Source organism: Mugil cephalus, chromosome 7, assembly GCF_022458985.1.
Source record: "Mugil cephalus isolate CIBA_MC_2020 chromosome 7, CIBA_Mcephalus_1.1, whole genome shotgun sequence".
NCBI lineage: Eukaryota > Metazoa > Chordata > Actinopteri > Mugiliformes > Mugilidae > Mugil > Mugil cephalus.
The window spans coordinates 17,299,059-17,586,437 of record NC_061776.1 but is presented as its reverse complement, the minus strand read 5'-3'; the positions used below and the strand labels follow the sequence as shown (position 1 = coordinate 17,586,437).

Below are 287,379 nucleotides of genomic sequence, written 5' to 3'. Positions count from 1 at the left end.
GGGACGGAAGCTCTTTGACGCAACAGTTTTTGAGACAGACACCTATAAAGGTAGTACAAGCAGGCAGAACAAAACGTCTGTCAGAACGTGATGTACAGTTGGCGAACACTGTTCTCGAATTCAACCCAGCACATCACAGCGATACCAGACAAGAACAAAGGCGGTGGAGGAAAAGCGATAAAAGAGGGAGATTACGGGAGAGTGGCAGGGGCACCACGCGGTGGGGTGATGTGAAGGACAAAGCGGAGGAGAGGAAATTGACTTGTTACCTTCAATGATGTGTTTTCTGTTGAGACCTCGCTCTGTCTCTGCCCTGCAGTGGGAGGAAAAGGCGCGCCTGTCAATAGACGCTCACGTTCGTGGACATGCACACAGCTCTTGTGAACTCAAGCAGATCGTGAAATATACCATGCACAGGGCCTCCTAAACTAAATACACCCAAACCTTTAAAGAGGAACACACCCGTACGATGGTCTGCAGTGTGCCTGCGGCTGCAGAACGAACTGTCTGTCATGATTACCAGTGATTTGTTTGTGACTTTGGAGATTTGCAGGTGAAATAAATGCCCTTTAGGAAAGACCGGACGAGATTACAAAGAAGTGATGGATGTCTCATCTCATCTCCTACTACCGCTTATCCTCACTAGGGTCGCGGGGGTTTCTGGAGGCTATCCCAGCGGTCATCAGGCCGGAGGCGTTGTACACCCTGGACAGGGTCCAGTGCCGCCAGAGTGATGGATGTTTTTAAATAAAAAAGAATGACTTGAACATGGTTATACTCCAATGCCACTTCCAGAACTTCCAGAACCTAATCAAGAACTAAAAACTAAAATTTATTTAGTATAATTTACATCATTCAAAACTAAGAAATATTCTGATTCTGATATTCTGCTTTTGACTTTCGAAATTTATAGATCATTCTACATTTTCTTTATACTTCTCAGTAAAGCCTCTTAAAACTGATGATGTAACTATGATAATACATGGATATGTCTGATGCACATGTACATTTTGTAGCTCGTAGCTAAATTACAGTTTTGGAATTCTATTAGAGTTAGAGTTCAATTGAGGTATTTGACTCAACTAAACTTGTCGTCTCTGGCTGTATCACAAAAATTAAGCCCTATATTTACTCTCCTTTTACCTCCGTTTTGGCCTCGACCAATTCCTAAGGGAGATATCTGGCTCTGGAGGTGCTCAGGGTTTTCTAGCTGGTGTGAAGTGATAAGCGTGCAATATGAAGTGGGTTTCGAGGAGCTGCTCGAGCACAGCTGCTGGTTGGTCTGAAACTGTCACAGGTGAGAGCTTTGCTTACTGCGCGCGGGTGATTTGTCAGTTGCCTCACCTGTGCTGACTTTTCCCATCCCTGCGTTTTTCCCATCCACTTTCCTTTCTGCCTGCTCTAATGTGTTTCAGCTCAGTTGCCCGCCTCAGTTGTCTTGCCTCATTCTTTTTCTACCTCCGTCCCTCCTGTGGTGATCCAGCTTTATTAACGCACTGCATATTTGCATGTCTTCTTACCTTTGTGTGCAAAAGAGTAATGGAGTGCAATAGAGAGCAAATATAGAAATGTCTAGTGCATGGGTTGAAGAGAGGCTTGACGAGCCTCTCAGGAAATCTCACAGCTCATTCAGTTGGGGGTTAAGCATTTGTTCTCCAAATCCATCTAGCGCAGAGAATGATTTGAAATACCTTGACGGCAGTTTGAGAGGATGAGATTAAATTAAATTTACACAATTGCGCACAGGCCCTAGCCTACTTAACTTCAGATTAAAAGAAAACCAGAGGAAGTATGCTGACGTACTGGCCAAGGCTCTACTTGCTTTGGTCTGCAGACTTTTAGAAATGTGACCAGTGCAGACTGAGGGCAGAATACTTCGGTATGACAGGAGAAGCTGACATCACTCCTGGCATACTGAGGTTTCTGCCACCTCCCCTTAGAACAGGGTCATGTTGTCATTTTTGAGTGTGTCCTCCAAGTCCGTGCGCCTCTGGGTTTCGCGAAAAGTTTGATCCCGTGTCACGCGCTCTGTAGCTGGAGGCACAGGTTCTAATGCGTAGCTTGATGCTGGTGTGGTAGCCTGAACATCTGAGGAAAACACACTTTCTGGACACACACACACAGACTTACTTTCCTCCCCAGTAGAGCTTTGTGGTGATCACCAGGCTAGATCTCCTGAGGGAAGACAGACGGATAGGCACATCAGAAGGCAATCAAAATAAAATGAAAGGTTTTTTTTTTCATGTGTTTTTTTTATGTGTGAACATGTCTACATGTGTGCATGATGACAAGTGTGAAGTGTGCGTGTACACAGCACAGCCATCATATTTACTTTAGGATATAATGACAGAATGTCCTCCAGTAACCTTCTCATGGTGCGAACTTACTGCAATCCCTTTCCAAAAATGTAAGTTGTCTAGCGTGAAGAATCACAGAGGGACTCATTCTCTGAACTCTAACAAGAAAGCTGCCTGTGAAATCCCATGCTTGAATGATCAATAATTTAAACAAATCCTGACTTGAGGTGAAGGCAGGCAGAGAGCTGGGATGACTTGTTGAGAAGGGAGACACACACGCTGCTGTGAGGCTCTGTGTGCAGTAAAGACAATGTGAAAGTCATTTTAATGATCCAAAAACAAAATAAAATAAAAGCAGTGTTGGAGTTAGATGGGAAATTTGGGGTTAAGGTGACATTTACATAAGAATACATTAAAGAATTGGAGAAATAAAGAGGAAATAACGGTAAACATATTGTTGCTCAGTGTTACCTTGATTTTACTCATGTTAGCAGTGTGGCTATATGGATGCTATTTCTGCTCTGTCACGCATCCATTAATGGCCCTTAGGATGAATTTTAGTGATCCCTTTTCGTTAGCGTCCTTAGCAGGAAGATTTATTTTTTTATTTTTTTATTGGTAAGACACATACAATCACAGGTTTAATAGCATGTACATCTAGCGCCACTTGTGAAATAATCAATACTTTTATGGCTGCAGGCTGTAAAAAAAATTATTTGAAAGGAACAAAACATAACGTCGAAACTGATTGCGAGTCATTTTAAGTTAAGACACAAAAGGAAGAGGTAACTCTTTTTTAATAATAATGCGCTTCCACCTTTGTGTCAGCATTTTCCTGAACTCCACCAGGAGAGAGAGAGAGAGAGAGAGAGAGAGAGGCGTTTTCTACATGGGGGAACCTCAGTGATACTTATGTGACAAATGAGAACACCAGCTGTGAACTAGGCTTCATCACCCAACATCGGTGCCTGACCTCACCAATGCTCTTGCGACAGAATGGGAGCAAACTCTGCAGTGATGCTCCAAAATGTTGCAGGAAACCACTCTACAACAGCAGATGCTCTCACAGCGGCCAGGTAAACCACAATGCGCTCGTACTGCACGAGTTGTAATATTTGTGCATTCATGTGAGTTCAGGCGTGCGTACTCAGTGTGAAACGTGTACATGCAGAGCTTAATCGAGCTATGCTCCAAATTCGACTTTCTCGCTACAGTCCTTGTCCCAGTTTACATGCAGCGCAAGAAAATCGAATAACTATTCTCCTCCTCCACACTAGGTGGCGATACTTGTCTTTTCAGCGGGATAATACCACATTAATACGCCCCGATTTCCGGCTGTCCTGTTACGTGATATAATATACAAGAGTCGTTCATGTGGCGGACCGGCATTTCAAACAGCAACCAGACGGATAATACTACATTTTATCCCTCAGACAGCTCCGTTTCTCTTCTTCTTCTGTGATCGGCTTTCTTGGACGTTTTTGTTCCGGGGTCACACGCCAGCGCAGCGGTCGTGGAGCATGCGCACACGCATTATCCGATTGAAAACTCCGATTCAATTGCATTATGTGGGTGTCTCAATCGGATAATGAGAATTTCGATTTTAATCGGAGTAACGTGTTCACGTGCACTTAAGTTCTCCTGTTATAGTCCGATTAAGGCAATAAATCGTTTCTTTTCACGTGCACATAAACGCACTGATTTTCTTGGGTTGTTAACTGTGAGCTTTTGGCTTTATCCGGACTGCACTTTACCTCCAGCATTTTTTCTTGATGATGTTGCCCAGGAGTATCTCCGCTCTGCAAAGAAACCACAAAAGACATGATGAGATAAAATCTCACCATTTTTCTCGCAGAGTGGAAGCGTGAACATTATCTACCGCACATCTAGAGCATAAATGCCTGATTAAAACCTAAAACAGAAGAAGATAAAGGGTAACCGCCTCGTATATTGAACACCTGAATTTCAACAGCAACCTTGAGATTAATATTCATCCCTTTATGGGTACAGCATGTTCTGCATTATTCACAGAGGCGACGTCCAGGCCTATAGAGTTAGACTGAGCCGTGAGCATGAAGGTGAGCCTCCAGAGATGAATAAGATTATGTAAATCACTTTAGAGTCTCAGCTACCTTTCATTTTTGGCATCTTCAGGTGTATAAATCCTGGTCTGGGGCTAAACCTTGTTAGCACTTCATGTCATGTGGGGAAAGAGCTGACAAGACCAGAAAAAAGTCCTCTGTGGAAGTGAAAGAGAAAGCAAACGGGAGACATCACTCACTTCCCCCCGGAGTAGACCTCGGCCGTGTCGAACAGGTTGACCCCACTTTCGTAGGCGATAGTCATCAGCTGCTCCGCCACCTAACACGGGCAAGTGAAGATTCCCCTCATGAACATCAGTGTGATATAAAACACTCCAATAAATATTGATCAAATTACACTAAAAAAAGGAAGGAAAGGAAATCCCTAAAGAATCTGGAGAGGAAATCGGTCTGCAGCTGAGCCACACGACCAAGAAAACTGCACAGGCTGCTCGTTAGAGTTGCTTTCTGCTCATTATATTCCACAGACATTTTGACCTAGTTCTTTTTCTTGCAGTTTAGAGTTCAGATGGAAGAGAGGAAGTGAAATCCGATTGAAAGGACGTTTTTGTTCACCAAGACAAAACTGTACCCATCCCTTGCTTTGTGCTTTGTTTCTATCTGTGTGTCATTTGTGCCAGTGGCCAGTGGCAATGATGTTCTGTTTCCAAATCAATGTTTTTTCAGGCTATCTGAAGAGGTCTTGTGCTTAATAACTTTTGACAAGGATGAATACGGCCCGACCTTGGCCTTGATGGAGCCAATAGGGACTTCAAAACCAGAATCACTGCCAAGGTCTACACCTCACAATTTTAAATCTAGTTACATTAAATCTGTCCTATGGGTACTGCAAATCGGGCATTGTAAACTGTCACAACTGCTCACTGTGGTATTTGGGTCTAGCTGCGTCCAAAACGATAAAAATCAGTCATCTGCTAATGAGAAAAGGCAGCTGATAATTGATTTGACACAAGTTCTTACCTCATCAGAGATCTGACCACCAAACGTCACCCATGTTCCTGTTGAAGGAAACGTCAAAGTCAAAGCTTCGGAACAAAAACAGGACATACAAGAGATTTTGTTTGTAAAACAAGTCATTTTCATGGTGCATTAATTAATACCTTGACATTTTTTGTTTGTCTCTGCCCCAGAGACATTGCAGCTAAATGTCAGTGTTGATGAGTTACAAGAGAAGTGGCCCGCTGCCATATGGGTTTCCTGTGAACGTGCCTACATTTGTAATTTTTAGTGATTATATTCAAGATTTATTATATATTATATTTTTGCAAGGATGAGACCATTTTTGCTCATGTGCTAATTTCTGTTTGTTTGCGTTTGCACAGGCATCTAACTGAGCAGGAACCAGCTACTAGCACCCATTACTGAGAGATGTAAGACACTCATTTTCAATCCTCAGCCGTTAGTGGCCCTTATAGTATTTTCATACTATAATAATAGGCGCGTTCTCTCTGTGCCTGTCTGGGTTTTCGGCCCCACTCGGTCATGACCCCCAATGTCATGTACTCCCCAGGGCCTCTTCAGACTTTGCATTAAGATCCGATCTGGACTACTGCATCGCAAGTGGCCATCTTTAGGTGTGGTCAGACCTGGCATTAACATGCGTCTCCGAATGCTCCCCTGATCCCATCTCAGTTTCGTGCTCTGTATGCAAATAAACCCCGACATCATCTGGGGCCCAGTAGAATATTTTAACAGCTATTGTCTGTAACGGATCGCTGCTCCACAACCAAGAACAACCCAGTTTTATGTGTGTGCATCATGACTTGGCACACACACACACACACACACACACACAACTTATTATTTATTGATCTCCACCCTGACGTTAGTGAATGAATGAGGCACAGCGCTGCTTAGGTAGGAGCACCCCTGTTGAGTGTAGGCAGTATTGTGTTTCTGTAACCAGGAACTCTGTGACCCTGAGGCAAACCTTGCGTGGAGGCTGAAGACAGTTCAACACCTGCTGTAGGAGCTACACGACTCATTCTCTCTAATTTTACTTCATGTTTGGGAACAAAGGACCTGGAAAGTTTGATATAAAGTGGCATCTCATGCCTAGTACGAACAATTATATGTTTTAAATGTATTTTGAGTGTGTATTTGTTTTGTATTTGTTACTGTGGTGTGTATTTCAAAACAAATGTTTTAAGCTTAACATGGCCTTTTTATTTCATCATAATTTATTTCATATGTAATATATAATTGATACTATACACTAGTGTTGAGAGAAACACTAACACTTCAAACATAAAGACACATGTAGACAAATGCTTTGGGTTTGAGTATTGTTGTGTTTGGATTGAATATGTTTGTTCTTTGTCTTGTAGAAGAAATATACAAAGGGTTTAATTTAATATTGATCTTTTTTGTTGATTTCTTTTGGTCGGTCTAAACTGCAGCATAAGAATCCTCAAACTTCACATAACCCTGTGTATTAAAGTTTGTTTTTTTAACAAAAATAAATAAATTGATTTCAGAACTGTAAAACTTTTGAATTATGCTTTCACAATCTTTTCTTGCTACATGTCTCTTTTAAACAAATGTAAATTAGCCTACTTATGTTATGCTATGCTAACCCTAGCTAACCCTAGCATAGCACGTAACAACAAACTGCAAATACACGAGAGTGATAAAACATGATAAACATGCAGTGACTGCACTGATGCGCAGTGTTCTTGCACACAGCCAGGCTTGCTTTCCCATCCTTTAAAGAGCGTGAGCACAGTTTTCTCGCTGTATCCTCCTCTCAATCTTCCGTTGCCTGATCCTGTCACATGAAGCTATCTCCCACTAACAAGCAATAATGGAAAAGCCGGTGTTAAATCTGGAGCCAGCTGCAGCAGATTGGTGTAGGCCCATGCCTGATTTAGGCTGGGTAAACAAAATTTATCAAATTATTATCTGTTTGTTTTCTTTCCTCCTCTCTATAAGAGGAATGTATTGAAGCAAAATAATGTTAGGATAGACAAGACAAAGGAGCACTGTTCCTGTTTCTGCTGACATGTACTAGGGGTTGTGTTTTAATCTCTATTTTGTTGTTTTACAGAAGTACCACCCAGGGAAGCATGTCTTATCCTTCGGCTTAATCTCCTTTCGCTCATCCTTGGCTTCCGGGCGTGAACAGGTTGGAGCAGGTGAGGAGACAGTACCTGTCATCTGTCAAAAGCTAGGGCAGACTTGATCGGTAACACCAGCACTGAGCAATAAACAGCCATATATCAAGGTCACATGTGGCCTCGGATCGTGCTCTCTTACACTTACCACACACACATGCGAATGCACATACGGTGCACACACATGCTGCTCTGATATGTGTGCGGTAGAAAGAAGCAGTTCCAGGTTCTGCTCTGCCTGGCTGAACGCGCTTTTCATGACAACTTTCACATTTTCCTGTTAACGATCTGTCCCCGGCTCGACCACGGATCAGAAGTAATGCATAAGAATGTTGTGTTAAATCTGTAGCCAGCACATTTTTTGGATATGCTCCCTTTTTCATGTTCTTACTGAGAGCTAGAAGAGAAGATTTGTGCCAAGTGGTGTTAGAGGAGCACAAACACTGCAAAGAGGAAGAAGATTCCGGGAAATACCCGTGCCCAGGTTGCCTGGCTGCTAGTGATAGTCCTTTTTTAATATATGAAAATCTTCTGACCTTTAACCCTCACAGCACCAAATAAAAGTATATTTCCCAAACGTCGAAATGCTCTTTCAGGGTTAGATTATTATGAGATACTGAAGCTCGAAAATATCACAGAATTAAAAATGATGAAGCGATCCTCGATGTGAAACTACTCCCTCCACTCTGCTGAAGACTGGTAGCAACAGATCAATGTTTCACTCAAGGGCACCACTGCACAGCTGCGGCTTTTCCAATATCAGAGCTCGAAACTAATTCCGTTCGGTTGATAAATGTCCCGCGCTATTCCTCCGCGCTGCTACTCGGTCTCGCGGAAAACAAAACCACTGCGGAGACAATTAACCGACTCATTCACAGATTTCCTTCAGTGTCATTCAGCTCGCTGCCTTATCAAGTCATCTTCAGAGACACTCCCCCCCCCACCCCCACCCCCCCTCCGAGCGTCTTGGCACTCGCGCAACCCCCTAACACGCACAAACACACGAGAGATTTATTAAATTAATCAGTCCCATCAAGACAAATGAGTGCACGTACTCTCTGGTGGGCACTCGTGTGTGTGGTAATTGAGCAACTTGTTTGCTGAAACCAGTGCTATTGATTAAATATTAACATGGGGAGTACTAATGCTCCGCTTTATGTTGTTTTCACATACACATAAAAGATGCATGAGGGTTATAATAGGGTATAATTATATTCTAAATAAAGAAAAGAAAGGATTCTCTCCCTATACACGTTTAATGAAATAATTTGCCATTTGTTTATGCTAATAAAATGTACTCACCAAGGCCCAGGCAGGAGACACGCAACCCAGATTTCCCCAGGTTCCTATGAAGCAAAACAAAGCATGATTAAGAAAACTAGAGCTGATAAAATTCAAGATGTCATCAGTCAAATGCCTTTTAAAAAACTGTCGTCACGCTCTCACCCATGTTGAACAAAGCCAAAATCCATATTGTCATTAAACTGTAACCCGGAGAGACTGAATTTGAAATATGTGCAACTGAGGAGCAAGAGAAATTAACTGCAAATGAATCGACGTCTTCTTGTATTTGATCAAGAGACGGTTCACTGATTGAGAGGGTCAGCTTTGTCAAATATGAATCACAACAAAGAGATTGTGTGTTTGTGTGTGTGGGGGGGGGGTACTCGATTCATTACACCAGCGTGAATCACACCTCCTTTGAAAGAACCGGGACGCTTAAAAAAAAAGAAAGAAAATCACATAAAACACAGTTTTGCTCTTTGTCAGCAGAAAGTTGGTTACATGACTTTTTCAGTTGCCCTTTGTTCATCCCCTTCATTTCTCATTCAGTTTCCTTTTGCGATACTCGCAGCGTTCGACAGCGCTCCGGGCCTTTTACTGTTATTTTCTTCTACAGAAAATAGAGGCAACCCTGCTCACTACCACCAGCATGGAAGTCAGCATTTTTCAAAAATAGCTCGTCTTTCCAGCACCCTGCGTCCTGCAATGATCTCTCGCTTAATTTCTTATAATCAACATAGCAGACAAACTGAGCGACTCCTCGCACCACATCCAGTTAAACTGTCTGTCCCACATCGTGTCCTGCTACTGAGAGATGAGCTAATGCGGCGCAAGCGTTTAATTGTTCAGGCGACAAATGGAGGAGCGGACTGTTCCCCCCTCCAGCCGCCACAGCTGTCTTAACACAGTGTGATAGATGCGGACTGCAGGTGAGGGGAAAACCGTGACAGACCCTCCCGCAAGGGCGGCCATGGTCATCCGACAGGGCGAGGGATTCGACGCAAACGCTGTGAAATTGAGACATGTTCTTTTGAACCGTCGGGGCCCTCGGGCGCACACACAAAGCCGCAATCGCGAGCGAGGGAGGATGCATCCAGATAAGAAGAGAAACAACCTCCTAAACAACTGTGGCCTTCTCCTTGGCTCGGTGATGCGGGCATTTACTCACTGCAACAAATGAGGCTGTAAAAAAAAGAAAAGAAAAAAACGCCGGCAGTCATTTTCTTCTGCCTGACGACTAATGGCCACAGCGTATCGAGAGGAATTCAAGCCTGCGAAAGTGCCCCGTGGCCTCAGACCGTTCAATTAAGTGGCCGACGCGAGGAAGCATCAGTCACCGAGTCAGCTGTTCGATTAGCCTCCAAGTGCAAAAACAACGTGTTTGCGCATAAAGCAGCGCTGATGGCACACATTTTATGGACTCTTTGATAAACTGTTCGCAGCTCGACAGGAGAAAACCCGGAGACAGATCTCGCTGCTGTAACAAATCGTGGGTTCTAGTATTAAATGTGGTGGAGGAGTCTCTCTGATGTATTATAGAGTGGGAGCTCTGATCTCTGAACGTGCAGGGGGGGAGGAACTGTTCGCTAGGAGTGCGCTACATAGTGTATATGTGTGTTTTTTTGTGTCGCCGCTACATTTGCTGCAAGTTACTCCGGGTTAAGCTGCGTTGAACTACAAATGCTCAGCGGCTGGAACAATGTTTGCCTCGTCTCTTCACTGTAGCTGTTGTCGTGTTTACACTGGCTCATGCATGCGAACTATCCCCACCACAAACACGGTGCCACGCTTGATCCATTTCCTCATAAAGACGACTGTGGGCCGACTTGGGAAAAGGCTAACTTTGTATTTGGAGTCTCTCCATAAGTTATATTTGCAGTCTGTTGTGCTCTGAATGCACACGGGCTGACTTAATGAAGGGGTGGGGGGGACAAACAAAGCTGATGGAAAAAAAAAAAAAGACAAAAGCAAGGCGGAAAAGAAAAGCCGCCTTGCTTTTGTGTTATTTCTGTGCGTTCCAGGGAGTCAGGAAGCAGCATCGAGGGCCGTACCTGACGATTAACCGCACACTCACAAATGAATGGGTGTGCGACGCGGGCGCAGCAGAGGCTAAGGCGGCTAATGACTCAGCGTGTCAGCCGCAAAACAAAGGCGGCACAATGGACAACTTTTATTTCAAGAGAAAACCGGTGCCCGTCCTCTGTGTGCGCACGCGGAAGGAGGCAATTTGCAAACTTGCGCGTAAACAACTTTGCAAGCCAGCGAGTGCGGCTCGGTCCCCTCATGCTTGGATGGCGCTCAAGAGAAGCCTTGAAGTAAAATGACAAATGAGTCATTTGACGACGCCCCCTCACACAAACCTGTCACCACTTATGAACATCCTGGGAGCTGCTACTGTACGTGGCCCGTTCTATTCTTAGTGGGCCTTTATTTGAAATAAAAATACCAAAGGAACATCTGGTTGGTGTGCTGCGCTTCATATTGAATTTTTTTTACTTTTACTGTGGAAGGTTTCTCTTCTTCTTCTTCTTCTTCTTCTTCTTCTTCTTCTCCTTTTTTCCCCACTCGAAAGCGCTTACATGGCTCTCGGGTCACATTTGTGATTCATTTCCAGACGGTGGATTGTTCACGTCAACATTTGTCAACAAACACTTTTGTCAAGGTTACGGGCGAACAGACAAAACTCCACACTCGCAGGGGATTAACGGACGCTGAGCAAACCCACTCAAGTCAACCTTGATGGGCAGAGGGATTAGGCAGCACCCGCCTCCTCGGTTCCCACCGCTCTCTCGGCGGCAACCATAATGCTGTTATTAAAATAATTCAGTGCAAAGGGGGGGTGGGGGGAGGCGGGTCATGTTCTAAATATATCAAAACCAAGGCCTGTGTGGGAGGGAAGAAAGTAGGGAAGTGAAATCAGGCACTTTGAGGGGGGAGAAATGAGTAGATTAAGTATGAAAGAAAAACTGCAGCGGAGCCGCTGGGGGGAAGGAAGCGCCGATGAATCTGACGGATAGAGAGAAGAAGGAGAAAGGGAAATATAAAGAGATAAGGGGAGAAACCAAGAGACACCGGCAGCAGACACAAGCTCGCCAAGTTGCACATCCAATCCCCCCCCAAGTCTAAGCAGATCAAACGCCCTCTCCAGAAAAAGCATCTCATAAGTCACAGAATGGGAAATGGGAAATGACAGCCAGCTCCCCACAGGGCGCCGCACAATACGCATGTTTGTACAGTGTGAATGCGTGTGCGCGCGATGCGGAGCGAGAAAGAGTCTAGACGTGACTTTGGTCTTTGTTGTTCCGCGGGGCCGAGGTCAGCATCGTTTTAGTGCAGTTTCCACACACTCGTTCTTTTTTTGGGCATTTCTTTTTCTTCAGTGTAAACATCGCTCCAGCGACTGAGAGAATTTCACACAGGATAGCTGTGGTAAGAAGACACACGTGACCGAGGCTGGCGGCCCCCGGGGGGTTGAGCCCCCCCCCCCCCCCCCATCGGAGACCTGAAGTGGCCGATTCAGTATGGTGTGAATTTCAGACGGGGCTAGGCAACATGGAAAACGTAAAAATAAAAAACAAGTCACATCATGAGAACAATAAAACAAAAACAACTCTGCTTATGGTTTGATTAAACTACACGCACCACATTTTCAGGCTTTCCGACGTCTGACATAGACCAATCGCTTTTGTGTTTTCTGTGACATTTGACAAGTGTGCGCGAAGAATAAAAAGTCAGATTGATTTCCTGGATTATGAGATAATTACATTTGCTTTGCTCAATGATGTTCTGTTTTGTTTTCTTAAACGGAGAGCCATTCTATTCTTTTAGGATAACACACACGCGGCGCTGCTTCCTTTGTGTCTCATCCTTCGAATTATCCCTGTGATTACGCTCTGTTTACCGGGGACAATTAAGGAGAAAAGGAGAAAATTGGATACAAGGCAGCGCTTTAATAAAGCCATTACAGCTGCAGAGAGCTACTTTAGCGGTGACCTTTAATTAAAATGCACTAGATGCAAACTTTCTTGCTTTTCAACTGAGGGATTGTGCGGTTCTTATCCTCTGGGGCTTGTTTGCTCTTTAGGGAGCGCTCTGCGCTACGGGGCTGCTGTTGTGCCATGCCCTGGCTCATAATATTAGATCTACACATCAGAGCGCGGCGGCCAAAAAGAAAACTGAAGTAAATGACGTTGAAGCGCATTTATTTAATTGGGGGTTGGTGAGGGCTTTCCGCGTGTGGTAGAGAGCGGAAACACGCAGCCAAGTGGCGTGTGCTTCATGAGTGCAGACATGCATGAAGGTGTGCAAACACACGCACATACCTGCGCATGCACACAACTATAAACAAGCGACATGGTTGTGTCCACAGCAATGGAACATCTGGAATCTTTATGCAACCCACATTAACCCTCCCCGTTGAGGTACAATCTGCAGGCTTCAGATCCTCGTTCACATGTGTCCACACTAGAAAAAATGCAGATTTCTTGCTGATTCAATACGTAAGAAGAATCTGCAATGAAATCTGATGTAAAATATGGCAATAACACGCGAGTTGCAAGGTGCAAGTTATCATGAGTTAGCATAATTTGCAGCCCTGTGCCACACGAGCAGAAGAAATCCGTCCTCCATCATGGAAGATCCAGGACTAATGCCAACTCACCCTCCATGATATTCGCTGTGAGGTCAGATGGCCTATTGGTTTATTAAATTAAGGGGCTCAAAAGAGGAGAAAGATTCTTAATTAAAAAGGGATCACGCTAGAGGCTTTCAAACGAATGGAACAAAGACGCATACCGTTTTCTCAAAGACTCTCACTCAGCCCAGCTCTGTGGAACAAAACAAAGTTGAATAACAAATATGAAGCACATTTCCTCATTTTCTGGCTATGCTGTGTGTTTTTTACATGCATTACTAACAGTGGCGGCACTGGCTCTCTCTCTCTCTCTCTCTCTCTCTCTCTCTCTCTCTGCTGGCCGATGATAAGCCCTCATCCGAAGGAACCAACAGAAGGGATTTTTGAATGCCCATCTGCGGTGCCGCTCTGAAGCAAACCAAGCGGAACCTTCCCCAAACCTCCTGGACTGTTGAAAGGCCTACTGCTGCCTAATGACCGTTATGAACTTCAGTCCAGGCAACCAGAGGCTCCCAACCAGGAACCAGAAATAATCTGCACAGCTTGTGAAGCCAGAACAGCAGCACGCTTTGTTTCAGCAAACACTGTCGGGGCCGGCGCGTGTGCCGTTTTGTGCGTAAGAGGTCAAACGGTGGGACTTCACAATTAGGACTACCCTATATTTCAATCGCCATGACAACTAAATTGCTGGGGGTGGCGGTATTATTAGTTTATATGCTCACTTGTTCTGTGCACTACTTCTTCTGCTCGCTACGCCTTCAGATGTTCCCTGTGCGGAGCCTCATGTGGCACGCACATCAGATGCACATACATGCACTCGTAATGCAACGTGCACATGTGTACGCCCACAGTGGCGCGCACACACACACACACATGCTCACGCGCGCACACGTTTGGATACAGTTTGAAAGAGGAGGAAGCAGAAAATCTTCCAGAGAGGAGATGTGGCAGATGATAATTTTCATCAGTGTGGTAAAAACTGTGGATTTTCCGAGGAGGAGGCTTGACTGCTAACATCCTCCACCTGCACGAGAATAATCAAAGTGAAGCCTCTTTGTGGCTTGTAATTTATTCATTTTGTATTTGAAAAGGTTGAAAAATGCAATCAGAGCTTCCACGTCAGTTTTTCTCGCTCAATGGGAAAACCGAAACTTTTGTAAAGCGCGACGGAGTCGCCATTCTTGTTCAGCGCCGAGAGCAGATTGAAGCAATGTTGTTATGGAAACGAGATGAAACTGTGTGACAAGCAGACACTTATCACATTTAGCTGCATCCAGTGTGCCCGCGTTCTGTTAATTGCCTCTTTTCGGTGAACTGGCCCTTAATTTCCTCCTCATCCAATGTCCTATTCTCCCCCCCTCGGAATCATTTTTGTTCCTTCTTCCTCTCATTTCTCCGTTCTCACTCCCTTCCCGTGCCCCTCTCTCCCCCGCATCTCCCTCTCCTGATCCTGACACCGATGGTGATGTCACCCCCTCGACCCAGTGAACAGCGAGAGGTGAACGCGGCTGTGTTGCTCCTGCGGTCTGGGTTAAGAGCCCACTCGCTGAGATAAGAGAGCATTGTTTACTTGGCCCAGCCTCGTTACAACTCCCACACAGGCGCACATGTAGAGCTCCACCGCCCCGCACCGCTCAGCTTTACTGTCACACTCTCCAGAATGTGCTGCACGGTCACAGCCGGTTGTTGAGAACTGTGTGCAGCGCGGCCAAAGTCCTAAACAGACATCGGACTCAGCTTTGAGATACATCCACAGAGCGTTGATATACACATACGCCAATCAGCCACAACATTATGACCACTGACATTATGACCCCCCCATAGCAATGACACCCCTTGATGGCAGCAGCCATCCCCAGCAGGATGCAGCCTGACACAGACACACACACACACACAAACACAAACATTAAAAACAGCACAAGGTGTTGACCTGGCCTCCAAATTCACTAGATCCTAATCTGATCAAGTATCTGTGGGATGCACTGGGACAAGCCTGATCCCTGTGGACTCTCCCCACTACACCACAGGACACCCTCAGAAGGTCCACGTCCATTCTCTGATGAGTTACAGCTGTTTTGGAGGCACAAAAAGAGACCTACACAATATTAGGAAGGTGGTCATAATGTTATGCCTGATCGGCCTCAACAATATTTCTAATTTCTAACCATACTCTGCTCTACTGCATTTGCAGAATTTAATGTCATTTATTTGCCATCTCCTGTCTAAATGTGTCGGGCACAGATGTTCAGCCCACCTCGTCAGCCTCACTGTCATATGAGACTTTTTACTGCACACACTTAACGCATGAAATTGCGATTTATATAGTCATTATATTTTACACTACACTACACTACTATTTCACACTACATTATATATTACATCATATTTTACACTGTGTTTATAAGGGAATGTCTTGAAGCAGTAAAGTAAAAGTCATGAAATGAAAGTAATAAAGCAGGTTTCACCATTTAGGTGGTGTAGAAAACTGGGAAGTGGAAACTTTTCAAGGCTTTAAACCAACAAGCCAAAAACTGGCTTTAATGTAACGTTTTATGGGGAGACTGCACTCTAACAAATGATGTGCTGGCTCAACTAAAAGTAATGATGTAACAATTTGCATGGATATTTTTAAGTTATTTCATTTCACTTAGCTAGTATTGAGTATGTCCCACAGGACTTCTAGTTAACTCAATTACCTAAGTACAAGGAACGTGATTTGCCTCGTTTTCTACAATCTTATTATGAAGTTATGAAGTTAAATTTCATTTTAATTGTGTTAAAATAATAATAATAATAATGCATCGGTTTTCTATAGTGCTTTATCACAGACAAATAATATCAAAGATACTTTACCCTGGTGGTGGTAAACTACCTCAGTTGTCACGGAAACATGGCTGCCACTCCGCATCTATGGCCTCTCTGACCATCAGCAAACATCACTCACCAGTGGTGTCCATGGAGGTGGAATCCTCTTAGTTATTTGAAATCTTATTGTTTTAGTACAATAAGTCAATAAGTCAGATTGCAGTCTGGGCTAACTGAATACCACTCTATGTTGAGTTAAGGCAGGAAAATTCATGTAGTATTGAGTTGGGATTATTTTATCTATTTTCATTTGGACCAACGTGTTAAATTAAATTATCAATTCACCATAACAAACTTATTTTTATGTGCAGAAAAAGGTCTAGACTTTGAGCTACACTTACTAACCCCCTAAAACATATCTTAGAGTGTGACGATATTTATCTCTCCTGTTGAAGAGGGGGTCCATCGAGGCACCACAGATGGGTCGCAAAATCTTTGGTTGACTAGACATTTTTTATATCTGTTTTATATATATCTATCTATATATAATATTATTATTTTTTATTTCTTTAAATACACATTAACATGAATCCAACATATTTTTAATAAAGGGACAAGGGATAGCTTAATACTGAATGCAAAATTATAATAATAATAATGTGTATGTACAAACAGGAGGGACTTAATGTCTGAAAAACATTGATGACCACTGCTCTATGCTGTTTACATCTGTCGCTGCCTTACCAGTATATCTGGTGAGGCACTTTTAAATTCAGCATTAATGGTCATAGTTGGCCAGCCGGTCACTAACAAATCTGCAACTCAGTTGCGTGTTTTTGTCTGTCTCTCTAGACACAACCACACAAGCACATTCACGCACACACACACACATCATCCCACTCATCACCTGCCACTGCTCCATACTTCTTCTTCTGCCATTTGCTCTCATAGTCGTCTTTCAAATGCATGCTCTGGGCAGAGATTACTCAGTCTAAACTAAGCACACCACCTCCTCCTCCTCCTCCTCCACCTCCTCCTTCCTCACACACCATCACCACCAGGTTACGTACCGGTACTTCATGCCCGTGAGCTTGGCGGTGGACTCCTTGAGGTTGTGATGGTAGCGGTGGGTGAAGGAGCCCAGGCTGCGAGCTATCAGGGCCACGGTGCGGAAGCGGGCGCGGGCCTGGCTCGTTGTGTTGGGGCTGGTGGCGTTCTGCTTGTTGTGCTCACCGTTACGCGGGGCCTTCAGCCCGTGGTCCGTGCAAGCAAAGGAGACCTGCATGGCTGTCGGCAAAGGCCACTAGGGCAGCTTCAAGACAAACGCAGCTTTGATCGTGTCCTTAAAGTGCCTAAAATTCAGTTTCTCTGTCTGTTGACTTTGTCCTTTTTGTTGGTGCTGTTAAGTGAAGTGAAGCTGAGAGTCGTCTACCCGGGCCAGTTCTGCTTGGTGCAGCTGATTCTCACATGGAAATCAAATTAAGGAATAAAGGCAGCATGAGATCGTTTAGGGTCTAAGTCATTATCATCATTTATGCTAAGTCAAGCTCGGACATATCAGTGGTGCAGTCCTGGTCAGCGCGCGAGGAGCTGAGACGGTGATCCCGAGCCGGTCAGACTCCACCTGGAAACATGGGAGAGGATGGAGATGGAGGGAGAAGGATGAAGAAGAAGCACTGAATGAGTCGCTCAAAGAGCGCAACTGAGAAGAGCACTTGACTAAAGAGGTGAAGAAATATCCTGTCAAACCTGAAAAAATAAAAAGGCTGACGTGAGAGAAACCTGTGAAACCTCTTTGGATTTTCTTTTTCTGTACTGTTTTTCCTCGGTTTAACGCCTCCCGCTCACATTTCTAAGCTCCTTCGGCGCGGCAATGTGAAGAACGAGCAAGATGCTGTCCTAGTTTTGCTAATTTGTCTCTTCCCGTGTCTCCCCTGTTTTATTTCCCCCACCTCTTGGCGTATATTTTCCACATTCCCGGTCTGGTTCTGTTTGCAAAGTCTCTATCGGATGCCTATTTTTTCACTTTAGGTTGTGCACAAGCTTTTGTCGGGCTGCCAGGAGGCTGTGGGTGTCTGGCGAGCGTTTCTTGCCCTTCAGCTGCGGCCAAACCTCAAACACCTGGAGTGAGGAGAGTAACGCCGCACCACATCACCTCGCACCATCACTCTCACACTCGTGTCACACATCTTATAAATAGGGACATGCTTTCTCAAAACAAAAAAAACACGCCGTACATGCACAAATATATTCCGGCAAATAGCTGCATTCTCCTCCACGTACAACACACATGCACACAGATCTTAACCGACACAAGTGTTCTTACGCACGACGAGTTGCTGCCGCGCTTTGAGAAACAGAGGTGAGTCTTGATCGCCGGGTGCGCTCCTGCAACTTTGAGAGGTTGGACGCTACGAGGAGAGCAGGGGTCCCGCAAAGACGTGCATCCCAGCAGAATCGGCCGTCTGCCACAGCTGCCTCGGAGAAGCCGGCGCGCAGCCTTGTCCCGTCTCCAAAGTCCTCAAGCAAGTAGCAGAGCTTTTAAGGTCCCCCGGCTTTGCAGCGAGAGCGCTCTCTTTGATAAAGGGACCCTGGAATGGCAAGGAACAGTCAGAGTGGAGGAGGAGGAGGAGACAGGAGGATGCATGGTACCTCACTTCGGGGAGAGGAGGACAGATGCAGTGAGGAGGCGAGGAGCAGCGTGTGCCGAGCGCGGAGAGAGCGAGCCAGCCGCTGAATGAGGGAGAGAGACAGAGTGTGTGGCTACAGGCTCTGAGTGACTGGCGGAAAGAACTGCAGTGTTTTTCACTATGGCGCCACAGAGAGGCAGAGAGAGAGCTTCTGAATGGAAAGAGAGTTGACGTGACTTCATGTACAATATGTGAAAAGGATCCACCTCGGGCAGGACGTCAAGCTGGCAAACGCTAGTTAATTAGACTAACCTACATGTAAACTGACACGACTTGCTTTAATTCTCTGTTGCCTGGCACAGCGGAGCATCCCTTTCTTTCCAGTAATCTGTAAAACAGCCCTTCAAGCCATGCTTCACTGCAGCCTCGTAAAGGGAGACCCCGCGCTCTCCCGCCGCTGACTTCTCGCAGCACATGTCAGGCGCGGATCGGCCGAGCTGTGAAATAAAGCATGAACCCGCGTTCGGGCGGAGCGCCGTCTTACTTTCCTCCCCCACTGAGCAGTGATGTGACAATGCGGGATTTCACGGTTCATTGAGCATCCGCAAACCTCGAGGGCCAACTCTATTTAGAGCTTTATTTAGATTGTTGTGATCGCGGATGATAGCCGCTGACACTTGTAAAATTAGAAATGAAAAAATAAATGAATTAAAAAACCATCTCAGGGGGTCCTTTTCATTTTGATGTGATTTTATTGTCACTTTAGAATTTTTCCTTTACCTGAATGCAAAAATAACATAATAAAAACAGGTGGATACAAGAACAAATAAACATGCAGGAGGTATAGCTCCGGCCTCTTTTCCCCAATTCCTAAAAATAGCTTTTTTTAATTTATTTATTTTTAAACAGCTATTAGTAATATCTTTACCAAGTATATGTCCTATGGTTGTATATTTCCGTCACAAATGTTGCAAAGATATAGCACTGTACAAGACATAGTGATCTTATAGCTGAGTATTTGCAGTCGTGAATCATATAGCATTCTCCAGAATTGTGTTATTTTATCACATTTCCAAAAAACATGTGACTGATCTGCATTCATTACTCCACATCCCCCCCAACAGGGCTTATTTTGGTTTAGCTGTTTGCACTTGACCTTGGGAGAAATAAAAAAACGTATCGAATTTTTCCATGAGAACTCCCTCCAGATGTATTCTCCAATTGTCCACATGTTTAACTAATCTTCATCATTGATTTTTTAATTTTTTTTAATCTATTTTGATGTGACTTTAATTCGTGTGGTAAAGCAGAGCACAGCCACGGGGTCAGCAGGGGCATTTGGTAGGGGGAGATTTTTGTATCAGCCAAGAAACCGCGTGTTGGTCTGTATCATGCATATCACGTGAGCCTTCACTATTTCATTTTTCTTTTCAAGTGCACGCGTTCCTTTAAACGTACACAACATCTCGCTCCAACGTTTCAAGCGAATTCATGAGAAGCTTAGAAGGCGAACGCTAAAGCAGCAGATCCTGCTTAATATATCCTGATATATTAAGCGACTCCCTCAGTGCAGCTTCGCGGCACCGTTTGTGAGAACTTGCCTGTTAAACGTCTACATAATTTGGCACGGCCTTTCAGTTTAGGGTTTAACATCTCAAAGCTCAAACAGAAATAACTCCAGGAGACGTTATCAGGGTTATTTTTTGCACACATGTGGAAAACCCCCTCCAGGGACCCGGAAAGCATTACACAACAGTTTGTTCCCTCACGACGAGTGAACTGTAAAACTGGCTGTGCTCCTTTAAATCTCACGGCCTTTTATAAAAGCTGCTGCTACGGAACCTTTGCCTTTGAGTGAGCCCTGTTTTGACCTGATCCCGCTGTTCCTTGACGCTCCGCGGAGGTAACCGCGCCGTCAGATGAAGTTGCAAACATCTCTCTAATGTCAGCGGCACCTCCGAGGCTTCAATTTCCTCCCTGTTGATCCCATTTTAAAGTGTGTCAGTCAAAAGCGTCAACTAGAACTGTTACATTCTCGGCAGGAATCCCCAGCGGTCGTTCAAGCTGCCACCCTGAGGCAAACCGCTACCGTTTAATTGCTCCGGTAAGAGCCATGTAATAGAGTTTTGAAACTTTGTTGCTAAGACACAAACCTCCATAAGGCGAGCGAGCACATGAGCAGCCATGATGCTGCACCGAGGAGACAGATAGATCCCTTACAGTAGATTAACCCTGGATTTCCGGCAGCCTGAAACATCTGTCAGCACAGCTTGATATTACTGCCTGTGGTTCATCAACATGCAGCATCTATTTATCGTCATGAACAGTCATTTTCTTTAGCGGTGATAGCCAATGCCACGTGAAGAAAGCCCTCAGTTAAATTCGATTGTCTGCCACGCTATTACAGCTCTGTAATCATTCTGCTGCTTGCCTAAAGAATTTTGTGTTTCACATTTTTACTCCCCGACAATATGTAATAGGTGTTTTTCCTTATCAGCTCTAACCTCCTGTTGAGAAAACGAGACATGGTGAAAGGGGGGAAACCTTTCCAAGCAGTCTATGACGTCACTGCTGCAGCAATGCCACACGTCTCGTTTCTCCAGCACCACTCTGTGTATTTGATCTCTTAACTCTTGAAGCTCTTTCAGCTCACGTCTTTTCCTCCCCCGTACTCTCTTCCCCCTTTCTGTCCCTCCACTCACCAAAATCGCCTTTTACAGCGACGCCCTTCCTCGTGTCTTTCCCTCCTGTGCTGCAGATTAGAACAGGAGTGCAAGTCATTGTGATGCGTTGTGCGTACAACACCACGGACACGTAGGGAGCATTTGTTTTTTAATCTGCCCTAATAGGGTGGTAGCGGCTCGGTGTAGACACACTGGTCGCAGTTATTAAGCAATGCAAATCCTACCCCTGGGCCAGCGGGCATGCATGAAATACTGAAGAATAAGCTGGAGTCTGTGTCTAACATGAAAACACAAGGTCATCATTACTGACCTTCATCCAAAAACTCTAATCACTTTGGTCTCCGTCTTTTACAGTCCACCTATCGATTAATACACAGGACGAGATGTTACAATCCCTTGTGCCACGATCTACGGCAAAACTCCCTTAGAAGCCGGGTCCAACTGGACAACCAACCAGCAGACCAGTGGTCAGCTACTAACTATGTCAGAAACGAGATACAATTAGCCTAGCCACAGAAATAAAAACACCAGCTTATTGGCCTAGACACCAGCAGTCGGTAATAGAGATGATGGGAATGCAACTACACTCAGACCAGGACAGTGATATTGTTACTATTGCCACCATTTGGACCACTACCATTATTCTTCTTCATCATTAAGTTTTCAGCATCCATATCAGCTCAGTGTCTGCGATGACCTCTCCTCAGCGTGAACCCGCTGAATATGGTGACGCTGACAAACACTGACATCTTCATTGTGTTTGCCTCTAGATGCCTAGTGAACTTATGTGCTTGCCCAACAGGCATACGGCCTCATAGTGCGATATTGAATGATGGGGGGGAAGTAGTGAATAGAGGGCCAAGCTTTGTATACCTGCATAATGACGGCCTCAGGATAAAGAATTTAAATCACACTTTTACTAAAACAACCTTTCTCTAGGGCCTAACTGCCCATCCTAAATGAGCTTGGTGATTATTTGTCCTGGGAAAAAAAAAAAAAAGTGGAATTTCTTGCACAACCCAATTAAGTAGCAATAACGTTACTGCAGTACCAGAATGAAGTCCCCAATGAAGTGGACCGTGTAGTGCTTGTCTGATTCCGCGTATTTGAATCCTGGCTAAAACGCTGAGTGCGCCCAGAATTAGTCAGTTTCAACCATACGTGTTTGAGCCAAGAGGTTTTAATTTCAAGCATTCCACTGGATACAGAATTAGTTCGTGACCCCGAGTGCAGGATGAGTCCTCCACATATTTAAATAACTCTAAATAGGAAACTCTAAAATAGCATTAAGGCTACCTACAGAATGACTTTTTTTTTTGTCAACGCTCTGCCAGAGCAGGCGACATCGACTATGACTTCATGGGGACTTTACTGACAGACGTTTTTATTCAGAAATATTCCTCACCTGTGCTATAAATGTGAAGCTAGAATCTGCAGCTAGTTGGCTTCACCTAGCTTAAGGACTTAAGAAACAAGGAGACAGCTGATCTTTTTGTGGCAAATGGTGACAAAATGTGACAACCAGCACCTCAAAAGTAACACACACACACACACACACACACACACACACACACACACACACACACATATATGATTTGTGCAAGGAATGCTCTATCTTCTTTCTTGTTATGTGGTGAAAAGACTGAACCCAGTTTACACTAAATATGAAGCTAAAAAGGAGAGCTAGCTAACTTAGCTTAGCACATTGTCCTACTCTGTTTGTGTCCAAAGGTAAAGTCCACCCCTAACTAGAACCATTAGCACTGACAGTTATATCATCTTAATGAACAAAAATGTGACATTATAAAAGGCGACTGCTAGGCCCCAGCTTCCACTCTTTATTGTAATTTGAGCTAAGGGTGTCATGGCCATCTATGTATTTAGCACAGAGGCATGAAAATAGCATGGTGGGACATGTGACACTTAACTGTCACAATCGTCGCCAAATGCGATTCCATTTAATGATGCTGTATAAGTGATAATTACTACTGTGATCTCTTTCTCTCACTCTCTCACTCCTCTGTTCTGACAATCATTTCCAACACTAAGGCCGTCTTCATTACTTCTGCACGTCCTTGTCACAGCGCTGAAGCCTGCCGGAGCCTCTGAGGACCTGGCAGTTTTTTCTTCTGGCGGCCTCGTGCGCCTTAAACGTCAAGTCTAATTACGGAGGGGAATTAGTTCTGGATCTCGCTGTGCTATAAGTCACCCTTTCTTATCAGGAAGTAATGACAGCATTAGGTATTTAACAGGACAGGGACCCCGCTGAGCAGAATTAAATTTTAATCCTAACTTCCAGTTGTTTATAAGTTGTTTATAATTGACACAAACTGGAGTGAGCTGACAAGCAGGCAGCTGTTTAACCCGAACGGGCACAGACAATCCACAGTTACTTGAGCAGAGTGGGGAAGAAGTTGCACCACAGTCACTGCAGAATCAACAGGATACACTGACAAGTTTTTCCTCTGCAATTTTTTTTTTCTAATAATAATCCTACCTGTATGCCATGCTAGCAGAAGGCTGGGGAGACGCCTGAAAGAAATGGCTGTGCACATGAAGAAGTTCCACTAAACTCTGCTGATCTCGATTCGGGCTGGCTTCAAAACTTGTGGATCTTGAAGGGTGCGCCCTGGCTCCCGCCCCCTGTCTCTGCTGTGTGGTACTGGAGCAGCGATCCAGTCTGAGCCCCGCTCTCTGCCTAGACACAGGGATATCAGTGCAGGCTGCCTTGAGATACATGCTTGGATCAGGCTCGTCTCACACAGGCTGACGGGGAGCTTTCTTTCGTTAGCAAATCTCTGCAAGTATATTTAGTCTTTCGTTCTCTATGTAAGTGCAACGCAATGCTGGTCATGTGGGACAACAGAGGATATCCACATGTGTTTGCCAGAGAGTTTTTGTCATGCCTAGACTTAACGATGTGATTTAGAGCATTACCGCGACACAATTTCCACTGATGAATCAAAAAGAGCGCACGTGTGGCTGGACGAGGTTAAAGCAGCCGGACAAACGCACGAACAGAGATGACAGAAACGTCTGTGTGCCGTATCTGTGATGTAAACGTTATTCTTAGATGACTGACAAATTAGATGACAAAGGCAGCTTTGGTTTGAGCTCCCGCTGGCTCCAGAGAGGGAGGCCTGCTTGTCTGTGGAGCAAGCCGAACAAAGCCACGGGGGATATTTCCGTCTGCTTGTCAGAAATATCTTCTCCATATATCTGCTGTATGTGGAGACCGTCCAAGACCCAGATCAAAATGAAACCTGAGCCACCTAGTCTGCGCTGGAGACATGTCCTTAAAGCAAGTGATGAACTAATGAATCATGACAGAAACTCACCCGTAGGTATCTGAATGAGATGCTTGTTCATTGTGAATAAAGGGGGAGACTTATAAGTACAAGTACAAGGGCACTGTTGTCAATGACATGATGAGCCGGTAAAGTGGAGACGTGGCACGCTGCTGTTTTTTTTGTCTTATATGGAATTTTACAATGTCCGTTTGTCATTATAAACTTGGCTGAAGTTTCAGTCACTCAGGCAAAGGTATGTAAAACCTGCGAGTGAAAGGTTTCCATTGTTTTTTTTCCTACTCTGTACTCTGCTGAGCTGACGTCAATTCGCTGGGGATTCCTTAACGCTGACATCCACAGGCAGATGCTCTACAGTGGTTCGGTGACAGCAGAACAACATCCGACTCGCTGCCTTTGGTATTTTTCTGACTGCACACACATTTTAGAGCATTTCCCATGCGCGCGCCTATTAAAGGGTGTAGCCTTGTCTGTGAAGATTCTCTCAGGTCGTCGTATATTCAAACAGAAAGGCTATTTGCCATTGTTTTAGATTTGGTTGTGGATGAACATATATAGCAACATCTGTGTAAATAGCTTGTGTTATGCTATGTTATCATACCTCAGATACTAGAGATTCAGGTGCGAAGATGTATGGATGGCCTGGGATTTGTGAGGTTTCCAATCAGTCCCATTATGGTCACTTTCACCATCTCATCTCCTCATTGTTATCCTTTGACTTTTCCCAACTTCTCTTTGTGCTTTCATAGACTTCCAGAGTCACAAAATAAATCATGTCTCTGGGTTTGTACTGCTCAGTGCTGCTGACAGGCTTGTTGAGGTAAAAGTGAGCCACCCCACCACTGACAGTGCCACGAAGATTTATGACAGAGACAGACACTCTCTCTCAGACGGTTTTCTGAAAAGTCTGAAGCACGGTTCTACTTGTAGACGCACCTATAAGGAAAGTCATTCAGAAGCTGTCCCTTTTAAACCATACTATTTAAGGTAACACCTGTAAACATTTACTGCTATTATTAGCCACATAGTTGGCAAGTCCCAGACTATTCCAACTATTCAGTTGGGATGAAGGAGGATTCTCAGCTTTGCACTCTAGTGCCGTCCCCGAGGGTGACATTTTTAGCTTTCAGTGAGAAAAATCTTGACAACAACCAGATGGAATGCTATGAAATTAGTTTCTTTATTCATCTCAAGGATGAATCACAAGGACCAAACAGTTCTTGGGAGTCTTTGAGGATAACTACGTACTGGGAAAGTCCCAGAGAACTACCTCGCATCACACAACATCATGAAGCAACACTGTAAGAGGCCTGATAAAGGCTTCTTGCTGTTTTACCAATATTTACATGAGGTTTTAAGCTTAATGCTGTAAAGCGTCTTGAGACAATTTATATTGGCATTGATACTATATGACTAAAATTGATCTTTAAATTAAAGCAGGAGCTACAAAGACTCCAGTTCCTGATCTGCAGACACATAAAAAGCTGCTCTTTTCCCACACTTGAGGTGACTATGAAGAAGTCCCTCATGTCAATAGCTGCAAATAGCTACAATTTCATTATTTATTTATTTTTTTTATTTTATTACTTTATTTTTTTTATTTTATTACAGATACTGTACTGTACCAGTACAGTATCTGACATGAAGCCTTATTGCAGTAGAAGCCCTCCTCTGTCCTGTTTAATTGGTTGTACGTTCCTGCCCTCTTGTGGACAGAGACGATGACGCTTCAAGGTCCAGGACAAATCTCATTCACATCTCCACACGCCTCACGAGATAAAAGTTACATTTATACCTTTTGTACTGCACTCGTTCAAAAAGGAACATGATTACCAGTAATTATCACTAAAAAAACACATAAACGGGCAGATCCATCTCTCACTCACGGGCCTCAACATCTGAGTACATGGGCTGAAAATGGAGATAAGACACTGGATGAATGTGGGGGAGCTGAGAGCACCTCTGTGTCTGCTGTGTCCTCCCACTCACCGTTCACTGTGAGAGGCAGATGCAGGGCATTTAGTCTATTTCAGTCCCTAGAAATGTGAGGCCTTTTCTTCACTGTTCCCTCCAAGACCAGAGTGACTCACCCACACTGGTACACAACTGACTTCCGCAGGCACAAAAGGCAACGCTGCTAGAAAGATCTGTGGAACAGAACACTGTAATTGATCACATGAAAATGCATTTAACTTGTTTTCAAAAACTAACATCACTAGTTACTTGGTTTGCACAATATTTGTCTGTATTCAGTTGAATCTTTCATATGGTCTTTAATCATTTTACTTTATGTATTTATTCAGTTTTGTCCTGACAATATCATAAAACAACCTCATTAAGTTGTAATGTTATTCTGAAAGAAGTGTAAATGCCAATGGATCAAGAGTTGAGCCCTGTGGAACTCCACTAACCTTGAAATGTTTTATTCTAAGATTAGCAGGGTAGACTGACAACTAAGTACATTTCTGATTTTACTATGGTCTAAGGCCATTTCCATAAAACCACTCTAGATGCCAGGGGTTTTGTAGTAATAGGACGCAAATGCAGGAGAAACAAATTTAATGAAACTTAGGAATGAAGACAAATGGCACTGCTGTTGAGAGGCAGAGTAATCCAAGAACACAAATCCAAAAAAAATCAACTAAAAACCACAACAAAGATGAAAACTAAGGAACATGAGGAAGCACTAAGACAAACAGGGGGTCATCACAGAACATAACAGAGGTAACATAGCAGGTGACTCAACAGAGAACAAAGGCAATGACAGGGCATTATATACCCATGGGCAGAGGGGCAATAAGACACAGGTGAAACGAATGAGGGCGGAGCACACAGTGAGAAACCAATCCAACAATCAAAGAGGGAAAAACACAGGGAGTAATACAAGACAAGACACACCGATAAAGAATTTTTACAAAATAAGAGCAAGAAACACAAAGAAACCCAAACAGGGTCACAGAAAATACTCATAACCATGACACCAGAAAGCTACAAGCAACTATGGACAATGTTAGACATATTTGTTGTTTTGACAGACCTACAAGCATTGTCTTCAACACCAGTGGGTCTTAAAACCCTTTCAGCAAGTCAACTACACAATGTTACACCAATCAGGCAAAACATTATAGCCACCATCATGTTGTTGTTGTGTGTCTGTGTCAGGCTGCCTCCTGCTGGGGACGGCTGCTGCCTCCGTTGCTATGGAGTGCGGGTGTCTGTTCTGCTCTAGGTGGATGGTACATATGTAAGTAACATTCACATGAATGCCAGGTCCTGAAGTTTTCAATCAAAACATTTTATTGTCACAAGATAGTTAATGTTATTGACTTCTACTGTCAGTGGTCACAATGTTGTGGCTGATCAGTGCATATGGATAAAGCCTTTGGGTTTATTTAGGTAAGGACTGAAAAAGTGAACTTGTCTCCATCAACTCCAGAGATATCTTTACAACTACAAAAAAAAAGCAAATTATTATTTTTAAAGATTATTACTTGAGCTTCTCTGGTCATCATTTAATGATTTGATCAAAGAAGCTCGAACTGATGAAGAAAAGAAAACAGGTTGTTCTTATAAAAACCTGCTCCCAGAAACTGCCATGAGGTCAGTGGTATCATGACTGCACGGCTTGAAGGCGGAGACCAGGTGTACTTTAAACTATGTGCAACCTTAGTTGATACCTTTGAACCATGGAGTACAAGAAAAGAAAGGGAAACTGTTCAGAGACAGTAAAGAAGGCAATCTCAAAACAAAAGTTAGTATATTTGTATGCATGTTTACTTGTTTAAATGGCCCACTATAATGTGTGAACACAATACACACTGATGTACGCAAGCAGTCTTTGCTGGATTTACTTGATTTGAATGTGTATGTCAGTTCCACACAGTCAGAATGTGTTCTTCTCACATGCTATTCCCCTTTGTCCCAATTAATTTTGCTTGACAAACAGAATTATTGTTAAACTTTCAATCAATTCCAAACAATGCAAGAGAAACTAGTACATTCAACAATCAACACCTTAAGCCATCGAAGTCTTCACACCTTCAGTTGGTGGCATTATTTTGTCCTATGCTTGGATTTTATTGTATAGTAGTAAAAGGATAAAATAAAATAAAATAAAATAAAATAAAATAAAATAAAATCAAAAAGCCACACTTGTCAACACAGAATGCAATGTGCACGTATAGCTGGTTTCTAATGCCCCCAATGGCCACAAATCTGTAAATGCACCTTTAAAGTTTCAGTAACTAGTGCAGTGTTTAGTTAGATTTGTTTTGTGGTTTACTCATGATGTACAACAGCATTACATTCTTCCATTACAGATATATCGTATGAATTTGCAGACTCTCTTGTCATGTTACACTCATTATTTACAGTCATCACATCTGGCACACCTGGTTTCCTGTGTTGTGATGGTTGTGTGAACATAGAACTTGGTAAAATACATAAATGAGCAAATCTAAATGTTTTGACCCAAATTTGACTTCCTAACCTCTGTTCTCTTGATCAGGTTGTACCCAGCTGCCCCCTTGTGGACAGGGAGGATACAGCAGCCTGCTCCAAAGAAAACTTGCCTTCATCACTCTTATTAAAGATTTTTTAAATTCATAGATATTCCATAAAAGCAACATTCAGCATTTTAGAAACAATGACCCATGAGGAAGAAGAGGCATACAAACCATACAACAACTACAGTCATCAATGATTCACAGGCCCGAGTTTATCTGTACGTGGTTTGAAAATGCAGATAAGATGCTGGATGAATGTGGGGGAGCTGAGAGCACCTCTGTGTCTGCTGTGTCCTCCCACTCAGCGTTCAGTGTGAGAGGCAGACGCGGAGAATTTTTAGTCTATTTCAGTCCCTGGATATGTGAGGTCTTTTCTTCACTGTTCTCTCCAAGACCAGAGTGACTCATCCACACTTGCGCGAAATCTGACTTCCGCAGGCAGAAATAAAAGAAAAGAAATTCAGTCCATCACTGCCCTAACGTTCTCCCAGAGCTCTCCCATCTGTCACAGTTTACTGTTTGCTGCTGCAGTAGCAAATGTGTACTCTCTTCTATAACATTCTGTTTTATTAGTCGCTATTTGTTATCTTATCGTTTTCTGGAAATATGAATGTTGTGTTAGATTAGATTAGAGCATGTGCAATGTACCAAGCAGTACAGGGAGGGACATTTGACTTTACATGTGGATGCATGTGTTTGTAATTGGAATTATCATTGGAATTGGTGACAATAATGAATGAAAATAAATGATAAATAAATAATAGCAAATAATAATAACTGATTGCATTGCATTTTGACCACTATTACTATAAGTAAGTAACATTGACCATCTTGTGACAATTCAGTGTTCTGCTGTTTGGACCTGGCATTGGCCCCACCCCATAGTAATGACACTCCGTGATGGCAGCAGTCACCCCCAGCAGGATGCAGCCTCACACACACACACACACACACACACACACACACACACACACACACACACACACACACACACACACACAAAATGCTTTGGAAACAACTGTAAAAAATATGAAAAAGAGCACAAGGTGTTGACCTGGCCTCCAGATTCACAAGATCCCAGACTGGTCAGGTATCTGTGGGATAATCCACAGAGGCTCCTCCTCTCAAAGAACCCCATTAAAAAAGGTGGCCACAAAAGAATAAATGGAGAAACCTTTGAACTGTCATATACCTACATATATTGCTTTGAAGTATATGTTATCAGGTTTCCCAAAAGAATAACAAGGTTATTTCCTTCTTCTGTCTGGTATATAATGGGTAGTGAGGAGCACGGAGACACGACAGAAGAACAGAAATAAGAAGATGAAGAGCTTAGTGGCTTTGTCAGCTTTATCCCTCTTCTACCTGTGTGTTGCTGACATCCAGCAGCTGGATGACCAAGCACCAACCATCAAGGCAGCTCCCTCTGGTGATGCTGTCACTTCTGAGAGGCAGAACAACCAGTGCGAGTTCGTTGTCGTCTTAAGACAACTGGAGGCAGAGCTGAGAAACACTCAGGAACAGCTGGACAATCTGAGATCACAAGTCGAAGGTCAGGACAGAACTAAGTGTGTATGTTTATTTTGTTGATGTTTATCTGTTAACTTCATTATTATCTGACTCAAGGAGGTCGGGTAGCATTCGGAGCTTCCATCGGCAGTGTTGGAACAATCGGACCATATAACGCTGAGATCACACTGACCTACCAGAATGTCTACACCAACACAGGCGCATACAACCCTGCAACAGGTGAGCTTGCTATTCAGTACATACAGTACACACAGATAGTGCATATATGTTAATCAGGTGAAGATCAGATATAAAGTGCAACAGTTATTGCAATTAAATCTATAATTGTGTTGATCACCTGCAGGTATTTTCACTGCTCCTGTCAAAGGAGTCTATTACTTCAGCTTCTCTGGCCATAATTCATCTTCTAAATCTATGGGGCTGCGGCTGATGAAGAACGGAGGGCAGATGGTTACTGTGTTCAACCACGTCGCTGGAAATCGCCCTGAAACTGCAACGAATGGTATGACTCTGCAGCTTGAAGTCGGAGATCAAGTATACATGAGGCTCAGGCAAAGCACCTGGATTTTTGATAACGGCAATAACCACAGCACCTTCGTCGGCCATTTGTTGTTTCCTCTGTGAAGAATGATCTATTGGCAAAGAGATGTGGCAGCATTACAAATAAATAAATGAATTAAATAGAGTGAGTATCTACTGCCATGTTGGCGGTCGTGTCACAATAGAAAATGATGAAATAGACAATGTGAATCAGTATACAAATTAATTCAGATTTAAATGGATTGGTGTGTGCATGCTTTTTATGTGTTTTTATTAATAAAGATGATATTGCTAAAAAAAAATCTAAACTTAGGTGTGTTTCATATCAAACAGTCAATGCATTATAGGCTCAGGTTTAGTCAAATCACCATGTGTCCACAAGTCCAGGTTAGGACAGAAGATTTAAATAATAACATTCATAATAGCATTGATATGGATGTCACTTAAACATGTAACCCCCACCCAGACCAGATCAGACCAGACACCCCCACCACAAAGTAATGACACTCCTTGGTGGCAGCAGGATACAGCCTGACAAAGACACACAAACAGTTTAGGAACAACTAAAAAAAATATGAAGAACAGCACAAGGTGTTGACCTGGTCTCCAAACTCACTAGATCCCAAACTGATCAAGTATCTGTGGGATCATCCACCTCCCCTCAACCCATAGGACCCAAAGACCCCCCACTAACATCTTGTTGCCAGACACCACAGGACACCCTCATTATGTTTTGACATTAACTGTGATCAGTTTGTACTATGTTAGGGTTAGGGTTGTATCTCAGGGGTAATGTGAAACCTTGAGGTGCCACTAAAGGAAATGTGAGGGAGTCACCAAAGTCATCAAGGTTCATCTTCATTCTCTGAGCAAAACAAGTTCCCTTACAAATTTTCATGGAAACCTAGCACTTATTAGGACATTTCCATCTGAACAAACATACTGGTGTAGTTGAAGTCCTCGTGACATCAGATCTGATGCTTAAATGTGGATATGATATGTTCTGCACTTTACTTCTAAGTAAGTATAGTTTCAGGCATTTCTCCTTAAAACAATTTAAAACGGTTGATGACTAATGATAAACACGTACGTATACTGCCTTGTACGTAAAACCTTTCTCTCTACAACTCTCCATAGTGTATTCCTCTATTCATAACAATGCTACGGGGGATGATTTCGTGTTCAAACCAGGTCTGACGCTAAGTTGTCAGGGGTCAACCAGACACACTTACACGTAAGAAAAGCTCTCCACTACAGAGGCGTTTACGGTAAAAGATCAATGGTGAAAACCACAAGTAGTCATTCTTGCGTTTCTGTTTACGTACAAAAATCCTTCTTTCGTATTGATGCTAAATTCAGCTAACCACCTGCCAGATTTAGTTCCACATTCAGCAACTAGGCAAAAGAAAAGCGAAGAATCAGCAAGTGTTTTCCACAGCTGCGCTTCTTCTCCTTTTGATTTGTCAGTGACGAGGCCTGACCTTTCGTACATTTGCTGTGTTGCTGCGAGTCGAGCTCAGCGGACCGGTGCGTAACACCCAAGCAGCGTGCAATCTGAACTCCTGCACAGTAGCTCGGCTTGTAGCTACAGGACACAGAGCACGGAGGTTAAAAGGAAAACTTTGCTACTTCCGCATTTTCTCGCGCAGCAAAGCCTTTGTCGCTGCCGGGGTCAGACCGAATGTGCGCGTTGCCAACTGTCACACTGATTTCAGCTCATGTGATTTGGTGGTTGGAGAGCAGTGCGGGCAGGACAGCTCCTCAGCGATTTTCTGCGTAAGCGTCGATACAGAAGGTGTTTCTAGGAAGAGGTGTGTGTGCAGCGGTTGGAAAGTGGTTCAGATGATGGCATTGTTACAGCGAAGTGTTAAGAGTTTTTTTTTTTTTTTCTCTCTGCCTGACCAAACACGCCGTGGTAGCAGTTGTAAATGGCTGTCATATGATGCTGCTGCTCGCCTTTGCTCAAATTAGATCACATGGAGGCCCGCAGTGAAATCTATTCATCCTTCCCTCACCCTTTCACTCTCCCTCATTCTCTTCTAACTTTAATGTGTTGGCTCCGGTTGAAAAGAAAAAAACTTGCTCCTGCACAAAAGCGAAGTCAAGGCTGTGTTGCTGTGAGCATGCGAGTGAGGACAGGCTGTGATAGCGCAAACTATTTATTTCAACACACTTGCCAGAGGAACTTGTCTGTTGCAACATTTCATAGATGTAAGGTGAGGTTACACAGGAAGTGCCCTAACATCCACCCTTCCTTAACAGAAACGCTCCTCGTGTCAGTAATGCCGCGGCCGATGTCGGTCAATCCGAATGCAGCGAGTGTCTTTGAGAACGAGGCGCGTTTTGGGCTGCAGAGGATAGGCCGAACGGAAAACTGCTTTTAGCTTTCATATGTGTTCAGCTTGTGAAATTCAGGATGAACAACATGTTTGTGTAATGCTGCCGAAATATGGTGTCAGATTTTGGGCAAACACCCAGCTCTGGGATGTCCCGGCCTAGTTGGAAAGCTGCATTTACTTTTAACTGACTTAAGTGTTTCCAGCTGAGTCAAGTGTCTGTTCCAGCTTCCTCCAAATGCTTATCTCTGTATGTAGAAATAGAGGGATTTTAGACTTTTTGTGTGCACGTCGTGCATGAGCGTTTTAACTTGGGAAACTCCACCACATGACCGACCCTCTGGGTCGTACGACTGAAGCCTCGCAGGTGTGAACAATGTGCAACAAGAAAGAAATAGTAGTGTTTTAACACTTCTTCCATCACCACTGCAGATTATGTAACACCACTACCACCTGTTTTTGTTTAATTTGTTTTTTTCTTTAGTGAGTTTTATCATTGTAAAAGGTGGAATTAGTTTTAACTACCTTACATGCTGACCAACCACAACATTAAAACCACTGAAGGGAGAAGTAAATAACATTCACCATCCCGTAATAATTCAGTGTTCTGCTGGGAAATGTTTGGACCGGGCCTGACCAGACCAGACCAGACCAGACCAGGCACCCCCACCCCGTAGCAATAACACAGCAGGACACAGCCTGACACAGACATCGTCATGTTTCCAGACACCACAGGACACCCTCAGAAGATCCGTGTCCATTCCCTGATGACTCACGACTGTTTTGGAGGCACCCTCCTGTTATATCAGGGAAGTGGTCATAATGTCATGCTTGATCGGTGTGTTATGACACGGATTAAACCCAGGAAATTCTGTGAACAAATATGCAGCTATGGATGTGTTGAATCTGCACACATGGGACATCGATAGCGGGAGCAGCCTTGTCACACGCTGTCAGCAAAACAAGCGAACACGTCGCGTTTGTCAAGTAAATACCTTGTATCCAACACTCCACTGTGGAGCAGAGCATCACGTCTCGATTCTCGAGGCTCAGGTTGCTGGTTGGGCGGTCAGCCGTGGCCAAACCACGGAAGAGGAAGTCTGGCTGCACCATAAGGCCCAAACCTCTAGTTTCTCAGACTGGAAGCAAGGATTTGTTTTGACTGTTCCCAAGATGAAGCCGGGTTGTAAGGTGATTAATGCAGCATTAAAGTTATTCTACGCACACTCATCTTCACGTGTACACAAAAATGCTGGGGGAATGTTACCACGTTGGGCATGTATATAGGAATGCCCTGTGTGTATATATAAGCCGATGCTGTTTTTATGAGAACAGTCTGCTGTCACATGACTTCCTCGTGCTGTCAAACACATATTTGAACAGCGTGTAAGTAGAATAAAGGTTTAAAGCAATGATACATATGAACAAAACCGGAGGAGAAACAAAGAGGCATCTCGTTCTGTCACTTTGAGGCAGAACTGGGGTGTTTCTCATCCAGCCACAGAGTTAACAACGTGAGCACACATCTCATTTTTTGTGTTGACCTTTTTAGATTGAAAAGCGAAAGAGAAACATCAGAAACCTGATGAAAAGATAGTTAGTCGGTATGACTGTGTTCATATTCTGCTGCGTGCGCATTCAAGGCTTGACCACATAACAAACCTCAGCATGATTCTTTTTAAATGTAATGCTCTGTTGTTGTTTTTTAGATAGAAGTCTTGGGACTGGAATGGGGTTTGCGTATTCATAAACCGTCACTGCCACGTAGTGTCACTGCCGTTAATCCTTTAGCAGCTTCGGAGACGGAGCAGCAGCTGTGACGAAAACAACTTGGGCATCTCTAGGAGAGGTAACCCAGTATTTACGAAGGGCCTCGACAGTGCACGCATTTCCTTCACCCTGCACTTTGGTCGTCCGGACCTCGAGTCTCTGCGGTTAGAGGGACACTTGAGGCAACGGCTCTGAGGAGCGATTTACAAAATGCCAGCCTACAGTATGTGTGGCTGATTGAACTTGGCTGCCCACACAGAAAGCCCTCTCTGTTCTCCACTTCGCAGCTTAGAAAACATCCAGCAGGGAAGAGCGGAAACAGCTCTACGCAACCAAACACTTACTGGAAACCCTACACACTAGCCAAACAAGTGGACTGAGATGTTTTATTTTAAATCCGCGTTGGTCGGGATCGCCTATTAAGACCAATTACCGGGACGTCAAATATGCCGTCCGGATACTAATACCCTCTGTGTGACCGACAGTCACAAAAACCCAAAGATTTCCCATTTGTAATGACATCCACTGGGAGTTGTTTTTTTTTTGCTTCATAATCACAACAGACTCACTTGCCAGTTCATTTGAAAATGAATGCATTGTGAAATCTTAGCCTAATGAAGGTTATAATGTTCAGCCTGTGCAGAAACTTGGTAAGAAATCAAGTGTTGGATCATTTTGGAGGATGTGGTTTGTGTTGCTGTTACACTGGAAGTGTATTAAACACTAGTGTTTGCTATTTAGGCTATTTAGCCTAGGCCACTGGCTGCAATGGGGTTGGCAAAATAATAGAAACATGCGCCTGTAAAACAACACAACTCAATATTACAACAAACCACAGCCTCCAAAACGAAAACACAGTTGAGTCATCAGCTCTCGCAGTTATTCTGAACGAATGCCGAGTGCCATAGCCTTCATGAAGATAAGACTTAGTTCCTGACTGGCTGATTACCTCACTAATGCTACATATTCCACCACTGAAAGTTCTTAAAGTGACAGTCAAGCTCAAAAGAGCCCCAGTCAAATGTACAGACAGACACAAGCACGGCAGGTGTTACGTAAAATGCGTTTTTTTGTTGTTTTTTTTTGTATTACAAGTCTTTCAAACTGACAGGTAGATGGTAGAAGATTTGTTCCAAAGGGAGAATTACAATTATGGTTAAGTCAACAAAAACAAAAGTCACATTTTAGAAAAAGAAAAGAAAAATTCTAGATAAAAACGTACAGACATGGCTTGCCATTCACTGAACCAAAGAAAAAATAAAATAATTAATAATAATAATAACAATAAATCCCAGTAGATAATCAGTTGTTCTTGCTGGACGAGTACCTGGAGAAACGGCCTGAATCTGACCCTGAAACAGCAGGTCTATTACAAAACTTCCTAACAGTGAAATAGGAAGAGGCGCTTCTCGCTTTTGACACACCAAACAAAAGAAGAGCGTGAACGGAAATCTGCAAAAAAAAAAAAAAAAGAAAGTTTTGATTGCCATCAAGACGCACTGCAGAGGAAGTAGGGCTCATCAGTTGGCACAGTCACAGGAGATTTTCTTAGGAAGGCACTTGACATGGGGGTCGTGGCATTCTCCCCCATGCAGCGACAGCAATGCACTAAGGTCCTCGTTTGTGCACACTGAGGAGGGACACCGTCAGCTCAGCGCAAGTTCCATGATAAATCCACTGGAGGAGGAGGAGGGGGGGGGGGGATGGGGGGGAGGAGAAACTGAAATATGGTTGGCATAACACAACTCCACCACAGTCCACAGCTTCAAAAATACAGTATCCTAGCGGGCGGGTCTGCGCCTCTCGGATCACACATGGAGGGATGAAATAAGTCACCTGTGCAAGGCTCAGGTGGCGACTGATGATTTTCAGACAGATTTCATTTACTTATATATATATATTTTTTTAAATAGGCCCTTTCAAGAGGTGACAATCTCCACCTGCCTGAGGATTTGACATCCTCACCACCACCTACCAACACCACCACCACCACCACCACCACCACTGTAGGTAATCTCAGAGAGGACCCAGCCCAGAAGATATAACAGCACTCCCCAACAAGGAGCAATGAAAACTAAAAAAGAAACACCAAATATAACCAGAAGTGTCTCTTAGGTTTCACAATAAGACATTCCCATTGAGGCACGTTTCCAGAGAAGTGTCATATACAAAGCTATATAAAAAAATCCCAAAACATTCAAGTACTTTGTCATGTAAACACTTTTCCAGACTATAATACATTAATCGATTGTTGTCGTCGTTCGATTTTTTCGGTTTGTGTGCAACAATAAGACAACAGTGTGAGGAGGACAGAGAATACCTTTTTTTTTTAAAAAAAAGAAGAAGAAGAAGAAAGAAAAGAAAGAAAAACGAGAAAGCTTGCAGGACAACTTAGAAGCTCAAAACTCAGCCCGGATGCGCAACTTTTCTGTACGTTTGTTTTGTTTAGAGCAGGACGCATGAGCAGCACTGGTCGCCGCCGCTGGGAACAGTTGAATAGTTCATCTGTCTCACGATCTCTGCAAACAGTTCGTCGACCGACCCTTTATTTTTGGCTGAAGTTTCCATGAAGGGGCAGCTCCACTCTTGGGCCAGCGCCTTGCCTTCCCCGGAAGACACCTCTCGCTCCCCCTCCAGGTCCACCTTGTTCCCCACCAGGATCATGGGCACCCTCTCGTACCTCTTCACCCGGATGATCTGATCTCTCATCGGCTTGATGTCCTGGAAGCTCTGCTGGTTCACCAGGCTGTAGACCAAAATAAAGCCCTGCCCGTTCTTGATGTACAGGTCTCGCATGGAGGCGAACTGCTCGGTCCCCGCCGTGTCCAGGATCTCCAGCACCGACGGGGACGAGTCCACCTCGATCTCCTTCCTGTAGAAATCCTCTATCGTGGGGTCGTACTTCTCGATGAAGGAACCCGTCACGAACTGGACCGTCAGCGCAGATTTGCCGACTCCACCCGACCCCAAAACAACCACTTTGTACTCCCTCATGGCTGGGGTGGAGGGGGGGAAGAAAAAAAGGGAGACACCTCCTTTTTTTTCCGCGACGAAGCCTCCTCTCTCTCTCTCTCTCTCTCTCTCTCCCACCCGCTGACCAGCCCCGATGTTTTCAAACCGAGCAGGCTGGAAAGGGAGCCCTCTGGCTCGGATAGGAGTCAAATCCCACGCCGGCAAATCCTCCTAGCCTGCTGCGTAAGGGCCGCGGAGCGCAGATCCGAGGAGAGTGACCGCTCCTGGACATCAGCGGGGCACATTAAAGCACATTTTGGTGGCGCTGTATTGTGCAACGCTGCTGGGAAGCGTGATCGCTCCTCTGCTGTTGCATGGCGTTTCCTGCCCACATCCTCAGCGCGTCAAGAGCCGAGGCTCAGTTCCGTTTTCTTAAAGGAGCCGCGCCGTCGCTGCGATCAGATGATCGCGGGCGCGGGCGCGCGTTCGTTCGTTCGTTGTCCTGCTCCTGCGTGACCTCCGCCCTCGCTCACATAGTCACGGTCACTGCTCCCGACACGAGGCCCCCTCAGACAGCCGCACGCCCTGTAATTCTGATTATACGTGCCAGCTAATGGGGTCATTAAGTCGATAATCAATTTACATATGTGGGATTATCTGCACCACATGGGAAGGATTTGACTGTAACATGTGTTCAGGCTCAGATGTTAGATTATTTACTCACATGGCAACACATTAGCCACAATTTTACAGTGATAACCCAATGAATGCAGTTTATTCTGTGGATTTTGAGGTTTTAAGCGATCAAATCATTTTTTTCCCCCATCCAAATAAACAAAACTGTATTCCTTACTTGATGTCAAAGCGGAAACATTGTTTTTAACCTGAACATTTGCACACTCCAGGAGAACCTTTGGAGGTCAGCTACCTTGCTCTATGGCAGTACAGTCCAGTGTCTCCACCACTAGCTCACAAACTCCCGGTTCAGGCTACATCTTGTGCGCTTTATATTTCTGATCACAAATAAATGTGGAATTTGATATTTTATAGCATGACAAGTGGAGAAAAAAACTGTATTTCTGGCGCAGCTTCGCCTGCTGCCAAGGTGCATGGAAGAAGAAACAAAATGCTAGAAAGGTGGAGCACGGGTGGAGCCAGTGGAGGCCCGGGTTGCTGGTTCACTTGATGCATCCAAAACGGTAGCGTGGGAAGTCATGCACGCAGCTCCTGGCCTCATCATAAATGCTCATGACATCTATTGACCGTCCGCATGGATTTCTCTGTTGAACACGCTAAACACAGCCTCATTTAGGGGCAGCAACTGTTTTGGCTTCCTTAACTGGGCCGTCAGTAATCCCAGATGCACTTTCACTACTGTTTCTGCCCTCAAGTGGAACTCGCTAGCCCACGCTTGCGACATTGGAAGTCATGTACACAATATGCTTGACGCTCGAGTGGTAAAGGCGCTGCTCCTAAGCAACCGTGGACATTTAGAAATCGAGTTTGGAGAGATAATGACGAGGTGGCTTAAAGTAGGAAATGGAAACGTATGACAAAAAGATGAGGCCGTCGGGAATGTCAGCGTATACCGTAGATATTTCATAGAATTACAGAGAAAACTCTGTGAATGCACTTTAAAATGCCGTCAGCAAACACGTCACGACTCGGGAGCTTGGACTTTTTGTAAATTTCCATTTACGTGGCCGTGAACACCACAAGACGGAATGTGGCTTTCATGTGGAGATTCCTCTTTGTAAACACTGCAAGTGGTAGCATCAGCTGTAAGCTGTCAAAGCGTGGCTGCGACACCATTTTTGGAGGCCAGAAGAGAAGCGTTCGACGAGCTAATGAGTTTGTCACTTACGGTGATATAATTGGGGCACAATAATTCAACATCCACCGCTGCCATTTCTGGAGGCGTCAGTGCACACGTAGGTTCATGAGGTGCTCAGACAGTGACTCTGTTTGAAGGCAGCGGCAGCACTGGAATGCACAGGTGTATGAGTCACTGAGGGGAATTCCTGGTTTGTGAATACTAGTTCACTGTCATGAGTTACTGGGTAACTCAATAGAACTGAGGCATCGTTAATCCCATCGGTGCTTTTACTGCTGTAACGAGTCTGCCATGAAGTGGACGATGCAGTACATTGTATGTTTTTAATAGAATAACACATGTAATGTTCTTGGTTAGATTAACTCCATAAAATCCTTCAAACTTAAGAGGTGGCAAATAATTCTGAAAACTCGTTTTTACATCGTGTAACCTAAATCGTTTCACTGTTATCGTTAAAGAACAAAAGTACTGTGCTTAAAAAAACACTATAAAAATAGCGGTGGTGATACTTCCTGCTACTTTGTTTTTTTTTCATAACTCTTTTAATCAACGTCAGTTCTAGTACATCTAATACGCCCTAACACATCTATTGTCTTTTTGTTTTGTTCTGTTTTTTTTTGGACCTTGTGGTCTGTATATACTTTGTATTGCTCTTTTTTGGTTATTTGTAACTTTAAAATGTCTTGTACATGCACCCCTGGGGACAAATAAAGTTTTCTGAACCTGAATCTAATCACAAATACCAAATGTTTGAATCATTTCTGCATTTAAACCCTTTGTGGGCCAGTGTTTGTGAAGGCATCGCATATCCTTCTCAGAAAAACCCACAAAAATTTGAATATTTCCAATAATCTGAATGGAAAGTGGCCATTTGTTGAAGGGGGTTATTAGTCAACGTTGATTTCGATGGATTTTACTTTCTTTTGTAGTGTCAGATTTTTTTTTTTTAAAGAAACAACTTCTAGTGCAATGCATTACTAAGAAAACGAAAGTGAAACGGAGGCAACTTTGCACGTAGGTTTTTTTTTTTTTTCTCTCCACTCATCCAAGTAGTTTCTCCAGTTTTAAGACCAACCACTCCGGAAGTCTTCAACAAACCACACATGTCCCAGTTATCTTCTCAAGAATTTAAGCTACAGGACTTAGTTTGTCTATTTCCTGCTGAGAACAACACGTGTCTGTGCTTCTGTCTACAGGTGATGGCGACAGACTAAAATAACCCAGCAGCTTTTTAGGTTACTGAATCACTTCTAAACATTCTCAGCTGCAACTAAAGAGATAAAGTATGAGGATGTAACATCCGTTTTAGTCTAAGCCAGTCATAGCTGGGCTTCCTTTTCATTAAATGTGAAAACACTCTGCAACGTTGTGGTTTGTTGTAGTCTGGTCCCAATCACACACACCTCCAGAGAGGAAAGAGTTAAGCGTAGATTTGATTTGAGAACATGTCCTACTTTGGAACCACATCAGCTGAATAACGGAGGTGAATGTTTGTCTGATTTCATGATACACTGGATATTAACTCTGTTGGATGTGTTTTCATTGGTGGATTAAACACGCTCAACTTTTGGATCACGTTAAAGCACAGTTACACTGTCACTGTTAGATGACTCGTTCTCCGTCTCAAATAAGTCACAAAAAGACACGAGAGTCTTATGATGTGACATGGGCTTTGTTTAACGGCAGCTCTGACCCAGATAATGCACACAGTCTCACGAAAGTTGCCCTGAGCGCAATCAATGTAGCCTTCCACATGTGTCTCATATATATATATATAGATATTCTCCATTCTCCATGGAGCTGCTCCAGAAATTATGTCGTCACGGCACTGAACCCTCGAGGTGAAGGCAGACGCTCACGGGTTCGAGAAACAACAGTCTCCGTATTGTCCCGGAGTTTCCCCTCCATGCAAGAATAATCAAAAGCGAACGCTTGCATGCCGACTGAAGTTCAGTCCCCCCAGGCAGAGGCATTGACCACACGACAGCAGCATGAGCAAATCATATATTGTTTTATTCAGATTTTTTGTCATCCATACAGCAAGAGTCAATTATGGCAGCGGTAAAATTTGCATAAACAAATCAGAAGACAGAATAGTACATTATTGGGTGGCAACTGTTAGCAAACACATAACTGGTGGGTGCATTTACAGGTAAAAAGCGGTCAAAGCGTACATGTGCGCCCAGCAGGGAAGAGAGACCTTGGTTCCAGCCAGAACACTGAGCGTCTGGTTTGGAGAGAACGGTGCTTTGGTTCTGTAGCGACTATACAAAGCAGCCCGGAGTCAGAGACACGTTGACGGCGACTGTTACATTCATTTCTAAATTTGCCAAAAATTTGGTGTGCTGAGCCTTCACCTGCTGAGTGCACAGCTATGATGGTAGCGGGGACAAACTGCTCATGAGTCAGCGTCGACTGCCGGTACATGGCTGCGAGAGCGCGTCTGGGGCGGATGAGTGCTAAGGTTTCATCATTCTGGAAAATATATGCTTACATTTCTCCCCACTGTGGATGTTACCTACTGTGTGTGTCATTTAAAAAAACAAATATTACGTGTTGTGTAGTCTGATGGTGTTGTCCTTTCCTTACATATCTACACGGTGTATTTCGTTTACGTGGTTGTACTTTTACATGCAGTCAAATCAAACTATAACAGAAAGCAGATTTTTTATATATATATATTTTTTTTTTGAGATTTATGTATCAACTGTACCATGGGAGCAGTCCAACAAATGATATACGGACATTACCGGATATGTCACCCTGTGAGAGACGGGTGGCGTTAGCATGACGCGGGGGACCCCCACTCCCCTACAACATTCCCTGGCAACACTAGCCACTTAAAAAATAAGACAAAAAGCGCATAGCTTTCTCTGAATGCGTTGGCCAAGAAACTAGTGCCCTTTCTTTGCAAGCAATTGTTTTTTTTTTTTAGCTGGTCTTCTAATTTAAGAATTTAAATTAATCTAACAAAATTCCTTATAATTATAGATCTTTTTTTTTTATTCAAAATAATATCTCAATATGATACACATTTTTTTCTCTGTTCATTTGACTATATACAGAAGTGCAAAAAGTCAACCTTCGTCCCTTAGGTTAGAACTCATCATCTGCAGCATTAGCGACTCCTCCAGAGCGGAGAAGTCTTAGCTCTCTCCTAATCTCACTTTTCCACCGACTGTCCAAAAAGAAAAAAACACCCGTCAATCTCACTGCTCGTTTTGGCCTGACATTCAGGGCAAACTTAAGAAATATTCAAACATAAGTACATATTATCTCTTTGAATTGGATACAGTAGAAAATAATTTTTACTCTAAAACATGGATAATAAGTACAATATAGTATTTTCAAACATAATGTCGATGTGTCACAAGGAAATTTTTTTTTAAGTTGGTTAAAACTGTCCCCCCCACCCCCTCCCCCCATCTACTCAGAGACACTGAATGAACTGATCTCGTTCCTTGTATCAAAACCAAAAAGACAATGTAACATCAATTGGAAGAAAAAAAAAGACATCTAGCTATATGAATGAAGTGAACATTTAACACATTATCATTTATATGGTTTGAAAAAGTTATGAATGTCATACTACCTCAATGTCTACAACGGCTATATCAATGTTGTCAAGTAATATATAGTAAGGCAAAAAAAACAAAACGAGAAAAAAAGAACACAAACAAATCTAAAACTACATACCTCAAACAGATTCAAATCCTTAAGTAGTTCATAACACATAAGTTCAATGAAATTTAAGAGAGTATTTGTTATTTTTACAGAGAGAGAGAGAAATAAAAGATCACAAGCGATGTGAATTAGAACTATAAAACATCATTGGTGTTCTTTACCTGCATGGTGATTGAAAGTACATTTGATTGGGCACGGACCCATTAATTGTAATCTAAGGCTTTGTTAGGTACAATCGGTACAATCGGTAAAGACACACTAAACACTTCTGTGAAAAAAAAAAAGTAAATGGATCGTGAATCGGACACGTGAATGAAAGACAATAAACATGTTTCCTTAATTGTTTAAGCCTCTTGAGAGATGTTTCTGTAACCCACTGTGAGATAGAGAGGAAAAAACTGTGCTTTGGTTTCAGATGAAAACCTCCATGTTCTGCTCGAAACACACAAGCGTGTTCCTGAAAAATGAAAGTTCTCGTAGGGTGGGCGGTGAAAATGAGAACTGACGAGTAATTATTCAAGTGCACATGCGGTTTAAATGACCTAATAGACCTTTGGGTCTGTCGTTTAAAATTCCCGTCAACACATGGCTCAAACAGTGCTTACTGGAGACACAGTTTTAGAGCTGCACCTCTTTCAACGAGGGGGAACAAGGTAACGCGATGTCGATTGAAGCTACACCCTCTACTTCTCCAGGCTTTAGAGTCGATGGACTTGATCAACAAAAACTAAAAATAATAACAGTCTGCGAAAAGAGGTATGGACTTTAGGAAACACCCTCCGCTTTTGATTTCAAACTGAAGAAATTAAAAAATTAATTTGGCTAAAAACCCCACACTTCTAAAACTGATTAATTCCAAAAAAACAAAAAAAAAAAGAACAAAACTGAAAAAAAAACACCAACTCACAAAGAAAATAATACAATAATACAAAAAACAGCCATACAAAACTTTTACCTTCGGTAAACAAATAACACTGCTGAGATAACACTCTGGTTTTAGCTGTATGGCCTTGATGGCACACGACAAGGTGAGAAAAGCTAGCCTGGCTGTGCTTTCAAGGTACACAGGTATGTTGGCTTACCCAGAACATTCATATGTCCAAGACCCTCATTTCAACATCTAGTTTCACTAGTAGCCGTAAAAACACAATACTGTACACGCCTAATTCTTTTGGCTGGATAAAATTCCTGTTAAAATCATTGTGCCTTTCGGATCTCAATTCAAATTCAAGGTGCATGTTTGCATTTCACTTGTAAACGCTGAGATATGGCTATCAATTAAAAAAATAAAGCGGAACAAATAATAATAATAATAATTATAAAAAAAAAAAAAAAAGGAACATAAGATCTTGGTCTGTTAACGTACCAGCACTTGATGTTGTCTCATGTAACAACGCTCTTGACCTTCCGTGCATGCAGTGATGAGAATAATTAGAGCAAACTGAGCGGCTCAGTCAGACACAGAGTGAACTCTGACCCTGGCACCAGTTTGTCGTCTCCTCTCAGCTGGACGTTTGAATTTGACAGCAGATTCTTCTTGATGTTGATATGTGGGTAAGATGGCACAGATCGTGTGTTTGTACCCTTGATGTTTACAGGTGATGAGACCATCGTTGTGGACCGGCTAAGAGATGGCAGACCCTTCCTCGTCCCATTGCTCAACTTTCTGAAGGTTATGTACATAAAGGCTGAACTCTTTTGGCGTGGACGGTGCCAGCACACATTCATTTGATCTGGAAGAGATGACGGGTTTCAACAAAAGGGAAATAAGCATATACTTATCTATGTGCATACAAAAAAAAAAAATCCTGAATTGGAGCTAACATAACAAAACAAAACAAAACAAAAAAAAGAATATAGGAACTCACTGTTCTTGAGAGGAACTACATTTGAGTCAAGTACTTGTGACTACTCAGATGATCTGCAGATATTATTGGAATCTGCGGGACAGAAAACAGACAGAGATCAAATGAAGCATCCCCGAACCGTGAAGTGGTCACAGCTGGCTCTGAATCACGAGAAAACAACACAGAGATCAACACTTTTCAACTTTTCGGGTCGAGTCCATCGCTGGAAAAGGGACAAAGATGACAAGAGAGGAAAAAGCAATTTGGCTACAGCTGTGGCAAAAATAAATAAATAAATAAATAAAATAAAATAAAATAAAATTGATTGAGACGCTCCATACATGAGACAGAATCAACACTTCTGGGTAGCAGGGAGGGGAAGAGGAGGATCGACAGGAAGGGTCAGGTGAGGGGGACGGGAGGGAAACTGTCAGTAAGGTGGCTCCCCCCCATGCAAATCTAAGTCCTCCATGTTGTTGACCTGCACGCCTCAATAAAATGCAGAACGCTCATGAGGAATAGCGACATGATGATTGATCCTGGTCTTCCCTAAAGTTGTGCAACGCAGCGAGCTGCCAACAAAGCGATTGAAAACCTTTCTGGCTTCAATAATGAGTACGTCCAGCTTTTTAACACTTGGCTTTGCTCGAAGCAGCAGCAAAAAAAGGAGAAAAAAAAAAGCCAAGCACCAAAGGGCACAGATAGCGAATTGTTGCACAAGCTGTGCAAATGGCTCTAAAAATGTAAAAAAAAAAATAAAAAATTATATATATATGTATATAACTACCTCATACATACCAATTGCATGTATTCGTTGGTAGTCAACTTTGATAAGGAAGAGTCCTCAAGATGGGAAAGGACAAAAAATCGAAGTTACAATGAGGACAAACATTTAATGCAAAACAGTATGATTCTCCAGAAAGACAGATAGGTAGTCTAAGCAACGTGTGTAGTTCAAATGGATGTGTGTGTGGTAGTACTTGTCACAGTGTGATAATGTGAACACAAGACTGCATGTTGGACTCTAGTGTAGGGCAACAAGAGGGAGTACCGCCTTTTACCCCACCCACCCCTGGTTATAAGACACAAGCATCCCCAGATTGTCCATGTGCATTGACAGACAGACAAACAGATAGAGAGAGAGAGAGAGAGAGAGAGAGAGAGAGAGATAGAGATAGATAGACAGATAGATAGATAGATAGATAGATAGATAGATAGATAGATAGATAGATAGATAGATAGATAGATAGATAGATAGATAGATAGATAGATAGATAGATAGAGGGACGCTGAGGCGGTAGAGGTGCAAACCTGATTGGTGGAGGCAGTTGCGAAGGGAACGCTTGTGGCAGATGTGGTGGCTGCAGACACAGTGGCTGGACTACCACCGTGCATCATGGGAACTTTTTTGGAGGGAAAATCATGTAAGCAAAAATACACAGGAGGAGCAGTGTTGCCACACACACACACCAGGCAAATGAGGGGGAGGAGGAGGAGACAGAGGGGGGAGTAGTCAGGAGAGGGACTCCATTCAACCGCTTCCCCTTCGCCCCTCTGCCAACGCTGATAAGGACGCTGTGTTTTTGGGAAGTTGCGAGATGCAGCGAAGCCGACTTACTTCCACATTCGAGCGTTTCAATAGGCATCGAGCGCCCGGCGCTGCGCTGTCTTGGTAATCACCAGAAGAGAGCCAACTTTAGAAAGTTCAACACAAAATGGCAGACGTGGCAGAGGGGTTGTCGGGGGAACGTTGTAACTGAACTCCCTCTGGTGTTTAAATGTTTTTCAAGGGTTTCAACAGATTTCAGGTTAGACCAGCCAGAAGCCAAGTTTAGAACAAGCACGGGGTTGAGAGTGGTCAAGCAGTACAGACTAGGTGTACACAAAGAGACATCAACAAAATAAATGTCAATTTAGTTGATAATATGATCAATAACAGCTGGCAATAAACAACGTCTAAATGTCACAAAATGCACCTGTCCTTATGTGGACTCTTACGTTTTAAATCACAAAAGGTATCTTTACACAACTAAAACACTGACTCAGTTCCCCAACATTACATTATTACAACACTACAAAGTTTAATTTTGATTATGTGCCACTCACAGACATGAGGTAACAAATAACTGAAGAAGGAAAGCTGGAACCTACCAACGCTGGCCGCAGGAGTCATGCACAATATTGAGCCTGCCCATCATGCAGTGCAACAGGAAGTGGATTGGATAGGGTAGAGAAATCAAAACAGCCCATCACAAGGTTCGTTAGAGTGAAGGGAGAGATAACGTGGGAAAAAAAGGTTAATATCTCTTGGACACAGATATCAGTGATTGGAAAAGGCGAAGTGGTGAACTGTTCCTAAGGCATATGAGAGTTTGGATCTAAACTTATGAGCGATGCATGTGGATGTGTAATACACACCAAGAGTGACAGCAGGGTTATGACTGTGTAACTATCGAGTACTAAAGGTTATATACACAAGCTCTAGACACAAGTGAAGCGGAGAGCAGATGTGTGCAGAAGCCAGAATCCTCAGCCTGCTGTGTGTTACCAAAGTAGAGGCGTGAGACGCCACCGATCAACCCTCCCAGCCACATTCATACCGGCCCAAAGCCAAAGCCCCGCTCAACGTACATCAGTGAAGTATGAGTGGTCACATTGCGGACAGTGTAATTCATAAAGCATCTAGCATCTCCTGCCTCGTGGCTTTCGCCCTCAGCCTAATAGAAGGTGCAGGTAGCTATGTGGAGTTATCGTGGGGCAATTAGTAGGCAGATTCTAACCCGACACCTAGTGGCCATGCAATGCCATACAAAGCATAAAGCACCTTTTTTTTTTTTTTTTTTTTTAAGCAATATTACCTTTTAAAGTACTCTGAATGTGTGACATTTGAGTAATTATTTGCCTACACTTGTAATTTTCCTTTGTAAAAAAAACAAAAAAACAATAAAAGTCGATAAACAGTCCACAACCAAACTGCTCTGTACTGCAGTCTAGCACTGTGCCCAACCCCCAGCCAAGCAGGAGCCAGGTTAGACTGATCTGGGCATCCACTGGGCGGTAAGAGCACTCGTGGTGGTTGCTTTGGGAGCCATACCTGATGGGAGGAAAGCAGCCTGCTGCTGAAACTGCATGCTGGCCAGGGCCTGTTGGTACTGGAGCATGCCGGTGTTAAACATGGCAGAGGCCCCGTTGGCCTTCTCCAGGGCAGCCCGCTTTGGCATTGGAGCCATGACACTAGGGGCGATGCCCTGCCCATCCAGAAGGAGGGAGGTCAGTGAGAGAGAAAATAAAAGCAAGAGACATAAAGACAGAGAGAGAGAGAGAGAGAGAGAGAGAGAGAGAGGTGCGTGGAACAGAGAGAGAGATATAGAGGGTGTGTTGGAAAGAGGCAAAAAACGGGAAAGAAAACAAAAAAAGGTACATACGTTAGAGGACGTCAGAGGTTACAGGCTCACAACATCCTTGTGTGTACAACAATAACAATATCATCATATCATCAGTAGCAAGCAAGCAGCAGTCTGACACAAGTACTACACAAGCAGGAGCATGGTGCCTACTGGAGCTACTAGCTAACAAGCATTCATATATTCATTACATTGGATTATTAACTTTGTAGTCCTAGGGCTGACTAGATGCAACATAAGCAAGCATTAACTATAAAAAACAATAAGGCTGCTAACAAGAGGTGGAACAGGTAAGAAGCACAGAGAGAGGGAGGCTGCACTGCTAGCTCCATGATAATCTGGGTAAGCCATGTTTAAGTGATGGTTCACTCTCAGACCAAAGTCAAAAATGGTCTAAAGCCAAGGGACATGAGTCGGAAAAATTGATTTATGATGTACTTGTGCGTGGACTGAATCTTGGCATGAGGCCATTCTTGAGGCCTGGACACCTGTGACAAGATTTGATGATGGAGTGAACTATCATTTGAACTGTAGTTATCTGTTATGGTGGGACCGCTCCTTTTTTAAAGACTCTTTCCTCCTAGTCCCGCCCTTATCCATCTGACATGCACTAAGAACACAGACATGCACACATTTGATTGAGCTGCTCCACAACACTGACCACTGACTTAAGACGTAAGACTGAAGCCATGCCACCATTGTAGAAGCTCTACTTCCCTAGCCTTCACTGGCTTTTGTTAAATAGGCTACAGGTGATGAACTGATTGTGGCTCCTCGTCACGAATCTCGCAGTTGAACTTTTTCTTGGTGAGGAAACTTGTTTAGCGTTGGGATGCAACAAACACCCCTTCCCCCCAATAAAAAAGCCACAATCATTTCATCCCAGGCAATAATGACAGATCAACAGGAGGAAAAAAAAACAGACATTGCACTGAGACAACAAAAAATAGCTAGGTATATTTGGTTAAAACACTGCTCTACAACAAAGCCACATGCCAAGCTAAAAGGTGAAAGGTCATAGTACCAGGTCAAAGGTTGCGTCGAGGGGTCGCTTCAGTGATTTGACAGCCGACTGAGTCTTAATTAGCAGGCAGCGAGCACATGATGGCAATGGGCCAATGGGGTTCAAGCGCATTAACATAAACCAGCAAGCAGAGGTGCATCATGGGGGCAGCAGTGCAGTTTGGGTATAGGTGAGAAAAAACAAAAACAAATAAAAAAACAAATCATTGGAATGCAATATACAAGGGGATAACAGGACTAAGGCATGCACAGTGTGGACACTAGCTCTACAGCTCGACAGTTAAATGATCATCAATAATAAGTGAAAGCTACCGATCTACATTAGTTACTGTCACACAAACATGGATGAATAAAGCCGTGGGGGGGAATTGTTCGACCTTTACTTTAAGCGAGTCTCAAGGAATTGGACAGGAAAGTATACGGAAGCACAATTCACAAGTGTCACTGTGCACATCATAGTCAGGTTCACATAACAATGATTCACCCCGAGCCCTTTGTTTCACAGTAAGAGCATGTAGAAAACACTTTGACCAACAGACAAGTGCGGCTGCACTGTTATTCACAGGTGCCGTTACTGTAAGACAGGACTGAAAGCACAATGAATCCTTTTATAATGTCAAGAGGAAGAGAAGTTACAGATAGGAAGCACAGAAACAATGGGGTTACAAGTAAGGCCCGGCCATCAGAGACAGACATAGAGACACAGAGACAGAGAGAGACAGACGGGAACTGGGCTTTCTGCTTGTGGTCTGCGATGAGACGAATAAGGAACGAGACAATCACTTTGTCACATTAGGAAGAAAAAGGTGAATAATGAGGGTTATTATAATGTGCTATTGTTCCGATCCTTCTTCATATCATTACGTACTGAGCAGAACTGAAAAATGCTGCATAATACCAACCGGGAAGGTGAAAGAAGTTCAAAGATGAATGTGAGTATGAGACACAGAACATGTTCCCCCCCTAACATAACTTTTAAAAACATTCTCAGAATTGCCCCCAGCCTGCTGCGTGGGTGTGAATGAGTGTGACGGCGCTTGTTGTTTGGACTACTCACCATGGCTGCGGCGGCTGTGGCCTGGTTCACCTGGTGCTGTGTGGCCTTAATTTTGGCCTGCAGGTGGGCCGGCGGGTGGAAGTACTTGCACTTTTCCCGGGAGCACCGACCCTTGATGTAGTCCATGCATACGGTGACGGTGTTGTCGTTGGTGTCGATCATAGTGCTGTCGGCGGGGTGGGCGAAGCGACAGTCGTTCTCCCCCCGGGAGCAGTTGCCCCTCTGATACTCCCGACACACCTGGAAACAGGAGAGAGGAAAAAATGAACATTGTTGATCTGCAAATCTAGCAAAACCTTTCAAGCTTTGTGTAGGGCTCAAGGGAAACACAGGAAAGATGTATTTCATGAACTTCCTCCTTTGCTAGAGCTGTCAGTTCCTGTTATAAATCAAGGCAGCTGCCACCTGTGTTTAAACATTTGCACTTTAACACGAAAAACAAACTTAAGACACATTGTATCTGCACGATAAGCTTGTGAAGTGTGGATTGTGTCCTTTTTAAAATCCACATGTGAGACACCAGAGGGCAGCACCTTCTTGATAAACGTCCTTCCACGCAGCAAAGGCTAACGTCATCCTGCACATTTTACTTTTCCTCGTGATTCTGAGTAAACCTTTTCTGCAACATGTAAACAGAACGGCACGCATTTTCTTTCTCAAGAACACGGACAAGAAGAACGACGACGAGACGTCGCAAATATTTCCGGCGTAGCAACAAGAAAATCTAATTTTGGTGGAGGTCTCTATGTTTGGTCGGAGTCTGGTTACAGTTCTCGACTAGAAAGAACGCGCTCCTTCGCTCTTGTTATCACTGGCGCTGTGGAAATCATAACTGCTCTCTCCACCAAAATAAATATACAGCAAATATTCAGACTCGGCTCTGGTGCTGGTCTTAAGGTATTTAGTGAAGTGTTCTGTATAAAAACCTAAACTGTATTGGAACCAGTTGAGGTTTATAAAACAACTCCCTATTACAAAACAAATCTTAAAATATGCTTGAATTGACGACACTGTTTGTATGTTCATATTTATTTTCATCAGGTTCTACTTTTCATAATTATTTTTAATATTACAGTTCGGTTTAAGATTCCTATACATATTAAACTACTTCTTAACAAGTGTCCCATTGTCACTTTGGCTGAAGCCCCTCCAACTATGAAAGAAACACATCAACATCATTCTTTGTCTCTTGAAGCAGGTTGTATTTGTTAGTCCGTCTCCTACCTCAAGTCTGTCTGTTCTCAGCAGCTTCTGGGCTGCAGCTGCAGCAGCGTTGGGGACTTGGCTGACGGCGGGGCTGGAGGTCATGAGGACCGGGGTGCTGGGCATGATCTCTGGAGGCATCAGGCTCGGTGACATAGGGCTTAAGTACGGATTAAAGGCCGCAGCTGCAGCGGCTGCTGCTGCGCTGGCGTTGGTGGCCAGGCCCGGTGTCACAGAGAACATGGGCTGGAGAAGGATGAAACAAAGCCGGAGAAATTAAAGGACGGCGCGCGAAAAATGCGCGCGCAAAACCACAAACTGCGAGTTTTCCACGTGGAGTTAGAGAGGGACGGACAGACAGCAGAGTCGAAAGAGTGAAAGAGCCACGCAGACAATGAAGGCGCTGTATGTGTGAGCTTTTTACAGATATGTGGTCTCACCGTGGGCAGTAGCTGTGGTGTGTTCATACGTGTGTGTCCTCTCACCATAGGTGGTAGCTGTGTGCCGGGCATCATGGCATTGGCGAGCTGCATCTGCTGGGCCAGCATGGCCATATTCTTCTGCTGGATCAGATTGTTCCTGCCATTGATCTCCAGCTGGGTCTTTAGATGCGGAGGAGGGTGCAAGTACTTGCAGTTCTCCCTGGAACAACGGCCCTGAGAGAGGTACGGAGAACATTTAACACCAGAGTCAAAATGACTTATGCAGGAGCTGTAATTTATGGACACGTATGAAATGAAACAACCAGGCTAAGGTTCTCGTGGCTTTTGTATTGAATCGGTGCGGTTTACTACAACCTGTGGTTTGCATTTATTTAGTATTTAGTAACATCTTGACTTCTTCACAAACTGGAAAAATTAAGGTGACACTCAACATCTTCTTGTACCACCAACGCATCAAAATTTCAGCTGTTAAATCACAACCAGATGCCTCCAAAACTACTGGTATCCCCATTGAGTCAAGGTTGTGCTTATTTGCTGCTGAATAACAAATGCTAGCATGTTAACCTTCCAAACACACATGGTGAATATTATATCTGGTAAACATCATCACCCTGGAGAATGTTAACATTAGCATTTAGCTCAAAGCTTTGAACACTATGTGAATGTGGATGAAAACAAATGTTTCTCAACTTTTATTACCTGAAACATTAGATTTACAAATAAATGGTGTAAATGCTGAAGCGGATAGTGCGAGACGACAGGCATTGTATTCCCAGTGAAAGGTCACTATCATGTCTATGTTTAGATCAATGTCACTTAAATTAACACCAGGTCTGGGCTAGGGCCGATTGCTAACTGTTTGCTGTAATAACGGTTTGCTTTTCGTGTCCGTCCCAGCTGGGCCATGGGTGCATGTGTGCGCTTTCCCCCCGCAGGAGGTCATGTGTGTATGTGTGCACTTGCCCCGGAGGAGGTCATGTGTTACACTGCAGTGCTTCTCTCCAGACATCCAGCTTAGCTACATGTCTAACCGATGCTAAAAATACCGTCCACTCAAATGATCTGTCTATATTGTATGAGCAGTCATCTGGAGGTCACACTTCAAAGCCTCTGAATAATTATCTAAGACAGGGATCCCTTTCTGCTGCCTGTTGCGAGTATCCAATTATACCTTCAGTCTGGAGAGCACTGGTCCCGGAAGAAGTCTGACGCACACATGCCCATGGAAGCGAGAGCGTGCGCGCGCGTTAATGAACGTACGCCGGGGTCGTGTAACAGGTGGCGGATACAAACACACGACGGTATACGAAAGACGCGTCGCTACTTTCGGCCATGTGGCACAGCTGATCAGACCGTGGCAGCTTTCCCTTGCTGACAGGCGCCCCCCCCCGCGCCCCCCCGCTGGGATTCATCTCTATACACGCCATGAGTTCACAGCCCTCAGCCACCTCCTTCACTTTCACTGACACTGGAGCACCAGACAGGTGCATGGGAAAGAGCGGAAGATAAGGCCCGGGGAGGGAAGGGAGGACGCTTAAATAGCAGGGGGTCCTTTTAAAATGTTTCGTTTTGTCCACATGTCTGAGGTTGCAGTCTCAAGTTCTCATCGGATCTTTTAAAATGACCGTGGATTGTGTTGCATCTCGACAGCAATAAAGGATTGCGTGGATTACAGCCATGTTAAAGCTTTCCTAATAATGTTTTTATCTCTAAACAGCAGGTAATGGACAAGGAGCTTCTCTGTTGTCCATTTCCAGTGGAAATTTTTATTTCTAGGAGGTAAAACTGATGGTATCGGTCTTAAGGTAGACAGAAGGGCCACTGTAGGGCCTTCAAAGGTTTAAGGGGGTTTATGGTTGTTGTAACTGGGAGCCCTTTTTCTCATTTATTTCTGTGGGCCAAAAAACAAATCCAGGGTTTGATGAAAAGCTGAGTGACTCATCTGTTTGTCGTACTTTCAAATTCTAGTATTGGCTTTCTGGATCTCAAAAGGTACCAAAGATCGCAGGCTTCTTCGTAAGGAATATTCATTATGTATAAAAACAAACACACACACGCACACAAAGACAGAAGCATAAAAACGTCAGTAAATCAGAGACAGATTAAGAAGCATTTTCGTAACACACTGAATAAAAGAACAGCGCAACTTCATGCCACATCATGCACTACTTTATTTGTTTTATCCTTCTTCTGTTGTTTTTTTTTCACATTTTGTCTCAAGTGTCTTAAAGAATGCACACCGACCACGTGCGCTTGAGCTGAGACTGCAGTCAGAAGGTTTCTGACGCTAACGACGTTCATGTGCGTGTGTGTTAAAAAGCAGGTACTAACAGCACTCATCCGGAGAGTGACAACGACATCCAGAGAGCAGAGGGAGAAAGTGTGTGTGCGTGTGTGTGTGTGTGTGTTACGTGCAGCAGGGGGGCTGGTGCTAAAGACATAAAAGATCATGTTGCACTCACCCGACACGACCCCGAGCATGAACTGCCGGATTTGTGTGTAGTGCAGGTGTGTAAATGTATGTGTGTGTTAAAAAAAAACACGTGGTTTAGCATCAAATAACTACATTAGCCTCTGTCCAAATCAGCCATTGACCAATACCGGCAGCCATTTTATATTTATATATAAAAAAAAGAAAAAATACAGGTGCCAGAAGAGGAAACGTCAGGTTGCATAAAGAGAGAGGGAGAGTAGTCGGTAGAGAGACCGAGGCTGCGTCAGGGAAATTTTAGAAGTTGCAGGAAGGAGTGATTAGTGGGAGCTGTCACACGCAGGGGAGGAGGGGGATCAATGGACGCGCGGGGAGTGAGAAGACAGGAAGACAGGAAGACGTCGGCCCCTCGCATCGCGTCTGTCTCTGTTATGGTGACATCAGCGGCCTTGAGGAGCAGCTTCAGATGGTGTCCACGGCAACAGAGCAGCCAGCAGACACTCCTGCTCTGACAACATCCCTGGAATCCGCCTGATGGCGGGCGGACTGAGAAATACTACAGCTACGGGCGACCCCGCGCCTCCGACTGGTTAGAGGCGAGACGACATCAATGCAGCATATTTTCGAATGTCTGTTGTGTTAGTGCATTACGGCTGATAGAGTGATAGAGATATCAGCTTCAACACCTCTCTCTGCTGACTCTATTTTAAACCGAAGAGGCTTACATCACGTCGTTATGCTGAAATGATTCAGAGGCATGATTGAACAAATAAAATACAGCACGTGCCAATGACTTTTGCATTAGTATGAGACACTTTTATATTAATAGTGGGAATCTGTGATTTTCTTGGTGACATCAGACTTGCCAAAATTCAGGACAGACTGGGAACAATAATCCCACTGGCTACTGGGCAGGCTGTTTGATGATAAGTTGTAATAACACGGCCCACCCCGACCGCTCTCCCTCTCTCTCTCTCTCTCTCTCTCTCTCTCTCTCTCTCTCTCTGTCTCCCTCTCTCTCTCTCTATGTTCTAACTCTCTGTCTCTCGCCCCGTAGACACACACCCTGCTTTTGTGACTGTGTGGGATTTAAACAAACAATGAACCAATGTGTAAAGAATGCAGGGCGGGGCCGCATCCCATCCTTTTCAGGAGACGAGATGAAGCAAGCAGCAAGACGTTTGGAGTCGCATGTGAGCGAGGGAGAAAATGAGGAGGGAGAGAGAGAGAGAGAGAGAGAGAGAGAAGAAAGGTGAGGAAAAAGGTGGTTCCTCCCCAAGAGCTACGCTACAATATACCGGATAAATTTTCTACTGTTTATTCACGTGATTCACTCTCAGATTGTCACTGTTGAGACAATCCGAACTAAACACGGAGAGGCAGCGTCCACTTTTAATGGTCAACTAAAAAAAAATAAAAAATTTTTTGAACTTAAAATAGCCACACTGCGTCTACTGTGCCCTTTCACGGTTTGCACATAACAACATATGAGGGTTCTGATTCTTTCTTAAACCTGAAATATTTAACGCAGCCCGCAGAAATAAAACTGTAGCAGTTCAGCATCGATAAATATGAAATATGTATGACTAATCCCCCTTTTCCATCGTGTGACCCTCAGACTTAGAAACTGGAAAAAAATGGTTGTTCAAAATAATATTAATAAAAAAAAAGAATGCAATGAAACCAAGTGTTGGTTTAAATTGGGATGAAATTTTCGGCAGTTTGTTGTTTATTTAAAACGCTTCTGAAGGATTCAGACACGTGCGATCCAAAAATTAAGATTTATCCTGATCAACATTAATATGACAACATTTAAACAAATATATATTTGACTATAACTGTCATTTAATTGTACACAAAATGACAGATGATGCTGCATCCCTTTATTGCACATCAAAAAACCCCGGTCTGGATAGCAATGTGATAACGTGTGTTTGTTTGTATCTAGATTTAGGTGATGATCTATTTGATGTTGCTTTAAAAATAACATAAGGTGGACTAACTACAGCAAAACACGCCACTCCAAATACGTCTCATTCAGATCCAGATTAAACTTTGCGAGCCCTGCGTTTCCAGCATCATCTGAAAAACACCAGCGCCTCTTATCTTTGTTGCTCCAGTGTTGTGGTGCGATGTTATGGTGTGAGCTTCAGTTGTGTTGGGATTGCGGTGTGAAGCTACGCTGTTCTCGGCCCGGCGTTCCACCGACTTCTGTCTAAACATACACAGAGATGAAAGCCTTTTCTCCTCACACACACACTGTGAAAGAAGCTTTGTTCTGCTGGAGGGCAGCGGAGATTCAAAGAGCTGGGCCCAGCGGTTGGTCTCTTTGTCTACTGTTCAACCAAATATTGCATAAAATATGAAACGCACCAGCCGGGTCAATATACTCGGATCTCATGTGCGGATCATCTCGCATGCACGGGATTCCCCGACAGTCGGTGGAGTAGCGTTAACATTGGTGGAGCCAGAGATATTCAGATGTGATAGCGTCATCTTGTTTTCAGCGCAACTGGAAGCATTAAGCTAGCAAACGGTAATCAGCAATTCACGATCAATGCCCCACTTAGAGCAGAGTACAATTGATTTTCTTTTTGTTTTTAGTCACTTAATTCAGCTTTAAATTAGCAGAGACGGTTTTGAAGAGCGTGGAGAAGACAATGGCGGCTTTTGTGGTACAGGGCTGTCTCTTTGCTATCAGACCGTGAACGCACACTCTCATCCTCTTGTGATCATGTCAACCCCCCCACCCACCCACTGGGACCAGCACGGTGATCCATGTTGCGCAGCTCAGTGGTCAGGGACTTGATGTGGCCAGTGGGGCTTGTGGAGATATGGAGTAGGGAGGGAGTGATAATCTATGATAATAGTTACAATATGCCCCCGGTGACGCATTACCACCCTCACTAAACAATGACAGAGAGAGAAGGATTACGCGGTTGGAGTTACAACGTAGACCACACAGAGCGCGATAAGGTTAGACGGATGAATATAAAATATTTGTGGGAAACACCTGACAGCTGATCTTCCGAGGTTTTAAGGAAATAATACAGAGAAAAATGAGGATGACGCTCAGACCTAAACATGCATACGTGCCGGCACAAACCTAACTATTCATCCAGACACAAACAAACCGACACGCAGAGCAATGAGTTATTCACACTTGAGAGGGTGTTGGTTCTCAGAAATGCCTCAGGTCATATGTCACGTACACAGGAGCTCAGAATCCAAACTTAGACCTCTGTGTTTTTTTCCCATCAAGCGCCCCCCTCCGCCTCTCCCCCTCTCGCTATCTCTTTTCACAAACATTCATGTGACTTTATTTACACCAGCTTTCAAGTAACAGCGGCGCAGTTACGCAGGTATTGATCCGGCGCTTTATGAACGCCACCCAGTGCTCGCAGCGCGAGTGCCGCACGCAGCCTGGGAACGTCCACTCAATCATCCCCGAGCTCCGCTTCCCAGTGGGAGTGAGAAAGAAAGAGTCGCGGGTAAGTCGTGGAAATCATGAGGTCCAGACAACAGGGAGGTGTCAGAAACTGCACTGCCGTTTGCTGAAATGACTCTGCTTCATCATCGTCTGGTCTGGATTCATGGGTTGATGATCAAAGCATCCTATTCATCTCAATCAGCCAGTTAGAGATGTGAAACTTGAGTAATCCAGTGAAATGTGCTGTTACATTTTTTTTTTTTTAGCTCGCTTTGACTTAACGTCTCCCCCTTAAAGAACATCTAGCAAAGTCAGTAGCAAAGACTAATTCCTGGTTTATGATGTGTGATTTTTACACTATAATACCTGGCCACAGACAGACAAGATGAAAAAAGGAAAGTGATCCTCTGTGGGAGTGGTAACAAAGTCACTGAGAAAGAAAAATGCCTTCACCATATTCCAGCCTTTTCATCTCATTTATGTGAACCACATCATTGTTTCTACTGTTTCAGAGTGGCAGCTTTGCGACGCATCTTAAAACTTCAAAAGTTTCGAGGCGTATCACTGCTCCTCTTCTCTTTTATACATCCCTCTTTGATCCCGGCTTTCTGTTCTCCCTCTCTAACCCCCATCCATCGCGCCGCCATCTGCACGAGGCTCACTTCCTCCTCAGCTCTTGGATCATAGACACCTGCATCATAGAAAAGACACGCGAAAAAAAAGTCTCGCTCCTCAGCGGCCGAGTAATAACCGCGGAGCAGACGATTCGTTTGGTTTGCAGGACTAACAGATTTAATCTGGTATGTATTATGCTAATCTGCTCTCAGGGATTGTAATCCTATCCGCAGCGCTAATCCTACTGTCAACCGGCCCAATCCTGTTTCTGCATACAATCATCTCTCTCGGGCTTGGCACCAGCACACGCAGGATGCTTTCGCCTTCTTTCACTCTGACGGCATTTTAAGAAAAGATTTTGCTGAATGTTGCGTCTCTGTTTTTCCTTGAATCAGCCGCCAGTAACACAGAGCACATGTCACGCAGTGACACTTTCTGATTAGTCATGAAGACTTAATTCTAAATGTATTTCACAGATGAGACAGAAGCAAGACATGATGCTAAAATTAAAGTTATGTGTAAGTATTTCACAGATGCATATGCGATATTTATTTATATTGTTCGGTGCAGTGTAAGACAGACTGCGAGCAGTCGGCGTATATCACACAAAACTAATCGGGGCTAACACTAATGGGACCTCTCGTTGTGCCACTGTTTCAGGTCAAAAAACAAGGTCTCGTGATGGACCCTGATCAGCCAAAATAAAGACAACATCATTTGTGAGGATGTGTTTGCCCACGACATTTTTCTCTTTCCACGGTTGGAGCTGAAGGTCATGAAACAGACAAAACGACAACAATGCGTCGTTCTCAGGAATTTCTAAGGAAGGGCCGTGATTGCTTTTTTAATTTTTTTAAGCCATAATCCTAAAATCACAAGTTTATTTTTTTTGTCATGCTGAGATAACAAAGCCAGGTTTCATTTGGCGTTATGAAGAGCAACAGAGTGTGCATGTGGCGGCTGAATGGGTTAGCATAGGAATTTCACAAAGGTGAGCGGGTTTTGTGAACCATGCGGGTGTTTTGGTACAACCGCAACCGCTTGGCCAGGTTTGGGAAGAGTAACCATGTGTTACAAAAGCCAGAAAAGGCTTTCAGACAGAAGAGCCCTGAAGGCAAACTATAACATAAATATATAACAAGATCAGCGCATTAAACGAGAAGACTCGCCTGACTGCAGCTTCACAGGTGAGTGAACTACAGGGTTTTAATGGTTCAGTTCTGAATCCTCAAAGGCTCAAATCGACTCTAATGAAATCAGCCAGGCAGGCATTTCTGAGTTCATCATAAGTATGACATGATTTTGAGAAACAAACAAAAACAAAAGTGATGAATCATCTCGTTGCCTTGAGGAATCTGCCTTTTGTTTTCTTGAGTTGACGGGATAATAATAATAATAAAAAAAAGCATGTTTTCTCAAGATAATACAATAATTAAGTGAGATTACGGCACAAGGCCGCTCTCCTTTTTCCGTTGGATTCACCAAATACCTGAACCTGGTTTACCCTGGTTCACGCGGAGCAATAAGATGAGCGAAAGTTGAATTAGAGACAAGTAATTAAGTGCACTGTCATGGGTCTGACAGGCCCAGACGCTGTGAGGAATGCACTTAATGGAAAACAAGGCAGAAAGAAGCGCTGAGTGAGAGTAAAACAAATGGACGGCTATCAGTGATTCCCTCCCCTCCTTTTTTTTTTTTTTTTTTTTTTTTTTTTGCCCGAGCAGGCATCTTGTCATTTAGCTACAGACATCAACTCAGGACAGAGAAAAGGGGCGGGGCAAACTTGACTGAGGGAGCTAACCGCTGGCGAGAAGGAGTGGAAAGGGAGTGGCAGAGTGAAAAGGCGCTAAGAGAGTCGAGTCTAAGTGAGTGGATGTGCCCCCAAGCTCCTCTCTCACCTGTCTAATGGGAAGATAATGGCTGAGCTCTGCGTGACTGGATAGTTCGCATGTTGGGTGAGGAGTAAAGACAAAGCCAAGAAAGAGACGGAAGAGTTAGAGGCAGGGATTTATAGCTGTAATTAGATAAAATCAAATCAGACTCAAAGTACACTGAGATCTTCTCCCCTTTTATCTCCTGTTTGAGTTTAATTTCAAACATTTGATGTTATTTAAGGTCAGCAAATTTCTTCAGTTCAAATGCATTTTAATTTAGAATCTCTTTGAATAGCAGTTTTTTAAAGTCATTTTCACGCTGGTTTGAAATTGTGAAAAGGATTCGCAGAAAAACAATGCTTGCCTGTGATCTGGGAGATGCAACGTTTTTACCACTGTGGTTGGCAGTGACTGTGAATGTTCACACCAAAGAACCTGCTCAAGTGTTAGTGAACGCTTCCGTTTTACTGCACATGAGATTGATTCTATTAACTGAGCTGATGTAATTTATGTTTTATCCAATATTGCATTGAGCCACTGGTGGGCCATGAAGGCCAGCAAAGCCTTCTCTGGTGGTCTAAACTTTATCAAAACCACTGACTGACATTTTAATATTCTCCAATTAATCTTATTAAATTATTCCCACTATCCTATTCCTTTCTCTTTATGGCTTGTCTGTCTCTCAGCTGCCAGTGTAACTCTGCATTAGAGCTTTCATCCAATCATATTTCAGTCATCACATGTTGTTGGAGTCAAAGGAATCTGCCTGGGCCTTTATTACTAAAACGACAGGGAGCTGAAGCTTGAAATACACTGTAATGATGCTGTTCCTTCGGCAAATCACATTTTGCGTTCATATTCTTAGTCCTTCTCTGTGGCCTACAGTAGCATCACTGTTTTCGCGTCCTCTGATTGGAGGCAGAGCGCCGCTCCGTTTAAGCCAAGCTAGCGGTTCATGTTCACCTGCTAACGTTTTAACAGCTATTTGTTGAACCCACTGTGGCGGGAGGAGGTGAGACTATTGATTTGGTTGTAGGTCTTCTTAGAACGACATTTTCACTGCAGACTTTCTAGGAAAAGCTGGATATTGTGAGGAAGGGCCGTCCAGTCCTCGAGCTAGCTAGCTTGACACAGCCCGGCTAAAGGGTGCGTCTGCCACATTCAGGGCAGGTTAGTGGAACTCTAAATCGTTTCTTAGGTTCTGGGTGAGTAAAAAGAAGTACATTTACATATTCTATGTATATTTTTTCCATGTTATTGATGAATGATGGGTTTGTCGTACAGCTGGGACTGCAGTGAGGGAGAGGACCTTTTTTGAATTGTTCTTAGTGAGTTTCTTGCTTTGGTAATGGAATTCATTTATATGTGGTTTCTATATGAGACACCCGTTTACAATGTGACGACCTTATGATGTTGATGGTTTCTACAGCAATGGCATCATAACCATCCTAAAGTATTAAGAGGTGTTTTGAATAAGGTTGAAGGGCATTAAAGGCCTAGGGGGAACGCTAGACAAAAACAACCACAACAACTTCAACTTTAGTCCAACAACCATGGACTAAAATGGATTCTTAAATTAAGTTTGGAAAGAATGTATCTGGGTCTTAACTGCAGCTAGACACCGCATGAGTAAAACATTTTATAAAAATATGGCATTAATTAACCAAATTCAAAAACCAGTATTGTGTCTCATCCACTGCAGTGCTTCATTTTATAATCCTTTGTCACTTAGTGTAACTTTAAGACGCCTTTTGAATTCTAACAATATTTTGCTGCTTTCTGGAAAACCATGTGGGTTTCTTCAGGCTACTTCCCAACAACCAATCCGGGCAATGAATTACACGACATTTGCTTCTCGACAAATGCCTTATTCTGTCATTAACTGTTCATCCCTTAAAGCTATTTTACCGTAAATATATTTTATAACAAAAGTGATAGAGAAACAAATTTAGAAGCATCCAGATGGAAATTCCCCTACAACAAAAACAAACTTTTGTGAGCGGGTTGACTTCGGGCGAACTTCCAGGCCACTGTTTTAGAATAACTGCTTGGCAATGAAAACATTTTAACCAATAAACACCTGTATTAACATAAGTCTTAGCCATAATTCAGTGCAAACCGAACTACCAACAACACCTGTTAGAAATGTATGCGGCCGATGACAATTTTAGATTGAGTACACAAATCTGGCCTTTTGATAAACCAATATTTGCCGGAGCAAACAAACCCTGTGGCTATGTGGGGTTTTCTGGTATGTCTGCCTGTTAAAGAGAGCGGCAGAAAGAGCGTCGAGAAAAGTAATCATTGTATCAGGGGTGTTATAAATGGGCCCAGTGTGACGGCGGGACAGGGACGGCTGACACTGAAAAGAAAAGACTGTTGTCGCCGATCTTCCGTCACATAAGCTCGCAGACAAGATGCATGGCCACACAGATGTGACAAGGATGCACAGACCATGAAGCAAAGAACGCCTCTATGTGCTTTGGTGTGTGTGTGTGTGTGTGTGTGTGTGTGTGTGTGTAGGGCAGGATTAGTGTGGCCTGAACACAAATCCCTCCAGTATGAAAGTGAGAAAGACGTAAGAATAGACCCATCAACACCAGGAGAAAGACACCTAGAAGAACGCACCTACTAAAATAAAAGCTCCTCATCTACCGCGACCTGCTCAAACACTGTGGTGTGGACATGGTCCTTAGTAAAAGCTGGATCTTACAGATGACTGAATCTACCCTTTAAATTAATTTAAAGGCGAGAAATATTTATCGTAGACACACCCATTAACAATCCAATTAGTGTGATGATTCCAGCTGCAGAGGAGAGAAGTCTCAACAGATCCATGGACCGTAGCAGATTAGCACAGTGACAGTGAAGTCAGACCTTTCTCATTGCTCAATTTTAGTTTTTTTGTTTGCATTTCTCTACATAGTTAAACACCACAGGGTGACAACATTATATGAGAATTACTTCTTGCAGCTAAATATTTCATTGTGTCAGTTGCTCATTGCAGTTATGATGAAATCTTCATCCTGAAAAACACATTTGTGTCATTCCAACCTTATCACAATGTGCACACATGTCCTATTTCCTCCTTTTCCCAGTGTTTTAAGAGCGCGAGTCGTTTCTGGAGGGAGGTCAGTAAAGCAAACCATGTATCACCAGTCTGTGACTGGATTCCACGTGCTCATCTCTGGCTGGTCATGCGTATCTATTTAGACAAGATCCACGCAGGAGGTTAGATCTGTTTACGTCAAGCTGTGTAGATAACTCAACGCGGCAGATCGGTTCCTCTCACAGCCATTTCTAATGTGTGTTAATATGTGTCCTACCAGACCCAAATACATCTGTACACACAACTGCGCCAAGCTACATTAAAAACTGAACATCCCCGGCCAAAGACACGACGACGGCCGCCTACACCCGGCCCCATACAGCGTGTCTGCCACGGAGTGTGACAGGAGTGTCAAATACACATTAGCCTCCTGAACCTATAATCATGTTCTTACACACAAAAAGTTCTCAACGTGTTGATTTTACTGCCCAGAGAACAGCTGCATAATTTGTTTGAAATCGTAAAAAACGCTGTCGGCTAGCAACGTGGCTAATATTTACCCGACGTGTCTGTCCGGCCGACCATCACTCAGTTTATGAGTTTAATCTGACCGTGGCATCTACCCACTGAATATAAGCATGCTGTCAAAACATGGCCACCAGAATGAGAAGAAAGACAGATAGAGACATAGAGACACAGAGACACAGAGACACAGAGACACAGTTCAGGCTGTAAGTCTTTGGACAGACACACATGGTTTTGTTCATTGGGTTCTGCGCTTCATCATTTTCAAAATAGAACAATGGATGCTATATTAAAAGACTCAGCTTTTGTTTGTCTATATTTACATAAAATTTGACAGATGTGTGTGGCCCTGTTAACACTTAGTTGCCAAAGTTTAGGAGTCAAAAAGTAGCCGGACACATTCGCACATTTTGTGGAGAGCCCTTTTCAGCCTGCTCGAAGTCTCCGTATCCTCCGTGGCAATGCTCCTCCAGCCCTTCGCCGCCGCCATCTTCAGGTCTTGTTTGTTTTGGATTCAGCATGTGGAATAGACACTCGACTGGATTGAAATCAGGTGATAGTGCTGTTTTGAGTCATGAGCTATTCCTTTATTCACAACACTTTCCTCTTTCTGCTCCAGGTTTTTCAAGGAGGTTCATATAATCTGCCTTTCTCTATGACTTTACTCGTTTTAGTTTTTTCCTAGATTTTGTTAATTGTAACCCTGTCTTTCTGTTCTTGGGGGATAACATAGATTTTGCATCCTGAATCGTCTCTTGGGAACTGAAAAGTAAACATAAATGCCTACGTCCCACTGAACTTTCATGACTCCCTGCGCAGCAAAAGTGCTTTTTTGTTTTTTGTTTTTTCCACCATGCAAATTATGTCGTACATGCTCTGTGTCCACCAGCTTGATTTGCATTTTCTAGTTTCTCTGTTTGCCTCTGTTTTTGTTTTCTTAGAAAAGGGGTGTCAAACTCCAGCAACATGAAAGCATAATAACCTATAACTAAAGACAACTTCATATTTTTCAAATTTGCAAATTTTTGCAAAGAAGAGCAAGTAAATTGGGAAAATGTTTTCTGTTTTTATCCTTCATAAGTGCAATTTGGGCAAATTGCGGTTTAGTCCTGGGTCTCAACGATGTGTCCTGTCCTCTTCTCTGACTAAAACAGTGAATAATTTAGGGACAGCAGTTATTTTCACTGAAAAATTACCATCTTCCATGTAATCTTTGCACTTTGCAAATTCATTCTGTGGGCCAAATTTGACCCTCTGGTGGGCTGCTTTTGGCCCACGGGCCTCATATATGACACCTGTGTCTTAGAACATATCTGGACAAATTACCTTTGATACTGATAGATTTTGTGTTTTTCTTGAGCATCATTATAATTTTATTCACTTCCCCGTTCTCCTCTTAATTACTGCTACTGTCAAACAAATTCACCTGAATCTGAAAATATGGCACCTTCTGTCACACAGTTCTTTTTACACTTTCCTACTCAAACAAAGGTTGACAGATGGCATTTTAATGCACAATCCATTTCCATCCATTTTATTTTCCATTTAATGTGCTGTAGCACAGGGTCTGGAGAAGAGAACATGTGTCACTGTCCACATGCATAAACCGCTATAATACTCAAGACTCACATTTGGTCTTTCCCTCAGAACTCTGACATGATGACAGTGGGTGTGTCAGGTTGGCAGGTAGACAGGGCACTAAGTCTGTGCCACGTGAAAGTGTCAGACGGTTCCCTTAGGATTATTCCTTATTTTTTATGGCATGAAAGGCATTGCTGGGGGTAAACAATGACCTACTTCTGTTACCACAACTCCGGAGAGCATGTCCCTACACCTCCTGAACTCATGCCACATGGGTTTATGTGGTTGATTCACTACCAGTCAAAAGTTTGGACACACCTTCCCTTTCAATCCAATGAGGAGGTGTGTCCAAATTTTTGACTGGTAGTGTGTGCGTATGTGTACGGATCTGTGTATGTTGGGGGGGGGAGGGTTGCCAGGGCGTAATGTGAATCATTCAGTCCCGGGATGGGTGTGGTCTGAAGTAAATGGGGCAAAAACCAGACTGAGCGGGAACTCAAGCAGAAGGAGCTCCTGACAAAACTGAAAACAAGCAACAACAAGTTCATTTACTGGGAAGAGTAACCTGCATCACTTCACATTCAGTTCAAGTATAAACTATGGAAGCATGTACTGGATCACTTCCTTCTGCATCCGTGAGCTATTATGCTCCGATCATGTTGGGAAAGCTTTAATGTAGCAAGTACAGAACTGATTGCTGCAGTTATTGAAGGTCAAGAGCAGGTTACTCTACTTCCTTGACTACCGTGTGTTTTTAAATACGTTCACAAAGCGTATACCGCATCACACTTTTCCACTTGTCTCATCAGTTAATCTGTACGCCTGTATTAGCTTTAGATGCAAGCGTGTCGTTTACACAGATCCCAAATCAGCGTATCACACCTAACCTATCTGCCCAGCAGTTAATCATTGACAGACAAAGTTACAAAGCTGACTTTAAATCAGGGAGTCCAGGCTACCATTATCCTTCTCCAAATATTTACCCTGCTTCAACATAGCTGAGCTGTCTGTGCTGCACCAACCAGATAGACAGGCAACAGAAAAGGACTGCACACTGGGGTTAAGGCCAAGTCTAAGGCCAGTGAACACCCACACATGCAGGCATAGCGTTCGTGCATGGAAACGCTCACACACGACCGCAAGTTAGTTTTAATTCCGTGGCCTAAATGATTTGATTGATTGCCTTGCTCGAGGGTACATCTGATTAGTGTCATGAACATATACCCGCGAAAAAATTAGATTCATTTGTTCTTGCTATATTTGGTGCAAATATATTCCCTGCTCTAAATTCCTCTGCATTGACTCCGTGCTCATGGTTCAATGCAGGACACACATGTTTTCATTTTTTTTTTTTTTTTCCGAGCATACGTGTTGTGTTTTTCTGTGTGTTCCTGTGTGTGCACGCCAAAGTGCAAAAAAAGGCCAAAGAGAGACAGAGAGAGAGGCCGACTGTTAGGGAAATGACTGGGTTTGGGTGTGACCTGCTCAGCTATGCACTGGTGATCATGTGAGACCTGTTCTAATTATAAACTTCTCAAGAAGAAGGTCGATCCTCTCTCATGGGCAGAAAGTGTGTGCACATGTGTCCAAGAGGGTGCAACACTGTGTGCGTAGGTAGACGAGTAATAGTGAGCGATACGGCTTCATGTAACCATCAGAGAATTTGTCCTATTTCAGCAGCTCAGTCGGAGCTAAAGTGAAGTAGGACAAGTGATTTTTCCGTGAATGTGTTTCTGGGTCTATGTAACAGGAAAACCGTAGCATTGTGGTGATCATGCGTCTCTCTCTTTCTCTACATATACGTGTGTGTTGAATGTGTTTTAATTACTGCATCCTTTCATATTGTGCTCTGATTTCCTCTATCCTCTTTTCACTCTCTCTCTCCTTCTGTTTCCACTGTGGGTTTTAGAGACCTGCTCTGTTTTTCATTACCAGTGGAAAAAATGGGGCGAGCAGTTAAAAAAAGGATCACCCATCTCCATTAACACACGAGTCCTAGTGGAAAATGAGTCCAAACTACTGAAATAGCCCCCCTGGGTCCCTCAAAAAGCCACTGTATATCTGCCAGCTACATCTTTTTAGTGGCGACCTTTACCTCATTCTGAATGACAATTTAAACACATGTTCACGCATCTAGCTCCGCTGGCCTGTAGATGAAAGCTCTGTCGGTGAATGTCGACACGTGGTAACGGTGCAGCCTATATGGCATCGATGCATTTAGGAGAACACTGTGCGGCGTTTTTTCGTAGCAGTTATATTTCTGCAGAAATATTCTAGCTCCTTACAACATGGGTACTATTTTTGTACTCGCCACCATTTATATTGGTCATTATAACGTTTCAATCCCCCTATTAATTGCAGAGAACTTGGAACGGACACATGGGGAAATTAGTCACTGGCTTAGTGATGCTGCTCAGTCGGAAAAGTTGTATCTGCTCCCAGACTTTTCAGTTAAATTGAAATATCTCTAGAATATAGAGAAAACAGTGATGGCAGTTGGCATCGATAGGAATGATGGCCAAAATTGTAAGATTTGGGATCTTGTTTAATTTAGATGGTAACTTTGGTGCACGGATATACAGGCGTTAGCACATTGCAAGGAAACTTGGTAAGAGTTCAGGTTGTGCCTGACAATGTTCCTCTGTCCACATCTGGCTGGAAATGCTGTTCTCTGAGCCTAGTAACGCTGTCTTCATCCTAACCCTGCTCTGCTCACACACACAGTCAGTAACCACCAGTCACTAATGTCTGCAGGGGCAGAATACAAACAGAAGTAAAAACACACACAGCCAAACCTTTGTGTGTGTGTGTGTGTGTGTGTCAATGCTGGAAAGTTTTGGGTTGAGGTCCGCCCATCCCTAGAGATCTTGTGCTCCGATAAAAAGAGCGATTGTGAAAGAGAAAGAATGAGAAGGAAAAATAGGTGTTGCTGCTGCCTAAAAAGGGAAAATTACTGCATGCAGTGCCCCAATCGTTTCTAAAACACAAACACGCATACACACACACACACACACAAACCCCCTCTAGCTGGCCTTAGGCCTCTGCAGAGGAAGTGGTTTGGGTGAGTGAGAGCTACATGATGACGCTATCGCCTCGCTTTTCTAACTGTTGAGACGTGTTGCGCTCAGGGCATGCACATAAGTTTGTACATGGAGCAGCTTTTTTGCGTGCGCATGTCTCTATTCAAAGGTTGGCACACAGCAGCGTTATCACTTCCAGACGAGCAGCGCTCGTAGTAAATCCATGCAACCGTGTTTACGTACAGTGTAATTAGTCGGAAATACAGCTGACTCTTAAATAACATCTGTTCATACTAAGTGCAGAAAACACTAGTCAAAACACCTCAGCTTGTCCTAAACTGCCCCAGCCATGCTTCCTGGATCAAAAAAAGCATTACCCCCCCCACACACACACACACCCCCCCACACACACACACACGCACTCCTCCTCCTCCCCTTTGCGCCCTTGATCACATGTTCTAATCACCTGACCAGAAATAGGTGGGACCGAGGAGAGCACATGCTGTGGCCAGATGGTGTACTCTAGCATGCTATTTCCAGTTTCCAACTCCATATATTCTCTCCAACTTGCTGTCAGACTGAATGTACCCATGTCTCTTATTTGTGGCCTATCTCCCTGTCTGGCCTCCAGACCTCTTGCTCAGAGCCACTTCTCCTTTCTTACCTTAAGTGAGTCGAAGCAAGCGATGACCCGTCCGTTGTCCACCTGGCAGCTCTTGGCCGGATGCGCGAACTTGCACTCCTGGTCGGAGCGCGAGCACGTGCCCCTCTGGAACTCCCTACAAACTTCCAGTGTCAACCACTTTGTGTCGCGCATATGTGCTATGTTCATCGCCATGGCAACAGGCTGGCAAAAAAGTATTTCCGGGGAGAGATCTGTTCAAGGTGGAATAAAGTACCTCTAGTGTTTTAATCCACAACTTCAAGGTCTTTTTTCTGTTTTTGTTTGTTTGTTGGTGCGATTACTGACACGTGTCCGTGAAGCTGAAATGAAACATTCAAAAAGAAAAAGTTCCTATTGATTGAGAGAGCTCCTTTTCCACAAGTGAAATGTTGCAGGACAATGTGTTGCTGTGGATGTTAACAGATCATTTTACGGATCAAACAAAAGCCGACGAAGCGATTATATCCAGGAAACTATTAAGCTTAACAATTAAGTCGTCTTTTCTCTCGGACTGCTTATTGCTTTCTGAACGGTCTCTTCCACAACATTCCAGAGTTTAAGGTAGCAAAGAAACAGCCCAAAGTGTGAGCCCTCCGGTTAGGTGCAATGATGCAGGCAACACAGGTGAAAGTCTGGGAGTAGCCTGCTATAGGAAGGTTAAGGACACTGAGGACTGAGTGGAGGCTTATTGGGTCAAAGGCGTGGGTGAAAGGCAAGGTGGGTGAGATGCTGTGTGGGCCTGTTGTTGTGTTGGGCTGACGTGGTAAGGCTGATCAGCTGTTGGAGAGCGGTTGGCAGCGGAGCCGTCTGGTGAGGAGAGCTGAGGCTGGAGCCCGGCTGCGTGGAGTGGCTGGTGGTGGTGGTGGTGGTAGCGGATGGACGTCTGGGTCGGAGCGTAGGCTGCGAGGAGAGTGAGGTCGCTGTCCTTGTACTCGAGTTACTGTGGCAGCAAGCGAGCGAGGCGGGGGGGAGGGTGGAGCTTCAGCTGTAGAAGCAGGTCAAAGCTGCAGCAGACATCAGGGAAGGCACTTCCTCTAAGGGGGGGGGGGGGGCAGATAAAAGGGAGAGAAAGACAGAAACATCAGTCTCATGATACACGTGAAAAAAAAAAAAGCTATCATGTTTATTTTCTCTCTCATTTATCTTTCGATTCTGATCTGCAACATAAAGTCGAGCCACCGCTAGGCTATGCAGCTGTGGGAATGAAGAATGCGCAAAAATGTCAGAAATGCAGGGGTGACAGCTAAAACAAATAAAACTTTCACCCGCCCTGTGCTCTAAACACACATAGTGCGCACACACACACACGCTCATCACGCCACACACAGACACATACTCTCAGAAAATGCACAAAGCAGCCATTCACAACTTTCCACCTCTTCTGGTCGACGCAGGGAAATCAGATCGAGTTCTGTATCACTTACAATCCAGTCAAGCAAAGTCGGCCATTGAAAAATGTTTTTTAGAGGTGAAAGAAAGGAAGAGTGAAAGCAAAGGGGAAGTTGAGGCAGGGCGAGAGGGAGAAGAGGTTAGTCATTTCCTTTCTTGCGAAGCCTTGTGAGAGTGGGGACCAATGAGAGCTAGCAGGGTTGCAGCAACATTCTGGGCTGAGCGCCAGGTGAGAGCGGTGGGAGGAGCAAACAGGAGGCTGACCTGCCCGCTGCTGGAGAAAGACAACCAGCAGACACATTCTGAACTAATCACTCTGATCACTGTTTCCCTGACTGCCAGTTTTCTCACAAACAGACGATGAAGTTATCCGTGAAACAGCAATAAATGAAGGATTCGAGATAACATGAGTCGCAGTGAACTATTTCTAAATATGAAATACCACCGAAGTCACAACCGTCTCTCACAGATGCCAACTTGCCCGCTATGATGTTATCGTGTCTATTATTTGCCTGTCTTAATATTCAGTTTCTCGGGCATTTTTTTTTTCTCATTACAGATATTGTAATGTTGTCAATGGATACTATTTTTGGTGAACCCATTCTGTGGTCATTGCTGGGGGCACTCGCATGATTGGGCTCCCAGGGGCACATTCTGCTCTTATCGCAAACGCAGAGTCGGTCACCACACCCCTGTGAGGAGAAATCGCTTTTCCCAGAAAACCAAGTGCACCTTCAGCAGCGCCACGAAGCATTGCTAGCTTCACGGCACGCTTCACAACACGCTATATCAGAGCCCTGCAGCAGCGCCGCCCGAGTCATGATGACCCAGCAACATGAATATACAGTATGTTAAGGGTGAAAGGGAGTGTGACAGAGAAAACTGCTTATTTTCACCTTGGATGACCCGTGTGATTGTAAAAGTCGCATTACCGCTAGAAATGACCTTTGGAGTGCAAGCATGATCATAAACGCCATTGCCCTGCCCTACTGTACACATACCCGGGCACAAGCACAAAGACAAAAAAGGCCTTCCATATCGCACCCTGTACAGATTAAAATAAATGACCTTATCAATATGCCACCTCACTGCTAAATATTTTTGAATAGCAGATGAAAAATGTTTAATGAATGGCGCTATTTTTTTAAGGAGAGGCATGATGTTTCTTGTCAGTTTAATAGCCTCTTTCCTGCCAAAAAAACATTTTTTGACAAAGAGAGATTGGAGTTAATGTTCCGTGTTGGAATGAAACCCGTCCAACATACGCCACACTGCTTCTTTTTTTTTTGTTTATACGACTAAAAGCATGTTTCTCTTCCCATGAACTCTATTTAGATGAAATCATTCCTCACGTCATCTGCGCTGCTGTGAAAATGTCAGGTCAGCGAAGGCTAATCTTTATGGGTAATCCTGAGTGCCCTAGGACCCGTGTTTTTAATATCATATAAAGTTGGTGTCGCATTTGAAATGACGCGACCGATGGCAATACAACTTTTATTGCGCAAATATACTTAGCAGAGTTCAGGTGAGCGCTGCTGGACAACGAGGTGAAATTGAGACGTCTATTTCAATTATTTTTTTGGGGGGAAATTAAGGAGCCGGGAACTGTCTTCAGCCAAATGAGAAAATGTGATGAGTTGATGCATGAAAAGATGACGCCCCCTGAGTTCTGATTGCCTGCCTAATCAGTTTCTATGGTTTCTATTAGAATCAGATGAGCCCATATCTGCGAGTTTGAAACAATGCAGTTTGGTGTAAGATGTGCCAGAGTGATGATGAGCGCTCATTATGATCCATCATGTCTGGACATGGGCATCCTTCTCCCATTGATTTCTTCATCTCTATGGTTGTTGTTACTCTTGTGCCACTCCCTCTCTCACATTTAACTGTTAGTGCTCCTCATTTCCTGGGCGTCCATTTCAAGCAAACTACTGTTTAATATTATGTCCTTCTCTGGTCGTCACGCAGAATTTATACCATTTTGACAGGCGGACCTTTCACTTCTTGGATCTTCCTATTCTCTCCCGCACCTCAACTCCATCTATGTCTCTTTGTGCCCTCAGCCTGACTGTGTCTGGTCTACGTTCTCTTCCAGCATCCTCAGCAGCACTCCCTCAGACGCCAAGGTCTTGCAAGCTGGTGCAAGGTCAACCACATTCGAGGAAGGCAAGATGGCGAGAGGGAGCGCAAGCGAGAGACACTATGTGCTTCCTTACCGCCCATTCGGGACACGTGGTAGAAATGGGGCCGCAAGAAGAGGAAGTATGTCTTCCATATCAGCATATCACCAACAGCTCATGGTCATGTGACACCAGCATATGCCTTAACAGCACAAACGGTTTCTGACACGAATTACAAGCCCGCACGTCTTTTTGCTTTCTCCTGGTAATGAGCCACAACACAAATCTGCTCCCAAAGAAACAAAGGCCCCTGTCAAAATCCACCCTACACTGATGCCACTATTACGCATAAATCCTGCTAGTGATGTGTTTGTTGGATTATGATGAATGGCGTTCACACATTCTGAGGTTTTCTGTTGTGTTATGAAAACATGCCACAACTGACTGAAAAGTTGAAGGAATCAAAGCGACATGCTAATCTGGGCTGGAGTTGACGATCTCATTCTGCCATAGACCAGAACGAGGGTGTGGTTCACAGTTATGATAAGACCTCTTGAAAAATGACTGCGCCACTTTCCCAGTGTACAATGCTATAGCTTGACAGACACTATGGGTCACGAAATGCTGCTGCACATTGCACCATGTCCTTTTGGCTAGCTAACGAAACCAACCATAGCCTCTAGCCTGAAGGGCTATTTTCAGCTTTGACTGAAGAGAAAGAGCCGTTCGCTTCTTTTGCTAGGCTGCCGTTCAGTTAAGGGAGTGGTTTCAGCATTTTGACAGAGGTGGAGTCAGGGTGACAGTGTGCTGATACAGGTCATCCTGGTAGACAGTGCTGGAGGAAATGCAACACCTCTGGCCTCTCTGCTGCTGCTGCTGCTGCTGCTCCATGTGCTCAGAATATAGCATGTCAATACTGCCCTCACTGACCTTTACACTACACACAAGTGTTATCCGGACACGTGTGTATGTTCTTTTCGCTGTCTCTTTTCCTTTTTTGCATCTGTACACAAACAACGGAGTGCTGCAACTCTCCATATCCATATATGTACTGGTGATGGGGCCAAGCCATTGGACTCAGCGAGATTTGTTTAACTACATTAAAATGAAATCAAGATGACACTCTAAATATCTTATTTTGAGCAGTGTCGTTTTGAACGGAGCTCACACATTCTCCACATAACTCTGGCAAAACGTAATCATCCTATTTTTGTTTTCATCTTCCTTGTTGCCATCGCCGATTAGTGTCGCCTCATCAGATTGACTAACATGCTTCTGAAAGTGAGTCTTGGGCTAGGAACTCAAGACAAACAATGCCCATTGATTCCCCTCGGAGCAAACCTCTGGCGACAAAGAATTCTCTTGTTGAGCATACATGGACACAGCTATGCTCAGACTGACAACACACACAAACGCAAACCTGTGCAAACACACAAACCTCTATCTGTCCTAACACTAAGTATTCTTAAGCTGTTGTGAATATCTGACTGTGTGCAACACTGTGTCTTTGTGTACGTGTGTGTGTAAGGATGTGGTGAAATCAGTGGACAGTGAGTGAGGATAATAGCTGTCCTTATGGCTTAATGAGTGGCTCTTTGGCTCACATTTATTAGGTCTATGTCACTGTGTTGAGGCACAGGGGGATTTCTACCTATATAGATAGGACAAATTTCTGCAAAAATTACCGCAAAAAGCCTAAAGGAGCGAATGAAGATAACAAATGAACAATTGATGCATGTCATGAGATCTCTATCTGAAGGAGAGGCACATTAGATGGAGAATATCTCTTAGAGGAATGGCGTTAATCCCTCCAGTAGGGTTTGGAGAAGTGTAAAAAAATCCAGGTCATACTGCCCTGAACTGTTCTGGCAGAACATGGCGGACTAACCTTATTAATGCACCATTTACATGGTTTTATTTCCCCTTTTTCAAATCTAAAATAAACCAAAGAAATTGTTGCTGTGACTTTTTTTGTTGTCCAAACGCATGTAGCACAAACTGTAAGTCTCACTTCACTCATTCCTTTTCAAGACGGTAACTTTGCATCTAGCTGACACATTCACGTGTTCACATATTGTACGTACAAACGTCATTTATCTCCACGGGGGCATCTAATCACACACATTGCCAGGTCCATACACTAACACACACACAGTGTCTACATTTAGCTTCTTCTATTTGTGTATTACATGCAAATATACAGTATATGACCAGTGACAAGTGAGCTTTAGCTTCTGTTCTCGTTATCTATCATTTTTATTTAGTCACTCTTTGTCAAGGGAGGCAGTCCATGTTATTGCATGTTTCATATCAGCATTCACTTTCTCGCTTCTACTAGAGAAAGAGACAAACTTATACACTTAGTTCTGTCGCAGTGACAGAAGCAAAGGCTAGATAGCAAGATGCTAGCAAAAGACTGCCAATGAGAGAATGAGAAGACTGGACTGTTTGTCTCCCATTTAAAGATTGAGACATTTAAGATGTCAGGGCTGTGAGCAGGAGCTAATACAACTAGGATGAAGAAAAGCAAAGACAAGCTTGACACGTGTACCTCTGGACAGAACAACGAAGAAACAACTAGACGCTTATTACTGACTCCACGCACAAGCAGCTTTGACATGGTGCTCGTCCTGCATATTAGCAGTGTTGTGTAGTTCAGATAGAGGTGGACACTAGCGCTGTAGCCTGAAAATGATTAAATGTTGAACAGGAAGAGCAGAAACAGATACCTATCCTGTCGTGTCAAAGACACGCTCATGACTGGTGCAATAAGTTTAAAAAATGGCACCGTTTCTAAAGTCAATTCATATAAGTTTGACCTATAACTGTGTCAGGAGTCACACTGTGTCAGACTGGTTCTCAGAAGGGTTGAAATGTGGTCATAACATACAGAGAAGCCCTCATGTAATAAAGGCTTAACCTGTCAGCGCGGATTCAACCATGCTCATAATGCTTTCTGGAGGGCAGATTCTCCGTCACAGGCATCACGCATACTGTAAAAGCAGAACTCATATTCTTGTACGAGTCTACACCAAACGAGAGCAATGTGATCCATGACCTTCGTCTGCTATAATCACACTGACAACAACAGCCTGTTCTTCAAGCTCCTGCTAGACAGAAGTTGACAGTCTACCTGCAGCGGGGCTGCCGTGGAGATTGTACCACGGTCTCCACAATGCAATCTGCCACACATCTGTCCGCGTCGCGCCTGACTGCATGTGTGCACATACTTGGGTGTGTGTGCTACCGTCTGAGCCACCATGGATCCCTCTAAGTCACAACAACAACATTCCTCATCATCGCTCCGACCACGGACACACCACCAGGAGGAAGCCCGGAGAGGCGAGGGAGAGGAAGGCATAGATGGTGAGGACAAAGAGAGGAGACGAGGGAGTCGAAGCTGGAGTTTTTTAAGTCTCCGAAGATCCACCCCGTTTTCATTTTTAACTGAATCATTAACAGCTGTTATTCAGTTTCCCTTTTATGGAAGAACTAACGCTTGTAAAAAAATAACTTTAAATACATATAAAGACACTTAAGAACAATAAGAAAAACTTAGTATAGAAAATAGTATAGTAGAGATGACTTACTTTCACTCCCGTATAAATGTCAACAAGCAAAATTCCTCCATTTACTGGCTTTCCTTCTCCCTGTATCTCGCTCTACTTTCCTTCTCCCTTCAACTTTCTTCCTCTTAGTTACTCCCCCTCTGTCAGATGCATGCAAACACTTACTTACTCAGACACACACACACACACACACATACTAACGCACACACCCCCACAGACAGAGTCACCCTCTCACACACTCTCTCCTCCCGCGACCCGGGAATGCTTGGCAAGATTCTACTGTACTGAAATACTGCTCACCATATAAGGTAGCAGCAGCTTCACATGTCACACATAATTTACATACAAGTGGGCCAGGAGTTTTCCTTGCACCACTCGCACATGCTAGAGACACATACGTGCAACACCACGCTTGCCCCCCCTTTAGGCTGATGCACCAAGAGGAGGGAGACGTAACGGAGAGATTTGACCATCTTCCCCGGTTAACCGAGCCCTGCAGGATAACTCCCAACATGTCCGATGTTGAGTCAGACGGACGGAATGAAAGCCGAGTGGGCGATCTATTGATCCTTCCACCGCTTCCTGGAACAGCCATGGCCCTCCAAACACACAGCAGCAAATTTTCTTGCTAACTAGCGCTACCCTGAGGAAGAAGCTATTGTGTGACTGCCTGCTTCCAGCCAAGAATGTGTCTCGCTGTGTGTTTGTGTGTGAATGTGACTGTGCCTATATCTATAAAACAAGCCGTAACAAACAGAAGTTAGCCCTGTGGCCCACACGCTGAACAAACACACAGCAGACACTAAGGCAAACAATCCCCGTATCTATACCTACGCTCCAATGCACGGGCACTTACTTTGGAAAGTAAAGACAGCGGCAGACACGGGAGGAAAGATCTAGATAAACCAATGAGACAGAGAGGAGGGTTATGAACCAAGCTCTTACCTCTCACATTGCTCTCCAGTTTGTGTGTGTGTGTGTGTGTGTGCTTCCGCGTCTCGATTGGCTCTGTATGCTTGTGCGTGTATTCAGACAGGCCGCGACAGCAGACCCCCAGGCACCGGCTGGACCATTCTCAGGCAGGCAGGCAGCAGAACACAGCAAGGCAGAGCGACTGGCAGAAGAGAGGCAAGCGAGTGAGCGAGAGAATCAGCAGCGAATGAGTAAAGGAGCTGTGCGGAGCCGAGCACCAGAGTGAGAGAGGGAGAGGGAGAGAGGGGGAGAGAGAGAGAGAGAGAGAGAGAGAGAGAGGAGGAGTGTTTGACTGTGTGATTGTGTGTGTGTGCGCGTTGCAGCGTTGGCCGTGTGCGCTAGTGTCTCCCCTCCCCTGCCTCTTGAAGTAGCTGAGCTGGGTTGTGCAGAGCTGTGCTAAGACAGGCTGGTCTGTGTCTTTACTGACTCCCCAGCCTCTGGATCGGCTGTCTGCTGCAGGAAAGTGCTGCTCGCTGGGCGGCAGTAGCAACAGCTGTGGAGGAGGAGGAGGAGGAGGAGGTGGAGGACGAGGACGAGGAGGAAGAAGAGAAGGAGGGAGCCCTGACTGCACTGGGCACACAGATCCCGCAGTTCCCTCTCCCTCCCACTCTTCCTCAAAAAGCTGGCCACACCCCCCCGTCCCCCCACCCCTCCCTAAAACAACACCAGGAAGTGCTGGCTCAGTTACAGCAGCACTGCCCTTGCCTATCCAGAGAGGCTGAGGAAGGAGAGAGGAAGTAGGCAGGAAGCAAAGACTGAGGAAACACGGCAAGAAGAAAAAAGGGAAATTAGTGACAGGGTAAACATACAAGAAAGGAAAGACCATAGATAATCAGGAAAGGCATCAAAAGTAAAAGCCTTGTTAGCGATGTTAGAAAAGGAAGGAGTGACACAGAAACAAGGTACTTCATGAGTTAAGGGTGAATAAGGACAAAATGGCAGTTGGAAAAATAGAGGAATAGATTTAGGGGTGTGGAGGAAGTTGCTATGGAAAGGTTTACTGAAAGTTTGCGACAGATTAGGTCAGGCCTGTGTGCGGATCCCCTCTTTCTTTCATACTGCTTTCTACTGTGGCATGCATCTCTAAGTTCAGCCTCACACTAGCTCCTGCGACATTATAAAACTGCAATAAATCAATCTGCGAACTACCTTAATAAGTGGCCACTCACACAGAGTAACATATCACATGTAAATACTCTGGAAATTACTGCTGCTAAAACAAATGCAGACTAGTGCAGTTTGTTTGCAAGTCGGCAACAAATTATAAAAGGGCAGAGTGAGAGAAAACACCGAGGCAGCTGCAGCAACCAGCTCTCGTATTGTTGTTGACACAAAGCTTCTTCTGCCACAACCCTTGCATCCAGGCGAAAGCCAGAGAGACTGAATGATCCTCCAAGAATTTGATTTGGACCTGATGCTGTAATATCCGGTAGCCGTGAAGACAGTGGCCTTGGCATCTGCAGGAATCTTTACAGAATTCGCTCTGCGCGCTGAAGCCAAGTTTTGGGAGTGAATTTGTGTGTACTGTCTGGTGCTCATTTGATTTGCGATCAAAAAGGAATTACATTTCTAATGCTCCCCTTTTTGGAATATGAAAAAGAACAGTATATATAAATACTGAACACTGAGGAAAAGGAAGACCACACACATTTCCATATTCATGGGGAGATGTAATATCTGATTCTTTAGTTGGTGTTTTTGCTCATACATGCAATGTAAAGCACTGCAAAAAATAGTGCCTTTCCTATGCAAAACAGTCACGCCTCAACTATCTCTGTGCTCCACTCCTTCCCTATCTCTCTGGACCAGTTTCTACACGGCTGCACGTCTCTGTTTAACACAACACTGGTGATAAGTCATCTCTAATTTACACGGCAGCCCCTTAAACCCTAGGTGACAATCTGTGGTTGAGCTTGGGCTGCAGTGCTAACCCTTTACCTAGCCCATTTCCTGGTGTAACGTGTCCGTCCTCACAGAGAGCGAAATGTTGCATATCTCAGACAACAGAAATGTGTGAAAAAAGCAATGAGATTCTGATATACATTGGTGTCCTTAGCTGCAACAGCAATGATGCCATGGTCTATTTCTAGCTATCATTCATTAGTGATGGAAGGAACCGTTTCCAACCATGGAAACAGAGAACAACATACAGGATGTTTTTTAGATCAGCACAGCAATCCGTTAGAAGGCAAACGCAGCTTTCATTGACATATAACAAAGAAACATGTTTGACGGATGTCGTTCTGGCTCGACAGGAGACATATTAGCAGCGCCTCCAAAGATCTTTGGCTCTCTGTGAAACCCAGACACTGACGTGGAATTTCCCCTCTTCTACTGCAGCTGAGTCTTCGCCAATGCTTCTGTTCCTTTCTGTCTCTGCATCTTTCTTTCACTCTTCTGCCCTTTTACTAAATTCCTGATCACTATTATTCTTCGTGCTTTCTACAGTACGTGTCTGCACTTCAGTCACTTTCCCTCACACATGACTACATCTTTTTTCCCCTAAACTCCTCTTTGAGAGCTCCAACCACTTGTTGATTTGTCACAACCTCACAAAAATCACCCCTTCCATGAATCATTCGGTTCAACAAGTAACACTTTGTCATTTTTAAATGATTTGTTCCGATATATAACTGGGGCCTACTTCTAGTTTTCAAATTCAGCTTACTTTATCAATGAGATCAACTGTTTTGACTTCCTTGTTGAAACAACTTCCTAGTATCTCACAGATAGGAGGATGGTGTGACTGTTGCTCTTTCTAATACATCAGAGCTGTTAAAGGATGAGCAAAGAGCAACAGGAATAAACATACTGAGGTTGAGCAAACTCTTCACACACACACACACACTAGTGGTAACTAACCGAAAACAGGAAGAGGCGTGTGTGAATGTGGTGCACTTAAAGGGGAATTCCACCATTTTAACACACCAAGATCAGTGAACTGGTCATGAGGAGTTGGCTACTACTCTGTAAAAACCGTTGTATTATATTTGTGGGTCTGGAGGGACCTACGCCGAGTCTGAGAAATTAATATTAATCAGGTTGAATTATGGGAAATGACCCTGCCGTATAAATTTTGATTGTTCCTTTTTTTTTTTAAATTATCTGTCTGTGGCGAGTCGTCCACATTTGTAAAAGTGAAGAAGAAGTGAGTGAACGAGTAGCGAAAGAGAACTCTGCCACTTCCATCAAACTTCTGCCCCAATAATATGAATGCAAATGTAACGCAATCGATCATATGTAACCCCTCTGCGTCTGTCAATTCAGTTTAAGTCCAAACTGCTCACATTTTACTTCTCCTCCCTCGTCTCTAATGAGTGCAACTTTCCACCTTAAGCTTCCCTATCATCTCAGTGCTCTGCTATTTCTCAGCTCTCTGTAAATGACACTGGCTGGCCTATGTGAACTCTCACTCCTCTGAGGAAATGTCCCTGAGCTTTCGAGTGCCAAACTCTGACGGCTCATCTATCACTAAGTCCCCAAATACACATTACACTCACATTACACACCGTCACAGCAACAACTGCAACAGTATGAAGACTTGGAGAACGGCAAACCACAGGGATCTGTATTCAACGTTAGCCATTGCACTTTAGTCTGAATTCTGTGCTGCAGAATGACAAAGCAAACTACTGCTTCGAGGTCATTACTACACTCAAATCAACCTAACTGGAAAACCAACGCTATTCTTCTTGAACAAATGTGCAGTTACTTTTCAGTGCTTCAAAGCATGCTTTGTGGCTTTCTCTTAACTTCTTTCCATTTTGACATAGTGGGGGGGTGGGGGGGAAGCAGGTGCAATCCAAGCTGTCACGTTTGAAATACAGAGAGAGGAAATAGCTCTTGTCCCCATTTGACACAGCTGTGTGCATACGTGTTCTTGTATGCACTATTCAAGCTTATCTTGGAGATAAAAATGAAAACGAGTGGAAACACCCGTCACAAAGAGGCCTTTCATTTCAGCTTTCATCGGTTTTTACTGATTTTACCGCTGCATATATTACATGAACCCTGCTCACATATCAAACTGTCACATTAACTTCACAACGGAGGGAAATTTAGTCACATTTGAGCAAACAGTAAAATATCGCACATGTTAGCTTTAGCATGGGGGATGTTCTTTTTTTGTAAAACATAAGTGAAAGTAAGCGCACCGGGCTTGAGTCACAGCGTTTTAGAAACGCATGTACAACAACAACGAAACAAATAAGAAACATTAAAGCATTAAATGCGCATGGCTCTACCAACAGTGAGCTTACCTGTGTGTCTGTCTATTGCTGACGTGCCACTGGGACAGATGAAGCCACTTCAACACAGGTCACGCTGATGCAATGCATTGTGGGATGGACTAACATCTTCATTTCTCTCTTCCTCTACTTCTTTTACTCTGCGCTCTCACCCTCTCATAATAGCACCTTCTGCTTGGCAACGGCCATACCACAAATGTGGTCAGGTTCACAGCGAACCATCACTGCGCAACATCACGTCTCCATGACAACCACTCCTTATCTCATTTGCATCTTCTGCTTGCATTATCTACTTATGCCAAATATGGTTGCCTTGTTATTTTCCCCGCCTCTCTCTGCGTCTCCTTTTTTATAACTTCCTCTTTTCCTCCATTTGCACAACTGTGTGCACACACTTTGTGCATAATGTACGCTGCGTGCTCACATAGACGTGTGTGCATGTGTGCCTGTGAGTGCGCTGAAAGAGGAAGAGCCTGTGAGATTAGAGCAGTTTGCAGCCTGACAGAGAAGCGGTGAGACAGCTTGGTAAATCAGGAAGCAGGGAGCTGTAAATGTTGTTGTTGAGCGAGTGAAAAAAGAAAGGGGATTTGCAATATGTTATAAGCCACCACACACACCAAGCGAGTTTATCATGGACTGGACTTCACTTACCCACTCAGTTCTTCTTCCGTGTGGCTGGTACGAGCATTTGCCCCCCCTCTCCTATTCCTCCCTGAAGGACTGTGTCTATCAAACTATCAGTGGAATGTCGAACCAGGCCTCTGGGGCCCACACACACAGCACCACTCAGCAGCACTCAGCACCTGTCTCCGACTGCCAGCACAGAGAAAGAGACGTGGTCAATCACACGGGACAGCGCAGCAACGGGGAAAGAGCAGAGGAGTGTGGGAGGCAGACAACGAGCATTTTATCAGCAAAACGACACTACTGACCAGGCAAAATGTTGTGTACAACGGTGTGTTGGACCTAAAATTTAATTCTAAAAGTAATAAGATCGTGGCCTATGCAAATAAGTTCAAAACAGTTTGCTGACTTTGTCTCTTCCTGGTGTACCTAAACCTTTCAAATTCAAGGCCACATATGTTTAATCATGTGATAATGTCGCTATTGCACAACATGTTTTTAGTTAACAATGCCAGACAACACTTCTGAGAAGAGCAGTATGTGGTGTGCTGCCACGAGAGATCTGTCCTTCCAGAGCAATTAGTTCTGGCTCGTTTTTTAATGCATAAAACCAAAATAAACGATTCGCATATTGAAACTCAACACAAATGCATAATTTAATTTAATTAAAAGCTGAAACTAGTTCTCAGACTTTTAGGCCCGATTCATTCAGGAAGTGGTGTGCTGCCTTGTGGTTATGCTAAATCCAGTCAACAACTAGCTAAAGGTGAAGATCGTAATCTACAGATGCTTCCCTTCACTAACTGTATGGGATAACACAATGATCACAGGACTTAGAAAGACAAAAAATAGGTTCATTTGGTTATTAGTTTTGCATTACGCTGCTTTCATCGGAAAATAAGGGATGATTTTGCCTCTTCAGGCTTCAATAACAAATCTAAGAATACCCCCACTTTGCTGCTTACAGCAAATAAAACACGCCTGGAACACTTCCATGAAGAAATATAGCAGATTAATTAGTTGAAATTAACAGAGTGATACACATAATGAACATGCTGTTTGTTCACTGTAACCGTTTCACCCTAAATTAATCAATAATGATTTAGTGACGTGATTCCAAGCATCACAAAACCATTAATGGATGTTTCGGTTCCATTTACTCAGACTGTTCTCCTCCTCCAGCTTTATAGATTTATCATCTCTCCATCTCACACTAACCCAGACTGTGTCAAGAGAAGCTCAGAGGAAGCATCCATGGCCCTGAGCACCATGGAGATAGCCTCCCCTCCTCTAGGCTGTGGCTCGAGGGATTGGAAGTCAATGAAACCAGGCCTAATTTAGCCTCCACAGCTCTATGGGCTGCCAGGAATCAGAGTGAGACTCCTTCCCTTTTTAGGGCTCCCTGGACACTGCGGACTGCAAGTGGCACTACTGCATTCCTAACTACACTAAGGAGCCGAAGAGAGGCGGCAGTCAAAATGTGTTGTACAGATGTGCCAAATTAATTATTACCTAGGTCTAAAAGTCATTACTTAGCATAGCATAGCATAACACAATTAATCACACTGTGAGTACAGCTAACCAGCCAGGACACTTTTATAACCATCTTATCTTTACACCACTTTTGTAGATACGTGAACTGCTTGGTTTACTGTCCAGTATCACAACAGCTCGCAATAAAATCACACCAGTAATTAGGTGAAAAGACTAATCATCTTTACTTACTCTATCCTTTCAGCCAGGACCTGTGACACGGTGCCTTTAATATCCCCGGCCTATGCTGAAACTAGATGCAGCCGGTCTAGAAGTGTATTTTTTCTCCATCGCGATTTGGCTGATTTTCATGTGACAGAGGAAGAGGGAGAGAAAAAAAAAGAGAGAGTCATTCAGTTTAAAATTAATGTGTGTGTCTTCTTACAAGCTGACCACGGCTGGGAGTAAAATGAGATGGGGGGCGGGATGCAGCGTTGCAACTCTGTGCCCTCATGAAAATGATAGGCACGTCAGTGTTTATTAACCGTGGCAGCATATGTATTCAAAATAAATGGATTAGATGAGGATTACTCATTGAGCCTCAACTCCCTACACATCCCTGTGTTTTCTACTAGTGATATGTCTACGCACGTACCGCTGAAGACAGTGATCACATAAGTCATGGTTTGGAATATATAACAGGATTATGGATGGTTGTGTGTTAAAGTATCTCCCACCACCTACTGTACAGGGACAAACAGCGTGTGGAGGAACCCCAGCGAAGCCGGATTCAAACTGACATAATCCCATTAGCCTATTGAGGGTCTCTGTCCGACCACCCTGCATAACGAGGAGATAAAGGCTGCTTCAATACCCATTACTAACAGATTTTATAAAGAGTATTCTGCATGGATTTAGTGTCACGGAGAACTATTAATTCAATTAAACTCCCTTCATTGGAAGTGCATGTTTAAAACACTTTTTTATTTGTTACGTTTCTCAGTTCCATTGTAAATCAGCCCCTTCTCCCATTACTTAGAGTTGTTGAGACTTGCCTTTGCCATATTTGACTTCAGCATTCTTACACCACAGTTCACTGGAAATCCCTGCAGCTATTAGGAAATCATTTTATCATCTGACATTGTTTATATGAGGGACCAGACGAGGTGCTGCCATCACTGCAACAGATAAGCAACTCAGATAGGCAAAAAGCTACAGAGTGGACGTGAATTTAAGCGGGAAGTTGACTTGTATTTAATTTATCTTGTCATTACATTCTGATAACAGTCACCCAATAAATTGATTCAATTCAGGTCAAGCCGTTTATTTATATATAGTGTCGATAACAACATAAATTGTCTGGAGACGCTTTACAGAACCCAGCATGAACCCCCCAAGTGGCAAGGAAAAAAGTCCTTGAGCAGAACCTGGCTCATATGGACCCGTCGGCTCGAGGCCAGCCAGGTAGAGACAGAAAAGGACAGAGAAGAGAGCAGCGGGCGGAACAAGATAAACATACATCTCTCCTACATACCGACAATCTGACTAAAGCGTACGTGCGGACCCTAATTGTGACTGATGGTAAGCAACAATTTGGGAACATATGAGTTCTTAACCATGTTTAGCCTTGCATCATTCATCCAACTCCTCTGCTTATACAGAAATAATTGTTTATTTCTCATCTCTGTTAACTGTGTTAGGCTGCTTCATTTGTATGATTTATACAAACAAAGAGCAGATAGCAACAGTTAGTTCTGTCAAAGTAAATCACTTATTTGGGGTTACGCAACACCTATAAAGGCAGGTTTAAAAGACAAATTTATAATCTGTGCATGATTGACGACAGATGAGTGTTTCTCCTGTGTTGCCTTCCATTTAATTCAGCTGTAACTAAAGTATACTGCAGGCCTTAGGTTATAAGATCTAACATTCATATATAACAAAAAACTAAAGAGTAATTTCAAAATATTACATATGAAAACTGAAGCTGTCTTTTATTCCTCCAGTTCATATTGAGTTTCTACGATAAGAAGGACGAGACCCAAATTCACAACCTTCATCCTGTGCAAAAAACGTGAACCCTCAACACACACACAAACTGCCAACAATAACGAGGAACATCTAACATCAGCAATGAACCATGAACACTACCCTGTGTTGTGTAACAGTGCATCACTGGGCTGAGGGAAGTGCAGGGTAGAAGTGTTCGACCACCAGACACAGCCTATATCAAAAAGTGTTTCATACAGTACAAGACACTTAGTAACCTAGCAACTGATGAACTCAACATGTCACCTATTGCAATTCTAAAACTAGCTAAGCTGAGCACCAGACATAATTATATCTCTCCTCAGCCAATCACATGGGGCCCTGGGCCATAAATAACAGACTGCTCCCCTACAGAGCACCAGTCTGTGCCGAAAAGTCAACAAACACTTTCTCCAGTAGCGACTCTTGCTCAGTACTGGATTCGTCTGGCTCACATGAGGATAAACAGAAGGGGATAGAGGCAGAGGCCTGAAAGTTTTCAGAACGAACGAGCTGGAGAGATAGAGTAGAGAGGAAAAGAAAAACAATGTAGCCTATGATTAGTGAGTCATAATGAAGGCTGTTGAATGGGACTGTGGCTATGAGCTATGTCATTAAAGACTGTGCAGAATGGCTGGAAAACCTTCAGGTCCCTATTTGAAGCACTGGCATGCTGGAAGCAAGGACACATAGCAGTGGATTTAAAAGCTCCTCTCACATACCTGATTCAAAGTAACTGCAACATTTCACACATATTAAACTGATAATGTCAATAGCAGGAGGTTTCTTGTCGGCCCTGCACTCCACTCTCAAGGCCTGTTACCATGTGTGTTTGTGTTAGCCAGCTACAGCAGCGCTCTGTGAAACCACTTAGTCTTGGGGGCCTTATATTTAGATTTTACGACCAATATTGGATTCTGATCCAAGATATTTTCACCGGGGTGATTTAAGATGTCACCTCTATGGGGCAACAAGTTACGACTGCAATTACAATCACATCACATCACACCACGAGGTTCAAAAAGAACATTAGGGCATTTGTTCCTTCTGGCTGATGAGAGATGGGATCGGGAATGTGTCTGCCCACAAGACATTACTGACGTGTTATGAAGTAACAGAACACTTGGGCTAGAGTTTGTCTAACCTCTTAATGGCAGATCATCATTGTCACTGTGGTGACGAGTCACAGTGACAAAATGGCCGAAAAGACACATAATGACCAATCGGTTTCTGAAGGTTCGGTTACTGCGTCTTTTTTTAACCTGCTGCGAGGCCTTGCAGAACGAGCCTTTTGAGGTATGTGGTCTTATCTGTGAGAACGGCATCAACGTATCACTTCATACATCACGTACTTGCTGAGAAATGTAAACATGACTGACAGAAATACCATAAGACTTGGCGCGTATCACACAATAAAAGCAGATGTGCCCTGCAGTTCCCTCGGCTCTCCTGTGCTATTTGTTTTATGTAGCACCTCCCTTTCATGGGGAAATGGCACTTTCTAGATTTCACTGGAATGTATCTGGTGTGTCATGACCTTTTTCCCTGTTGGTGATATTTAAACATTATGTAGGCACACATCCTGACTTCAATTACCTTAATAGTGACCTCATTCAGACATGTTGTCTGTTGCTATAATGGTGTTTAGTCCCTGGCTACAGTACAACACTGCACACTTGCCATTTTTCCGCTATTATGCCACAAAAACTATAAAACATAAAGTTCAGAATTGGTGTATAAACATGTTTGATTCTATCTTTTTGTCGCTTTTGCTCATACGGTTACACTGAAACTGCTGGTAAACCTAAATTAAAGGGTACTCAGAACGAGTAGACAATATATTCTTCAATCTCTGCAAGAAAGCCTGAAGGACAAACGTGTGCCTTTAGAGGTGAGGAAACTGTGTGTGATGCTACAAGCAGAACAGTGTGACCCTCCTCTCAGCTCCCAGGACATTTTCTTCAAGCCTCCCTATTGGGATTCTGTTAGCCTACATTCCCCGCTCCAAGGTCGGCGGCAGTGGCAAATTAAATTACTTGTCCTGTTTTGTAGTGTTGGCGCCAGGTCAACAGCAACTTGGCTAAAATGATGAGTGTGGGATTCTGAAGGGAGCCGCATTTCTCCTGACCCTCTGGTGTCATGTTTGCGAAGCAAAGTAGCAGCGATGAAAAGAGCTGAAATCAAAAGCAGCGTATTAAATTCTGCCTCTGTAATCACCTGCAAGGAATCAATTACCTCCTCTTTCCAATGCACCACTTTATACTGTTGTCCTTTGAGCTTACCCTGCCGGTGGAGGATGTCATGTGCTTGCACATAGAGTGAAGCTTGACTACTACATCAGGCCACATTTTGTTAAACTCACACAACAGCACACGCCACCTGCTGGATGTCTTCAATATGACAGTTAACATCAGTTAAATTCATTTACTCTGATTAATCCTGTGGATTATGTGGTTGATGGTTTATTTGTTTGTGCCCAGCGAGAGTTATATCACTGTCTACTTGGAACAGCATTACACAGACATATTTCACTCAGCTGAGTCTTCAGTTCCACAATCACAATGCACGTCTGTTGTGGAGGCTGTCAGCGTCTCTAGAGCAGCATGTGGAGTTTATCTGTCAGTAGCAGAGGTGGCTGTTATCAGGGGACAAACAGCTTACACACTACACTGTGGAATGGGAGGAACTTAGAGTATGTAATGTGGTGTCAAAACACGGCACAAGTAAACAGGCAACTTGATATTGTGATACGCTCGGCTGTCAAATGTGTGTAACTGAAATCTATTTGAAGGTTCACCAAGCAATATTCTAAATCAAAGAGGAGATCGGAGTGGCAAACAACACACGAAAACAATAGCAGATAAACTCAAGTTGTTTTGCCTTTTATCAACTCTGTGGTAAAGTTGATACATAGTTGATCAGCTGGATGAAAAGCAACAGGCAGACTGAATCAAATCAAACGGTGCCTGGCTGAATATATATAATTACACTTGACACTGGGATATCTTTTAAATATTATGATGTGTTGTATTTATCTGTGACATTTTTACTATTACAGTATAATGTATGATATGCAGTATAACAATAAACTGCATCTTTCCACAGAGTGTTACTCTCGTAGTGTTGATGTTACTTTGGCACTGCTCTTGTAGTGCCAAAATGACACACTTGACACTTTCAGACAAAGACCATGTGATAGAACATTCTCCCGCATGCTGCGAGGACTCCTGGACACTAGAGCGCAGCAGAGGCGCACAAAACACACACTGATTTTCCCCTTCAAACCTGCACACATGACGCATTCATATTGAAATGGCCTAGTACTAAAATGTGTAGTTAAAGATAAAAACATTGAGTCATCTGGTTATTGATTGGACATATTTTAACTGTGTTATGTTTAAGTGTGTGTGTGTGCAGTTTTAAGATTTCTGAGACTCCATTTACAATGTAAGTGTAACCCATGATAAACAGGATACCAGTGAGAGAACGGAACACTATAGAGTTTACAGAGTTTACATTCAGGGTACACTGCTGGGGGTATAATGAAGGTTTAGACACAAAATAAAAAGATGTCTAAAAGAATTAATTAAAGAATCATCTATATAGATTTCAGCCTCATTGAGGACTGGTTGAAACCTATCACCTTGATAGACAGTTAGGCCACACGCCATGTCTCTCCCAAGTCCCAATTGTTGCTTTACGTTGACAGAGCAGATGAATATTTAACAGGAGGAAAGAAAGTGGTAGGCATCAGATCGCTGAGAAGAAAACAAAACTCGTCCCATTACGTGACCCCACCATCTGAGCGATGAAAGACTAGATTACTGCTTTTGATTGTGTACTTGTATCTTTGTCGAGGTAAGATTTGAAATCAGCTCTGAACAGCAAGCATGCGTGTGGCAGTACAATGTGTATTTATAGGTGAGTTGGATGCCTCTCAAAAGGATTCAGAACTGGGGGGAAGTGTTTGCGGTCAGCACCATGGACAGCGAACAGAGGATTATCCAGGTGATCGGCGTGATGCGATCGGAAATCAGAAAGCTGGAGTTGGAGAACATGGGCCTGCGGAGGAGAGCTGGAACTAATCTCCGAAAGAATGCAACTGTTCCTGTCATCGTAGCAGAGTGGAGAGGTCGGCTTATACACTCATACACAGCGATGAAAACACAACTGTGCAATGTTGTTTGACGTCTAATGATTCAATATTTTTAATTTTAATGGACTTAAAATGTGACATACTTGTCAGCACAGGGGAAACACATGTTACACACATTTCTGGAGATGTTCTGCTGTTCTTTAGAGACCTTTTTTCATCTGCAACTTTTTAGAGAGCCGGTGTTGGTCTACCTTTCCCTTAAAATACCCCAAATTTAGTTGAATTCAAGTTAGACAACATGCTCTGCCATGCTATAGTTTTGACATTTTTCTTCTTTAGAAACTATTGTTTGATTCTGGCAGTGTGCTTTGGGTTGTTATTCTCCTCTGTCAACTCTGGAGACGGGGAGTCATCCTGTCAGCCAGTATTTGGGTATACCCACAGGCACTCATGGTGTCATCTCCACAACCGCTTTTGCCCTCATGCAGCTCCGTATCATGACAGTCCCACCTCAGCATTTCAGGACGCTGCATATGCTGTTGTTTTCTGTTGGCCAGGGTCATGTCAAACATTCGGAGGAGATTTTTAACCTTATTTAAAAATGGAAATAGTTTGTCATCTTAGAAATAATTTTAAGAAAACTGATAACTCAATAAGTACATATTTGGATATATACTCCCACAGCTACATAGTCTACCTGGATAGTTTATCCCTGTGGATTTATCTGCTTTAACATATTTCTAATATCAAGTATTCAAGTCCTTAGTATCCTTCGTCCTTTAATACTCTATTCCAGTTAAAACAGTGCACTCACCCCTTTTGTTGTCCATTGTCCTCTCTTCTCCAGAGAGCGTGGTCATGACAGTGAGGAGATATTCTGTCTTCCAGCCGGTGGTCAGCCGTCAACATGTGCAGATGGGAAATGCAAAGAGTGGGAGGAGGACTGGAAAACAACAAAGCTGAATATTAGCACGGTCGAACTGAACACAGTAGCTATCTACGGTGGATGCCTGAAAACAGTGGTAGTTGAGGAAAAAAAAAAACATATTTTATTGATACCGAATAAAGTATTTTTCTGTCTGTGATGCCTTCTTGTAAATGTATTCTCAGTTCAATTGGTTGCTTTGGCTTCAAACTGCTCTTGAGTACAATCTTTTAGTCGAAATATTAACGTAATAATGGCCGGCGTAACCGCTGTGGTATGAGGGAAGTGCCGACCGTTAACGTCAACCTGTGGAACGCACCTGTCAGTACAGCGACTGTGCTGCTCTCGCGAGATTTGAGGGTTGCGCAGTGGAGAACAGCCGTCCGCCATCACTGCATACAAGCTAACGCTAGCCGACAAGCACTGAACAGCGGAGCGGTAGACAACAACAACACAACACGCACACACACAGACACACACAGACCGACCGACCTAATTCCCAAAGGAAGCTCACCGAGTTTCCTTGTCGCTTCACTGGCGCAGAAAGCAAACTAGCACCTGCCTTTCATGTAGTCTTCAAGTCAACTTTAGACACGAAAGTCGTTCTAACTAATCATGTCCAACCTCAAAGGCGGCACCAAGAAGGACACCAAGATGAGGATACGAGCCTTTCCTGTAAGTATTCACCGGCTCCGTGAGCCCCGAGACGCTAACTCTGAGACTCGAGTGCCGAGGATGACAGGTCTTTATGCCAGCAGCTGGCCGCTAACTAGCTTCTCAAACGAGAAAGAAACACAGCCGATTGAAAACTGCTCTCACTTGACCAAATTAGCCGAAGCGGGTTATCTGTGTCATTCGCTCATTTTATTTAACGTTATCTGTTTTTGTTAGCTAAGAAAACGCCGTCGTCTTTGGTGGGGAGGTGAAGCTAGCATTCAAGGAAACTTCTTCAGGGAGACAGTAGCGAATAGTGGCTAGCTGGTTAGCAGGCCTCTTAATGTTGAGTTGACGTTTGCTAAGTTGCAGTCGGGTCAGTAAGTACCACTGCTCTATGGTTACGGCGAGCATTGTGGGTTGTTGGTTTAATGCAGAACGAATTTGTTTCAGGCTGTGGTAGGTAGCAATGGACACATCATCCGGAGTTAGCTTGAGAGCTAGCGCAACTTCATCCCAGGGCGATGTTAAAGTAAACAAGTCCTAAGTAACTTGAGCGGTTACAGTTGACTTTTCTACTGATTTACCTTCTACTCCTGTCACTGTCACACAGTGGGTTCAACCACATTAACCCAACATTAGGTTAAATGACATAACCCCAAACTCCTTCTAGCACCCTTTCTCTGTGTGTGTGAAACTTAAAAAAACATAACAACAGTAATACCCTTTCGTTGAATATCAAGGTTTGTGAGTGGGTGTTTGGGAGAGTGAGTCAGAAAGCAGATGGGTGAGTTAAAGCAACGAATGCTTTCTCGGATGTTGAGCTTCAGGCCATTTGCAGTACCAGCCCGTTTGTCCTCAGTTTAATCCTGAGTGGTTAGAAAGATAATATAATTTTTCATTAGCATATCTGGGGCTTATTACAGCTCTTGTACTCCCCATAGGTGGTGAGACATGGTCATCCTGTCACCAACCTGGATGCACCTGTTAAATGTTATCTCTCTTGATACAGGTTCTATGAATTACTGACGGATACCGGGCCTCTCTCTCCTTAATTCAAAATCTTCTGTGCTGAAATGATCAAGGTTGTTTTTTATCTTAAGTAACATGAGGACAAATATTCTTTTGATTGGATTTATGTAAATAGTAGCGGAATCACACGGCTGTTCTTTTCAAATTACTGTTATCAATTCTTTTAAAATATTCAAAAGCATCTCTAATTAATCATTGCATATTGTTGGGTATGCAACACAGATCCAACAGGAAGCAGGCAAGAGTCAACCTGTCAGACTACTATGAAAACTCCAACCGAGACCTGTATTCTGTCTGCACTGTCTTTTCTCGTGAAATTGGGTGAAGTCATCGTTGTGGAATATGTCACGTTCAGAAACCGGACTAACTCATAGTATCCAAATCGAAAATGTTATTTACGTGAGCCCGATCAAATTCATCACCTTGTAATGCAGTGTGTAAAATAATGAAGACTATGTCTATCTCTTCCTTTCTGCATAGCAGAAAATATGAAGGCCTTTACTTAGGATCAGGTTTTTGATTGAGTTAAATCAATTAAATAATACCGTGTTCTCTTCCGCAATGAGATAAGTTGATTATGTAGAATGGCAGATATCCTACTCCTGCTAGGGCTTGACTGTTTAATAAAAATAATGGCATCATTCTATATTTTAGGTCACAGATTTAAATGGAGGGTGCTGGACGTTTCATTTGCAGTCAGAAATGGAACAAGGACGTTTAATGCACTTCATAGCTACTTCCCTCCATTCATTACGCAACGTTGTTGATGCAGATTGCAAGACAAGTTAACACCAAATATCTCATTGATTTAGTGTAATTACATGCTTAGTCATTGATTGTGGATTAAAACACATTTAAACGACAGTCCTTTGTTGCCTATGTGTTTTTACAACCTGTTTGACAAGCATCACTTTGGGTTTGTAAGTCTTTTCATTCAGTCTGCATTAAGATGTCACATGTAGCTGTATAGAACTTTGTCCACACTCTGTGTTTGATTTATTATGACTCTAATAATAATTGTCCTAATAATAAGGACAAAGAAAAGTCATAACCACTCAATTCATCAAAACATCCTGGTCCAATTGGAAGGAACTTCCTGACTGAAAGGGGTTCTAATAATCCATAATCTATCATCAAATGGCAACATATTAGGAGATAATATCCCTTAAAGCATTTGATCTGATTGTTTCTCTCTGGTTGGAAGCAAAACTTGTGTGATAAACATCAGATCAAGGGACATGATGAGTGAAACAGACAGAAACCAAGTGTTGGCAAAACAATGAGTTTTTGTTTAAAAGTAAGCACACTTTTGTCCTTCTACCTCCTCTAGATGACAATGGATGAGAAATATGTCAACAACATCTGGGACCTTCTAAAAAATGCCATCCAGGAGATTCAGAGGAAGAACAACAGTGGACTGAGCTTTGAGGAGCTCTACAGGAACGCCTACACCATGGTGCTCCACAAGCACGGGGAGAAGCTCTACACGGGCCTGAGGGAGGTCGTCACTGAACACCTCATCAACAAAGTAAAGAATATTTTCCTTTTTAATGACTCTTTAGAAAATAAGTCAAGGACATTGGTTCAGGCTTAGACTTGATGTTGATGTGGCCCACCTGAGATAACTTCATGTCACTGTTTTTTTTTATATTTTCAGGTACGAGAAGATGTTCTAAACTCTCTAAATAATAACTTTCTGCAAACACTGAATCAGGCCTGGAATGACCATCAAACTGCCATGGTCATGATCAGAGACATCCTCATGTACATGGTAGGCTGACATAGTTCATTCATTGCAAAAATAATTATTGTACATTTTATTTATTTAGTCAAGGAAGTTGTGCATGAACTCTGCTGTTCTGCAGGCGCGTTATGTTTGCCAGCATTAATAGTTTTGTGCTGTTTAAGAAACAACCTTTTGTGTTCAACCCTGGCCAACCTTCACCTATATCCTCTTTTGGACTTTAATTGTAAGGTTCGTTTTAATTTGGACCCAACAATGAGGCTTTGTTGTTGTATTTGTTTGTCGGAAAACTGGCAAGACTAGTTGATTTACCTTTGCCAACCAGAGTGTGGGGATTGTGTGATTGAGCTCCTGAGATAAGCACAAGTGTCGGCTAAACAATGGCACAGTCAGTGCAGAGTCTGCAGAGCTCTCCTGGGGTTCTTTTGTTCGACTCTCTCCTCTTTCCTGACCTGCTTTACCCCGGATAGTTGCCTTTCTGCAGGCTCGCCATATCCGGATGGCAGCTGTTGTTGTTGTTATTATCCTGCTGACCTCTAGAGGAGAGTCAGGCAGATGCAGCAAGTTTCTGTGTTCTGCTTGCTGCTTTTCTTGTTGGAACGACTCCCTTTCTGTGTGTTTTTATTCTTCTTAGTACAGGATGAGTAATGTGTGTGTATTTTTACTGTCGTCATGTGTCTTTAACAGTCTTTACTTATTTAGTGCTCTAATTAGGAGAAACGGAAGATGGACAAACTTTATAAGCTCATAACACCTGCTGTCATTTGACACTGGTTAAGATGAGTTATTTTGCACTAAAATATGTGATGTTAAGACTTGTTAGGTCAAGCTGTCATCCCTCTTGCATATGTGTGCGTCATGGACTGGTCATGTTGTAAATTGATGACTTTCTGGAAGTAGTTAGCACAGTTATTTTTATTTTCTAATGTCATTATATACACTTGGCAACCTGTCTGTGGGAGTGACTGTGTATACATGTTGTTGACATTTCGTCACAGTGTGGTGTTGTAGTAGATACTGATCATCATTAAAAAAAATTAATACTTGGTGAATACCTTTCACAGATGCTATATTCTGAAATATATATATGTGTGTGTGTGTGTGTGTGTGTAAACACACTCATTTTACCTGTCTCATTTTGTAAACATACATTTGTGATCATGCTTTATTTCCTATACGTAAAATAATTGTCTCCATGTTCTCATGCCTTCTAGGACAGAGTGTACGTTCAGCAAAACAACGTGGAGAATGTGTACAACCTCGGCCTCATCATTTTCAGGGACCAGGTGGTGCGCTATGGCTGCATTCGAGACCACCTACGACAGACGTTACTGGACATGATTGCACGGGAGCGGAAGGGAGAAGTCGTAGACAGGTATGCAGGACTCGTGGTTGACTGTAGGATTACATATTTTTATTCCAATTGCCACTAAAAAATAACCACAACTTCTATTATTAATCTTTCAAACCTTTTGTTTAAGCATTTTCTCATAATTACATATTTTTGTCTTGAATAAATAAACCATTTCAAACTTTTAGGTTTACTTAACCTTTACTCTTTATATATATATATAAATAATGGCAATGTAAACGTATTCATTTATTTTTATAGATCTATATGCGCACAAAACTGTTTGTAACTTGTAAATACACTGGATACCATCCAGGAAACAACACAGCGATGACTCCTAGGCACTGATCATCAACCAAGAATGAGACTAAACTCACTAGTCCACATATGTGCACTTATGTCTCACAGTTTGATGTCAGAAAGCTGGTGGATGTGCTTAGTTGAGAGCACATTGCTCCGATGAGAAAACATATTTATACTGTGCTATAAATACATACCACAATATTGCTGGTAGGAACTTCCTCTTTTGCAAAGTTTTCGTTTTAGCAATTCACAGCTTAAAGAGTTCTCACGCTTAAATGTTCCGGTTACACCTTTTTAGATGCAGGCTCTTTTTCAGCACGCCTGGAAGTGGCAGCCTCTACAATAGGGCACGAATGTAACAGTTGCAACACGTGAACACGTACCTTCTACATGGACATATTTACATGATCAATGATTAGGTTAAGTTAGGAAATACGGGGACTTTTATTTAGTTTCCTGGATGTCTCCCTTAAACTTTTATTCATCCAAAATTCATTGCAGGGGAGCCATCAGGAATGCGTGCCAGATGCTGATGATCCTCGGCCTGGATGGCAGGTCTGTCTATGAGGAGGACTTCGAGAGCCCTTTCTTAGATATGTCGGCTGAATTCTTCCAGGTATTTATTTATGTTATTTATTGGTTTATGTTGTCGGGACATTGCATATTATTGAACTGCACGTACATGATGTACTGTAAATATGCTGTAGTTAGCATTACATGCTACATTTCACGGTGAGTCATGGTGAGTTATTTTGTTTTGAAATTCTTTAAAACAAAACAACATGCTTTCTGCCCGTTTAGATGGAGAGCCAAAAATTCCTAGCAGAAAACAGTGCCAGTGTCTACATAAAGAAGGTGGAGGCTCGAATCAACGAAGAGATCGAGCGGGTTATGCACTGCCTGGACAAGTCCACGGAGGAGCCCATTGTCAAGGTGGTGGAAAGGGAGCTCATTTCAAAACATATGAAGACCATCGTGGAGATGGAGAACTCTGGCCTGGTCCATATGCTCAAGAACGGCAAGACAGAAGGTTAATGCACTACCTCGTTCGTGCCTTCTCTCTGTGTTTGGATTTTTTCTTTTTGTTTCTCACTGTTATTTTGTAACATGTCTCACTCCCAGACCTGGCGTGCATGTACAAGCTGTTCAGTCGTGTGCCAAATGGCCTGAAAACAATGTGCGAGTGTATGAGCTCGTACTTGAGGGAGCAGGGCAAGGCTCTGGTGTCAGAAGAGGGAGAGGGCAAGAACCCCGTCGACTACATCCAGGTATGCTGCTCGAACGCCGCGTCTGAACCCAAGATTTAAACTCTCGTAAACGGTCAGTGCCAGTTTATATCAGCTCACGGAAACTTTGTCCTCAACAGGGTCTGCTTGACCTGAAGACGCGGTTTGATCGTTTCCTCCTCGAGTCCTTCAACAACGACAGACTCTTCAAACAAACCATAGCGGGAGACTTTGAGTATTTCCTGAACCTCAACTCCCGCTCGCCAGAGTACCTGTCGCTCTTTATTGATGATAAGCTCAAGAAGGGAGTCAAAGGGGTACGTGCCTTCCTAGAAAACATTGGTTAATTACATTTTTTTTTTAACAGCTTTAACTTGAACTACACATTCTCAATATTTACCTCGTTGTCTTGTTTGGCCAGTTGACAGAACAGGAGGTGGAGTCTATACTTGACAAGGCCATGGTGCTGTTCAGGTTCATGCAGGAGAAGGATGTGTTCGAACGGTACTACAAACAGCATCTGGGCCGCCGGTTGCTTAGCAACAAGAGCGTCTCAGACGATTCAGAAAAAAACATGATCTCAAAACTCAAGGTAAAGGACTTTTGGTCACAGATTTACGCACACCTCTGAGAGTTTCCCTCATTGTCTCTCTCATATTGCTCTGACTAACTCCTTTTGGTCCATTTTTTCCTTTGCAGACAGAATGTGGCTGTCAATTCACCTCAAAACTGGAAGGGATGTTCAGAGACATGAGCATCTCCAACACTACCATGGATGAGTTCAGGCAGCACATACAAACCACATCAGTAAGGAAAAACAAAACCATCATTCTAAACAAACCACACACAAAGACTAACACTTGACAGGGCTGTGATGATAATAATGAACCAGATGTTTAGAACGGTAGGACAGGAAGTGATGGCGTCTTTAGTATTTATATCATCAGATCGCTGCTGTGTCTTTGAAAATGGACTGTGACTCTCTTTCAGGCGTCTTTAAGTGGTGTGGACCTCACAGTAAGGGTCCTCACTACCGGTTACTGGCCCACACAGTCTGCAACACCCAAATGCACCATCCCCCCCGCTCCTAGACACGCCTTTGAAGTATTCAGACGGTACATTTTCTCTTTTGCTCTACATAGAGAAGCTCTGCGTCACTTTGTGTGGCTTCTAATAATTTGTTTTTGTTTTTATTTCCCAGGTTTTACCTTGCTAAGCACAGTGGTAGACAGCTCACACTGCAACACCACATGGGCGGGGCAGACCTCAACGCAACTTTCTACGGAGCTGTGAAAAAGGTAGATTTTAAATAAAGGAGGGAAAAAAATGCAGTTTTATTTTTGAAGTAGGAAAACAGACGGTTGCCTTCAAGAGTATCGTAATTTAGGAGCTTCCCCTTTCCCTTCGACTACATCTGCAGGAGGATGGTTCAGAGGTTGGCGTGGGCGGGGCACAGGTGACGGGGTCTAACACTCGCAAGCACATACTCCAGGTCTCCACCTTCCAGATGACCATCCTCATGCTCTTCAACAACAGAGAAAAGTGCACTTTTGAGGTGGGAACACTCTACCGTCTGTTTTTTTTTCTTTCTTTAAAATATACATTAGACAACTGAGTTTTAAAATATTATCTACCCCATTTTTAACAACATTATGCCTCATTTTATCCCGCTCTGTAGGAGATTCAGCAGGAGACGGATATCCCAGAGAGAGAGCTGGTGCGAGCGTTGCAGTCTTTGGCCTGTGGGAAACCCACACAGCGAGTTCTTACCAAGGAGCCAAAGTCTAAGGAGATAGAAAACGGCCACGTGTTTACAGTCAATGATCAGTTTACTTCCAAACTGCACAGAGTCAAAATACAGACTGGTGAGTGATGGTCGTCTATGATCCACTATAATGAACTCATGTCTCACTGTCCCTGCGTCCAGCTTCTGTCCATCGCTAACATCTTAACCAAATGTGGATTTTGGTTGGAGGGCTTCATTTCTAGAAACCTGAAACACAGCAGTTAATATCTTTCTAAGCTCACTGTGCTGTTTGCTTTGTCATCGTGCTTGATCATCCGGCCATTTTATGAAAGGTGTTTAATACGGTCGCTGAATATCTTGTGCTGTTCAAAGATACGTTTAGCTCAGACCTTGATCTGAATAATAAATAAAGTCAGCTGTTCAGAGGTATTTTGTGACGATATAAACTCATCTCCTACCTGTGTCTGACTTCACCAGTTGCTGCTAAACAAGGGGAATCGGACCCTGAAAGGAAAGAGACTCGACAGAAAGTGGACGATGACAGGAAGCATGAGATTGAGGCGGCCATTGTCCGAATCATGAAATCGAGGAAGAAGATGCAGCATAATGTCTTGGTAGCAGAGGTAAGACTTTCCCCTTATAATCTAAATTTATTGTTATTTAGTTGTCTTTTATCCAGTTATTTTTTAATCTTTAATGTTAAAAAGGCCAGTTTCTTATACTTGTATGACTCCTCTGTGTCTCCAGGTGACTCAGCAGCTCCGGGCACGTTTTCTTCCAAGTCCTGTGGTAATCAAAAAGCGCATAGAAGGACTAATAGAAAGAGAATACTTGGCGAGGACGCCAGAAGATCGTAAAGTGTACACCTACGTTGCATAGAATATGAACTATGGATGAGAGGAGGAAGAGACTGGAGAGGGGCAGGGTGGGGATTGTTTGTTTTCTTTGGACTGTTGTTACGCATGGACTGGAAGTTTCTTTTAAAGGCAAACGCTGGGAACCTAAATCATCGTCCCTGACAAAAACACACAGTAAACACACGTAAACGGGAAATAAAATGTTGGCGCGGGAGGAAAAAAAAAAAGCCCACCAAATCTTCTAGATGATTTTTAAAATCGGGGCCCAGTCTTCCTATTCCCTGTGAGTTTTAACATGGATGGATCCAGCTTCAAGCTTTTCACTGTTTTACCCTTGTAGAGATCAGACTTGCGAAGAATCCCTTGGGAAAAATGTGAACGCACCACATTATTATTTTTTGTTTCAATACTGTATAAAAAATAATAAAATTATTAAAAACAGCAAATGTGGATTGTTACAAAAATAAAAAGGAGTGTTGGTGCTCTAGTTTGTCATAGAAATGCATCGCTTCATCTCCTGCATTTTCCTCTCATAGTTCAGAATGAACATTCATTTGATTTCCTGCTGCTGCGTTAAATACAATGAATGTCGGTATGTTTCTTCCCCAGTGGACACGCTGTTGCCAGCTGGTGTTAACAACTTTAAAAATATATTCAGCCCAGCTGGGCTTTTGGCAGGATCCAGATATTTTAATTGGAGACGATGACAGTGATTTTTCAAATTACATCTATTAGAGTATAATGTATTAAAATGGCTTTGTTCAAACCTAACGTAATGCCAAATGGGAGATTGTGCAGCTTGGTACACACAGAAGAACTATTTTTCATGGTTTCTGCAGACACAAATGAGAACTGCTACTATTTCTCCTGCACCAGTGTAGTTTACCAACGTAAAACATGGGTGAGAAATCAAAATACATGATCAACACAAGTCAGTTTCTGGTTCTTTAATCAATGGTTCGTGACTTTTTCAGAATAAACTGTCCCGTTGACACATAAGTAATGACCTAAACATATAATTGTAAAATAATGCATAGTTTCGATGTGCATAAGACAAGATGTGATAAAAGGGTCATGCTTTCCAGTAGGATGCGCCAGTGATTCGTGGCGTACCAGACGGGATCTAGACAAACTCGGCTCTCGAAGGACCCACTGGGCTGTTCAGGTCTGCGTCAGGCTGGGACTGAACCTCTCTGGCCAGAGCCTCCAGCTGAGTCATGAAACTCTGAATCTCTGCAGTAGAGCTGCGAGTCCAAGCCAGAGGGAGGTGGGCAGGAACAGCCTTACGGTCTGCGACGCAAAGTATCAGTCAGAACAAGTGGCAGCCAGACGGTTTTGAAACATTGTCACGGCGCTCACCTTGAAAGAACTGGCCGCTGCGTGTTCTGGCTGCGGCTCTGGACAAGGCCAACCACACCACGGTGTCGGCTCCCTGTTCTACGCTGCGCAGCCTGTCCCCCATCATCTGGTGGAAATGAGGCATTGATGTAGACACAGCTGGAAAAGGGAGAGAGAGAAAAAAACATCGGCCTGTCAGATTCTCTGCTATGTTTGGATTTGTTTGGGGTTTAATTAGCAGAGTCGCCAGCACACATGAATACACCGATCAGCCACAACATTAAAACCACTGACAGGAAAAGTAGATGACACTAGCCATCTTGTGACACTTCAGTGTTCTACTGGGAAATTTTTGGACCTGGCATTGGTGTGGATGTTACATAGACCCCACCTACCTAGACCAGACCAGACACCCCCACCGCCTGGATCCCAAACTGATTGAGTATCTGTGTCATGATCCACAGAGGCCCCTCCCCTCAACCCATAGGACCCAAAGACCCCCACTGACAACATTTCTTTTGCCAGCCACCACCACAGGACGCCCTCAAAAGGGACCATGTCCATTCTCTGATGAGTCTCAACTGTTTTTATAAGCCCAAAGGAGACCTACACACTATTAGGAAGGTGGTCATAATGTTATGTCGGATTGGTGTACTTGCCGGCCCTCATCTAATGAATGATACCTGGTGTATCCACCCAGCCAGGGTGCATGACAGAGAAGTGAATGACAGGGTTTACTTTGGCCCACTGTTGTGTCAGCACCACCTGCTGTCTCTGAAAGGGAATAACACATTGTTATCGCCAGTCAATCTTTTTTTGATTTAGTCTCCATCTCCTCCATGTCTTTGAATGTACTCTTTATCAGTAATGTCAATATCATCATTAAAACTGAATCCTGTGTTACACATGCGGCTGCCACACACACACACGCACACGTTAAAAGGCTCCCGCCTTCTTATCTCAATCGCGTCTCCTACCTTGTTCTGCGCGTACACCATGAGCCCATCAAAGAGGCCCTTCTCTGACTGCAGGTCATCAACTCTGAGTTTCTGAACCAGCATGCCTCCCGAGGACACAGTAATCTAACAGAAGGGGAAAAGAAGCACAGCTGTGTGCTCAGACAACAGCCATCACAGCGCGGACAAAAGTGGCATTATACTGTCCGCATGATGCAGAAGAAGACTTTGCGTGTCCAATCCTACCACTCTCGGATCCCGGCTCTTCTGTATGAGGGGCATGAGAGACTGGGTGAGGATGTACACTCCTGGAGAGACGGGGGGAAAAGTCACAAATTTCAAATCGTTAGCAGCAACTGACGCTTTACAGGTGGCACAGGCGGTTAGCTACTTTGCATGTCCTCCACCTTCCTCCCACAGGCCAAAGGCATGTTAGATTCCAAATTGGCCATAATTGTGCCAGTAAGTGCTCTGTCTCTCAGTGTTAGCGCTGAGATGGACTGATGAGGTGCAACCTGCCTCTTGCCCCCCTACAGGATAATGGAGTTAATGGGTGACACTCTAACCATTAGAATCAGGTCTCACCCATGGTGTTGGTGGCAAAGTTCTTCTCCAGCTTTTCTGCGTTCAGCTCTCTCTTGTGCACCATGCAGCCTGCGTTGTTTATCTGCCACGGCATTTAATAGACACGTCAGGTCAAACTCTTTAGGATTTGAAAGTGAAGCCAGAATGAAGAGTCAGGGAGATGGTACGCACCAACACGTTGAGTGACGGATACTGCTTCTTGAAGGCCTCTGCAAACTCCCAGACTTTGCGCGTCTGGGACAAGTCCACGATGTGGACGTACACCTCCTAAAATAACTCTCTTTAGTGATTTGTCGTTTAATGTCAGGCATGTTTTTTTTAAAGTTAAACTCACCGTGTTGCCCGACACATTGACGATGTCGGCTCTGGCCTCCTCCGCTTTGTCTTTGTTCCTACACACCATGTGGACCGTCCCGCCTGGAAACAAACCCTTTATTTTACATCTACATGAAGTGTGTGACAGCGAGTGCAGCTCTCCCGGAACCTACCTTTCTTGGCTATAGCCATTGCCGTTGCTCTGCCAATTCCACTGTTGGCTCCGGTGATCATGAAAGACCTTCCCACAACGGACACGTCCAGGTCCTGGGGCTCAAAGTCTTTAGACGCCGCCACATATCCCTTCCTGAAGCCGGAAAGTGTTATTAATCTGTACCTCGAAGCCGAGAGACAGGCAAAATATTGACAATGGGTTTAGCCCCAGTGGAGTCAGGTGATGTGGATGTCATCCTCAAGACACATGAGCTGTCAATAGAACTATTGTAACTGTACATAAAGGCCAGTTTGTGCGGTGACGTGCCACACAGTGATCAGACTATTCATGCTGTTAATCAGGCTTCAGGCTTAAATAAATGACATGAAATGTATGTTACAAACCACAAATCACATAGTCTGACAGTCAAAAACACACTGTATAGACACTGAGTGATGTCCCAAGCATCCCCTGACAGCACCAACTTGACTCCACATTCATAGATCAAGCGATATTGTACTGACCTTGTGTACTGGTGGATCCCATTCAAAAACCAGATGGCATTTCGGTACAGAGACATGTTGTCAAGTGAACAACAATCCCAGGAGAGGCACTGGTCTGCCAGTCCCTGCCGACCACTGTGACAGATCCGCATCACATGAGGCAGGATGACAGGGGAGGGCTTGCTGCTCTCTACCGACCCCGCGTGGGAACAGCACTCTCTCTCTCTCTCCCTTTCAAACAGCCTGCCAGTCAGAAGTTCACATTTCACCAGCTCATTCATTAACATGCTTCCGTTCCTGCGGTCACGTGGCAGGTGTTTAAAGGTGGAGATGCGCCTCTCTCTGGGTGGACTCCCCGTAACGCAAACCCGCCTCAACCAATCCAGACGGCTTTGAGCTCCGGCGGTGCGTGCGCTCCTCCGTCGGTGGCCCGGAGGGCGGAGTCAACCAACTTTCACAGTTGCTGCATTTGACGGAGGACCAGATATGTGTTCGGCCGGGCCATCTGACCCTTTGTGAGGGTTAAAGTTTATATCCATTCCTAATCGTTAGCTTGACTTGGCGCCGCGTCAAAATGGTAAGTGTTGCGTGGCCTTGTTTTGTACGCATGACCGCAGCGGTGAGATCAGCCAACCACGGCCGTTCACCTGTTGCACCTGTTGTCGCTGACAGGTAGACAAAACCACAAGCTGCTCTTCGACGCGGATCCCTCTTACATTTGATCATAGTTGTTGTTTTTTTGTGCGGGGCGCCCGAACGAGAGCTGTTTCGTTTTTTTATTGCTGTTTTTTAGTGGTTTAAACCCTGTTTTTGAGGGCAGTGGGAGGAAGGTGTACGCTTCCTCAACCGGTCCCTTCAGTAGAACAGGTTTCGTCACTCTTCGCTGGTTTCTGCCTTGTGGGCAGTGAAATGGTTTCCATATTGATTTGACTGGGGGTATTTACATGGTACTTCCACCCGAGTGTACCGGTAAAGGGACTGGTTTTAGGCCTACCCCTTCAGGTGGAATAGTTTCGTGTTAAGGAAGTGACTGTGATGATGTTACTCCAGCTGTACTGTTCTCTTCAGTTCAGTTAGCCGCAGTGGAAAAACTGGTATGTCCTCATTTCATTGCAGACATTTATCTTGATCTTTGACCTAAATGCAAATTGAATGCAGCACCCATCACATATGGATCAATCAGGCATAACATTATGACCACCTTCCGAGTATTGTGTAGCTTCCCCCTGTGCCTCAAAAACAGTTGTGACTCATCACAGAATTTGCCTTGTCGGGGTGTTCTGTATCTGTCTGGAATATTGTTAGTGGGGGCCTTTGGGTCATATAGGTTGAGGGGAGGGGCCTCTGTTGACCAGTGCATCCCACAGGTACTTGATCAGTTTGGGATTGTCCCGAGATGGTCAGCGTAATTCACTTCTCCTGCCAGTGGTCTGATATTGTGTGTGTGTTATCTTGAGCCTATTTGAATGTATTTGACAATATCAGATGAGGTGTTTTATAGAATTTAAATACTGGATTTTAACTGTTTGGGTTGTTGCTCAGTAGAAAATATGGGTGCATCTGTGTGTGTTGAAGAGGCTCTGAAGCATGAGATATAATACACAAACTTGCGCTGATCACCGCACACCTAAACAAACCATCTCTTTCTTCCATTTTAGTTGCTATGAAATAATAGGGAAGCCCCAAAGCTAAAACTAAAACGTTTATGGCGGCTTTACTGTCCCAACAAGATTTGACACCTTCTGTTTTCCTTCTATTTATTCTGTTAAGGAAAGACTAGAAACATAATATTGGCCCTGAGAGTGTGTCTCACGGCAACAATGGAAGAGACACTTCAAGGGAACCAAAGGATGTGGAATCGGTTTCCTGAATCTCCATGATGCCTTACCGGTCTTGAAAACCGGAAAGGAACTTTTTCCTCGGTTGTTATTCGACCTCACATTTCTCCCAGCCAAGCCTTAATGGTGGTGGTTGTTAGATGAAGTTACTCGTTAATGGAAGGTACCAACAGCAGTTGACCCTTTGTGACCCTCTGTATGTGTGTGTTGGCGGCTGTTAGTTAATAATGTCCTTCAGAACAGCTTTGTGTGGACCAGTGTGTATCGGGTTTATGATCTCTCCGCTGACAATGTGTTGTCAGATGCGCTTCCTGCTGCTCTTCAGTCGCCAGGGGAAGCTGCGCCTGCAGAAGTGGTTCACGCCCATTACGGAGCGTGAGAAGAAGAAGATCATCAGGGACATGACCACCATGGTGTTGGCACGGCAACCGCGCTCCTGCAACTTCCTGCACTGGAAAGACCTCAAGATTATTTATAAGAGGTGAGACACACACTAGTGTTTCACAAGGAGTGTAATCATGAGAATTATGTCACATGTTGCAGATAAAGAAGGGTGGTTTACATATTTAATAATCGATTCAGAAGGACAATATCTGTACTTAAAAACACGTAAATGTTTGATCTGACTGTTAAAAGGGTAAACATGACAGCGCCATTAAAAATAGGTCCTTTGTCATCTTAGTTTACTGAAAAAAATTCAGTGTTGTCAATAAAATTGGGAGAAAAACTTCTGTTATTTCCGGCAGATTCAATGATCCACAGCAGAAAAAGAACCACGTTGATTATGCCAAATAATTTCTATTATATCATATATTAAAAGTTAAAGGGGCAGCAAAGTCAAATTTATTTGCTTTTGAGCGCCCTTCGTGCATCCAGGTGTCTTGTGGTGTGAGTTGCTGCATTTAGGAGATTTGGTCTCTTAAATGTGATGGAAACAGATGGCAGCCGGAGTGATACTCAAAGTGGTGCCAAATAAAACACCAGCATCTCCGTCATGAAACCACGACCCTGCATTCAAGAGCATCTGCGTACTGCGTCGTGAGCAGCTTAGTGTGGGAACTTTCCTCTGCCGACCTCACCACGCTGCTCCAAAGTTGTTCTTGGAATTCAGCCTGAATTCAACCATGCATAGATATGTGCCTAGCTGTGGGCTCAATTGGCCGCCTTGTTCCGTTAAGTTCTAGTGAAATGTCTACACCAAAACAATTTATACGGGCCAGTATACAGTATATATTTATTTTTAAAGTAAACTGTCCATTTAACCTTTTGTAGGGCACTCATTGAAATACTTAGAAATTCTAAATTTGTTATTGTAGTTGTAGTGTTATCGTAGAATGTCAGAAAACTGTTTTACTTTTGTGAAGCTTTTTTAATTTTCATGGAGAAAATCGAGATTGAAGATTGATGAATTTACCATGTATGATTCCAAGTGATAGACAAACAGAAATATGTATTTAAAGCAAGGGTCATCTTGAGACAGTTTGTATTGTTATTGACGCTACATAAATAAAATTGAACTGAATTGAACTGAATATGTACGCTAAAATATGTTGGATTCATGTTAATGTGTATTCAAACTATTTTAAATTTTGGGGGGAATATATATATATATATATATATATATGAAAAATGTCTAATCACCCAAAGATTTTGTCACCCTCCAGTAGTACCCCGTGGAACCCTACGGGTCACAGACCCCCTGTTGAAGACCTATGATTTAGAGCATTAGAACATAAGTGATTCAGACACTTGTCAACATTATCACATTAGACAGCATTAGGCCACTTCTTAGTGGTGCCTAATACATTACTTATTATCAGTGTTCATACAGAGGTGGACCGTTCAGACCAAATTAGAACCTGATTTGACCTGATGTTGACCAAGGATGTTTCCTTGATCTCCTCTAACTGGCTGGGTGAAAATCACATGCTTCTAAACCTCACCGAGAGACACAGGGAAGCAATTTAAAATGTGTGCCGAAGTTACCAAATATGGCTTCTTGCCCCATAAAGGGTTAACCCTGTCGCATATCACTGACCCACACTCTGATCCACTTCCCCTCAGGTATGCCAGCTTATATTTCTGCTTGGCCGTGGAGAACCAGGAGAACGAGCTGCTAGCACTGGAGATCATCCATCGCTACGTGGAGCTGCTGGACAAATACTTTGGCAATGTATTTCACTCTCTTACACTCGCTATGCAAATTTTAGTCTCAGGTGCAATATTAAAAATGCAATTGGCTGCCTATTAGGAGCACATTACTGTCTGACTAACGATGACGCCAGGCGGCGCATTTCATTTCATTTCATTTAATGGGCATTTGTGTTCTGCACCGTGGACTCTCTGATTTGACGCTAACCTCCTCCCAGGTGTGTGAGCTGGACATAATCTTTAACTTTGAGAAGGCCTATTTTATCCTGGATGAGTTTCTAATGGGAGGGGAGATACAGGAAACCTCCAAACAGACCGTCAACCGGTGCATCGAAGCCTCGGACATGCTGCAGGAGGTGAGATAAACCGGCGCGCTCACACCACAAAACACATCTGCTGTGTGAGCGTGTGACAGCTGTTGCACGGCTCAGTAAAGCAATAGTGACATGTTTTGGTTTGGAGTTTTTCTTTTGTTTGTTTGTTTTGATTTGCAAATCATGTCTTTTGGGTGGCTATTTTTGAAAGCTCCAGATTTGCCGAATGCTGTGTATGGGAGTGTAGTGTAGTGACTTAATTTAACAACGGTGCTGCCGAGTCCCCTCATGTTGTCCCCCTCTGTTCTTTCCCGTAGCCGCGTTAGCGCATTAGCTGCCGCTTCCTCTTTTGCAAAAAGAAAAACTGATTTGTTTTTTTGCGCTGCTGTGTTTCTCATCCCCCCCTTTTGTGTGTGTGTGTGTGTGCGTGCGTGCAATCTCTCTCTCCCTCTGCCAGCGTTGTTGCGAGCGAGAGACAGATTGTCCCGGATCGTGTGTTAGTGCTTTGGCTTCCCGCTCCCCCCCTGTGCAGCCTCGTGGCTCTGCGTGGTACGGTGTGCTTTTCTGAGCGGGGCTCACTAACACTTTGAAATCTGGAGCTGTGCAGTGTAGCCTCGCATTCATTTTGACCATTATCGCTTCAGGATGACAGCAGTGAGTGGTATGAGGTGGAGCTGTTTGGATGACCTTGAATATGGACAGACAGGTTAGATGTTGTGCTTGTGTTAGTGACTTGCCGTGTGTTGGTGCGCTCAGCACTTTAAAGTAGCAGGTGATGTGTCGATGTGTGCCTGTGAATATTTAATGTATTTTATTGCTTCTATTGCCTTTTTCGTTTTAATGTATAACCCGAGAGTCTTATTTTTGTTTTCTCCTTGTGTCTTTTTTCCAGACTATGGAGGAGTATATGAGCAAACCTGCATTTTAACACAAAACAAAGGGACTAGCGGCGGGGGCGAACACAGGAGGCCAGATGTAATCATTCAAAGGAGTTCTGAACATTTCGGTTCTGCAGAACATTTTCAAAAGAGGAAACATAGCGCGTGGAACGCCTGCTCGCGTTCTTGCTCGACGTGTGACTGCGTGTACTGTACCTTCATTTGCTTTGAAGTGAAGCGGCGGGGTGGGTGGGAGTAGCTTGTGTTTAAATTGATTGCCTTAATAAACTGGAAGTAGCGGATGGGGGTTAATGAAAATCATAACAGTGGAGTGATTTTAGATTTATTAACTTGTTGGATTTGTATTCAAATCATGTGCTAAAATATTGGATCATTGTGAATCAATTAACTACAGTCCCGGTCAATATTTCAAGAAACAATTTTCTCACGCCACTCAGAGTTGCAGTGTTTCTTACCAGCAAATAACCAAGTTCTGAACCGAGACTGTTTTTTAATCTGAATAACATATTACATGTAAGGGAATATTACTCTTTCCAAGGTTACTAGTGTGGGTGTGAGTCATTTTTTTTTGTTTGTTTTCTTTTTTAAAAAATGTGTAATTTATGACATTATGATTAAATGTTTATTTTGATACGAGGTCTGCTTTCAGTAATTATTTTTATTGTAAATGCGTCTTTGTGTGATTCATTAGGTTTCAAGGAAATTCCCTGACCTTTGTGGAGTGTGTGTTTACTGAGGATTTAAATAGAAAACTAACTCATAGTGTATCATTCTAAGCCATTCCCCCTGCTTCCCCCGCCTGGTTACGGTGCACTCTGCGGCTTTAATAAGGCAACACAGCTCAGCAAGAAGAAAAATAATCCAGCTGATGCTTTATTCATCTGTGATCGATCACACATTGTTGAACATGTACAAAATGGTTTAAAAATGAGCATACATAGCACAACCACTGGTAGGCCAACAATACAGAGCTTTGCAGTATGAAAGGATTGGAAGGCAGGCGACGGTCTGATAGTAAGACTCGGAAATAAACATCCATAATAGTTAAACATTAAATCCACCAACCCTGAATATATCACGAGTCACAACAACACGCTGCCCCTGTGATATCCCCACGTCCTGTCGTTACACCGTATGCTTGTGTTCCTTGAAGTCCGCATTATACTTGATCATTTACATGTATATTCACATATGTAATTCAATAGTTTGACGTTGATGAAAAATAAGCCATTACTCAAGTCGGTTATAGTTGAAAATATAAGGCTGCTTTAATGCTGTTTACAAACACAATTAATGTAAACAAACTGGAAACAACATCACAAAACTTTAAATATCTCTGGTTTGACTGGAATCTGATGAGTCTATTGATCGGGGTAACTGGCGATTTGACACTGGCGACAGGCTTCAAATCCAATCATAATGTTTTGAGGATATATCTTTTGCCTCACCGTTTGCGCCTCTAATGTCCTGTAGTGTGATATTTCTATGATGTTCTTGCAGCAAGTAGGGACTAATATATATAGATATATATAGAGATAGATAGATTTTTAATTATATTTGATTGCTATAGTCATTTTTCTTTAGGGTGACATTAGCATCATATAATAGAAATTTGTAAACTAGATCACGTCCACCAAACTTTATTTTTGAGACAGTATAAATACTATATTCATAATTTCGTGCGTCTCGCAGGGGGGGGGGGGGGGGGGGAGGCTACATCCCGGTAACCGTTTTCTCGCGGTGCTCCTTCTCCTCTTCTTCGGTTTGTGGAGCCGAGGTCTTGGCCGGTATCTCGTCTTTCCCCTGCATCTCCGTGGGGCTTACGTTCTCCTCCGCGGCCACCTCGGTTTCCCTCTTGGCCACGGGCCTTTTCTCAGCGTCCGCTTGCTCCAGGTAGTCCTTCATGGCGCGCTCGTACAGCTCGTACGGGAACTGTCCCTTCAGCTGCGCCTGGGTGTCCCGCTTGGTGATGGTGTTGGGGTACTCTGTGAGGATTTTGGCCGCCAGGTAGGTCGTCACCTCGTCTTCCACGTCGCCGTCATCGTCGTCGCCTTCGTCGGCGGCGGGGCCGTTGGCCTGGCGTTTCAGGGGCATTTTGTTGAGCTCGGATAAAAACAAGTTCTCCCTGCGTCCGGATGGAGCAGGGATCTTCACCGGAGCTGAATTTGCAGCGGGGCTGGACGCCGCTTGGATTCTGTCTGAGGATGAAGAGGTCTTCATTGGTCTCTGCACCACGGGATACTCGTTACTAATAGTCTCCACCCCGATGATGTCTAAAAAGTCCTCTCTGTCCATGTCTTCGGGGGCGGTCTTGGGCTTAAGGGGCAGTCTGCGGCTGTAGTACCTGATCTTGGGGGTTTGGCCGGTGGTGTAGCGCGGTGCCGTTTGGGGATCGCGGTGGAGCTTTCTGAGCTCCTCCGTGAGCAGCATATCGATAAGGTCCTGCGGAGGGACGTGGAGCTTCAGGGAGAGCTCCAGCAACTCCTTCACGGTCCTGGGGTCCACGATGGAGGGGCGGATCAGTCTCTTTCTCTGCTCACCGGTCTTGTCTCTCTTTTGCGTCTGGTCGCTCATCTCCAGGACCTTCAGGAGATAGTAATCTACCAGCTTAGTGTCATCATCAGCATCCTCCTGGTTCTGGTTGGCCCTGCGCTGCATCTCCTCCCTCTCGGATTCCTCCTGGTCGAGCGCCCTGTCCATTTCTTCGTGGCTCCCGTTGACCATCTCCTCCGTCTCTTCCCTCTCCTCCACGGGGACCCACTCCTCCCCTCCGGCCACATCCTCATAGGCCGGGTTCTTCAGGCTGAGTCCGTCCTCCTCCTCGTCGTCGTCGTCTCCGAACACGTATCTCTTCTGGCCAACGACCGTGGGCATCCTCTCAAGCTCTTCAAAGATGGACCTCAAATTGGCAAGGCTCTGTGGCGTGTACTGCTCGTCCAAGTCCTCAGTGGCCCGCTTAGATGCGTCCGTATTCTCCTCGTCCTCAAACATCAGGGGGTATTTCTTGTGGGGTCTGGGGAAGTTACCGTAGTCTGCCGGTGCGCTCTCGGGGATTTCAGTGTCTTTGGTGCGGTGTCTGTGCGTGCGGCGGTCGTTCCTGGACGCCGATACGGGGCTGACCTTCGCGTCTTTCCCGGCCTGATCCTGCAGAGACTTGAGCAGGGCTTTCATCAGCTGCTCAGCGGTAATGTCCTGCCTCTGCATGCCGGGAGCAGGCTGACGGTCCCCCGGAACTTCGTCCTGCTGAGAAGCGAGCTGAAGCAGGACCCTGAACTTGTCCACCTCGTCGTAATCCACGGGTTCGGCTCGCCCCCCGTTTCGCTGCTTCAGGTTCTCGATGTACTCCAGCGCTTTCATCATGTCGGAGCTGGGTGGGTAGGCAGCCGGCTGCCCCTCACTCTCCCCGCCGCGGAGCCTGTAGTGGCGGGGGAGAGACGCAGCCTGCACGGCGCATCCATGAAGGAGGAAGGCGAGCAGGACCACGGCTCCCCCCGCGGGCAACTTGTGGTGGAAATGCAGCATTGTAGGCAATCTATTACCTGGAAAACAAGAGAGCACCAATTGTTAGTGAAGACAAAACAAAATCGTATTTGATTTTTCATGCTGCAACCAGTCAAGCTTACTCGAAAGCAGCACGAACGAGTGTGTTTTGATCCGGGATCTGTTTGCCTATCAGGGATTTACGCTCCTCTAATTGAATGATATGATGCCGTGCGTGAGGAGATACATTTGCATCACTGGATGAGTCACTCCCCGCGTTGTTAGGGGCAACCTCAACATCCGATTTTCTCTTGCAAACATAAACCTTAACCAAAATACAAATAAATAGATAAAACTCCAATCTCTTCCTGAACGTTTCACTACAGCAACATCTCGCTATAACCACCGATTGCGGAAGATGCGTTTTCGTCCGTACTAACCAAAAGTGCAGCGAAAAGCTAGGATAAAAAAAATGAATACGCCTGGTGCGTTTAGATGACTATATTAATCTGAGCTAAAATGTATATATATATAACCATAAAATATTAGTTTTACCTTTGGCAACAAAGCTCAGACAGCAGTAAAGGTGTATGGCATCTCCTCAGAAGCGGTGCAGTTCTCTTCTGTTTTCAGCACTTGGACAGCTCCCCTCGTTATATGAGGCAACACCTGACCAGCGCGTCATCACACAACGCACGCAATAGCCGGTCCTAAAAAATCCATATAAATGATTCAGGTTTATGATATGGCATGCTAAAGAGTGAGCTGGATTTAAAAATAGCTCGCCGTGGTGTCTGTTGCACAGCACAGGGACAGGTAAGATCATTAAATGTGGGGAGAGCTCACGGGGAAGGTGTGGATATTCAGACAGGGGGCAATTTAAAATTTCAACCTGCAGATGTATTTTTTATTATTATTCTTTTATGAAAACGAGGACTTCATTCAGACGGAAAGTGTTCATTTTCGACTTTATCAGTTTTATGAGACTGTGCCCAGATGTGCCGAAAAAAGATCACTGTTCCCTCGATGCTTTGTTATTAAAATAACACTTTTGGTCAATACATCATTAAAACAACATGCAGTTTTACCATCACTCCCACTCTTATTGTGGCATTTGAAGGGTTAAACCCTCTAGCGATGACTCACAGGCTCAAACCACCGCGGAGTTGCTGTCGCAGTTCGGCAGTCCTCTCCCTCACCCCCCCTCTCTCGCTGTCTTCTCTGACAGAGATGGAGATAAACACCCTCCTGTCGGCTGGAGGCCAATACTCGGGCATTCCGGAGGTTGACAAGATAAAAAACGGGCCACAGCGAGCGAGCTGCCGGTAAAAGGTCACGGATGGGTGGCGAGAGAAGTTTATGGTGAGCCCAAAAGCCTTACTAAACACATTTTGTCCCTATATATCTCCCAGTGAACATCTATGGTCATCACCCAAAGGTGCCATCCTCATAGACATCATAGACATAGAACAATGTATGCCAGAAAGCCAGAAAGTGGGAAATGATTCACAATTACATTTAGACGTGCTTTCAAAATAAAATGTCAATTTAGGAAGGCTTTAATGTTTTGTTTTTTTTTTTAAAACGTTTCCCTGTCTAAGGGGCCCTTGTGGGTGTCCCTCTGCCAGTCAAATACATCGGTGGATGATTTTACCCTCCCTGGTGCTCCAGTGAGACCCCACGCCTCCTCTGGAGCCTCTTAAGTGGTTCTAAACTATGCGCTCAGTGTACTCTGACACCCCGTTTACGCACGCAAGTGCTCTTCCAATCAGGCCCTGCTCTTCTTGCTCGTTTCCACTGCGCATCTAACTGCGTTCAGCGTGCTCTTCATTTGGCCGACGTTCCTGTGTTTTCACATCCATTTAAGTGGCGAAAGGCAAAACGGTCCCACACTTAATGTTTTCCACTTAATTCCTCGGTTGGGGAGCACACAGCGTGTCGTCATCTCAAAAGAGGTTGCGACGGCGCTGGAGGTGCTTTTTTTGTGTTATGCTGCTGTGTTTGCTGCATGGGCTGTTTAAGTCCATATCAGTGTGTCTGAGTGCAAAAGAAGAGACTAAGAGAGAAAATAGAATCAAGAGACTGGCAGAGAGAAAGAGAGAGAGAGGGGTGGGGAGAGGCGTGGTGTTGTTTGTAGGGTCTTGTATAATCCCTCAGCATCACTCCTCTGACATCACATCTCTTCATTCAGAACCAGCCTTCACCCCGAGGGACAGCAGCAGCTCCACAGGTCACAATAGGCAGCTCGCTGTGGCATTGGCCATTAAAAAGGTTACACTCTCCTGCATGTCCATTCAGAAACTGATAATAGAACAGATCGTTGTCTTGTATTAGTGTTGATGAAAAACGAACAAGCCCACAAAGCTGCATGGATTCATATACTGGACATGGCACTGACTGATACAGATAGATAGATATCTTGTGATTGCTGTGACGCGTATGTTCAGAGGGAAATGTCTCCCCCGGGCCCAGCAGCCCTTTAGATTGTGCTTGGGACGGTATGTTTTTATCACAGCTAAGAATAACTTGTCAAATATCCTCTGCTGCGTGCATGTGTGATTATAGACAACAATATGAATGCATATTTCTCCAAACATGCCTGCTGCCTGTGTCAGTCACAAAACAGACTTGGCGGTACTATTAAATGGCCAGCGAGACTCCTAAAATATCATAAAACAAACATATGCGTGCACTTCTCTCTGTCTATCTGTTGTTGTGTAAGTCACGCCAACCCCCCACCCCCTGTGTACGATGACGACTCTGAGTGATGGATCAGAGGCTTCTAAACTCAGAACCCAGCAGGCTGCTGCTGGTGAAAGATTCACTGACTGAATCTGTAATTCCTCCCCGGGGCCTGTGATGTGATGTGCCGTCTGTGTGCGTCGTTGCGTGCAGACCGGTCTCCTCGGAGGCAGAAAACAAAAGAAGCGATTGGTGCTATTGCGTCCCCTTTCTTCCTCTCTGCCTCTCGTTCTCATCTCTGTCAATGAGAACTACATCAGGGAAGAGGGAAAATTATAGTAATTATGTTAGGAGTCCTTAGGAGTGCCACTCACACGCTCTTATTGGCTTTCACATTACTTGCTCTCCTTCTCACTCTATCTATATATTGACCTTATTAGTAAACAATTTAAAAGCATTTTTTTTCTTTCTCTTTGGCAAAGCACTGATGAGATGGTTCGCCCTGTCTGTTTCTAGGTTACACCGTGGCGCACAGCTCCCCTTCCTCTGCAAGTAATAATCTAAGATACATGACATTTTAGAACGGCTTTAATTAGGGAATCATACTTTCCAGCATTGTTGCACCGTGTGTTGCTTAGAAAAAATACAGCTATGTTCTTCTCGGGGCGAAGTGATTGTCAAAGCTGAAGTGTTTCCACTGACAGACTAAATGAGTCAATGAGCAGATCAATGAGTTGATCTGCCATCGTGCATTGTGCAGTCAAATAATCTAAAAATTGGAGCTGCACTACCCAAACATCTTTAAAACAAAACAGACATGGAGGCAGGAACACTGGGTTCCAACTCAAATGTTACAGCCCCACCTCTGGATCATTCAGGAGGACGGGGGCTTTCATTGATTAGAGCTGACCCTCTGTTTTCGTCCACGTCCGTGATTTCACAGACTCTCATGTCTTCCTGCGAGTTCCGCTCCAGCCTTGACTGATAAGGCCAAAGTGTGGGAGTGAAAGCTGAAACTGATCTCCATTTATAATTTAGCACCTTGTTTGTGAATGTTGACGTGCCTTCCTCTTCTCTGCCACGAGGCCTGAAATGCTAAAAAGAAATGAATAAGTTTCCCTCGTTCACATCTTCTGATTTTGTTTTCTTTAACAAACCAGTGTATGAAGCATGTTTGTTACATACAAAGGAGAACTGCACTTTATTTTATGAGAGAAAATGTCAGGAGCACAGTGGATTCAGAAGAAAATGAAAGGAAAGTTGCTTTGATTGATTATTAAAAATGTACAAGACTTCTTAGCAGTAACCCACAGTCAAAAGAAGAGAGAGGATATGGTGCTAAAAATTGCCTCCAGAGTTCAGAGTTTACATTTTATCAGGAAACACGACGTCTTTCAGTTCTGGTTATAATGACTGTCACGTTTGAGTTTTAGTCAAAGTGTAAAAAAAAAAATCCACTCTCGTGACACATTCTGATACCCGAGTCCCTCTTTTCGCAGCTTAGAAATTAATTGGATAAGGAGACTTTGGCAGTGTTGGCACGACAAGCAGATGTATGACTACAACATGCCGAGCTTTTTTGAAGGCACTAATTCAAGTATTTATGTACGGATGAATGTCTGTCACACTGCCATAATTTTCATCTCTCGTGTATATAAATATGAATAATATGAGTAATGGAAGATTAAGTAAATCTTGAAGTCAGGTTCTAAAAAACACGACTATATTCTGGCTGCTCAGTCTTAGCAGGATGTTAAAGGATGAATCTAATGTGTCAGATTTGCATGTTTGGTTAACTTTTACCGCCTATTTCCCTCCACCTTATATCATTTATCTGATGATGACATGATATCCGCCTCTGTCTTTAACGTATCCCTCTCCATCTCCTGTATCTAAACCAGCAGCAGTCGGCGGGGATGCTGCGGCTGCTGTTTGCCCACACGTCAATCAGAGCTGTGTGGGGGGAGAATAATATCGGCTCAACAATGGCCTGTGTGCGTCACAATGCCATCCACGCGCACGCTCACCCAGCCAACTGCAAACCCATACACAACGGCCTCGCGAAGCCGCGTCTGAGGACGTGCGTGTTCCGATTCTTGCCTTCATGCTTTGAAAGCGACTCAAGGACTTGTGACTCAGCCCGAGAGCTCAGGTCAGAAAGTGATAAACACTTCACCGTTTCAACCTTGGATGTTCCTCTCCAGCAGCCGTTCGCACTGGATGCTGTTACATAAAAAAAGAAGAAGAAAAAAAAGATGGGCGTTTAAAAGAAAGAATCATGTCTCCCCCCCTCTTTGTTTGTTTTCCTACTCCTCGCCTCTCTAACCCTCATCGCAACATCATGAGCGCGATCCGAATGGCACGCCCGTTGTCATGGCTCACCTTCTTTTCAACCGACGTCTCCATGGTGACGCTGCCTCGCAGCCTTTCATCTGCTTCCACCTTCCTCTCCTCTCACAGGTTGGTATCCTTGTCTCCTTCATTATCGGCTTCATTTCTTAACCCATTTCCTACTGGCTTGCATTCATTACTTTTTTTTTTTCTTTTTTCTCTTGTACCCACCTGACTCATCCCTCCCTTTGTGCCAATTACTGTCCTTGTCACCAGGAGGAAGGTGGCTTTAGAAACAGAGACTGTGGTGATTAGAGCCACGTATAAGTTGTCTGAGCCATTAGGACGGAGAAGAGGAGATGGAAAAGTGTGCTGTCTGAGCGGCGAGAGGAGGGGAGAGGAAAATTGCAGGAGAGTGTGATATGAAAGAAGGTGGAGAGTAACGCAGGCCTAGCCTTTTAGAAAAGGGCACATGTCCACGTAACGCCACAGGAATGCAGCCGGAGACCAGTGGGAGTGGACCAGATATCTCTGCATTAATGAGGCGGCCTTCAACAGACTAGTGTCCATTCCTCCTGTGCTGACGCTCATCTTTTGATTTCTTCAATTAAAGAAATAGTTTGGGAAATATGCTCAGCCAGGCCTCTCGTTTGCCTAGTTTGCTTAGCTTATCACATAAACCAGAAAGTCCACAAACTAACCAGCCATGTCTTGTTTGTTTAACTGGTACAAAAAAACAGCAGTGTAGCTGTCATTTCACAGGTTTTTGCGCCAGACTGTTTCTTGGCCAACCAACTGCAGCGACGTCCTAGAGTTTTGGCCAGCTTCTCTCAAACGGGAATAGTCTAAACACAACCCTAGTAAAACGGTCTACTGTTATTTTTAAGCTTAAATTCCAGTAAGATTAGTTGGGTGCGGCTACCTGGTACCTCTGGTTTTCAGTTTTTTTTGCTGTAAGCTGAGCTAACGCCCTGCTAGCTCTTACACTTTTAGCATTAGCATGTGACGGTATGTGGTTTCAGTCTGTGACTTACACCATGAAACAGTTCCTAGGGTTTCTGTTTCAGGTTTGTTGATATTTTTTAGGATAATTCTACAATAACGTGTATCACAATTTTCTAGAATACTAGCTCCAAACCTAGCACGATGTACGAGAGGCAAGTAATAACATAATCTATCATCATTTGGTCATTTTCTGGCACAGTGTAAACTGATCAGGCATAACATTATGACCACCTTCCTAATATTGTGGAGGTATTGTGTAGGTCTACAGTTGTGACTCATCAGAGAATGGAAATGGGCCTTCTGAACCCTTCCTTTGGCTGACTTTCATGTTTTTGAGTTGTTCCTAAACTGTTTTTGTGTGTGTGTGTCAGGCTGCATCCTGCTGGCTTCTGCCATCCATCAAGATGTCATCGCTATGGGGTAGAGGTGCTTGGTCTGGTCTAGGTAGGTGCTACGTGTCGAAGTAACATCCACACAGGTGGAAAAGTTTCCCAGCAGGATATTATCACAAGATGGTCAACGTTATTTGTTTCCCCTGCCAGTGGTTTTAATGTTGTGGCTGATTGGTGTAGCTTGATAGCAACTACTCCCACTTCTCCCTTAAAATACAAAAAAAAAAAAAAATCAATCTCATGTCCATGTTGGTGCATGTTTCCTCACAGCCAATCGAAAAAGAAGAAGAGGACAAAGAATGAACAAGAGCCGATAACGTCGTTTTCTAGGTAAGTTTTGTTGTAGTTTTATAGCCTTGAGTTCACTGAGCGGCTGCACTTCTGTTTTCGCTGTCTGGGTGTTTAATGTTTGATGTGGCCGCCCTAATAGGAGGGCAGCACAGCGGTGGAGCGATCGGCGCTGTCACCTCACAGCTGGGGCCTTTCTGTGGGGAGTTTGCATGTCCTCCCTGTGACTGCGTGGGTTTCCTCCGGAGCACCCCACGCTCTACAGACACGTGTGTTAGGATGGTACGCGAGTCCAAACTGGCAGGGTGCGCGTGTGTGCGTTTGCCTTTCTGAGTTAGAAAGACGCCCTGCTGTCAGCTGGGACGGGATCCAGGCCTCGCTGATCCTCGGGATAAATGGTTATAGATAGTGAATAGAAGGATGGCTGTGTAGGCTGGTTTCAACTAGTGCATCTATAATAAATCCCTTAAGCTCCTGGTATGATAACATTGCCCACTTGGCAGCTGCATGCAATCTGACGTTGCCGTGGGTCACGAGTGACGCTTAACCCCCAGTCCACCAGGGTAAACCACGCTTTTCAGTTTGCAATGTTCACTCCTGAGCTCATTTCCACATTCTGACAGTCACTGTTATAGCCCTGTCTGCCTCCGCACTGCAAACCTGGATCTCTTTCATTACAGCAGCGACCGTTCCCCAATTTCCTGCGCTGCGATTCTCGTCGCTGCTGAGCTTCTCTTCTGCCTCCCACCATCCAGTCAACCTCAGTTTTGCTCTCTTCACTTTTTATTGTAATTATAATTTTCTCTCTCCCCGCTCTTCTGCCCTGCTCATAGCTATTAGTGACTGTCGGTGTTCAACATGGTGTTCTGAATCATCTTCTCAACAAGCTGACAGTCTCTGTGTGTGTGTGTGTGTTCTTGTACAGCTATCTTTCCGAGGACCAGTTTAAGTTTTGTACCATCAGAATGAGGACATTTGTGTAAAGTGAGGACATTTTGGCAGGTTCTCACTTTTTGGGCCTCACTTTTTGTCTGTTTTGAAGGTTAAAACTCAGTTTTAGGGTAAAGGTTACAATTAGGTTATGTTTAGGGCTGGGGTTAGGGTTAGGGTTAGGCATTTAGTTGAGATGGTTAGGGGCTAGGTAACGCATTATGCAAACGAGTGTCCTCACAAAGATGGCCATACAAACATGTGTGTGTGTATGTGTGTGTGCGTCTGTCTGTGTCTGTGTCTCCTCTCCCTCCGCTCTCTCAAGTGCGTGCACGAGCGCACGTGCACACATTATTATGTGAGTGTCTATGGTAATAGGGTGCGGCGTGACGCACTGGCTGACGTCACCGGAGGACCGGTGCAGGATGTGAGTTTTGATGAAGAAGTCCCGACAGTGAAATCAAAAATAAAAATCCCTCTCAAAAACTACGATAATTAAAACTTCAGTTAATCTGCATCATATAAATGCACACACGCACAGCAAAGATATAAACAAATGATCACAGACAAATGAGTGGGAAAGCTCCACATTGTTTTTCGTCGTTTTTTGGCCTCCCTAATAGACGTGCATGCAGCCAAATCTTCCTGCAGAACTGTGTCTGCATGTGTGATGTGCTTTTGAAAATGTGCGTGCAGACGTGTATGGATGATGATCATATACCATTTTCTTTTTTTTTTAAAGAAAAAAACTAAACACATGATTGTTCTGTTGCTCTGTCCACCATTACGTCCCGTTCTCCACGTCTCATGTTGCTCCTTCTGTGCAGCGAGCACAACAACATTGTATTTTTAATGTGAGAATTTTAAATGAGGCTTCTATTTCCGTCCGCCCTCTCATCTCTCCGGTTCAGTCTCATTCATCCCCCCCTCCTTCCCTCCTCTCTCCTCCCCTGTTTTTCAGCACCCTCCCACCGCTCCCCTCTTTCTCTTTCTTTGTTCCTCCACCGGTACTTCTTTATCCTCGTGGTCTCTTCCTCCACCACTCCCTGTCGGCGCCGCGGTGCGATGATGCAGGTCCTGGCCGCCCCCCGTCCCCTCCCCAAACCGCTTGCTCCCGCACCACTCTCCTCCACCCCCACACCTCCCTCCCGGCTCCTGATGCTATAAATACCCAGCATCGGTGAGTCATCGCCCAGACGTATCAGATGCCTCTCCCTCTGCCTCCCCATCCTCTCCTCTGCTATCTCTCTCTCTCTGTCTTTAGTCGCTCCTCGGCTCAGGCTCATTACCAGAACTCACGCGTTTTCACACCTCTGCTTTGGCACCTCGCTCGCATCACAGTGACCCAGCCGGGGCTGAGTCGGGGCCAGCGGCCGGCATGGTGCGGCCAGACTCACCAAGAGAGAAGCCAAAGGTCATTTTGACACATCGCGCACGGCAGAAAAACAAAATCAGCAGGAGTGTGCGCAATATGGTCAGTCAGTCAGCCAGAAAGCAGAGCATCACAGTCACTAACTTTCCAATTAGGAAGTTGGAAATGTTGCCAGCACTTTTCTTAATTGGCCCAAAAGTAGCTTCAAAGTCAGATAAAACATTTTTTTTTATCCTCTTTAACAGCATTGCAGTCGTTGCAGTGCACACAGAATAAATCAGAAATGAGTATTAGTGCGTCAAACCGAAAAGTTTGAAGGCAGCCAAACATATACGCGTCTTTGAGTTTTCATTTCGTTTTAAACTTGTGTTCTGAGTGTTTTTCTAGATCACATGGTTTATAATGATGGAACGGGGCCTGCATGTAAAGGCTGGCCGACCTCCTAACAGGGTCCCACTTGTTCATTATTAAGGAATGTTTTAGATGCAAAAATGAAACGGTAGCTCACCGTTTTCTCTGCTCTCCTTTCTTATCCAGCCTAGGTTACAGTCACAGTGTCAGTCCTTTCTTCACCCAGGGATGGTCCTGCAGAGGGGGGCAGGAGGTTCAGCCGCCTCTGTTTTCAGTCCCTACAACTGCTGAGAAAGGAGAGGAAAAACAGTTATAAGGTGACTAAGGACTTTAATTTTCTAATTAGTGACTTTGAGTCAGCGTGAGTGTTTGATTGTTGGGTTTTTGGGGGTGGTTGTTATAGTAATAGTTGTGTTTGCCCAAAAGTAAACGCTAGGCCAACAAAAGAAGTGGGAGTAAAGAAAACACAAGAACTTACCTGACTTTGATTAAATTTCTAGTTCAGTGAGTATCCATCCATTAACCCGTAGAGGTTGTATAATGAATACATTGACTCTGGGTCTAATCTTCTGTTGCATTTTGTGGCCTGACATGGAATAATTAAAAAAAAAAAAAAAAACGAATGCACGGTGCTGCCATGCTGCCCACCTTTAAAACAGGCCACCTAGGCAATTGCTTTAATGCCCCCAGACGAGTAGCTTTTGATATATTTCGCAACGACTGTCACAAAAACCTCTTAAACCCACGAAGACCCCATTGGACGTCGACGACACTCCGCCACATCCCCTTCTATCTACACTATGGCAGATTGAACGAGTTTGGACCCATGGGATGGCGCATTGACGAACGTCTCAGGATCCAGGAGTTTTCATTGTCTCCTCAAGTAGACCCTTGGAGGGAGAGATCAGGAGATAATGGCAAACATAAGCCACGGAGGGAAGGGGTGAGGAAATGTTTATCTATATACAGCAAGTACATTTGTATTTTTGGACGTCGACCCACACACACACACACACACTGCCCTCCCCCTTTAAAATCTTCTCTATCTGCCACTGGCTATACCTCCATCTTTCCACCTCAAGATGTAATTATTTTCATTTTCTTCAAGATACCACCCACCTCCCCAGAGTTATGAGGCGGTTAAGGTTCACCTCCGCTCATCCTTGGGTAAACTCCAATATGGCTTGTTGGCTCGCGCTGGAGTGTGCCCATAAAGCTCAGATAAAAGTTTTTTGCGCACTCATGAGTCATAAGCAGACAGGAAGTGGGAGAGGAGAGAGAGAGAGAGGGAGACAGAGAGAGATGAGGAGGAGGAGGAGAAAGAAAAAAAAATAAGTTGGAATAAAGTGTCAGAGAGCAAAGAGAAGAGGAGCACACACACCATACACCACATTTATACTACACGGAGGATGGCCTTCACAGATCGCTGCTGCCATGGCACTGTTGTTGTTGTTGTTGTTATCTTTGCTGGTAGAGCTGCTCCTCTGTGTTGAATGTGTGCGTCAGAATCAGTGGGCTAATGAAGGGAGCATTATGCGTCTGACTCACGCACTCACTCACTCACTTGTCCCTTAGGGCTGGATGGAGGGAACGGAGAGGAGAAGAGGAGAAGGAAGGATAGCTCGACTCTCCGCGCGGTTAGTTTCATTTGAAATGAAATGCAGAAGCAGTCCTCGGGCACCTCAAAGCCTCGCTTATTTGATTTCCATTCGAAAGGTTTATTATGACTCCGTGCGCGTATCGTGTTGCAGAATTCTATGGCGCCTTCACGGCCTGGCTTGCGTTCATCTTACCGAGGCTCGTTTGTATTTACTGTTCAACTCCTAATTGGCTAATCAAACCTTTTATAGCCTCAAACATCCGAGCGTATTAACGCCGAGCAAATCAAATGAATCCAAGTGGATACGAAATTAGCGGCCGGCTCGTGTTGTTTACTGATGAAGAGAGCTGAGACAAAGTCAATTAATTGAGATGATTATTATTATTCAAAGCTGAAATGAATAATAATTACTACAGCTGTTTCCAGATGCTCGCTCTTGTGCTGGATCTCGAGGTTTATCTTTATGTGTGTGTCAGGTGGCACCAGTATTTTTTTTAAATATTTTTTTTTTTACCCATTTTATAATTTTATAAACGGACCTGTGAGCCTATCAATAAAATAATCATGTCCGATTCATGTTTTCTCGCAGCAGCCTGTAGCATATGTGAATGAAAACAGCAGCAATAAATAATATCACAGATCTGCGATTCAACATCTGAGAGTGTGAAAAGAAGAAGAAAAAAAAAACCTTTGTTTACTCGCTCTGATTGAAGGTTCGCTGCCAGAACTGCGTGTTCCGTCTGCGTCGACGCACCACGCAAAACACATTCACTCAAACGTACACAGAGACACACTGGCCTCCGTTGCCATAGAAACTCTGGCTCCAGGATGACTCCGATCAAGATTGCCGGACCGTGCAGATTGTCATCCTCAGGTGTTCGGCGCAAGACTCTAAAGAAGAGAATCAGCAGGGCTTACAACACAAACTTGTTTATTTCATTACATAATCTTCAAGGCCAAATCACAAATAAATAAGGAAGGAGACACTTGCAGCAGCTCAGCTTGCAGGGCCGCTTGATGGCCACCCCCACCCCCACCCCCCCATCCTCAAACCCCAGAATAATCAAAAACAAAGGTTATTAATAAACGAACAGAAGGCTTTACACCTGTATGGTTGCAATCAACTTCAAGCCTCTCAACCTTTTAACAAAGCGCGTGAACGCAACAGGAGCGGTGGAATTTTATCTTCGCACCACCTGCCGTCTTCGCTTTGACATTAGCTCAGATCAAAGTTGTTAGTAGGACACGACGTGCGCTTTCTACAAAACGCGGGGAGTGCTTCACATTCCTAAGACCCCAGAAGACAATACGCATGTGTTGTAAGAAGGCAACTAGAAGGCCTCTAGCCAGGCAGAGAAAAAGCAGCGGGCAGCACAGGAAGCTGCAGACCTTTCACTGAAATGTTGGGATAGAGTTCTTACAGAAGGAACTGGTTCCGATAGTGTGGTTAAACTTTCACAAGCTAAAAACAACAGACAGAAGATGGGTGGAGATGTCCTGACTGTACCTTTATTAATGTGTGGCAAACAGAAAAGATGTCGGCCTTTAAAAAACAAACAAAAACAAAAAGGACCACTGACCAAACACTGTTCAATCTCCTGTCCACAAACCTAAAAAGAGAAGAAATACTGTAACTGTAGGGAGTCGCTGATGGTGTTTGGAGATGATCAGCATCAACCTGACAACCCACAAGCTCAAATGTTGTCGGATGACAGAATCCTATAGTAAGTACTGTAGTCACTTTTATATACATTGCACAAATATAATCATACAGAAATGTTACCTGCACCCTGCTTAAACATGGAGTGTGCCCATAATAAAGTATTTCTTCGGTTGTTCGAATAGAGTGCGTTTCTCCTTCCTATATCCGGGTGCTTTGGTACACTTTTCCTCATGCAGTTTCTACAACGCACAACGCCACTTTACAGTCTGAAGAAGGAACATTACAGTTTCAGCACAGCACGTTCAAAATGGGCTACATCTAGACTTTACTACGTCAGTGTCTGTCTACCATGTTTACTCCTATGATTTTCCTAACAGGCCTTCCGTTAATACGCCATGGAGGGGCCGCCGCCTGTGCGTGTTTGTCCTTCTCACATGTTCTAGTTTAAAAAATTTTTGTATAAATATTGCACATTCATTTTGTATTTCATATTTAGACGTTTTTAAAAAATAAGTAACTAGACCTATGGCAAAAAGGGAGAACGGGTACAGTTCCACTAAAAAGTAACAGGGACAGCAATCAATGACTACTAATGTAACTATTCTCTCTACAGTAAGATAAGTTCCCTTGGAGCCATCTACGTGGTGCCTTGATGATGACGGCCGCAGGAAAATGTATGTCAATGTACCAACAAAATGACCCCAGAAAGGTCCCAATGATGCCTTTTTTTTCTCTCTTAAACCACTGTTATTTGACCTCGCAGCAAGGGAGCAAAAAGGACTTAAGACTGAACTGGTTGCACTAGCTAAGTCGTTAAACACACTCAAATGTGAGAACTTTGGGAAACAGACGAGTAAGGAAGAAAAAAAAAAAAAAAAGATTTAGAAACGCTTGTAAACACAGCTTATTAAAGAACAATTAGCATAAACAAAATGGACGTTAAAAAATAAGAAAAAAAAAAAACAACACACAACAGAAATGAAATCCCCTGTGAATAATATCACCATAAAGTAACAGTAAGGAAAAGTCATTTAAAACATCTTAATGCTCAATCTCTCATGGCTTCGCAACACCGATTCCCCGTGCGGAACAGTACTCCTCGAATGGGTTTCAAAGCTAAAAAAAGAACAAACATGAACACAGCAACATACATTAAAAACAACAACAACAAAAAAAACAATAATAATAATAATAATAATAAAATCATTCAAGATAATAGAGATCCCTGCAAAGATTCCAACCTGAATGTTACTCAGAGCCCAGGAGGGATCCCCGGGTCGGGCTCACGCTACCCTGCGTCCCCGCCAGGCGTCTGCACCGCGACCGAGCTGCACTGGTGGAGCGGGAGGAGAAGCGACAGACACAGCTCGCTGACACAGATTTAGATACAAGTCTGGCCCGGCGTTTGTTTCACTTCGAGTCATGCAAAGGTCCGACTTCACGTGTAGTCATACCAACTCGTGGGGCTAAATCCATCGAAGAGGAGTGGCAAGTAAATCGCACCGCGCACGCTCGTCTGGCTCATTCGCTCTGTGACGGGCCTTTCTGCCTCTTGAAAGAAAGGCGCTAAAGCAGGGAATTTTCCCCCCCCGCTTTGATCGAAGCTGGTTGCAGGGAAGCCGAGGAGGAGGCCTGTGGTGTTTTTGTAACAATGTGTGTATGTGTGATCTGGATCTGAACTATATTTCCTCTTGACACGGTCCTGGTAGTGGCGGTTTTGAGTTCCTTGGGTATGTTTGCGAGTCTATGTGTATCTGTGTTGTCTGGAGTGTGTCGGGAGTTATTTTCCGCCGTACATCCTCTCGATGTCCTCTTGGTAGTGTGTTTTAAGTTCCTTGCGTTTCAGTTTGAACGCGTCGGTGACCAGGCCGGTCTCTGGCGTCCAGGGCTCAGCACTCAGCCGGATCTTCTTGGGGATCTCAAACCGCTCTAGTTTTGCTGGATGGAGGAGAGAAGAATCACAAGTCACAGAATGACAGATACAGTTTAGCGTCAAGTCTGGCACAAGGGATGTGAGAACTCATCGCACTACACTTCCATTGGCTGTTCTCAAGTGTTGATAAGGCTTTACCTGAGATGGCAGCCTCGGTAATAATGCGCAGGACTTCCTTCTCCATCTGGGGGCTGTTGCAGATCTCTTCCCACGTTCCCCTCACTTGCATCTGCTCCGCTAGCGCCATTAGCTGCTTGTGGTTAGGAACCACAAAGCTAATCACATAGGACTGGTCACTAGAAAGAAAAAACACACATTTTTTAGACAGGAAACAAGTAGAAGAGAAGACAAAAATGGCTTCAAATATACTCTACTATACTGAAGAGATTGAGAGGAAGTGTGTGCAGGCCTCTACCTGTTGGCATAGGCACAGATATTATCTATGAAGGGGCAGTTCTTCAGAACCGCCTCCACTTTTCCTAGAGAGACGTATTCTCCTGCCTGCAGCTTCACCAGGTCTTTCTTACGATCTGTGAGTGGAGAACGCGCGTTACAAATCCTGTCAGATTAACACGTGAAATGCTATTTTTATTATTATTATTATTATTTGTTTTTTTGGATTTTTTACCGATGATCTTCAGGCATCCGTCAGGGTGGAACTCCCCAATGTCTCCCGTGCAGAACCATCTCTGGCCCTTCTCGTCCACAAAAAAGTCCTCGTGGTTCTTGCCATCGCTTTTGTAGTAACCCATCGTGACATTGGGCCCGCCGATCAAAATCTCTCCCCGTGGGTTGGGCTTGTCTGTACTGTAGTAACCACCTGCAGGAGGAGCATGAATAAGTGCTGTTGTTTAGCAGGAAAATATGAATGTGAAGCTAGAAGAGACAACGAGAGTGGGTGGTATCGATGATAAGCGGAGACAACCTTTTCCACAACTTCCCAAAGGTTTAATCAAAGTCAAAGGAAACACTGTCTTCGGTTTAACCTCACTGAAAGTGGGCTTTGGTGAACCTGGACGGTGGCGTCATTGATGTGGGTAATATACAAGACGGTTACCTAGGCAACCAGAGCCCAGAATGTCCACTAGTGACCAACTGACGGCTACAAATCAATGGGTGATGAGCAAGTTGCTCTTACGTGGGCGGGGCTTCTGAACTGATTTTCCCGCCATGCCACTCACCTTCTTCCCAGTCCTTCAGTGTGATCTCAGAGCAAACCAGAGGAGCTCCGACCCGTCCTGTACTGTAGTCCCAAACTGAAAACACCAGCAAAAGACACAGCGTGCCGATTTTAGGTAACTGTGCCAAAACATAAAATCTGCATGTTCCCCTTTGTACTGAAAACAACCCACTCTTTCACATTCCCTCCCCTCTTACCCTCGCTGATGGTGCCAGCTCCGCAAGTCTCCGTCAGGCCGTAGCCCTGCCCCACTGGGCAGCACAGGCAGATGTTCATAAAGCGCTGAGTGGCTGCAGAGAGTGGAGCGCCGCCAGAAAGGAGCACTCGAGTGTTCCCTCCCAAGAGCGAACGCACGCGTTTGAACACCAAGCTGTGGGGAAGGAGCAGGAAAGGAACATGAATGAGGGAATGTGAAAAAAAAAAAACTATCTTTATCAAGTTAGCAGTAGATCAACATTGTCCGGATACTGACTCACACCGGAGTCAATATTACTCAATGGTTCGTATTTGCTAAAGGGTCATTCCCAAAAGCTTTTATCGTGCCGTGGTGTTAACTAGAACATTTACATCAGGAATTCTGCTGGTTTATGATTAGTCATGTAGGAACAGAGGTTAATGTTTGAATATACTAGAGGATTTTTACTGAAGGTCATGTACAGTCCATTGTGTGTTTGTCACGTGCGCTACCTGTCACAGAGAGGTGTAGTGTAGCCCTTGGAGATCTGCTCCATCTTGTAGTTGTAGGCCAGCACAAAGAGCGTCTTCTGGAACTTGCTCATCTCCTCCACTTTGGTCATAACATTCTTGTAGATTCGATCCATGATCTCCTACACGCGTCGGGCAGGAAAACACTCCGTTAACACCTCTGACATTTGAAAGCTGCTCTCTGCTCAGACTGACATTTAACAAGGCCTGAGTGTAGTATGGTAAATAAGCTCCGGTAATGTCAATCAACGAGGCCAAATCACAATTAAAAGGACCTGTGCACAGGATTCGCGGACATCTGCCAACAAATGACTTCGTCTTCCTTTTCATTAACACGAGTCCAGGGTGATCAGCTCCGAGTGCATGTGTTCACACCCAAAACTGAGATGCATCTCACACAAAGTTCTGCTGTCTATATGCACCTCAAGGCTAAGTCATAGTAGCACTGTGACCTACGCACGGATCCTACGCTGGTGCAAGACGCTAGTACGCTTTACCAGTTAATTTTATTTCTAATTTTTATTTCTACTTCCCGCTTCACTTCCTACAATAGCGACTGAAACTTTCGCCAAAATTTCATGTGAATTCCGCTGAAATTTCAACAAACGCAGAACATACAAATGTCTGTATCAAACCTCCTCAGTTAACCGATCTTTTATTAATCTAAAACAAAAAATTCAAAACATGTGGAGATGAAGAAGCAGCTAAAAATACTAAGGCAGAAACATGATACTACCAGGCAGACACACCAGTCTATGTTAACGCAAAAGCATAAACTGCAGGTAACGTGTGACCCACTGAGACGCACTATGTTCTGTTTCTACTGATAAAAATCCTACACATTGAATCTTCAGAAATGGAGTTATGGTCTTATAGTGCAAAGTTAAAAATACTTACTGGCACAGCAGCCATGAGAGTAGGTTTCAGCACACTGGTATCCCCTTTACTGCCCTTCTTTATCTTGGTGGACTGTAAAAATATTAAAAGAAAGTGGTCATTGCGCAGTAGACAACGTACATGGGTGAACTTTAACAGGGAGCAGAAGCCAAGCATTCCACTTGTTCAGCGAGCGACACACAGCACTGACCTGGTCGGCCAGCGTCTGAGGGGACGAGTAGCCGATGCGACAGCCGTGAGAGATGCACACAAGCTCTGCGCTGAGCTCTAAAACGTGGGCCAGTGGCAGGTAGCCGATATAGGTGTCATTCTCACTGCCAGCACAAAAGTAAGCAAATTAATCTCAGGAGAAACGAAAACAAAATGAGCTCTGAACTCCACATACGGAAAATGGACGAGAGGAATATTTAATACACAACAAATAAGAGAGAGGAAGCGTCAGAGAAACAGCAGCGGATCTGATGTCGACGTACTTGAGGTTAGGGATTCGCTCGGCCATGCCTGTGATGCCGGCGATGATGTTGCCATGGGAGATCATGACACCCTTGGGGATGCCTGTGGAGCCGCTGGTGTACATGATAACGGCGATGTCCGAGGGCTCTGGCTGTCTGCGTTCCACCGAGACTGTGGAGGCACAAGAGCAGAGCGCTTTCTGGTTAGAGTAGCAATGGATCACATTATTAGCTCTAATAATGCTAAGTGAGTATGAAGAAATGTTTCCTCTCTCCCCAGCTCCAAGGGCTCTAGCCATCTGTGGGTTTGAAGAATGTTTATTTTTGTTTACTGCAATTAAATAATTTGATGAGGCTTCTTTCAATTAATCTAGTAGTTGAAGTTTTGCAAGGAAACATACCTACCACTGTTTTAAATAACTACGTATTTCATGTACACGTTGCTTTATTTAAGGAGACCATTTTAGAATCATCACTGTTTATTTCCCCAGAAAAGTATATACACAAGATTTTAGTGATTCGAAGGCACTCAAACATTTGGTGCTCCACCACCATCATCACCGCACTGGGCATTTAGAAAATGATGATTTAAACTCTTGCCAGCTCCGTTGTGAACAGCACATCACAGTAATTACACATGAGAGTGTTGGCTTTGTTTTAAGCCCCCATGAGTGTACTTTCATTTTCCGGACAAAATTAGAAACCTTTTTAATCACGCCGCACAAATACTCACTGTTGTCGGGCCTGGATCCGATCTCCTTCACAGCGTCCATGTTGTAGACCATGATGCCCCTGGGGAGGTCTGGCCAGCTTGTGGGTTTACTGTCCACTACGATGATGTACTGCAGCCTCGGCACGTCACACAGAATGGCCTGGGACGGGAAGTTGAATGAAGGGGGAAGGAGGGAGAAAAGAGGGAAAATCTTAAAAATGCTCTAATGTTACAAACGATAAAAATGTACTCATCTGGCATCTTTCTTTAACTACATATAGAGACAGGTGATAATATTAAGCAGATACCTTGAGGCGGCTCTGGAGCAGATCTTTGCTTGTAATGATGTGCGTGACCTCTGTCTCGTTCAGGCCGTGAGCAATGGCCATGGGCCCCAGGGTCGCGTACAGGGTCACAACTGTTCGGTTCAATAATAGTTTAGTCGGCCGGTCATCTACAGTGTTTTTGCATGAAGATGAACAGCGTGTGAATATGCATCTGTCACTCACGTGGGAAATTGTACATGAAGCAGGCCTGTGCCGCCACAACCCACTCAGCTCTGGTCTCGCAGAAGACGGCGATGTTACACAGAGGCTTCTGATTGAGAGCTGCCAGACCGCTGCCGAAGCACTTCGCTGCCTCGTACGCTTCTTGGTACGTGAGCCAGTTATAGTTTCCGAGAATGACCTACATGCAAAGGGTTATGCAAAAAAGGTTTATGCGATTATAATGTGCAGGCTAGGGTAGCTTTGAAGCATCTTTTCAGGAACAGCATCAGTAAAATATGAACGAGTGATTACAACCATGACATTTATATGTTGGTATTAATACATGCACTGCTTTATATTACAAGAAACAATAAAAGAAACCCATGTGAGAGGTCAACAATAAAAAAATTCAGCCTACTTATGAGGCTGAATTTGACGATGCACCACGCAGGTACTGGTCAGACATCATCATTCACAGTGCAGTCAGTTAGTGCCATCTACAGGACTTTTGTGGGTATGCGCGTGGGAATTTATCCACAACACAATGGGCCAGTGACACTGCTGTTCCCCCACCCACATTCTTCACACTGTGTTCAGTGGCAGACGACAGTCTTGCACACAATCAAACGTCCAGTAATCCAACAGGTTCTAAACCTGAATGTGATGAAAGAGGCCTCCCACTGACTTGAGGGAAAGCTTTGTTCCGCAACAAACCAAACATCATGAAAAGACTAATGAAACACAATTCAAGGAGTTTAGCAGGCTCTGGTCTCTTTACCTTTTTGAAGACCTTGCCGTTTGGCTGGATTTCGTCCTCCTCACTAAGCACCTCCCGGGTGCCAAGACAATCTCTGTGTGGAAAGCTCCTCGCAGCATACTCAAACATTTTGTCCAGGGTGTCCACTCCGGGGTGCTGCCACGCTGCCAGCTTTGCTTGACTGTTGATGGCTCTGTAAGGCCCCGCGAGGTGCCCACTAACCGAACGCGCCTTTATCCGACGGGCTCGTTCCAAATTGCTACCGGCTCCAGAGAAGAAGTACCAGGGTATGAACGTGATGACGGAGTAGACCCAGACCACAGAGCGGAAAACCTGCAGCAGCAGGGGATTCATGTCCTCCTTCAACTTCATCTTGGAGGACGAAGTTGGCGCTGCAGTTGGTTAAAGCTCGAAGGGCAACAGCGCTCTGTGCTTGTCTCTGATTTGTGCTGGAAGTCAACAAGACCTGTAAGGCAGAGACAAAATTTTAGAGGAATAGTGTGGAATAAAGATGCATCAGCACATTATAAAATATCAAGCAGCAGCAAATGTGTGTAACGGCCTCCACGTAAATGAATCCCTGCATGCATGAAAACCATCTCTGCCTATTCTTAGGCTGTTTCTCAGTCAGCATTGTTTCTCTCATGAGACCAGCTGACCCTGCTGCACAGAGGACGACCTTACAGAGGAATCATGATGCTACGACACCTAATCAAGATTTAACAAAGGAGCTCACTCGCTTTGTTAATCAACTGATTAGAAAACAAAGAACGCTCTGTGAAGATTTGCTGCGTTCCACTCATTTTTTTGACTTTTTCGGTTGTTTGTCAACCAAGATAATTCAGATCCAGACATTTCTCATTTTAAAAACAAAGAAAAATAACTGTGAGATAACCTGATGATGGGAACGATTGTCAGCTTCAGCATTACGTTAAAAATGCAGATAATCTACGGCAAAAAAGCTCTGGTACCGCTGCAAAAGACCATTGTTAATTTTTAGAGCGACGAGTCGAGGTGGTGGTTAAGTCAGAGGACACCACCTCGCCCACCTCTTCTTCTCTAATTTTCTGGAATTATCCACAGTACTCTGTACTTACACCACCAGATAGTTTTCAACAGAATTTTACCATGTGCTTTACTCATTACTGCTCTGGGTTGTTTGGCCATGCCACAAAAACCTCTGAATCTACTCCAGCAGCCTCAGCTATTTGTAGTGCGCGCTTCAGTCCAGAGGGCAATTTACAGCGTGGCTCTTTAGCCCCTGAGACAGGCCATGATGGAAGATGCGGCAGTGATTTATTCCTCAGCTCACACGGAGAGGCCCGGAGGTCACGTCTGAGGTTTGACATGTCCCGGACCAGCTAAAGTAACAGTACCGAGAAGAATTTAACACTGAGGTGGGCCGAAGCTGGTGGTTAGCAAACACAAGCTGCTAGAATAGATGGTCAGCAAGACGTTCAGTTAAGACCGAGATTCCTCAGTTACTGTAACAGCCAACTAGGTTACACATCGAGTGCTGGACTCAGGTCATCTATGCACCACACTACTGGGTGGTTTAGGACCATGACACGATGGCCAGTGAAACCCTGCACTGCAGAGGCCAACACCACTTTCACTGTGATGTCAAAGCAGAAAGCAGACGTTCTGATGTGTCCACATGGATGTGTTACACTTCCTCTTCTGGATACTGAAGTCACATGACTTGAGAGCTTAAAAAACTTTAAGGACACAGACTCTTCTGCCCCTATCTACCATTTCAGTACATATTTGTAAATCGCTGGTGAAAAACTTAACTTCTCTTCCCTCTGTAAATTTAAAAAAATTGTTAAAACAGCAAAAACTCAAGTCCAACCCCAAACCCCCTTTCAGTTATTATTAATGTAATGAAACTATAGAGTGAACAAGTCTTACCTGTTAAACCAGGAGCTGTCATTAAATTGCTCACTCAGTTTGCTTTTACTACTCGTAATACAGGTTCAATCATTGTGCACGTCACTTTGAATGAAGCAGACACTCCCTCTACTCGTTAATGTTTCAACAACTCAATCACATTGACGCCAAGACAGTAGGACGGTGGGGATAGTGGGAGAACAGTGGGAGAATACTACTTCCTCTTCCATGATTTAAATCTGGTGACCGTCTCATTATTACCCTTGCTCATCTTTTTTTTTTTTTTTTTTGCCTGTACTATTTTAAATATTTGTCTGCTTGACTGTTTCTTATCTTTCTGTGAAGCGTCACATGCAAGATAGGTGTCCTATCATTGATTTCAAGTGACCTTATCTCAAAAGGTATCGCCATCAACGTTGACAAAATCACAACACACAATGCAACACGACAGAATTTTGCTATGCGATGCTTTCACGTGCTAAGCCGATCGTTTATATTTTAATCAGATCCTGTCGTGCATGCTTTCAGCGTTCAGTGTGCATGTCTTAAGCGGAGAAAGGCTAGCCCCGAGGTTAGCAGCAGCTAGCGGGCTGCTAGCATTTAGCTTCTGCTCGCCACTGCAGTTGTTGTTAGCTGGTAAAAAAACATTTCACGCATTTAAATTAATTTGGAGAATTGAAAGGCGACGGGGCACACATCGCGCTGCACACCAAACGTGTGGAAAAATAAAGACGAAGAGGCTGTGTGGAGCAAAGCGGTCGCCAACAGCCCCCCCTTCCCCCTTTCCCCCTCATCAACATCTGCAAAGCAACACATTCTCACCTCTTCTTTTTCAACCGCTGCGCATGAGCCGCTGTGGAGTGGTCTCGAGTGTATTTTATCCTCGTGACCAAAGCTCTGACGGGATACTGACTCAGTCTGTTAACACGGCATGAGTGGTTGTGACTTACGGCTGTATATCTGTCAGAAAATGAACATAAAAATTAAAATCTGAGCATCACCGGGCCACCGAGACCAACCCGGAAGCTGCGAAGTGACGTCCCCGCGCTTCTGCGCAGCGATTGGAGCGTTGCAGGTGGCGCGTGCTTGGGACAGCCGGGACGTCAGAGGGGTTACTAGCGGGCACAGATGTCTGTATGTCTGTCTGTCCACCCACCTACCTTCACTATCAGGTTTGAACGCGGGAAACGTGCGACTCACCTGGTGTTAGTTTTGTGTTTTATTTCTACGTCTGCAAGGAGGAGCGACGGAAGGCGCCCAGGTGTGCGAAGGAGACAATACTGTGAGCAACCTAAAGCGTGCATAAAGCGATTAATAGTACCACAGCTGTGCGGAACAGTTTGCATTTGCCAATTTTACGAAACATGGCGGCTCTTTGGAGCATGTATTGATTACAAAAACTTGCCTCTTACTTTTCTATTTTAGCCGGCAACGAACCACAGCAGTTTGCATTGCAAAAAACTTTCTAGGTTTGTGGGTGGCAGGCTATGTTTTTAAATACTCATATGAATTTTTATCAATTAATATGGACAGGCTGTTTTGTTACAAATAATTCACAAAATGGTTTATCAAAGACAAAAAAGGGACAATATTGCTGTATACCCAACAAAACAGCCTACAGAAAATATAATTTCAAGGGAAACCTTAGAACCAGTAAACTACACAGGATCAAATGTAATCCTAGTTTAAATTGTATTGTTTGTGTCGCTTATTCAGATATACTGAGTGGGCATAAAAGGTGCCTCTTTGAAAAAAAAAAAAAATTAACTTTTACTAATTAAGTTGATCAGCCACAACATTAAAACTGCCAACCTGTTAAGCGAATAGCACTGATGATCTCATTACAATGTGAAATTCCTCTGAGAAGCTTTGGTCCTGGCATTTATGTGGATGTGTGACAACTCGAAACACCATCGGAAACGTTGTTGCAGACCAAGCACCCTTACAAAAGCAACAACAAGGGCGTATCCCTGGCATCCTGGTGCCATATGTTCCCCGTCCATGTGACGTAAAAGAAAACATGATACATCAGATAAGGCCACCATCTTCCATTGCTCTGTCCACTCCAGTTCTGATGGTCTTATGTCCATTGTAGACATTATTGGCAGTAGACAGAGGTCCAGAGGTTACTTTTTTGTGACACCTTTTTTTTTTAGATAAACTGGGATGTACTGTTTGTTCTGACACATTAACTTTCAGCTATTTGAGCTACAGTAACTCATCTGTAGGATCAGATCTGCCCTGTTGCCAGTTCACTGCTTGTTCTTCCTTGGACCATTTTTTTAAAAAAAATGTATATGTAGGAACAACTGCAGACAGTGAACATCCCACAAGTGCTGCAGTTTTTTTGGAGATGCTCTGACCCTGTCATCAGAGGATCAGTTTCTGGTGAAGTTTGTAGGTAGTGAAAATTTCCCATATCTGTCTCACCACAGTTTTTGGCCATAGCCCATTGCTTATATGACTGTACTTCTCCTTCAGCGAGTCCCTTCTGGTCTTTTCTGATCCGCTTACAGTAAGGTATATGTTTGGACACTAACACATTTTCAGTCATTTTAGCCGTTTACCAGAACATACTAAAGTCAGTTATATAATCCATCCGGGCTTAAAATGCAGACTTAAATTTGATTATTGGTATTTAAATTCAAAGTCTTCTGTCTGTGTTTGTCTTGGGTAATGATATGTCACCTGCTGGCAATTCTCCTTTACTTTGCTGGATGTTGCAGCGAGGTTTTTCTTCTGTTGTCTTCAGGCCGTTTTTGTGTTGCAGAGCTCACATCTGCATTATATTTGTTCCCATAATATCCCAAACTGTTGATTTAATGTGGATTTGTTCTGTTTTTGCAGCCTCAGGATGATCTGGCCCACTTATATCGATACCTCCTTTATGTTGCATGTTCAAATTCAATGCTTGGGAACAACTCGAGACATTTTATGCATTTAATTGAATGCCAGGTGTTGGTTATTGTTATAATTCCTAAACTTTTCCTCTAATATTGATGCAAACGTCCTCAAATTAGAGCTAATAGTCTGCATGCATTACACACGTGTAAGAGAAATCTGTTTTGGTAAACTGCCATAATAAAGAAAAATGTTTCAGTTTGTCAGAAATGGATCTATTTCTGTGTATATTCTGTCATTTGAGATCCAGAATATGACGATGAGGGAGAAGAGGATGATCCATGTGGAGAAGGGCTGGGGAACCCACGTATAAAATATTATCATGATACTCAAATTAAGCCACAATGTGCTAATGTTGACATACTGAACAATTTGTGTTATGTTTATATTGAAAAGACTCAATAGCACCATCTAGTGGACTTGTCAGCATACACCATAGATTGTTGAGGAGAAGCTGCAGTCGTCCAAGAAGCTCATGACAGAAAAAAATAGTTTTAATTCTCTGTTGTGGAATCATCTTACAGAGCTGTGTACAACAATGTATTGATGAGAAGCTGCTAACTTGACAGCAGTTGCATTAAACTATCAGTGTATTTGAGTACCCAAAAAAATAAATCTCGTGCTGATTTGTTTAACAGGTTTGTGTGTGTGACTGGGAAGAGAAACATGAATATAGAAGCAATGAACAAATGCAGCGGCTTCCCTGCGTTCTCACTTTTACACAGCAGAGGGAGTCACTGTGGGTTTGTTTCTTGATGGCAGCACACTGCCCTCTTTCATGCTGTTTGTTTCAACTTGGCAGAGAGAAGATTCAGCACGGGCGACTGTGTGTGAGACAGAAACAGCGGACAAACAAAAGAGGAAAGTCTTCTCTGACGTCCCAACAGCAACACAATGCCATCTAGGTAAGCTGTGCGCGACGCATCGACCCTGGACATTGATCCCACCTCGGCGGTCTCTGGAGTTTTGCCATGCCTTTTAGGCCATATGTCTTTACATGCATACACTGACACGCCCTTGCCACCGCGTACACACACACACACATATCCTCACAAGCACGTGGTCACATGACGGGCCAAAGTGCGCAGAGGGGTGATAATCGCTCTCCTCGGGCTATGTCTTTGAGGTCATGGCGGGACGCAAACCATCAGAGGGCAGATGTTACAAGTAAAGGGAACACTTTCATCTCTTCTGTGAAATCCGTGTGTCCAATCTGATAATGACACAAAGACACACTTTGCACTCACTTAAAGCAAAACGCAGGAAACGAGGAAATGTATCCTGCAACTGTCTGTTACTCTGCGACCCCTTCTCTTTTGACACCGTGCACGGTGGCTGATGGCTGCTCTCCGGGGACAGCGCTGGGACATGTGACTCAGGCTTTCTCGAAATTATGCGTTTTTACTACCTTTTGAAAAGACACCAAACAACCCCAAACTTAGAAACTGACGACAAATCTGTGATTTTTTGCCGATTTAATTTTTAATTAAAACAGATAAACTAATAACTTTTGGACCCCTGGCTCATTATGAAGCCCCCTGGCATCCAGTTGGACTTATAGGGGTTAGGTGGGGTTAGTTTTTTTGTGGGGGATTAGGGAACAAAAGGATCCTTCTCTGTCATCAAAGAGGATCTGCTCTAAACTCATCCCCTCCTCTGTGGCGACAGCTTTTTATTTTTCGGGGATTGATGGCTGCGGGGAGGGGGGCAGTGGAGGAGGGTGGGGACATGGTGGGAGAGTTTGATGGCAGGGGATGCAGATTTCAAAGTAATCTTTAACTTTAAGCCCTGCAGTCCCCATGAAATGAAGTCCTCTGCCTCAGACACAGTGTTGCCTATGGCTCCCCGTGGAAGCCTGCCACCCCTCCTCTTTTTTTTTTTTTTTTTTTTTTTTTTTCTCAAGCTTTGGTTTCATGGTGGCATTTAAGTGGCATTACTCACTGGCTGGACGACCAAATGAAGGAGCCCCTTTGAGGGAACCTGAAAGAGACAGATTTTAACTCCTAAAACCAGTGTCGCCTCTTAAAACAACACTAAGTGGATATAAATGCCTGCTGAGTTCATGAGATTGAGCACATACCCAAACCAAACAGAGACATCTTGTTGACCATAACTGATGGAATAACCCCAGTGTATTTACAACATGAATGTGTTATTATTCCTGTTATAATGTGACACTAGGGTGCGGGGCCTAATTGTATGTCAAGCAAATCCACACAATTCTATTTGTATTCAACACTTCCCTAACAACTTTAAAGTGATCCAGGCTTTGACCAAGTAGTTGTGGAGTTTATGTATTCTTGCTGTTTTATATGACTCGGCAAAGCAAAGTTAAGGCCGTCAGATGATTGAAAACCCCTAGGAGGTCATCTACACTTCCATTGTGTCGTTACTTTACAACACTACTTATTTGGGCCCCCTACCCCAAAGTTATTTCTCTCATCTTGTGAAGTGCTCAAACCCCCTTGGGGTCACTGACATGGGATCCCCCGCTGGCCCGCTCCACCGCGGGGAGTCAGTGTAATCACATAGAGGTAGTTATGAGGTAAACAGGTTCTGTCACCAGCACAATGGGCCATGCCGTTAGGAATTATGCTAGCACAGCAAATGATGATGAATCACTCACACAGCAACTGTTTGACAAAATGCCAAAGACAAAGCTAAAACAAAGGCAATGGACTTGTTGGTCCATAGTTTCGTCACGTTTCCAAGTTGTTTCTTCAGTCCTGGAGAAGTTCTGAAAAAAGCTATTTGGACAAACAGAGCATATGCACACATGCTCATACTGCACCCTGCTATGCTGTCATTTTAAAGGGTTACGTGTCTTGTAGTAGAATGGATGTAACACCCCGAGGCATGATTGTCATTTTGTCATTAGTGGAAGAAAAACATAAAACATTTACCTCAGAAATATGAGCAATACCGGATAAAAAAAAAACACAAGCCCTACATTTCAAACTGGAATGTGTAAATATGTGCAAATATTATCATTAAAAAGTGGAAAAACAGTCTCTGTCAGTTTCTGTTTTTATATGTTGTGCTATTGGATCTTCATTGATGCACTGATATCAGAGCTGCATTTAAATACTGTAACTGACTGAAGCAGAGCTGATTTTACAAAAGCCTATGCACAACAGTAGGCTGTGTGATATAAGAAATCATAAAAAGGAAATCAAATCAGAACTTTTGTCCTTTCATTTATTAACCTTTGCGGTGCAGCTGATAACCAGTGTAACACATTTCAGAAAAAGTAGAAAAAAAGTGTATACATGCCAGTGTTTGTGAGGGCTTTTTTTTCCCATAAAAAAACAAACAAAATTTTAAAAATTTTCAATAATCTACACTTTTTATTGGGGGGATTATTAGAGGAAATGTCAATGAGCAGTAGCAACATTGATTTTGATCATTTATTTATTTTGTGGTGTCAGATTTAAAAATACAGCACCCACTAAAACTCATAACAACCCATTAAAACATTGAATGAATCAATCAAGTCACAACTTTTGTCCCATTACTTATCAACCTTTGCATTACAGCTGATGACCAGCTGATGACACATTTCAGAAAAAAAAATATACGTGCACACACCCTTTTATAACTGGGCAGTGACAGTGCTTGTCTTCGTCTAGCAACTCTGATTGTCTCCAAACGAATGTCTTTTAAGATTTTTCAAACATATTCTTGTCTGTGTGCTACTACATGAGTCGTGAATGAATGACACCACAGACAGCTCAGAATACACAATACAGTACTTGGTGTTTGAAGGTTTCACTCAGGTGAGGGTCACAAAGAATATTAACACGGAACACAGACAAGACAAGTGGAGAACATATGGCTCAGCAATAACATCAAAAGTATCACATCCTACTAAAAGTAGTGAGAAGATGAAGAGAAAACGGATCAGGGAGGCCAAGATGGCAGCATTAAGTACATCTTGCAAGTAGTGGTTGGTTCCGACATGTGACGTCTCTTGTCATGACATCGATCTAGAGCACACATTCAAATCGACAACAGCTTCAGCAATGAAAGTGCAACGTTTTAGAATAATTCAGCCAGAGTTTAGACCTAAAATATGTACCTTACCTAAAACCTAATTTAACCTAAATATGTGGTGTAACCCGCACAGGTGATGCCCTCACACCTGGAAAGATGGAACATTCTCACAATAGTGGGGAGACTTTTCGTGTGAGTGCTGTCTTTTTTCTGTCAAGTGTCACACTGGTTTTCAGAGGCATTGCATAGTTTGTGTTTTTATGATTATGTCTGGTGGTTGTATTCTAGGTTTCTGCGATGTAAAGTCATCTCACAGGGGTCTGTCTTTATATTCATTTTACTTTAGAATTTCTTATGAAGAAGAAAAAAACACAAAATGGAAATACTTGAGTCAAGTACAACTACTAGTACTGTACAAATGTACAGTACAGGGAAAGCAGAAAGTATAATAATACTGTATGGATGTGTCCCAGAAAACCAGATGGAAATATTCTATGTTTGTGTACACAACTGTGGTGTTGTTGTCTTCCGGGTAAATAAATAAACAACATTCACTTTCAAATTTCTACTGAGGCCAAATTGAATTTGTGTACCCCAGGAACACATTACAGGCTATTAGATGTGAGGGAACTGAGGTTGCTCGCCTCAGGTTCAGTCCGATACTTCAGCAAACACGTTAACCAAGTCAGGATAATGGAGAACAGGGCGAGGACGCTGGCGGTGAGCAGGCACAGGACGACCGGTGGCGCCATGCGGTGGTGCACAAAGATGAGGCCCAGAAATAAGAGCACCACGGTGGAGAGGAAGGAGACGATGGCGCACACGCAGAGGCTCAACGCAACATGTGCGCAAGTGTCGCAGCTGTCGTTTGTCTCTTGGGAGGAAGAGACGCTGGCACCCGTTCGTTCTTCTGACCCGTTCACGCGTTGCACTTTAACCGGCAGCGCTTCAGTCAGCGGGGCGTTATCCGGGAGGTTGCGAACGCGGTATTCTGGCACCGGGGTCCGGTGTCGACACACGGGGCAGCCGATTCTCCATCCGCCGCCCTCTCGGAGGTGCAAGGTTTCGAGGCACTCCTGGCAGAAGGTGTGGGAACAGCTCAGCAGTTTGGGGCGACGTCGGTCCAAGTCGAAGTAGTTGTAGCATATTTTGCACTCGTACTCGTCACCGGGGAGCGAGTCGGTCGCGTCAGGCACGCCTCCGCCGCTGACCGCCTCCGCCATGTTCGGTCTTATAACGCTGTGTAAAAACAGATCTATCTGAGGGGCGCCGATCAAAATTTCACCACATAACAAAGCATCCCGAGAGGAAACAACAAGTTCTCGGTGTGCGTTCCCCCGGTGTGACTCAGTCCCGGTAGCACTCTTGGCTCCATCCGGTTCACAGAACAGACGCATAACCACCTGGAGCGCACCCCGTAGAGCAGACGAGGCTCCATCACGATCATACCAGAACTAACCGTTTAGAGAGAGAGAGAGAATCCAGTGCATAGACTTGTTCAAATTGATTTTCCAATTTGGTGTCTGTCACCTGCTCGATTTGTCACAAGCGCAGGTCATGTGTATAAGGTGGATTTAATCGGCCTATTTAGGCGTATAATTAGAATTTAGCGCCTGCGGTGACAGGAAAGGGCACCCTGGTTTGTCCCTCTGAATTTCAGCACCACAGGCCGTGGACAGCGCCGCGTTGTGACACCTTCCGCTGCATCCCAGCACGGAGAGAAAGAGGCTAAATATTTTCTATCTTATCCTTCTGAGGTCCATGTTCAACTTCAAAAAATATATCTCATTCTGCAGGACATACAGCTGGAAACGTTAATAAAGTAACGGATTCTTCAACCAGCTTTTTAGTGGGTTTTAGAGGTCTTTGAGGTGTTATTTGTTTTGTTTTTTTGGATTTTTGTGTTAAAAATTACGTATGTCTACATGTTACTCCCTGCTGCCAAGCCAACAAATGGCTCAAATACGCATGTATGACACTGTTAAACGCAAAGGCGTTATGTCCTTCAGAAGCGTGAACGTCACCATGCCACATCAGTGGATATTGCTTTATAATGTGTTTGTGAAAGCAGAAATTATTTTTTTAAAAAACAAATCCCCTGCAAGGAAATCGATCCTGTGGAGCTGTCAAACGTCCAAAAGCATGCCAAACCTTGTTCCCAATCAGACACCCTCTTCTTTTTGATTGACTGCTGAGGATTAAACGTCTCTCTTCTACACTGACAGCATGACGTGGAGACAGTAGGTTCTGCGTGATGTCACAAATGCACAATTTTCCAGAACCGCACTAAAACTATATATTCTTGATGTAGGATGTGACAAAAACATGCTGAGAATGAACTACAGGGAGAATGAACTGCACGTCAGTGCCCATACATTGAGCTACCATGTGCCCTCTTGTGGTTAAATATATGATAGTGCAGAGTTGGACAGTCATGAAAATTAAAAGATTTTAGTTGAAATTATTCAGTAGTAATGTAATATGATCAAATGGTAAATATAGCCTGTATTTTTGTAATGTATATACAAAAATATATATTTTATATATATTTGACACTTTACACTTTTGAAGTCCTACCAGCCCCTTGTCTTTTCTTTTTCGTTTTTTCTTTACTTTTTCTTTTTTTTATGAGCTAAGAAGCCGGATATAACCGCTGTAACTATAATTGATGCATCATAGCTGGATTTAATTTCTGCTGCATCAGATCAAAAGAGTTCCAGGATTTTTCTTTGAGCACATGATATTGATCTTGTGTTAAAAAATGTTAAAAAACACCAGTTACTCTCTAATTAAAGCTTTCACTGTTTCAGTTTTCTGACTAAAGCATATATATATTTAGTGTGCTTTTCTAAATCTTTCTGTGGCTTGATATTGGGCACATAGAGACGTCTGGGATTGTTTTACAAAACCTCTTCCAGGTCTCCATTGTCTTTTTTTTAGACTTACAGATGAAGAATTTCATTATTCAGGTAGAAACTTGCCATATTGAATGTGTTTTTTTGGCTATACCTGTGAGCCAGAAAATGAAACGGACACAGAATATTTGATCCTTGAGAATACAGTATGTAACAATTAACAAATAGGATTGGACACATATTGTTTGATTTCAAAGCGAACGGTCCCACATCATCTGTTGCATAGTTGCTTGTCATTGAGCCCTGACCTTTTATTTTTTAACCTATTATCACACTAAGATGGATTTATCTCTCAGATCTCAACTCAAACTGCAGAGCGTTCTCATGTGGAAGCAGGACATCCACTCAAACGTGTTTTGACAACACCATGTAACATGACGTTTCTCCCCTCACACACACAAACACATTGTAGCGGAGGCACACTGTAATGCAGGGAAGATAAGAATCTTACTGGAGGTGACACTAAATGTGCATCATGGGACCATAAACTGTTGACTCTGGTTCTGGTCCGTATTTGCTGATTTATTAAAGCAGCCCTGCATGCCCAGAGGCTGTGTGCTTAACAAATGCTCCGTTTCTCTTTTTGTTTGTCCTGCTTCACCTGGGTTCACCGCATAGGTCTTTGTCGTGTTAACTGCAGCCCAGTTTGAGGTCCCACTGAAGTGTTGTGGGTCACATATATTTGATAAGATCAAACACATCAGAAAAACACTGCCTCTTTTGGCAGCACCTTGTACCGCTAACATCCCAGGGCTACTAATCACGGAGTGGATTTCCCTGTCCCCGAGCTGCAGCGTTTCTTGAGATGCTTATCTGGTCCGTGGCTCTGCCATTCTTCTAATCCGTTTCTACCTTTCCAAACAATGTGATGCGGAGTCTTTTTAAACTGTCGTCACTGAGCTGCTGCAGTTTAGCGCTGACAAAACATCAAACAAAACTGATCATGTAACGGAAATTAAAATAAAATCTGATGCAGTTTGTGTCATCCCAGGTGTTATTAACTCTATCCAGTGTTAACATAGAACATGGAGTGTGTTGCATTTAGATTTAAAAAAATAAAAATAAATAGAAAATGTATTCCTTTATGACTAAAGAGAAAACCTGTTGAATGTCGACACAAATGTGTTTACATTGTTTAAAACTTAATTTAGAAACTGTCTGCACAATGTGACTAAGAATCTAGATGGAGCATTGTTTCCAAAGCTACAATAATTGTAAAACAGAAAAGAAGAAGAAGAAGAAGCCTGACCAGGAGATTCAATTGCATATGGGGAACAATAAAAGTTAAACACATGCTGTTTTGCAGATGACTGTTGTTTTAACACACCCAAACCAATGAATAGCCAATAAATAATTCAAATTCAAGTTACCAAGGTATGCCATCACTCCACTTGTCAGTCAGAGTTAGCTATATTTGTTTCCTCCTCTTCTTTTCAGGGTATGAGTTTGATTTTAAAGATGAATTGAAGCTTGTGAGTTCGCTCCCTATAACTCATTCTCAGGCAGTGACGCTTCGGCGTTTTCATTTGTTTTTCATTATCTAGATTTGATCTGATGTTGTGGTAGCCATGAATCTTGAGAAGTGTTGTAAGTGGCTCTAGAGAGAATATTAATCTTCCAGCTACGCGGTATGCAGGCCCTTATCGCTCGATCAAAACTCCCCATGGCTTATAAGGCTGACTTTATCTTCAGTGGGGACATATCGAGCGACTGTGTTCTGTTAATGTGTATAATTCAGAAAAATACCCTCAAAAGCCCTCGTCTTATTCTGAGCGCACACGCCTATAAAATCCAACATGCTATTTCTTTCCGTGGCCATTTTGTTCTTTATTTTTGACGCTTTTTGCCCACCGCCGCCACCACTGCACATTTCTGACTCAGCTTACCCATCTTAATTGATTTGACACGGTATATCCAATATCCTTTTCATGATAGTCAAACTTTAGTATAATAACTTTGTATCCCCCACCCCATTCCTGGTTTTTATGGACATATAATGTTTCCACATGTTCTGTGTCCACTGCATCATTTTTTTTTCCCACTCTCATAGAGGGAGTAAAACTATATTGAGCCACATGCTGCGAGATACTGCAATGGAAGGGACAGGAAAAACAATATAAAGTTTGGAAGTATTATAGTAAAACAGGGATACAAAATTTTATGTAATCATCTTAGGGTTGCATCAGTTTATTTATTTATTTATTTTTTTAACTTTGTAGCAAACAATTTGTCTCACCAGTGGCAGCACCAATAATAGCTGTCTTTGCATATTCATATTTTCCTTTCACAGAGAAGGCACCATTCATTTAGCCCGTCATGTGGTGACAGTAGTCTTTTCTGCTTCCACGAGTATTGATCGCCGTCAATGAATCACCCGCCAGAATATCAGTTCCAATGATGTCGTAGAGGTCACCATCAAGCAGTCAGATGCCGACTGCGGGGAAATAGACAGGCATATTCCTGAGGGAAAGGTGGGTGGGAGGGGGGATGTACCGGTCTGTTAAACACGCCTAATTATTATAATTATCACAACTCTGCGAGCTGCAGAAAAGTCAAGTGATCCCTCATGTGGTTCTGTGTGTCCATAATCGAGCATTTGCACGGATGTGTTACACCGCCGTGTGGCTCGACCACGGGGCCGCGCAGGCACCTATTGATGAATTAGCGCAACTACTAGATGACCGTGCAGAGCTTTTCTGCGTGGGATGTGCTGGAACTCGTGGAAAAATAAAATAGATCCCGAAACCCCCTTTCTCCACACACACACACACACACAAATCTACGTCATATTTCTCTGCTGACCTCTATTGCCTGAACAGTCTCTTCTCTACTCCTTTAGTTGCGCTCAATGTTTCCATCTGCACTTTTATAGGTTTACAAAAAATAAATGGTCAGGTGTCACTACATTGCTTCGTTTTTTAGCATTGCATTTTGATATAAGTCTAATAAAAATGTGTTGCAAAAAGGAAAAAAAAAAATACACTGAGATTTGTGGAGTACTTCCAAAGATTTTTTTTTTTTTTTACAGTGTGTTGTGCTGATTTTTTTCGCAGCATGTGGACTCAACTGGAAACTGATCCCCGCAGTGATCTACTTTTACTGCTGTGTACAGTGCACCTTTCAATAGTACAAACTCCAATAATGACAACTGCTACTACTAATAATAATAGTAATCATTATTATTATTATTATTTATTGAATAATAATGATAATTTACTATTCAATAATAACTGTATTTTTTAAAATAAAAATACAACTTAACAAATCCAATAGCTTTTACATAAATATCAATACCATTACAAAATGTAATCACAAGATCACATGTATCTGTTGGTTAATTAAGTTATTATTATTGTTGTTATTTTTATTCATTGCACTCATGGGAATAATCCTAGTTTCAAAAAAATAACGTAATTGTAGCTTTGCTTCACCGCAGCCAATCAGTACCAATTATTCTACTCTTCTTAATGAAGAGCATTTATTATTTATATTTATCCCCCTAACGTTGTTTTCTTTTTAGACACATACCTCTTGTCAATCCCATTCATACAAATCACATTGTCACAATCATTTCATGACAGGAGGTAAAAAAAATATATATTTTTTTTTATTCCAACCTTATGGACAACAGTGTATTATTGTGTTTATCAAAACTTTTCTCTTTGTGAGAAATGCACAGAAGCTTGTGACATGACAAGCTGACCTCGTGAGGTCAATCCAAACAGAGGAGGGCTCCCGCTGTCCAATCACGAAGCCCCTCCTGCCCACGAACGTCCGGGTCTTTGACCAATCGGCGCCCGCACCGCGGAGTCGGAGGGGACAGCGAGCGCAGATAAAATGTTTGACTTCCATCCATCCTCTCAGAGCATCTTCCCAATCCCCGCAGGACTGTTACAAACCTGCTATTTGACTTAAACTCAGCACACGGCGCCCAGCAACTCTTTACGAGGGATTCCCGTGTCGAGGCAACTTGTTACTGAAGCAGTAGCACAAGGAGACTGCGTGGAGACAGTAGAGAGAGAGAGGGGGAGAGAGAAAGAGAGAGAGCGAAGTAAAGTTGCAAACAAAAGGGATTAAAAGCGAGAAACGGTGGCAGATTTATTTCCAGTCCTACCTGACACACAGTCAGGAATTATGACAGCGCTCGCAGGAGGTTTACCGAGAATGATGAGACCGAGCCCTCACCAGAACTACCCTCGAGGAGGATACTCCCTGGAAGGTAAGAGTCTGCCACTAGTTGCTGCTCGCAATCAGGAGAAAAGTTTTAAACAACTTCGGCGAAGTTGATTTCTGAAAGTCTCAAACGTGCAAAAAACACGCGCAAATTAGTAAAACCGCACATGTTGATGTTATACTTTTTAAATTTTAAATGCCTATGAAGCAAAACAGTGATGCACAGTATGCTTTAAAACTAATATATAACTCCATTTATATAATTACTTAATTATATGGTCTTACATGCAAAAATATTCATGTCATTTATTGTTTACATTTTTGCTGATTTAAGGTTTATTTTAAGCTGAATATAACCTGTAAAATGAGGGATTTATTTATACATCTTTCTATTATATTCTTTAATTTACATATTTAAATGCACTGTGAAGGGTTTATCTGCTCCCATTAAATATATGTGATTATGAGTTGAATCTCATCACTGTGCAATAGCACATTTTGACAAATAACAGTTCCACTCACTAAACTAACTCCCTTCCCTCCAGTGTCCACTCCGTTAGGACAGGGTCGGGTCAACCAGCTCGGTGGCGTCTTCATAAACGGCAGACCTCTTCCCAACCACATCCGCCATAAAATCGTGGAGATGGCTCATCACGGTATCCGGCCGTGTGTCATCTCCCGGCAGCTGAGAGTGTCCCACGGCTGCGTCTCCAAAATCCTGTGCCGGTACCAGGAGACCGGCTCCATCAGACCGGGGGCCATCGGAGGCAGCAAGCCGAAGGTGAGAGATGATGTTTTAGTGAAATGCGGCGAGGGCCGCGTTCATTCAGAATAGACTTAGGTTCACGAAAAAAACGAATGTGTATATATATTTTTTTAATTGTATACAACTTTAAAACACGAGTAAAAATGCGCCTTAAAAGTCTGAGGCTGCGTAATTTGTGAACTTTGTATGGTTAATAAAAACCAAACAAAGTCGTGGAGACAAACGGGACCTTCGTGGAAAAGCGCACAAAAGAATTTAAATAACATAGCAAAATAACATTGTAAATTATGTCTGCCTTAGATGTTTAATTTAGCAAATTATAGACATTTCAAATCGAATAGTTCTTGAATAATAATAATTTTAAAAAAATGACTTCTCCCTCTTCTCACCAAAGCAAACCGCCTGTCCAGAGGTGGACAAGAAAATCGAAGAGTACAAGAGAGAAAACCCGGGTATGTTCAGCTGGGAAATCAGAGACAAACTACTGAAAGACGGGATCTGCGACAGGAACAACGTCCCCTCAGGTGAGTCTGAAATATATTCAAACTATCAGGAAGGATGTAAAAAATAAATAAATAAATAAATAAAAATAAAAAAGATAATAGTTACTAAAAACTATCGTACAATACAAACTAGGTCAAATAAGCTCCTTAATATATTTCACGGAATTTTATTAAGTATTAAGTATCTCCATTAAGCACAGTTTGCTCGCTGCGTTCTCATGTAATATTTAATTATAATTCCATTCCTTTTTGCCTCAGTGAGCGCCATTAGTCGCGTCATGCGCTCCAAATTCGGCGGAGTTGGCGAGGATGAGGACGACGACGAGGACGACGAAGTGGTGAAGAGGGCGATGGAGGAAAACGAACCACGGACAAAACACAGCATCGATGGCATTCTGGGAGACAGATGTGAGTCCAGCTTTTATGATTTGACCTCGCCGCGTGTGTATTTACTGTGTCTGAAACGCTGAAATGTGAAGAGTGCGAGTGCCTGGCTTCAGCTGTTTTATTTCTGGGTTGCGGATGTCTTGACTTGTGGATTGGTTGGTTTTCGTCACCGATTTATAGACGCATATTTTTATTATTACCAATAATAACAACAATTATAATATTAATAGTTGAGGAGTAAATCTGACTGATGAAACGCACAGTAAAAAAGTTTGAAGTTTTTACGCATTGACTAATAGACTAACATGCGGAGTTAACAAACATACAGATACCCCCTTTTTTTAAACCAAACATTTGTCTAATTTCCAAGCCTGAGAAACTTTTTTTTAACACTTAATCGGACACTTGAGGATGAACTTCAGGGGACAAAGCCTGGAGAGTCTATTGAGCCTCACACCTCAGTTTGACGCGCACAAAAGCCAAACTCCAGTGAGCGGCTCAGTGGTGTACAAAAAGATGCCAGGGCCTTTCAAACTGAGGGAAAAGAAAGGAAGGAAAAAATGCGCTGACAAAGAGCCGGGAGAAGACATTATGAACCCGCAATGAGCGATGAATTATTCAGGGACACCAATAGGCCCAGTGCGACCTGGTTTATAGACTGCTCCAAAAAAGTGCCAGTTTGAGGGCTTCCCTCGCTGTTTACAGTTTGTCATGTAGAAAATGAAGACGGAAAGAAAAGCTGAGGCTTCGGGCGAACACCTGTTGATTTACGACCTGTTGGAAGCCCGAGGAGTGTTGCCGCAAAATTAAAGGTTGCTGTTGGAGACATAATGAAGCCTATAGTTAATTATTGATGGCCAGACCTCTAGAAACAGTGGTCGCGTTTTGGCCCATCGTGCACTGACGCGCATTGATTCCTTGTATTCATTGTTTAACTTCTGTGTATTGGTCTGTTTGCGGATAAAGGCAATATAAATATTAAGTTTTACGCATTTGGCTTCTGGTAAACGGCTTATGTTTGTTGTTTGAAAAGTGAAAACTCGAGCCAGGCCACCGCAGAATTGAACGGTTCCGTTACTTTTGCGCACGGAGCTTTTATCGCGGCTTTTTGTCTTTGCGCAGCGAGCATGACGCCTTCAGCCAGTGAGCGCAGGGAAACCCTTCTCTTCACTAGATTAAATCCAAACCCTTTATTTCTCACCACTTTCATCTCAGACAAAGTCCGCCCCTTTCCTTTCCCCCCAGGGCGCACACATTTAATGCAGTGTCTGCGGGCACTTCCCTCTCCCTCTGCCAGGCCAGACACATATTGATCAGGCAGCGGACTCCTTAAACTCTTTAAAAAAAAAAAAAAAAGCTCATTTCTGACGAGAAAAATAAGCGCTTTAGAGCAGAGCAGAGCAGATGATTCTTTTAAATTTTAAATGAAGGAATCAGTAAATTGGGATGCATATATTAATTTTTTTCTAACTTTTATTACTTTAATCTGATTTGTTTTATTGGTCATTTTAGTAAGATTATTAATTCACTAAGTTAAACTCTCAGGGCTTCAATTTATAAAACTAAACATGTGTTTTTTGGATAACTTTAATTAATACATTCAGGCTGCTCTGACTTTTTTTTTTTTTTTTTGGAAAAAACAAATAACATTATCTACTTTGCATCAGATAGGTGACATCCTTCATGCAAACAGCTCCAAAGCACTTTTCCCCATTGATATACAGAACAGCACTATTTCTTTCTTGTGTCTCTTTGTGGAAGTAGTTGTTGTTTTTCTCTTTTATAGCACTTCATTAGAATGTGAAAAGGGTGGTTTGGGGACTGAGAGAGTGTCTTCTGGCCAAATATTGATTAAGTAGGTGTTTGCAGAGGCTATTGTTGTGGCGGAGAGAGGGCCTGTTGCTCTCTGCCCCTTTCTCCTCTACCACTATTGTTGGCTTTCCTTAAGTGCTAAGATCAAAGCTGGCTCATTTAGATTTATTTGTCTGGGAAAGCGGACTGCTAAGGTTTGTGGGATAAAGTATACTGGGCAGGCCCATGTCTGCATGGCATAAGTAAGTGGCTTGAACGCTGTGGGAAGAGGATATTTGCTGAGAGGAATCCGATGGTGGGTTGTTTACATTTCCTTTAACTGCAGTTTTGGTTAGAATTTACTCCGTTGTAATGAGTTTCAACAACACGCACGGTTGAGCAGCACTGTTGTGGACAAGGCAAGAATATATCCAACCTATCATTTTTATTTAAAGATTAAATTACCTAACAGTAAATGTCCTTGCCATGAGTAGGACTGAATTAATTGATAGCATCCTTTCCTCTGTTTATTATTACTGTTAGCTTTTAGCCTCATTTAACTAATTAAAGTAACCAAAGTCATGAAAGAGGAGCAGCCACTCTTGCGGGATCCATTTATGGCAGTGGGGGTGAAAGGCAGAGAGAAGTAGAAGAAAAAGAAAGCTCAGAAATACAAACAGTCAAAGGGATAACTTTTCTTTAAAGGGAGTCCCGCGGTGCCAAAATGAATGAGCCCAGTTCTTTCAAATCTGCCATGGTGAACGCAGTCAACATGTAATAATTGGTTTCATTGAGGTGCATTCCAACAATCTGCTGCCATTCTCCTGCCTCCATTGTCCGGAGGCAGGCAAATAGCCAGAGGGACAGGAGGAATCAAGTGCTGACAAAACATGAAAGATTTAGCAGCTTTTATCAAAGGAGCTGAGTAGGACTTTGTTTGTGTAAATAAACTGGGTTACTGGCTCCCTGCGATTTTGGCATGAGTTTCGAATGAAGGAAATTCGGAGAGCGGGGAGAGCTGAAAGATCATATTTGAGTTTCTTAAAATTTTAAAACCAGTCAAAAGGTGCGCGCGGAAGAAATTCAATTTTTTAAAACCACGACAGCGCAGTCGCCACATCCGAGCCACCTAATCCAATTTTAAATTGCTTCAAGAATGTTATTCTCACGAGACGTGTGAGAAATATGCAAACATGCATTTCTCTCACACGCGGAGAGCAGAGTCAGCTGATCGGCGTAGCTGTAAACGGAGGCGTAGATGTTGAGTTTTGTAGAACTTGTGACTGGAGCTTTAGAGGAGACAGGAGGCCTCAATGCAACCAGAGGAATGTCTGCTACAGCCGCATTTCCATTTTCCTCTCGGGGCTGGATAATGGAGAAATTTATATGTGGGCCTCACTCCGTTTTCCTGTGTTAATACTGCTCATAATGTTTGTTTATCCCTGGGACTGCCGGGGAAAAAAAAAAAAAATAAATCACAAGATACATATATAGATAGATATTTTCACAGTCTGTGTTGGCATGATTCTCAAGGCTCCCTCTTTCTCCAAGAAAGAAAGAAAAAATCCACACCGGCTGATCTGCAACTGAATGCAGACTCTATGCTTCATTAAAGCCTCTTTCTCTGTTGGCACCCACATTGTGATCCTCCAATATTAATTCAAAGGACAATTAATGAATGCGGGCCAACTTTGAAGTAATGGGCCGGGGTCCTGCCCTGAGCCGGCCCCTCTGCGCTGATGTACTCTCCGCATTCTCCCCACTAACCCCAGAGACACTGTGAAGTGACTGAAAGAGAAGCAACGCGCAATAGAAGGTCAAGGAGAGGAGCCCCAGCAGAAAAAGAGCTCTCTATTTCCTTGGAAGTATTAGCCGAGCAAAACTCTGTGATGGGGAGGATAAAGGAGCGCGAAGAGAAAAGGGTCGGGGGCGAGGGGACTCGGCAAAGAGGAGCACAATGGGATAGTTAATTGAGTAAAGCCAGACAGCGTTGTCAATCACTTAACTTTGTTTAGCCTCAGTTTTTGTGGAGCTGTTTCGTCCAGCACATTGCACATTATGGACACGCCAGCACAACTCTGTTTCTGTTTTGATTAATGTCTTTTTTCCTCTCCGAACAAAAAAGAAAAAAGTCTGCTTTCAAGAAAAACGACAGAAATGTATTTAACATGTAAGAGTCATGAAACATTTAGACGTGGCATTTTTTCCCGAAAACAAAACTCCTAAAAACAAGAAGAAGGAAAAAAAAAAACATCAATGAGCGTTTGAACGGTCAGAACAGAAATTGTGGAATGTGGCCATGCGTTTGCTCTCCGCTGAGAGTCTGTGAAGTTTGGTTGCAGGGTCAGAGCTGAGGCCGTTTTCACTGCAGCGCTGTGAAAAGGTCAGGGGCTAACCGAGGGTCACTACCGAGGGTAAAGCGATCAGGCCCCAGGAAAAGAGGTTACCATAATGTTTGGGAGAAGATGTCAACCAAGCGACTGTTAACGCGACGTCCCGACGAGGAATCGGCGCTGATTCGTTTTTTACAGTGCGCGGGCTTCCAGTGTGCGGTTGTCCGTCTCCCCTAAACGAGGCAGGGCTGGTTGTGGATCTCTGCTGGTTTGGTCTCTGTTTGCCTGGAACGTGCGGCAGACTGGCCTGTTGCTGCAGCCCCGCGTGGGTTCTGTGCAGCCGCTTTGTGCCTGCCCCGAGGGTGGACATGCCACCGTGAAACTGTCACCTAACCGCTCCGCGGTGGAACTAAATAATAACCACCGCACACTGGGTGCGAATAATGGCCGCGCGGGGCCATTTGTGGCCTTTTTTTTGTGTCACCGCGCCGGTGTAAGACAGAGATACATCTTTCAACTTCATATCGCCGGCTATTTCTTTGTCCGTTAAGTGCCAACCTCCTGCGCTCATTCACTCCGTCCATCACATCATCATCTCCCTCTCTTTTTCTCTCTATCTGCCCCCCCTCTTTCCCAGGCAGCTGCGGGTTCCTGGGGGCTCTTTAGCAAGTCAAGTGAGCAGCCCACTCACTCCCATTTCTCCCTTAACTGTTAACCCCAGCTGAGCCCATAAGCTGTCAGTTAACTATTCTTTCCCTCCAGTGCATCTGCTCGCTCCGGCTCTATGTGGCATGCCACTATTTTATTCAGTGGCCCGCTCACACTATGCTCTGTGGCCTGAAAGGGCCAGATCTACTTGCCTGGGCAAATAGCTAGTTCATTTGTCTCTTCTGCCCTTTGTTTTGTGTTGCGAACACATGTCACCAGCTCAATTACCTTCTCTATTAACAGCCCCTGGAGGAAGGGCTAGCCAGCCCCTACCGAGATGAGGTTATAAACCGCCCCATATGCTAGGCTTCGCTTTCTCTTTCTCTCTGCGACTCTTCATGTCACTTTGTTCCTTCTCTCGATATATCTACTTCAGTTCTCTCTCCGTCACACTCCTCATTTTTAAGTATTAAGTTCTACGCACATGCGAGTGCGGACGCGGTGCCTGCACGTGTGTCTCTTCATATTAACGTCACGCGAAGCGGTGGGAGTGGGGTGAATGGCTGGCAAGATGAGTCCCGGGTTGCGGGACGTAGCCTATGCAATAAACAAGAGCAGCCTTCATTCTATCAGTTGGACTCCTCTCTTGGTTTTTGGCCCGTTAGAGGAACTCCTGCTGCAGGTGAAGCTAATGCAACTGGACGTTCCCCAGGTTCACATCTGTGACCCTCTGGAGTTCATCTTCCCTGCCTGTCAGTTTCCTCTCTCGATCAATAAATGGTTCTGTTTACCTCGGGCGCTGCATGTGTAGCACTTTCCTTTCCGTGCTGATGTCAGGGAGTGCGTATTGCGCGTCTGCATGCACATCTGTAAATGCACTTGTTTAGTATTATTTATGAGTCTCTGAACAGGGAAAGGAACCTGTTGGATTCACTTGTTGAACGCTCCGAACGGCGCTAAGCGCCATCCCATCCATCCTGCCATCTAATCTAGCTTGTTATTAGTTTATTATCCGACATCTTACTTGAAACAGCTTTTTTTTTGTGGATAATTCTTCGGCAGCCTCAATTTCCGTTTGAGGGATAATAATCTATCGTTCTCTTAAGATTCTTGTCAGAGCCGCAGACGAACTGTGAGCGTCGATGGACTGTTTTCAGCTCCCCAGTGCTTTAGCTGCAGCGTAAAATTTGATTTGGGTGTTTAAGTGAGGAGGTCGAGTCCTTCCCTTTGTGTGTTCGGTATCCTCCACTGTCGTTTGTTGCGGGGAATGTGTGGGAACACGTCTGCTTCTGCAGCAGCGCGCCTTAAAATTGATCCACGGCAGCGTTAGGGTCCTGTTTGGAAATGTCAAAGATGCGAAGCGAAAGAGAGAAGCGAAGTGCATGGGTGAGATGGAGGAGATAAGTCTTCAGTTTAAGAATGACCAGCACTCCCCTCCCCTCTCCTCCCCTCCCCTCCCTCCCAATTGTCTTAGTCATTCCCCAGCATCTTCTTCAGGTGCCTTCAGCCTCCCATCTCCTCTCCATGTCAACCCTTCAACCCCCCCCCCCCCCCCCCCCCCCCCCCCCCCCCCCCATCCCCCAGCTTTGTGCCCCTCGGGCCATGGAGGGAGGGGATGAAGGGGTGCTCCCCTGCTGTGCCCCTCCGCAGCCCCCAGTGGCCCTTCTCTGGACCCCTTTGTGCCCCCACTTCTCCCTCCCACTCTTCATTCCCCCACTCAGCCCCTGGCTCTACAGACCCCCATCTTACCCTTCAGCCCCCCCCACCCACCCCCACTCCCCTGCTGGGCAGGTGACAGGCCCCTGAATGCGGGCCCGGGCGTCCCTGATGGCTCCTACAGATGGAGCGTGGTAATCGGTCCAATAGAGCCCTGCCACAGGCTTTTCCCCGCTAAGATACAAAGGCTTGGCCACATCACTTCCCCAAAAAAAAAAAGAGACAGCGAGTGAGAGAGGAAGAGAGAAAAAGAGAAAGAGCAAGCCAGAGGATGACAAAAGCAACACTGTCATTTGCCATTAAGAGAGAGTCTGTGACGGAGTGTTTTCTCTGTAGTTACTAATAATAAAAACAGGGAGGGGAGGGGGGGAAAGAGAGGGAAAGACAGAAATAAAGGGGGGAATGGAGGAGAGATCCACCCCCCAGCCCTGTAGTTAACATGAGTTACAGTGCCAATGGGGAGCTTTCTCTTCTGAGGAGTTTTATGAGCTTCCCTCCCTCAAGAATCTTCTTTGCCTTCATTCATTCTCTTTTCTCTTTCTTTCTCCGTCCATTTGTCATTAAAGTTGTAGTGACGTCGCACACGACTCTGCCTGCAGCTTCTCCATCTAGTATTCTCACCTTGTGTCACAAGCCGATGAATGGAAGTTGTGCTTAAAAATCCAAGCAGCGTTGATGCCTTTTTTTTTTCTTTTTTTTTTTTCAGTAAAGGTTTATTTTCATGACTTCCTCTTTATGCCTAATGCTCCAATTTGCCAGAGGCCGCATCCTCACCTAAACAAACCACATCCCCAGACTCACTGTGAATTTTCCAGGAACACCGAAGCGCCCGGCCAATCCTCCGTGAGCGTATTTGCCAGCGTGGCGCCCTCGGTTCAAATGTAATAAAGAGCTCTTCTCAGCATCAGAATCTTGTGTGCCGGCGGTCCTTAGCGCAGCAGCGTTCCCAGAGGCCAAATCCGTGTGTAATGCCTGGTCAGACGCACACTGGCAACCGGCACAAACATTTCCTGCTTGGCTCCAGAGGCGAGGGGAGATCCCTGAGCACCCCCCCCCCTCCCTCCCTCTCTCCATGTCTGACTTGGCACTTTTTAATTAAAGCTTTAAATCTGGAGGGCAGAATGAGAATGAGCAGTGTGGGGGAAACAGTTTCAGTCCTCCGCCGAAGCTCGGCCGTTGCCTACACCTGCCTCTCTTCCTTGTTTCTCCCCTCTCGGCGTAGGTTCTTGCTGGCTGCCGAAAAGGTGCAGTGAACCCTCCTTGTGAGGTTTAAGAGGTCCCTCAGGGGTGCGTTTGCGAGTAGATCCTAACTCTCCCTAGCTTGCGTCCGTCTGTGTTTTGACACATTGTCATAGACCACATTCACTGAGTGAAAGCCCGTAGCCCAGACGTAGCAGATGCATGTTTGTGAGAGTCAGCGAGTGACTGAGAAAGAGATGGGGGGGGGGATTGCACACATGTAACGGGGGACAAAGGCAGGCTGTCACGCTAGTTTGTGGAGCCTAATCATTGTTTAATAGATGGGCAACCTCCCCCAAAATGCAGAAATAGTCCTCTGTCCCCGGTCTCAAGCCTTCATTGATTCCCTTCTTCTGCTGAATTAGATCCCAATAGCTGTCTCCCAGTTCCTCGCTCGCTCTCTCCTGCCCTCAACTGAACAAACAGATTAAGAAGCACCTGCAAAAGGGCTGCCTGCCCCCTTACTATGGGACCCTATCGGCGCAGCACACAGCATGGCTAAGACTGGGAGAGACACAGTGTCCCAGGGAATAGATGCCCCAGAGGGATCTAGTCCTCTCTAATCCATGTTCAAGCAGCCTCTGGCTTTTGATCCCCTCAGGAACCGCTGAGGAGTTTAAGGGAACAGGAGGACACAATCTAAAATGGCTCTGAGCGCACCATGTGTTGTACTCAGTATAATCTATTGTCTCGGCTCTTGCCATTGTGCGCCAGCTTAGTATTTACTACAAAGTTTCACTCTGAGTTGGCCTGACTCCTCCGAAAGTAACGCCCGAGTAACAGTCGGATTGTTTTTTTGCAATGACAGCCAGTCACTCCGACGAGGGCTCCGACGTGGACTCCGAGCCAGGCCTGCCTTTGAAGAGGAAGCAGCGTCGCAGTCGGACCACGTTCACGGCGGAGCAGCTCGAGGAGCTGGAGAGGGCCTTCGAGCGCACGCACTACCCCGACATCTACACGCGGGAGGAGCTGGCTCAGCGGGCCAAACTGACCGAGGCTCGAGTTCAGGTTAGAAACACACACACACACGCGCGCGTGCGCTTCAACCGTGAAGTCCTTTTGGACTGAGTCTTAACAGCACAGCAATGTGTCAGTCAGTCAGTCACAAATACGTGTCATGTGGGTGTTACATTGCCCTGGGATGTTGCCACACATTCCTTACAGCCATTTGGCATGAGTTCCCTCCGACAACCCTCGACCCCGTGCCGACCCTTCTCCGCACAGACAGATGCAGATACACTGCACCCACTGTGTGAAGACGTCTCCCTATTTTTGTCGAATGTTTCTGCCGAAGAAAAACAAACGGCCGTGTCAAGGTCTAAGTATAGATCCTTGATTTAGATAGTTTGCTAATATAAACTTCAACAGCCATAACAGCCCTCGGGCAGTATCTGAACCTAGTGACTTGAAGTAGCAAACAAAGATGTAATGTCTGTGGTGTCACTGTACTCTCCAGATCTTAAGATCTCTATCGGTTCAGCTGCCTGTGAAAGGACAGAGTGGTCTCACACACACACAAATCCTTTGACATGGCACCAAGCAGATGTAGAAAACCACACAAGCACTCTCGCGAGTGAAATAAATGCCTCTCACAGTTGTCCGTGTCCTCGTCCCAGGTGTGGTTCAGCAACAGAAGAGCCAGGTGGAGGAAGCAAGCAGGAGCTAATCAACTGATGGCGTTTAACCACCTCATCCCAGGCGGCTTCCCTCCTTCAGCGATGCCGGGCCTGCAGCCCTATCAGCTGTCTGACAGCCCCTACCCTCCCACTTCTATAGCTCAAGGTGAGCACACCTGCACACATCCAAACACACATCATGCTTTAAAATGCTGGAATATAGTAATGTTTTAAGAAGCGTGGGTTTCAGAGTCTAATGTTTTATTCCCAGCAGCTTCTGAACAGCCCAGTACAGTCCACCGACCACAGCCTCTGCCACCCACCTCGGTGCACCAGAGTGGGCTCAGCTCGTCAGCAGGTTCCCAGGACGGAAGTTCTGCATACTGCCTGTCTTCTGGACGACACGGCTTCTCAGGATACTCGGACAGCTTTGTGGCCCCGACAGGACACGCCAACGCCGTCAACCCCATCAGCAACAGCCTCTCACCGCAGGTCAGTCTATGCATCCATCATTGTGATACATGTGGAAAAATAACGTGCTCTTGAATGGACTTATACCCACGTCCAATTTGTCTCAAAAAAACAAAAAAAAAAAAACAAACACACATGCCAGGATAGAGGCTGGTAGTTCCTGAGATGCTCCGTATGGCTGGATAATGATGCGCACGAACACACACACTGTGACCCAGGAGGTGTCAGTGCCAGTGACAGTGATGAAACCTTGTTAGGCTAAAGAACATGGTAGCTTTTCATTTTTGTTTATTCTGACGGATAGTTTGATGAATTTCAAATGTGGCAAACGTCAGTCTTTGGAGGGGCAGAAAGGACCAGACCTGAGGAGGGATGTATGGATGTCGGATGATGACACAAATCAAAACTGAAAAGACAATTATGGTCGATTACACAGTCATCAGTGTCCATCAGTGGCTCCCTACCAGCCCAGAAGATGGACTAACAGGCGTAAAACGAGCTTTTAACCGCCACAAAGGGTGGCCGGCCCACATGCAATGCATGCTGGGTACTAATTCCCATGAGAGTATATCTCAGACTCCTGTCAGGCACAGATAAAAAACTGCCTCGGGCAGGTTGGTTACTACGTGAATGCCTGAGGATGTATATATTGAGAAAGAGAGGAGCTTTGTTGTAGCTGCCAGGGTGCAAGTGGTTGGTGGCACCATTGTGGCTGAAGCTATAATTGAGTGCTTTGATATATGAGCTCTAGTTATAGACTAGAATTTGTTGTTTTCCTACTCAATAACAATCCACAACAATCCTTTTAAAACATTTAGATTTTTTTTACGGGACAGATAAAAGTACGGAGAAACAGGGAAAGTGGAAATTACACGTGGCAAAGCTCGAGTGCCTTAGCCAACTCTGCCAACTCACAATTTGTACTTCAGATAATTAGTTTGTTGAAGCATAACCGGTTTGTGAGCGTGCTAGTCACCTCCTTCCTGTAACTGAGCACATGGCGGTGGTGTGAGTTCACACACCCACAGGGTCACCGAGGGACTTCAGCTCCAGTAAAGAGGCCAAAGGTGCTGTGGCCTCGTGGATGGTTTCAACATTAACCTCGGTGGGCCGCTCTGTACAAAACAGACATCTCATCTTGCAAATCGGACGGCGTGCCTCGAATGTTTTCTCAGTCTGGAATTGCAATCATGGAATGTTCCAGTGTCTTAATTGATTGGAATGAAGTAATCTATCCCCTCGTAACAAAGTGTGTAATTTATGCAAATGACTCACTTTGTTGGCTAATTTGTTTTAATTTATGTATTCATTGCAGCTGTTTGAATGTATACTGCGCTACACTTTTCTCTATTTCAGATGAGGATAGAATTAATTTCCCGATTTTAACTTAATAAGAGAGAGGAAATGAGAATTGATTAAATTCTATGACATTGATAGCTAACACGCGAAGACCTCTTTGCACTTCGGAAACTTTACAGCTTCAGCTTTGTCGAACAGCTCGCGCAGTTTTGTATTAAGCCCTCGGGAGTTATCTGGCTAATCTGAACTTCAAATTTGTCCACAAAAGCTACTCTACCTCCGACTCCGTATCCATCGGGAGATTCGTGTAACTCAAATTAGAGCACCGTGGAGTTTTGATATGGATGAGGTTTACTTTAGGTAGGCGAGCGGGTAGCTGTGCACTGGGAGCAGCAGTCAGGGCTGTTGGTTTCCCCGTCTCTGGCGTCTCGCTGCTGATCTGGTGCATACCAAAGCAATCCTTTCTCACCAAGGAAGCAAGCGGCCAGGATTTGCACCCCCCTGAGACCTAATCCCCGGAACAACCTCAAAACAGATACACCATCGGGGGAACTGCTGCCGTTTCGGTTGCAGACAAGTGCATGGGCGCGTAGATCAGACGCAGGCCCGACGCTCGCGAACTAAGATTTGCACATACATGCAAAGTACTGTTCACGGTTTTATTTTATGGTGACAGATTTTTTTTTTTTTTTTTTTACATTCTTTGTATTCTGGCTCACACACAGCTTCTCAGCATTAGGAGTAACAATGGTTTGTTGTTAGGCCACATGATGTGTGAGGTCAGATCACTCTGACAGACCAGCTGTAAATTACATACATTAAAGGCACCTCGGGTCACCTCTGTTTGTGTGCATATGTGCATGTGCCAGGTGGCTGTCAGATGGGAAAGCCTTTGTTTTTACACCACTCACCATCACTTATTATTCACCGTTTCTCTAGTTGGGGAGGCTCAGTCCAGTTCTCGTCTTTAGCTCTGTTTTCTCCTTCGTGGACTGTAACCGTCTGTGTCTCTCCATATTTTTTTTTTCTTTTTAGACATTTTCATGACTTCACTTCTCACGCAAACCTTTGTGCAGCTGTTCACAATGTATCACCGATACCCTTACACCCCTGACATCAGAGCAAAAAACGCTGGACTGCACATACACGCGCGCGCACACACACACACACACACACTTACTGTTACATACATACACGGCGGCACCACACGACGTAGCTCCCAGACGCATACACAAACACACCCTGGCCCTCGTTCCCACGTACCCTTTGGCCCCCTTTACCCACGGCCTCACAGGGACACGGTGGTTTAGGGCATCAAAAGAAAGTGAGACGATAAAACGGAGATATGACCCATCAGTGCACACGTACGGATTTGCCAGCATTCTTCATAAAATACATGTTTTGTTTATTTAATTGTCCAGATTCTTTTCATGTTCTATAATACGAAAAAAAACCTGAGTTCAGTAAATTAGACATGATAACTCTAACAGCGGCTAAAGGATTGAACTCTTTAACCACTGTCAGTTTCCCAGTCGGTCAAGGCGAGTAAAGAGAACCACATGTGCGAGGGAAGTCGGTAATAATGTATTTCTGACAGCGAACAAAGAGACGCCTCACACTTTGGCCCACCTGAGAGGAGTGGAATATCACACAGCCATCTGTGATGACCAAGTCCACACACTTACGTGGTGAATCTCTTCAGGTAAATTCGTTGCATCTAATCACCGTGTTTTCCTCCGTGTCTCCCTTCAGGTGATGGGCCTGTTGAATCCAGGTGGAGTTCCCCATCAGTCCCAGAGTGACTTCGCCCTCTCCCCGTTGACCGGAGGCCTGGAGCCCACCGGAGGCATGGCCGCTAGTTGTCATGGCTCCCAGCGCCTCGAGGCTCTACCAGGCCTGACCAGTATGCCCACTCTGCCCAGCACCCAGTCTTACTGCCCACCCTCCTACACTTCCCCCGCCTACGCCGTGGACCACCACCCCTCCTACCAGTATGGACAGTACAGCCAGAGCAAGGTACATATTTTCAAGCGACTACCTAAAGGTTTTTACGTCCCACTGATTAGTCCTGACTTCCAAACTGGTGTTTTAAGAGAGGTTGTATCCTTCTATAACTCTCCGATCTAGCTTCGAGATTCAGTTTAGATTCGCTAACTCGTGAGCCATGTTAACTGCACCGGCCCCTCTGATGAGTGCACTTCTCAAATCACCCTTACATTTATGTTAGCCAGCGCCAGTGGCCAGGTCACCTCAGTTTACATTACCATCACTGGCCTATCCGCGCGGGCCCGCATGCTTATCCCGACGCGCGCATTCTCACTCGCTTGTCCTTTCATGACCCCGTGTGATGAGCCTGCCCATCGGTGTAACTCACCTAGCCATGTAATGACCCCTGTGTAACAAAGATAGCCGACCAAATGAAAGGAGCCACTTCCCAAAGCGTGTTTGACAGGAGGGAGGGAGGAGGGGGTGTGCGGGTTTGGAGCGGTGCGCTGTTGGGCCTGATCTGAGGTACACTACCACATGTTGACTGGCCCATCAGTGGCAACATCTTGATGTCATTAATTTAGCCGGTCCTGGGAGAGACTCACATGTAGCTTTTGGGGGTTTGGTGAAACGCGTATGTGAGCGCGGCCGTGTATGTGTATAAGAGCAGGGTAAGGGGCTCTTTAACAGGGGGAGATTATGGCCCTTGGCAGACCAGGATTAGAACCATGTGTCCCGCTGGAGGTCAGATTTAGAGTTGTTATTGATCAGTGAAGCAGTGCCAGAGATCCAGGCTAAGGCTCAGTCTCAGGGAAGTTTTACCAACCATGCTAAGTTCAAAGACCGTCCATAGATATTCCCAAAGCTCTGTTTGTTAAGTTTTACTATTTAACCTAGGACCCCAGTTTCCATTCTCACCTGCTACTCTTAAACACCTCCCTCCGTCATCCCCAGTCCTCCGTGTCAGCATCACACCTCTCATTTAACTCCTCGTGAATCAGAAGATTTACAGTTACCAGTGAATAAAAAAAGCTTTCTGTCTTCCCTTGTCCTCCTCAGGTGCCTTTCATTATATGAAGCCCCCCCACCCAACCCAACCCAACCCCCCCACAAACATGGCCTGAACAAGAGGCTTGCCCGACATTCGTCTTTGGAGAACACCACCACCCGCTGCCTTCGCGAAACTTCCCTAGCCCCGAGGACAGCCAGACAGGGGGAGCGGATGGGGAAGGTGAAGAGGTTGAGGTGTTCTCCTATCAGCGCGGAAGGGAACCACTCGGAGGTGCAACGACGGCGATGAAGGGGGTTGACTGGAATAATTAGGACCAAAGGCGCAGACTCTCCTGTTACCTGACGCTCGCTTTGCTTGTGCGTCACGCTCCAAGACCCGAGCAACGGTTCCATGCTTCAAGAGGAAAGGAAGGGGGAGCGGGGAAATGGGGAGTAAATACATTCAAGATCTCCTATTTGATTTTTGTAATAAGTGGCAGAGATGCAAGGCGGACTTTGTAAGCCCCTGGTGCTTCTGTGGCTCGACAGGGGAGGGGCACGTCTTCACGGTTGGAGGCTGGGCGGCGATAATGTGTCTTCTGAGAATTTCTTCATGACAGTGTCTTGATAACAATGTGTTAACTGTAAGTTGATGTGATTCTCGTGTAAGACCTCGGAGACCGAAGTTACGCGACTACGACGGCACGAACCGAAGCCACGTGGCGTCACAGTGAATCCGCTGCAACCCAAAGAAAGTGCAATACATTCATACCTCATGTAATGTAAAGGAACATGGATCAACCGGCCCTGACTAGACCCTCGAACACACGCGCTCCCTCTTTTCCACGTCATTAATGTTGGGTTGTATGCATCGATCAATCAGGGGAAATCATCAAGCGATGAGCGATAGCAAACGTAGTCACGATGTCATTAAGCCAAAAGAATTCTCTGCCAGTGAATACATTATTCAGTTTGACAGTTAATATTTCCTGTTTTTTTGTTTTTGTTTTTATTGTTGTTTTGTTTTTTGCATGTGTTAAATTAGTTTTCATCTGGAACTTGCAAATACCGGTTCCACTTCTTATTTATTTAGTGTCGTTCCAGTGTCTTTTCTGTACGTCCTGTATGAGTGCTCCTCAATGCTTAAGTCTTACGCGTTTTTTTTTTCTCCTTTTGTATAATGTTCATTTACAGCAGCGTGAAATGAGTTTGTTGTATGACGGTTTATGTATAATATAGCACTATTTACTATTTATAATAAACTACGTGAAAACTCACAGAGTTGTGACTCTGAATTAGTGTCCTTTGTACAGGGCTCGCAAACGTGACTTGTTTAAAATTTTACATAATAATTTTTACATGATAATAAATAAAGAGGGAATTTCTCTCATAACTGAGGTTATCTCATTACATTTAGAGAGAATATTTGGACAGAAAACCATGAAAGAAGAAGGAAAGTAGGAAACAAAATGGGACTGGCCTCCTTTTTGTTTTCGGTCAAAATGTTTTCTTTCTTTTCTTATATTTATTTATTTTTGGTTTTCTTTATTCCTCTTTTCTGTCCTCTGTCTTATTTTTTCTTGCCTTCTTTTTCTTCTTTATTCAATTTTCTCTTCTGTTGATCTTTGCCTTTTATTCTATTTAATACATTTTTCTTTGTCTTATTTCTTTCATTTTTCATTCAATGTTTCTGTTATTTTTTTCTTTCTTTCATTTATTTCTCCTTAATTTTTTCTCCCCCTTATATTTTTCTTGTCCTTCTTTTATTCTTTCCATTGTAGCTTTACATTCATTCTTTTTCCTTTCTTCTTTTTCAGTTAATATTTTTATTTTCTCATCCTTTCTTTTTTCTTCAATTTATCTCTTTCTTTGTTTGTTGTTTGTTTGTTTGTTTGTTTGTTTCTTTCTTTCTTTCTTTCTTTCTTTCTTTCTTTCTTTCTTTCTTTCTTTCTCCCCACTCTCTGGGTGCTGTGTGCGCCTCACACACACACACCGGTGCAGCACTAAATCATAAATATATCCCCTTTCATAAACACTCCTTTGGACAAATTCCTGCTCCCTGGTGGCTCCTTCACACTCCTTAATGACTAAAGCAGAGCTGCTGTAAATTATATAAGCCCAGCAGCACGCAGACACACTGGGACATCAGTCACCGACATGGCTGCGCAGGGTTCAGGCCGCCAAACTGAAACGAAAACACTGTTCACCCCGTTGGTAGACTCCTCAAAAGGTTACACATATTGCCAGTGCATTTTTATCATTCCGCTTCCCCCCCCCCCTTCTCCTTTCTCTTGCGGAGGATCAGGTAGGCAGCTGCTCGTGTCATTCATGATTAAAATGAGCACCAATGAGAAAACATGCTTGTTTTTTTGTTTTAACATGGATTTAGTACTTTTTTTTTATGTGTGTTATAGCGTGTTTGTTTGTTTGTGCTCCGTTCGTGTGTCCTGCGCGATAAGATCAAGGCAAGATCACATTTCACTATTTTCTTTCCTCTTGACAAACTTTTTTTTTTTTTTTAACAAGTGCTCAACTTGTAAGACACAGCGAGTGAAAAAGCCAAAGGGTTGCTTTGGAGCAGAGTGTCAGTCAAGCAGCAACACACTGGAGACAACTTAACCTCTGACCCCAGCGCTCTTTGAAATGAGTAGACTACTTGACCGGAGCTGACAACAATCCAAGTGTCTCTGCCGCTTCCAACCCCCAAATTGAAAGTGAAGGAAGGAATACAAAAGGATGGGCTGGAAAAAAAAAGTTTTGGATAGGAAAAAAAAAAAAGTTAAAAGGGAAGCTTTGGGGCAGAATACACTGGGAAAACAGCAATCTTGGGCGCATTCGGATTAATTTATGATCAAAATGTTTGCTCATATTTACCTCGAAAGAAGGGTATGGCTTTTTTTTATGATATTTTGGCTGCAACGCGACAGGAAAGAAGTGGGCTTTATCTCTGAAATACCACCTTATCAAGTCTCTTGAAGAGTGGGCGGGTGGCTCACAGCATGCCTTTCCTAAAGCGGTGACCGCCTGCTTCTCACTTTTGCTATTTGTTGTCCTTTTTTTCCGGTTGCCTTTCTCTCTGTTCCAACTGTGCTTTTTTTTTGTGTGTGTGTGTTTTATTTCGACTCCACACGATTCCACGCTGCCAATTTCGATATGGAGAGCATGAACCGAACCCTCCTGCTTTCTCTTCTCGTCGGATGCCAGCAGATTCTCGAAGACGCAGATAGCAACGTCAGCCGGCACCAAATCCACAGGAGCGTTCCCAGCACGGCAGCGAGCCCCCTGTCCGGCACCAGCCCGGCGCCCGGCATCTCCAAATCCAGGGAGACTTACGACAACGCTTACTTCTACATCCTGTTTGTGATGGTTTTCTACTCCTTCCTCGCCATGACGCTCTTCAAGTGCTTCACGAGCAGCGACGAGGAGAAAAAGGATCCTTACGAGGAGTTCATGAGCGCCGGGCAGACGTCAACACAAACGTTCAACGCGGGCCACATGGCGGAGAAGTTTTACTTTGAAGAGGAGAGCAGCCTGTGAGCCACAGGCTTTCTACGGAGAAGGGGAAGGAGGGGGGTATGGATGCATATGGGGGGGGGATGTTTTGACAGTCACCAAGCTAGAAGAAAAAAATGTCAGTGAGAGCTACTCAGGCAAGACCTGCTAGTGATTTTAAGAAAACCTGTAGTAAGTCTTTTTTTTTTTTCGTTTTTTTTCCCTGGCCTTTTTTTTTTTTTTTTTTACCCCTTTCCATCTGACAATCAGAAAACTCACGCAAGCAGGCCGGTCGGCAGGCAGGCAGGCAGGCAGGCAGGAGGACAGCTGCCTCTGATGATCTAAGAGAAGGGTGGAAACATGGAGAAGTGTGGGTCAATGGCAGGCCGGAATCTCCTCCTGTGAGGCCCAATCAGGATCAATAACACCGGGGCCTTCGACATGCACACACACACTGCAGGGAGCCAGGGATACCTCAGCAGATCGGTGGTGTGGACGACACAGACGCTGTGTGTGTGTGTTAAAGAGAGAGTGTGTATTTAAGAACAATGACGCATCCTTTTACTGCGTAAGAAAATCACATATTTGAATATTTTGGATAAGATGAGAAACACTGTGATTTCACTCTGAAGATGAACAATAAACTGATTATGCGCTTTCAACAGTAGCCACATATATATGCCCGCGGTTTGAACATGCACCGACAGCGTTTCTGAATCAGATCCCACTCTCAAATTGGCTCTAATTAGACCCAAACCTTCTCGCAATAGCCAAGACCGAGCAGCATTCCTTAGCCATTACATTGTAACTGATCTTCGGAGACTCGACGCACGGCTACAGGGCCGCTTCAACCTCCGGGTGACCCCCGCATGATCTAAGTTTACAAAGATGTGGCGAAACGTGAACCCGAGACTCCCTCCGTAGAATTAACTCCAATTGCGCAGCGGGATTGTGGAGAGGATCTCGAGGAGGACACGGGCTTCTGATTTGCACCGCACGCCGCAGTCGCTACCTTCGCGCGGACGGGGAGGACGCCTCAGATTAGCAGCTGAACGCGTGCAGGCGGACGGATAAACAAACACGCATCAAAGAAAAAAAGACACGCCGCTGCAGTATGTGTCTTTGAGAAAATTAAATCTTTGAGGTCAGAGGTGGGCCTGGACTGACAATGCTGGTCTAATTTGAACTATCCGCTCCTAGAGGATGTGCCGGTCCCTGAGGCCACGAGGACCTGTTTCCTCTTCGGCCCTCATAATTGAATTTTTGTCTCATCCTCCTCCCATGAAGTGCTGGGGTCACTACGTGTGCACCCCACCTAGCCAAAAAACAGCCTTCATGTGTGGAGCAAGTCTACCACAACAGGCTCTTTAACTCTCACCAGACATTTTTCTGCATCCAAAGCCCCAAACCAGGAACTGACAACATACTATTTTCATAATAGAGTTACGCTCACACTCACAGTAGCTGCAGCCAAATGGCAAGAATTTATCGCTATGCAGTTTCATTTCTCATATGGGTTTGATATGCCCGAACCCTTGGTTGCAGAGCCCTCACAGCTCTACTGGAGAAAGGTCTGTACCAGGGATGTAAAAACATAACCCGGCATGTGGAAAAGTTTTGTGTTTTGTCACTGACACTGTCCCTGGGTTATGCACACTGGAATGTTTACAGTTACTTATCACTAGATTAAAATTCTACAATAAAAATAAGCGATAATAAAATGTGTTTTACCTCATTACTGCAACTTGATCTGAGCTAATGAAGGTACTGGATTCTGGACATTGGTGAGGAATCTGGGGGTGTGCTGCCATCTGCTGGTAACGATTGTTAAATGCATTAAATGCAGAACTATATCGTGCATCATGGTCAACAGAGCTGAAACAGGAATGAACACGGGTTTAAAAGTTTTGTCCATCATTCAGTAGCATGAAGGAGGTGACAAATTAATTTTGAAGCCTCAAACAGGAACGAGGAGTCCCGCAGCAGATGAGATGGTGTACTCTTATCTCAACATCACCAAGTCTGTCATGAAGAAACAGAAGACAGGCCACAGTGGTGAAAGTTCTCCAAGATGCATTTACCTTTTAACTTTGTGAGTGCAGGCGGATGGGTGCTTATGAAGGCAAAGGGTGCAAAGATGTTGTAAACACATCACTTTATTATGCCTCCATGTAAAAACACAGCCCAAAATTCCACAGTATATTGTATATAGTATATTGATCTAATAAAGGACAAATTCCTTTAAACCTAATAAACTGTTTTATTTACAACTTTCATGACAAACAAAGTGAGGAAGTGATGACCTCATCACGTGCTTCCACCACTGGCTTCCACTTGCTGCTCTTCTTTGACGTGAGTATGCATTTGCTTACTCAGCTTAAATATGTTTAACTATTAATAAATATGGGAAAATAATATGATCTGTAAGTGTCCCTGTTTCTTCATTTCACCTACATAACATTTATTTCTTTTTCTTCTCTCTCTCTCTGAGCTTTACATGTACATGTGTACATGTCCATGTCCATATCCTGGCCTGCTTTATTTAAATTTGACGTCCACTTTTCTTCCGCCGTCCGTCATAGCGTTCATATATCGCGCGAGTGGAACGTGACGTCACGTGTAAAGGGTCGATAGATATATGTCTATGTAAAGGGTCAATACACTTCGGTGCAGTAGGTGGCAGCATCCAGATTCAACATTGGTCAGTAGAATTAAGGAAGAAGAAAGATTTGCTCACTCAAGTTTTGCAGCCTCCACTACTTCCTGGCGACGATGGCAGGACTAATTCTGCCAGCAACGATGACAACAAATGCTGCAGACAGGTGAGTCAGTCAGTGCATCCTCTATCTGCCTCTGTCTCTCTCTTTTTTTTTTTTTGCTGTCTGGTTTCTTCAATGGCTTTTTGTGCTTGTGTCTGCAGTTGATTTACAGACACGGTTCACTAAAGATCTGTGAATAATTAGCCAACACGTTTTTATTTTTTTGTTCATTTATTTATTTATTTTGCTTATCTGTGAATGTTGTGTGTCTGTGAAGGTTGCGTTCAAGGTTTTTGTTGTGTGCCCACAAAATGCGGTCTACTCGTTTTATCCTTTTATACTTTTTAATGTACCTGGGTGAAGTTAGTTTAAGTTAGAATATGATTCAACAGACACTGACGCCCCATCCACTGATTTGTCACTTGGGGACCATCAGCAAGTTGCAGAATGAACTGAATCATATTATATTCAATATCTTAATGTCTACACAGACATGTTAGTGCGAATCATAATTTAAAAAAAAATCCTTATGTTGCAAACAATTTGATGTGTAGTGTGTATTTGTTTATTTTTTGTATTTAACCTTTATTTAACCAGGAAGTCCCATTGAGATTAGAAATAGGTAGGTAGCATCCATACAAAGTTAAAAGCGATATAAAACAGGTACATGATACATAAATGAGCATTTTATCTATTTCAGCTTTGAAAATAAAAGTTGAAATACAAACAGATACAAGATAAATGCATTTATATGGCTTAGCTTCCATGGCACGAGATCTACTCTCTAAAAATGTATCCATATTGTTCTACTTGATTCAAATTCTTCTTCTATTTCATATTAATATTTTGGAAAAATTGTTATTACGGAAAACTCAGTAGCGTTCTCAGCAGCTTCCATGTCACGTGCCCCACTGATTCCAACATATACTGTATCACTACACTGGACAAATAAGGCACACCTTTCATATTGGATCTTCTGTTTTATAAGAATATTTTTAGGGAAAAATAGGAATTATTTGGCATGATACAGTTTCATCATAGAGCATGAAATAGTGACAGGAACAAGTCAACATCAACAAGCAAATAAACAAGAAGATATAAACACAACCAGACATATAGTTGTATAAACGGATCACTCGTGAGATTATTGAGATCCAAAAATGATTCCTTTAGTGCGTGAATTTGTCTGTGGTCACTGTATTCAGAGGTGTTTCGTCATGTGGGGTTTATGCTTTTGACTGCGACGGTGCAGCCATCGCAGCTATCCTGGAGAAACTGTGAAAAAGAGGACACGCATTCATTGCCTGCACACAGGGCATTTCAACATTGTGGTGCATATTCAAAGGTTGTTTGTACTTACATTAGATAAAAACTCTGAGATCGCTCCTCTGTTTTCATCTTGAGTGGCTAAAACTGAAACCTTCAGGAACACTTTGATCGTTTGGGCTGAAAGAACGTAAGAAATGTGCAGATAATTATACAATTTAAACATTGCTGATGAGCAGTACTGGATTTACAGTAGTTCAAGCTTTGAATTTTTGAATTTTAGTATTGTTTGTATTGTATTGTTGTATTGTTACTTGTTTGACCTGGTGCTGTAGAAGGAGACATGGTGGGTGGTGTGGTTGTGGCATTCATTGTTGTGTTGGGAGCTGCTGTGAAATTGGCTGTGGATGAAAAAGTTATGGTGATATTTTTCACAGGACATCTAATTCTGCCAAGAATTGAATGTTTCTAAACCTTCTGTTTTGTGTGTGCTGACATTAACTTACATCCGCAGGTTGAATTAAAGTCTGAACAGCAATCTCCAAGAGACACGCATATCTGGTCACAGTAACATGACGACCTGCGGCAGCTGTTGTCCTGTCCAGGACAACACAGTGCTGGCGGACCTGCACAACCTGTAGCATAGATAGCACACGTAGAGCGTCTGTGTTGGTTAATTACTGTGTGAGGTGACTTTATTGACAGGGTTCCCTGTTGACCGACAACCAAAGATGTAAGTGTAGGACGGGCTGATGGAAAAAACATTCACGGTGGCTCATGAACGTTGTGGTATATAATTCTGAGTGTCTATGAATGAATAAAGCTTTCGTACAAGAGAAACCCCACATTCAAAGTCACTAGCTTAGCATCATGGCAAGATAGGCCAGTTGTTTTTTGACTGCAATGCTCTTCTTATAGCAAGAAAATCTGCCATATTTTTGGACTCGGGATACTCAAATGATGGCATACACCATATGCAATGCAATAAAGTAGGAAGAAATGTTCAGTTCTAAGACTGACCAGCATGTTGTTAGTAAAATACATGAATTAAAAATGTATCACAATTACGTTAATTGTTAATTTTTTTTTTTTTTAGTAAATTGTGAAACAAACTTTAATGAACTCCAGAGCAACACATTTGACCCAGAAAATCATAACAACTGACCTATAATAGTAGGGGCTGTCGTCGTCGTTGTTGTAGTTGTGTTGGATGTAGTACTGTTTCCTGGAGTGGCTTCTGTAGTGCTGTTTGCTGTGTCGGGGGCTGCAGTGGCATTGACTGTTGATGCTGAAGTTGTGTTTTCGTTAACTGCTGTCGGTGTAGTGCTGTCCGTTGTAATGTTGAGCGGTGTAGCTGGAGAGGGTGAGGTCACCTCAGTGACGCTTGTATTCAGTGGTGCAGATGTTGTTGTGTTGCTTGTTGTGTTGGCCGTTGTAGTAGCAGAGGCTGTGGGACCTGGAGTTGTGTTGTTCTGTGCTGGAAGAAAATGTGGGTGAGGATAAAAACATTATTGATGGCTTCCACAGTGTACTTCCCACCGCAACGAAAGTGTAGAGTTTCCAAACATGCCATGGTCTAGGTGAATCCTCGATTCTGATTGGCTGCATGGTGTCCATTAATTACTTACATAGGCAGCCTGTATTTAAAGTGGGTAACCATAGCAACAGGAATGCAGTCAATGCACGTTGTACTGTTGCTCATTGCGTTGGCCATTACAGTAGCAGAGGCTGTGGGAGCTGGGGTTGTGTTGTTCTATGCTGGAACAAGATATTATGCTTGGAAAACATGTTCCTTGAGAAATCTCCCCACTCCATTTTCTTGTTTTATTGCAGTAATGCACATCTGCCTTTTTGCGTGATCTTTGGTAATCCTATCAAACGATTTCCACTTTGCTTGTCCATGACTATTCTGGCATCCTGGGGCACGACAGCCCCACTAGGGGCAGTATAGTTATAATTCAACGATGTGCCTTTCTGCAGTAGTCTAATATTTTTATGTGTCAAGTTGATGGCCTCAGTAAGTGTGAGCTTGGAGTGACCTGAGAGTGTAACTTATATGTGGACCAGTCATTACCTTCCCATCACAGGCTTGTAATGCAACAAACCTGCAAAATGGTGCAAAATGGCAATGAGAGAATTTTACTACTCTGATCAGCTCACACAACTCACCAGAAATAGAACCGGACATTGTGTTCTCATTTTTATCTCAAATTGTGTTTCATAACTAGAACAATTAGCTCTCCAGACTGTCCCCAAAATAATATTAAGATTTTCATGAATTAATGACAGTCAGTGTGTAAGATCTACTGAAGCCTGAAGCGGAGCAGCAAATGGGATGCTAGATGCAGGTAACAGCTTGTGTGTTAAAGTCACTGTCCTTTTTAACGTGATGTCCAACAGATTTCTTGGACCAGCATGTTGTTAAGAAAACAAATACATGAATTAAAAATGCATCGCAATTACGTTAATCGTTAATTAGTTTTTTTTTTTTTTTTTTTTTAGTAAGTTGTGAAACAAACTTTAATGAGCTCCAGAGCAACGCATTTGACCCAGAAAATCATAACAACTGACCTATAATAGTAGAGTCTGTCGTCGTTGTTGTTGTAGTTGTGTTGGATGTAGTACTGTTTCCTGGACTGGCATCTGTAGAGGTGCTGTTTGCTGTGTCGGGGAGTGAAGTGGCGTTGACTGTTGATGCTGAAGTTGTGTTTTCGTTAACTGCTGTCGGTGTGGTGCTGTCCGTTGTAATGTTGAGCGGTGTAGCTGGAGAGGGTGAGGTCACCTCAGTGACGCTCGTATTCAGGGGTGCAGATGTTGTGTTGTCGCTCGTTGTGTTGTCCGTTGCAGGAGCAGAGGCTGTGGGACCTGGAGTTGTGTTGTTCTGTGCTGGAAGAAGATGTGGGTGAGGATAAAAACATTATTTATGGCTGCCACAGTGTATTTGCTAACACAGTGAAAGTGTAGAGTTTCCAAACATGCCATAGTCTGAATCCTCGATTCTGACTGGCTGCATGGTGTCAATCAATTTCCTACATAGGCAGCCTGTATTTAAAGTGGGTGACCATAGCAACAGGAATGCAGTCAAAGTGTTCTTTGTGTTTTTTTTTTGTTTGTTTGTTTTTTTTGCATCGTGTTAACATGCTAACACCTGTAGCAATATACTACTGCAGATAGGCACATTGTCAGATTATAACTATACTGATAATGGACAGTCAAAAACAAAAGAGGAAACAAACCGGCCCCACACAAAAAAAAGTCAAGATTCCTGTCAGTTGATTATCTTTTCAATCACTTACAGGTAAATATCAGGCTATGCTACATACCATTCTACATTTACACTCATTTAAAAGATAAAACTGAGATTTTCTCTGCTCCCCTCAACAGAGAGGGACAAAAACCTAAGAAATTTATGGCTTGAGGCCATAAAATGGGTGGAAAGAGATGGAAAGCTGTGGGACCCTGATGGGTGCGATCCAATAGATGGAGATCATGACCGAGTGGGGACGAAAACCCAGACAGGCACAGAGAGAACGTGCCTATTATTATAGTATAAAAATACTATAAGGGCCACTAATGGCCTTCCACTGGACTGGCTGAGGGCTACACCGTAAGCATGAGCTTGGTGTCTTGAGGAGGCTGAGACCTCCACCTGCAGCCACAGTGAGCTGATCATCTGGTTGTTGGGTTGGACAGACCAGAGTCAGCTGAGGTTGGACCTTTCAGCCCAACCTCCAAAATTATTAGTGACAATGAGAAACAGGTCCTATATAAAAACTCCCAGGGGTAACTAGATGATGTCATGATGACATGCTGATGATGTCATCATGACATCATCGACAAAGGCCACACCCATTGTGGGCATGTCCAAGTGTTTTGATTTTAGAGGTTTATTTAAAATCAGCAAATGTTTTTTCATAAAAGTATTATTTGAAATGTAAATTAATGGTGTTGAGTTTTTTTTTTTTTTTAATGAACACAAATGCTACAACGTCATAAAAAAATATATTTTCCTGCCAATATGGCGGCGTCAACAACAAAAGTCATGTGACGCCCAGAACGGGTTACACCGTAGAATCTTCCCTCCGATACATCTAACATGGCGCCCATCGTTTGAGTTGGCCAGACTCTCTCTAATATGCGACTCTGAGCACACCTGCTTCTTGCAGTGTTGGCTTCTTAGGGAGGTCTTGGGCCCCAAGCGGTTGCCTGTTTTGGCTCTGGATGTAGTCAGTCAAGTAGCTCCACATATTTATACTGCCTTAACAGTTGGATTTTAGATCCTTTAAAGCCTAAACGTATTGCTGTTGCATGCGGTATTTGAATTACCGTAACTCACAGTGGTTTGCTCTATTGACGAAATTCAAAGTGTTGAAGCTGAACACTGGGAAGTTGTGCTTTCGTCTGTGTGTCTTTTACCAACAAATTCCTCCAAACAACTCTCACAGTGTTCAGCCACACTTTGAATTTTGTCCATCTGTGAATAATGGTAATTCAAAAATCCTTTTTTTTTCTTTTGTTTTTAACGCGTAGGTGGATGTTCAGGTCTTAAAGGGTTTAAGCCCATTTAATGCAGTAAAAGAGATATGAGTCACCTTTCTGTCAAGACCTAAATGATTTTGCTGCGGATTTAAAACAGGAAGATCATTTTGTCTTGCTATGGTTTTATTCTGTACAAAATGTGGCGTTTGCACCAGATTTCTTCAGTCTCTTTTATTTTAATTGTCAATCAAAGTATATGTTTAGCAAAATTCAAAATCCAGTGTCGACGGCAAAATCATACGGATTATATGGATTTCTTCAACTATGGAAATAAAATAAAATAAAAGAAGCTTTCCTAAGACTGTTCACTCTTACGTTTACTTCAAACTAGCTTTACAGCTGGAAAACAAACATGGTTAATGACACCACATTTGCACAAAGCCCTCTATCCTTGTCATCTACCAATTTTAAAACTAAAGAGTAATTTGTTAATCTTATTAAGAAATGTATAGATATCTTCCAGAGATGAACATAATTTTGGCCCTGATGGATGACTCAGACAGAGAGAATTCCTTGGCCATTGACATAGTGCATAGTGACTAATAATGACCGTACTGTCCGCATGAGACCTTTTGTACTCGGTAGCAGTACCACTGAAATCTAGTGAGTTATGAAGCTAATCAGTATTAAAAGCAGCCATATTTCACTTACCACAGTAGAGGGGTAGCAAAGCCACAAGAAGCACAAAATACAGTGGAAACCAATCCATGACTTTGACTGGAGAGTTTGCTTAACAGGAGCCAACTGAGAGTTGTCACTGTCAGCCAACAGTAACAACAAGTACCTGTCACGTTGAGTAAGAGTGGAGAGATTCTCATTTCCGCGTTATCCTCTAATGGGTTCTACATAAAATATGTGGTACAGCCAGGAGATATGTAAGGAATGTTGTTGCTGCTCTGCTTGAATGACAACTCAGACTTGGAGTTAATCAGTATCAGTGCCAGTATTGTCGCCAGTAAAATAAAGACTGAACATCTGTTGTATGGTGACACATTAACACCAACAGCAGACAGTTTTTTGGTGTTATTTTACCGACCTGTCCGAGCCATGCACAAGCGTGGTAGTTAAGAACAGGTGGGATTTATCATCACGATTACTTATTAGTGTGTGTAGCACCGGTGTCCACACCTTTGGTACTGTAAATATCTGAGACAAAGAGAAGAGTTGCTCCTTCAGACTCGTTGCACAGTTTTATTTTGCTAACATTACTGTTAACACGCTTGAAGGACAATAGCAAAACACAAGTGCAGCGTCGCGCTAAGTAAACAGGCCCACCAAGCCCACAATGAACCCTGTCATGCTCTGCCCTGACGCTGTGCAGCATCGTCTTTTACAAAACCAAAACGATTCCAGACAATCGACTAATGTCGTGCCAGTCGTGTGAGTTGCAGACTGTTTGCAGTCAGTTTGATGCTGTTTCCAACAAGTTTCGGTATGAAAATCGCGCTTCATTATATTGCGCTGTAATTGCAAATTCAACTAATCATCCAGCCCCACTTTTGTCCATTGTGTCCGTCACCTTTTGTGTGTTTTTGTGCCTTTTTAAAGGTGGCAAAAACTTATGGGATAGGAAATATCTTACGCTGGGGTTTTTATTCTTTTCCCTCGTGAAACTGTGATGGGTAAAATAAGACATAAAAACATGAATTGCACATTATTGAGGTGTACCTAACAGATACAATATATACAAACACTGATGGTGAGGAAGTGATGATAAAAGGATGAATACCATTAGTGCTACGTAATCATCCATAATGTTTAAAGTCCTTTGTCTGTTAGATATCAGTGTAAAAGTGGACATTGTCAATATTGCCCCCCAGTGGTCAAGGCCAAGAATACAAGTTAATGTGACAGATTTGGGCTGAACTCAATGTTACGCCACTGTTTAAATACTTAAATACTCACTTGTAAAGTTGTAAATTGTAAATTGGTCAACTGTACATAGTTTTACATGTCAATACATGTTAATACCTGTTAATACCTGTTAATACAGTCTTATTTACAGTCTCCCTTCTCCCTTTTCACTATTGATTTTGTTGAGTTTGTTGGTGTGTTATGTTGATGTCTCTGTATGTTTGTGTACAAGCTAATGGACACTCAAAGTTCCCCCAGGGGTTGAATAAAGTATTTTTCTATTCTATTCTATTCTATTCTATTGGCCTTGCAGATGTGGTATTGTTGCTTGTTTGGCTGGTTGTTGAAATCGCTGCCACTGAATTTCAAAAGGGACGACAATCCTCAAATGACCACCCACAATAACTGGCAGAAATTTATCTCCTGCAGTTCATTTCTTGTGTTTGATTTTTCCTGTTGCAGAGCTTTCAGACCTCCAATGGAGAAAGATTTGCAAACGTACAAAACGAAATCCTTGTATTTTTCATTTTGTTTTTATTTTTTGAATGTTTATATTTCCTTACCATGAACTTAATCCTCTAAACACAGACAACATGACACAGAATGGCCCAAATCCCTCAGAGACTACTGACAGCTGAAGGTTTACATGCTCGTGAAGTTGCGTAAATGTGTAGTTGCTTTGATTTTAGTTAGGTATCTGTTCCACAGGCACTTCGGGGTAGGAGCAGATTTAGATCCACAATGTGATATTTTATGTTTTTGATTTCCTTTGGATATATCTATATAAGAGGCTTTGTTGATGCTTTTAAAATATGAGAAACCAAAAATGAATGCGATATAACACATAAATATATGCAGTGGTAGCCTGGCGTAGCCCAGTGGTACCACAGTTACAGCCATTTTCAACTCGCGTGTATTCACTCGTAGTGAAATCAAATTTACAGGGAGCTAAATAATGTCAGTTAATATGTTGTGGTACTTGTGAAAGTAAATCTCCCAGTCTGAGTTAGAAAGCAAGGCACTGTAATGTAGACATGTTCCTCTTTTGATTTCTTGTACAACTTGTACAACCAGACCTGTGGGAGTCTTGCCTATGACTTACTTAAACACATATCTATTTGCACTCAGGAATTATAAATATCTTGGCCCAGTAATTACGTGTCTGCAATGTGTAATTTTTTTTTTTTTTCACACTGGAGTGAAGCTCCTTTTGTTGACTCACACCCAGGGCATTCCTTTTACCTGCCAACCAGAAAAACATTTGGCGGCCAGATAGAGACAGTCCCTGCCACACCTCAACTGCAGTAATAGAGAAGTAATAGTCAGATAATTATTTGGATCATCCTCATTACTAGATGTAGCACATAAAATATACTTTAGTTTTAAATTCTCACCAGACATGTTTTTGTTAACTATCAAGCAGAGAAGGCTTTGCTGGCCCTGACGACCCACCACTGCTATATACTGTATATACTTAATGCAGATATAATGACTGATAAAATCCTTCATCCACGTTTCTGGTGGCATCGTATTAAATGTTACCAGCAAATAGGTCCTTGTGTTGTGTGCAGAATGTCATGAAAAGTTCTTAAAAGTTTTTAAATTGGGCTTTCACAATCTGCAACACAACACGAAGTAGACTGAACATAAATGATCAAGTTTACAGGGTGCAGAGTCCTGCAATTCAATGTCCGCATCAACAAGCAAATAAACAAGCAGATGTAAAGAACTGCACCACTGAAATTAAAGCAAATATGTTTTTAAATGAATAGATCAGTAATGAGATTAGTTTAGTGTGCGAGTTTGCAGCTATGAGAAGAGAAGACGCACATTTATTACCAGTTTAACCTTGTGCAAGGCATTTTAACATTATGGTGCATAATCACAGGTTTGTTTGTACATTAACTGTTGATGTTTGAGTAAAAAGAATGTAAGAAATGTGAAAATAATTCTATGTTTTATAAGTTTAAAGGGGAAATTAAACTTATTGGTCCGTGTACTGCGAACTATATGCCAAATAACACCTTTGCTAAAATCAAACATTAGAAAGTTGCTAAAATAAAAGATTCTGTTTATTTTTCTAGTTTACTTTTCGTCATTTCCACCTGGCTGGCCTGCTCGGGAGTCACCATTTTGAGGTCGCGCAATTGTCACGGGGTTGGCTGGAAATGGAAAAGGATGAATTGGAAAGAGATCTTGAGGCCGGTATGAATCCTGTTGGATATTCTTTTGAACTGATGCGCCGTGGTGGTTCCACTAAGAGTGGACAAAGTAGTGAAACCGGTGGTTTGGAGAGAAGAGCACGTCGGCAACACTAACTGGTGTCACTGTGGCTGTTCTACACAAAAGCCACTTTTTCAGAGACCAATTGCTTGTTGTTGTTGTTTTTTTATTGGTTTCTGATGTGCTGATTTTGTTCTTGTCCCAGTCCACGATGTGGTTATTTCTCTAGCAGTGAACTGTGATGGCTAATTTAAAAATTTCCTGTTCTGCTTTTTCTTTTTGAGCCCTTGTGAATTTCCCAGCTGTCTCCCTTTCTCCGTGTGTGAATTGGTTTTCCTGATTCCTGATGCATGTTTTATTTTGTCATGATTTGCATGGCATTTCATAAATGACTAGGAGCTTTGTGTGTGGCTTTATTGTTGTGTTGATGTGATGTTTTTTCATTCTCCGTTTGGTTCCATCATCCCCCGGATGTGTGATATGTATGATGTCTTTTTACCGTTTTACTGTTTACTGTTTACTGTTTTAGTCGTCAGTTTTTTGTGTGTGTTTTGCGCATCTTTCTTTTACTTCTTCTCTTTTTTTCTTTGTTTGTTTATGAAGTCGCATCTTAAGTTCTAAGGGACTTCCCGTTAAAAAAAAAAATTCCCTAATCTAACTAAGAGCCTCGCATTGGTTTTCTAAAATATGTTTGTGAAGTTTCACTTCATTAGAATTTCATCCAAACTTCATTAGAATCATGAGTCGCTCTTCTTTGTAAACATCATTTTCTGGGGCAGTGCAAACCTGCATTACTACTAGTGTGGAATTATTCTACAATATTCACTCATCATGACAATAAAAAAGTTCATTAAGTCGGTCTGCCACAGTACATACATACATTTTTGATCATACCGGCTAGAGCAATTCTTTGTTAGTAAAGTCACAAAATGTGAGGTCAGTTGTCCATCTCTGTTACAGCCAAGTAACAACCATGACGTTCTCAGTGTGTAACATTTCCGGAAAGCCCAGCAAATAGTGAGTGCACATTTCGCAATTCTCTACAGCCCACAAAGTCAATCTTTTCCGCATGATATACCAGAAGGTTCACGCCAAGCTCACACTCACTAAGGCCAATCAACTTCAAAAGAAAAAGAAAACAGAAACGAACAACATAAATCCTGTTAGTTGATTATCTTTTCAATCACTTTACAGGTCAACTGGAATTCATGATAACAGCCATTTGTCAGTGGCTGTCAGCGCAACCAAAATCCAGTGATGGTGAAGCTTCTAATAATAATAACAACCTTTTACTTACCACAACAGAGAGATAGCAGAGCCACGAGGGGCACAAAATATAGTGGAAAACAATCCATGCCTTTGTGTGACTGGTGTGTCTGTCTGCTAGGACTGAAGCGCTCTAATTGCCAAAGTTCATTAAATACTTTTCATCTTGTGAAAGGCGGAAGGAGTTTTACTTCCTTGTGCACCGATGCATGTGGATTACACATGCAGGCATGTGAGGAGAGCGCTCACAGACGTATTTGGTTGACATGTGAACAGACTGACAGTGATTAAATGAGTGCACACTTGTTGCTGTTAAGATGTATAGGGACTCTGTGTAAAATGGTATGAGAGAACACATTGTTAGCTATGTAACAGCTTTAACAGGTTGTATCAGTTTAACAAATGGCTTCGTTGCAGAGATGTCACAGTACAGCTGGCGCTCATGCCTCCGAGTTCCATTTCTCAGGTGGGTTTGATGCGTCTGACTTTCAAAGTGCAGCCCTCACAGCCCTGCTGCAGAAGGAGCTGAAATAGAAACTGTGAAAGAGAAGACACCCGCTGATTACCCAACCCGAATGGCTTTGTGAAACTTTCTTGCTGCGTGTCACACAATGGAAGTTGGTTTGTACTTACGTTAGATAAGGCGTCTACAATCACGCCTTCATTATCATTGTTGAAGGATAAAAGAGAGGCTTTTAAGTGAACTGTCAGTGTGTAGGCATCTGAAGGAAGCAAAGCGTCAGTTAAAACGTGTTTCAGCGTGCAAACATCTCTGAAATAGATATTTAGGCCACTGACTGTACTTTTGTCTGAGCTGATGGTGGCATACTAAAGCATTTTCTACTTTCATGCTTTTATAAGTTTAAATATACAACTACTACCACTTGCCCATGTAACATTACAAATAAGTACATGTTGGTTTAATTATGTAGTATGCTATTAGGGATGTCTCGGTCAAATATTCAGATTTTTTAATGTTAAGTATCGGCTGATCCAAGTCCGGATACAATCTGAAATGCACAAAACTTTAGTTTCGGAGAAGCCTTTGCCTGAATGTACTTGGCGTATTGCAGTTTCTTTGTTTTATGGTGGTGGTGACGGCAAATGAAACTGCCGCCTCACCTCACCAAATATCCATATTTTACGACTTAATTTCCTGCAGTGAAGTACTTTCAGAGAAACATGTTTAATCATGTGAACCACTGATATCCTGATATCATCATATCATTAATTCTGCAAGTACAAGATTGTTTGAATATTTGTTGTCAGTTTGTTGTAATGTCTTTTTTTTTAAAAAAATCTTTTTTACTGGGTTTTTTAATGAGTAATCCTGGAAAATGAATGCCGTTGCATTTTTCTGCAGAAAAAGCAGAAAAAAATGCACCTTTTTTCTTTGATATTTTCTTAACTGCCCGTTCATGCCCCCAGCTATACACTGCATTTCCCCTTCCCGTCATATTTATTTCTAGTACAGCCATGTAAGAGCTTCAGTAAAAAACATCTCACAGCAGAAAACAATTACTATAAACATTACGGTAAGAAAAGCGCACGCGTTTTAATGATGGCTGCGTTCCAACAAGATACGATCTTGCCACTGTGTAAGCTGTTTAGCTGTCCTAGCATATTCAGTCATTTGAAGCATGGTTACGAGCCATTCTTAACGTTATGAATTCCACTTGCTTATCCTGCTGTGTCTATCACAACGTGTACCGTGACAAAGCTCTCTGCAGACCAACCTGTAGCTGTGGAGACAGATGTTATGAGCCCATCAAAAGCCGTTGACGCGCTGATTTTTGGGCCGACTTCATTTGTAGGAGACGTTACAGATGCTGACTGTGTGGTCTCTGATGCAGAGGCGGTGCTGTTGTTCGTCGTTCTGGGTGCTGTTGTTGAAGAGATTGGCGGTATTGAAGATTCAGTGATATCTGCCTGTGAAGCTGTACTCACGCATGTTGCGTTCATAGACGGTGTCGTAGTATCGTTGCTTCGCGGGCTGGTTTCTGAAGTCGTTCCATAAAGTTCTTGCGTAGTGTCAGTCTTGCTGTTTGTTGTTCTGGGTGGTGCATCAACAGAGACTGATGAGGTTGTGCTGTTACCTGCTGGTGTAGTTGGATTAATACTTTCCCGAACTGTTGTTGTAGTAGTAGTAGTAGTAGTAGTAGTAGTAGTAGGAGGCACAATTGATGCCGAGCTTGTGTTCACTTGGGATGTTACCGATGTTGTACTGGATTCTGTTGTTGAAGAACCTGAAGATGTGGAACTATTGGTGACATCTGCCACTGTCGATGTAGAACTGCTGCCTGTTGTGATGGGTTGGGTTGTCGGTGCAGTGCTTAAAGCTGGAGACAGAAAGTCAGGTTTGTGCTATAAATCTTAAACCCTGTCACAAATCTCAAATGGACGAATGGCTGTTGCTGTCAATTAGTGTCATTGTTATGGGGGGGGGGGGTCGGGGGGGGGGGGGGGGGGGTCTCGTCTGGTCTAGGTGCGTGGTACATGTCAAAGTTACATCCACACGAATACCAGGTCCAAAAGTGATCAATGCTCTCGCTCTTTACCCTCATGTGCAGTAGAGTGATGTTCATGCCGTGGGACTCACCGGCCAATCAGCCCAGCCACCCTCACCTCAGGGCAATCCTAGCTGCTGGGTTTAAAAACTTTTCTGAAACCTTGCTTACTTACATTGTGTGCAGGTTGACAAGTAGTCTGAGCAGCAGTCGTTGTTTGACACACAGAACTCGTCACAGAAACACCCCCTGACACAAGCGGAGTTTTTTCCAGAGCAGCACAGCACTGGTGGGCCGGCACAGCCTGAAGCACGCAGCACAACATTAATGAAGCGGATGACTCGCAAAACAAAGTAGATATCAGTGTTATAGTTGTAGCCATGTCTTTAGAGAGTGCTCAACAGACGTTAGAGTGCAAGGCTGGTCTGGCAGAGATCACTACAAATGAAATGAGAGTGGTTGAAATGGATCCAGTCGGTATAAGTGAGAGAGGTGCAATTAAACATTGTTGAGTTGAAATGGAAGCAGAGTCTGTTGCACTTCAATCCTGGACGCACAAAAGAATTACAGTGTATGAGGAGGTTTTGTGGTTATTACCTGTTGGACTGGTATTCTGAGCTGAAAATTATAAAGAACAATGAGTTTACACATTGGAATTCAGGGAAAAAAATAAATAAATAAATGAGAGACCTTGGCCCAATCCCAGTTCTGTCTCTTGGCCTTACCCAACAGTTTTGAATGCATCTGCCCCCTTGTAAAAAGCCCCCGGAAATTATCTCACAGCAAATTTCACATTCCCAATCATCTGATACAAGTGTAGGACAGAAAGGTCCGTGGGCAGGACTATTTTGCTTGCTCAATCCCTGTTGCAGCTCCATTCTGACGGGCCGCTGTCTGGATGAGGGGAATCTAGGACAAAGGGTAAGGTCAAGGGGTAGAACTGGGATTTGGTCATCACCTTAGATTCAAGGGGGAGAGAAAATGTGAGTGGCATAAATGCATGCAGTTGCTATAACAAAATGGTCATATTGTACGACTAGAGACAACACAAACAACCTCATTTATCCTGCTCTAGCTCAAGAACTGTTCACAGCTTGGAACATCACCAGAACATCACAACTCTTTATAGACTGATACATGTTCAGGGAATTACATCCAATGTTTGTGACCATTAGTAATGTATCAGTTATTCTGAGTAAATATATGTATAGATTAGTGTCCTTTCTTTCCACTGAAGTCAATACCATTAGTACTGACCAATAATATCTTATTATAAGTCATGATATGATACTACTATTAAATATATGGTTACTGGTGGATGCTGTTTACTTTACTGGATACTCGAGACCACTGAGTTATTAACGTCTTTGTAAAGTGTCGAGAGCAATGATGCATTTCTATTTAACCAACTGGCAATTTCAAGCTTTTTAAAAACAGTTAAGTTTGTATCCTAAATTCTCTATAAGGCAAATTTTAACTAAATAAATTCACTTGGTTAAACTGTTAAATATTAAAAGTGGTATCTCACCATCATAGAGACACAGAAGCCCGAAGAGGAGAAAGAGGCACAATGCAGATCGACCCATGACTGACTGTGTGTGGCTGCCGAGTATAACCAATGCATAAATGCATTAGACACACTCAGACAAACACACCCACACACCCACACACACACACACACACGCACGCACGCACGCACACACACCCACACACACACACACACACACACACAAAGGTACTCTCCATACAAGAATAACCCTATTGTCCGCCAGAAAAACAATTACCTGTTCTTCACAGATAATGTTACAGTCCTGAGTTCTGTGTAATAACAAGCAGCTGCACCTGAGACTGAAATGACGAAACACAAGGCAACACACATGTGACCACAGTGCAGGTTTAATAACAGAAAACCGACAAATATGCAATAATAGTCAAATACCCGTTCACAGTGCAAGAAGTTTTTTTTAATGTTTTCTCAGTACACGTTTTAATTTAATGCCAGAAGTATCAGATAATTTAGCATAATCCGTTTGAATGAAAACTGGTGTCCCCGTTTCAGTGTAGGCATTACTATGTTAAATCACATAGTGTGTAATGTTAGAATATTTTACTTTAAATAGGTAGCAGACATTGCAATGACACAAAGAATAAAGTTTAATAGGTTGTCGCTGAGTACATTGATGTGTTGAAATAAGTAGATTGTAGGTGTTTGAAAGACATGAGTAACATTTTAAAAATAGCCATCGAAGCTTACAAGTGCTGCAAAAACAGGACTCCATTACCAAAATATATTTCACAGCTTTGGTTTGTGAGGGGAAGTGTGAGGGAACAGTTCATTCTGTCTATTGATTTTCATAAAAAGTGACATTACAAGTGTGGAGTTTTCATGTAAACGGAAACAGTACTGATATCAGCTGGTGGTCAAAGCCTCCCCAGTCTGCAGTTAAGTGCCATGTCTGGTCCGTACGTCAATCTGACATTCACACTCTCCAGCTCTCCCCGAACTCTTGAGTGCTCCGAGCCCTTGTACCATCTGGCTTCATCTTGTCATTTGACCTGTGACCGTCAAAGTTTCCACACAGGCCCCCCACCTTCCTTTTATAAATGCGTGGTAGAATGATCTCTGTGGAAGGACACATAAACAGTGTCAATCAGTAGTTCAAACACATGAAAGGGAATGATGCATTTAAGTATTTCTTAATAGTTCTACAAGCTTCAGGACTACTGCAACTTCTAGTAGTATTATTTAACAAGATAACGCCTTCCTACCTGCTGAACTGCGTCCATCAAACTCCACAGAGAGGCCGAAGTCGGTCTTCAGGTAGATGCGAGAGGAGTGCTCCCTAATTTTTAGACCAGCAGTTGGTGAGACAGGACAATTAGTTCTCCTTCCATTGACCTGTGGGGTGAGACAAAGTCACTTCATAAACTAACTGCAGTAGATGCAGTTTTCCAGTTTCCTGTTCCGTTAGGATTACATTTGTTGGCACAAACTTGTCAATTTGGTACTGCTTAAATTGTCAAGCTTGATTACCAGTGTTCTTTGTATACTGTATATTACTTACTGTAGGTTTTCTTAAAAGTACATAGCTGAGACTAGTAATAGACTAATAATGTCTGACTCTTGCATTAACTTACACTATTGATATTGTGTTGTGTTTGTCATACATACAATTGTTTAAACAGGGACATAATGTACGACAATCATACAACAACACACAGCATGTGGTCGATGCTGTCACACAAACTTGAAAAGAGGAAGCAGATTCTTTCCCTCAGTGCTTTTACAAATGATTTTGGGCAGACAGAAATGTGGTTTTGTCAGTAAAACTACATTCAGGCAACGCGTGAAAAAATGTTCTTGATCATACATACGATCAGCCTACGATTCCTCTTCAACTCCACAGTGTGATTGTAGACTCTGATTTTAAGCTCTCGTAATCTGTGGTGGTTCTCATGCTCTTCACTGTCGTCGTCGTCTTCATTATCTTTGTCGTCATCATCGTCGTCGTCGTCATCGTCGTTGTCATCGTCGTTGTCCCGGACTCTGTGACTGTGATCTTCTTCACTGCTACTGTCACTTTGTTCCTGATCATCGTCGTCATCCCCTACGGTACGTTTATTGATGGCCTCGATGTAGACATCTGGGATGTTATTCGGCAAATTGGTGGTCCTGACCAGCACATATGAGTGTTCACCCTTAAAGTCATGCTTCATTTTATCAAATGTTCTGTACTCAGGGTCTCCCTTGATGGTGCACTCCCTGAAGCCTGTGTAGAAACAAGCTGAGCAATTAAAATCACTGAAAGATAACCCAAGTAACAGTTTTGATACATTATGTTGTTAAAATTAGGTTATGGCATTTAGCACCTGTTGACTGGCAGTAATAATTTCCGTCTCCATTTTGAAGGCAGATGGAATTTCCATCACACTCATCTTCGTCATCACAGTCAATCTTCCCCATACCATCGTCCTTGTCACATTCACATTTCTGACTGCAGTGATTAGTGTACCACACGTCATTGAACTGACAAGAAAATGAGTAAGTAAGCATAGTCCTTATATCCATTGGTTTTGTTCTTTTACAAAGAGGGTCTAGAAGTATTTCAAAATGGGGCTTTATGACGATGAACTGTCACTTACATTGTGTTTGTTGCCATCCCTGTCCACACAACCGCACTGGTGCACAGGCACACAAGCCCTTCCTTTCCACACAAAGCCATTGTTACACACACATCCCGGCAAACAGCCCTCATTGTCACTGCAGTGTGGTGGGCCATTCAGGTGTGTGCAGGTTGGACTGCATGCAGAGGTACAAGTGTTGTAATGACTGTTCTCTGGACAAGAGGGCGCTAATGAGAGAAGTGGGTATATGATTAGATGAGTACAAACATTGTTATAAGTATTATATACTGTACTGTAAATGACTTGATTATTATTAATTTTTGTTTCTTAGCTTGACATGCCTTAAAGTTGCTCGATTTGGGGAAACCCCAACCTCGTCTTCCAATTTATGCTGAATACTAAAATACAAAGTTTTAGCTTACTTGGTACAGGTGTGGTTGTTGGTTGTGGTGTAGCTGTTGTTGTAGATGGTCTTGTAGATGTAGCTGGCATGGGTCTTGCTGTAGTTGTTTGTTGTGGTGAGGTTGTTGTGGAATGTGGTTTCACCGTGAATGGTGGCTCTGATGTAATTGTTGTTGTTGGCAGTTTTGGTGTAGTTATTGTTGGAGGTTGTGGTCTGTTGGTTGTTTGGGAATCTGGTGAAACTGTGGTTGGGGGTTGTGGCTTAACTGTTACAGTTGTTGTTGGTAATGTAGTGGTTTGTGTGTCATGGTCAGTTGGAACTGCTGTTGTTGTGGAAGTTGTAAACGTAGTTGTTGTTGGTGTCTCTGGTTGAGTTGTAGTTTGAGGTTCTGGTCCGGGTGTAGTTTGAGGTTCTGGTCCAGGTGTAGTTTGTGGCCCAGTTGTAGCTGCTGGTCGTGATGTAATTGGGTTCTGTGGTCTTGTTGTTGGTATGTCAGGAACTGAAGTGTCTGGGATTACAGTTGTTGTTGGTTCTGTAATAGTTTGTGTGTCATGGTCAGTTGGGGCTACTGTTGTGGTGAAGGTTGTAAATGTAGTTTCTGATGGCGTCTCTGGTCTAGGTGTAGTTTGTGTTACAGCTGTAGCTGTTGGTCTTGATGTATTTGGGAGCTGTGGTCTTGTTGTTGGTACATCAGGAACTGAAGTGTCTGGGATAACTGTTGTTGTTGGTTCTGTAACGGGTTGTGTGTTGTGGTCAGTTGGGGCTACTGTTGTGGTAAGGGTTGTAAATGTAGTTTCTGATGGTGTCTCTGGTTGAGTTGTAGTTTGAGGTTCTAGTCCAGGTGTAGTTTGTGTTGCAGTTGTAGCTGTTGGTCTTGATGTAATTGGGTTTTGTGGTCTTGTTGTTGGTACGTCAGGATTTGAAGTGTTTGGAATTGCAGTTGTTGCTGGTTCTGTAGTGGTTTTTGTGTCATTGTCAATTGGGGCTACCGTTGTGGTGAAGGTTGTAAATGTAGTTTCTGATGGTGTCTCTGGTTGAGTTGTAGTTTGAGGTTCTAGTCCAGGTGTAGTTTGTGTTGAAGTTGTAGCTGTTGGTCTTGATGTAATTGGGTTTTGTGGTCTTGTTGTTGGTACGTCAGGATTTGAAGTGTTTGGAATTGCAGTTGTTGCTGGTTCTTTAGTGGTTTTTGTGTCATTGTCAATTGGGGCTACCGTTGTGGTGAAGGTTGTAAATGTAATTTCTGATGGTGTCTCTGGTTGAGTTGTAGTTTGAGGTTCTGGTCCATGTGTAGTTTGTGGCCCAGTTGTGGCTGTTGGTCTTGATGTAATTGGGTTCTGTGGTCTTGTCGTGTGTACGTCAGGAATTGAAGTGTTTGGAATTACAGTTGTTGCTGGTTCTGTAGTGGTTTGTGTGTCGTGGTCAGTTGGGGCTACTGTTGTGGTGAAGGTTGCAAATGTACTTTCTGATGGCTTCTCTGGTCCAGGTGTAGTTTGTGTTGCAGTTGTGGCTGTTGGCCTTGATGTAATTGGGAGCTGTGGTTTTGTTGTTGGTTCGTCAGGAACTGAAGTGTCTGGGATTACGGTTGTTGCTGGTTCTGTAGTAGTTTTTGTGTCATTGTCATTTGGGGCTACTGTTGTGGTGAGTGCTGTAAATGTAGTTTCTAATGGTGTCTCTGGTTGATTTGTAGTTTGAGGTTCTGGTCCAAGTGTAGTTTGTGGCCCAGTTGTGGCTGTTGGTCTTGATGTAATTGGGTTCTGTGGTTTTGTCGTGTGTACGTCAGGAATTGAAGTGTTTGGAATTACAGTTGTTGCTGGTTCTGTAGTGGTTTGTGTGTCGTGGTCAGTTGGGGCTACTGTTGTGGTGAAGGTTGCAAATGTACTTTCTGATGGCTTCTCTGGTCCAGGTGTAGTTTGTGTTGCAGTTGTGGCTGTTGGCCTTGATGTAATTGGGAGCTGTGGTTTTGTTGTTGGTTCGTCAGGAACTGAAGTGTCTGGGATTACGGTTGTTGCTGGTTCTGTAGTAGTTTTTGTGTCATTGTCATTTGGGGCTACTGTTGTGGTGAGTGCTGTAAATGTAGTTTCTAATGGTGTCTCTGGTTGATTTGTAGTTTGAGGTTCTGGTCCAAGTGTAGTTTGTGGCCCAGTTGTGGCTGTTGGTCTTGTCGTTGGTTCGTCAGGAACTGAAGTGTCTGGGATTACGGTTGTTGCTGGCTCTGTAGTAGTTTTTGTGTCATTGTCATTTGGGGCTACTGTTGTGGTGAGTGTTGTAATTGTAGTTTCTGGTGGTGTCTCTGGTTGAGTTGTAGTTTGAGGTTCTGGTCCAAGTGTAGTTTGTGGCCCAGTTGTGGCTGTTGGTCTTGATGTAATTGGGTTCTGTGGTTTTGTCGTTGGTACGTCAGGAATTGAAGTGTTTGGAATTACGGTTGTTGCTGGTTCTGTAGTAGTTTTTGTGTCATTGTCAGTTGAGGCTACTGTTGTGGTGAAGGTTGTAAATGTTGTTTCTGATGGTGTCTCTGGTTGAGTTGTAGTTTGAGGTTCTAGTCCAGGTGTAGTTTGTGGCCCAGTTGTGGCTGTTGGTCTTGATGTAATTGGATTCTGTGGTTTTGTCGTTGGTACGTCAGGAATTGAAGTGTTTGGAATTACAGTTGTTGCTGGTTCTGTAGTGGTTTGTGTGTCGTGGTCAGTTGGGGCTACTGTTGTGGTGAAGGTTGCAAATGTACTTTCTGATGGCGTCTCTGGTCCAGGTGTAGTTTGTGTTGCAGTTGTGGCTGTTGGCCTTGATGTAATTGGGAGCTGTGGTTTTGTTGTTGGTTCGTCAGGAACTGAAGTGTCTGGGATTAAGGTTGTTGCTGGTTCTGTAGTAGTTTTTGTGTCATTGTCATTTGGGGCTACTGTTGTGGTGAGTGTTGTAATTGTAGTTTCTGGTGGTGTCTCTGGTTGAGTTGTAGTTTGAGGTTCTGGTCCAAGTGTAGTTTGTGGCCCAGTTGTGGCTGTTGGTCTTGATGTAATTGGGTTCTGTGGTCCTGTCGTTGGTACGTCAGGAATTGAAGTGTTTGGAATTACAGTTGTTGCTGGTTCTGTAGTAGTTTTTGTGTCATTATCAGTTGAGGCTACTGTTGTGGTGAAGGTTGTAAATGTTGTTTCTGATGGTGTCTCTGGTTGAGTTGTAGTTTGAGGTTCTAGTCCAGGTGTAGTTTGTGGCCCAGTTGTGGCTGTTGGTCTTGATGTAATTGGATTCTGTGGTCTTGTCGTTGGTACGTCAGGAATTGAAGTGTTTGGAATTACGGTTGTTGCTGGCTCTGTAGTGGTTTTTGTGTCATTGTCATTTGGGGCTACTGTTGTGGTGAGTGTTGTAAATGTAGTCTCTGGTGGTGTCTCTGGTTGAGTTGTAGTTTGAGGTTCTGGTCCATGTGTAGTTTGTGGCCCAGTTGTGGCTGTTGGTCTTGATGTAATTGGGTTCTGTGGACTTGTCGTTGGTTCGTCAGGAATTGAAGTGTTTGGAATTACGGTTGTTGCTGGTTCTGTAGTAGTTTTTGTGTCATTGTCATTTGGGGCTACTGTTGTGGTGAAGGTTGTAAATGTTGTTTCTGATGCTGTCTCTGGTTGAGTTGTAGTTTGAGGTTCTGGTCCAAGTGTAGTTTGTGGCCCAGTTGTGGCTGTTGGTCTTGATGTAATTGGGTTCTGTGGTCCTGTCGTTGGTACGTCAGGAATTGAAGTGTTTGGAATTACGGTTGTTGCTGGCTCTGTAGTGGTTTTTGTGTCATTGTCATTTGGGGCTACTGTTGTGGTGAAGGTTGTAAATGTAGTTTCTGGTGGTGTCTCTGGTTGAGTTGTAGTTTGAGGTTCTGGTCCAGGTGTACTTTGTGGCCCAGTTGTAGTTGTTGGTCTTGATGTTATTGGAACTTGTGATCCTGTTGTTAGGTCAGAACTTGAAGTGGTTGTGATTACGGTTGTTGTTGTTGGTGTTGTAGTTGTTTGTGTGTCATAGGTTGTCGGAGTTGTGGTGAGGGTTGTTAATGTATTTGCTGATGGTGTCGCTGATTCAGTTGTAGTCGGAGGTCGTGATGTTACTGTGGTTTGTGATGTCTTGGTGGATTCATCTGGTTGCTCTGATGTTACTGTAGTTTCGGGTTCAGTCGGGCTGGTCGTTGAAGGACGCACTGACCCTTCAGTTCCAGTTGGATCCAAGGTTGTAGAAGCAGCGATGGTTGGTTTTGTCAAATCTGTAACAATGTTTTACAGTCAAGTCTGTTAAATGAACCCACCCAATAACATATATGGTGTTCAGATAAAACAGTAGGACAGGAATACCTGCACAGTGCCCACGATGAAGAGACACATCATCAATGGCCACATCAGACTGATCATTGGAACCTCTTCGCCCCTCAAAAATGATCTAAAATTAAGTGCACAGGTTAGTACTTCACCACACTATACCTATCAAAATATATAGACCCAATTAGGCCACATTGGCTTACACAAGTGCACCATAATTCAAGTAAAGAACCCTCTCAAATATCTAACTCACTTGGAATGGTTGAGTTGTTTCCAAATCCACCTGTGCCAGGTGCCACATATTTCCTTGTTCATTCCTTTTCCTCCATACTGCTTCAGCCTTTCTGTCTTGGATCAAGTATACATGGAGGCCCATGGTATCAGCTGAGCCATACATGTGGTACCAGAACTGCAGACACTGAGGACCAGAGTCAGCACACTCGGCGCTGATGAGACGAGCAGTGTCTCCAAGTGTTGCACTGTTGCCTTCGATGTAAAGATAGTGGCCATCTGAATAAGCACATAAGTTAGATCAGTTATTATACAATCATTTAAACTGATGTCAGTATATTTTTTGCACACTACAAATTTCTTTAAAACCCTGACCCTGCATTCTCAGGGTAACAAGGGCAAATACTTGGAAATACAGTATACAAGGAAGTTTAGTCTAGGATTACTGATGTCTGTTTGGAAAATACTTTGTCTGACTGTGTTTTCTCTGAAAGTTGAACTCTGGTACACAATCTTGGTACTTATCCAGTTTCACTTTGCTTGTGTTGGAATGTAACTACCTCCCGTGGTGTGATCTGATGAAGGGCCAGTAATCATGGTGGGAGTGGAGCCACTATGCCTTGTCCAATCAAAAACATCAGCAAGCAGCTGACTCCATTGACATAAATCATGCTCAAAACTACAGTGGAGCTGGCACACTGGAAAGGAAGCCAAAAAAATATCATTAGATCAGAGAGAGAGTAATACTGTAAATCAAATACTGGATGTGTAAACCAACTATTAAACAATTGCTCCTGTGAAATTATTACTATACCTGGGTGTAGGGGTGGCGTGTTATCTGGACCTTTTTCCGTAGTGACCAGGTCAGTTACTGATTCTGCAGTGGAAGGCTCTGGAGCTGCAGTGGTTGGAACAGGGACACTTGGGGGAGCTGTGGTACTAAGATCAGGTTTAGCAGGCTGTGTTGTAACCACACCACTCAGATCTGCAATAGTGCAAGAATGTTATTGAATACTCAACATATAAACTTGGGATTCAAAAACAGTTTTCCTGAGCAGAATTTGCGTATTTTCCAGACCAGCATTTTCTCTTGGTACTTGCTGCTTACCTGAGCAGTGACCACCATACAGCTTTACATCATCTATAGCCACATCTGACTCATCATTAGATCCTCTGCGCCCCTCAATAATGATCTGAATGATGGAAAGGAATTCATTAGCAAGTTTGCAGTACATGACAATATTTGTTTGTCTTTACACAGAAGGCAGACCATTCAGTGCACAGTTTCTGATGAGTCACCTGAAAAGTTCCAGCCGGTTCGATGTCCACCTGAGCTAAGTGCCACATATCTCCTTGGTTATTCCTCTTCCACCAGACTGCATTGGCCACTCTGTTCTGGACAAGGTAAGCATGGAGACCCATTGTATCTGCTGAGCCGTACATATGGTACCAGAACTGTAGACACTGAGGACCAGAGTCGGAACACTCAGTGCTGATGAGACGAGCCGTGTCTCCATGTGTCACGCTGCTGGCCTCGATATAAACGTAATGGCCATCTAGAAAACATGAACATTAATTTTACAAAGCCCTCTCTCTATGGCGAAACATAATTTACATTTCAATAAATATTATAATAATCATTATTTCTGATACTGGATGGAAAGGGTATTACCGCCAGTGTGGTCAGCAGAAGGGCCGGTCATTAGGGTGGGGGTGGAGCCACTTCGCCATGTCCAGTCAAAAGCATCTGTGATCATCTGATTCCAGCGACAAAGGTTGCTGTCAAAGCTGCAGTCAAGATTGCAGACTAAAGGGAAATAATCCGACAAATGTAAATAAGGGAAAAAACATTACCAAAGTATTAAAGAAGTTACACAACTTCCTAAAAATGTTTACCATTAAAAGTGCAGGTTCAGTATTTACTGGACAGCACACATAGGAAATGTTAATTTGTAACACAGAAACAACTGACCCATAAAATATAGCTTCCTGTGTACTGACCTGGGTGTGAGGGGAGAGCTTCTGCAGTTGTGGGAGGAAGCTCAGTTCTGCCAACCAGGCCAGGGGAAATGTCTAAACAAATGGATTATAGAATTAGCTCAAAGACTGGGAAATCAGGTTAGATCATAAATGTCTATCAGCATTTTTTATGAGTGAAAAGTTATTGTGTATTTATGTCATTCTTTTAAAATAGGGGTTTGCCCTCTTTGTTAGCAGTGAATGCTACCTGAACATGTGCCAAAATGGATAGACATGTCATCTATGGCCACATCTGACTGATCATTAGCGCCTCGAATTCCCTCCACTATGATCTGAAAGGAATGATTAAATAAATTATAGTTCTCAACCATTGAGACAACATCTTTTAGGTGCATGTATCATCAGGCTTACTTGGAATGGACCGTTGACTCTGATATCAACATTTCCTTGATGCCATTCTGGTCCCTGGTTGTTCATCATGGACCAGCGCTTGGTGGCTTTATTGTCTTTCAGCAGGTAGATATTGAGAGCCATGGCTGTTGCTGAACCGTACATATGGTACCAGAATTGCAGGCAGAGTGGGCCGTCATAGTGGCACACTGAGCTCAATAGACGGGCAGAGTCTCCATGGGTAACGCTGTTTCCCTCGAGGTACATGTAAAAACCAGCTAGAGAAAAATAAAAAAAGATACAGTAATTAATAATCATGACATACGCCAACACAAGAGAGGTGGTTTGACACTGGGTTTACCTCCAGTGGTGTGGTCTTGATTTGGCCCAGTTAGATTTGAAGGTGTGGGTCCTGAATGTCTTGTCCAATCAAAACTGTCCTGTATGAGCTGTTCCCACCCGCACAGATTGTTTTCAAAGTTGCAGTTCATGGGACATACTATGACAAACATAAAAACACAATGGAAATAAAAGGTGCTGTATGTGTATTAGCAAGTTAACAACAGGATAAAGAATCCAATCTGTCCAATCTGTAGAAGATTTTGCCATGGTTCTTCAAATTCATTCATATAAAAACGCTGGTAAATCGATTGGCAAGCATGCTAAAGCATAATATTTGTTTTTAGAACTATTAATCATTAACTGGATTACACTACTGATCATTCAAACCAGTGGTAAATAAACCTCCCCAGTACTGAATAAGTCTTACAGATCTGATCTGCAGTTGGAGAGGTAGAGCTTGGAGTTGTGACAGGAGCTTCGGTGTTTGGAAAGTCTGAAATAGAAGCAAAAACAAAAAGCCAAACAAACGATGAAACAAAAAAGGGAGATGAGTTCATCGCCTTAGCATTCTTGACATTCTAACAAATATTTTTTGTTTAGCTCCTTCTTCCACATTTGTATCAACCCAAAAACCCACCCGACAATTTGTGGATCTTTGCCTTTATCACTTACAGAAATTAAAGTTTACTCAACAACGGCCCTAGTCTGTTGTATCGCATTCATACGATAGTAAGTAATAACGGGGGGGGGGGATAATAATAATAATATATAATGATATAAATCAAAATACAGTGCAGGTAATTCACAAAAGTTTACTTTAACTTTAAAACAGGTCATACAATTCCACGCACAGTACCAGTCAAAATTTGGACACACTTTCTCATTGAATTGAATGAGAACATATCCTATATATATATATCTTATCGTGATGTCTGATTCCAGCACTCACCACAGGCTGTACCCGCCTGCCAGTTAGGAAGTTCCACTCCTGCAACCTGGCATGCTACTGCATAGGACTTCAGAGATTCGCACAGTGTGTGTTGGTCACCACTTGTGGCACAGTAGTCAGACACACAACTACTGAGGTAGATGCTTGGGTGAACGTGTTCATGGCAGTTCTGGAAGTTTGCCCCGAACAGTGTGGAACACTGATTCTTGGCCTCAGTCAGCTCATCATTATCACAGAGTCTGGCATTGTTTGGATGGGCTACACACCTGAGACAGGGAAATAAACATCAAGACGTGTTGTTGTTTCCAGATTGTAGGATGCATAAAGAAAGAGGGGTAGGGGATGGTGACCTCAGCCTAGGCTATACCCGCTGCCATTTTACTGCTGTGTCTTATTGCGAGATGATTAAAAAACTCACTCATTATTGTCTGGCACCCTCCAGCTGTCACCAAACTCAAAGGCTTCAATTGCATTTTTGCCGTCTGGTGTGATGAAGTCATCGTCCTGTTGTCCGGAGTAAGTGCCACACAGTCCACACAGTTCATACCTGTAGCGCTCGTCCACCTGCAGGAACATCCTGTGCTCCCCGTCTATTCCAATTCTGAGGCCAAATGACGTGTCCAAGATCATATAATTCTCGGTCATGTGGACCCATACTGAACCATATATACCACTGGTGTTATAGGGGAGTCGGACACGACTGTTATGCACCTAAAGAGAGGATTGGAAAGAGTTAGCTAGATGTCTTATGTACACTATAATTAAGTTCTAAAGTTTATTTTACTGGTATAGTTAGTGCAACCAGCTATCTACCATCTCACAGTTGAGGGCTGTGTCAAGTGGTCTGGCTGTTAGTTTGTGTATTCATGTCAGCCGGAGCTGGCAAAATGTTGACTTTCTTCAAGGACTTGACACAGGCTAATAACTGACCCCTATAATCATGTGTGTGCTGATGTGGATATCATTAGCCAATGTCATTAATGAACTACAGTAGATAAAACGGAGTAATGAGTCTCCAAATCCGGTAAACGCCTGCAAACAGGGCACATTTTCTCTTTGTCACATTCACATACTATTATGAGACTTGTGTACATGTGGGAGAGAGAGTCGCGCGCTTACATAGACCTCTCCGCTCTGATTCATGGTCAGGTACAGATCCTCAACCTGAAGAGTCACGGCTTCAAACTTGGACCTGGTGAAGTTCTGGAGGGGGGGATGCATGTTGTGTCCAATTACAGTGAAATGGACCGAGCTTTCTCTGGTGCATGTGGTAGTCAGCGTGTAACTGCAGCCCCCTTGGAAGTCGTAGGCATTGTTGTCGAAGGTGATGTAGTGCGGATCTCCATACACATGGCAGATGACGGGTTCGAAAGGGAAGCAGCCTTTGACCCCGTCCTTCACCTTACAAACGTCACGGCCCGCGCATTGCATCGCGGTGCACTGCATGGCGTCGCTACCCATGCACCGGCACCATTGCAAACAATCTCCCTCCACCACTGTTTCCCCTTTCTGCAAGGAAAGCGGAGCTGTGTGAATTACATGTAGTACAACGAAACTGAATAAGGGAAGGAGAAATGGTTTTGTGTTCGTCACTTACCTCATAGTGTTTTCCTTTATGCCAACACCCACAGTCCTCTGCTGGGACACACTTTTCTCCGCTGAGCTTGAAGCCAGTGTTACACTCACATCTTTCCTCACAGGTTCCACAAGAGCCAACTAGATCCAGATTGGAGCACACCTCGGGACAGCCATCAGCACATGAGTTATAGTGGCTGTTCTCGCCACACTGAAGGGCTGGGGACGGGAGCAAAGGCATGGGAAGAGAGAGGAAAGAACATGACCTTAACCAATCTTGTATTGTTACTGTTACTATTGCGCTCATTTTAATAATAAGAAACAAAAATGGAAGCAGAAAACAATAAAAGTACTTACGGCAGAATGTGGAGTTCCTCCACATAGGCACCGCGACTCCTGCCTCTTTGCAGATATCAGCGAAGGCATCAAACGCCTCACACAATACTGCTGGGTCACCATGAGTAGAACACATGCCCACCACACAGCCTCTGAAATAGCTTTCCACACCTAGGACTGATAAGCAGTCAGCAAAGGGCCCGGTGCTAGAGAGGAGGCCCCCACAGTACAGATCACTGGCATGCTCCGCCGCCTCCTGTGGGTCACACTGATGAGGAACTAGAATGGTTTCACAGGACGACGTCGCTTCGCCGGCCTGCCAGCTCTTGGCTAAATCCGTAGCGTTGTGTGCATTTGTGCCATCAGCCTTGCGGAAGTCGTCTTCTCTGAGCTGGTTAAAGTTGCCGCACAAGCCGCAGACTTTATCGGAGTATTTGGAGGGCAGGTAGACATGGACATCACCGGCCTTATCATACGAGACGGAAAGGCCAAAACTGGTTCCCAGTACAACAGCAGCAGGGTTGCTTTTGATGTGAATAGTTCCACTGCTGAGGCTGAGTGGAAGCTTCCTCCAGACGCCATTAACCTGAAAAACGGTGTTAGTTTGAGACTTTAGTAGCTTACATTGGCAATACGGATTCGTCATGTGTGACAGTTTGCATGAAAGATGACATTCTGAAGATGGATTTATCTTTGAAGGCTGATAAGGCCGATCAGTCCTCTACGACTTCCAGGACGTTATGCCACGAAACTACGCGCTTTATGATAAACTCACTTTATCAGTAGAATGGGCTGCAGATAGGGGAAGTGCTTCGTTCAGTAATTTACACATGGATCATTTACAGTAAAATGGCAAGGTACACAAATATAAAACTGTACAGACACAAATTTAGTGTAATTTAAAATAGGGAATGTGAGTAATGTTTAAGGAAAGTCATTTAAAGGAAAAATGGCTTCCGATACTGGATGTAAATTAAATGCGTGAGGATGGCTTGGTCTTCAAAACACTGGCTCCCTGTGCCAGATTAAAAACACATATACTGTCCTCAAATGCACCAGAAATGCGCTTTTGTTTGCTACGGCGGTAGAATTAGCATTAGGCATTGCAGTGCATGTGCACGTTTAAAGTAACTCACCACAGCCTGTTGTGTCTGCCTTTTCAATAGGGACACTCGCACGTTCCCCATATCCACAATGATCTGCTCGACAGTCGGCAGAGACGCGTTGCCGTTCTGCTCGTTGACCACTTTAACACTGAACACGGGCAGGTCTCCGGTGCTTGAGCAGGTCTTAGCTAGTACATAGGTGCAGGGGGCCATGAAGCGGAACAACACTCCATCAAAAGTGCTGCAGTCTGTGTGACTGTGTATAGTGCACATCCCAGAGGTGTGATTCCCACTGGAGCCATTTCTTTGAGGACCACAGATTTGGCCCGTAGGGCACTGAGTGGGAAAGCAGAGGAGCTGGCCAACAGAGCAGAGGCAGCGAGTGGACTCATCTGTCCATAAATCTGTGTTGGATTCACACTGGTGTCCTGTCGAGATGTGACCAAGTAAATAATCACAAACAAAATTAATGATAATAATCGATACTTAACATTTGTAAAGCCAAACCTTTTATTCACAATTGTGATATTTACAGTCGATTTGTGTTTTGTTCATTTTAGGAGGGGTTTGTGATTTATTTTGCTGTGATCAATTGTTTTCCATAGCGGACATTGTTACTTGTTGATTCAAGTGTCCACAAGACAGTAAAAGAAGTGCAAGTTGTTAAATACATACCACATGGGCCTCTTCTCACGCCCATCTGCCTGAATGTGATCTGCTCATCTATAGACAAAGCTTGGGCTGCTTCGAATACAACCTGATATGACAGAAGTTCATCTATTTAAGCATACATTTCCCAACTTTTATTCTATAGTTTCATTACTAGTGCTTTTTTTTTTACCTGGGTGCCTGGTTCAGTGATATACAGTGGCAAAAACACCTGTCTCCATGCATCTTTGGGTAGGGCAGGAGAGGTCCAGATTTCTTCCAGACCTACGCTGGTTTTCAGAAGGACACGCAGTTCAGAGCCCCTAGCTGCAACAGGGGCCAAGAACCAGAACTCCAGGCAGGCCTCGCCCTCCAACCCCAGTGGACCGCTCTCTAAAACACTCACTAAAACATTCTCTGGAGCTGAAAAAGACCACAAGATGACATACGGCTTTCAGAGTCTGTACTCATTTGTAGTTTGTTTCCAAGTACACAGTCAGTGTCCTGGTTACTCTATTCTTTGTAAATCACTCAATCAGGACCGGGAAGCGGTTCATTCACTTTTTCTTAATGTGAGAACAGGGTGTTGTGGTGCAGTCATCACTAAATGCTGTTTGTGTGAATAATTTGTGCTATATTTGGACTTCAAGTGTCGGCCTTCTAGGCCGATTGCCTGTAGAAGAACACCAGGTTATAAAAGATTATTAGCCTGCTTCAGATCAATTAGTGATAATGCAGCAACCGGCGATTACAATCAAAGCCTGACTGTAGATTAGAACAGCACTGTGGACCGCTGTTCCAAATCCTTTCCACCAGGGTGGGACGAAATTAAAGGTTAGTTCGCTCCTGTTATCTCCCAGAGTACTCAGAACTGTTATCACTTTTTTTTTTTTAAGAAAATCGTCTAGCTCTCCATTTAATTACTATATTTAATTGATCAAATCTACTTCCATCAGCTGTGGTGCAGTAAATAAAGTCGTTCTCACCTGTTGTCGTTTGGCTCCTTGCCCAGTCACAAACTGGATTCATGTTTCCACCATAGAAACACTGTGTAACATATTCTGTAGGAGTACATACAGTATTATTTACAATACATCTTTCATTTAGATCCATGCTATAAGTTAGTATATCATTTCTAAAGTATTTATAGGTTATTTTTTGCAATACTACACACCTGCATCTGCTCTCCTCTCTGGTAAAGTAACTAATAAAAGGTCATCTTCAGCTCTGAAATAGTTAAACAGATTTCATGGCAGAGTTAAAAACCCATTTTTAACACAGCGTCATTGATTTTCTACTTTATCAAATTAAGATGTTCAGCGTGACAGTGGTTCAAATAGACGGTTCACGTTTGAAAGTTATCTTGAAAACCCACCTGCACTGAGTCCCTGTCAGAAAGAGTAAAGCCACTGCGACCAACAAATCTGTGTGGGTGCCTCCAAGCATGGCTGATCCCTTCACGGCACCCTCTCAGCTGCTCTCCCGTCGATAATACTCTTTCTGTCTTTGATGAGCTGAAGAATAAATGATGAGCAGTAACGTGTTCTGAAGCCTTTCTCTGGAAGCACCGGGCTCGTGAACCTTTGACTGTCGGCACTGAGCTCTTGGCCCTTTCTTGTCCCTCCTCAGAAAGGAACGGAGGGTTTTAGGCATTTATCCTTCCTGCCTCCCCACCTAAACAGGTAACCTCACCAGTGGGAGGAGAAAGGACACGGTCACACAGTCACACATGAAGGGGGCCGGACTGGGTCTGTGGCATAAAAATGTACTAACGGTGACGACAGCTCCCACAAAGTTTCAGTACATAGTGATAGGCAAGGTCAGGGTTTAGTGTTGCTAGGTCATAAAAGTCACAGAGACAAAAGGGAGTTCCACTATTCATTAATTATTATGTTAGCCTACATTCACAAAGACAAAAAGAAAAAAAAAAACACAACAAACATCTTCTGTTTACTTCTCACTGGCGGTGCAGACTGTACTTGCAGGAAAATAATTTAAAGGATTACTTTTGATGAGTTTTTTAACATAGTTAATAATAAATTGGCATAGAGACAAACGCATTTAAGTGGTTGTGGGGGACAAAAAAAGTTTACAAAGTCTGCAGTCATTCAAATACAGAAACACAGGCTACAAAAGAAGAGATAGACACATCTGACTCACACATAGTGTTTCATTTTCTGCTAATTACCAGCATCAAACAACAAGTTGAAAAGAGGATTTACTGTGAAGTAAAAAGACCAGCATTCCTGGCGTTCAGTCAGTTATTTGTGAGGTTGATTTCTGACTGCAGTTGAGCCATGAAAGGTGGTTCGAGAAATTCTTTTAGCGTGACATTAACAATGCGAACAGTGGCGTTCCTAGGTTCTTGGGAGGTGGGGCGAGGGGCCCAGGCAAATATGTACATACGTGTTCTTTTTTTTTTTTATACAAGTGTCCAAACTAAACACACGTACTGAACACAGGCAGTACAATCTAGGTAAAGACACAGGAAGGACCTTAGTTATGGAATACAAAGAAATACAGTGGTACCATGTTCACTCAAACCTGATGATCTTTGTAAATTTCTACATGCTAGGAAAGGACGACAAGCTCATTATATTTGCATTTAGACACTAAGCATTCAACTCCATCATACTTGGCAAAGAAGAGTCAAAAACATGGGGTTTAAGTGTCGACTTGTGCAATCCAGTTTATTGGAAAAAGCCTTTGAAGCAAGTATAGATTGTGCCCTGATAATGCTGTTATCAGGCTAAAAAACAGGCTACGGTAATAGTAGTGTCTGCTACAGTGAATTTGGTACATGTCACCCAGATAGCACAGCATTTTGTATGAACAGGTGGAAAAGAAACGATAAGAAAGATACGTTGCATGGGAGGTGTTCTCTGAGGCACCTATTGTGACATACCTGTCGGCATGTGTCAACACAGAGGGAGGTCCAAAACAAATATTCAAGCTTTTTAATGCCAATCAAACAAAGGAGGTTCTTTGTCTCTTTGTTGAATCTGTAAAGTACAGAACACCACTGTATGTCCGAACCATAAAAAGTCTCAGCTGTTGACTTTATTCACTCAAGAATTCTCTATTTTGTCCTTGTTGGCAGAGATAGTCAATACGGTAACTGTGTTAACTACAGATAATCTGTTACGGCAAAGACACCAACCTGAATTCTTATCACATGATCCCTGTTTTATCTCAGTGTGTTGCAGGTGTGTAAAGTGTGTGATGAAAGCTACTAGAAAAGTGTGTGAATTATATAGTGGTCGACAAAGTCCGCACAGAGTGGCACAACTATTCTAACGTGAAAAAAAAAAACACCTGCTCTTCTATGGCTAATTGCATATTTTGGACATTTACACTAGACTGCACCACCCACAGCTCTGCCAGTAAATATGCTTGACTCCATTCAGTTAATGTTTTGTTGCGGTAAGTTACTCATTGCATTGTTGGGTACACCATCAATCCGGTGAATTGCACTGTTATCCCAATCAAGCAAATGAATACTAATGGATATTGGTTTCCATATTAGAGTAAAAAAGGGGAGTTGTCTGTCTCTTGGTGAGGCCGGGATCCGGTGTGTTCAAGTAACTTTTTTAAGGCATATACCAACCTCTGAATCACGTTGCGTGGTGTAATGAAGACAGTGTGGAAAGCTTCCTTGCCTCACCCAGAGACTATAAATCAATATAACCTGGTTATTAGTTTAAAAAAATTAAATAAATGAAATGGGATGTAATGACAACAGCCTCCTACCTACAAATCCATAAACCCATAGCTACTTGCCCTCATACCTCCTGCATGTCTTCCGCCAATACGTGAAAGGGCCATTAATAATGAACCTCGCCCCACATGAAACGGTGAGCAAGCGCAACAGGGGGCCAAGACCTTATGCAAAGAAATACACTCCGGGCTTTTATGAGACCCTCTGTACACTGCAGATTCCCTGATCCATGACTAACCGTTAATAAGCCCACGTTTGCTATTTATACCTCCTCTCGGTTGGCGCCGCCGTTGCCGTATGCAAAAATAGAACATCGCGGTAAGCAAAAACCAAATGGGGCGATTGCCACGTGTGTCAAATTTTTTAACAAATCTCAAGGAGACGGCGTGATCGGCGTCACTACAGGGTGTTCTGCTTAGGAGAACCAGTGTACCATTAAAGGCTGCCTAATACGAGAATTGACTAAGCAAGTCTCATGCGACTGATTTTGATGAGCTGACGCACGATGCATGTCTGCTACGCCCCACAGGTGGTTTTCCACTTGCATGTTTGTGAAATTCTCTTGTTGGAAATGATTACATTAGAGACAATTATGCATGAAGAAAGAAACACATGAGAGGCCTTTTTAGAAGAGGTCTCTACAGCTTTTACGTTTCAGACTGGGGAGGAGTTTTTGTAACATTTCGGAAAACAACAACCTTCACACCCAGTTCACACAGTGATTGGCCAGATGGTGTGAAAGTACACAGAGTTCTCCTCTCAAAGTCTCTTTTTCATTCTTCCAACACTTCACTTTTCGATGAGACGAAATGGCTTCAGCTATGTTCCAAATCGCTACGCGCCTAATGTTGACCCTGTTTGTTATGGACCTATTTCTAGGTTAGCTTGTCCCCGGGAAAACTTTGTTCCTCAGTCTTGGAGAACTGTCATCTACCCACACATCTACTTCAAGCACCTCTTTGACCCTTCTGTTGGACTTGAGTTTATACCAGACCTGCCCCAAAGGTCACCTGAGATGGGGGAAAAAAAAGAAAAATCAATCCACTCTATAGAGTTTCATAGGTCACTCAATGCCATATGAAAATATTCTCTGCCTTCCTTCCAACCTGCTTGTGTCTTCGCAGTCTGCAGTCCTTGGAGGCGTCCTCAGGTGTGGCTCCAGGTCAAGGTCACAGTTGATAGATAATACTGGTCAAGACAGGGCAGACACTGAGCCATTCCCTCATGTCAGAGCTTTAGCTCTTGTACCTCTGTTGAGCTCTAATTTATACACTCACTCCATAAATGTGAGAAGTAAATGAGGACAACTGGGATTGTGCTCTTGCTTCCCTTTACTGTCCAGTGATTCGTATAGGGTCAAGGCCATGGAAACGGAGCAGTGTGAAAACAGGCCGCACAAAGGGCTCTCATTCATGCCAGGATGTCTTTCCATTGCTGACCTATTTCTGCAGCATAAGGAATAAAAATAGCAATTATTTTCCGCGAACCTTTCAAGTGCATGTGGGCAATTTTGACATTTTTAAAATCTGCATGATTTTTACTCCACGAAGTTTATAGAACGTAAAACACGGCCTTCAAAGAACTGCAGAGGTTTGAGTGCCTGTGAACCTCGCCGATAATTATAGTACTAAATTACATCGGTATGTGAACGCTGAGGACATACGTAACAGCTTAAGTGGGTCTATAACATTGCATTTTAAATCCCCTGACTCTTTATGGTCACATTTTTACAGGAGCTGCCATTTATAGTCTGTCTAGTGGAAAATGACCTATTTTCAATGAGGTTTTTAGAATGAAGAGTTACCGCCGAAGGGTGAAGGAAAGCAGCGGAAGCCTCTTCCGTGGAATGTAAAGTAGGTAAGGTATAGGTCTTCATTTTCCCAAAGTAAAACAAGTCTATCAAAAACAAATTAGGCTTCAATATCCCGCATCTCTTTAATATTCATTGAATCGTTTGACTTGCCAAAGCGTTTCCTAATTTCACAGGGACAAGTCAAACTTGTTAACATTTCACCCTCAAGTCTCAAAAGTGAAGTGTTTAGAAAGCAATAAAGCGACAAATAACCTCTGGCTCATGCCAATTATTATTCCAATAAATACACCCAATTTAACGTGTTTTGGTGTTTGGTTATGTTTTTGCTTTAGCAGTGTGCACTCTTTTTTTTTCTTTCCTCAAGACAAGGTCACGAGCTGTCCTTCCCTTCCTCTCTGTTCCTTCCTGCCGTCACGCTCTATTGAAAAGTTTCCGTGCAATCTTGCAGGTGTTTCTTGGACTGTGGCGCCTCGTTTCACAAACAGAGCCTGACTGCTCCTTCCACCGCATGGTTGCTAAACAGGTTGTTTAATGAATACAGGTGCTGTGGTTCTGCTCTGCCTATCAGGGAGACATGATCAATACTGCAGGCAAGCTGCGTTTAATTGTCTTTCGTCAACACTCTTTGTGGGAGAGGAGAGAGATTCACCCCCCCTCCTCTCCCCTCTCCCCCCTCACCCGAACACCACATCCGCTCAGCTGCTTTTGTCGCTTTTCCTCCCTTTCAACACGTTTTTTGTAAGTAAATAGTTTCAACGCTCAAGTCAGGAGAGTACGAGGTGATGAAAATATTTGAATTAGAATAATTTAAAGGTTGAATCAGTTATTTATCTCATAAGGGATGAAGATTATTTGCATCATTAGACGTTTTAGAATTTCCCATCACAGAGATGGGCTTTTATTTTCTGTGCTGGTTAAGGAGTTAAACATGACGTTGAAAAACATATTCGGTTCTGTGCTTCAGCTTGCATTGTTGAGACAGCTTTGGAGACATTTTTAGCCACTCTAACAAACCAAAGGTTGTCAATTTCTATACTCATTGTCTAGTGCGGCGCAAAACATTAACATCATTCAATCTTTCCACCAGCAGGTGGCACTTTATCTCCTCCTGAAAACCCACGAGTGTCAGATGCAGGACTGCAGTGCTGTTTCTTCAGGTTTACCAGTCAGATCATACCATGAAAGCCACACCTCAGATCTTCTTCTGACGAACGTCCATAATTCTCCAGCTCAAATATGCATATAAGAAACCATAAAACAGTAATGTAACTACATTTGGATGGGGCTTAGTTCAAATCTCCCGTGAGGTTTTTCCATCTAGAAACAAACTGAAAGAATATGAATTTAATTATGATAACAATTGATCTTTCTATCTAATCTGGTAAAGCAAGGCAATTCTCATTTGTGAGGTCTGATAAGGAATTGTTTTTTTTTTTTTTTTGTTTTTTTTCTGGGTTCAGCGATTCTCTCACTGATAAACCCTGTTCCCAGCTACAATACTCCAGTAGACAGTGGCCCGGTGTCCTATCTCCCCTCAATTAACTTCAAACTGCTCTCCATTACACGCTACAATGAGACACGCAATTTCATTACCTCACACAGGCCCATCAGCGCTACTAATTGTTTTTCTTTTCATTTTCAGCATCCCTCCATCTCCCAGGGAGATGTGGGTGTGAAGATTTCCCCATGTTCGGAGAGATGGAAGGATACAGGAGGGAGGGGGGGGGCACGAGACGCAGGGGCTCTGGTTTATCTCGCGTACTTGCTTGTTTGCTGGTCTAGTGGCAAACAGGGAGCTAGTCCATATAACCTTCAGAGTGCACGAACCTGGAGCACTCACGGACACTTAATTGACAATCAGCAAAAGGTCAATACAGACACATACAAGGAAAACCTGCAGTCTTCTGGAATAACTCACCAGTCCTCCAAACACAACATATCGTCCCCCCTGTGCTCTGTCCGAATTGAGAAGAACAGTACGGTAGTTTTGTTGTCCTCCATGCAATGTTACTCATACTTGTGAGAAATAAATACTTTTTTTTTTGTTTTACAAAGCACTACAGTGTATGAATACACACTTGAGAGAATATGGGAAAGGGGTGCGCTCACAGATACATTTGACTAATATTACAAAAGACCAAACCTTGAATTTGGAAACCTTAATCTTCTAATCAGTATGGAATGCTAAATCTTACAGCTACGTCTATTGTACACTCTGTTGAAATATTCAAATCTTCGTGAGTAATAAAATAAACGAATACACCTTTTCTATTTTTTTTTATTTTTTATTGTGGACCATCTCATGAGGAAAAGCTCTATCTCTCGTAGCTAGTTGGTAGCTGCTGTTTTTGAACGTACGCAGTAAAGCTCGGGGTCCGTTCAACCAAAACAGTGATTTAAAAGATGCAGAATCCTGAAAGACCTGCAGCGGCAAGTGATCAATTTCTCCAGGTTCGCAAGATTTTATCACGCAGACACTGTCTTTTTATCCATTTTATCCATCTTAACGGCCACTTTACTACTCAGAGGAAAGAAGTCCCTAATTAAAAATGCACTAAGCACAGGGTTAAACACAGTGGACTCCCTGTATTGATAAGACTCACACAATGACTAGTTCTGCCTGAAATTACCTTAAACTTTCTAGAAGTCGCAGTCGGGCATAAAAATGAAAGTGGTTATTTAGCAATTATGCTAAATACGCCATGACAGACAGCAGAAGTACAGTGGACGTCAAATTTAAAACAAGCAGACACATTATAGTTCAGGACATTTCGCATTAGAGCAGACGTCTCCAAGGGCTGCTTTACATGTACAGTGGCCACACAGACCCTGACTGTGATGGACCTGAAATTACAGATAGTGCAGTCAATAGCTGTAGCACCACCAAATGCTAGCTGGATGGCAAGACTGTGTCATCAATTTGAGTTTGATGGCGGCCCAGGGGAAACGGGTTGATGCATATACATCTAGCTAGCCCTTCGCAGGACTGGTTATGCATTATCTAGCCGCTGCTGCCATAACACATTATGCTATGGCAGCAGCGGCTAGATAATGCGTAGCTATAATGCTAACATTATGTCTTTGCCATAATGATAAGGTGACCATATTTCTGAAATGAAATGCAGGGACATTTACAGCTCGGTTATCAAGATGAAAGGAAGAAACAGGGACAGTTATGGTTTCATATTTCACATATGTATTCATATTTAAACTGCTACGTCTGTAATGTCAATAGCAGTGCAACCGGCTGCCATGATAGTTGTAGTCTGCACAGAACATTTTTTCTCTCATTTATAAAACGCTGACATAGGTGAGATTTTTGGGGATAGCTTCCAAAATGGGGACTGGTCACTCTAAAATATAATGTGCATCCCTCTGCCATTAGCATTCTGTAACCCAACCAGCTAAAACAAACTGATCACCATCCATTTATATGCTTTCAGAACAGCACCTGTGTATGAGCACTCCATTTGTGACATTGTGGTACAGATCGCGAGGACTGAACTCGGGCAGACTGGACGATTATCTTCTCCAGATATCGCTCTTTGTGCCATCCTACAAGGTGACTCACTTCACACAACAACTCCACGACAATATTCTGACTATCGGTAGCCATCGCTTAAATTTAAAATACAATAGCTAGACATCTGTCGCAACATTGTATTTGTTTTTGTCATTGGCTTTCAAATTTCCCAGTTTATTTATGACTTTGTGTTGTCTCCCTCATCAGGTGATAATTGTGATACATCTTCAAAGGGTCAACAGAATTTGCAATCTTTACTCAGGTTGTCACTAAGCAACATTAACAGTCATTGCTATAGCTAGGGTTAGACGGTTTGAATGCATCCTCTCACGTGGTTTGTTGGTTGAGCACACAGATGATATGCGGCAAAGACATTTCCAGAAGCTCTCAACAGAAAGTTCACCACCCCATGCTTTTCTGTGTCCATTTTTGAGCCTTTGTTCCATAACATAAGCCATCCTTCAACACCGCTCTCCCCGTTCATTCCCACATATGAACTGAGCTGAATTGAATGCATCCTCTTGAACGTGGCCCGATGACTGAAATGCGAGGCAAGGTCTCCAGTCTCAAACTGAAATCGCTTCGGTCGTGCCGTCCAGGATTTGATTCGCTCGCCCAACCAGCCGAGACCGGTTTGTGATGAGGTGCTAGTCTCCAACAGAGCTATAGAAATCACATCCACACTGTTTCACTTTAGCCAGAGCCACAGCTACTACATCGAGAGAAAGGGGGGAAAAAAGAAAAAAAAAGAAAGAAAGGAATGCTTAACAGGCAGAGAGACAGAGAGTGTAAGAGAGGAAGATAGATAAGGGGAAAGAAGTCTTGGAGCTTGAGCAGAAAGGCTGTCTGCCTCAAAGTCCTGTGCAGTCGAGCATATAAGAACAATCAAAACTTTCAAAAACGCACACACACGTTCGCAGATGGGTCTTAGCTAACCCTTCCTTCCTTACCTTTCTGCTTCCCTAAAAATCAACTAATGGGAATTAAAGGAACAGCATTTCAATTAAGGCAAATGAAAAAAGGAAAATATGAAACCTTTGGTATTCAAATTGTTTAGTCATCTGCATACATGCAAACAACATCATATTAGCCCAAGGCATGGCCTCCGCGCCCCGGCACAAAGAATAAAAGTAGTTTCTCTCCTTCTGTAAAGGGAACAGGCACAGAGGCACCCCGGCAAACTCTCATTATGTTCTGAAGCTCCGTCTTGGCCCGCGGCACCGCAACCTATGCACCTTTTTGCTCAACACAGCTGAAACAGATAACAGCGAGCAGCCGCAACCAGGAAGAAAGGGGCCGCATTTGAATGTCAACCGCCAAATATCAGAAGAGAAGCTAGAGATGCTGCGACGTCAGAGTCATGCAGACACACATTATCTCAACATGGAGCAAGTCTGATAAGGCGAATACGAAGCCATGGGAATTTTAATCACGATATTAGGGATTAAAGTTGGGAAATGAATAGCATTAATTTTAAGTTGCCTAATGCTGCCCTGAATGCAAATTGTACGCAATTCATAAGAGATGCATAAAGAACAGTCGTGGCAGGAGGTATGTTTTAATAATCGATGCAGTGCTTTATTTATGCAAATACTGGCTAATTTGTAATTATCTGAGTGGGTGCATGTTTGGAGTCTTTTAATCATTTCCTCAGTGTATATCTAACAGCACCCATCTATAGCTGCTGATGAGGTAACCAGTAAGTATGCTACCTGGGTGAGATGTACGTTCAGACGCTGAAAAACCACCTCGTGACCCTTTGTGTACAGCATTGAAAGCAAAGTCTTTCTATTGGGATTAAATAGTAAAAGTGCAATGGAAACTATTTTTTCGCATTTCCCCCGTTATGACACGGGGGGGGGGGGTGTAGCCAGTTCATTTGAAGTCCGTCCTCCTCGCTTGTTGAGAATTCAGGAGAACTGTGGGATATTGGGAGACAAGACTTTACGAGAGTTACAGCTTATTTGCGAAAAATACCTTTTTTGTAGTACTTCATCGAAATTTCAGCGAAAAACTGTAAACGCAACTGTATCTTTTTGTTTAGACGTGGTATTCTTAGAGATGTTTGCTCTGTGCTTGCATCAGGTTGACTCCACGAGCTTAAAAAGAGCATTTCTACTTGGAGGTCCAATGTTTTATTTATTTATTTGTGTGTGTGCGTGTTTACTCTGTTGGCTGAGTGAACGTCACGTATGTGTCTTAATTATAGGGCAAAAGTTGCTTGACCCTCACTTTTCTGATGCAACTCGCGAATTGATGCACAGATAAAAAGGAGCTTGCAGTTGTCTCCAGAGAATCTCAAACACTGGCAAAAGGCTATGGGTGCACGCTCCCCCGTAGTCGATAAACAATCTGAGCACCACAAAGGAACAATAGCCAGCATGCTATTGCCTACCCAGCAAACACGTTCTTTTAAAATGTCAAATGAAAACCGCGTTGTACGGATGCAGTGTTCTATTGATTCCAAATGGGCTCATCATTTGAACACGATGCCCAGTTTACGGACTACCTCCATTTGGGATACAAAGTGCAGAGTAAGTCCAGCGGCTATTTAGGAAATTGCAGAAAAATACATCAAATCTTTAAACTCACCCTTGAGTTGTATTAAATGCAGAAAGTGTTACTAAAATAATATTTTGAAATGACGGATTTGTCAAAAGATTGTGGAAAAATGTATAAATCCGAGAAAACCTTTAAGGAAACAGTCAGATTCTAATTTGACACAAGATTTTCCATCAGCACAACAAATTACAGTTTAAATAAGTGGTGCAGACAGGATACATTAAACACAGCAGAAATAAAAACCCAGAGGAGCTCTGAGAGAAAGGCAACAGTGTTGTTTCATACGTACACCACCCAGTTCCTCTGAAGCCTTTATGTGTGTGGATCCAGTCAGGTTCAATGTCCTTCCCTCCCTGGGCCTTGACTCAGTGAAGCATCTCTCTCTGATCAAGCCATGGCCTTTTATCCCTTTGGTATTTTTTCAACAAGTCCAAACGCCATTCTCCTCATCATCTCCCATTCTCGTCATCTATCCCCCTCCATCCACTCCACCCCACTCCATGTTGTGTCAGCTATTTTCTCTTGCGCCTGAGGCAAGCACATCTTTGTTTCTGCGCAGGGTTTCTGAGCCCACATTTCCTCAATCCTATATGTTTGCAACATTGTGAGAAGAAAAATGTTCCCAGAACACGGCCGGTAAACAGTATCTTATGGTAATGAGAAACACAAGTGTTGTAGATTTTGGTGAGTAGAGCTTTATGGGATAGTTGAGGCAGAGCTGAAGAGGAAATGCAGGAAAGAGAGCAGCAGAAAGACTCGCTGCGGAGGTCTGGCTGGCAGGGATTTATTGAACACTTAAATGTATACCTTGGGTTGTTAACAGCCCTGTTAACGTCTTGTTTTATTAATTCATAAATCACATGCATCTACTACTGGTTATAAACAATGAAAGACAAAAAAAAACATTGTTTTTGGTGATGATAATGATTTTTCTAATTGTTTGTTCTATTTGGCTAATTGTCACAGCAATAATGATGATGCTGCAGCTGGGTTACAGGTTTAGTTCACAGCAAGATCTTCTCTGATATTAGAGGGTTTTAATGAAATCACAGGCAACCCCGTGATTCAACTGTACTCTGATTCATGGTGTCATGATTAAATTCAGGGTTGATTCTTGATTAAAAGCAATTCTTGATATCATTGTAGTGCAGTGCAGTGTACCAAGTCATTGACACGTGTCAACTCCCCACTGAGCTTCATAAGAAATGAAGCAGGCAGTAAGGTTGCAATGTGGGTGAATATAACAGAAAAAAAAAAAAAAATAATAATAATTATGTATGCAGGTGTGTTACCTAAGTTACTACACGGAGCCGGCAGTTCTCTATCCTAACTCTTGATATAAAGCCTAGCACTTGGAGCATAGTTCATTCAGCCCTCTCTTCCCCTTTTGTCATCTGCATATTAACTTTTTTTTTTTTTTTAAATCCTTTCTGCTCCGAGAAACAACAAAAACAACCTCTGAACTAGCAACCTGAACAATGAGTTTTTGATTATAATGGAACAATATAATTTGGATAATCTTTTCTTTCTATCTGTTATGTTCTTGCTTTATCTATTTTCTGACAAGTGCTCAATTTGCCACGTCTTTTTATTCTGGCAGCGACTTGCCCCAGCGACACCAGTCAACGATCTATTCCACTTCACACGAGCCTCTGCCATTATAATGTAATACGTTTTTGCAAAAGCTTCAAACATCTAATAAGTTGCTTGTACACTTGGTAGGTCCAGCGGGCACCCCCAGGGCTAAAGTATGGGCAGGCATCTGGTCAAGAGCATGGGTATCATATTGTCTTATATGTCTGTAAGTACCTTTCAAAATTATCTATCCGAAGTTAGTCTGTCAGCGATAGTGTATGAAGTGTTCTCAAAATACATGAACTTTGTCTTGCAAAGCTAAAACAAAAAAATAAAATAAAATCACTAGTGCATCCATATTTTTCCGTGCCCTTGTCTTTGAGTTCTGCCTTGTTTTATTTCAAACAGGGAATGTCACAAGTTTTACAACTGCACCATCCGTATCAATGTTAAAATGATTTGTAACAGCAAATACTCTGTGTAGAAGTCATAAAATCTTTCAGGAATGATTTAACCTCCCAGTAATTTACTGGAGTAGTAATATTGCATATGCTGTCTGGATTATTCAATAAAATTACTGACGTGGAAATGTAGTGAATTATATTACCGGCATTGTCCTGCAATACTAAGCCCATTTGGAGAGGCTATTGTTGGAGGATTCCGAGGGACATTTTGAGGAGCTCTTAACCTCAGCTGACATGTTTTCTGATAAGGACACAGTGATGGAATATTCTGGCAGTGGGTCCATTTCCTTGGCAGGATTACAGAAATATCTGTGGCAAGGGACCGTTTTATTTATCAACCTTATGTTACGTGCTGCTTAAGAACAAGGGATGGAGGCAATGCAGTATGTCTGCAAGAACATAGTCAAAATCATACAGATATTTGTGAGAATGTATCTCATGATTGATTCAGAGATGGCATGCTCTCACATGTGGAGTTTTACGTTGAGTTTTATGTGGAGTTGTGGTCTTATTAATGGAAAGGATTCCATTGCAATGCCACAACCTATTCAAGTTTGAACTGCAAACGTACAACTGAAAATGTGGAATGTCTTGAACTCTGTGCATGCACAATACAAAACAAAAGACTATTGTGGACTCCATAAAAACCAAGTATCCTTTCTGTAGGCATAGTGTTATGACAACCATGATGAGCCGTGGTGAGAAAATGTAATTCAGGTGCCACGAATTGTCCTCTTCCCTTTGTGACACAGAGTACAGCATTGAAAGCAAAGTCTTTCAATTGGCATTATGTTGCAGCATGTATTCAAAAGGGTGTTTTTTAAACCACACCATGACTTATAACAAAACTTCAAGCATCTGTGTTACCACCACTGGAACAAAAAAAAAAAGTAAGAAAGGATAACTGATGCAAAACTTAAGTATAAAAATGAACAAAATGTCCTGAAACTGTATGAAAGTCACATTTGTTTTCCATGGACACAAATCAGTAGATGAGGTTTTGTGTCTTTGCCCAAATGTAACACACAAGCTTCAATTCTTGTCTTGTGTTTGTCTGTCTGTGCATGTATGTGCCATGCCGTCCTATATTGTGTGCTCTTCAGGGCTCAATGGTTCTGTGATGGATCCTTATGGCCCAGCAGGCATCTGCCTGTATTACAGCTGGGCCAGACTAATGAACTGGACCCAGACACAGTCATAATCAGATTAATGACTATGTTCAGGTATAAAATGACCAAAATCAATGGGGTGAACGGGAGATGGAGAGAGAGTGAAGCCAATCCATGGCTAAAGGGTGATTAGACACTGTGGATAGGCACAGAGCCAAGGTCAGAGACCAACCAGGCGATTCTAGGTCAGAAGAAGCCACTGAGCCAGGGAGTAGAATAAATATGAAAGGTGACCAGGTAGTCAGAGCCCTGCAACGTTTTGTCGGCCTGCTGTTGATGCCATATGGAAAATTACACCTAATGAATGCAGAGCACTAATACTTTTGAGAGGCGTATGGAGACAAAGGTCAGGGCCGTTCGTGTCTGCCCCAGTCACATCCCAGAAGGCAGTTTGACTCCTGGTATGCATTTTAAAACAAGATAAGAGATCACAGTGTGACTGATTAAAAGGGAAGCCACTCATAACTGATTCTGAGCACAGTATATCAGCTGTTGAGCAGCACCAATAGTCAAAAATAATGTAAAGCTTCTGATGCTTGGAAAGACTACTACAAGAATATCATTTAGATACCAGAGTGTTGGCTTCTTACACATGGTGTACAGCGATGGTGGGGTGATGCGGTATGTCCTGGTTCGTATTGGCCTTCTTGGCAGTTTGTTGCTTTATTGTTTCATATTTAGCATTTTAATTACTATTGTTGTGGCTCTTTTATCTTGGCCTACTTGAGGACGTTCGATGAGGCTCATGCAACATTATTTTCAGCTCTTGTGTCTGTATTGAATGTCTAACTACCTGTGTACAATAATAATAATATATACCAAACATCAGATTCAACTCTTACATAGCCCTGCCAGTTATGAATGCAAGTAGACTAAATACCCAGAGAGAAGGCTTACACTAAAGGAGCTGGAACTAAGACAAACAAAAAAAAAAGCTCCTGTAATTTGTGGAACCACCGGAGGGTTCACAGCAACACATTTTATAGATCTTTGCTTCATGTTCTGGTGGTTCACATGGCAATGGCTTATGTACTAGTAGCTTCCCTATAGGTTTCCTTCATTTTGCTTTTCAGAGATATGACTCAGAATCAGAAGTGATTGCTATTTGTCATGGCGAGTGTTTTTTCACATGACTGGATATTGTCGAAAGAAGGCATTTTTCCTCTCCTTCTGCCCAGGATCTTCACACCTATAGGAAAGGATAATCTTACTATGTAGAGATCACTCGACCACTTCTCTCGTTTAGGTTATTTATTTGGTACACAGAGATTCAGTATTGATTCAGCGCTGAGACTTCAGCCTACCCACCTTAGGGGTAGAAAAAAAAACAAAAGCGCCCATCTAAGCATACACAGTGGTCTTGTTCTACCTAGGCTCCCCCCGCAGACAATAGGGGGAGCGCTGCCTTTCATGTATTCAGCGATATTCCATGTGTAGCCGATTGGCTTTATCTGGTTTCCAGCATGTGAAACATTGGGGTGTGACGTATCCTAGTCTGTGAGCAAGCTGCAGCAAAAAACAACTTCTTATATGGTGAGATAGCAGAGGTAACATTCTTCCTGTTTTCCCAGTGTTGTACACAGGCTGAAGGCCTTTCTTAACCCCTTAAAAACCAACAATATGCAACCTCTGGACTCGCTGGATGATGGGTGATATTCTCCAGGACACTGCACCCAACCAGGCTTGGGTCTTAATTACTATTCAGCCAGCATTGTGCTGTATTTTGGAGTGGAGCTCAGCTTAGTCAGTGCCAGTCTTTGCGTTTGGTTATCAGAGATAGGACACTTGACATGTTTTCTCACAAATACACTGAAATAGGTAAATCCTTTGGGAGATGAGTCTTTTCAGTCCTGATTAGTATATTGAAATTTTACAGAGTCACGTAGACATTTTTCTGGAGCTCTTCTCAAGTCTCATATCTTTTTTTTTTCTTTGTTGGCCTATGGGTATAAATATATGCAAATAAACTGCTACGCATTTCTTCTGTATGTGCTACATGCACATCAGATGTACCTCAAATGATAATATCTACTGAACATTTCACAGTGCGGCACATGTAGCTGTAACATGTCCGCTATTATCTTTTGTCTTTGCATTTAAGATGAAATGTACATGTCATTAGTCACAGTAATTAAGTGATGGTGTAAAGAAGGGTTTTCCACATTTCTTCATTTAATCCAAATGTTAATCTCTCATCATCATTTTTGAATTATTGCATATAGATTGATTGCCAGTATCTTCGACAACCAATTAAACAACAGCTGTATTCAGAGGTGAATGTTTATAGTCCCCGAGATCCAGCGTTCAGATTTAATCAACAGATGCTAAACATGACCTGTAATGGATATTACATTCAATATGGTCCATGCATGCTCAGTGTCCATATCCTCTGGTGGAGCACTTTGCAATTTTAATTCATTTGAATGAGGACACGCTTTCAAAAGACCCATTTGAATATTCATTCATAGAAGTACTGTGAAATTTCAAATTGTGCCACTGGTTATGTTGACAGTCTTTTTGATATTTCATTATGTTGTCGTAATAGGTTGTTGAGTTGGATGTTGGACTCTTTTTCGCTCCGCTATACCCACACATTTGCATGGTCTTACGTGTGCACACTTAACACACACACACACACACACACATACACACACACACAACACACAATTACCAGATGGTTTCACCTCATCCGGCAGCATCGAGGCATCCAAGCTGGGAGCCAGGCAAGGAGGGGGGGGCACATGGGAGTCTCTTCACAGCAGGAACAAAACACTGCATGGGAAAGTGGTTCTCATTCTAGTGTATCAGCCTGAGACAGATGCCACCCCAGGAAAGAAAAAAGGGAACTTTGAAGCGCCATATTTACTCACAAAATTCGATGCAATAATTTGCATGAGCTTCTGTATTATTGTAACACATTAGTATGAGCTGGGTTTCCTCACTTGGTTAGTTGAAGCTACTGATGTAGATGTTTTCATTAAGGCATGTGCAATACTATAAAATAGAAATTAAAGATCAGTAAATAAACTTGTTCAAGGCATTGTTTTAAAGAAAAAAACAACAACCGTATATTTCAAAAATATATTCATATTAGGAATAAACTAACTGGGATGTTCAACCTCAAATTGGAGAAAAGGCCACAAGATACAATATGTTGGTGACTTTTGTGGCAGCTTAAAGAGACATGAGGAGACTTGTCGTTATCCGCATCTTCAGCCTGTCTAGTTGCTCTGTCACAAACGATTGCATTGCTTTCTGCCGCATCAAGCCTGCTACAAATTTCTGTAAAAGCAATGCCAAAAACCTTCAGGTGGCTGCGTTTCCACCATGACATGGCCTATTTTTCTTGTTTTGCAGCATCCAAAATGGTTGGATAATGTCATTTACAATCTGCCCAAAATAATATCAAACAACACCAAATGAGTGTGCCTTTTCCAGTGGAAGATTCAACCGAGGCCCCAAGCGATGTCGGTGCCTCAGCTGCTAATAGCAACCCCTACTGTCACTGAACACAACTGATATTAACATGCATCCTTCGTGATCTGAGAACAAGTCGAGCAGTTTGCACCTGGCATTAGAATGTGTCCCCAGAGGCGTCTTGAGTAACGCTGTGTCTCTGGTTTGCGAGCAGATCTTGGATCTGCACTCTGTGTACAGACAGACACGCACATCAGTAAATCCACCGCTGCAAACAGCCTGCTGTGAGGCTGTGTACCGGAAAAATATCCAGTAAATAGACTGAAGTTAAATAAAGGCCCCAGTCACCCTCTGAAAAAATATGGTAGCTTAAACCATGTGACTAATTTGCTCACATCTGTGTGAACACATGACTAATTAACCATGGCGGCCCTTCAGTATGGCTCAGGACACATTCATGTAGAATATTATATAACAAGAAGAATATTGCTGCCTTCACAACTGCTTTATGTGATCTGAGAGACTGGATCTCAGTGCGTTTGTACATAAAGCAGTCTACTTGTGATCATTTTGTCGTAGAGTAGAGATCATTAAGCATCTTCTTAACTTACCTGCTGAACTCCTCAGTTTAGTTGACTTGTGACCAGTTTGCAGCTAATCAAGCTAGGCACCATTGGTTTTGTATGAGAGTAATATGTTGCCTGTTCAACACTTCAAGCATCGTTACTTCTGCCACAGTTTTTTCCTGTTCTATTTTTTCTGTTTATGTATTATTCGTAAAGTTACGTCTGTTTCTGATTTATTATCAATTCTGTTTTTTAGTATCTGCTTGCCTTTCAAGTCCAAATTTGTTGTCTTGAAACTTTATCAGTAGCACATGGAGCTCGTGCTTCTACAAGCCACAACGTGCTTTTTGAAAAAAAGTATAAGTGTGCTTCACTTAAAGGTTTAACGTGCAGGATTTAAGGGGCTCTATAGGCAGAAATTTAATGTAAAACTTGCAATTGTGATGTCATTAGTTTAATCACCTGAACATAAGTATTGTTGTCTTTTGACCTTTGTTGAATTATAACCTGTTCCAGTATCACCAGTTCCACATGTTGGCCCTCCATGCCCTCCTACCGTAATGGACTAACAAACACCATCTCTTTCTGCTAGTTGGCACTAAATCTCATGGAGGGGATTTTTAAGCCCTGATTTGGACATATGATCAATGAACTTGTCTCATTTAGGTTGCAATGTCTTTTATTTAGTCTTCAAGTTGCATCTGTTTTAGGTCAACGTGTTCCTATTTTGAGTCATTTGGGCCTCTTTCAGGTTTCAGGTCACACATCTTGTTCAAATATATACCGTCAGATACGTTTCTGCGCATTTCCATTCCATCCATTCCTACTTCTATCCATTCTGCTCCAAGTAATTAAACAATCTGAAAACAAACAGAGGCTTTACTGTTATTGACATACATTGACTGGATTAGTCTGATCCAGTCTCATTTAAACTTTGCTTAAATGAAAGAAGTAAAGCCACAACGACAAAGGTATGCACGCTCGCTGTTGCACAACATGGAGGGTCCTTATCAAAGTCGTTTTCAAAATTGCCTAAATCTACCAGGAAATGAGGAGGAAATGTAAGACAAGACGCCTAAATTACAAGGGCATGTTGATTTCCCCACACGGACCTGGAAGATGTTTTTTTTTTTTTTTTTTTTTCCCCGCTGTGACTAAATTATCTGTAATTTCAGGATTATGGGTGTACCGCTCAGGATTTACAAACAGGAAATTCTAATTATAACAACGATGCAAGCGCAGACTTTCTTATTGTTTGCCGTGATGGTTGATTAGGCGGATGAACTCATTAAACAACATTTTGCCGCATAATTAGTAAGATGCTGACAATCCACTTTAGCAAGGATCATTATGAATTAACAATTCGAGTCCCACAGAGTTAACTGACAGAGGGTTTGAGTTTTAGAGCACAAGTAGCTTCTCCCAAATGATATATCATATAAATAGGATATGAGATGACATGATAAATAGTATTTATAGGAAGTAGTAGTTTAATTCCCAGCCTCGTGTTGATTGTTTTAGCCTGGAACTCTGCTTGAACCCATATCTTCTGGCGGTGGACAGCTCAACCACAAACCGGCTTCCTGTTCTCATCACACATTCATATAAGAGAATCATTTGCCTCCATTAAGTGGAAGTCCAGGCTTGCAAAAACTCTCCTTAATGATCCCCTCTGTGAGACCTATGAATAAAACACCAAGATCAATTAATTATTGACTATGTGCCATCAAGTAAGGAAAACCCCTAATGAAAAAGTGATATCAATCCAGGCCGTAATGCAATGTGCAAATACAATCTATTAACTTTATATGGTCACTAAACCAAAGAGTTATTACACTGCCAAAATATAAATGTAACTTGTGCACAGTGAAAGTGAAATCCAGGAAATCATCTTTACGGCGCACTAATTTCACTCATTTACAAAGTAACATTTAGACTTTTAGAGGTGGAAAATATCCATACAGCATGTTTATGATGTAGTCATCATGTGTGGTGCCTTAAAGCTTCACGAAGCTAAAAAATAAATAAAAACAACCAAAGGGGTGGTAGTTATATTGTTATAATGCCAAGAAACAAGGTTGATGTAGGGTTGGGTGATGTGAAAAATGCTTTCACTGCAAAACCTTGTTTTGTGCTCCCTCTGTAGTCGTCAAAACACTGACCAGTTCTCTGTAGAGACGGATCCGGTGCAGTATCCTTTGTGGTAAGGTTGGGCGATATTTACTTTTGTTGCTTTTTGAACAATATCAAAAAATTACAGATGTAGGCTGTCAGTTTCCTATAAGTCACCATCTGGGTTATGTACAGTGTGTCTTAGAGATTCTGCCCCGACCCACCCCTAAAGCCACATTTAAGGGTGCCTACGTCATTGTTCCATAACTAGGAGTGTTTCCCCAGAGGTTGTTAGTTTGGGATAAAAACAGCAATTGGACTCCACTACAGAACAAATGAACCAAGGTGATTCCTGGTTAGAAGGGGTGGTCTCAGCTCGATTGATTCCCATAGTGGTCCATTTGCTGTGTGAACACACGTTACCCATTAACTGATACAACTACTTTACAATGATATAACCAGTAGTTTACCCGACAAAGGTGTCTACCAGCAGCAGTGTTTACATACACAGATCAGGCATAACATTGTGACCGCTGACAAGAGAAGTAAATAACATTGACCATCTTATGTCAATCTTGTTCCACCCACCTAGACCAGACCAGGCACACCCACCCCCATAACAATAGCTGTGTTTACATGGAGCCAAATATTCCAATTAGAAACAGTTGAGAAGCCCAAACTAAGTGAAAATGCTCCATATAAACACCTCAATCAGAATAAACAGGCCTAACAGAATGAAATTTCACTCGGTTTCACAGGGGTAGAATATTCCCTTTCCCAAACCGATCGAAAGTCTCTAAAACAGCTGTTCTGATTAAAAGTAGTGATACATGTAAACATCAGATTGGAATAGATCACCTCACATGTAAACAGTTGACCTGAAACCTTCAATCGGAATGTGAAAAACAGTCTCCATGTAAACCTGGCTAATGACACAAGGTGTTGACCTGACCTCCAAACTCACTAGATCCCAAACTAATACTACTAAGTATCTGTGGGATAAGCCTGATCCATAGAGGCCCCTCCCCTCAACCCATAAGACTCAACATTCAGTTGCTACACATCACAGGACACTGTCAGAAGGTCCATGTCCATTCTCTGAGTCACAACTGTTTTGGAGGCACGAGCCCACACATAATGTTATGCCTGACCGGCGTACATAACCAAGGTTAAGTGCAACAATTTAACAATACTGCATCGATTACTCCTGGATCGGAACAAAATATAGGTGTGTAGGTCCTCCAGACACCAATAAACTAGTCACCTATAACTATAGCTGTGCCAAAGCTGGTATTTTACGTCGAGAAAACGGTTGTACCCATTTGCATGGTTGAAAAAACCTGCACTTGTAAAGATGTTGAAAGCGGTCAATTGTAAGTATTTCTCAGAGGTAGTTTTACCCCATATGGACACTGAAGCACAAAAGAAGATTGCAGTGTAGCTGCAGAAGACGTTTTGTTTGACAATAGCCGATCTGGACAAGCAGAACCAGTCTGACGTGAGCCGGGCTGTTCATTTTACTGATGAGAGTGAGCGGACGCTGTTCTTGTGCTGCTTTTCTTCTCGACTTTATTATCGAAGATTGCTCACTGCGCTGCTGCCGCATAACCACACGTTGTCGTGAAACGGAGCACACGGAAGACCGCGTTGATGAATGAGATAGGAATTCAAAAAAACAATACAACCTGTGTGTTGAAATAATCTCTCTGACGATGCCTCCCCTTCCATTGCCTTGCAGTGGCACTTTCATTCATTTCATATTTCATGCAAAATTTAGCACATGTGCAGCTTGTGAGTCCTTAATTTTACGTGCTTTTTAATAGCAAACACGATTTTTTTTTTCTTTCTCCAGACGTAAAATGTATAATACCACAGGGCACATTTTGATGCAAATAGGAAAGAATTGCATCAGGCAACATTTAAAATACTCCCATCATCACTCTGTGCCTGCGTCTGCTGTCTAAAGTTAAATGGTGAAGTGGTTCTGGTTGTCTGTTTCTGAAGAGCACTGAAGCTATGGGCCCATTTTCTGTCTTTTCCTGACAGCCCTGTGATGTGTACAAAGCCCCCATTCCTCAGCTGGGAAATCAGCCTTACTACAGCCCCGTCACAAGCAATCAGTGCTCATTACCCACTACATTCTACCCCATTTACCTGCACTGTCTAGGGTGTGTGCTGGTGCGTGAGTGCACGCTCGCCCGGTGTGTTTGTCTTGGTGCGCGCAGCTTATGATTATTTTGTTTGTGCACAATGAATTGTGAGCACTCTTAGGTGAATTGCTATTAGCCGCGTAGCTTTCAGTCCCCGGCCCGTCGCTCAATGAGCTCTATTGTCAGACGGTGTGCTGATGCTACCTGGGCCCGCCGACCTTGCATCGAGTAGAGCAACTGTCAAATTCAGAGAGGTGCTTTTATCTGCTTGGTCCCCCAACATCGAGCACTCAACCAATTACCTGCACGTCAGACATAAACATGTATGCCGTGTTGCAATTCTCTGCCTATGCCTCTTTGAAGGACATGATGATCACAACCAACCTTGTGTCAGGGAGAGGGGCCATTCCATGAATTGAGTGTAATTGGAGAGGAGAGCTGTGAGCTAGTCGCTCCGTGTGTAAGCAGATTACAGGCTGGCATAGCCGAGACCCCCTCAGGGCGGCACAACATGGCTGTTGGTACGTGGTATGTAAAACAAGCATGTCACTCATGAATTAAACATGGGAGAATGCCCAGCCATGGAATTTCAAGACTGAAAAAAAATAACCAAAACAAAGGAAATTGGAGGGGATAAAAAATAAAGGCTGAAAGAGAATGAGGGCAGGATCTCATTTCAAACAGGTGTAGGCATGCACCAGAAAGCCCAGCGAAATTAGCTGAAAGCAGGGATCTCCGGTGTGTCTGCCGCTTTGCATTGTTCGCGACACATTGTGGCTGTTGTTGTTTTGCGACTAGTCCAATAGTCATTGCTTATCATTGCGTTTTGAAAAGAAAGGCTTTTTTCACGCACGGGCTTTTGTTCTGTCTTCAGGATTAGTCACTCTCTCACGGTGCTTGTCCCCGCGGAACACGACGCTTCATTGTGCATTAAGCGAGAATAATGTACGCGCAAATACGTACACCGAAACATTCTGTAAATGGACACGAGATGTTTTCCACAGCAGCTTTGTCTAAATACGTTTGAAACCCTCGGCAGTAGCGCACGTTTCCCCGTTTTTTCAGACTCACCAACACAACACAATGGCAGGCATATAAATTATCTTTCAAGTTGACCTGGTAAAAGTCAATATAAGGTGCATACCGTGCAAGCAAACAGAGCAAAGGGGCTAGGCTGAGATTAGTGCCCTAAAACCAAGCTACCGGCAGAATGCAAGCAGGGATACTACAACGTGGCCTCGCACGTGTGTTGCAGTCCCGACATTTTATGGGCACCACGAGGAAGAGCCGGATGTAGGGAATGCAAATGTCTGAATCCATCTCATGTCCGACTGACTCCCTGTGTGTCTTGTTTATGAACAGGGGAGATAATGAGGTGAGCGAGGAGATGTGGAAAAATCAGGTGATCATACGGGCAGGAAAGCGCGGCAAGTGGGAGTGGCGAATGAATGGATGACTGAAACTGTGATAAATATCAGCGGTGTGAAATTGCCTATTTTTGATCGTTGTGAAGAATTTGAAAATAAGGTAATTATTTTTTTTATTTTTTTTGGCACAGTGATAGCAAGAACCTCTATGGTAGAACACAGTATGCTCTTCCATCCCACCAGATCATTGTGGTTAAAGTTGCTACACCACTGGCATAAACACGTTCTTCAGCCACAACATTAAAACCACTGAGCGCCAAAAGTGAATAACATTGATCACATTCTTCTGGGAAAATTTTGGATCCTGCATTCATGTGGATGTTACTTAGACGTGTACCACCGACCTAGACCAGACCAGACACCCCCACCCCATAGCAGTGACACTCCCTGATGGCAGCAGCCACCCCAGCAGGATGCAGCCTGACACAGACACACAAACACACAAAAAACAGTTTAGAAACAACTCAAAAAACATGGAAAAAGGTGTTGACCTGGCCTCTAACTTAACTAGAAGTATGATGTGGGATGATCCACAGAGGCCCCTCTCCTCAACCCATAGAACAGTTTTGGAGGCACAAGGCAGACCTACACAATATAAGAATGTGGTCATAATGCTGTTTATTTTTTCCTTTGTGATATCATACTTCATTGTTAGTGTTTTTTTTCTTGCCTTTCTGTTTTCCTGCCGGTTTAATGTTTGCTGCAAACTCAAAAACAGCCTCAAATTGATCAGTTGCGTCTGATCCCTGTTTATTCAGGGAATAGAATACAAATAGAATTCAAATATGGGGCTCATTATTAGCTGGCAGAATCTTTTATGGAAAGAAAATCAGCAGCAGGAGTTTGGGCTCTGTCTCTTTTGTTTAATGATAGCTTGGAACGCACTGCCATCAGTCTGTGGACCGTATGAACTATACGCGCTTCAAGATTTATTCTATATTATATATCACACACCAAATTGTCTTTGCATTCTAATGTCTTTTGAGTGACAGTGTGTTAGACTTGCGAATTCCTTTCAATCTATTCATCCTACGCCATTGCTGTAAAGGATTGAAATGGTTTCTTTCCGTCACATTTTTTTTTTTTTTTGCAAAATTACAAGTCAGCTGCGCCGCGGGACCCAGCCTGTAGAGCGTCGGCCCATTGAGGGTGTCACAGTTGATAATGATGCTCATTTCAAGACACATGACAAAACAAAACAAAATCAGCACGCGAAAAAAGCACAGCCTCCAATCGAGATTGTCCACTGCCAAATGAGCATCGCCAGTGCAGCTTTAGTTATTCAAATCACCTCTCTCCTGTGCTTTGCATTAGGAACGTGGCAGAGAGAAAAGCCTCGATAATGGTTTTCATTTACCCCCCAGCCAGACTAATCACACTGCCATTGGTTCCACTCACTGCTCCGGCTGACGTGTTGGAATACTGCAGCCCAGCTCTGTAGGTGGCAGTGAAGCAGGTTGATGCCCCCGCATAGTCCTGTGTGCTAGTGCCAGTTTACAACACACAACCCTGGGGCAAGAGCACAGAGGATCTTGGCACATTCGTCACGGCACATACGAAACACTCGCGCGTAGAGCGAGCCCACACTGAGGATATTTGGAAGCGCTTTTGCACGCTAACCCGCTCAAACTCATCCCAGGGGTCCAGATGCATAAAAAAATGCACCCACACAAAAACAATGCATTTGTCATTTACTACATTTCAGGAAAAAAAAAAAAAGAAGAATGTGCAATAGGAATGTGTGCACCTGAAGCACAATTCAGACCATGCATGCACACAGTTTTCTAGAGTAAGCAGACTATGATATGGTAAAAAGGAAATGGAAAACTAGTGCGAGAAACCAAATCTAATATGCAATCATATTCTCTTAGGCTGTGTGACAGTATGAGAGTGTGCAAATATTGTGCAATCTTCTCCGATAATGATTTGAATTATGCATTATAATCTTCCTCTTACTGCCTGTTGTGTACGCTTCTTTTTTTATTTTACCATTATTATTGTTTGTTATTATTCTGCCTGGTGCTTGTTTGTTTTTTTTCTTTGTTTTTTTTTTTCAAACATTTTAAGATATGATCGCTGCATTTAAATACATATTCATCACCTTTCCAGCGTTGGATGAGTGGAAATGAGTTTTTTAATGGGCATTTGGGATGAACCAAATAGTTAATGAAATTGCTGGTGCTATGAATAGCTGCACTCGTGCCAAATGGCTTTGTGGAAGGCTCGCCGCTCCGGTGCTGTTGAGGGGGATTTTTGTCAGGATGACTTGTTGAAATCATGCTCGTCCTTGCTCTCATCTGGGCTCTGGGCTGCAGGAGTTGTAAAACCCTCAACAGGACGCAAGACAATAACGCAGCACAGCACTGCGGGATGTGTTTTAGATTATCGTGCCAAATCAGGGAGCGCTGAACGCGCTGCCCTCACGGATGTGAAGCAGATGCAAACACTACGGCGGCAGTGGTGCACTTCCGAACCTGTTCGCCAACTGCCAGCAACCAACAACTCGCTGTAAGCTCGTAATGCATTGCGGTGATGAAAAAGAAACAAAGTGGAAGGTTAAACGGGTGTGTGTGGGAGAATGGTTTGGGAGACCCCAGGGTGCCTACAGCAAGAAGTGAGATATTAGTTTTGATATCTGTCAACGGTAGTGTGCTCAGTAATCCTTATTCTCAAAGGGTTGGATGTTTACAGCTGCTTGACAACACCATCAGCTGCTCCGCGTTCTTGTACACTATTTTCTTCCAATGTCTGTTGAGACAGAAATCATGATAATACAGACCTTAACTCCTAAATATCAAGTTTGTGTGATATTAATTAGACTGTCCCCAGTGACTCCACCAGGAGCTGTAAAGGCGGATGTGTACACTCTCACATTACCAGACAATCCAGGCTGAACTCACTGTACTGTTTTGACCGAGGACCTGACCAGAATCTTGTGAAATAACGGATGTTTATGTGCAGGTAGGTTTTTGAGTGATTCCATCCGCACCAATCAGCCATAACATTATGACCGCTGACAGAATTAGTGACCATCTTGTGAATGGTCACCTCTGCTGTGTTCCCTAGATCCCAAACTGATCAAGTGCCTGTGGGATTCCCTGGAACAAGCCTGATCAACTTATTCCCCTCCCCTCAACCCATAGGACCTAAAGGCCCCCCCACTAACAACATCCTGTTACCAGACACCACAGGACACCCTCAGAGAAGACCAATGTCCATTCCTGGATGAGTCAAAACCGTTGTGGAGGCCCAAAGGAGATGTAAGCAATATTAGCAAGGTGGCCATAATGTTATGCCTGATCAGTGTATGACTGTGGGAAATCAGGTTTGTTTAATGTGCTTGGATATAGTTTAACAAATCTGACTTAATATCTACCTTGGCATATTTCTTTCTTTCTTCTGTGAAAGCCCCAGAACATACACAGTCCACGTAGAGAATGAAAGTAGCAATACAGCAACTTTACTGCCTACTCCCGAGAAGAACTCTGCCCTAAAGGGTATGATGTGTGTGAATTTTTATCTACGTAGTATGTGCATCAGTATTCCCTACAGTATGTTTGGGGAAGAGCTGCTGATGACTCAGTAGTCCTGGAAGGCACAATGAAACACAGCTAACGTAATCTCATTAGCTCATACACTTAAAATACACTGAATTATTAAAGACTCGTTTGACAGAATACACAGCACGTGAGTGTGAATGGCATGGTTTATTCATTCTTATTTTTATTCCTCCGTAAACATCCTGGACAGTCAACGTTCTCACAGAGAATTAGCGAAACCAGTTTGTAACGTGACCCCGATTCCTTCCTGCACTGCTTCACAGTTTGGTCGAACAAGTTTGAGTTTCGTTAGCAATTTATTATATAAATCGAAATCACATGCAGTCAGGCCATCTCCTTTTTGTTTGTTAGTGCCCCACTGATTTATCTCGACAGCAGCCATACGGTGCTGTGGGTGAGTCAGGAACGGCCAAGAACCCTCGCGGCTAGAAACGTCCACCAAGCTTCTGGTAATTCATCATTCAGGGCTGAGGGTTTCCATTTGCGGAGATTGTGTCCATTTGCGACATGGTCGAATAACTGAATACGTCAACAGCAACAAAGAGACAGAATTTGTTCTTGGCTTAGCCATTGCTCAAAATAACTCTCCCGAGGCTGAAATTGAGATGATGAGAAAGTGAGTGGAAATGGAAAAGCCAAATGTATGCTGACACTGTGCTCTACCCTGCTAGGTTGGCTGTCTATAAAATAATAAAGGCAGAACACTAAGGTCATGCTTTATTCAGAGTAAAAGCCTCTTGTGTTTTTGCTGCTTTAAAGGACTAATAATAAACCCTGTCAGTGTCTACATCTGAGTCTTCACACAGTGTCTTCATAATAGTGTCAAGTGAAAGAAAACTGCAAAGCTATGCAGCTTTACTTCTGCACGAGGGACAATATAGAGCATCTTTACCAACAACATATCACTGTGTTTCAAATATGTTTTACAAGGAAATGAGGAGGAATGTAATAAGAGAGGCTTAAATTACAAGGACACGTTGATTTCCCAAAACAGACCTGGACTTTTCTGCTGTGACTCATTCGTCTGTAATTTCGGGATTATGGGTGTAGCACGGAGAATTCACAAACAGGAGATTCTAATTACGACAACGATGCAGCCGCACATTTTCTTATTGTTTGGTGAGGTGGTTGATTAGGTGGATGAACTCATTAAACAACATTTTCCCGGACAATTAGTAAGATGCTAACAATCCACTTTAACAAGGATCATTATGAATGAACACTTCAAGTCCCGGAGGGTTAACCAGCCGAGGGTAGCTTCTCTTTAGCTTCTTTATAGATAACTTGTATTCCTGTAAATCACATATTGGATCCTGCCTGATGCAGTCAGACACAATTCTGGTCCTACAACCAATCAGAGCCATTTTCTTTGAAACACAGACCTCAGGCGACATTGATGACTCGGTCTCTGTCACACGGGCTGTCTTCCAGGTTATATGGGAGCCATAATAAGCCAATGACCTGATGTGAAACTAAGCCATTAAACTGGGCTTTCTTGGGTAGAAATGTTTAAAATATGTAAATAAAATGCACTATTATACTGAGTTAAGATGGATATATTAATTGAGTTTTTGCTATGAACAATATGAAAAATGTCTAAATCGACACATCAATAAAATCATACTAAATCTCACCACCTTCCTATTATTGTGTAGGTCTCCGAAATAGTTGTGACTCATCAGAGAATGGACATGGTCCTACTGAGGGTGTTGTTGGTGGGGCTCTTTGGGTCCTATGGGTTGAGGGGAGGGGCCTCTGTGGATAATTCCACAGATGCTTGATCAGTTTGGGATCTAGTGAATTTGGAGACCAGGTCAAAACCTTGTGTTGTTTTTCATGTTTTTTTGAGTTTTTGGGTGTGAGCTTGTGTCAGGGTGTGTCCTGCTGGGGATGGTTGCTGCAATCAAGGGGGGTGGGGGTGCATGTCTAAGTAACATCCACACGAATGCCAGGTCCGAAAGTTTTCCAGCAGAACATTGTATTGTCACAAGGTCAGTTTTATTCACTTCTCCTGTTAGTGGTATTAATGTTGTGGCTGATCAGTGTAAATTGTATAATTTAATAGAGAAAGTTATTTCTAAATCATGTTTTATTTTGACTCCATGTAGACTGAAAAAAACAACTTATAAATGACAATGAAAAAAATTTCAAATTGAATTGTTTTGCCATATCATCCAGGACTAGAGAAAGTGGTCTCTTAAGTTCAAAGAAGAGCTTTTTGACTGTCACCAATTACAGACCTACTTCGCTTTTATTAGATTTTCCCCACAAGATAAATAGTTTCCGACTGATAAAGCTTAAGACGAGAGCAAAATTTTCATTTATTATTTAAAAAGGGATAGCGTACCACTCAAACATACGCATAAATGCTGCAAACCTGAAGGTTTTACCGTGTCTTCATATCAGGTTGCATCCATAGTTTTTTTGGCGAGGATAAGGAAAGAAGCAAGAGGCAAGATTAGAAGCAACATGTAAACAGCACATGCAAGTGAGTCTAGATGTTTAAGACTTCACTGAAAAACGAATCTTTACGTCCACTGTCACTATCGCTAAATATACTTCATTATCCATGACACACCACTTCTGAGTGTGTCGCTCTGCTGCATGCGTGTCTGAATTCACGGTCCATCTGCTTGAATGCTACTTGACTCCACAGCCACTGACGTGCCCTGTCAGGAAGCGGCAACGCGGGTCTTCACCCCGTCACATCGTGGCGTGACATTGTTTGATGATAAGAGAGCGCTGAATGCACTCAGCATCCTCTGGTATGATCAAGTGCTAAAAGTGCAGCAGCACTGCCTGTCTCCTGCTGTTCCGGCGCCTATTTTATTTTTCTCCTTCTTCAAATTCTCATTTTATCTTTTGCGTTGTTTTTGTTTTCTTTTTTTCCCCCTCCATTTTTTTTTTTTTTTTTTTTGCCAGTTTCAAACTTCCCGTGAAATTGGTTTGGAAATACTTCTGGGTTTCCTGTACTAAAATAATAATAATAAAAAATGATACTAGGAATGCCATCCCTCTGTAAAGCTCAGTCTGCTCTGAATCCGTGGCCAGAGCTGAAGGGGAGTTACAAACATATCTCACATACATATCATATAAAACATCAAATTTGATTTGATGTGAACTATAAACATTAGATTCGTTGCCCACTCTTTAGTCTTACTTGGTAGATTCACACCTTCATTTCAGTCAGAATAGATGGAGGCATGCATCTCATCTTCCTGTTTCTCTCGAGGACCTTACGGCCGACTGTGTCACAGCCTCCTCACACTGTTTTTATTTTTCCTCCTTTATACGTCTGTTAGTTATTTAACAGGCTTAAGAACACTTTAGACTTGACTTTCATTTAATCTTTTCTTCTTAACTCCTGGCTGGTTTTCCTCCCTTTAATAATTACTTATGGCTAATCCCTGTGGGAGCAATGCACTGCTGATTTTTTTTTTTTTTTTTTTTTTTCCACAGTCCTCCTCTTCTCTCTGAGACAGCGCATTGAAAGGCTGCCAGCCACAGGTGTGAGACGTAGAAATGAATCAGCGTACTGCAAGCTGTGTTGGCCTTCACAGCTTTTGTACCATACGCTGTAGCCTTTCTGCCCAGAGTCCTTAAAGCCCTCTGGGCTAAACAGCAGGACTGAATGAGTGAATATGAGATGCAGAAATATAAAAGAGCATCCAACTTCTGCTGAAAACACACAAAGACAGATCAGTGTTTTCAGCTGTTAGCGCTAGCTAAGGCTGACGCTGTTGTGCCGTCGTTGAAGATTGCATTAAATGTGTTTAGAGTGTGGATTTTATTCTGTAACTTTAATCAAATACAGTGAGTAGGCTATTTTATGAAGAGGCTGGCTAGACGTCATTGTTGATGAAAAGAAAGGTTTTAGCCTAGCCACAGTTAGGCCAATATACATCTGGACAGAAACACAACCTTCATGATTTGGACTCATGCCACCATATTAGGTTTGAAATGAAATAACTAAGATGCAACTGAAGTGCAGACTTCCAGGTTTAATCCAAGGGATTTTTCTTTTTTGCAGCCTAAGGATGGTCTGTTGTACTTTCATGAGTCCACATGGTGTGGGTTGACACCAACAGCTTTTAAATGCAAATGCCACACCTGGAATCAACTCCAGATCTTGAACCTGCTTAAATGATGAAGTATTAATGGGGGAATAGTACAATGCGGCCCATGAAATGGCTTTTGAGTCAATTGTCCAATTACTTGTGGTCTCTTGAAAAAGAGGTGGCTGCATATTAAAGAGCTGCAATTCCTAAACCACGTCTTTAACGTTTTTCAGGCCAAGGACCCTAAACTGATGGGGAGATTAAGTAGGGACCCCCTACCTACTATATGCGTTCTATATTAAACTCAAACTCAAAAATATACATTATGACCATTTTGCATTAAATTATTAAGAAAAAAACATATAGATAACGTCTTCTTCTTCTTCTGCCTCCATTTATCCCTTTACTAAAATATGTTATATGATTCATGTTAATGTGTGTTTAAACAAATTTAAATTTTCATATATATATATGAAAATTTACAGTCAACCAAAGTTTTTGTGACCCCCCTGCAATACCTCCATTGACTGCCTGTTAAAGACCTATGTCCTAAACTCTTCCTCCAATCTGGATATGAATACCATCAAATTACAAAGTCTGCACTTTGAGTCAACATTGAGTATAAACTATATCTCAAACATGTTTTGGTAAACATGTTTGAGATATAATTAACAAACCTTGTGTCACTGTCCAAATATATATGGACCTTTCTGTATTCAACCAATTCTTCTAATGTCATTAACATTTAATAACTGTTTACATTTAATAAATGTATTTATAAAAGTGTGGCTTCCACTCTCCCATGAACCCTGAATTGTGTGTGTGATGGTTGTTTTGGGGATTACAGTAATGCCAGGTTGACATTTTGTGTCCTCGTAAATGGTATAGAAGAGATAGTATGTTCTTATGGTCAAACAGCATGCCACTGCTGTCCATTGTCCACTATGCATCATTAAAAAAGACCAAATTGCAAAGCAAACGAGTGCAGTACATTGACAAAAAACTAAACAAACCTGGCAAGTGTTTTCATTTCTTTCTGATTATTAAGATTTTGTGCAGTCTTAACACATGTTTTAGACGACACGTGTAAACAATATACATGGAGGATCTTTAGAAACGAGTCTTCTCCGCTGTCCAGATCCCCCTTTGCTTCAATTCTATTTTGAAGAGAACCTAATCTTCCTCCCTCCACGTCCTCTCTATCTTTTGTAACCCTGTCTCCTACTGGTATGCTGTGTGACAGCTAAACACAGTTGCTTGCACCCCACTGTTTTTCATCAAAATGGCATGCATTACCCAATCTCTCTTCCTTTTCATATCCACCTGCAGGGCAATATCTGGTATGGGAGAAGAAAGGGAAAGTCAGAGTGTTATTCTATCTATCTATCTATCTATCTATCTATCTATCTATCTATCTATCTATCTATCTATCTATCTATCTATCTATCTATCTATCTATCTATCTATCTATCTGTCTATCTACTCATACACTATATAGATACATATTTCTGTAAACACCTTTATACAGCAATATGCATCTGTCTGCAGTGCATACCTCTGTCTATACATGTATCCACCTTTCTACACATTCATCAGCTAAACAGATATCATTAGATCATGATAGAAAGGTCATTAGAGTTGGCCATGTGAAGGACAAAATAACATTAGCTATGTCTTGAAATGTCTTACTCCATCCAGACCCCCTGTTTGGTTGTTCATTTGCCATTGATGGCTTTGAGCTTCCAATAAGCATAAGTGCTTTTCTTGCAGCCCCGAAATAAATCCGTATCTCTAATAAACTTTTTTTGCAAGGCACGGCGCGCAGTAGCTTATTTAGATAGTGTACATATCTGGCTATTGCTGCGGTGCTATTCTCTATTAACTCAGTTTACGGAACATTGCTGAATCAGCGTGATATCTACACACGTAATCCACAGGAAATGGGAAAGATATATTTAACTGATTGAAACTGTGCAGGCAGTTCAACATGAACTTTTGATGTGCACAGGAACTAATAAACAGATCTCAAAAACCCTTTCTCAAATACCCATCCCCACCCCCTTTCATTTTTGGTATCACTCTTTGTCAGACAAGTGCATAATAAGAGAGGAGATGAAAAACAATTAGTAATAGAAATAAAGAGGAGAAGGAAATGGGTTAGCGTCTAGACACAGCTCTTGTGCCTGTGCTTGTGCGTGCGCCTCCATATTTAGAGATGTCTTCAAGCATCTCTGATTGAATCAGCATGATATCAGATTTGGTGAAAACATGTGGTGTGCTGTCATCCAACATAGAGCTGTCAGTATGCACCGAGACATGCAGAGTGCGAATTGTGAAGGCGGCCTCATCTAGCGGATGCCCTCCTCTCTGTGGACTGCCACAGGCTCTGTTTGGCTCTTGGCTTAATATCAATTGAATTTCTTTTTCGACACAGAGTTATGGATCTCCAAGGAAAAGAAAAACACAACGAGCGGTGTTACTCCTTCCCGAGCTAGTTTAGGGACTGGTGTGCTAATGTAACTTTCGCGCCTGCCACAGAAAGACATCAGCTTTGCCAAAACGCTATAGTACAAGTGCTTTTAAAGGCTAGTACAATTTGATTAGTGCTGATTTTCGCCAGCCCATACAACACCTAATGATAACGCATCGCACCTGGTCACACCTCATTTGCGATCGTGCCACAGTTGCACAACAAGCCCCTGGCAACAAGATTAACAGAATCAGCTGACATGCCCTTTGTGCCCGCGCACTTGGCTTTGCACTGTATTCAATTAACGTGAAGCCCCGTAAGTAACTGCGGGTCTCTGATATTTTTTCAATGCTGAAATAAATACTATATGAGGACCAAGAGCACCATGTGAGCTGTGGGAAGCTCTGATCCTGTGGCAGCTTCTCTGTTCGCACTTTTTCTTCTCGCCAAGTAGCTCTGCTTCTACTGTGCCCCCCTCCTGTGTCTGGATAGAAAGTCTAGCTTCCATGAACTAAGCTTTGACTGGCTTTGAATCAAGATATTCTCCGCCGTGCAAACTGAAAAGACAGCCAATCGCAACAAAAAGAGGGAAAAAAAGAAACACTTTGTAAAAGTTATGGCCATGAATGACAAGCTGAGGACATTCCGCTTTTGTGTTTCCACATTTTTTTTTTTTTTACAAGAAGAAAACCAAACAGGAGTAGAACATTAGTAGCTTTGTTTGTGCCTCGAAGGTTTCAGATTGTGACAGAAGGCTCCTTAACAAGTGCCCTGCCCCTGCTGAACCCTGTGACGACTTGTAGTGGCCCAGCAGAAGGGCAGGTGGCCTGTTGGTGTGACCTTGGCCTGGGGCCAGTCACCTGGGCAGGAGGGGACTGAGATTCAGCCAGTGGGACCAGCTGTTGCTGCTGGTAACGCTACGGTGGGATAACTGTGTGAAATCGGGCAGTAAAGATCTAATTTACCGATGCCTTTCAAGGTTTTCTATTTAGAACACCACATGCCCATATTTGATTGTATTTCTCTATCGCAGGTTTAATGGATTCTTTTAGCCTAGTAACTCCAAATGGGTTCATTTGATGAAATGTTTTCAGATTTGAATTTTTCTTTCAAAGATGAGCACACTCTGAGGGATTTTAATGGCTGTGATGCTGACTTTGCTCGGTCCACTTCTTGCCCGCAATAAAACAACCCACCAATCAGCAGTGTTCCTTCATGCCAAACCCTTCGGGTAGGGTGAGGGATACTGGAGACAGACGACACAGTGCTTGAGAGACTAGTACAAGGGTGATTAGTAATTTGGACAAGAAGCACAATGTCCTCGCCAGAGCCCCACTAAATGGGCCGTATCAGTTTGCCGAACCAAGCCAGGAGGTTTTGACTCCTGCCATCAGTCAGACTTTTTTCCTTCCAGGATGGAGTTAAGTGAAAAGAAATTGACTGGCAGTGTAGGAGCATCTGCATAACTGGAGGAAGATCATTCCTGACCAAGAGAAATGGAGAGCTGTCCCATTCTGGTGATTATTGTGACCAATAGCTTAGCAGTTGTGGCGTCAAGTGTCCGCCTTGGTCATTTGCTGAAGTAGTGATGGTTAAAACCTTATGTGTGTGTTAGAGGAATACGGGCTTTAAACTGCAATCAGACAGAAGTCAGGAAGTTTATATCTTTCTCTTCCAGGGTGTTGGTATTTAGCCAAACCTGTCGGTTTGCAGATGGCGATCAGAGGTAAAAACACGCCTCGGCGCGATGGTGATTCATCAAATCGGGCACCTGACCACACGTCCGAGGTATCTTCTGAAGAGTGAGAAATTACTTAAGGCAGATTTAACCGTCAAAACCAGCACACGCAAAAATTCAGGATTCATATCAGCAGGAGCGATTAGGCTAGACCTCTTGAGAGTGCTGTAGCTCCAAAGCGCCTGTGTGTGAGTGTGTTATTTGAAGGCTGTTATCTAGCAACACATATGAGCAAATACTACAAACCGAAGACTGAAACTATTAAAGCTAACTGACTAACTGTACTCAAAAAAGAAGAAAATGACATTAAAGTAAAAATAGGTCAAGTAAATTCTGAATATGCACCACAGATGTTTTTGTGTCCTTAACGTCATGTAATGAAACTGATTATGGAAATCATCTCCCGTTGCATTCGTTAAATCCTCCGCCTTATATTTTGTCTGAATCTAAAACAGACACAGCTTCACGGTATATTTCAGGGACATGTCAGGTAGCACACATGCTGCTCGAAACGTAATCTGCAGGATTTGGCGACAGGATTTAAGTCCCCAGCAAAATGGCATTCGGCATATGCAGATGCATGCTCGGAAGCACCTAAAGCTGAGGGTGCGGCTGAGCCCACATATTTATGCATACCAAGCAGGCTCAGACAAAACAGCTTCATTGAAGTGAGTGAATGCCTTACCGAAATTGTTTTGAGGTAATGCGTTGTTAAGCACCTACACTCTTCGTAAAAAGAAAACTGTAACGAAAAATGAAAAAATCTGATGAGAAAGTCACTTCTCTAAACCCGTTTAATCAATCACGGGGAGCCGACTGCGCGCAGTTAGCTGAACCACTGCACAAAACGACTTGATTACAGTTGCTGTTGATTCGAAGAGGTGGGATCTGGAGGTGATGTGAACCGCTTGCAAATGCAGAGATCTGACCGCCGTGCGCGCCTGACACCTCACACCTTCACCTCGTGTCTGCGTGCAAACGGCCGATAGTGGTCAATACGGAGGTGAGGAGGGTTGTTAGAAGGGAAAATCAATGGTTTCAAGCATCCATTACAGGAAAATCAGCACCTAGGGGTTGCGCTTTTACTGGCTGGGGTCAGGTCGTCCGGTTTCAGTGTCAAGAACCCCACCTCTGACGTAGGAGAACAAATCATCGTCAGCTTTATCCGCAACAATGAGCCTTTTATGTGGGTCTTAAACTTGCTGTAACTAAGGCAAAAAGACAGTCGGGGAGACGCAGACACTACAGATCTTTTTTACTGTCAAGTATGAAATATTAAGTAGAGTTTTAACGATAGCTGTGTGTGCCTCAGCGTGAGTCTGACAGCCCTTAAAATGCAGGGCAGAGGTTGGAACGCAGATAAAATGAAAGGCTGGAGGAATATATGGAAGTTGGATTAGTGTCTGCTCAAGAATTTGTATTAGAATTGTGCAAGAATGCGGCATGATCATGTGTTGATTATCCGTTAGAGGGGAATGAATGATTCTTTCCCCTGAATTTCAAGTTATTTTGTTGCGTGCTTGTTTTGTAATAGCAATTTCATTTAACTGCTTAGATATAATTGGTGAAAGAATGGGGGGAAAAAATAGACGTCTAATCCCCATCCTCACTCTCGCTGTCTGTCTGCCTTTTCTCTTTTTTTCCCACTTCACCTCCCTCCCCCCACACACACGCTTCCCCATCTCTGGATAGCAATCAATAGTTATTATCTGCCGAGTGTCGCGATAGACACTGCACAGAGCCCCCATTCTGAGTTGATGGTGCTTTTTCATTATAGCTGACACTAGTCTAAACAAAGCAGACCCATTTCCCTGCCACCAGACAAACACAGTCTCCATAATGGCACCAGATAAAAGAGAAGCAGGAGGGAAAATTGAGTTTCGCATAATGGGGAATCACTAACTTGGGACCACTTTTTTTCTCAGTCCATTTTTCCCTGTTCTCCAGCTTACTCTGAAGTATTCGGCTGGTACGCAAACTGAGCGGATGTTAATTTCTTACATCTCGTTGCCGGTGTGTGCATTCCTCAAATCATCCTTCCCAATCCGGTAGCAATATTGCTCATCCACCCACCTACCCGTGCATCTGTTTGTCTGTCCGTCGGCGCGACCCCCCCATCCATCCAGCTGTCAGTCCTTGGGCGCGCAGGGGGGTGAGGGTGTTTTGTTTTGACGGGGTTGTTGTTTCATAAAATAAATAAATGATATCTGCGCAGCCGAGTGGAAAGCATAACGAATGGCAGTTCGAGAAAAGGCAATTTAGGCAGAAGTGCACTGGCTGGCAAAGGAACAGAATGGGTTTTTTTTTTTTTTACTGTGAAGTATAACCAATGCATTACAAAACACATCACCGGAGGTTTATTGAAAAAGCCAAGTACCCCCCACCGACCCACCCACCCACCTATGAAAATGGCCAACATTATCACGGCCTACATGGTTAGACACTGAAAGTCACTTTCACAAAGTCAAGGGAGAGGTTTTTATTGCACAGAGAAATAGAGGAGTCCCAGGTGAACGACGGGAGGCAGAGGTGGCTGTTTTACACTTCGCTTACATACGTAGGCCCTGATATGTTTAATGACACATAGCATGGGGGCGCCGTGGAGTGACACGTTGAAATTTTTATTTACATATGCCCTCAGAAATAAAATTGCAAAGATTATCACCAGTAAAATGATGTATATACTCTAAGGCATAGGTCTTCAACAGGGGGTTCGCGACCCCTAGGGGTCCGCGGAGGCACTACAGGCTGGTCACAAAATCTTTGGTTTCGACATTTTTTATATATATATTTTCTTTAAACACACATTAACATGAATCCAACATATTTCAGTAAAGGGATAAGGGATAGTTTAATATTGAATGCAAATTGATAATAATAATAATGTATATTTATAAACAGCACTAGGCCGAGTTTAATATAGAACATATTCCCCTAACCTACATAATGGGTAAGAGGTCCCTAGGGCGTCACAATATCTTTGGTTGATTAGACATTTTTCTATATTGTTTTAATTTTGCCCCACAAATTTAAATTTCTTTAAATACACTTTAACAAAAATCCAACATGTCAGTATTTAGCTATGTTTAAAGTTAAAACTGTTATGTATATAAAATTGACAGATAAAGAAAATAATTGACAGATTGACAGTTTTAACTTTAAACACAGCTAAATGTTTTGTCATTACGCAGTGTAATAATATGCAGCGTTGTGATTGGCACAGCAGCAATAGGGGCGGGGCCTACTGTGTACAGGAGGCTTATTTGAACCTCTGTATTATTTTAATAGCTTACTACTGAATGCAAAATGATAACAATAATATACATTTATAAGTAGCACTAGTTAGGGGTCTCTACTTAATCTCTCCATCAATTTGAGGTCCTTTGCCTGAAAAACGTTGAAGACCCCTGCTGTAAGTCACATGAAACAAACTCACAAAATGATATCCTTCAGTCCAAAATCATGTTGCTTTTTCTCAGCTATTTCTCCATCTTGAAGTTCAGGGTATACCCTGTTTTATTAGAGTTGTTATTAGGACTAGGAAGAGATCGTTTTGTTTCCTAATTAACCCAGGTTCAAGTTTGTCGGTAAGTTTTTAAGACTCCTTACTGCGCCACAGCTGACTAGTCAATTAGCTATGACCTCCAACGCGATGTTCACTGTGTACCTTTCCCCCAGGGGAATGTGTGGTAGCTTGTTCAGCAATCCGAGATGCAACTTGTGACATGCATGCTCTGAGATAAGCAGGAAACATAACCAAAAAAAACGCTGATGTGGGTTCTCTTCAAAGCTCTTTTTGTGCCATATGGCGGTCTGGCAGTTGGTCAGATTTCCCTGCCAGTCGACGTTAGAGCGGCGCAGGTTCCCACTTAATGCAAATAGAGATTAAGATGCCATCTTAATGGAGAGTGAGCACTGTGACAAAACCAAAGAAGAAGAAAAAATACAATAAAAGAAACGGCACAGCAGTAATTAATGTATCTCATGCTCCAGTCTCCTCCCCTTCACTGTTCCCCATGTAAGAGAGATGTAAGAGAGAAATGCTAGGGTGAGTCACAAAACATTTTGACCAACCTAGGTTTTGATATGATCAACTTTGCTAAATCAGGGTTAGGGTGGAGTGGTGTAGTGGTTAGGTTTGACTACCTTGTCTGTTACCAGCTATACACGAATCAAGCATAACATTATGACAGGAGAAGTAAATAACATTGATCATCTTGTGATAATTCAGTGTTGTGGTGGGAAACCTTTGGACCAGGCATTCATGTGAATGTTTCTTAACATATACCACCCACCTAGACCAGACCAGGCACCCCCACCCCATAGCAATGACGCTCAGCCCGACACAGACATACACACAAAAATGGCGTAGGAACAACTCAAAAAACATGGAGAACAGCACAAGGTGTTGACCTGACCTCCAAATACCAAACTAATCAAGTATCTGTGGGATAATCCACAGAGGCCACACCCCTCAACCCATAGCCCATACCCAACCACCCTCAGAATGCCCATTATCCATTCTCTGATGGATCACAACTGTTTTGAAGACCTACACAATATTAGGAAGGTGATCATTGTGTTATTGTGTATGGAATGACATAAGAATATCTATCTTCTTGCGTGATCTGTTAGCCACTCAAAGTTCATGTTTGGCTTTTTGCAGTGTGCACTGATCTGTTCCACTTTACCTGAGCTTCTGTGATGTGTAACAAACTACTGCAGCATCACCATGCAGCTAGCAAAACACTGTGGTTCAGGGCACCAATTTCATCAGCGAACGCTTCAGACTGTCAGCATGTTGTGTGTCTTTTAAATCAATTGTAATATTCCATCAAAACAAGTCCCTTCCTCAAACAAGCAAGAGTGATTTTCTTCCCCATACACCAAAATGAACCAAATCCTTCTCCACTATCAAGGAGAACGGTCCAGCTCATTCTGGTACAGGCGGCCTGCGTGAGACTATTATTAGCAACATGCTTCAACAAGAAATGTGAACTGACGAGAAATGTGAGCAAATGAAATTAACTGCAGCATGAGCAGTAAGCTGGACTGCATTACGATGCCCATAAAGATTACGGCCATAGGTAACACAGACAAGGGCAGTTCAGAGGCTCTGGAAATACTCGAGGATTAACGTCAGCTACATGAGGGTTTCAACAGAGAGCGAACTCGCCATGAAAAAAAAACAAAAAAAAAAAACAAGACTGATATTATTTGTTTTGTAGACTTCAGGTTGACATGTAATTAGAGCTTCTTTTTTTTAAGAGGGTTGATTCTCAACTTGTATTATAACAGACAGGAAGCATGTCATTGTCCGCTGTCATAATGTTGTGTGTCAGCTGTTCTTAATATTAACTTATCCTGGTCACTGCAGCATTTACCCAACTAGTGCTGCCACACATTGAAGCACATTTATTCCCAGTGAACCTTATATTTAGGTTTTTCCAGGTACTTCATGGTTCCTCAAGTATTCACTGTCGGGCAGGAAATTTAAGGCAGATTAAAATAAATGTCAGTCATGCGGATATTCTAAGCAACGCGGCCGACTTTAACTGTAAATTCCTCATTCTTTTCTGCCAAAAGGTGCTGCTGTCTGCATATGTTACTTAATCCTAACTGCAACAAACTCTTCTACTGCCCACTTTGCCCAGCCTGCCTCCCCCAGTTTTCATAATCCCAATATATACATTATTTTTTGTAAGACCCTTTTTTCTTTTTTTTTTTAAACAACTTGAAACAAGACAGAAAAAAAGTCAAGTCAGGATGAGCTAGAGACCTGATTGGAGTTAGATCCTGTCTCTTTCTTTCAGGCTAATTACGGTAATAATAACTCACCGCTCCCTGCTCTGTGTCCCTAGGCCAAAAATGAAGCACAGTGTGGGATATGAATGTGCTGTGAAATTTGTCATCCAGACTAGCTTTGCTTGCAACTCCCGCATTTCCATGCCAGCTATAATTACTTTGAAAAACACGAAAAGAGCCTTGAATTTAAAGCTTTATATACTTTGGCTTATATGCGCTCACATCCGCGGGAACTATAAATGACTCTGGCAAATACAGTAGAACGTCTTTGAAGTTGTAAATGAAAAGGTTGTCAAAGCCAGTCTTTAGCTTCTTACAGTGACAGAATGAAAACCAACATAAGCTGTTTTTTGTTTGATTTTTCTTTTTTCTTTTTTTTTTTAGGTCATGAATAGAATCATAGCATTTGTGGAAGCTGATACCTGCACATATCTGCCGTTGTTTTCTGATATACTTTTTTTTAAAAAAAAATCATCTTCACATTTGCTTAATGATATAAATGTAGTCACCTAAATTTAGAAACATTTATCACCCCCCTCACCCCACCCATCCCCTAACCCTTGAGAAAGCACAGCAGGAATAATAAATAAAAAAAAAAAAAAAAAAAGAAAATACAGACAACATGGTCTCCCCTCAGCACCTAGACATTCTTCTGCGGTTTAGGAAGTGTCTTCCAGAATAAACTGGATATTCTGGATCCCACATAGTCAATGAATGTAGTTTATTCATTCATTCATTTTCTGTTATTTCTTGTCCTCTGTGGGGTCATGGGGGAGCTGGGGAAAGGCAGGGTATACAGTTCATCTCAGAGACAAAAAACCATTCACGCTCATACTAATGTAGAGTCACCAATTAACCTAACAAGCATGTTTTTGGATGGTGGGAGGAAGCTGGAGTACAAGGAGAGAATCCACACAGGGAGATATCAGCAAACTCCACACAGAATTAGGCCTAGCAGAGAGGAGGAGGAGGCTGCACATCTACAATTTGCTGATGAATTTCATTGTAAAAGTTGTTAGACCTTTAGCTGCTACAAACGGAAAAGGCTTCGGAGATATTCCTTTTTTTTATGCCGGGTACATGATTTTATGTTACTACAAACTGTGAAGTAAAGGCTATTGATGGTGCCTATTTACGTGGGCTAAACATACAATATATGCAGCACAAAAGCTCATGAGTTTATGTTCCGTTCTGCCGGGTTCTATTGCTGACATTGTTGCTGTGGCTGTAGAGTTTGTTTTTCGCAGAGTCAGATCCACATAGTAGAAGTGTCAGACTGATGGTGGTTATGGCGTTGACGTGGTCTACGTGGTCCAACACTAGCTCGCATTCAAGCTTCAGTTAACTTGCAGAAAAGCCTCTGTAGCGTCCTTTGTGTCAAACGCTACAATATGGATTCAGGTCAAGAATATAGAATTCATTGGTGCAGTTTTCTACCATGTTTTTAAGTCGTATAACCTGTTATATATAAGAAAGACATTAGCATACTCCCATCTGTCCTCCTCGTCTATCTCCACTTGCAAGGTTTCATCGTTTGCCATGCTGGGCTTGTAAATAGTCTCATAATAACATCTTATTATAAACCTATTATCATGTATTTTATAGAGCAAATATTCATTTCAGATAATACCAGATTAAATTAGAACATATTTCAAATTTCATTTCCGGAAAGTTAATTTTTTCAGGTTTACCATACGTTGACAAGTTCCTCTTATTTCAGTGATTCAAACCAACAAGGATGATGCTGCTTGAATGTACTTTCCTACTTTTGTACAGTGTCCACTCTGGTATCATGGATAAAACGTAACATAAGCTGAGCACTATCCGTGCTATGCAGATTGTTCCTGTCATTTATGCACCATCCCTGCTGCAGTACAATGTGCTCTCTGTGTCGTTCAATTGGCTCAGTGGAATGAATCTGCTGTAGCCATTGTCTGAAAAACTAGGTAGGGCGCTGCATGGGCGGCTGAATAAAGTTGTTGCATAGGAGCAGAGGGGCAGCAATTTTCCCCCTATAGAGTGACAGTGTGAGTCCTTTGTGGAGATGCATTATGGGGGGGATAATACAGCACACACACTGCCGTCCAAGGGGAATGACTGACAGACACTCAGGCATTATCACATTAACACTCAGAGCCAGAGAAAATCTGTCCTTCACCGCAAAAGTAGGTTACAGTGAGCCATCTTTGCAAATGTATCATGCTGAGAGAACATATTGGACTATAGAAGCAATATGGTGTCCTTTTGGTGACAGAAATTTTGATAGTAAATTGGCTTTGCAGATAATCCGCTACCATACATCCAGACCAACCTTTACTGCCACACGCCTCCAAACTCCAGGTCACGTTCACCTGCGAAGGGCTTGAATATTCATTTTAAACGTCTCTTTTTTTTTCCTGCACCATGGCTACTAGTTGGACCCTTGTCAGTTTAAATGATGAATACAGAGTACTGTCACCTGCAGGTATGCAAAGTTATTTCATTTCGTACAGGTGTAGAACATAAAAATCAGATGGTCGCTGCCTGTAGTCTTTGAGTCTTTTCCAAAAAAAGTTGAAACAAATGCTTTAGAGACATTTTGCCAATCACTGAAGTAGCTTCTTCAGTTCAGACTGAAAACATTCACAGACTCTTTGTGGTAGAGACAAGTCCAACTTCTTGACCCAGACAAAGACGACTCGAGGTGGAGTCACAGTCAGTCTTTGTTGTCTGTAGTTCTTAGGTGCTGGTTCAGTGTGTCTGTACCTTTCACAATGGTGTGTATTCATTCTCAGTAGCTCTTTATCATTACAGGACAGCGCGTCCACAACCCTTTTCAGTTAAATATGGCATTAACATTGTCAGGTGGATGCGGCGCACTGACTGCGGCTCATTCAGGCTTTTGAATACATTGTGTTTTATGTCTTGCAGATATGAAGTACATTTTATCTAAATAACAATGGCAGTGCCACGATGAAACTGACATTCGCTATTTTAAATCAAACATCTAGCATTCTTGAAACTATTGAAACGATCACCCTGACATTCGGTGTAGAAATTCATGTCTTGCTCTTGGTGAATAATAATAATTTTGATAATCCACTTATGTTACATCAAGGGCAATAAACAGGTCAAATATTTTCATTTGTCCAATACCTCTCTTTGTAAAAGAATACTTATCTAAGGCACTGCCAGATACAGACTGAAGAAAAAAATAAAGGTTAAAGGATAAAACAGCTAAAGAAGGCAGCAGTGAAGGCCTGGAAAAGCATAACAAAGTAGGAAGCCCGTTCTTTGATGATGTCTATTGGTTTTAAAAAAGTATTAAAAAAAAAATCTTAGTATTAAAAATCCAGACTTTTTGCTTTTTTTTTCATTCTAATCTAAAAGTAGTTCTGTGCCTTACAAATATCAAACCTCAGCCAAAGCACTGGTAAATTAGAGCAGTTCATTTTGCATATTGTGTTTGGTACAGTTTGGCTGGCTTCCTCCTGTCGGCACTGAAATGACATTCATACATATGATAAGGTAAAGTTAGGGGCAGTGCTTTGATTTGCATTGTTGTGTCCTCCTATATTTTTTTATTTATTTTTTCCAGTGCATTCCCAGAAAGGTGGATGTATGTTATCACACAGAAATGTTCTATGCTCTGCAGTATCTGAATGTCTTCCTTGCACAGCGTTTGCCCCTACATGCTGACAAAACAAGCATTACACTGATATCTGCCTGGCTGTCTGAACTCCACATTCCCCAAATACTGTATCACAACCCTTCCTGTGTAAATAGATATCTCATTTATATTGCATTAAACTGCTTTGCTCGCCTTGTGTTTTGTCCGTGCATGGGCATTTTTTTTTTGCCACCCTGAATTCTGTATGTGTTTAAGAAGTGTTTACTTCAGTCAGAGATATCCTCTAGGAGCTATAGCGGACATGTTGGTAATCTCAGCTGCACAAATACATAATGTAATGATGATAAGATTAGCGGTAGCCCTGTGTTTGCTGACTGGCTAAAGAGAAGTAAGGGAGGCATCTGTAAAGAGTAATGAAACTGTCCCACTATCAGCTGCACAAGCACAGATAAATGTGCTGCAGGGGGCTTTGTATATATATTGCAAATTAAAAAGGAGACGGCGTCAGAAGTCGACCTTTCGAGGGATTGTGATCGCTTTGCGACACCACAACAAAACATTGTAATTTATTATGCTATCAAAGGTTTTATTAGTGATGCAGTGAGACTTAATTTGTCGAAATGTTATACAGCACGTCCCATGTTTAAATGACGTTAGAGTCCGCGAGCAGAAAACTTTTTAAATGTTGTCCGAGATTCAGTTTAATATTCATAAGCTCAAAAAGTACAAAATAAATATGTGTGACGGACTACTGACGTGAGGATTTGCATGTCAGAGTGGTGACCTGCATTATAAATGGCGGTGAGCTGTTATCTTTTGAATTATATAATAAGTCACAGTCACTTATCTTCAATCGCTATAAAACATTAAAGATTTTCTCCTTTATGTTTTTTTCTTCTTTTTTTTTTTTACCATTCTCCTTTGGCAAACGGAACAGTCTGCCTTTTTAGCACTCGTCACAGTGCTGCAGAAAATTGATCTATTAAATTCAAAAGGCTGTGCATCATAATACATGGCCTCACCTGTTATTGATTATCCTTCAAACTGTTCTGACATAGCCTCTTTGGAGAATCCTGCAGAATTAGAGACAAGCAGGAAGAGGATCACTGTTCGTACAATTCAGTGGAAGTTTGTAATAACTCCTGCCTCCTTCTGAATGGAAAAATGCAGGCAAAGCCTCTTTGTGCGGTCAGAAAGCGAGGATGAATTGTATTGCGAGAGTGATCCACTGTCGTATGTGGAGAAGATAACCTCTGAAATGCGAGTACAAGGCACTGGCGTTTCAGTTAATCTGCTTTAAGCCTGCTTGCACTGCTATGCAGATTTTTCTTTATCGCCATTTATCTGTGTGTCTGCAGTCATTTGACAGACTGAAATGAAGATAGCACATGATTCTTCGCAAGTAAAAAACATATCTGTGCTAGTTGTCTCTCTCAGTGGCCAGGTAAGCACATACATTTTTCCTGCATCCTAATTTCAGTGAAAGTAACCTATTGTCCAACTACAACATTAGCTATAGCAGTGTAGCAACTTATTAGCAACTATAGACCCCTTCATGGCCTCTGTCACTGTGACATCTCAGTGTTAGCTGGAGGCAAAACAGAGGAAAGCTTGAGGCTAACACTGTCATTTCAACCATGAAAATGTCATCTTGCTGTATAAACCAAGTTTTATCACATACCAGAAAGTATTGGAGTGAGACAGTCAATAGCGCGCACACTTCATACCAGGTCAGATTAATATGTAAGTTTTAATATGTATACATGAGACACACCAGCACACTAGGCTCTGCACAGATCCATTGCAGAAGTATAAACCAAACTTTACACCAACCATAAGAATGCCATTTACCTTACCTTAAACCAAGCCTTCACCCTTAAATGTATTGATTTACTTTACTGGAGTCTGATATCCCCAAGCAACTTCCAGATTTATGTCCCCAGAACATGTGCAAAACATGTACACATACACACACAATTCAAAGACAAAATGGATGGTCACCTTCTGCTCAGTGGGATGTTTTCTGAGCTTAGAAAAACAATGCTGAAATATTGGCATTCAGAGAGCAGAGAGAAGCCAAAGGCCAGGGAGAGGGCACACGAACCCAACCAGAGAGGGTGAAATGAAATGATTTCTTGGAGTGCAAACAACGGGGATAAAAGGAAAAAAAAAAAAGGTAAGTGTGAATTATTGATGCTGTGTTTTTAGAGATTTTTTGACATCCATTCAAGAGACAAAAATAATGTTGACAGTAATTACACAAGAAAATGCTATAATCACAAAGTGGAACATATGATTGATATGCTGTATTATGGCTGCTGCTGGTAGACCCCAATTATTGTCATTTAGTGGGCCAGGTATTTACCTTTTAAAAGATTTTCCTACTCAGTTTACTGCATTTAGCTTTTCTCATGATAGAGGTAGCCAGTGGTACTTTCATATACACTTTAGGTTATTAGGAACTACAAATTCTGCTTTTATGAAGCATAGACATTTTGTGTTAATGGTGACATTGTCGAAAATGGGAAAACTCTATAAATGTGCTTTATGTAAGATGGATTTTGGCTGTACATAGACATGACTGAACCCAGTGTGACATCACAAATAGGATTCTTGAAGAGTGCTATGAAGATCGCTGTGACTGCTCCGGTTGACGCCATCTTGGCAGTGTCAGCTCCTGGCTAATTCTATAATTGGAAAAGAGGAGTACTGTGAGAGATGAGGTGGGCACATTACACCTAGGCAGTCGTTAGTAACCTAAGACAGCACCTACTTGTTATTCATAATGTCAAGCCTTCATATGAAATAGTTCACCTCTAAAACATGAATCAGAAAATTGTCTTTTTTGATAAAAACTTATTTTTTCTGGAGGAACAACCATTTTTGGCACTTCCACATTGGCCTCATCTCTTAGCTTAGAGGTTGGTGTTTGTTAACAATGACCATGGCCTGAGAGTGCCTTTTAACGTGCAAATATTCCTTACAATGTTAGCAAGAACCATATACCAGCATGCTAACTACATAGCTAGCACCACTGGCTGCTTACTAGATTTCAAAGCACCTCAGATTGAGAATTGTTGTGTTGTTGTGGTGATAGTGGCTACCTCGTGATGGACAGATGGCTCATCCAGTCATCTGCCAAGTACTTTTTGAAAGTGCATGCCCTTTTCCAAACGTTTTTCATGGACGACATCCCAGATGGTTCTGTGCGACAAACCATCTGGTGTGTCAGGTTAGTGCAGTACAATGTCAGCAAAAACTGAAAATGTATAAGTTCATAGCAGTAGAATTCATCCAAGATCTCTTCTATTGGATTGATTTTGAATGCTCAATAACTATACATATGTGAGAACTATGCATTGTGGAATTAGTTCAAATGCTGTCTTCCATTTACATTAAGTATAGTATTTTATTTGTGGTTTTGTGGCCCTTGAAGACACAACATACAATAGAAATTTAAATCACCTTTTTCTTAACACAAAATCTCTATTCACAAGACCTGTGAAAGCTGCAAATAAACCATTATTAACTCATGGCCTATTACAGTAGTTCCTTATACACAGGGTTCATACCCAAGTATGGAAAGAGTGAAATTTGATTTAGTAAATTTCCAGGTCTGGAAAAGGATGGAAAATGAAAACTAGCGAATGAAAAAATATTCATGTTTCGAAGACAGTTACCACTGTTCACTTTTCTGAAACATAAAATTATGAATGTCTAAAAAAAAAAAAAAAAATGGATCATATATATTCAGATTAATGAAAACAAACAATTAGTTCCATAGTTTATTTACATTATGCACAACTCATTTACTCAAATGCCATAAATGAGATTTTTTACATACAAGTCTGGAAATTAGGGTCTGGAAAAAATATTCAGTTTTGAAATGTGTAGGATCCCTGTATATAGCGCAATAACTTTAAAAGTGAAATTTACAGCTGTATTTGCTCCTTGTCTGTTTAGTTGTGACTTTGTTTAGTCTTGACTTGGCAATAGTGTTGTTTGCATTTCCACAGCCACAACAGATTGCTACTGGCATAGAAAGTTAGCCCAAGCTGCAAGTGAAACTGACGTGAACGCAGCATTCAAGCCAACTCTATTAATGGACTGTAACTACATGTTAAAATCATCAATAAGTGTTCTCGTAGGTCATGTCGCCACTGCTTTGGTGCCGTGTCCCTGCCAGGGACAGTCATTGTGGAGTGAACCTACAATCAGTGGACTTGTTGTTGTGCAAGTGTCAAGTTTCACTAAGGATACAATGACATCAGCAGAACTGCTGAAGATGCACGCCAATGTTTTCTCTGGCTTTAATTATTCATTAAAAATGTGTCGTCTGTTTGTCCTGATAAGCCGCTGGCTCACTCAGTTTTGTGCAGCCATGTGAGCATAGCTAATTTAGCTAGCTATACCGTAGAAAGGCGGATGCTCTCAACTTTCCTGGCTGCTCAGAATCAGTGTTGTGTGCTCCCATGCCAATACACATTTTTCTGTTTCTCTTTACCAACTTATTTCAGCAGTGTCTACAGCCCCACCCCCCAGTAAATGCTTTATAACCAAAAACGCAAAAGTTTTGAAAGCCGGTGTTGAAGCTTTTCCAGCAATCAGGCTTGTTAGCAACAGAGCATAAGGTTTAAATTGGCAGCTCAGAGGTTACAGGTGTGTGGTCCTGCATTGCCGGTATTTGTATTCATCTCACTTTATTTTAGCAGATGTGTGTGTAGAGGAGAGCAGGGGGATAAAAAAAGACAGTCTAATCAATTAGGCTTTCAAGGGCTCTGCTTTGCTTTCCCCTTCCTAATCAGATACAGCCCTAATTCCCCTCTGCCGAAAACACACAAGGAGGCCACCCTAATGAAGAGCGAGGTGCAGCCATGTCTCCTCACCACAGAGCCAGCGAGAGGCAATGCTTGTTTTTCCAACGTCTTGAGTTCGCAAACATCCTACAGGATAGATGCAGGAGATGTTCAAGTGCCACCTTCGCATCTTCCCCAGTGGTGATGAAGTGGTTGTTTTGGCAGCGATGTAAGCTTCGGTTCAATCCTCTCATGTAATGATCTGACAGCTGTGACCTTCATGGGAACCCGTCCAGTGACCCCGCAGGTGGAAAACTGCCGGCGTGCCGGTATTAGGAGACAGACACCTCTTCAGGGAATGGACTAGAAATGAGAGGAAATGTTTGGCGCAGAGGTGAGAGCAGCTCGGAGACACAGTAATTTGTCTGGGTCTGAGCTTGCCGAGCGGAGTCAGGGTCGCACAGGGGTAAGGCCAGAGTGTATACTAACAGCACATGATGAGCGTGTGCTGCCACTGGAGCGTAAAGTAACGGTGAAAATAGCCCATGCTGAACTCCAATTTTGGCTTATTTAGAAAGAACACAGGAACTTTTTCCTCCAGTGTCGCACATTGACCCTTAATTAAAAGCATTACAGATGTGAGTCAAAGTCTGCAAATAAGAGCCCAAACTTATTTCAGCTTTATTGATTTTTATGTTTTTTGTTATTTTTGAGGACAGTCGTTTGCATTCCAATTTTCTATCTCGTTCTTAGAGTAGTCTTATTTTCCTCTCACTCATAAGTCTTCATTTGTCTTCTCCACTCTGAAAAGAAGTCACTCACTGCGGACCAGAGGTGTATTCTGGGCCCTGTGGCACCATTCCGTTTACCATACTGTGAATGTAATTAAATCCAAGCGCTGCCAGTATTTACTGGCAACGGGGGGGTGGGGGGCACGCGGCAGCCTCTCCCTGCTCCTCAAACAGCCCTCCATCTGTCTGATTGGATTGTGGTCTCAGGCAGTAGCAGACATGACATGGGCACCGAAGGAGGCAGCCCAGAGTGAGATCCCCAACCAACATCATGCTGTTTTTAATACAATATGACCTAGCCAGGGGGATTCACACCAAAAAAATAAATAAATAAATAAATAATACAGTGTGTGTTTGTTTATGTATACTGTATAAACGTGATAAACGCAGTTACAATCCCTCCGGGTTTCCACTGTGGTGTTTTCTTCCTGATAGAGGAGAGCAGCTCTGACAGATCGCAGATACAGTTTGAACTATAAAAGATTTAGTGTCAGCAGAGTTTTGCAAGTGGCAACAGCACACAGAGCTACTGTCTAGGCCAGTGGTCTTCAACATTTTTCAGGCCAAAGACCCTTAAACTGATGGAGAGATTAAGTGTGGACCCCCTACCTACTATATGTGTTCTATATTAAACTCGACCTAGTGCTGCTTCTAAATATACATTATTATAGACACACATTCAATATTAAGCTATCCCTTATCCCTTTGCTAAAATATGTTGGATTCAAATATATTCATTAATACACAGGATATGTTACAATCCCTTGTGCCATGATCTGAGGCAAAACACATTTAGAAGCCTAGTCGAACTGAAAAAAAACGACCAGCAGGCTAGCAGTCAGCTACCAACTAGCAACCAACAAGAAGATTTGTAACAGTAGGGTGGCCGTGCAACTGCCGTGAACATAAACATACATGGGATTTCACCTGAGGACTTAATAGGCTCTCTTTAAATTTGTGGGGGAAAATGAAAAACATATATATATAAAAAAATGTATAATCAATCAAAGATTTTGCAACCCCCTGCAGTACCTTTGCAGACTCCCTAGGGGTCACGGACCCCCTGTTTAAGACCTATGGTCTAGAGCAGGGGTTGGCATCCTTCAACACTCAAAGAGCCATTTGGACCTGTTTCCCATAGAAAAGAAAACACTGGGAGCCACAGAACCCCTTTGACATCTAAAATGAAGATAACATTGCATATATCATTTTTACCTCTATCCTAGGCCTATGCATAAAAAACTATAGTGTGTTGCATTTATGACATTAAAGAACTGCTACAGAGAAAATGAAATTGTATTTATGCATACATAACAAGGATTTATCCATGGTTGGCTTACCTGCGGTCGAAAAGTTCAATAAATAGCAGGCTGGACCTGCTGGCAGTTGTGGCGTATATTTTGAGCGACAAAAAATTAAACACATTTTAGTTTAATGTTACGAGATCACCATAAATTCAAATCTAGAATTATATTTAAAAAAACTAACAAACTAAAATAAAATACATTTGTATTAAATACTCGATAGCAAGGAGTTTATGTGCTGCAATGCACTGTGGAAGTGCAGTGTTGATGTTACAATTGTGAGTGTGAGTGGTGTGGTATTCAATGTCATTCAGTTGTTGTGTAGCTCTCGCTCTTCACTGTTGAGTGATTAGTTGCCGCTGTTTTGAGGCAGTTACCATACAAAAGTGAACGACTTTGATCAGCGTCCTTGCTCCGCAATGCTCACCACAAAGAGCTGCAGCAGAGACACGAAAGAGCCGCGGGTTGCTGACCCCTGGTCTAGAGGGTTTAATGAATCAATGGTTGCATAGATCAGATAAAAAAAAATTAAAAAAAACATGCATCACATGACACAAATCACAATTTAATTGATTCCCTTGAGAATCTAATGTATACCGGAGGTTTATCCAGATGCACACAGCACTTGGACTCACTGTGACTGGAGTGGCTTGGTGTCTGTTTGAGATGATAGGCTTTTAATCCGAACCACAATATGTTTATAACCAAGTATTAAGTGTATGTGCATCAGATAAAAGCTATCAGGTATGTGTAGGAATTTCCATTTCCTTTCCTGTATTTTGCATCTCTGAACAGTAACCTTGTCAAAATACATATTGCATAAGACCCAACATGCAATTTCCAGCAGCGCTACCTTTCCCCCGCTTTACCATCACAAAACTTGAAATGGCCTTACAGTAAAGGACAAATACCGCTTGACTGTTTATTGCCTCAAAAGTCTTCACTCCCTCTCTCTGCCTGCAACTTCACAACCTGCACGCAGTGTATATCGAACACGCCAAGGAACTCAAACACATTTAGCTACAGGTATCGGAATTCATTGTGTTTTCTCCTCACAGTGATCACATAGCTGAGACAAAAGTCTGATATCTAAAGCTTGTTTCTGATCATGTGGGACGTAGGATTGAAATCTGTCCTTTGGTGTGTTTCACTCAAAGGCATGAAATAGTGTTGCCACTGTCCCATTTTCTGCTGATTAGGCCCCTGTTCCTCGGACAGTTGTTGTCCGGTGAGTTTTATGACCACCAGGACGCTGTGTCCTTGTCGTACACTCAGTGTGGAGGCGCCGGTCTCCGCTTTACCATCTCACCAGGTACTCCGGCTGAACGTGAAAGCGGAACAAAAAAAAGAATAGAAAAAAAGGTAGTCAAGGCCCACGCAGAAAGATACCCTCTGATTATGGCAGTTAGGGCTTATTGTGTGTGGGGAAAGGTAGTGATTGAGGTAGGGGCAAGTCCTTGGAAGTCAGTGTGAGGGAGCAGAAACTATGACAGTTATGATGAGGTGTCCTTGATGTGGGTTCTGTGCTTAGCCAGCAGGACCAGGGATGGAGCTGTGGGAGAGGGCGAAGGAGCCTCCTGTGGAGGCACTGATCAAATACAGTGTTGAGTATAGCAATGTGAAGTGGAGAAGGGGCAGATAAAGACATAGCCTTCAGTCTGAGTCACAGGGAGTAGGAAGGATTCCTGAGGAAAATTTGAAAACAAAGAAAGAAAATGACAGGCATCTTGAAGGGCTGTGGTAGTGTGCTTCTCAGGCAGCAGAAGAAGGAGCTGGATGTGTTTGACTTTTCCATTCTCATCCTCCCCATGCTGCCCTCATGTACACACTCATGCAATCATAAAACAATCTATTTTTTTGCCTCTACTTCTGCTGGTTCAGTCTTGGTCAAATCGTTTTCTTCAGGGAATTCACCAAGGTTACACCAACTCCAACCTCAAAACATGGCTATTTGGCCGACTATTCAGCTTTTCCGCAACTTGCGAGCAAAACACACGCTGTCGCCCATAATGTTGGAATAATTTTGTTTTCAGACACATTCCTCTGTTTATTCCTATCACATTGTCACAATCATTTCACAAGAAGAGGCAAAAAATATTTTATTCCAACTTCATGTGCAACAGTGTATTATTGTTGATTTATCTCGAGGTGGTCAGTGTCTCCTTCTTATTGTAATTGCATTATTTATTCATGCCTTATCACTCATTAGAGGGCACTCTTCACCCTTGTCCTTAAGCCATATCACCATAATTCTTTTCTTCTTTTAAATATTTTCCATCTGTCTTATTCTTTTATTGATGTTGGTTTATACCCCCCCTCTTGCTCAACCACTAATGCCTCACGTTCTCTATTTTTCTATTCCTTGGTGCTGCCTTTCCCCCTTTTCTCTGTTCATCTTCCTCCGTTGTGCAATAAGGACTCTCTCCAGCAGCTCTCTGATTTGAACCAAGTGTCGGCATTCATCACATCATCCAGGAACAACTCAACAGTCGCACTAAGGTTCTGTATTAGATGGCGAGATGGGATGCGACGAGATGCAGCTTCTACCTAATTTCCAACAGCAGTAAATTGAAAAAAAAAAACAAACAAAAAAAAAAAACACAACAACAATGAAATGGAGGCACCGCGGAACTCCTCTGACAAACTCTAATAACAGATATCAAATCAGCATTTTCAGAATACACTTCCACGAGGTAATCACAAACTCTTGAACTTTTCGGTCTGACTATAAAGAGTGATATCATACCATCCCTGTATGAGTCTGAAATAAGCTGCAGGGGTAACACAAGGGAAATAATACCTTCGAAGGCTAATAATACAATATTGCTTTGGATTAAATATGCATCACCTTGATGTGATATCGCACTTTTATCTCTCTGGTTCTGCAACTCACTTGAGCGCAACAACATTACCTACTGTCTCTCATTTACAAGGCAGCCACATGTATAATCCACAGTGTGTGCGACCGTCAAAAACTCCTGGTGGCAGTGGTGAAAGTCAAGAACACTTCCGTGGAGCTTTTGTCCTGTCTCATGGGAGTTGAAATAGTCATAAAATATTATTGAAGCAAAATTCATCCTTGGAGATAGATCGTCTATTTGTTGTGACACGGCACACCTCTTTAATAATTTAAATAATCTGTTTTAGTTGGTATCTTTGTGCCTGCTCCACATATGTGAAAGGGTGTATTTTGAGCCAAGGAAGGATCTTTCCCTTAACCTAACCCAGTGTTCTTATTGCGTAAAACCAAAACAAGCCAAACTGTGACAGAAAATGAGAAGAAAGGGCAACGGGGAAAAAAAACTAGCAAGTGACATAATAAAATGAAAAAGTAACCATCCACAGTTATACCTTAATCCAAGTCGTTGTCACATTTGCATCCATACACACAAGTCAACTGACTGACTGGGAGAAGGAACAGTTTCCAGTATTAATGCTAATCTAACTGACTCCTGGCTCTAGCTCCACATTTTCAGAGATAGTATGTATGACATTTAAATAATGTAGGTCACATTGGAGCAAACAGACTTGGTTTGTAAATGAAATTTACCAAAAAAGCAGTAACACTGAAATAAAGGCCGGGTCAGTTTTTTGTCCTTTTAAACACAAAAGCAACAAGTAAAAAAAATTAATAAAATTATGCATTTGAAGAACACGAGTATTAAAGCCAGAGGCTTGATATGCGAGCTGTGGGTCTTACAGTCTTTTTTATTCCACATTCTTTGAACAGAAAAAGCCCAAAAAAAAAATAAAATAAAATTTGAATAGCCAAGCAGACATTAAACATTGCATCATCACGGTCAATTTTCTTCTTCTGTGATGTTCGTTCAATTGTTGAACCCATTTTGTGCCCATGTGTAACGTTTCTTTGAATAATTTAACATGAAAAAAAAAATGAAACAGAAACAACTGAAAAGTTGTGTCACAAGTTGCATCATTAAAGTCACTGAGCTGTGAATTAACTGAGTTTTACATGGTCTCGCAATTAATTACCATATGCCTGCTTGAAGTGGAAGTAGCATGCTCATTTCCAACCTCCAAATTTCCATTTAGGGATTCCACTAGGAGAGTTTTGTACGATTTAGTTAATAACAATCCTCTTTTATCTTTTTCTGGTGCTTATATGTAGTCTGAAACAAGCAGTTTTAGTTCTCCTCTCCACATTTACAGATTTGAGAGATGTGCTTGTCACTCATCACCAGCTGACGGTTGGTCACTAATGGATGCTCCAGACCGGTTTCCTAGGTAACCCTCATGTATATTTACCCACCCCAAATGTTTCTGAGTTAAACAAGCAGAACATTAAAATATTTCTCATATTGCTCGTCCAAGCTCATTCATCCAAGGCTCCAAGTTTCACCTGTCATTGATACAACCTGCATGAATTTCATGGTCTGTTCCGTGTGTGCTTCCCTAAAGGCTCCTAAACGTAGAATCTAGTAAATGCGTCATACTGTTGTGGCAGTTCTGAAAGCAAGTTAAAGTAACTGTCTTGATCCTGAATGAAAAGAGCAACTTTTCAAATTGCTCTGTACGTGTTAGAGTATGAATCCAATCCATATGGTGCGAGTGGACAGCATGAGCATCCTTCAACAACAAAATTAGGGCAGATGAAATAAGAGAGAAATTAGAGAAGTCGCTGTTTGATAAGTGTTACTCTCATTAGCGGCGTGTGGTGTAACAAAACCATATGCTGAATTTAATTAAATGCCTAAAATAATATTCAAGTACAGTGTGTGTAATGTTCATTAACCAAGAAGCCCCTGGTTTGACTTGGTTGGTGGATGACCATATGAAGAAAACTGTGATGAGGCTTGTTCAGTGATTACAGCAATACTTTTGCTTTATTTGAGAGCACTTCTTTAATATACTAATTTGATCATTAAAGGAGGAAAATACCAATTAAATAGAATCCCACGTACTCTGCTCTATAAAACTACCTTTTGCTACATCCAGTTTAACTTACCAGCAGGTTTCTCTGAAAGACTGCGGGGCTTTATACTTGTAACAGACAGTGAATGTAACATGCAAAGTGACTGCATATGCATCAGAGCTCTGTAGGAACTCTGCTAACCTGGGCTTTTTTTTTTTTTTTTTACACTTATTAAATTTATATAGTGAGCATAGATGATATGCCACTGGCTCTTCCTCGGGGCATCCTCTGGAGCAATGCAAGCTCAGTAAAATATATTTTGAAGCTATGAGCACTTCCACCTCAATTCAGATGATGCGTAAAAAACGCTCAAAACTGCTTCTAATCTTAAACATTTTCCGCGGTACTTAAGTAGCGGTGAAACAAAGCGAGCGAAGGTGGCTACAGTGTTATTTTTTCCAGGTGTGCCCGCCTTTGTGGTCCCACGAGATGAGAGGGACTGAAATGCATTCTGAGGAGTTCTTTTATTTCTCCCGTAATGAGCCGATAGCCGGCGGGTAGCAGTTCTCTCCTGCTGCGTCTCATTCTGTATTGATAGTCTCCCTTTCAAACACACCTCATCCACCCCCTGTGGCCTGCAGTGCTAAGTTGCTAGCGTGCTTCATAGTTTTCCCTGACACTAACTCTAATCTTTAGACCAGATCTTTCAAATGAGAAGACAAGGGCAGGTTGTGTTCAACGAACATGACACATGTCTGAAAATGGCTTCGTGTTATGCTGATGCGGCTGTTCCTGAGGCGTTCAATTGACAACCCACAGCAGGTGACCACCGATTAATCTCTCCGCCACACTGACAATCAACAAAGTGTAGCAAGCTGCATATGGCAGAGCTATAGCGTGATTGGGTGCAGAGAACACTAATATTCTTTCCGTCCATGGTTTGAACTCTGCAGGTGAAGTGCTTCCGTGCCACATGTGAAAGAAAGAAATGTTCCCCCTTTAGTTTTAAGCTGCATGTTCATTGTTGTTGAGTTGTGTTAAAACTCAGCGAGGCTGTCAAACCTCGCTCATTACTGTTGCCAGAAGGATTAGTGAAAATGCCTGTTTTACAGAAGCAGAACTGATCTTCCAATTATATCTTATCCACATTTTGTCTATATCAGTGGTGGGTAAGGCACTAATTAGAACTAATTAGTTCCTCGCTAGCCAAAAATTGGAGATAACACAGCTTTAAACAAAGCCTGAATGAAAGTTTGATAGAATTCTCTGTGGAAGCCTGTGGTATGTATGTGGCTTAGGGGAGTCCATTTGATGTGGTCCTTTTGGTGATAGATTGGTAAACAAAGCCGAGCTGATCTGGCTATTAGTTAAGACGGCAGCATTAATTTTTATTAAAGGCCGTCTTATATGCAGCAGTCGCTGTAGCAGTAATTAACAAAGGTGCGTTAGTCTAATGAGTCCCCTTGCTGAACCTCATGAGAAAAATTAAGGCGGCTGGATCCAAGGTGTACTTCAACTTCATCTTCATGGAGGTGGTGGGAGAGCTTATTGATTATCTCCTGCTGTTTTTGTCAAGCCAGAGAAAGCCCCGTAGAGGAAGTATGCAGCTCTAGCCCTTCTATCCAAGGTTCAAAGAAACTAAAGGTTTTATGCCGCTTTGAAGGGGTCACAGTGGATAAACTTCAAGGACATAGGTCACATTTTGTTTTAATTAACTTAAACCCACCTTCCCATTGATAGGGGCACAAAGTTATTCTAGGAGGATAAAAACTTAACATGCCTTTTAATACAGTTAGTAGAAATGTATGATATGAAGCGGATTCTAAAATTATAGGAAATATACTTTTAAAACATTTTAAGGTGATTGAATGCTGATAGTGCAAGAATTAGAATTTTATGCATCTGGGCTTCCTTTCACTTTTGACAGTTCGCATGCATTTCTCAATTTGAGTCAGTAACTTTAATAACCAAGCCTTTGCTAGCCAATGATCAAGCGTGTGCAGCAGTGCAACTCATGGCAGTCCAGCCAAACGTACTTACTGATCCAACAACAGAAAGCCAAGCCAATGTCATTCTTCATCTCTTTCCATCTGTAAAGCTCTCTCCAATAAAGCTAGTCTGACATTTATGCCCTGCACATGTGTAAAGCTTTTTGCTCCTCACCCATGGCTTTATGGTTGACAGTTGGTGGCTAGTGGACATTTCAGTCCCTGGTCTAACTGACCTTCCCAGCCCAAATGTTGTCCAAGTGAAACAAGCAGAACATAAGAATATCCCGTGTGGATCGAGCGAGCTTACTCCTAAGCAGTGGTTGCTCGGGTAGTTTCCTTTAGTCCACAGATAGGCCTTGTAGAGTTATTTACATCAATGTTGCATGATATGGATCGCACAACACTGTTCCACATCTTGCCTTCCCTGCTCTGTATTTGGAGCAAAAATACCATCAACGATACTGCCCAGCCACCCAGTGCTCCAACCCACTATTAGTATTTGGTGGTTGGAGCCAAAGAAAAGCTGATAAAAGGGCAATGGGACTTGTAGAGTTTCCTTAAGACGTCTCACCACTCATCCAGTTGCTGAAACTCTACAAGTCCAGCTGCTATTGTTTTTGGATACACTATGCTAATATACTATATATTTATATACTATATACATACTATAATTTTTTTTTGTTGCGGTAAATGTTTAGCGCTCACATCACTCTTTATAAAAATTGTGTTGAAAGTAGTTTAACTTGGTACTTGCTCAATCCACACCTCGTTGTATCGCCCAAGTGGTTTTTCACCTATAATTGCTGAATTTTGTTGATTTCATGGTCTCTTTTCACCACATTGCAGTGAGTCTTCTCCTGTGTATTTGATCCTTTTCTCTTGTCCAATTCCTCCTGTCTCCTCCTGTCCTCCTCTGTCATCTTCTTGGTCAGAACATGCAGTCACTGCTCTGAGTGGCATGAGATGCCACCGTCTCTATTATAAGGAGCAATGGCGTTGTATTTAGGCTTCCAAAATCCCTGCTAATTTGAGAAAACTGCAACAACAAAAATCAATAGTTTTAAACAACTAATACGTTTGTATGTTAGATGCAGCTTTGCTGCCGTTAACCAAGAATGACAATTTAGAGTTACACATTCTTTCACGAGCGCAGCGTCCAGTGTCCTATCAGCTACAAAAAGTTTCAAACTTAAACTGAAAAACAAAACAAAGAAGACCATCCTAATATGCCACCTAATTGTTCATTAATTAGATCATAAATCACGGTGACAATGACAGCTAGTCCCAATTACAAATGCCACGCTTGGCCTAGTCCTCTATCAAGCTTCATTGTCTCTGGAAACCATATTGTGTACAAATCACCTTGTTTATTTAATGCCATAGGCCATATCAAAATGTATAACCTACACACACTTCTTTTTTTTATTTTCCTTTGCGTGGTGACAAGGTACAATAAAATTCAGGAGTGCTACTCTACAGCAATGAAATAATAATGATGCTAGCTGTGGCTACTACTACAAGTAACTTGCTTTCCATATTTATTTCCAAAATAATAAAGCAAAAGACGACTTTGATCTTTGAGTTTTATGTCCAGACCTTATCTTGCTCACCCTTTAATGCAGATGTAAGCATATTTCTCCTCCCGCACCAATCACTGCGTCCACCCGTAGCGTTGGTGGTGTGGTGTTTGCATAGCTTGCTGACCAACACAACTGATGGTTTTAAATAAAGTCTGTATCCCACTCTATACATGGAGACATGTATAATGAGGGGAGGCAGAAAATGATTGACTGCATAATGGCCTGTACATCTCAGTCACATTGGATTTATAGCCGTTTGTTACGTTACTAATTTTATATTGGAGGGCTCAAATTAAAGTGATTCCAACAAACCCATCAATGCAAAGCGCAGCTTAATGCGTGGGTTCTCCTACAAAATTGACACAACACAGACATTTCTTTCCCCAAACATATGCAGAGGAGGCCACACAACATTAATTTACCTTAACTTTAATGTGCTAGACATCAGACCAATGTTGCAGACAATCAAGGTCCTTGTAGAGACTGATTCAGGTGTTGAGAAGTCACAGGTTAGCAGGGTGTCCTCTCAACCAGTGGGTCCCTGAACTCAACACAAACAGTTTCGCCTTCTTTCTCTGCACAGTCCATTTATATTCAGGTTGTGTCTGAATGCCGGCAGTGACAGCTATTTAGCATTATATTTGAATGCCTTTTAAAGGACCTCTTCAAAGGAGTGCAGGCATGGTAACGCGGAATAGAACAAATAGCAGATGGTGTTGAAACTCCATGTTCACATCAGGGGGTGTTGCAAATCTTCATCCTTCATTAATGCCGAGGACAGTAATTTGATAATAGAGTTCGTTTCGCGCGCCTGCTTTCATTGTGTGCTTTTCTGTGAACTACATAAAAGACGGATATATGATGGTGGAAAGAGGTCAGTCATTATGGATGCAGACAAGGACGGGCACCTGACCAGAGAAGTTATTATCTGCTGTGCACTCTGAAGACATGGGAGTGAGGACTGCCAACACACAAATCAATTTATTAGGAGACATAATTGATGGCCATCAGTAGTTCACCAGTGTGAGGCTTTTTAAAGCCACCGCTGTAGTTAGTCATGCAGAAAATCCTGAAAGGATTTTAATTCTCAGGCGTCAGATTCGGTTGGACCGCGGCGCCACGCGATCAAACTCAATCAGAGCCCTTTGTGATGCTACACTAATGGAGGACAAGGTATAGCTTTTTACATTATGTTTGAGTTTATTCAGTGGGGATCCATCTAGTAAAGGGTCTCTAGTGATGAATAACAAACCATCGGACTTAGAACACTGACCATTACTGAGATTTATTAGGTGAAAGGGTTCTTAGAAATGCTTGATCAGGTCTTCAAAAACTGAATTAAAAATAAATGGTACACATATTGTAGGTAACATCTGACTGAGTGGCTGTGGGAGCGGTTCATTCAATGGTCTTTTTTGGGCTTAGTTTTAAGATACCTAAACCTTTTCCTTTGATACCTAATCAATAAATAATCATCTACCATTTATCACTCGCTGATCTTCCTTTATGGAGAGACTTTGCGAACATGTAGACCAGCATGCTAACTCACAAGCTCAAAACCCCATACTGCACTTTCTTGGATCCTTTACGTGCCATAGATTCTGAGAGGTTGATTTTCTTTTGAATAAATCAAGTAGAATGTCGCTTGTTTTGTTTTGTATTTTTTTTTCCTCCGCGCACCAATAACAGAAAAACAACTTGAACTTTTCTCTTTGTCTTTGTTCCAAAAGTCTCATTGTTCTGCATCATCCGCTTGTCTCTTGACCTTATCTCTGTTGAACAAAGCAACAGCACACTCATGCATCCTGTCACCAAGTGCCACACATAATTGGACTGTTAGACTCACCGCCTTAGCTGATCTTATTTGGTTTAGTGTGTTCCTTCGTTCCCCATCTCTCACACTTTGTTATCGCTTTTTCTCACTCTTCTCTTTTTCAACCAATCTATCCTGTCCTCTTTCATTGACCTTAACCCCCATTTAATCCTCCCTTTCTCTTCCCCCCCGCTGAGCTCCCCTCTCTGCATATAGACCTGTGTCGCTAGGCAGTGGGAGGTTCAGACAGAGGCGGGATTCAGAGGTCATTTTACAAGTGTAGCTGCTAATTAAGAGAATTGTAATGAATAATTTCAAAGGGAGACGGTGTCGACACACAATTCAGCCCTCCATTTCATCTTGTGTTTTTCTCTCTTTTGCCTCGGTGTTGCTTCCCTTTTCAAAACTACTCCAAAGCCACTTGATCGCTTTCCATTTCCATGGACACAGACATCTCTCCCCGCACGAATTAGCATGTATCAAAGAACGAGCGCCACTTGGACAAATCCTCCCAATTTTCTCATTCGAGAGATGACATTTAATTCCACGTGTACAGCTCCTCCTGTATCAGTTTCCACCGTTAATTACACTTAGTGACCTTAAGATGAGGTCTCGGGGAATGAAAACATTTTCCACATGTCCAGCAGCTAAGTGAAATACGGTTTCTCATACAATCTGTTGGATGACACAGACATAATCAAAACCACAGCCATTTGGTTTTACTTAAAAACCATTAATTCAGGAACCTTTCTCTGTCATTTACCATTTAGAGAGATTAAAATCCTATATGTTGAAAAGAGAAAATAATAGACATAATTACACATAGTGCTACTTGTATTAAATCATTTAATAGTGCTCACCAAGCTTACAATTAATAGATTCATCCATTTTCTGTACTAATTTGTGCAGGTTACGGCTTGATTACCAAACAGGCAAAGCCGGAAACCGTGTTAAAGCCGCAAATCTTTGGGGGTCTCTCCTGGAACGAATTCAAAAGGGTTATAATTTGTTGCACACATGAAAAGTGCTACAAATAATTGTGAGGCAAATGAAAAGTTAATTGACCATTTAAAAATCCCAGCATGCAGGTGGTGAGAGGTGGGGTAAAGCCTGTACAGGTCACCAGCCAACAACACAGAAAGGCAAATGTTTCCATTGGCATCAACTAGGGTTCAGTGCCTGAAGTTCCAGTACCCAAAAAAACTTTCTTTTGTACTTTAGCTTTACTAAAATTAAGGGTTTTAATTGTAAAAAACAAACAAACAAACAAACAAAAAACCTTAATGACACTTAAAATACTACTGCGGAGCTCTTGGCATCTTTCATTGTCTGTTACTGTTTTCATTACTACCTCATTGCAGACACAGTGTGTGTTTGCAAGTAAAAATGTGAAGTATGAGTGTGAAAGACCCCGTTTGTTTTTTAACAACCTTACACCACAACATTAAAACCACTGACAGGAAAAGTAAGTAATTCATAGTAATAATAAAGTAATAATAATTAGGCATGTACCACCCACCTAGACCCCCCACCCCATGGCAGTGAAACTCCTTGATGGCAGCAGCCATCCCCAGTAGGATGCATCCTGGCGCAGATACATAGATAGGAACAACTCAAAAAACATGAAAAATAGTTGATCTGACCTCCAAATTAGATCCCAAAGTATCTGTGGAACAAGTCTGATTCACAGAGGCCCCTCCAATCAACCCACAGGACCCGAACTCCTCCACTAACAACATTCTGCCTCCCAACACCACAGGACAAACTCAGAAGGCCCCATGCCAATGTCCAGACACAAGGGAGACCTACGCGACTTAAGGAAGCTGGTCATAATGTTACACCTGATAGGTATAGCTACTGACGTTACCACACGTACAGTTTCTTCTTTGGCTGTTGTGGGAAACTTGGGTTTTTTGCTACTAAATCACTTCTATTCTTGTAGAAATCTTTTGTGTTAGACATGACGAGCTGTGAGATGTGATGAACTAAATGTAGCTGCATGGATAACGATACTATCTCACCCAGAGGGGCTGTTGTGCACCCAGCTGACTTGATGTGAACTTCATACCATACCCAAGCCTAGTGTTGGCTCACCTATCCTATCCTGTATAATAAACCAGAGCACCTGGATAAAGGAGACATCCAGTTAGCTAAACATAGGTTAACGTTGTACTAAAATCATCTTATACTTCACATAGGGTCGAACCATCCTCTGCTCAAGTGAAGATTTTGTTGAACTTTTAACACGTGCACAGTGTGTAACAGGAGGATCACTGTTAAAAATAGGTAAGCCAGCAAGTAAGGCAGTGAAATATATTTTTGCAACAGCTACATATGAATTAATCCTTGGAACTGTATAGCTTCTGTCATGGATAGGCCAACATAACCTACAGCTAAAACATTGCAACTGAGATTTTCATCAATAATTCAGGTGTGGGCGCACCCATCTTCATCACATGCTTTTCATTTCAAACTGCTCTGAATGACAGGCAAACGGAAGCCTGGCTGCACGCGTGCGCTGTGCCCCGTGCACGTGGACGCGCGTGAGAAGACAGCGGAGGCAGCCGCGTCTTGTTTCAGGTGATGATATTGCAGCCTAGATTGATGCCGTAGTTCTGCCTCTGCATAGGAATCAATGACATGGCTGCCGGTACGAATCAAGCTCACGGCTGTCAGGAAGTTGAAGTGCAGCTCGGCTTAAATTTGAGACAGGCGGATGGATTGTTTTAAAAAATAATAATAAATAATAATAAAATTTAACTACACTGGGCTGGTAGATATATTGGAAATTTATGTATAATGTTTCATTTATGTGTGTGATGAAAATGTGGGTAAAGCTGTTAGGGTTTCAGGGAGATGATTGGAGGAGGTGTAATGGTAGAGTAGGGAAATAATTGCAACAAATTGCACACAAAATGAATTTTGAATTATTTCTATTGATTTGAATAAAAAATGGAAAAGAAGTCATTCAGCTGGCTGGGGTATGGTTTGTGCTTTTTTGTTTGCCTGAAAGTCATCAACATCAATCCACCAGATGAAATACAGGTTTTTAATATGTGAACAGTAACCTGAGTAACAAGCGAAGGAGGCTTCTTTCTAGCTTCATGCACCTGTGCGCATTCTCTTCCCGGTCACCTCCAAACCGGTGGAGGTGACTGTTAATGGCATCAAGAAGTAAAAACATGTCTGTTGTAATTCCAAGCAAAGTTTTTATTTTTTTTCCTTCACCAGCCTCTGTCACAGGCAACCTTTCATTAGTCCCATCAGCGAGGTAATTCCGAGTAAAATATGAAGGGTGAATGATGTGCGTGAGAAGCCTGGTAATCACAGCGCTGACATGTCCAACCTAGCTTGTGGGGTGGCTAATGAAGAAAACGAGATACTGTCAAAATTCCTTTTTTTTCATTTCTGCAACGCGAGATAGTAACGTTTTAAAGGCACTGAGCTAATATTGTTGGCAAAGCATCTAAACAGTTTTGTCTGAACTTGATTAAACAGCAGTTTATTAAAGGTACATGCTTCTCTGTGGCATGTGATGGTAGATCACCAAGGGTATTAGTCATCTTTCAGTGACATCTAATACAGCATCCCTCCTCACATGTGAGATATTAGTGCGACTTTAAAGACGGAAAGCCACCCTTATCTCTATAAAAAGGTTAGCTCCAGAATTCAAATTGCCTTGTTAGCGTCGGCGCCAGATACCCTTTAGCTCCGTCTCATGCACCTACCCCACAGTGAATGTAAAAGTGTGAAAGTGTATGTGAAGTCAAAGCAGTTTGCATTAGTGTACACACTGTAAGTCACAACAACCATTCTCAAATACATCACTTCCTGTGGTTCCAGCTTGCGTTTCACTCTGATTCACTGAGATGATGGATGGCATGTGTGCTTATGCATCTCCCAGGGTGAACCGAATCGAATACACACACTGGAATAAAACAGGGGGACTCACTGGCTTGTGACTGTCAAATAATGTGCCTACGTTGCCGGTGTCACAGAGGAGGGGCTCCGGTGGCGGGTGCTTGGGAGAGGCTGCTAAATCGTCAGATATTGTGAATGTGAATATAATGAGGAAAACACATGGGAGCGGCACAGAAAGCAGCTGGTGTCAGTTAGAGATAATGAGGCATTTTTAGTTGATTAAAAATAGGAAAATAACATATATCATGAAAAAATGTTGTGTTATGTATATACCTGCCTGTGATTATTTATCGCACCGCCGCAAATTTGAGTAAAGATATTTATTAATTTGTCTGTATTTTATACAAAATCGAAACAAATGTGACCCACTTCTAATGTATATACATATATATATATTTTATGTACTTTGGCAGCTCATCTATTCTTGGCAAAGCACACATACAAAGTCAAATTTTGGTCTTCTGGGTAAATGCATGCACATGTTCTTGCAAAAACAGTCTACTTGTGTAGCATTTTAGGACTTTAATGTATCCCAGCATACTTTTAACCACTGTTATGTCACACAATAAGCAGCAAAGCAAACGAAGATGTCCTGCTGTAATTTTATATGTACAAATTTGAAAAAAGAAAAAAAAAAACCTTGTGATTTAATAGGTTACAGTTTGCTCATTGAAGAAGAAGTTATGGTTTTCTGGTCAAAAGAATGTGGAAGAAGGGGTCTTAAAGAGCCCAGCGCTAATATTGCCCATTCTTAGCCACAGTGGATTGAGGGGCTGCGTAAAAGGTATTAGATAAAAACGAATATTTTTGAAGCCGTGAATCATGCAAAGCTATTCTAGTGGAGTCCCAGGATAAAAATACAGAGCTGGGAATGAGTGTAATAGGCTGCCTTAAAAAAAGAAGAAGAAGAAGCTGTGTTGCTGTACTGTAAGTGTGTGTGCCAGCAGAGTTCCAAGTGCTGCGAACTGTTATCAGGTGAATAAGAAGGAAAAGCCACAGAGGGAGGGTAGTCATGGGAGCGAGTTCTGCAGAAGTCATTTTGGCAGCTAGTGAACACTTCATGCTGAGTAAGGCCAAAAAGTTTTGGATAAGAAAGAGACGAGCAGGCATGCATCATAATTTTGTACAATTCTATGGGGGGAAAGACTGATCATTCCTTCAAATTGTGGTGCAGCACCCAACATATGAAGTGTATAATGAATGATAAAAGCAGTGCGTTTCATTGGAAGGCAATCTGCTTCAGTGTGGTAGTGGCAACATTTAATACCTTGATGATTAATGGTATACTGTAGCAAAATGCTGCCCAGACCTTGAAGTCTGTTAAAGGGGTTTAGCTCCATGGTTTAGAATTGCACTCTTAGAGTTTTCTAAGGACTAAAAACAAAAGCTGCCAAAAGCTAAGCCAAGTGCCAAAAGCTGAAGTCATGCACTGCAAACATCGATAGCTAAATGCAATTTAGTTAACTACAAAAAAGAAGTCAAGTTATTGTAGCCAACGTCTCCTTGATGACAGCTGTCAACAGGAGGCACCATTTTATATAGTTCATTTCTTAAATTATTTTAATGTATTCAGTATTGTTGAGCCCATTCCATCAACAATGTCCAAACTTTATCCTGAAAAACTGGTGTTGTACCAAGTGACCAAGGAAAGTAACTAAAGTTATTCCACTGTTTAAATCAGGTGATCCCAGCATATTTAATAATTATCGTCCCGTGTCTGTTTTACTCCCTTCCCTTTCAAAGGTCTTAGAGAAACTTGTTTACTTGAGAATCATAAAGCATCTGAACAGGAATCACTCTTTTGCAGCTTGTTCACAACATTTCTGCATCATTAGACAATAAAATAAAAATAGTTGCATTATATTTGGACTTTTCTAAAACTTTTGATACAGTTAATTACAGCAGTCTTATTTCAAAATTCAAATTAAAATTCAAATTTGGGTTTCATGATGTCAGGGGACGATGACAGGGAACAATATGTTTCTGTCAACATGCAGAATTCAAATCGAGCTAAGCTTCTTTGTGGGGTACATCAGGGGTCCATTCTGGGACCTCTTCTGTTTTTAATTTAAATGAATAATTAACGTACTTTTACTTTACATTTGCAGATTCTTTTTCCCCAGGGGAGGTATTTCATAAGCCTTTCATCTCTCCTGCACAACAAGCATTTTTATACCATTTTAATGTTTTTGATTTTCAATGTGCAAATAAACAAATCAGATCAAAGTTACTGTCTGGAGTAAGGCGGAGTCATGACATTCCTCAAGAAACCTATGGAAGACGTCATATGGTTTCCTTATAGACAATAGTTTACAAGATAAGAAACGATCAAAATGTCAAAATGTATATGATGTATACAGAAATATCCTGAATTTTAGAATAAAGCTAAAGCTAAACTACCTGTTATAATTGTTAGTCTGAGTGCTGAAGCTGAAAGATTTATAGACTTCACTAAGCTTGTCCAGGTTGTTATTATTATAGTTATTTTTAACAGGCTAAGTGTTATTTAAGTAAAATGAATTTTCTTTGCACATTTGGAAGAGTATCTTTTTGAAATATTATACAAGTACAACTTTGTAGAAGTGGGCATTCACATTTGCATATGGTGATATCTTACACAGTTGTCCACAGGGCAAACAGGCAAACAAATGCGTTTCACACACATATTCACAAAACACTATGCTCATTATTGTAAAATTATTCGTTTGCAAACAATTATATTGTATATTGCAGGGTAATTGTGTCCAATCCTCAGCTGGTTACTCTGTTCCCTTCGCGACATTAACCACATTTGAAAAACAAGTTTTGCATTTATACAATATTTGTCATTGTTTTAGGTTCTGCAGTTGGAGCGCGTTGCGACAGAGCAGTGTTTTCCTCAGTCAAACGCAGATCCTCAGCTCAGAGGGCAGGAAGCCCAGCATGAACGTGCAATCTGGTAATAGAAACTGAAGTCTTTGATACCGGTCCCCATGGGCGGCATCCGCTTGAATTTTGCGATGGGGCTGTGTTAGTCCTGACAGAAGGCTGGTACTGCGGGGTCAGAGCTACAGTGAGAAACAACACGTGCTGAATACATTTGAAAAGCTCCATGCTTTGATATTCAGATCAGCCAGTGATCTGTTGGAAGTAGCCTTGGTGTTGTTATCCACAGGAGTACGCCTGTGGAAATGCTTGTTGACTTTCTGTTGTCTAAAAGCATACAAGGATCTCATGCACTATCTCCAACTTCACTTAATGATTGCACACATGAGACACATGTGGAAACTGCATGGAATGAATACTTGATTCATAATGTAGAGGCAGTGGAATTCACAATCTGTCCTTTAAAACTAATTAGTCAATTTGTTGCGATGTCCAGTGCGGAAACCAGCCAATCGTCTTTCTGGCAGCATCTCAGAAAATAATGAGCCACTGTCTTGTCTTTGTCTTCATATCAGTTCTGGTTCATTCAGAAAAAACCCCACAGGTTTCATTCCAACGCTCCCGAGAAGCAATCAATAGAATAACGTAGATAAAACATTCTATACTCGACCTTTAATTATGTTACCTCCTATCCCATACTGAGATTTAATCAGGGCACAAAATTAACTTTTCCACAGAAGCAAGAATATTGTAACCTTAAAGTTAAATGGGGTTTGTGCTGTATCTAATCACCATATAAAACACCAGTGGTTTCACTTATTGATAATTAACCTTTGAAATATGATTCGCCCACCCTGTGTCTTTTTCTTCCTCTGTCTTTCTAATTAACATAACTCTTTTGAATGCCTGTATTATGTATGTAGTCTGCCTCATTTTTCCTGTTGCTTTAAATATGGTTGTTTCTTGCTGAGTATAATAGTGCCAACTAGCGTAAACCAAACCTTATCAAGAGCACTTAATCTAATCCTCATACCCGTCGTCTGGACATGATCTCATATAGCATCTCAGGTATAGCTGCATAATCTGATCCATGTTATATTGAGCTAAGAGCTATCCGCCATCACGGATGGCTGTGCTCCTGCATGAGGTTCAGCAATGTCAGCCCATCTCACTTGTATCATGCCCTTCCTCTCATGTTCCCAGTCTAATTTCCTCCACTCTAGTTACTAGGATCTCATTAGAATCCCCTTTAGCCTGTCAATCACTACACTGTCATCAATGACTTTCTGTAAGTACGGTATTATGGGCGAGCATGTATACATAAGGACAAAGACAGCACTCGCTAAACAGTCAGTCACTTCCTGTTTTCAGATTCATGCATGTGCACACACATACCTTGTCTTTCTCCTCCCCACATACATAATGTCATGCATTCTGAATTTATAAGCGTGATGATCAGGCCTCCTGGGCTCGAGAGCCGCCTTAGTGCCTCTTCACACAGACTCAGCTGCTGTGGCCGGCATTGACTTGTGATTGGCTTGACAGCTTCATTAAAAAAAAGAGAAGGTGATTGCATTCTGCTACACTCCCATAGCATGCATGAATAACCAGGCTCGGCAGTCGGTGGGAGGTTCCCACTTGAGCTCGGTTCCATTGGGTTTATGTCAGTTTCGATACAAAGCTATCATGTAGGGATGGCTCTGCCTTCCAGCGCTGTCCTGTGAACTGAACTTGTTAGCAAAGGGATTCACCATGTTTGCATGCACAGAAAGGAGCCGGCATATGTGGACATTTGCACGTAGTCAGTAATCAGGCGCATTAATTTCTCACAATCTTTTTGAAGCAAAGCTGCTGATGGACAAAAGATCGACATTTTTCTATGAGATTACAGGCTTTGTCTTGCAAATTCGTTTTCTAAGCCCCTCATCTGAACTGTAATTGTCAGTTGTCAACCTGGATGCTACTACATCAGGTTTTGGCTAATGTTAGCAGCTCTATCCTGCTCTTTGTTGCATTCGTTTCACTCGAAACAGAGTGAAACAGTACAGTACTTGTTTGCCAAGCACATTGGTGTCCTCAGCAGTAAGACTAATCCTAGTATGCTCCACGTATTACATGCCAAGCAACAGGAATTATTTTTGAATAAAATAAAAGCCCGATCCAACATTTTTCATATTCTAACACTAGTGCTTAATATTTCTACTGTGAAATGTGTTTATTTCATCTTTCATTTCCTTGTTCCACGTGGACTATCGGCTAGTAATGATAGTGTCTTTCAGCCAAGGCTATCAGATGGTCGGTCTTCATGGTCTGCGCTTTAAAACACATCCGCATTAGACACCCTTTTAAACTCACTCAATCAGGTCATTAATTAACCAGGGCTGATAAAATCTACTCGTTACAGTTGTCATTTCAGTCCTCTGAATAGTGGTTAATGCACAATAGTAGGCATCCGTTATTATCACGGTAAAGTGTATGTCAGAGACAGAAGTCAATTTAATTCAATTTTATTTATTTATTTATACAGACAAGAGCTACTTGGCCTGAAGGGTTTTTAGACTAAGGGTTGTCCAGCATAAAACAGTTATTTTCAGCATCCTTAATCGCTGGAATCAGTTCAATAAAATGATTTGTTCAAACGATCTCCTTGCTAAGTTTGGGCACCTTGTACTGGGACAGAGTTGGCAAACTGTGTTCAGAACTCTTGATTTAAAAGTTCCTTCAATGTATATTGGAGATGAACACTGTTTCTTTTTAGTTACTTTTAAGAGTTTCTAATTGATCTACAGGTTTGCCGTGGCCTGACTGTCACTCAGGGTTCACGTTCACTGTGTAGTGTGTTACGGAACTTACGGAACATGCTTTCTTTGGGAAAGAAAAGCTCCGACTCCCCCCGTCCTTCTTTTATACAGAGCAGCAGTTTACATTTCAAGTCAATTAAGGCAACCAGGAACATCAAGATGTGCGTTTGTGTTCCTGTGTGACTATAAGCCGATTCAGGCAAATTAGGCAACGTCCGGCCACATTAACTGTTAGCTCCACGTGCAGATAAATGACTCGAATTACTCACTAAGTGACCAAAAGCATCTCTGCATGTTTGCACGCAACTCACTGAGAGCTCATTGAAAAATCAACAGAGAGTTTTGGGATGTAATTCAGTTCAGTTTGTTCACTGAGAATATTTGTTTATTCAAACGCACACTACACGCAGCACTACTCTGCCCTGCTGTTAGAACTGTGTGACATGATCATTTTCTCATTTCAGATGCTGCTGCACAGGTCTGACTCCCAACATTCTTCTTTCATACAGAGCAACATTTTACATTTAAACTTGAAATGTAAAACACTGATTCCGAGTCTGACTGTAATAAGTTCAAATCTGTACGGGTGGATAATGACATTTATTTGTGTAGAATGTATAATTCTGTAATTGCCGTAGCAACATTTTCCATTCATTCATCAAGCTTCTGAATAAGGAGAATGTGTGTGATTGTATGTGTGTGAGACTGAAAGAAAATGCACTTGCTGTGATAATCAGCTGTCTGGGAAAGAGAGTTATTATGTAAACAGAAATATTGAACAAATTTGTTTCTCTAATTATAGCGGCCAGTACAACACTGCTGTTAGAAACACAAGAGATTCTATGTTTGAACAAACCTTTTTTTCCTCATGTATTCGTTGTCATTTCAAAGCCCCAATATTTGATCCACACCTACAGTATCCTCTTGCTGATGATGATCACATACACATTGCAAACAAGGACTGTGAGATAGATTTTTTTTATACAAATAACTTATTGAGTGTTTGTGTAAAACATCTTATTTAGACGTATTTTACTCAGTGAGTTCGTTCACATGCACAGCTTAATCAAGTTACACTGGAAATACGACTTTCTGAATGTGGTCCTTGTTCCACTTTACAAGCAATAGAGAAAATTGAGTAACTGGAGGGGAACATGTCCTCCTCCTCCACAATAGGGGGCGATATGTGTGTTGTCGATGGGTTAATGAAGCCCCTTTTACGTTTGACCTGTTATCTCACATAATAAACAAGAGCTGTTCATGTGTCAGACCAATATTTATATATTAAATATAAATATATATATATTATAAATATACTATCAATATTATTAAATATATATTTTATATATCCAGATGGTTTTTTAATCTCGTACATAATGTGCGCGCTACTTATGGTGCGGATACGATGTGCGCACTCCCTTATGTGGTTCTTCTACCGGCTCTGTTTACCTTCTTCTTCTGCGTCTGACTTTCTTGGGTGTTTTTGTTCCAGGATCATACACCAGCACAGTGATTGTGGCGCATGTGTACACGCACTTAATTGGATAAGGAGAAGCTTTTTTTTTGTTTGTTTGTTTTGTCTGAATGTAAACACATGGCACAGCAGTGAAGTCAAAAACTCGACAAGCTGACTAGTCGGCTTGTTGTTTTCACTGTTGTGCTGTGGCACTCTTAGCATCATGTCGACCAGTCTCCGATCTTGTGACAATAGCAATGTAGATGCTTCCACAGTATGTAGCACATGAGCTGTCTGTCTCAGCCTATGTATTCACATAATTAATTTCAGAATATAGATTGCATTGTTGCAAAGCATTACTTCATCCTGTCTTGTTATTGGTGACATCATCAGCGACTAGCCGGTGTTGACTTGACTTTCACTTTCGCATGATTATTGACTTGAGTTACATCTAAAGTTGTGCAACCCCTAGTAAACACAGACCTTACCAATGGGACTTGCTTGATTGGGTCTAAACCCAATCAAGCAAACTAGGTTTACAGAATCAGGTTATACAGAAGGCTAAAAAAAGTCTCTCCACAATGCAGGCAGTTGGTTCATTGTGCATTATCCTCTAGTAAATTTGAAAATACATTACTTATATAAGCTTTAGTCAAGAAACCATTAGAGCATATGTAGAGAAGATGTTTCGCCGCTCATCCAAGTAGCTTCTTCAGAGAATGGCAGGAAGTTATAGGAATAGGAAACTCTGTGGGTAAAACCCATCAGAAACTCGCTTGACTTGTTTCTGTAGGAACCAGGTACCAGGAAACTTTGTCCGTCAACAACTTTAACCATGAATGGTGCTCTAACAAAATCATTGCGAGAGGCTCCAGTCTCAAGGTGTGGAGCTCAGAGCTAACACTGTCACTCTTTTAGATCTAGCTCGTGGAAGGCTGCTGTCAATTTAGTATTGTAATAACAGTTGTCAGCTGTCAACAGTATATCCAGATGGACTGATTCATTTTAAACATGTCTACAATAAGTAATATGCTCTGTACACGTCTTTCCAAACCTTTTCCACAATGTGAAAAGCAGCTTGTTCTTAAAACATTTGTGTCGATACAGACACTTCAAGTTCTTGGAATACAATGGCGTGTGTGCACAAAATGACTGGTGAGTGTGGTGAGCCAGGCAGTCACTAACCATTATGCAGGATGTCAAGAAAGGGGAGCTCGTCTTTTGAACATAGTTTTGTGGCGAGGAGGAATCTTAACATGCTGGAACCAAAGAAAACAGAGAGAACAAAGAAAACCAGTCGAAATTCTTTTCCAGTGAACAATCCGGCATGTACAGGATATCTGAACGTCTGCCTGTAGTTTAAATCCACTCAAAACAGTTTGCATAGTTTCATGAAGAATTTGAGTTATTTCACTACTATTCTAAATCCCTCTAGACTGTGTAATCGTGCCAGTCCTCCAAGCAGTTTCTCAATTTAAAACACAGGGTAACCAGGCAACAGCAGCAGGAGTCATCCGTGTTTTAATGAGTGCAGCCAACGTATCACTTGGAAGTGACACCTGTGTCTGTGATGAGCTACGTGATGTGATGGCGATTGTTAGGGTTAAATTTGATGATGAGCGATGTTCTCAGAAATGTCACAGACGTAGTCCGAGTCCTCATTGGTTTGATAGTGATTATGTCAAAAGAACAATGTGAATAATAAAGAAGCAACCACGTTGTGCCAGAGTTTTTATAATTTCTCTTTCATATCCACTACATATAGAGAAAATCTACTTTACTATATATAAAGTTGTGTGTATTTAAAGCTACAGTGCGGAACTTTTATGACTTCTCCTGACATTACACATTGTTGAGACATGCATATGTATTGCCTTCACTGACTGTCAGTTTCAGTGTTATCTTCCTGTGAACACTCCTTTCTTTGGTAACATCCTACAGTCTGTTTCAATCGTGCATTTATAAATGGTAACTTCAGAGAAACCAAGTTACATTAGTAACTTTTATCTGTCAGATGTGACTGTCAAGTCTGACACTATATCTGTATTTACTGCAAATAACTATTGTATTGATCATTCCAATTTAAATGTCCATTTGTTAGTTTTCTGTAACCGCTGCATAACCTCAAAGCCAAACAATTATTAAACTACTCTTGATCAATCTAAACGTTATTTCTTTTAAAACGAACATTTTGGAACAATAGTTATTTATATGCTTTATAAAACATAATGTAAAGCTTAAGTGAACAGCTGCAGGCAACGATTTTGTTATATGAAACAGAATCCTTGGAAAACTGTTGTTTATTTGGGTAAATACCACAAAATACTTCATTAATTTTGTGATATAAAAATGTATTCATTCTTTTTGAATCTATTATTTTTGAGGAGCAGGTTTTTAGTGTCTTTTTGACTCTGTCCATAAGGTGATTCCATTTATAATTGTCACCTTTTGGAGGCAATTACATGGCTGGCCCAATCTCATCAGTCAGGGAGACAGTCAGAGAGACAGCTGTTGTAGTGTTTCATTCTTATCTCTTCTGCTTGCTCCCCTTCCCTCTCTGTCTTTCTCTCCTCCCTTCTCCTCCATCTTCCTCAGGCCGGGCGACTGGCACGTCTGGTGACAGCAACTCCTTGGCTCCATCTCACACTGGCTCTCCCTCTCAGAAGACGGAGTGCCCGCTGACAGTTATCAAAGCCGCGTCTGGGCCGACTCCTTGTTTTGACATTAGCCTGTCCTTCAGCGTGTCCTCACCCCCTTGCTTACACAGTTGCAACTGGTCAATTTAAGTCATTAGCTCTGTGACCGCAATAGGACCTGACTGAGTTAGATGGAAAGCCCATGCGGTCCGTCCATTAAAATCAATTCCAGCTCATCTCCATGTCTGAAGCTGTGACTGCTGTGGTAAAGGATTTATTATTTTTTTTTCCTGTATCAATCCTCCAGTACACTAAATCATAAAACGTCAGCAGAGGGGCTACACACACATGGAGGCCGTAAAATTGAGGGTGTTGACCAAAAGGCTCATGTGATCCCTGAAAATTGCAAATGTATCCCAAAAGATTAACTCCAGAGGAATTTCGCTTGCAGCATCACCTTTGTGTACCAAACCAAATTTATTTCTAGGCTTGTTTTCTCTGTCCAGCTGACAGTTTCTTGGCAGAGAAGTGTCCAGCCTACGAGTGGTATGTCAGCCATGTTTATTTTGGATGACAGATGCAATCTGCCCCTGAATCAGCTGACGGGTCAATCTATATCTCATTACTCTTTCCAAACAATATAATCTGGGCTGGGATTCACAAGGTATCATAATGTATTAGGTCGCTGTGACATTATGTAAACTTGGTAGTGCAACTCTTGACTACAATGCAGCAGCAAATCCTGTAAAGCATGTTTTTGTTGTTTTTGTTTTATGTTTTTTCACTTGTAATGCAACAACTTAGATGTTTTATTCTATTTCACACACTTATACATTTACTATTCATCCTCTACCCCAAATCCTTCTTCCTCTCTCTCTCTCTCTTTGCTATTATTCTCTCTTTTTTTTCCAGGGCAGCTCAAAAGCAGGCTTTGCTCGTGTGATTTACTTTCTATTAGGGGATTAAAAATCAATTATGCAGGAAGCCATGCGTAGGCGTGATTATAGCTGCGCATGACGGCACCATTCATCACAGGACCACTCATCTCTGCAGCCGTTAGTTACACAACGCACACCAGGGCCGCCATCTTTTACCATGAACTCTGCCCCTCGTCTTTTACTCAGTATAAACGGAGTACATCCACCCTATAAGATGAATGACTTGGGAGCATTTTTAGTATAAAAAAAAGACTACATAATTTGCACGGCAAAGTGAAGAGGTGGGAATATAAAATGTCCAAAAATATGTCGCGTTATATTCACCAACTGCTGAAGGGAACATCCATCCCAGTTAAATGAAGCAGATTATAGCAATTACAGACCCGTTTGCTGTGAATTGAATAACGCGGTCTCTGGCTTGACAAGACCACGAAACGGAACTGAAATGGCATCAATAAAGAGCCTTCAAATAAGGACCATTATCAGCTGTCACCTATGAAGTTGCTGATACGACTGGAGCTGCTTCCCCCGTAAATAAATTGTGAATTACGTTTTCGTGACGAGCGACTTTTCCCCTTTGTCTATTGGTTAGTGCCGGTTGTTAGAGCAGTGCACTGCTAATCTCAGACACAGGAGAAGACACTTTAGATGAGTTGCCCCGACTCGAATAAGACAAAGTAGAATCTAATACTGAAGTGTGAAGATTCATTTGTGACCTTGGGATCTGTAATAAAATATGCAGAGTTTCTAAGCTTTACTCCATTTTCTTCAGACATTGTAAGATATCTCTGGGAGGCTGACATTAGTCATGACGTTCTACTGTAAAAAAATAAATAAATAAAATAAAATAAAATAACCTGCTACTCCTTAATCTACAGAGGGGCCCTTGACCGATTTGTTGTTGTGGTGATTCACCTGAACGGACGCAGGACATTGATTAGAATTTATTTAGAGCCCGCTTTATCTTGATTAGACTATTCTGTCCTTTCTGGTAATCACTTGACCTTAGCAGATAATCCGTAGGCCTGTTTATTCATTTCAGTGTTGATCAGATATGATGTAACAATAACTCCTGTTAAATCCCAGTGATCCCTATGCTACACAAGCACAATACAAAGTACTTAGACGTCTGGTGCCTTTCACCATCTATTTCAGTATATTTCTGGTCTGGCTAGATAAAGAAGTAGAGGCCCCCGTTCGCTGTGTACAGTCTGTGTCTCTTTGAAAGATTATGAAGGTTTTTCAGACTGCTAATGTGTGGTTGCAAGCACACTGTGGTGTGCAGTGGTTTGCTGGGGGAGAAAACATCAATGCTGGGATGCAGACAGGGCAAACAGGCTGGCGATAAAGGCTGACTTTGTTGCAGGTGCTGAGCCTGAAAGCCCAGGAGGCCTCAGCACTGGAGAGAGGACTAAACTGAACTCCGTCTCAGACAATCCCTCTCGTCCTGCCGCTTCTATCATACGCTGACACAGCTGCAGAGTATCTGCTGCCCGGTCCCTCTAAGGTGCATCACAGACTGCGGTCACCAACATCTGACTCGCTCAAATGGATCCTGCCTTAACCACAAAGGGGAAGAAACAGTGCACGGCAGTGTGCTGTCTGCACAGTTCTATAAACACAGAGTTACTTGCTGTATTGTTTTCTCTGGATGTATTTCAGTCCATTCCATGTGAATGCATCAAAGCATATAAGGTTTTCCCACAAGACCCCATTTATTTATGTAACTCTTCCTCCTCCTCTTCAGTGCAGTCTGAAGACTTAAATTGAATCCAGCGTTAACTTTTTATTGAATGTGTGAAAGTGGGTTCAAGTTGCCTCTCTATCTCAGTGAACCAAGCTTGACCACTTCTGGTCTACCTGATCAGACTTTGGACAATTTTCTATTGGACTGCCACTCACCACCGCCTCCTTAGAAACCTCTGGTGTTGCCTCACGTCGGCTCTGTCTGGACTGAAACAATACACTTGAGGACATGAATCTTCTGCACCTTGCTAGAAAAGTAACTCCTCACACCAGGAGGTGGCAGTAGTTTGTATTTGTCATTTATCAGAGACAGCTTAGCAAGGACTAAATGTGAAGAAGCCAGTAGAGCTTCGGCCTCTCCGTAATTATGCTTGTTGGTCGGCAGTTTTTTCAATCAAGACAGCCGTGTCATTGTGACAATATTTGTGTATGGGAACGTTCAGACGAGTTGAAGAACTTCCTTCAGTGTTTGCCCTCTTGTTGGTTTTACTTTCCTCACTTCCCATCCGCAAATGAGCCTGTGGTGCATGAATGAGGCGTCCAACCAGCTAATGCTCGTGTAATTTATTCAGTTAGCAGAGCGTATATTTGTCTACACATCTACTAAAACCCAGTCATCACGAGACTGTTTGTGACGGTTCGCTAGATTTTACGCTATTAGCTATTTTCTGCAAACACGCGTTCAAAATTTCCCTTTTCATCCCTTCCCATTCAGCATGCAGAACATAATTTATCAGCCAACCAGGGGTGCGGTGTATATTGTATGCGCAGTGCTACTTTGGCACAGCCACAGTCTGTGTTTGTCTCCCTACAGTTTCTTATGTGATGAACGTTTACGGCGAGCGCGCGCACGTACACGCCTTTCATGCCTATAAGAGTCCAGACTGCTGGAGAATGGCACGTCTGTTTACTCTGAAAGGTTCAAAGATAATTTACCTGGATTAGAGGAGCCATCTGTGCCTGCCATCCCAGATTGCTTTGGAGGTGTCTCAATAAATACTGAGCAGGCTGCATGGCTGGCAGTGCAATAGAAAGGCAGGGAGAGGTTTGCTCTAAAGCAGGGCTTAATGCTCCTTTTTGCATCACTTATTAGCGGGTGCTCACAGTCGGTTCGCTGCTGGCTCCCCCTGACCTCTGCTTATCCCCGATCTTTGGAAACTTAGTCTTTATCTGGCTCACTACTCGAGCCAATTGAGGACACAGGCCTGTGTATAATATATAGTTAAAGAATCACTCATATTTCATACATGTTTTGCTTTTTTCCTTGCACATAACATATCAAAGGGAAAATAACTGAAAGGTTAAGGAGCTGATTTTCTTGCGAGTATTCACATCCATGCTATGAAAACAGCGGGAGTCGAAGTATTCATCAAAAGGGCTGCAGTTTCTACACCGTCAATCAAATGTCAATTTAAGCGCCCTCAGATTGCAGGTAAAGGTCAGCACTTTAACGTCCGGGGTTGGACGTTTTGCCTTAAACCCGCTGCGACGGAGCACAGGGCCAGAACAACAGAAAATGTTGCAGTGCCCTAATTCCTCCTGACTGCGCTGATGATGTGCTCGGAGACATTCATCAAGCCTGTGACAAAATCTTTTGCTTTCCGGACAGCCCGCTCTGTCACACAGACTGATGTAATGAGGCTTCTGTGAAGACAGAGGCTTGAAAGCAAACTGTTCGGCATCAAGGTTGCTTTGACCTCTTATTTGCTCCAGTGTAGAGCAGGATGTCGGATACAGTGCCAATTTGCAGCTCCCATATTTTGCGTTAGGTCTGGAGCAGTGTCAGTGTTTCATAGATGTGCGACGCCCTGACTTAAAGCTTTGTGTGAGGGCCTGTTTGAAGTAAATGCAGGCAGTCTCGAACTGGGAAAGTGTGAATGTTGTAAAAAAAAAAAAAAAAAAGAAAAGAAGAAGCATAAAACCTGCCTTAGGTGAAGGTATTGATTTTTAAAAAGGCTGCATCTAGAGGTTTCTTGAAACATGCTGAGGTGCTGAAACACCTCCACTCTCTATCTCTCACTCTCACGACTAGCCGTTACGCTCTCACAGCCACACACATGCGCACAATTTAAGGGAGGCCAGGCTATCTATTCAGATGCCAATTGAGCTGCACAGTTGGAGTGTAGGATGGTGAGGAAGTTATCACTTAATTAAGTCGGGAGAATGAACATGCCTGGGGACACACCTGGGGCTGAAGGAGATAAAGATCCCAAAACATCACGCACTGCAGAAGTATCCAAACAGACTGCGCCACACTTTCAGCACATTCCTCATTTAGGTACAATGCGCGGCCACGTCGAGTTTTGTTTTCATCCTCCCGTCCTGGGGTAAAAACACCAGAGGTCAGACCAGAAGCGTTAGCTGAGTGAAACATTGCAGAATGAAAATAATTAGTTGCAGCTGTCCTCTCTGAACGATGGGGGAAGTTTGAAAAATCTGGGTTGAAAATAGGTTCAGCATCACATATGAAGTAGCGTGTAATATACGTGAAATCTGGAAGATTTTAAGTTAAAAGGCAGTCCAGTTTGTCTCGACTATTCCAACTTCCTGTGGCTGTGAGGAGTTTCCTCCTTTACTGACTCACCTTGACAGATTCACAGTACAATTTAGAAGTGACGTTAAGCTTTTAGTGTTTGCCTGCAAATCACTAAAAAGGCTGGCTGGTATCCAAATACCACGCATCCCATTAAGGCAGCGCAGGTCTGACCACTTTCTTCTGGCCGTCCCAGGAAGCACAGAGGAGCTGCAGCCCGTAAACTATGGAAATATTTGCCTCTGCGTGTTCGGCGTTTCTATTCCTGGGCTTTTAATTCAGTATGGCGGCCACTTTTTATTGTTTGTTAGAAATTTGCATTTTTAATTTGTCTTTGTGTTTACTGTGTTTTTTTTGTTTGTTTTGTTTTTTTACAGGTTTTACATCTCAACTTTTATTGATTTTAAATTCACCAAAATTGTAGCGCATGCACGTGCCTTTTTCCTCTCCAACCAAACGTGCACACCCCCCTTCCATTCCATCGCGCGTAAGCTTTATGGCGCCCGGCGTGCACGGCGAGAACGTAAAGAGTGCAGCTCATGAATCTGCGGCGCTGATAAACTGGCCTTTATGGGGCAGCCGGGGGGGTGTGGGGTGAATTTCACTCAGAGATGGACAACTACACACACCTCTCCCTTGATCTCTTATGCGCGTCCTATGCACGGACACTTTCCCACGTAGCGCGTACCACACCGTCACGCGTCCCGCTCCCTATGCGAAGGCTTTTCCGCGCGGCCCAGCACACTTCACATATTGATGAGAGTAGGGTGAGCTCTAGAATAAACAGCAAAAGTTCTACATTTCTGCGCCATCATTATCCATCAGGGCAGGGTGTGATGTCATTAGGCGGCGCGAACACTTTGGAGACTAATATCCTGTTGTGACATTACCCTCTACCACTACAGGGTATCATTTTTGACTCAGCAGTCCTCTGAAGACTGCCATTATGCTGTCTTGATGTTTTGCAAATAGTCGACTTTTTGGAATGAAACCGGAGAGACGGAGCGAGCGAGCGAGCGCGCCGCGCCGCCTCGGCTCGAGTGCGATGATGAAATACACTTTATTCCACATCAAAAGCATTGTACCCTTTTAACAGCAGAGTCGAGCTTAAAGGAGGCCATTTTCAGACCTCACTGTCAGGTGGGTGCGGAGAGATTTGAATGATTCATGAATCAATTTGCGGCGTGTGAATGCAGCGCTCACAGGAATGAAGCGTTTCACTCCTAGGTGAGGCGTGGGGCCGCTGTACGCCACTTGTCCGGGGCTGAAGAGCCTGTGGTTTCTCCTCTCATACCACACAGACGCCATTACCTGAAAGCATTTGGGGGGGGGGGTGAAATGAGGTCGTATGCCGCCCAGCTCTGCTGAGGTCACAGAGGCTCCTGCTCTCCCTGCGCTCTTTCTTCCTCGCCCACACACACTTCACGGTGTCTTCCTGATTGCAGGGTCCTCTGTCATGTTTTGGCCATTACAGCGCTCGTCCTATCTTACACCGAGAACCTGGAAACCCTGACCCCTTTTAGAGTCGCATTACCGAACACACAAACCGAGAATGCACAGGCTTATTTTTCCTCTGTCTCACACAACACTTTTTTTTCTCAGTTTTCTCCGGCGCACACGCACAAACACACACAAATTCTAACACAGGCTGATAGCGAGAGGGAAGAGGATAGATGACACATTTCCTGAGGAGAGGCGGCCAACGTTATTTGTTATAATACAGCTCTAATTTCAATATTTTCAAACCTTCCCAGAGATTTATATGTGCCGCATGAGAGAGCATCCATCTTGACTGAGCCTTGGCCGGCCTCAACTTCGCCGGCGTCACATGATCGATGTTTTCCCTGGCCTCCCGACATCTTCGGGGGTCACATGGGCCTCTGTCAAGCTTGGTTAATTTTGCACTCTCAGCTCCACCGCTATTAGCATATGAATGTCCCCATAGCCATACATATTCTACCGCCATGCATAGTGGATTTCAAAAAGTGGTCCTTTTTAAGAAGGAATCTGAAAAGACCGGAGGGGACGAAGAGGAGGAAGGAGTGGATGGGGGGGAGGGGGCTTTGGCAGGATGTTTTCACAGCTGTCATGGTGATGAATTAGGCTCTTATGATTAATCTGTATTTAAATGTAACATTACCATCTCCAGACAGTTAGACCCAGCCCATTTTCAGTGGGCCGTGGCCATGCAACAGAAAAACATGTTGATTATGTTGAACACCAGCGAAAGGAGCAAATCAAACACTGACTGCTTTAATAGTCTCGTTAGATTGAAGTCATTATTTACAGTCTGTACGGAGGCTCTTTCAAAAGTTTAAAATATGGTAGCTATGAAGATGTGTAAGACACGCAGGTAATCGTGAAGTTGGTTGAACTGGAGCTTCGTAATCTCTGTGCTGTGTTGAAATGGAGACCCAGTGAATGGTGTCTGTCAAAGCTTCCTCATCCACTGACTCCGTGAGGACGGACTCTCCTCCCATCTCTTTTGTGTGCTTCTTTGGCAGCTTTTTGGAAGCACGTTAGCGTTAAAGTGAGAGCTGGACTCCCGCCCCTGCCATTTAGTTCCCACACGACCTTGCGAAGACACAAAGGGGGCCGCGCCGAACAGCTGCCCGCTGGGGCGACGGATTTATGTGGGCCAAATCAAACCTCTAAAAACCAGCAGCTGACCTGAGCGGCGAAGAGAAATAAAAATCACAATGTGCATTTTATCGCTCTTCCGAGGCTCTCTCGTCCTCTCCAGTTCAAGGCATCAGCTGTCATTAGTGTTCATAATAAGAGCCTTCTCATATGCTTCTGTCCACAGATGTTATGATTGGGACATAACACGTAATGACTGCACATTCCCAAACAGTGTTACGGGTCAAGTGAGGGACGGAGTTAGTGTTGGTGCTAAAGGGAACACGATGACAGAGAGCTGTGGTTACAGATGCTGACAGAACTCAGACAGGATTTGATGTTAACTGTGCTTGGCAGGTTTCTCTCAGGTCAGTTGACTCCTGGGAGAAGACTCAAGTGTGTTTCTAAAAATCTTACTTAGCCGAAACGGCGCTTATCTTGGACAAATAGTGTGATAAATACAATTCACGTTCATGCCAGGGGTCAGATAAGAAGGTTATTGCCATTCCCACAGGTCCGTATGCTAGAAGTGAAGCTGCAGCCATCAGCCTGTTATCGAGGGTTAGCACAAAGACCGTAAACGGGGCAATGGCTTGACGGCTTGACTCTGTGCAAAAACACATTTTAAAAGTTCACTAATTAACTTTCAACATATCACTTAAAAACCACAGTGTTTAAAATGAACCTTTCATTCACTGTCTCTTTCACATCATGTCAGAGCCAGTAGACAGTAGGATAGTAGGGCTGGGCGGCATGACTATATCACAGTATTTTTCAAAATTCTGATGGTATCATGATGGCATATCATTTCTTTTTTTCATGCATAATCACTTGTTCACAATATTTTCTGCTGGTTGAGAGAGGAATTACTGCAATAGATTGACTAAGAATGGTCTATTTTACTGTGATGATGAGTGAATATTTTAGAATAATCCCGCACCAGTAGTAAAACTGGTAAAACAGGTTTGCATGGCCCGGTGTTAGCATTAAATGCTATCAAGATGAAATGAAGAAACAGTGACACAATTATGGTTTCATTTATTTTGACATATTTATTTACATTTAAACATATTTAAACTGCTTTGTCTGTAATGTCAAAAGCAATAGAAACTGGCTACCATAATGATTGTAGTCTGCGCGCAAAATAAAATTGGGGAATTGCGGTTTTGGGGACAGCTGTTGCCGGGGGACAGGTCATCCAAAATGGGGACTGTCCCCAGAAATGTCTGGATGCCCTAAATAAATAAATAAGAAAAAATAAATAAATAAAAAATAAACGCCATGGCACAAGTTCTGCCACATAATTTTTCAGACCTTTCCATCTTCACCACACTTCCGAGTGATGCAGTCTCGCGTAAAAAAAATACTGGTATTCGGTACAAACCGGAATACTGTCCAGCTCAATATGATAGGAAGAGTAATGCTGCAGTACATGACCAGGAGACAACCCACAACACTGGGCAACAAAATACCAAGGCTGAGTTGTCTGGATGGACACTGATTAGTTAGACTTTATTTTTCACCTGTATAGCCAATCTCTAGAGCTAAGGCTCACCAGGCAATATCTTTATTGGACATTCATTTATAATGTCAGGCTTGTGTCGAGATGTTTCTTGACCTCGCCTACCGGTCTCTCCTCATCTATTTGTCTACGATGTAGAGACGTGAGAGGGTTCTGCCACAGGAGCAGAAACGTAGAGTGGAGGAGATGCACACTAGGAAATAGGACATGTGAAGTGTTGCCAGTTGGATGTCAGTGAGCACCAACACATTTGAGTTTGGGGGTTACATAGGATGTAATGATGCTGTTTGCATGTTTGGCAACTTTGCATTTTTTAAGCCTTAAGAGTTATCCAAACCCTCAAGGTTCTGTCCTGGTAATAACATGCAGTGCCGTAAGCGTGTCCCTTTAATGCAGATATTTTTCACAGAGTGTAAGAGTTTTTAGTCTGATGCCAAATCAATCCACAGGCCGTATTTTATTGGCACTATTCATGTTTATTTGCAGGATGTTCTTCCAACAATTCATTACAGCCAAACACCATGAAAAACATCTGTTTTGAGGAGATCCAGGAGCACCGTGTCATTGTTTATCACCACGGGGGTTATTTCAGTTTTGAAGTTGCTCCACTGTACATGTGAAACAAGATGGTCAGGCCTGAACCAGGATTTACATGCGTGAATCTACTCGCAGATTTAATTCCGAGAGACATCCAAAGGTGGCTGATTGAAGGGTCCGTGGAGATGGTCCTGGTTCCTCTTGGCTGAGCTGATCGAAGAAGGGGAGATAAGAATG

General features: G+C 42.9%; 13 protein-coding genes and 1 long non-coding RNA gene across 60 annotated transcripts in view; 5 read left to right on the top strand and 9 right to left on the bottom strand.

Annotated features, from left to right (window-relative positions):
* The window catches only part of kcnab1b (potassium voltage-gated channel subfamily A regulatory beta subunit 1b), a 33,860-nt gene extending 9,635 nt beyond the window's left edge, over positions 1-24,225 (bottom strand). The window contains exons 1-9 of one of the 5 annotated variants that reach the window (XM_047590538.1): positions 24,046-24,225; positions 18,565-18,825; positions 17,305-17,858; positions 8,815-8,858; positions 5,360-5,397; positions 4,579-4,658; positions 4,052-4,096; positions 2,131-2,175; positions 270-313 (exon numbers count right to left, since the gene is read on the bottom strand). In XM_047590538.1, the coding sequence (XP_047446494.1) occupies positions 270-313; positions 2,131-2,175; positions 4,052-4,096; positions 4,579-4,658; positions 5,360-5,397; positions 8,815-8,858; positions 17,305-17,519 (511 nt within the window). In that variant the 5' untranslated portion in view covers positions 17,520-17,858; positions 18,565-18,825; positions 24,046-24,225. Of the gene's footprint in view, positions 1-269; positions 314-2,130; positions 2,176-4,051; positions 4,097-4,578; positions 4,659-5,359; positions 5,398-8,814; positions 8,859-17,304; positions 17,859-18,560; positions 19,482-24,045 lie in introns of those variants that run through there. The other 4 variants (XM_047590539.1, XM_047590537.1, XM_047590536.1 and 1 more) reach the window with 4 other exon arrangements.
* A 6,419-nt stretch (positions 24,226-30,644) lies between these two features.
* Positions 30,645-31,733, top strand: LOC125010825 (complement C1q-like protein 4). Its single transcript, XM_047589677.1, has 3 exons — positions 30,645-30,913; positions 30,988-31,110; positions 31,235-31,733. Exons 1-3 carry the CDS (start codon positions 30,685-30,687, stop codon positions 31,513-31,515), a joined length of 633 nt encoding a protein of 210 aa, XP_047445633.1. The 5' UTR covers positions 30,645-30,684; the 3' UTR covers positions 31,516-31,733.
* Positions 31,734-36,588: 4,855 nt separating this feature from the next.
* LOC125010297 (ras-related protein Rap-2b-like) lies at positions 36,589-38,894 on the bottom strand. Its single transcript, XM_047588820.1, has one exon. It carries the CDS (start codon positions 38,529-38,531, stop codon positions 37,983-37,985), a length of 549 nt encoding a protein of 182 aa, XP_047444776.1. The 5' UTR covers positions 38,532-38,894; the 3' UTR covers positions 36,589-37,982.
* A 3,421-nt stretch (positions 38,895-42,315) lies between these two features.
* On the bottom strand, positions 42,316-91,762 carry mbnl1 (muscleblind-like splicing regulator 1). Of its 35 annotated transcripts, XM_047588788.1 has the most exons (16): positions 91,751-91,762; positions 91,506-91,634; positions 84,820-84,928; positions 83,122-83,283; positions 78,108-78,147; positions 70,174-71,207; positions 52,982-53,197; positions 52,563-52,787; positions 51,339-51,578; positions 50,283-50,336; positions 48,949-49,102; positions 48,006-48,041; positions 47,166-47,257; positions 46,653-46,697; positions 45,876-45,947; positions 42,316-45,740 (listed from the first exon to the last, which is right to left on the bottom strand). In XM_047588788.1, the coding sequence occupies exons 6-15, from the start codon at positions 70,345-70,347 to the stop codon at positions 45,891-45,893; spliced, it is 1,293 nt and encodes a 430-aa protein (XP_047444744.1). In that variant the 5' UTR covers positions 70,348-71,207; positions 78,108-78,147; positions 83,122-83,283; positions 84,820-84,928; positions 91,506-91,634; positions 91,751-91,762; the 3' UTR covers positions 42,316-45,740; positions 45,876-45,890. The 35 variants fall into 35 exon arrangements, 33 of the variants coding, with proteins under 33 accessions (XP_047444744.1, XP_047444743.1, XP_047444745.1 ...); XM_047588787.1 differs by lacking the exon at positions 78,108-78,147; XM_047588789.1 differs by lacking the exons at positions 78,108-78,147; positions 83,122-83,283.
* Positions 91,763-92,019: 257 nt separating this feature from the next.
* On the top strand, positions 92,020-100,976 carry LOC125010292 (cullin-3-like). 2 transcript variants are annotated; one of them, XM_047588782.1, is made up of 16 exons: positions 92,020-92,291; positions 94,633-94,830; positions 94,960-95,073; positions 96,261-96,421; positions 97,202-97,316; positions 97,502-97,730; positions 97,823-97,968; positions 98,067-98,243; positions 98,348-98,518; positions 98,626-98,733; positions 98,917-99,041; positions 99,128-99,224; positions 99,347-99,481; positions 99,605-99,791; positions 100,151-100,296; positions 100,421-100,976. In XM_047588782.1, exons 1-16 carry the CDS (start codon positions 92,232-92,234, stop codon positions 100,550-100,552), a joined length of 2,301 nt encoding a protein of 766 aa, XP_047444738.1. In that variant the 5' UTR covers positions 92,020-92,231; the 3' UTR covers positions 100,553-100,976. The 2 variants fall into 2 exon arrangements, with proteins under 2 accessions (XP_047444738.1, XP_047444737.1); XM_047588781.1 differs by having other exon boundaries at positions 99,344-99,481.
* Positions 100,977-101,462: 486 nt separating this feature from the next.
* Positions 101,463-104,719, bottom strand: LOC125010296 (dehydrogenase/reductase SDR family member 12-like). The gene is made up of 10 exons (XM_047588819.1): positions 104,403-104,719; positions 103,898-104,031; positions 103,744-103,826; positions 103,581-103,676; positions 103,410-103,491; positions 103,071-103,132; positions 102,846-102,950; positions 102,552-102,642; positions 101,890-102,027; positions 101,463-101,820 (listed from the first exon to the last, which is right to left on the bottom strand). Exons 1-10 carry the CDS (start codon positions 104,666-104,668, stop codon positions 101,654-101,656), a joined length of 1,224 nt encoding a protein of 407 aa, XP_047444775.1. The 5' UTR covers positions 104,669-104,719; the 3' UTR covers positions 101,463-101,653.
* A 98-nt stretch (positions 104,720-104,817) lies between these two features.
* On the top strand, positions 104,818-110,219 carry ap1s3b (adaptor related protein complex 1 subunit sigma 3b). 3 transcript variants are annotated; one of them, XM_047588821.1, is made up of 6 exons: positions 104,818-104,958; positions 106,522-106,700; positions 108,284-108,392; positions 108,589-108,726; positions 109,329-109,390; positions 109,577-110,219. In XM_047588821.1, the coding sequence occupies exons 1-5, from the start codon at positions 104,956-104,958 to the stop codon at positions 109,368-109,370; spliced, it is 471 nt and encodes a 156-aa protein (XP_047444777.1). In that variant the 5' UTR covers positions 104,818-104,955; the 3' UTR covers positions 109,371-109,390; positions 109,577-110,219. The 3 variants fall into 3 exon arrangements, with proteins under 3 accessions (XP_047444777.1, XP_047444779.1, XP_047444778.1); XM_047588822.1 differs by lacking the exon at positions 104,818-104,958 and adding an exon at positions 105,011-105,475; XM_047588823.1 differs by lacking the exon at positions 109,329-109,390.
* A 205-nt stretch (positions 110,220-110,424) lies between these two features.
* On the bottom strand, positions 110,425-113,773 carry scg2b (secretogranin II b). Of its 2 annotated transcripts, none has more exons than XM_047589647.1 (2): positions 113,619-113,773; positions 110,425-113,122 (listed from the first exon to the last, which is right to left on the bottom strand). In XM_047589647.1, exon 2 carries the CDS (start codon positions 113,103-113,105, stop codon positions 111,297-111,299), a length of 1,809 nt encoding a protein of 602 aa, XP_047445603.1. In that variant the 5' UTR covers positions 113,106-113,122; positions 113,619-113,773; the 3' UTR covers positions 110,425-111,296. The 2 variants fall into 2 exon arrangements, with proteins under 2 accessions (XP_047445603.1, XP_047445604.1); XM_047589648.1 differs by lacking the exon at positions 113,619-113,773 and adding an exon at positions 113,207-113,350.
* An 11,728-nt stretch (positions 113,774-125,501) lies between these two features.
* Positions 125,502-135,737, bottom strand: acsl3b (acyl-CoA synthetase long chain family member 3b). Its single transcript, XM_047589773.1, has 15 exons — positions 135,514-135,737; positions 132,823-133,267; positions 132,066-132,243; positions 131,865-131,974; positions 131,578-131,716; positions 130,866-131,016; positions 130,583-130,706; positions 130,393-130,464; positions 129,478-129,617; positions 128,988-129,160; positions 128,792-128,866; positions 128,239-128,430; positions 128,026-128,140; positions 127,749-127,906; positions 125,502-127,615 (listed from the first exon to the last, which is right to left on the bottom strand). Exons 2-15 carry the CDS (start codon positions 133,171-133,173, stop codon positions 127,458-127,460), a joined length of 2,136 nt encoding a protein of 711 aa, XP_047445729.1. The 5' UTR covers positions 133,174-133,267; positions 135,514-135,737; the 3' UTR covers positions 125,502-127,457.
* A 5,248-nt stretch (positions 135,738-140,985) lies between these two features.
* Positions 140,986-143,281, bottom strand: LOC125010811 (E3 ubiquitin-protein ligase RNF186-like). The gene has a single exon (XM_047589646.1). The coding sequence runs from the start codon at positions 142,980-142,982 to the stop codon at positions 142,191-142,193; it is 792 nt and encodes a 263-aa protein (XP_047445602.1). The 5' UTR covers positions 142,983-143,281; the 3' UTR covers positions 140,986-142,190.
* A 4,992-nt stretch (positions 143,282-148,273) lies between these two features.
* Positions 148,274-165,695, top strand: LOC125010563 (paired box protein Pax-3-like). 2 transcript variants are annotated; one of them, XM_047589310.1, is made up of 9 exons: positions 148,274-148,719; positions 149,219-149,454; positions 149,834-149,963; positions 150,201-150,350; positions 158,865-159,064; positions 159,673-159,838; positions 159,944-160,164; positions 163,195-163,458; positions 164,488-165,695. In XM_047589310.1, the coding sequence occupies exons 1-9, from the start codon at positions 148,635-148,637 to the stop codon at positions 164,503-164,505; spliced, it is 1,470 nt and encodes a 489-aa protein (XP_047445266.1). In that variant the 5' UTR covers positions 148,274-148,634; the 3' UTR covers positions 164,506-165,695. The 2 variants fall into 2 exon arrangements, with proteins under 2 accessions (XP_047445266.1, XP_047445267.1); XM_047589311.1 differs by having other exon boundaries at positions 148,278-148,719; positions 159,947-160,164.
* A 4,754-nt stretch (positions 165,696-170,449) lies between these two features.
* On the top strand, positions 170,450-279,060 carry LOC125010565. Of its 2 annotated transcripts, none has more exons than XR_007113093.1 (3): positions 170,450-170,732; positions 194,619-194,761; positions 277,207-279,060. It is a non-coding gene; the product is annotated as an uncharacterized LOC125010565 (long non-coding RNA). The 2 variants fall into 2 exon arrangements; XR_007113092.1 differs by lacking the exon at positions 277,207-279,060 and adding an exon at positions 209,658-209,762.
* Positions 170,882-182,060, bottom strand: LOC125010564 (cell wall protein DAN4-like). 3 transcript variants are annotated; one of them, XM_047589312.1, is made up of 7 exons: positions 181,849-182,060; positions 174,507-174,821; positions 173,101-173,412; positions 172,442-172,570; positions 172,250-172,336; positions 172,030-172,115; positions 170,882-171,944 (listed from the first exon to the last, which is right to left on the bottom strand). In XM_047589312.1, the coding sequence occupies exons 1-7, from the start codon at positions 181,904-181,906 to the stop codon at positions 171,885-171,887; spliced, it is 1,047 nt and encodes a 348-aa protein (XP_047445268.1). In that variant the 5' UTR covers positions 181,907-182,060; the 3' UTR covers positions 170,882-171,884. The 3 variants fall into 3 exon arrangements, with proteins under 3 accessions (XP_047445268.1, XP_047445270.1, XP_047445269.1); XM_047589314.1 differs by having other exon boundaries at positions 172,259-172,336; positions 181,849-182,058; XM_047589313.1 differs by lacking the exon at positions 181,849-182,060 and adding an exon at positions 177,126-177,256.
* LOC125010562 (zonadhesin-like) lies at positions 186,203-202,561 on the bottom strand. Its single transcript, XM_047589309.1, has 30 exons — positions 202,059-202,561; positions 201,858-201,910; positions 201,670-201,744; positions 200,877-201,106; positions 200,711-200,792; positions 200,066-200,463; positions 198,951-199,515; positions 198,616-198,812; positions 198,138-198,527; positions 197,437-197,729; positions 197,019-197,284; positions 196,497-196,562; positions 196,089-196,226; positions 195,749-196,005; positions 195,585-195,669; positions 195,359-195,430; positions 195,030-195,164; positions 194,657-194,913; positions 194,466-194,550; positions 194,172-194,342; positions 193,918-194,055; positions 193,380-193,636; positions 193,163-193,247; positions 191,020-193,074; positions 188,872-190,401; positions 188,468-188,676; positions 188,195-188,351; positions 187,700-188,094; positions 187,094-187,223; positions 186,203-186,947 (listed from the first exon to the last, which is right to left on the bottom strand). Exons 1-30 carry the CDS (start codon positions 202,127-202,129, stop codon positions 186,805-186,807), a joined length of 8,985 nt encoding a protein of 2,994 aa, XP_047445265.1. The 5' UTR covers positions 202,130-202,561; the 3' UTR covers positions 186,203-186,804.
* Positions 279,061-287,379: the final 8,319 nt, after the last annotated feature.

Coding starts and splice junctions, on each gene's coding strand:
- LOC125010297 (XM_047588820.1), bottom strand. CDS start 38,531: ATGAGGGAGTACAAAGTGGTTGTTTTGGGGTCGGGTGGAGTCGGCAAA.
- LOC125010825 (XM_047589677.1), top strand. CDS start 30,685: ATGAAGAGCTTAGTGGCTTTGTCAGCTTTATCCCTCTTCTACCTGTGT. Junction 30,914..30,987: donor TCTGAGATCACAAGTCGAAG/GTCAGGACAGAA, acceptor ATCTGACTCAAG/GAGGTCGGGTAGCATTCGGA. Junction 31,111..31,234: donor CGCATACAACCCTGCAACAG/GTGAGCTTGCTA, acceptor GATCACCTGCAG/GTATTTTCACTGCTCCTGTC.
- LOC125010296 (XM_047588819.1), bottom strand. CDS start 104,668: ATGTTAATGAATGAGCTGGTGAAATGTGAACTTCTGACTGGCAGGCTG. Junction 103,827..103,897: donor AATGGCTATAGCCAAGAAAG/GTAGGTTCCGGG, acceptor GTTTGTTTCCAG/GCGGGACGGTCCACATGGTG. Junction 103,492..103,580: donor ATCCGTCACTCAACGTGTTG/GTGCGTACCATC, acceptor ATGCCGTGGCAG/ATAAACAACGCAGGCTGCAT.
- LOC125010564 (XM_047589312.1), bottom strand. CDS start 181,906: ATGGATTGTTTTCCACTATATTTTGTGCCCCTCGTGGCTCTGCTATCT. Junction 174,822..181,848: donor TCTGCTATCTCTCTGTTGTG/GTAAGTAAAAGG, acceptor ATCTTCTTCCAG/CACAGAACAACACAACTCCA. Junction 171,945..172,029: donor TCTCAGAGTTTTTATCTAAT/GTAAGTACAAAC, acceptor TCTTTTTCACAG/TTTCTCCAGGATAGCTGCGA.
- mbnl1 (XM_047588788.1), bottom strand. CDS start 70,347: ATGGCGATGAACATAGCACATATGCGCGACACAAAGTGGTTGACACTG. Junction 49,103..50,282: donor TCGACGCAACCTTTGACCTG/GTACTATGACCT, acceptor CTGGATGGGCAG/GGCATCGCCCCTAGTGTCAT. Junction 45,948..46,652: donor CCAACGAATACATGCAATTG/GTATGTATGAGG, acceptor TCTGTCCCGCAG/ATTCCAATAATATCTGCAGA.
- LOC125010563 (XM_047589310.1), top strand. CDS start 148,635: ATGACAGCGCTCGCAGGAGGTTTACCGAGAATGATGAGACCGAGCCCT. Junction 159,065..159,672: donor TGACCGAGGCTCGAGTTCAG/GTTAGAAACACA, acceptor TCCTCGTCCCAG/GTGTGGTTCAGCAACAGAAG. Junction 160,165..163,194: donor GCAACAGCCTCTCACCGCAG/GTCAGTCTATGC, acceptor GTCTCCCTTCAG/GTGATGGGCCTGTTGAATCC.
- ap1s3b (XM_047588821.1), top strand. Junction 106,701..108,283: donor CTCAAGATTATTTATAAGAG/GTGAGACACACA, acceptor ACTTCCCCTCAG/GTATGCCAGCTTATATTTCT. Junction 108,727..109,328: donor CCTCGGACATGCTGCAGGAG/GTGAGATAAACC, acceptor TTATCGCTTCAG/GATGACAGCAGTGAGTGGTA.
- LOC125010562 (XM_047589309.1), bottom strand. CDS start 202,129: ATGCTTGGAGGCACCCACACAGATTTGTTGGTCGCAGTGGCTTTACTC. Junction 199,516..200,065: donor GGCAGACACAACAGGCTGTG/GTGAGTTACTTT, acceptor ACCGTTTTTCAG/GTTAATGGCGTCTGGAGGAA. Junction 197,285..197,436: donor AGGGTGCCAGACAATAATGA/GTGAGTTTTTTA, acceptor TCCCTGTCTCAG/GTGTGTAGCCCATCCAAACA.
- acsl3b (XM_047589773.1), bottom strand. CDS start 133,173: ATGAAGTTGAAGGAGGACATGAATCCCCTGCTGCTGCAGGTTTTCCGC. Junction 130,465..130,582: donor CTCAGACGCTGGCCGACCAG/GTCAGTGCTGTG, acceptor ATATTTTTACAG/TCCACCAAGATAAAGAAGGG. Junction 129,161..129,477: donor ACTACACCTCTCTGTGACAG/GTAGCGCACGTG, acceptor CCTTCCCCACAG/CTTGGTGTTCAAACGCGTGC.
- scg2b (XM_047589647.1), bottom strand. CDS start 113,105: ATGCTGCATTTCCACCACAAGTTGCCCGCGGGGGGAGCCGTGGTCCTG.
- LOC125010811 (XM_047589646.1), bottom strand. CDS start 142,982: ATGCGTCTGTTCTGTGAACCGGATGGAGCCAAGAGTGCTACCGGGACT.
- LOC125010292 (XM_047588781.1), top strand. CDS start 92,232: ATGTCCAACCTCAAAGGCGGCACCAAGAAGGACACCAAGATGAGGATA. Junction 97,731..97,822: donor CAAGAACGGCAAGACAGAAG/GTTAATGCACTA, acceptor TCTCACTCCCAG/ACCTGGCGTGCATGTACAAG. Junction 98,734..98,916: donor AGCACATACAAACCACATCA/GTAAGGAAAAAC, acceptor ACTCTCTTTCAG/GCGTCTTTAAGTGGTGTGGA.